Consider the following 282,550-nt stretch of genomic DNA (forward strand, 5'->3'; position numbering starts at 1 on the left):
CCAGCATTTCGGCTGTAGATTAGGGTACATAATGGACATTTTCTTTGGGTCAAGGTGACATCTATAAAACATCTTATAAAAATTCTCTCTTAAATTTTGCGCTTGTGTGAATTTAACATTTCTTATCCAAATAAGTTCCCAAGTATCCATTGAAATCGTTTCACCAATATTCTGTGCACATTTAATCATACAATCTTTAACTAGTTCAAGTTCTGAATCTAATTCCACTAAAACCCCATAAACTCTCTTAATATGGGTTGGCCTTTGATCTCTTACTTGTGTTAAAAAAATTCCATCTTCTCTAAGCCAGCCCATTTTACAATCCATCTTCCATCTATCCACTATTTGTCTATATTGGAACAATGAATAAGTTAAGTTTTCATGTGTTAATTCTTCCAAAGATTTTAACTGCCAGTCTTGGCCATCCCATCTTAATAACTGTACGTAAGAGACCTTGTCCATATTTACCCCTTTCCTTATACCTTCTATGGCATGCCGAGGTATAGCCCATAATGGTATTTTGAAGTCACTTTTATATTACTTTCTCCACACTCTTAGCAAAGAGTTTCTTATAATATGAGACTTAAAAACCCAATCCACTTTTTTATTAAATATTAAATAGGCATGCCATCCAAAAAATAGGTCCAAGCCTTCCAAATGAAGTATTTCTGTATTTGTTAAATTCACCCAGTCGCTAATCAATGTCAATACTACAGCATCATAATACAATTTCATATTTGGTACCTTGAGTCCACCTCTCTCACGAAAATCTTGCATTATTTTAAGTTTCACCCTTGGTTTTTTCCCTGACCAAACAAATTTATTAATACCTTTTTGCCATTCATCTAAATTACGTTCGTTCTTTAAGATAGGTAACATTTGGAACAAAAAAATAAACTTTGGCAGGACATTCATTTTAATAACTGCAATTCTGCCCATAAGGGATAACTGTAAATTATTCCAGTTTTTTAACTCCTTCTGTACCTCCATCCACAGCTTTTCATAATTATTTTTATACAATTTTACATTAGAAGCAGATAATGTAACCCCCAAATATTTTACCTTATCAACAATTTCAAAGTCTGTTAAGTTAACTAAAGCCTGTTTATCACCATTAGTCATATTTTTAGCTAATATTTTGGTCTTATTATTATTAATTTTAAAGCCAGAAACACGTCCATATTGTTGAATCAATTGTAATAATTTCACCACCGAAGAAACAGGTTGAGACAAAGTAACAACCAAGTCATCTGCAAAGGCTCTTAATTTATATTCTTTTTTATTAATTTCTATTCCTTTTATTTATTGAGACTCCCGAATTTTAATCAACAAAATTTCCAGTGTTAAAACAAACAATAACGGAGACAACGGGCATCCCTGTCTTGTTCCTTTTTCTATTACAAGAGCCTCTGACAAACCCCCATTTACAATAATTTGAGCAGTCTGTTTTTGATATATATTGGATAATACTTGTAATATATTTTGTCCAAAATTCATCTCCTTGATTAAACACAGCATAAACTGACAATTCACTTGATCAAAGGCTTTTTCAGCATCCAAAAATATCAGGCCTGCAGAGACTTGGTTATTCTTTTCTAAATACTCTAATAAATTAATAATGTGTCTAACATTATTCTTCATATACCTTCCAGTTATAAAACCCGATTGATCCCTATGTATAAACTGCTGCAAGATCCCCATAAGCCTGTTAGCTAAAATTTTTGCAAAAAATTTATAATCCACATTTAAAAGAGATATAGGCCTATAATTTTTAGGCAAAGTAAGATCTTGACTATCTTTTGGAATCAATGATATAAATGCATTACGCCAGGATGGAGGGATCTCTCACCCCTGTAATAAATTATTAAACAGTTCACACAACGGTTGGATCATCTCTTCTACTAAAGCTTTATAATAAATAGATGTCAACCCATCCGTACCCGGCGCTTTGCCCAATTTCAATTGTTTAATAGCTGTAACAATTTCTTCCTTAGTCATTAAACCGTTAATCTTTTTTTCCTGATCTTCTGTTAATTTAGGAAAGTTAACTTTGCCTAAATAATTATTTATATCTGTAATTTGAATATTAGTACCCTTATATAATTTTTGATAGTATTCTAAAAAAGATTTCTTAATCAATTCTTTCTGATAAAACAATTTACCATTATAATTTATTTTATCTATATTCCTCTGTTTCTGTTTTTTTCTTAACTGATAAGCCAACCATCTCACTGGTTTATTAGCATTACAAAATGTATTTTGTTTCATAAATAGCAAATTAGTTGCAGCTTGATCAGCCATCAGCATGTTAAATTGTGTTTTTAACAATTTTAAAGCTCCTTTAATCTTGTCATCTAAGGGATTTGAAATTAAAAGTTTCTCTTTTAATTTAATCTCCTCTTCCAAGTCTTTCCGTTTCTGAATCTGTTTCTGTCTATGCAAATTATTCATTTTTATCAAAATACCACGCATAAAAGCTTTACTTGCATCCCAGACCATTGACATTGATGTTCCCTTGTTCATATTTAAAATAAAATATTCCTTTAAACATTCCTTTAATTTATGAACATTTTTTTCTTGTTTAAATAAATTCTCATTCACCCTCCAGGATCTCCTATCTTCCTTCTCTACAAACAGTTCCATCCAAACTGGACTATGATCGGACAATGTCATAGGAAAAATTTTTACATTCTTCACCCTGTTGTATAAATCTGTTGTGATCAAAAAGAAATCAATTCTTGAGAAAGATTGGTGTCTATCTGAGAAAAACGTAAAATCCTTTTCTTCTTGATTACGTTCACGCCAATAGTCTCTCAATTCCCAATCTTCTTTCATGTCAAAAAAGGCTTGAGGTAATTTAGCCTGTTTAAAAAAGGTAGAAGAGCCTTTTTTGTCCATTTGTATATCTAAGACACCATTCCAGTCTCCCATTAAAATCACGGATCTATAGTACAACAAAGTTATTTTCTGATGTAGTAACCTATAAAATTGCTCCTGTTGCTGGTTTGGTGCATACAACCCCACAATAAGAATTTTCTTGCCATATAAACCAAGTTCAAGCATAACATATCGTCCATAAGGATCTGATTCTAACAAGGTAGCAGATAAATTCTGTTTAACATAGATTACCACACCCCCTTTCTTCCCAGGGGCGGGAGATACAAAATGAGATCCCAAGCGAGGATTATTTAAATATTTTTGATCTTTAGCTGTAATATGAGTTTCGTGCAAGCAAATAATATCATTGTTATGTTGTTTCAAATAGTGGTAAATTTTTTTTCTCTTTTGAGGAATGTTTAATCCATTAACATTCCAGGACAGGAGCTTTGCCATCTCCCTTGGCCTTCAGCCTGGAGAAGATCCGCTCAAATTCTGATGCTGATGAATATGTAGCAGAGCTTTTGGGTCTTGCTCCTCCCACCGGCACTGAAGCAATTTGCTGAGTAGATTCTTCAATTTCTTTTTCTTTTTCTTTTTTCTGTTGTTATTTTTCTTTACGTTTATGTGCTGCACGGGTCATTCTCTGTTCTTTAACCTCTGGTTGAGACATCCATACCACCTGTCCAGCAGTCATCATCCCTGTACCCTCAGATTTCTGTTCCATCTCTTTGTCACTCAAGACTTTATGCATCATGGGCAAAGGAGAGCCTGCTCCCAGGACCGTTTTATAAAATTCCTTAGCTTTAGCAACTGTATTAAGTCTATAACGTGTCCCCGCATGGCTAAAAACAATGCCCATCGGAATCTCCCATCTAAATGGCATTTGTCTTGCTTTAAGTTCATTTACTAAAAAAGCAAAATCTTGTCTGCTTCTTAAAATTTTAGGTGGAATTTCCTTTAAAATAATAATATCTTGGGCAGCAATCTGAAATCTTTTATTATAAAAAATTTGTAGAATCTGATTTCGCAGAGACTTCTTAGCAAAATATATCACCACATCTCTAGGCACATTCCTCTGTTTTGCAATCCAAGAATTAACTCTATAAATTCTTTCCACATCCCCACGTAACTCTTCTTTATCAATATTCAAAATAACAGCCAAGTCATTAATCACCATTTCCATCAAATCTTGAGTTTTATCTTCTTTCAGACCCCTTATTCTCAAAGCATATTCCATCTGTCGATACTGGAACATAAGAATATCATCTTGTGAAGTCTCCACTTTTTTCTCCATATCTTGAAATTTATAATCCAAAAGTTCAACTGTTTCTTCAATTTCCTCTACTCTGGAGTCCAGCTTCACAACCACTGAGGCCATTCCAGATAGAGCTAGAAGTATATCATCCCTCAAAATAGCATTATTCTGTTATAAAAGCTCCTTCATCTCTTTCTTCATTTCCTCCTTAGTTTCAGATTTATTCTGGTCCAAAAGTTGTTTCATTTCCTCCCTAAACTGTGAGACAGCACTTACCATTATTTCTTTAATGTCTTGTGCTGATGTGCCAGATGGGGGAGGTGAAGGTGGAGTAGATTTAGGTTGCTGCACTGAGGGTATTATTTTAAGTTGTTGTTGCACAGTAGAAGTAGCAGGAGAAGAAGTTACTTTAGAAGCTGCAGTAGCTGGTTGTCGTTTTGAAGCCATTTTAATTTATCTTCCTTTCTTCTTAAAAAATACCAATAAAAATAAATAATCCAAAAAAAAATTAAAAATAAGATAAAATAGAATAAGATAAGATCAATCTAAAAGTCCCCAAGAATAAAAAAGTAAAAAAAGTAAAAAAAAAAGCAATATTAAACAACAATTCAGCCGATCCGTCTTTTAAAGGAAAAAAAAACTTTCAAAACGCCATTTTACTTTCACTCTCACTTTTCCGCCCAAAAAAAAAAAAAAGAGAAAGCTCAAAAAAATAAAAAAAAATCAGCAGATACTAAATAAACTAAATAAACTAAAAAAATAAATAAAATAAAGCTAAACTATAAATAAAATCCTTTAAACAGTTCTGTCCGGTTTAAGATTACTCACGGTTTCTTTAAGTACGGAGATGGTAGCGGCGTCTCGCTTTGTTTCCGAAGAAACAAAGACAGCTGAGAGGCGGAGAAGGCAATGAACTCCGAGGGAACCCTCTTTCTACCCCCCTAAAAATAAAAATCCAGGGAGAGTTAAGAGGTTCTACCTCTATTCATGCGATCTCTACCCCTTCCCTTCGCCCGGGAAGGGGATTGCGAGCCGCGGGCCAGCTGATAAACGCTGTGCTCCGCGGATCTGACACCTTCTCAGGAGGACGGCTACAAAGTAGCCGCCATCTCCACCGCTTTGACCACCGGAAGTCCCATATTTTCCTTTTTTTATAAACATAATTTTTTAATTGTTTTTTAATTAAGCCTATATTCTGCTCTGGGAAGCTCAGGGGGGGAAGGGGGGGTGTTTGGGTGGGGGTTGGGGAAGGGGGGTTTTGTTGTGTAATGTTTAATTTTTTCTTTGTATATGTTGTTTTTTGTTTTTGTATTGTTTTGTTCTTTTTGTAAAACTTATAAAACTTTTTAATAAAAAAAAAAAGAACCCCCTTGCTGAACGAAAAGCCCACAAGAGAATCAAAACAGTGAGGCAGGGTAGACGCCTGATTGCTGAATATACACAAGAATTCCGGGCCATTGCCAATCAGCTAAACTGGCCGGAAGACAGCTATTTCAAAGATGGCCTAAATTACAACCTGTATGATACCTGCCTGCCTCATGGGGGCCCACGCCAACTCAACGAATGGTACATCCTGGCAGAGGAAGCAGAGATCGACCTACTGAAGAGGTACCACCGAGGAAAACCATGGGGCTGCTCGCCTCCTGAGCCGATGTGTGAGCCAGCGAAACCACCGGTTACAGCCAAGAAGTCAGTAGGCTGTTTCAAATGCGAGAGAGAGGGGCATCATACCATAGAATGCCGCTCGAAAGCCCCTCAGCGCAACACAGACCAATCACCGCCCAGGAAATCAGGGAAGTCCCCAACCAAGCCACAAGAACCCGCCATGAGGGCGACTGAGGCTGTGGAGTCCCCATCCCCTGCAAAGCACAGGGAGGGAACTCCAGCCTACACTGCAGGGGCAGTGGACACCTCGGATGACAGCTCAGAGGGTGAACCCCTGGTAAGTGTACCCATCGCACCCAACTTCAAGACAGTGACTATATTAGCCCCTCCATGCCCGAAGCTGTCAATGTGAAAGCCTTAATAGACTCTGGCTACACCCGCTGCCTCATTAGCCCAACGCTAGTGGGGAACTTGGGCATCCCGGTAAGGAGGCTGAAACAACCAATCTCATTCGGCCAGTTAGATGGGTCCATAGCAGGGGGGGGTGCCAGCTACTCTAGACACTTTACCAGACCGATATTATCTCCCCTTTCCCACGATGGACTTAACACCTGGGGATTGGCCCGGACATTTAAAGAGGGGGAGTTTTTGAAGTGCTGTATGATTAAAGTGTGCAAAGTCTTGTGTCCAGATGAAAAGCAAGCATTTTTGAATGTTTGCAGCAAGGAAACTTGAATCAATTCCCCTGTTGCCAAACAATCATAAACCAAGTCCCCACCACCATGTTCTCAGATGATCATTTTGCTGATAAACTGAGCACACTTCACATGGACTTTACATGTTGCTTTGTTAACTTTGAAGCACAGAAATTCAATTTGCAGTTGATGTGGAGAAAGCACCTGTAAATATCGAGATGGAGCTGATAGAACTCCAATGTAACAGCACACTTAAGGCAAAGTATGATTCCGTAAGGCCTGCACAGTTCGCCAGGTTCATCCCTAAAATGATGTACCAACTCCGTCTACAAGCTGCTTGAATGCTCTGCATGTTTAGTAGTACATACCTGTGTGAGCAACTTTTCTTTGTGATGAAGATAAACAAAAGTGCACACACTAATGCACACCTGCACTCACTAATGCATACCTCTACTCTATCCTGAGAGTTTCCACAGCTCAGAACCTAACTTCAGACAAAAAAAGATGCCAAACATCCGGTTTGGAGAAAAAGGCATGAGAGAGAGAACTAAATAGCTTATGTGTTTTCTTTGTTTTAAATTTGTTTTAGCAGATTTATTTAAAATATTTGTTCATATTTGAAATGTTAATCCTGTTTGGCCCATGTCTTGATATAATGCACTTCTGAACTAATATAATACATAATCTTATATGCAACTGACCCTTTGAGGGCAACCATAATGCTGATGCAGTCCTCAATGAAATTGAGTTTGACATCCCTATGTTAGCATGTCCTCCTCCTCTTCATTGTTTGTCCTTTTTTTCAATTGTCCATGAATTCCTTTTTCTATTTAGATCAGTGGTTCTCAACCTTTCTAATGCCGTGACCCCATAATACAGTTCCCCATGTTGTGGTGACCCCCAAGTGGGTGTGGCCACCAATAAGAGGGAGTAGGACAGCTAGGGAAAAGGGGAAAAAATGGTGGACAGTGTGGTTTGGCGACCCCCGTGAAATGGTCATTCGACCCCAATTGGGGTCCCGACCCACAGGTTGAGAACCACTGATTTAGATATTTGATATCTGATCTATGCATGGAATGTGTAACAGAAAGACAAGAATAAATCCAACAAACAAAACCTAGGGCTCATATTCAAATGATTGTAGTGATATAAAACATTACAAGAGGCATTTTTTTGCAAAGAATTTCAAGGTAAGGCTGAAACTGACACTGCATTATGAAAAAGGAGGGCAGGCTTTTGGCTTCCTGCTCCATTTTTCACAGGGCAAAGCTAGCGTATATGGCCCAGAAACAAAACAAAAAAAAAAAAGAGGAGTGTTTTAGCATGTTTCTGTTCAAGACGAACTGCTTTGTTTTTTTTCTTTTCCCCTTTTCACAACATAAAATTAGCCCCAATATGGCCCACGGGATGGTGCAAAGGAGATTTCAGGTGCACTACAGCCCCTGTAAGTTGCTTTGAGCTTTCTTTTTTGCCATGTGAAGCCAGCCCCATATGATTTAGCAACCAGGCCAAATATGCCTCAAAAACAGTGAGAGCAAGAAGACAGTAAAGAAAATCAACTGTGATAGCAAATTGCAGGATAGCATGGGTCTAGGAATATGGGGTGGTGAGGGTGACTGGGAGTGGCATAGGGCAACTGGGGATTCCCAGGGTGTGGCAAGCACTCCTAGAGCCATATGATTCTGAAACTGTTGGCAAAGCAGAATGCATGTGAAAAGACAGAAATGGATGGGAAGAGTTGGTGAATATGGGAGGTCCTTTAATTTACTGAAATTTAGGGGTGGGAGGACAAGCCCAAAATAGTCTATATTAAGATGAATCTTTGGCTAAAACTGGAAAATTTGTTTACTAATGCCAATAAGAATTGTAGTTGCTAAATGATACAATCAGTGACATCATACTTTACCAATCAAAATTCTGATCCTAATTGTAGTCATATGTCAAGGACTACCAATATACCATAAATATGAAAACATTCCATCCTCCACACGACTGAGAGGCACCAGTTTCCCTCAATGAGGGCACTTCTTGATCAAAATACAGTTAGTCCTCAATATATAACTATAGTTAGTCTCAGAATTTTGATTATAAGTCTTTGCTGTTATTAAGCAAGATGCCCATGACTGTTTCTCTCAACAACTGCAATCCCATCTCTTCCAGGTTATTCATTTATTTAATTTCTATAGTTGCTCAATGAAACCAATGATTCTGGGTAGCTTATAAAGTTGTGGTCATTAAGTGACTATGTGTTTGGTTAAGAAGATGAGGCAAAAGAGTTCAGGCAGCTCTCCTGTGCAGTAGAGACATCTTGCACTGGGCCAAATAAAGGAATATTTGGTTATTGTTTTACCACCTACTGCAGGCCTTCATCAAAGATCTGATTTTTGTTTCACCACCTATAGCAGGCCTTCCCCTCCTCTACATGTGTGGAAGAAAATTGCCATACTAGGCCAGAGAACATAGAATCATAGGGCTGGAAGGGATCTAGGATGGGGCTTTTCAACCTTTTCACCGACTGTATCACTTTTAGGCTATGGCAATATTCGAGTACCACCTAGCAAGGTGTCAAAAACTTGATGACCAAAAAAACAAAACACCTGTTCAAAGTTGCAATTGCACTGAAATGACTTATGACCATTTTTCACACTTATGACCATTGCAGCATGCCCAGGGTCATGGGATTTATATTTGGATGCCTGGCAACTGATTCACATTTATGATGATTACAGTGTTCCAGGATCATATGATCCCTTTTTTGCAACCTTTTGACAAGCAAAGTCAATGGCAGGGCTGCTAGTGGCCAAGTGCTAAGGCGGGACTTCCTTCCTTCCCTCCCTCCCGCCTTCCCTGCCTCCCTCTTTCTCATGCCCACCTCCTTCTGAAGGAAGAATTTGAACCCCCCCCATATTTTCCCTCTTCCATATATTCATCAAACAAGGAAAAGCCTCCAGAGACAGAAAAGTGAAGCTGCTAGGGAACTAGCTTTAAAAGGCACATTCCCTTTTAAGAATTAGCTACTGGCTAGAAAGGAAAGTTAATGAGTGCAGACAGTGAAGAAAAAAAATGTAGTAATTATTGGCTGCCGGCTAAGGCAGCCTCCCCAAATGGCTACATTCATAAGTAAACTAATGCTACAGGCAAAATCCATTCAGGAGAAAAATACTTCAAAATCCTTGCAGCAAAACTTACAGCTAACATAAGCAGAACAATAGAAGCTAACAGGAGACATCAGCCATCAGCCAAATAGAAATTGCCAAACATTCCTTAAGAAAGCCCACATTGCACAAATCCCAGAACTTCAAAGTCACAAAAGCACATAAGAATCCTTCCACTCTCCATCTCCCTTCCTCCCTCCGTGTCTTACCCTCCAGCTGATGCTACCTTTCTTCATTCCTCCTGGAGGGCAACCCCTCCCCTTCTGCATTTCTTGCCTGTTTGTTGCTGCCAACACAGGTGGCTGCCACAGAAGTTGTAGATCGGCTCATGGCCGGCTGCTTGGACTCCTTGATCTCCTCTCCTCTCCCCCCCACCCTCCTCCTTCCCCTTTGGTGCATCTAGAGCTGACTCCTCATCCTCCCGAGACTGCTTCTTTTTTTTCCCTCTCCTGCCCAAACTGTCTTCTTTTATAGCTTCTCCTGTCTCTGCCCCCCTCCTCCTCTTTTTTCATGGGAGAGGGTGAGCCAGAAGTGAGCCTGGGGTGAGACTCAGCCTCAGCCACTCTGCAGCTCCAGAGGACTCTCTCACAGTAAGTCCTTGCCTGCGCTGGCTCTTTCCCTCCCCCACTATCCTTGGCTAGCAGGGCTGCGTACCACCTGTCACTTATTAATGTACCACAAGTGGCACGCGTACCACCGGTTGAAAAGCCCTGATCTAGGAGATCTTCCTGTCCAATTCCCTACTCAACGCAGAAGCCTTATACCAGCCTAAACAATGGTTGTCCAGCCTATTTTTGGAAACCTCCAGAGATAGAGCACTCACAACTCCAGAAGGCAAGCTACTCCACACTATTAACTGTTCTCCAGCATGACCGATGGAGAATCCACAATAGAATGGGGTTGATCCTTGTCTTCCTGCCCAGAGACCAAGTCAATCAACCCTTTGTCACACCTCTTCCCCTGGGCCAGGATCCCTGGGCCAGTCTTGACTTGGTCTTCGCCCAGAAGAGACATGTAAAGATTGGCTCAGTCTTTAGGCAGAGACAACGATCAGGTCGTATTTTTCCTTTTATTTTCCTTTCTTCTCCCATCTATTGTGGTTCTTCCAGCTGCTGCACTAATACCACAGCATCAGATCGCCGGCTAAAGGGATTTAAAGCTTCAGCCACACCACATGGAGGCCCCCTGCTCGTTCCTTTCTTGCTGTTTAAATTGCTGGGAAGTGTTTTGGCAACATGTGAGAGCCTGTTAATTTACAGACTTTCAAGAGGTTTTAGCTTTTTTTTTTTTTCCGGATACCAGCTGGAGCAGTTCCTTCGGTTCCGCAGACAGCAGTCGCCATTTTGGACGCCACATGTTCGTGCTACACAGAAGGCGCAATTGTTTTTTCTCTTTCTTGTCTGATTTGGCTTCGATTGCTCAATTAGGACTTAAGGTTATCAGGCACCAGTACAAGACAGCAACGGGCTTCTCATTCCGGCTGTAAATCAGAACAAGGTCCTAGATCTCATTAATTCAGAGCGGCAGGTCTTTTGGAGGCTGGGAAGTAACCAACAATTGGACCATAGCCGCATGCCACACTGCCTTGCACTTGGGGTCAATAGTGCATAAGTGCCTGATTCAATATTTATTTTTTATTTATTTATTTCTTGGGCCCACACAAAGCCTCAAAATATTCCCTGACCATTGCATTGATCTGGCCGCCACTAAGTGAGACACATGTGACCTGGCTGTTACCATTGAATTAGTCTTATGTTACTAAGTGAACTACATGTGACTGAACGTTACCATACTACATGTGACTGAACGTTATCACTGAACTGATCTTGCTGTCACTAAGTGAACCACATGTGCATTGGCTGTTAACGCTGCTTGGTCTGACCATCACTAAGTGAAACACATCACTGTCACCATTGAGTTGGTCTTGCCATCATTAAGTGAACTATTTGGTCCTGCTGCCATCAGGAGCATTGCATGTGTGAGGGCAGTACCATTAATTTGGTTCTGCAGCCACGACTGATCCTCGAGTACACTGTTTCTTACATTGAGTGGCCCTGCCACTATCAGTACTCTGCTCCTTACTATTGAGATTCTTCTCAGTACACCACTGAGATATATCTGTTTTGAGATCCCTCTCAGTATACCACTGAGATATCTCTGATTGCAATGGCAGACAACTTGGCATCTCAGACTTCACAAGATGCCCCCAGCACTTCCAAGAAAAGAAAGTCTAAATCCTCCAAATAGGAGACAGCCGGTAAACTTAAGGCCAAAGCTATTTCTGCTAAGAAATCCTCTAAGGCAGATGAGAGGGAGGCCAGCAGGAGGCACCAGTCCTTAGAGAAACAATTCTCCAGGGTGCAAAGGCGATAAGGTGTGGCTGCATCTAGACTGCCATCTCCTGCTCCCATGGAGCCCTTGGTCTTTGGACCACAGCAGGCTCCTTCTACTTCAACTGCCCCAGGGGCTCTGTCCCCAGAAGGAGAGTCAGGATACTCTCCGTTTCCCAGGGCAGCACAAGTGGAAATGATTCCTCGTGGCAAGACACCTGGTCTCCAGCGTCCCCCGTCAACAACGAAGGTCACACACCTCAGACCTGAGGCGACATTCACGCCCACACCGACTGGGCCTTGGCCCTCAGAACCTCATGTCTTGTTGTCACAAGAGCAATTGCAGGTCCTGATTCAGGGCATAGCTTCCTCAATTCACCATGGAACCGGCCCCAGGTTGGTAATATCAGAGGCCCCTTCCTTTCTCTCCCAGGCAGAAGTTGCTGGCTCCCAGGGGTCGATCTCCCCTTTTAAATCTTCCAGGAGCAGACTCTAGCTCACAGGAGAGTATGAACAGTTGGAACGAGGTTTTTCAGAGGATGAGGACCTGTCGCCTGATCCTCCTCCCTTCATAGGACACTTTAATCCATCTCTCTTTAAATCAATGCTCCACAAGTCCAGTAGTATCGCAAAAATTGGCTCTAGTCGAGTTCCCCAAGAAAGGCCCTCCACTAGTCAGGATACCAGTACGATATTCTCACAACCCACCTTTACCCAACAACGCATTCCCTGCCCCCCCTTATTCCTAGACACAATACAGGCTCAATGGGGGACACCAGGCACCTTCCCCCCATGGGGGGGAACAGATAAGAAGTTGTTTAACGTGGATCCCACACTTTCAACAGTATTAGATGTTCTTATTATGGATAAACCCTTAACACCATTATTCTCTTCCTCCACGGTATCAGGAGATATGGCAGAGGATCTGAAGGCAGAAAATAAGAAATCAGAACTTACCTTCCGCAGAACTCACCAGGCCGCACCATGGGCCATAAGAGCGGCTACTTCCGCCTCCTTTTTCGCCAGATCCTCCATTCTCTGGCTCCATCAACTGCAGGCTAGAATCCCACTGAAGGAGGTACAAATACATCATGATTTGAGCAAGTTAGTGGCTGCTTCAGAATACACAGCGGACGGATCACTACATGCTGCCAGATTTTCATCTCGATCCATGGCACCAATGTCACCACTCGCAGACTCTTGTGGCTTAAACACTGGCAGGCTGATATCCAGTCCAAGTGGCGTTTAGCGGCTGCCCTGTACTGTGGCAGACAGCTATTCGCTGAGGCGCTGAATCCTTACCTGACAGAAAGCAGGGAGAAACACAAGGTAATCTCCCAACTTTTCAGACAAGCAGATAGGAGGACTACCCCCTACACCCATGGGCACCCCTTTCAATCAGAGCCCGGACCCTTGTTTGGCCAGTCCTCCCACCCCTTTCATCACAGGCCAGAGTGTCAAATTGACAGATCCAGCAATAGGGATAGGTCTAGACAGCAATTTCAGACCAAGCGGCCCTTTCGAGGCATGGCAGGCTGTCCTTTCTGGCGGTTCAAGTGACCACAGGGAGGGCTCTCCCATAGGTGGCAGGTTGGCCCTCTTCACACACATATGGGAGACCACCACCATGGACCTCTGGGTCCTCAACACCATCAGATTCGGCCTGTCTCTGGAATTCATATCCAATCCCCGAGACATTTCGTCTCTTGCCCACTGACCAAAAACTGGTCAAAAAAGGCCTCATGAAGGAGGCCATCCGACATCTTCTGGACATCCAGGCCATAGAGCCGGTACCAGCGAGGCAAAAGAGAACGGGGTTCTATTCCATTCTGTTCGTAGTTCCCAAAACCTCAGTAGGCTGGAGGGTAATCCTCGATTTAAAGGGGTTAAACACACACTTGGCACACCGGAGATTCAAGATGCAAACACTCCGATCCATATTGGCTGGCATCAGGAAGGGAGACCTCCTGACATCCATCGATCTCACGGAGGCATATTTACACATTCCCATCCTCCCCGGTCACCAAAAAATCCTCAGGTTCTGTATGCAGGCCGACATTTTCAGTACAGGGCCCTATCCTTCGGTCTATCATCGGCTCCCAGGGTGTTCACAAAGATCCTGGCAGCAATAGCTGAACATCTGAGATGTTCCAGTGCGTATCCAGTGTTATCTGGACGACATCCTCATTCAATCCTCCTCAGTTCAGTTGGCTCATTTGGACCTGGATTTGACTGTCCAAACCCTTCAAGACCACAGGTTTTCTGTAAATTTCAAAAAGAGTCAGACAGTTCCCTCCACCGGCCTCCTTCACTTGGGGGCGGTAATAAATACAAGGAAATGTGAGGTTTACCTCTCTCGGGAACGTCAGGACAGCATCCGGTCCCTGGTTCTCCAGGTCCAAAAGGAACATGTAGTTGCCCTGGAGTTGCTTTCCCAACTTTTGGGCAAGATGATTTCCTGCATAACAGTAATACCTTGGGCCAGACTGCACTCCAGGACCTTGCAATGGTTCCTGCTTCCGTTCCAGAGACTGGGTACCAGTTCTTCCAATAAGAGGGTGCGGTTCCTCACAGACCCTAACATCCCTCCAGTGGTGGATTTCCCCAACGATAGCCAAAGGAACTTTGTTCAAGGAACCCATCAGGCTCATCCTGACTTCAGACACCAGCCTGTTCGGCTGGGGAGCGCACCTACAATCACAGTTGGCTCAGGGCCAATGGTCCCGGTCAGATCTGAAGCACAACATAAATTGGTTGGAGCTCAGAGCTATACATCTGGCTCTACACCATTTCCGCTGCACAGTGGCGAGACAACATGTTCTAGTCCTCATGGACAACGTGGCGGCGAAAGTCCACGTAAACTGGCAAGGGGGTACCCGTTCCAGGTCCCTTATGGCCGAGGCTCAGTTGTTGGGAACCTGGGCAGAGGCCAACCTCTCCTCCCTCAAGGCCGAGCATATCTCAGGACAGGCGAATCAGCAGGCGGATTTCTTGAGCAGGGCGACATTAGATCACTCCGAGTGGTGCCTGCATCCAGATCTCTTCAAAAAGATATTGGAGACGTTGGGTCATCCAGTGCTAGACTTATTCACTACTCCAACAAATTCCCAGCTTCCGAGGTTCTTCTTCTGGTTCCCGTCTCCAGGGGTGGAAAGAGCTGATGCTCTTGGCAGCCCGTGGCCCGGAGGCCTACTGTATGCCTTTCCTCCTCTCCCCCTGATCCAGGCAGTTATCCAAAAGATACTGCAGGAACGAGCAGAGGTAATACTAGTTGCTCCACACTGGCCAAGACAGCCGTGGTTTGCTGACCTTGTGGGCCTCTTGATCTCCCCTCCATGGAGGATTCCTCCAGACCAAATATCACTCAGCCAGGGGATTCTACAACACCCAGAGCCCCAGTGGCTCCAGTTAACCGCCTGGCATTTGAACAGTGACTCCTGTCGCAGAAGTCCAGTTCAGCAGATGTCATTACTGTGATGCAGGCTTCACGGAGACCCTTTACTAACAGGATTTATGATTTCACGTGAAAAAATTTCTGTACCTGGTGTAGAAAGCTAAGCCCAGTGATAATCACCATTCCAAAGGTTTTGGACTATTTGATGGAGGGACTCAGGAAGGGCTTGTCGCCCAATACGATCTGCAGACAAGTGGCTGCTCTCTTCACGGTGCTTACATATGGCAATTCAGAGACCTTGGCTCAGCATCCCATGGTGTGCTCCTTCGTTAAGGGAGCAACCAACATCAGGCAACCCGTGGTTCACAGATATCCCTCTTGGGATCTGTCCAGGCTCTCACTTCTCTTCCCTTCGAGCCCTTCTAGAGTACTGTTCGCTGAGGTTCCTGATACTTAAGATGGCCTTCCTAGTGGCCGTCACATCGGCTAGGCGTATCTCTGAACTGGCAGCCCTGTCTATCAGAGACGACTTATGCATCTTTCATGTCAACAGGGTAGTCCTGCGGTTGGATCCCTCCTTTATTCCCAAGGTCAGTTCCTTGTTTCACAGGGCACAGGAAGTTGTGCTGCCAGATTTTTGCCCTCAGCCGTCTCACGACTTGGAACATAAATGGCACACCCTGGATGTCTGCAGAACTTTATGTCACCACATTAAGCGAACTGATCTTTTCCTCAAATCTGAGGCCCTCTTCGTTTCATTCCAACCCTCTTCAATGGGCCAGAAGGTGTCTGCCTCTACTACTGGCAGATGGATTAGGGCATGTATAGCGGAGGCATATCAGACACAATCCTTGCCAGTTCCTAGTTGGATCATCGCGCACTCAACTCGCAGTGCAGCAACCTCAGCAGTGTGGGTGATGCAAGTGTCGAATGAGGAAATTTGTAGGGCAGCAATGTGGTCATCACCTTCACCTTTTGACTTGCCTTGGCAGATGCATCATTTGGCAAGACAGTTCTCCAGAGAGTAGTACCAGATAGTGGGACACAGGCCCAGACTATTTCCCACCCACAGGGACAGTGAGGCTTTTGTATGTCCCATTCTATTGTGGGTTCTCCATCGGTCATGCTGGAGAAGGGGCATTGTCTTACTTGAATGCCTTTTCTCAGCATGATGAGGGAGAATGCACGCCCCCCCCCGCCCGTTTAGGTCCATCAGGTCCTCTGTGAGGGGACTTTTTTCTTTGAGCCACCACATTGTAAGGTCATCAACAGCTACGCCTTCGTCACGACTGGGGATGATCCTGGCCTAGGGGAAGAGGCATGGCAAAGGGTAGGGGCAGGAAGACAAGGATCAACCCCATTCTATTGTGAATTCTCCATCGTCATGCTGAGAAAAGGCATTCAGGTAAGACAATGCTCCTTTTCATTGTCAGGAAATTTCTCATTTCCAAATTATTGAAAATTTCCAATTCCAGGTTGTTTTGGGTTGAAATGAGCATAATTTTAAATTTAGCCCCAGACCCTTGATCATCTTTGTTGCTCTTCTCTGGTACATTTTTCAGGGTTCCCAACATCTTTATTGTAACACAATGACCAAAACTAAATGTATTATTCCAAGTGTGATCTCACCGGAGTGATATAAAATGGCACAATCACTTGATGTTGTTCCTCTGTAGAAGCAGCCTAAAACTGCATTGGCCTTTTTGGCAGCTGCAGTGTACTGCTGGTTCATAGTTAAATTGTGATCCACTAAAACACTTAGATCTCTCTCACAGTTACTACCACATATTCTATATATATGCATTTGGTATTACCTGTCTAAGTGCAGAATCTTACTTTTCTCATCACTGAACTGTATCTTGTTTGATAGGGCCCAGTATTTAAAGTCTGTCAAGCTCCCTTTGGATCTTGACCTTATTTTCAATACTGTTACCAATTCCCCCCCAATTTGCTGTTATCTGCAAATTTGATGAGTTCCTCTTCTGTTCTCTTATTAGATCATTTATGAAGATGTTCAAGAATACTGGGCCCAAGACAGAACTCAGCGTGTAAATGAAGTTCCATTGAGGACAGAGTACAGGTGCAGTTAGACAGTCAATTGTAAATCCATCTGATGGTGATGCTGTTTATCGCACATTATTCTATCTTACCAAAAAGTAGGTTGTGGTCTAATTTGTCAAATGTCTTTAGAAAACCCAAGTATACTATAAGTAGACTTCAATGTACCATCACAATTGAGCCCAAAATTTCAGTTGCTAAGCGAACTGTTGTAAAATGAATTTTAACCTATTTTATGCCCTTTCTTTGCCACAGTTGTTACATGAATAATATAGTTAAGTAAATCTGACTTTCCATTGACTTTACTTGTCAGACATTTGCAAAGTAAATAACCCTGACACTACATGCCAGTTGCCAAGCATCTGAATTTTGATCATGTGACCACAGGGATGCTGCAGCAATTGTAAGTGTGAAAAACGATCATAAGACACTTTTTTCAGTGCTTTTATCATTTCAAACAGTCACTAGAGGAATGATTATAAGTCGAGGAATATCTGTATTTTAACTTCCAGTGGTTATTAAGCAATCAGTTATAAGTTGTGGACTATCTGTAGTAGCAAAAGTCTATTTATTGCAAAAGTTTAAATTAAAATTCATCAAAAGGTTTGGTAATATTTCTTCCAATTAAAAGCAAATTTTCTAATTCACAATTCTCAGAACAGATTCTTTTGGTTTAATCCAAAGCTTTGAAAAACAATAAGGCTGTGATTAAAAAAGAAAATCTTTTTGCCTAATCTAGTCCAATCCTAGATTCTATTGTAATATAGAACTGGGCTAATGTCTGGTGGGTAGTTAAGTAACCATTAAACCATCTGAGAAACAATGCAGAACCATTGCTACAATAACTTTTTCTATCCCTGGATACTTTTGATCTCACAGAAGTCAAGAGATTTTTCTTACTTCACCATATTCAGTTTTGATTCTAATCAGATTAAAAAAAATTGAATATGTGGAAGTTCAAATCATACTTTTTATGCATTTTAGTAAAATAGATTTTTATTTAAAAAGTAATTGCTAACAAGAAGAAAGAACATAAAAAAGTTACCATTTAGCTAAATCTCTAAACGCATGTGTAAAAAATACTGGCCTGTATTACAAAAGTCAGGATTTATGGCTTCCACGAGAACTTTGGGAGTTTCTGTCAACAATTTTCTTTTCTTTTTTACCAACTTTTAGCCTAGCTCGTACCACTCCTGGTAAATTTCTTTTTGCTTTCATCTCATCTTCAGCTAAAGATGAGATGAACCTTTTAGAGACCGAGTGTCCAAACTGCAACCCAAACCTCACTTATTTATCGTTGGGTGCTGTATGGCCGTGGCCCACTGGGTGGGCGTGGCTGGCATGGGCATGGCCTACTGGGTGAGTGTGGCCAGCTCAACGTCACTCACATCAGGGGCACTTGTGCAGCCTGGGCAGGATCTGAGGGTCTCCAGTAGAGGGGGGCTGGGACCGGGATGAGCGCTGGGGCATGGTCCACTGGAGGAGCCTCACTGAGCCTCAGGCCATGCAGAGAGCCCCTGGATGGTGGCACAGACTGCCTGGAGCCCTGGGCAGTGGAGATCAAGCGCCCAACCTGGCCCTTGAGCTCCCACAGCACCAGGACCCCCCAACCCTGCCTACCCTAGCTGCATTTTCCTGAAGGGGTGGCCAGCTGCATTTACTTCCTCCTCAAGGCTACTGCTTCTGTGCTCGCTCTCCTTGGCCAGGCTGCTCATGGTGGGTGCAGGAGGGCAAATTGTGTGGGTCAGAGGGAGGCCGACTCCCTATCCATGCAAGGAGACCTGGTTTTGTAACCAAAGCATCCTCAGCAATAGGATGGGAGGCCACCAGGGGATGGCGAAAGGGCAACAGGGCTGCTGGTGGCCAAGTGCTAAGGCAAAATTTCTTTCAGACCCTCCCTCCCTCTTATTCCAATCTTCTCCCTCCCTCCCTCCCACCTTCCCTGCCTCCCTCCTTTTCATTCCCATCTCTTTCCTTCTTTCCTTCCCTTTCTTTCTTCCTGTTTCCCTCCCCTCCTTCCTTCCTTCCTTCCTTCCTTCCTTCCTTCCTTCCTTCTTTCCTTCCCTCCGTGCCCAGGAAGGGACGAAGGGAGAGATTGGCAGCGCTTCTCTCAAAGAGTAAGAGAGTTTGAAGAGACCTTTGAGGTCTTTTGTCCAAACCCCTGCTCAAGCAGGGGTCATATACCATTTCAGACAATGCAATATCCAATCTCTACTAAAAGCCTCCAGTGATGGAACATCCACAACTTCTGAAGGCAAGCCTTTTCACTGGTTAGTTGTTTTCACAAGTCCTTAGTTCTAAGCTGGTTTTCTTCTTGATTAGTTTCCATCTATTATTGCCTTCTGATACTTTGGAAAATAGGTTGACCCCTTCTTCTCTGTGGCAGCCATCAAATATTAGAACATTGCTATCATGTGACCACCTCTAGTCCTTTTCACTAAATTAGATACACCCAATTCCCACAAACATTTCTCATATGTTTTAGTCTCCAGCCCCCTAATCATTTATGTTTACCATCCATTTAGACCAGATAGCCCCCCTGGTTTGGTTTATAGAACAGTGGCCATGAGCAGAGCCTTCTCAGAGACAGCACCCCAATTATAGAACTTTCTCCCAAGGAAAATATGAACAGTGCAACCCTCACCCATTTACAGGCAACTCCAAACACTGTTCAGCCAGGGATATGTAGAACAACACCACATTTTATGGTCAAACAGCACTAAGTAAATTACTACTAATATTTTTCTTTTTTAAAATACATACTTTTAATATTGTTTTAAGCAGTGCTGGTGATGCTTTACAATAGCTGTCTTTGAGAGGTTTTTTTGTAAACCATTCTGGATTTCTCAGAAACATTTAATTTCGAATTAGATGTTGATTTAATAAATTAGGCAGAAGAAACAAATGTTTAAATACATCTAAATAGCACAGACCTACTGCCTCCTAGGCACATACTGCAGAGAAAATAAAGCATTGCATTTTAAGCCAGCATAGCCACAGTATTATGGGAACTGTGGTCTATGAAAGGGCTTTTCAACCAGTGGTACGTTGGCACCTGGCAGGGGGGTACGCATACGATGGGTTGAACAGCACTATAAAAAAAAGTGTAAAAGTGGATGAGGTGAAATGGCAGCAGTGTCGCACAGGCTTGTGGGAAAGCCAGCTGGAACTGCATGTTGCTGGAACTCTCCTGCTGAGAGCCCAGGATCAGTGCATGCAGCTCCAGCTGATTGGGGGTGGCAGGCAGCCTCGCACAGCCTTCAGGCAGAGATTCAGCTGGAGCTGCAAGAGACATTGTCTGGGTCCTGCTGAAGGGGAGAGATGAGATGATATTGAAGGGGGTGGGGGAAGAGATGATATTGAAGGGGTGGGGGAAGAGATGATATTAAAGGGGGTCGGGGAACAGATGATATTGAAGATGGTGGGAGAAGTGTGTGTGAGACACAGAGAAATCCCCTTTTTTTAAGTTTGCTTACTCTGCAACGCTTTTCTTTCCCCACACTTTTGCTTCCCTGTTGGCTCAATCTCTCTTTCTCTTAGCCAATCCAAGCGGCACAAGCATTTTAGAAGCCTCTGGAGCTCGCATCCATGACCACGGGGTAATTTTACGGTGCACCAGCAGCCCAATCCAGGCACCTGAGGCCTGGAAAATGCTTCTGCCACCCAGATCTAGAGCTGCAGAGCGATTTCTCTCCCCCCCCCCATGGCCAATCCGGGCGGCAGAAGCGTTTTCAAACCCTCTGGAGCATGCATCCATGGCCGTGGGGCGATTTTACGGCACGCCAGCAGCCCAAGGGTTGCTTTCCAGCCGGAGGCCTGGAAAATGCAGTGGGGGGAACGGCAGTAGCATGATCTGCATGGCAGATGGGGGGAACAGCGGCGGCAGCGCAATCTGCACAGTGGGTGGGTGGGAACGATGGCAGCGGCAGCATAATCCATGGGATGGAGGAATGGTGGTGGCAGTGTGATCCGCGCGGTGGGCAGGGGATTTTGAGCCCCCCCCCACAGCCGATCCAGGTGGCAGAGGCTTTTTCCAGGCCTCTGGAGCCCGGATCGGGCCATCACAAAAATTGCTCCGGAAGCTTACCTGGATTCCACCATCCAGTCCGGATCCGCCCAGCTCCTGCAGTTGCTCCCTGGCTCTCAGTGCAGAGAGAAAGAGAGCTGAGAGCACAGGCGCACATGGAGAGGTGGAACGGAGCAGTCTGGCCCCGCCTCCCTCTAGGGCGATGGCACTGTGTGCCGCCTGTGGCATGCGTGCCATAGGTTTGCCACCACGGAGCGAAAGCATTTGTTATGTACTCCTGTTTAAAAAAAGATCCAAATAATGCATGTCTCCTAAAGTGTTTCTTTAAAAAAGTGTTTCTTTTAAAAAAAGGAAGATTACAGCTGAATCTAAGCAGGGCTTCTGGCGAAACACATTAGAATGTCTTTCAAAGCTACCCCTCCTAGAGTGATCATTTCCAAGGTCACTAACCACAAAACCATCAGTTCTTTGTAAAAGAGTATATGGCTCTAGTCCACATTTGACAAGAGACAAAATAATAACACACATATATTCATTAATTCACCAGTACAAAAATCTCTGTGTCATTTTCAACAACATTTTATAAATAAGAAGCTAGTAAATATTATTAATAATAATTGTTAACATTTGCTTTCTTATAATTATTAATTAATATCAAATCAGGGAAATACAATAATATTAAAACCAAAACATTCATCATCTTAAAATGAAATAATTCTACTGTCTTAAAACCAAGGAAAGAAATACATTGGGTCCAGAAGAGCTTTTTTGTCATGGCTCCTGCCCTCTGCAACATCATTGGAGATGAGGTCGACTGTACCCCTTGGTCTTCCGGAAGGGTCTCAAAATTTGGCTCTATCAACTGGCTTGAGGCCCCAACGAGGGCCTTCCACACTGGAGTTAGCTAGTACAGAAAAGAGAAGCCACTTTCTGGTTGGTGATTCAATTATAAGGGATGTAAATTTAGGAAAGGACATAGAGGTTTCGAAAGAGGTCAGGCATCTTCCAGGTGCTACTGCCAGTAGGGACAAGAAGCGTATTTCTAAAATAGTCAAGAATGCCAGAAAGGACTGTGATGTGGAGGCTATTGTACATCTTGACACTAACGATCTGTTCCAAAAAGATGTACTCTCTGTGCAGAATGATTTCCAGAGCTTGGGGCAGGAACTTAGCAGGATAGGCTGTAGGCTTACTTTTTCAGAGGTTTTACCAGTATATAAGGAGCAAAATGGAAAAGGCCAGCATACAGCAGAATTCAATATGTGGCTAAAGAGTGGTGTAAAGGGGAAGGCTTTGGTTATATTAGTCATGATGTCAAAAGAGATGGTTTGCATCCGTCAAAAACTGAGTTACTCCGCAATAAATTCACAGACTTTCTGGAGGAATATTTAAACTAAACATCGGGGACAGTGAGTTCATTGATAAAGAACATCCCTGTCCCCAGCAATCTAAAAATTATAGGGCTATCAGTGTATGTAACATAGATGTGTGTGCAGACAAGAACATCAACCCTGCTGTCAAGCAAAATCAAGTTTTTAATAGCAAGTGCCACACAAAGTGCACTAACCAAACAGGTGGTAAGAAAGAGGACAGGAAGACCTGGAGGAACGTTGTCCATGGGGTCACGGTGGGTCGGACACGACTTTGCAACTAACAACAAAGAAAATAGGGGAACTCAGGCACCACACAGGTTATGTAGAAAGTAAACATAAGGTCAGTCATAAAGGACTCAAATGTCTATACACCAGTGCATAGAGTATGAACAGCAAACAGGGCGAACTAGAAATTCAGGTTAATGGGGGCAGATATGATATTGTTGCCATTACAGAAACATGGTGGGATGGAACCCACAAATGGAACACACAGCTAGAGGGATTTAAATTATTTAAAAGAAACAGACCAAATAAAAGAGGAGGTGGAGTTGCTCTCTATATAAGAAATAACTACATCTCTACAGAAATAGAGCATAACAATGATGAAAACTATCTTGAATGCATTTGAATCAATATAAAGGGGGGGGGGGAATGACATTGGCATAGGTGTATACTACAGGCTATCCAACCAAACAGAGGAAATAGATGAACTTTTTGCTAGTCAGCTAACTAAGGTATTGTCATGGTTCCGACAGATGAAACTCTTCAAAGAACTTCGAGACACTGTTCTTCTTCTTCTTGTGCCATATCCGTTATCAGACGTTGGCGATCATGCTGGTGATCCTGTTTTTATCAGCAGCCGCACGAAAAAGTGCTGCTGAGTTTTGTCTTTTTTTTCTTTACTTTATACAATCTTTATTGGAGTAGCATAGCTTCGGCACTTACATAGTTGAAGCCAAAATCTGGATTCCCCTCCCCTTAGCACATAGTATCAAACACAATTCCCTCCTCTAATTAACAATCATAAATCACATTCTCCAATTAGTTTGAAATGCAGGCTTTCCCTTCTGTTTTCCAACTCGTCAATTCTTATCATATCTTATTTCAAGATCTGAATTCACACACTAGTACAATATTGTTATGTCTAACTCCTACCACATTCCTCCTCCCCCAGCATCATCTAATTATAAGAATAAAGCATAAGAAAGAAAAAGGCTGCATCTTCATATGTTGTCAAAGCAAGAACATCCAATGTTAGCAGTGTTGACAAATATGTAGGAAGCACATCATAATAGTAATGGGGGACTTTAATTACCCTGACATCATCTGGGAGAAAAACTCTGCACCAAGTGGAAGATCAAACAGATTCCTGGCAAACCTAGCAGACAACTTTGTCTCCCAAAAAGTAGAGAACGGAACTAGGGGATTAGCCATATTGGATCTAATTCTCACTAACATAGATGAAATGATAGAAGGTGTTGAAGCCACAGGAACCTTGGGAGAAATTGATCATGCAATATTGGAATTCAACATTATGGAAGCACAAGCAATAGAACACAGTCAAACTAGAGTCTTGGACTTCAAGAGAGCTAATTTCAATAAACTTAGAGAGGGGTTGGGAAGGATTTTATGGGTGAAAATCCTCAAGGAGAAAACAACTCAATAAGCTTGGGAAACTTTGAAAAATGAGATAATAAAAGCCCAGTCTAGCACAATATCAACAAAGAAGAAAAATAACAGCTCTCAAAAGAAACCTATAAGAACCCATTCCTATTTCATTTCTACCTATCCCCTCTGAACTAAAAACAAATTTCACCTTCCCCTGGGTTCTGCCATACTCCCAAGGGGGAGGGGGGATGTGCCTGTGGGGTTATTGCTGTCCCTTCCTCTATTCGCTACAATGTAACAATTTGCTTCCTACACTGTATCTCTCTCTGAACTTTTTTCTCCCTAACCTGTCAGCTAGGAAAGGGGGGAGGAGAAAGAAATACAACCTCCAGAGCCTGGCTTATTTCTCCGTTCTCGAAAGGAAGTGTGAAGAGCTGCTTGAACATGCGCTACGACCTGTGGGGTGGGGTTTGCTTGGGGACACTTTAAAGCAGTGATGGAGAACCTTTTAGAGACTGAGTGCCCAAACTGCAACCCAAAACCCACTTATGCATTGCTGGGTGAGTGTGGCCCATTGGCTTGGTGTAGCCTATTGGATGGGCGTGGCTGCGGTGGTAACAGAAGACTGGGTGGGACGAAAAAGTTCAATCAATCAATTCCAACTTTGCAAGATCTTTTTTTTCCCACAAGAAATTGAAATTGACTGAACCTTTTTTTTTGCACATGGCAGCGGAAGCTTAAAGCGAAAAAGTTTTATAAAATCAGCTGAAGGCCTAGGACTGAGACGACAGCGCGCATGCCCACAGAGAGGACTCTAAGTGCCACCTCTGTCACCCGTGCCATAGGTTCGCCACCACTGCTTTTAAAGTATCAATCTGCAAAGGAATTCCTCAGATCCTGTCTATTATGCCTGCTATAAACTACGTTTAATAAAAGTTCCTGTTGGAGGAAACCGTCTCCAAGAGTTCTACTTTCTTAAGACATGGGATTGAAGTGGGTCCTTACAAAACCAGCATGGCTGCATAAAGAATTCTCAGATCAATTGAAAAATAAAAAGGACAAGTATAAAAAGTGGAAGAGAGACACATAACTAAAGCAGAATATCAGCCCGAGCCTGCAAAGATGAAGTGAGGAAAGCTAAGGCTCAAAATAAACTAAGACTTGCGACCAAAGTCAAAAATAACAAAAAAAAAGCTTCTTTCAACATGTAAAAACAAGAAAAAAGTGAAGGAAATGATTGGTCTGTTAGTGGGGGAAAGTGGCAAGAAGGTGATAAGCAACAGGGAGAAAGCAGAACTATTTAACTTGTTTTTTGCATCTGTCTTTATGCAAAGGGAAAAAACAGCTCAACCTATCAAAAATAGTACCCTAAAAACAGATTAGAAACGTAAGTTAAGATAGGCAAGAAAATGGTAAGTGAGCACCAATCCAGCCTAGATGAGTTCAAATCACCAGGACCAAATGGATTACACCCCAAGGTTCTCAAGGAACTGGCAGCTGTGATCCCAGAACCACTGAACTATATTTTTCAAAGATCCTGGAGCACTGGGGAACTACCAGAGGACTGGAAAAGAGCTGATGTAGTTCCCATCTTCAAAAAAAGGGAAAAAAATGGAACCAGGAAATTACAGACCTATCAGCCTGACCTCAATACCTGGGAAGATTCTGGAAAAGATAATCAAACAATGAATCAGAAAACACCTGGAGGCAAACAAAGTCATTACTAAAAGCCAACATGGGTTTGTCAAAAACAGATCATGCCGGACAAATCTTATTGCATTCTTTGACAAAATTTGTGGATAAGAGGAATGCTGTGGATATAATTTACTTGGATTTCAATAAGGCATTTGTTAAAGTAGACCACAACCTACTTCTTGATAAGATAGAAAAATATGGGTTAGACAACATCACCACCAGATGGATCCGTAGCTGGCTGACTGGCCATTTACAACGTGTGGTCCTCAATGGAACTGCATCTACATGAAGGGAAGTGTGTAGTGGGGTGCCCCAGGGCTCTGTTCTGGGCCCAGAGCTCTTCAACATCTTCATCAACGATTTGGACAAGGGGATAGATGGGGAACTCATCAAATTTGCTGACGACACCAAGCTGGCAGGAATAGCCAACACTCCAGAAGACAGGCTTAAGATACAGGAAGATCTGGACAGACTTAAACACTGAGCGCTATCTAACAAAATGAAATTTAATGGTGAAAAAAGTAAGGTTCTATATTTAGGCAAGAAAAACCAAATGTACTGGTATAGTATAGGGGGAACCTTGATCAATAGTAGTAACTGTGAGAGGGATAGTGCTAGGCTGCATTAACAGAGGGATAGAATCAAGATCACGTGAAGTATTAATATCACTTTACAATGCTTTGGTAAGGCCACACTTGGAATACTACATCCAGTTTTGGTCACCATGATGTAAAAAAGATGTTGAGACTCTAGAAAGAGTACAGAGAAGAGCAACAAAGATGATTAGGGGGCTGGAGGCTAAAACATATAAGGAATGGTTGCTGGAATTGGGTATGTCTAGTTTAATGAAGAGAAGGAAGAGGGGGACATGATAGCCGTGTTCCAATATCTCAGGGGCTGCCTCATAGAAAAGGGAGTCAACCTATTCTTCAAAGTGCCTGAAGGCAGGACAAGAAACAATGGATGGAAACTAATCAAGGAGAGAAGCAACCTAGAACTAAGGAGAAACTTCCTGACAGTTAAAACAATTAACTAGTGGAAGAACCTGCTCCAGAAGCGGTGAATGCTCCAACACTGGAAGTTTTTAAGAAGTTCTTAATAAGGTTTCCTGCCTGAGAAGGGGGTTGGACTAGATGACCTCCAAGGTTCCTTCCAACTTTATTATTATTATTATTATCGATCATCGCACAGTCAGCCAGATGTTCAGACTGGATTTGGCATTTTGTCTACCTATCGAGTCCTTACCCAGGACCTGGGATAGGCAGATGTGGATGTTTGATGGTATTACAGATATCGTCGCAGGATGGAAGCAGTTCCTAATAAGGCCGCCTTTTGCAATTGACTAATAGCGAATTTGTCAATGCCAATGGTGTTCAAGTGGTGCTCCAGTTGTTTTGGGATTGCACCCAAGGAGCCTATGACTATTGGTACTACCCTTGCTTGCTTTTGCCACAGTCTTTCTATTTCTATTTGTAGGTCTTTGTATTTTGTTATCTTCTCCAGTTCTTTCTCTTCTATTCTGCTATCTCCAGGCACTGCCACATCCACTATCCAGACTTTTTTGTCTTTCTTATCGACAATTGTTAAGTCTGGGGTGTTATGTTGCAGGTGCTTGTCTGTTTGAATTCTGAAGTCCCAGAGCAGTTTAATTTTATCATTTTCTATGACTTTCTCTATTTTATGATTCCACCAGTTTTTGCTTACAGGCAAATGATATTTTTTGCAGATCTTCCAATGCACCATTGTTGCTACTTTGTCATGCCGCTGCTTGTAATCAGTCTGTGCAATCTTCTTGCAACAGCTTACCAAGTGGTCCACTGTTTCTTCAGCTTCTTTGCATAGGCGGCACTTACTGTCTGTTGCTGTCTTCTCAATTTTGACTTTGTATGCATTTGTCCTTAAGGCTTGGTCTTGTGCAGCCAGAATTAGTCCCTCGGTCTCTTTCTTCAATTTTCCTGCTCTTAGCCATTGCCAGGTTTTATTATTATCTGCTTTCCCAGCTATTTTTTTAATGTATTGGCCATGTAGTGCTTTGTCTTCCCATGCCTCTATTCTGTTCTTCATTTGGTCTTTCTTGTAGGCCAGTTTGGTCTCTCCAGTAGTTAGTAAGCCTTCCTGATATACTAATTTCAGTGCATCTTCATCATTGTTCTTCAGATATTCTTCCAAAGCCATTTTTTCTTCTTCAACCATCTGATGTACTTGTAGCATTCCACGCCCACCTATTTGCCTTGGTAGATAAAGTCTATCAATGTCACTGCGTGGATGAAGGGCATGATTCATTGTCATTATTTTTCTGGTCTGCCCTATCCATTGCTTTTAGTTCTGCTTGAGTCCAGTCCACTATTCCAGCTGTGTACCTAATGACTGGGATTGCCCAGGTGTTGATTGCCTTTATGGTATTTCCTCCATTGAGTTTGGATTTTAAGATCTTCTTCACTCTCTTGATGTATTCACCTCTAATCTTTTCTTGACTTCAGTGTGCTTGATGTTGTCAGCTTGAAGGATACCCAAGTATTTGTAGTACTCTTCCTCATCCAGACTCTTAATGTTATTTTCGTGGGGCATCTTGATTCCTTCAGTTTTCATTATTTTTCCTTGTTTGATAGTAAGTGTGGCACATTTGTCCAAGCCAAACTCCATTACAATATCTTGGCTATATTATTATTATTATTATTATTATTATTATTATTATTATTATTATTACTACTACTACTACTACTACTACTACTACTACTACTACTACTACTATAAAAACATCCCTATCTCATTCAAATAGTGGTTCCTAGTTTACCCAATTTCCTGTTAATTAAATAGTATAATGTTTTTTAATTTTTTAATATTTATCCTTGTTTTTATGATGTAAGCCACTCAATCATGAAATCACTGGCATATAAATAAGTAAGTACAGCTAATTCTCAAATTATGACCGATCATTTAACAGGTCCACAGTTAGGCTTCCAGTTTTGATGTCGCAGCAATGCAGACGCAGGAAGACGGCGCTCCGTCTTTTGCGTTTGATTTCGCCCTGCAGCGGACCCTGGAAAGGGTTGAAAATCGCTCTGTAGAGGCAGAAGCAAGGAGGAGACCCTTGTTGATTGTGGCGGGGGGACCCTCCCGTTTGATCCGAGGAAGCCCTCCAAACTGGCAGGGGAAAAGACTGGCCACATTCATGTAGCCAGTCCAAAGCTGCTGACAACGGAAGACAACAAGCACTATCAAGCAATCTTACAGCAATGTAGATGAAATTGGGTGAGACCTGATCCTCTCTTTATGATGATTTTAAGGCATCTTTCTAAAAATCTGCCCAAAGCCCAATGAGAGAGGGGAAGGGAACTTCTGCTCCATTCCCTCAGGGAAAAAAAGCAGCAAATGCGAGTCCTGGATATATACATAATAAAAAAAACTAGTAAAAACATTGATCTCCAAGATTAAAAATTTTATTAAGAACTAAGTTTTCGTCAGCAGCTGCTGACGTTGTCAAAGTATAAGCCAGGATCTGGGAATGCTCATCCTTATAGTCTTTGGGAAGCTTAAGATTTAGACAATGAGCGTATCATAGGTCTGTCCATCCCCTGCATACCTACAATTGGCTGCATCAATCTTGTTTCTGCTGTACTAACTGACATCCATTTGAATTTTATTGCTCTCTCCGCATGCCCTGCCCATCTAGAACATTCATCTTGCGGAGCATGGTCGTTTGACATCGCCGCCTGACTATTCTCCCCACTGTCTTGTTTAGGTGTATCCCCCACATGCAGTGCTGTTGTTCTAGCTCGCAATCTCTCCGATGTGCCAGCATTGTTGGTCATGTTAGTTCGATGTCCTTTCCTGGAGTTTGTAAGTCTGATTTGCTCTTTCGTGCGTCCAATCATCGTAGTCCCTTGCTGCACCAATATGTCAATTGGTGTGCAATTGTGGTCTTTCGCTCTTCTGTTTATAAGGGACAGAAGTGTTCATTGATTCATCCGTTCTGGCCCCCTGCGTGTTGATTCATGTTACCGCAACACCTGGTAAGCTGGCAACAGTTCGATATGTCGGTTAATAGAATGTTGATTAGATAGCCAGGCTTCCTTCAGCAGGCGGCCGCCTTTCGTCGAATCGTGGGCAATAACTTTGGCCCCTGCAAAGTTGAATGTATGGTTAAGCTCAGTCGTATGCAGCCACACCTGGTACCGTTATTTGTTGCACTTGACAGCTAGTTCATGCTCATGGACCTTCGTCCAAAGGCATTTTTCTGCTGTGTCGGTTAGCACAGCAGAAACAAGATTGATACAGCCAATTGTAGGTTCGTGGGGGATAGACAGACCTATATACGCTCATTGTCTAAATCTTAAGCTTCCCAAAGACTATAAGAATGAGCATTCCCACATCCTGGCTTATACTTTGATAACATCAGCAGTTTGGAAATTTGGGGAGTAAAAGTATTTTTGAGACCTTTTTTAAAAAAAAAAAAAAAAAGACTTGAAAAGTTTACAACATAAGATCTGGATTTAAAAACTGAAAAACACCATTGATGACATCTAGTGGTGAATTACAGCACTACAACTTATTTATGCCTAAAAGAAACCTGGCTCGAAGCCCAGAATTAGATAAGGCTTTGGCTGGCCTTGGAAGCTTTTACAATTGAGAATTGCAGCTGAGAAAAAAGGAACAGACTTGGGGGCTGGTTATCTCTGTGGCAGAGATGATAATGTTATTTTAAAATTGCTCTGTCTGAATTATAAACACAAATACTGACATTCAGAACTGTATTGTGGAACTATTTTCCTGTAGAAGAAACATTTGGAACACTTTGGATTATAAATCTTGATTCTTAAACAACCTTTAATGGTTCTTCTTTCTCCTTGAACAGAAAGGATATATTTCTTATTGGACAGAAAAATTTGAATTTTACTTATATCTGCTTAGGGGAAATTTAGGAACGGCTAGTTGGTTGGATAAATTTATAAAGGCTACTTACAAAAAAATAAAGTGGATGTTCCATACTTATTTCTAAATAGTAAAAAAAAATCCTTAACATCTGTCTCCAGTAGCCTCAATTTGCTATATCACCAAGAAAATACTGACGAACCACACAAAGAAATTCTCCCCATGTTGAAATTAATACAAGAAACAATTGCTTTAGCTTGTGATCAAGTTAAAAATAATACAAAGGAAATTTAAATTTTCTAATTTAAATCTGCAAACTCAGAAAACAACTACAGAGAAGGAACCAGCAACCCAGAAAATAGAAGGAAAACCAGAGAATGCTGACGTAAACACTGAGGATCTAAAGGAAGAAGCTAATGACCAGACTTGTTGGAATATTCATGAGCAGGAAGAGTCATGTGGTAACTCAGTCAGCCAATGTGAAGAAAGTGCTACTGAGTCTGTGCAAAAAAGGGTATTGAGTTAGGAGCTGGATCTCCAGTCTCAGGTTTGTCTCTGTATCTATCTGCAAGAAGTCTTCAATTGAGCTATGTTGCTGTAAAGAAGATTGTATGGTATTGTAAATATTTTTATATAAATATAAAGAAGTTATTTTGAATCAGTCAACTGTGTGAGCTTCTGATTTATTTTTTCACCAATAGAGAAATTAAAATTCTCTAACAGGTTATGGGCCCAGAGCTTACTAAAGACTGCATTGTAATTTAAAGCTGCAAGAAATTGCCTGTGTTTAGAAAGTATAAGAACAAGGCAGAATTAGCAGAATGGCTGCAATGGAATTTAAGGAAAACTCTGGGCCTCGTTTGGGCCAGAAGAATTACATATATGGGCTGCAAAAATGGAATGTTTGCTGAAAGCTAAAGAGCTGTGGTATATTGTAGAAAATCCACCACAAGTATTTGCAGCTGCTAATCAGAAGAGTCATGATCAAGAAATGGCTTATCTCATCTTGAATTTAGACGATGAACAATTTCTAAATGTTGCAAATTTAAAGACTGCAAAGGAGATTTGGTTGAAGTTGAGAGCTCTGCACGTGAATGTTTCTGCATGCAATATAGTGCAATGTCAAGAAAACTTTACAGGGCCTGTTTGCAACCAGGTGAATCTGTGGAACAGCATTTAAATAAAATGCAACGTTTATTTTTGGACTTAGAACAACGTGGGATTAAATTCCCTGAGTCCCAGAAGGTTTTATTGGTGTTGAACAGTTTAGATAAAACCTGGGACACAGTTTCTGCCATATTTGAGTGTAAAGAAGAGGAAGACTTAAATTTTGAGGCTTTAAAGGCATGTTTGCTTAATGAAGAAGAAAAGCGCCATTTTAGAAGCAGCCATAAGGAAGTGAAATTCCTGAGGAGGGGGTCCAGACTGCAAGTCTCCGAAGAAGAAACATTTTGCAGGCAAAGAGCTAAGCAAGAAAAGAATTGCTACATTTGTGGAGCAAACAACCATCTGAAAAGAAACTGTTTGAAAAGGAACAATTTGCAGCAAAGGACATTTCTGCAACCAAAAAGGACTGATTTGCAAAAGGAACAGTTTGGTGTTGCAAAAGTTTGCTATAGCAACAACAGAGACAAGTGGCTAATAGATAGTGGGGCAAGTCAAACATTTGATAATGACTCTGAATTATTTTGCAGGTTTGTTCCAGTAGCACAAGAAGCTGTGGCTTTGGCAAATGGCCAGAAAGCAAAAGTCATCGGAAAAGGCGATGTAAAAATTCCATATTTAGAATCAAAGTTTACCAATGTGCTTTGTGTAACTGAGATGGAACATAATTTGTTAAGTGTGTTTAATTTAGACAAACAAGGTTTTGAGATCATTTTTGTAAATGGGAAGTGTCTCATCAAAAGGAATGGGAATATTTGTGCAAAAGGCATAAAGGAAGATAATCTATATATATTGCAGGGACAAAAGGTTCTATGTTCCCATATATTTAAGAATGTTGCAGAGCATGATTCATGTGTTCATCTTCTACATAGAAGACTTGGCCATGCAAGCTTTAAAGTTTTGCAGCAAATGCAAGATTTTGCAGAAGGGCTAAATTTGATGGGATACAAAACATATTTGGACTGTGCAGTATGCAAAGCATCAAAGTGAAAGGCATTCCCAGTTAGTAAATATAGCACAAGACAAACAAAAAGAGGTCTAGAGCTGGTCCATGCAGATCTGGTGGGACCTATGCAAGCCAGTTTGGGAGGAGCAAAATATACACTGGTAATTGTTGACGACTATAGCAGGTATAGTTTTTGCTACTTGCTTAGAGCAAAGACAGAGGTGCTACAACGATTCAAGCAGCAGGTAAGTTTTGTAGAGAGAAGGTACAGACAACAAGTGTGTCAGTTGCAAACTGACAGAGGTACTGAATTTATGTCAACTAAATTCCAACAATGGTTGGGGCAGTTGGGGATAAGACACAGACGTACAAATCTTTACACAGCAGCAGAGAACGATGTAGCTGAAAGAAGGAATGGTGTTTTGCAAACAATGAAAGATTCATTATTAGAGGATTCTGGTATGAGCAGGTCATATTGGGGAGAAGCCATATTGACTGCCAATTATGTAGTTAACAGGCTGTGGAGTTCTTCCATTAATAATACTCCATATGCCATTCTATATGGGAGAAAGCCATCACTGGCACATTTGAGAATTTTTGGAAGTACTGCATGGATACATATTCTGAAAGCAATCAGAAGAAAGGGACAGCAAAAGGCAAGAAAGCTCAAGTTTGTGGGCTATGAGCCAGGGTCAAAAGGATATTGCTTTAGCGATGGAAGTAAAAGAATTGTAATTTCAAGGTCTGTTAATTTTGCAGAACAAAATTGGGACAGAATTAATCCAATTCTGGGTATATCTCACTTAATGATGGTGATCTATTTAACAACAATAACTCATCTAATGATGGAAAAATGATTATTGAAGATGTCAATGTTCAGGGAGGAGAGGCTGAACAAGACATGAAGCCAGAAAGACTTGAGACACAGGAGCCGTTAATACCATGTAGGTCAGAGCGATGTAATGAAGGAATTCCGCCTGACAGGTATTCTGCCAGCAAGGTAAAGGTTTGCAATGTGTGGTATGAGCCAAGAAGTTATAAAGAAGTGTTGGCATTATCAAAAGCTGAACAAGAAAGATGGAAGGAGGCCATGGATAAAGAGATGAAATCCATGGGAGACCATGAAGTATTTAAATCAGTGACTTTGCCACAGGGAACCAAAACTGTGGGTTGTAAGTGGGTATATAAGAAAAAGGTATTGCCGAATAATGGTGTACGGTTGTTGCAAGGTTTAAATATTAATGTAAAAGAATCTGTAAAGGTATTTGAAGACAATGCTGCCTGTATAAAAATGGCAACTGGTGATAGGGTGAAGAACAGAAGTCAACATGTAGACATTAAGTATTGTAATGTCAGGGAAGCTGTAAAAGGAAAATTGATTAGTTTACATCATTGTTCTTCTGAGGATAATTTGGCAGACATGATGACTAAAACATTGGGTAGTGTTCAGTATGGAGAATGTATTAAATCAATAGGTCTGATGTCTCTTACTGTGATGAAGGGAGGAATGTTGGAATATTCATGAGCAGGAAGAGTCATGTGGTAACTCAGTCAGCCAATGTAAGAAAGTGCTACTGAGTCTGTGCAAAAAAGGGTATTGAGTTAGGAGCTGGATTTCCAGTCTCAGGTTTGTCTCTGTGTCTATCTGCAAGAAGTCTTCAATTGCTGTAAAGAAGATTGTATAGTATTGTAAATATTTTTATATAAATATAAGGAAGTTATTTTGAATCAGCTAAATGCAGTCAACTGTGTGAACTTCTGATTTATTTTTTCACCAATAGAAATTAAAATTCTCTAACAAGACTCAGATAAAGAAAACTTAGAAGACACAACAATAATATTAGAAACAGAAAAGACATTTTACAAACCAAGGTTTCAGAACATACTGGAGGATAAGGAAGGAGAACTGATGGAATGGAAGATAAACTCATTAACAGAACTGTGGGGAGATGGAGAAGGAGGGAGCCTGTTTAATGAATATCAACAGGCTAGTTCTTCCAAAAATACTTTAATTAAATTGTTTCTCTTGTTTCAAATAATATATACAAAAATAGAGGAAGAATTATTTCATGATCCAAATGCATCGACTTGGAAAGTTAATTGGCAAAGGAAGAAAGCTAGAGTAAGATTGAAGGAAACAGAAGCTTTGACCTATTAGAGGGGATGCTAGATTACTAATTAGATGTTTGAATATGGTTAAGAATAGATTGTTGGAAATAAAAGTATTATTATAACTAGATAGATAGGATTTGTAATCAGAATATCATACCTTGATATGAAAAGGGAAATAAAAATATGCTAAGAACTTTGAATAAAGGAAGCTTTTGGTTACACAAATATTCCTTGTTCTGAAATTATAAATGATTAGGATACTTTGAACATGGATGGGAAATTAAAATTGAAAAAAGCAAAAATATAAATGGAAATTGAGTGCAAATGCAATTAAGATATGCTTTGATTAGAAAAGATAGTCTAAACTGATATCGTTGTCACTATTAGAAAAATGTAACAAATATTGATATGCAATTGTATATTTACTAACAACAATAAGAATTGTATTTGCTTAGTGTGGAAAAATGTTTACTACCAGAAGAAGAGTGGATGTACTGGAGGGTGTAATATCGGACTTAGTTTGAAGAAGCTTACATGTACCACGGAATCACTAATGGACTCAGTCATCACGTTGTCTATTGGGCATTTGATTGTGAAAATAGAAAATTAATAAAACATTTATAAATTAAAAAACAAGCTTCATAGTTATATCAACCACAGAATAGGTACTCACTCTTTGGCTCATAAAGCACTTCTGAGCATCATAAAACACCATACTACTCTTGGTCACATAATCACATTTCAGGCACTTGACAATCTGTTTGTATTAACAATCAGTTGCCAAATGCTCTGTAATTATGAGGTCCGTTTTCACAACATGTCAAGGGAAGGGAAATCCTCCTGCACACTAGAGGAACAGGTCTAAAATCTGATGAAATGCTAGAGACGAGCCTTTCAAATTAACAGCTTTGAATTCTCATCTTGAGAGAAGGATGCTAGCAAAAGAGGTAGATTCAAGAAGAGAAAGCTGAGGTTTCAAAATGCCAACATTTCAGAGTTCTGGAATGTTGAGGCCCTTTCAAAATGCCAATTTCACTAGTATTTTCCTCTCAGAGGAGAGACACTAATGAATGCCCTGTTTTCATAATGATTTAGAAATCTCATGAACGAGCCTTCTAAACCACTGCAAGAATGGAGCTCACACGCAACTGTCAGAATCCAATTATATTTCATTTCTAGCTACCTACTCTGAAAAAAGACCCATTTCTTACTCTTTGTGGATTCTTTCATACTACCAAAGGGGAGGAGGGAGCAAGGGGGTTTATGACTCTCACTTCCTTCATTTAAACTACAAAAGACTGGATGTGATTCTTATCAAGAGGACTGACCATAACAATATGGCCATAACCTTTCATCTACTCTCTCTCTCTCTCTGAAGTCTCCCTTCTGCCGGCAGTGAGGAAAAAGGAGTGCAAATGTAATGACTGGGATCATTGCTGGAAGGACGGTGGGGTGGGGGCTGCTTGGGAACACTTAAAACATTGAATGGTAGGGGTTGGCCCCTCAGATCCTGTCTAGAACGCCTGCAACCATCTTCTCTTAATAAAGGTGCCTGTTAGAAGAGATATTCCAAGAGTTCTGTCTTCTTAAGATGTAAAGTGGGGTGGGTCCTGACATTAGACAGGATGTGCATAATTAGTCCAAGGGAGAACCTTGCCGAGGGACTTTGCAAAAAATTATCATGTCAGATGATGGAGCAGGGAAGGGAGAAACCCCCCCCCGGAAAGGAGCCGCTGCCCTGACTGAAAAACTGCCAGATGTTGGGATCTGAGAGGTCAGATTCCTCAGGAGAAGAGGTGATGGAGACATGTAACCACAAACCTCGGTGGTCAATGGGCGTTGGAAAGAAAGGTGAATGGGAAAAGAAATCAAGAAAGGTGACCCTGAGACGGGGGGGTCAACCAACCAGAATGGAAGCAGGAGATGGGGAAATCCCTGTAGCAAGCAAAGAGGAAGGGAGCTGGGCACTGTACTCGGGCTGGATCTAGAGAAAGCTATCGACCTGATGAAGAGAACCCTCAGCTCCCTAGGAGAGGAAAATTCTGAGCCCTATGGCCGCACCAGCTCCTGGAGCTGCAACTGGAGAGACACCAAGGGGGAAGTGGAAACTGCAGCCCCGGGGACATCTGCTGATCTAGTAGTCCCCACTCCCACCGACCCGCAGATGGCGATCTGGATGGAAGACACTACCACCAACAATGAAGGCACTGATGCATTCGAAGACTCCCTCTGCTGGACGTGAGATTCAAGGGGGAGCTGACACACTTGGGGTTTTTCCTAACCCAAGTCCTCAGCTACATGGAGGAATACGGGTGGCAAACCCCCAGCAACAAAGCCCGTATCAGGATTGTGCAATCTGCTCTGGACGGGCCAGCCGCAGATTGGGTGGTGAGCTTGCACGACTCCAATGCCCCAGAGCTCAATGACTTCAACTGTTTCATGTCCTCTCTGGGAAGGCGATTTGAGGATCCCCTGGCTGATTGCAAAGCCCGTGAAAGGATCAAAACGATGAGGCAAGGCAAACGCCCGGTAGCCGAATATACGCAAGAATTCTGGGCCATTGCCAGCAAACTGAACTGGCTGGAAGACATCCTCCTTAGTCATTTCAAAAACGGATTAAACTACGACCTATATGACGCTTGCCTGCCCCGAGGGGACCCACACCAACTTGACGAATGGTACATCTTGGCAGAGGAAGCAGAGATCGACCTACTGAAGAGGCACCACCGAGGAAAACAATGGAGCCGCTCACTGCCTGAGTTAACACGTGAACCAGTGAAAACATTGGCTACGACCAGGAAGCAAATGGAATGTTTCAAGTGCGGAAGAGAGGGGCATCAGGCTGTAGAATGCTGCTCGAAAGCCCTCCAGCACAACCCAGTCAGATCACCGGCCAGCAGATCTGGGAAGTCTCCAGCTAAGCCGAAAGAACCTGCCATGAGAGTGATGGAGGCTGTGGAATCTCCTACCTCTGCCCATCGTAGGGAAAGAACTCCAGCCTACACCGTAGGGCCGGATGATGCCTCAGACATCAGCTCGGAGGGCAAACCCCTGGTAAGTGGACCCATCGCACCCATCCTCAAGGCAGTGACTATATTAATTCCCCCCATGCCCGAAGCTATCAAGGTGAAAGCCTTAATAGACTCTGGCTGCACCCGCTGCCTCATTAGCCCAACACTAGTGGAGAATCTGGGCATTCCATCGAGGAGACTGGAACAACCAATCTCATTTGGCCAGTTAGATGGGTCCATAGGAGGGGGGGGTGCCAGCTACCCTAGTCACGTTACCAATCCACCTCTCCCTGGGCAAACATGAGGAAGATATAACGTTTGTAGTGACCCCAGGCATGACCTCAAGAGTTCTGTCTTCTTAAGATGTAAAATGGGGTGGGTCCTTACAGCAAGATAAAGTTAGGCAACAGAAAGATAAGTGGACCAGGGCATGGTGGGATGGTCCATGTGCCAGTGAGCCTATAGCAGGTTTCCACATGCCCATGGGCACCTAGTCTTCCTCACCCTAGGCACTCTTACATGCTTAACAACCGCAAGACGGAGTGCTTGAATTGCAATTTTTAAGTTAGATGGTCATATGGACAACTTGCTTAATGACTGCAATTATTTATGAACAAAATTCAAGGCTCAATTATGGTCATAAATCAAGGACTGCCTGTAAATAATTTTCAGCTGACACTAAATACTTACAAGACCTAGAGCCAGTGCAAATGAACACAGATAGAATTCCATGATTGGAACAACTCTATGAGGAGTGCCTTCTATCAGATTGATCCATAAATCAATTTCTACTAATTCAGATCTAGTAAGAAGGCATTTTCACAAAGTAATTATCACTATATGTTGCTCCTCAGTTTAATTTCTTTTATTTCTCATTCCGTGGCCATTTAAAGCTTTATTTTAAGAAAACAGGCTACACATCTGGTCACACAGGATCTAGTCCATAAACACAATATAATAAAAGTCTATAGTATTTTTATTGCAACAGACTAACGAAACCTTGATTGGAACATAATCTTCCCTTGAGTGGTAGGGAAAAAAGACCTGGAAAGATGTGCACAGAAAAGTTGCTTTTAGACTGGACGAAGTAGTAGAGAGAGTAAGATTAGCATGGCTGGTAACAAAAAGGAACAGGGCCAATAAGCAGCCCATTCCAGGTTTCGGCAAGATTTTTAAATCACAATATACCTTCTTATTCAAAAACATCAAATACAAAAGAGCAGCTTATAACCAGTGGTTCTCAACCTTTTCTTTACCATGGACTCCCCTTTAAATATCTTTCATGGTCACGGACCATGTCCACGGACCCCGGAGACTTAAATTAGGAATTCAATCATAAAATTTCTTCAAACCTTCACAGACCCCTTGTGATGACATCGCAATCTGCCAGGAGTGTGGGGACTATAGGTTGAGAACCACTGGCTTATAAACATCAGATCACACACAAGTATTTATGACTACAATTTCCAGATTACAAGAATATAAGATTTATTAATCAAGTTTGTTTTGGTGTATAGGTTATATGCAATAATGACATTAAAAAGAAACCAAACATTACAAAGAAAAAAGGAAGGAGCAGGAGAAAACACAGGTTCATTCTGCTGGCACTTATTTGCAAATCAGATTGCTAAAAGCCAACCTAACACTGTTAAACATGGCATGATTTTCTTCTACAAACTACAGACAAACTTTATAATCAATCTATATCAAATAAAGTTACTTATGAAGAAAATAATATCTGTAAAATGCTTACCTCATATTCTTTCCTGCAAATTTTCAAAATATCGTTTTTTGAAGATGCCTAAAATAAATGTTATTATCAATATGTTTTTCTGACTATTCAGAAACAGAATTCAGCAAGTATATAGATGAGAATTGTGATCATTTTAAAATGTCACCAGTTATATTTCTACTATAGCAATAAATCTGAATCCTTTACATGATTTTAAATTTTGGAATTTAACCAATCCTTCCAGTTCTTGTGGATGGAGACAATAGTTGAAAGATTCTAATGAATTTAGGAATTCAGATACTCACAAAAATAGGGGGAAAGAGACTTGAGAGGATGCCTAGTCAACACAAAATAAACACATAAACAATGTATAAGATTCCCACCCCCATATGCTGCTGAAACATATCTTCTATCTTTCTAGCTATAGAATAATTAAGCACAATGGTGAATGTGGTCCAAGAAAATAGAGAGAGCTGCAGGTTCTCATCTTTGTTCTTAGATTTTCAATTATAAACTAAAGTATAAGACAGAGTAAGAGTCTGAAAACCACTTCAGCGCAATGGTTAAGGTGCTGACCTAGGAATCAGGACTCTGACCTCCCTTAAGTATGAAAGTTGACTGACTGACTTTGGGCCAGTTACTTGCTCTAAGTCCAACCCACTTCATAGGATTGTTTTGTGGGGAAAATATGAGAAGTATTCAGTAGGTTCCCCAATGTCAGCTACAATACAAAATTAATAATTTTATATAATTATTGTCTGTTCACAATATCCCCTCCATGTAGATACCCCTTGGGCTGGGAGAGAAGCTTATGATCTGTTAAGGTTGAGAACTATGCTGGAGGTATACCACCACAAAATATACCAGCAGGGTCACACAAGCCAGACAGGTCACAACCAAAAAGCCAGATTAAGAATATTACCATACAATGCAATAAACCATAAGACAACAGAAAAGGAATTCCATACCGGATTGGTCATCACTGCTACAGTTGTTGTCCCTGGGCAGCTGTCAAAAAGTGAGTTACAGGGTTGGAGAAAGACTGGCAATCTACTCCGCAAAAACTTGCCAAGAAATTTTTATGGAAAGGTTCTCAAACACCAGATAGGGTCCCCAACAATAGGACAAAAGGAATCCTAGTTGTTGAGGGAGCCAGTGGAGTAAGCAACTGTCTGCGTTGTACAGAGATATATCAGATGGTCACCTGGAATGTCACAGTAATGAGTCAGGATAAATTAGATATTGTCAAATGAGAGATGAGAGAGGTTGGAAATTGATCTCCTTGTGTCAGTAAGCTAGACTGGTCACACAGTGACTTTTTGCAGTCTGAGGATTTCACTGTCTATTATTCAGGACATGATACCAGGAAAACAAATAGAGTAGTGTTTATCATAAGCAAGAAACTTGCTAGAGCAGTGGCAAGCTTCTCAATAGTTGATGACCAAATTATGACCATCAGAATTCATGCCATCCCCTCAACATCACAGTTATTCCAGTCTATGTCCCAACGACTGCTGCAACAGAACTCGAAATAGAGGGCTTTTATGCCATAGTCCAAGAAATTCTGAAACAAGTGCCCCAAAATGACATTGTTTACATTTTGGGTGACTTCAATGCAAAAATTGGCAAACATGCAGAGACAGGCATCACTGATCATTTTGGACTAGGTGAGAGGAACAATGCAGGTGTTTGGTACAATTCTGCCAAGAAAATCGATTTAGGATCATGAATACATGGTTCAAACAGCACAACCACTGCTTATACAGTTGGACCTCACCAAATGAACTTTACCATAATCAAATCGACTATGTTCTATGCAGTTATTGATGGACCACTTCAATCCTTACTCTTAAGATATATCCCAGTGCTGACTGTGACTCAAATCATGAATTGTTGCTGGCAAAGATTAAAGTCAAACTGAGAAGACACCTGATGAACTGTGGCAGGAAATTCAATCAACTATTATTAGAATTGCAAAAGAATACATATCATATAAGAAGCAGAGAAAAAGAGCAAGTTGCAAGTTGCTTTCAGATGAAACCATCAAAAGAGCTGAACAAAGAAAAGCAGCCAAGGCAGCAAGGAAATGGGAAGAAACAAGAAGACTGAATGTAACTTTCCAGAGGACAGCAAAGGAAGGACAATTAAGTTTACTGATGTAAATAACTTGAAGCAGACTATATGAAGGGTCATATGAGGAATGCATTTGTGCAAGTCAAAAAGATACAAGCACCATTTATTGTTCATAAAGGCATCAGTAAAAACAAGCAAGGGGAAGAACTGTCTGACTAACAAGGCATCAAGAACAGGAGAGAATATACCGAAGAGCTGTACACAGAAAGCAAAGAGGCCCAACCTCAGGATGACAAAGAAAGAGAAGTAGAAATAGAACTGGCCATCCTTGAGGAGGAGATCATATGGGTGATGAACTAACTGCCAAACAACAAGGCTCCAAGTCTTGACACTATCCCTGCAGAATTATTGAAACTTGTATCACCAGTGTCATTAGAGACCTGTGCCAGAAAAACTAGGAAATCAGTATGTGACCAGAGGATTGAAAATGCTCAGTGTTCATTCCACTACTAAAAAAGGGTGATTCTATAGATTGCTCCAATTATCACAAAATTGCTTTCATTCCTTACATCAGCAACATTCTGCTTGCAACAATAGCACCAATCATTGAAAGAGAATTACCAGATGTTCAAGCCAGCTTCCAAAGGGGTCATAGCACCCACAACTATATTGCAAATCTGCACTGGATCATGGAAAAAACTTGTGAATATCAAAAAATCATTTAAATGTGTTTCATCGACTACAAGAAAGCCTTCCATTGGGTGGATCATGAGGAGCTATGTAGAATCCTAGAATCCTACAAGTATAATAGCACATTTAGTCAAGTTGATGAAATCACTGTACACAAATCAGAAAACCACTGTGTGAATACCATATGGAGAACCGATTGGCTCATGACCATTGCAAGGAATGGAAACATCAGAATAGAAATGGATGGTAACTGTGGAAAAAATGTGGAAAAAATCACTTTCCTTATTTCTGTGCTGCATTTATCACTTTGAGTAGATCGTTCAAAGTGGTAAATGCAGCACAAAAATAAAAAGTGGATTGCATGGGGTCACACAGCAATGATGAACATAAGCCAAATACAGAAAAGAAAGGACATCAGTTTGGCAACTAAATGTAGGTTAGTCCTCTTTATTGTGTTCCCCATAGCTAGCTATGGTTGTGAAAGTTAGACTTTAAAAAAGCAAGACAGGAAGAAAATCAACTCGTTTGAGCTGTAGTACTGGAGAACACTCCTGCGTATTCCATGGACAGGAAAGATGATCAACAAACAAGTACTGAAATTCATAACATCAGACATGTCCCTGGAATAAAAAATCACAAAACTATGTCTCACTTATTTTGGCTATGCCATGCAGGCAAATTCACTGAAGAAATTATGATGATAAAAATTGGTGATAAAAGGAAATCAGGCTGCCAAAGAACATGATGGCTGAACACCATCAAAGCTGACATCACCCAAAGCATAGAAAATCTCAAAGAAGTAGTGCAAGATCGGACGTTATGGGAAGACCTGGTCCATAGAATCAAGAATTGGATATGACTCAATAAATAATATCATCAATATCACTGCAATATGGAGTCACAGCTGCCAAATCTTTAGCTATTGTTGGCTTTCATATGCATCAAATTCTTCTGAAGAACCTAGGATGTTATAATGTATCCACGTAGTATATATGTGGATAAAAGCAGTGTGGCCTTTTCCAATTCACAGATGGAAGTTTTGTCAATGTGCAGATTTTCTAACTGCTGCTCAGTTTTTTGATACGGCACACAATGTGCTGATAACCACTAGGACCAATACGGCAAGTTTATGGTATTATCTTTTAATTTTAATTTTCAGATCTTGATACTTTCTGATCTTCTCAAATTCTTTGTAGTCTATTCTATTACTCTCTGATATTGCCACATCAATTATCAGCACCTTTTTCTTTCCAACCTCAGCTATATCTGGTGTATTATGAGTCAAAGTCAGTCTGTATTCAGAAATCCCACAATATTTTAATCCACGCATTATCAGCTACTTTTCCAACTACTTATTTTCAGCTACTTTTCCAACTTTTCTCCATTTTTCATTAAAAAGCACATAATTTTTACAGATGTTCCAGTGAATCATTTTGACAACTGGGTTATATCATTGTTTATAATCTGCAAGAAGATTGCACAGACTGATTACAAATAAAGTGGCAATAATGGTGCTCTAGAGCAGGGCTTTTCAACTTTTTCAGAGATTGTACCACTTTTAGGATATGACAATATTTGAATACCACCAGTGCTTAGCAAGGTGTCAAAAACTTAATGACTAAAAAAACGGGGGGGATTTTGGGTTTCACTGGTTAGATTCATTTGTTGTTATAGAAATAGCTAGTTTATAATATTATTGAAAAGTAAAAAGTTGAGGTTCAATGTTAATGCTTCCTTCTACTGCAACAGAGGAAGTCAGAAGTCAATGCCTTTTCCTTTCTTTTTCCCTCCTTCTCTCACTTTTTCCCTTCTTCTTTCACCTTTCACTCGCAAAAGCCCCTCACTCACACTTTGCTTGCAAAAGCCTCCGCTAGTTCACTTACTCGCAAAAGCATCTGCTCACTCTCACTCACTCACACTTTGCTTGCAAAAGCCTCCGCTCGCTCTCATTCACTTCCCCATCTCTTTCAAAGGTCTCTCGGTCACTCACTCACTCACTCCCCCGTCTCTTTCAAAGGTCTCTCAGTCTCTCCCCCACTCACTCCTTCATCTCTTTCAAAGGCTTCTTACTCGGTTTCTCCCCCATTCACTCCTCCATCTCTTTCAAAGGCCTCTCGCTCAGGTCTCACTCACTCACTCCTCTGTCTCTTTCAAAGGCCTCTTACCTAGGTCTCTCACTCACTCCGTCTCTTTCAAAGGCTACTTTCTCTCTCTCTCTCTCTCTCTCTCTCTCTCTCTCTCTCTCTCTCTCTCTCCTCTCACTGCCCTGTTGCTTCCAAAGGCCGCTTGCTTACTTGCCGCTCATTCACTGCACTGTTGCTTCTCACTGCCATCGCTTCCAAAGGCTGCTTGCTTGCTCACTCACTGCCGTCATTTCCAAAGCTGCTTGCCCACTTGCTCGCTCGCTCACTCCTCTGTCGTTCAGAAAGGCCCCTCTTGCTCGCTCTCTCCTTACCACTTCGCTAACAAAAGCCTCTTCTATTCTCTCTTTCTCCGTGTTTTTTTTCTCTCCCTCTCCTGCCAAAACCTGCTCCTTTTATACCTTCTTCTCTCTCCTCCTCCTCCTCCTCCTCCTCTTCTCTTCCAGGTGTGGTAGAAGCTCCAATCAGCATGTAGCTGCACGCATAGATCCTGGGGCTTCTGCCGAGCCCTGCAGCTCCAGCTGATCTCCTCCAGGCCTGTGCAGCACCGCTTTAGTTCTTTCCCTCCCCACTATACTTGGCTAGGGGTTATGTACCACCTGCCAGGTACTAAAGTACCACCGGTGGTACACTTTTCAACCTTTTCACTGATTGCACCACTTTTAGAATATGGAATATTTGAGTACCACCAGGCACCTAGCAAGGTGTCAAAAACTTGATGACCAAAAAAAAAAAAAAGGAAAGAAGTGATAAAGTATAGGTAGTCCTCGACTTACAACAGTTCGCTTAATGACTGTTCAAAGTTACAATGGCATTGAAAAAAGTGACGTGACCATTTTTCACACTTATGACTGTTGCAGCATCCCCAGGGTCATGTGATTTACATTCGGAGGCTTGGCAACTGATTCATATTTCTGATAGTCCCAGGGTCCCAGAGTCATGTGATCCTCTTTTGCAACATTTTGACAAGCAAAGTCAGTGGCTGGGGAGGCGTGGCCAGCTCAATGTTGTTTAAGTCGGGGGTGCCTGTGGGTGGACCGGGGATCTCAGGTGGGAGGGGTGGGACTGTGGTGGGCACCAGGGCATGGTCCACAGGAGGATCCTCACCATCCTTCTTGGACCGTGTGGGGGACTCTCAAACGGTGGTGTGGGCTAATTGCTGATCTCCTTCAGGGAATGCTGCCTTTCTTCATTCCTCGCAGAGGGTGACACCTCCCCAGCTGTGTTTCTCTCCTGTTTTTCGCTGCCACTTGGGTGTATGCCCGGCATTGATGGCTGCTAGGAAGTGGTAGATCGGCTCCCAGCCAGACTGGTTTATATCTTCTCCTCCTTCTTCTTTTCTCTTTGGTGTAGCTCCAGCTGACTCCTCCCAAGCTTGCGTCTTTTTTTTCCCTCTCCCGCCAAAACTGCCTCCTTTTATAGCCTCTCCTGTCTCCGCTCCTCCTCCTCTTTTATCTCCCAGGTAAGCTGGAAGTGCCAATCCTGGGGCCTTTGTCTTGCCCCAGCAGCCCTGAAGCTCCTGATGACTCTCTCACAGCAAGTCCTGTGCTGCACCTCTTTAGCTTGTTCCCTCCTCCTGCTACACTTGTCTAGGCTAGGCAGAGTCACGTACCACCTACCAGGTGCCAATGTACCACCAGTAATATGCGTACCACCAGTTCAAAAGCCTTGCTCTAGAGTATCTGCAAGAAATACCACTACCTGCAAGCAAAAATTAATGGCACTACAAAATAAAATAACTGAAAATGAAAAAGCTAAAATGCTGTGGAATTTCTGAACAATTGTTATTTTTTTATTTGTAGAAGTAGAATCTGAAAATAATATTTTTGTAGGTTTCATTTCAAATTTCCATAGAAATCACTCAGAGTACAGATTATATAGAACATGGAATACAGAATAATAGAGTTGGGAGGCATCTTGGGGGTCTTCTAGTTCAATCCCCTGTCTAGCAGGAGATCCTATACTTTTCTTGGGCTTGACAGGATGGACACACATGATCATAGAAAAAACAAACACTTACTTGTTTACATGCTTGTCGACATTCTACAGCAATGGCTAATTCACAGCAGCCCAAGCCAACCCAACCATCAGATTTTTTCAAAACACCTTTGAAGAAAAAAAATAAAATACATTATGAAATAATTGTGCATATTTTAAAGCTATATTCTATAATTATCAAACAACTTGAAAGGTAACACTTTACAAAACATTGCATTACAAATCTAATATACTGTTGCCAAAATAATTTCAGGAGGCATTCTTTGTATATGGGTTTGGAAGTGCCTAATTTCTCAATCCTCCTGGAAAGGCCTTTGTTCACACTCACTTTTCATATCTGCCTCTAACTATGGAAGGTACTAGACCAGGGGTGTCAAATTGCCGGCCACGGGCTGGTTGCATTATGTGGAGGCCGCACCCACCCCAGCTCCAGCAATGCAAACAAAGTCACGATACATCGCAACACGTTACGTGATGTGATAAGTATACTAGATAGATCCCTTTCCAGGAAAATTTGGGCTGCACAATCCCAAACAAGTTAAAACTACAAGCCTAGTTTCCTCTTCTCTTTTGCAACTTTGCAAAATTTGCAACTCTTTATTTTCACAATATTCATTAGATTACATAAAACAATTCTGCATTTCTGCATTTCCCTATAATTTTGTCACTCTAACCTTATCATGACATGTACAACATGCAACAGCACACATTTTATAAGATATTGAAAAAATAATGCTGTTTCACATGGCTCATGCTGGAGTAGGATACTGTAATTTCCAATTATTTAATTTGATTTTTAGATTTAAATGTTTTTAAACATTTTTTAATCCTGCCATTATTATTTTTATAAATAACTCAAGGCAGTGATTATACCTATTACTCCTTTCTACTCCTATTTTCCCCACAACAACTCTGTTAGGTTGAGAAAGAGTGACTGATCCAAAGTCACCCAGCTGGCTTTCATGCTAAAGGCAGGATAGAATTCTATCTCACCTGGTTTCTTAACCAATGGAACAAAATGCTTCTCTAAGTAGTTAAATTTAATTTTTAGCACAGTACATTATCTTAGTAGTATTTTATTTAATGCTTGAAATTTAATGAAATATTTTAAGTTTTAGTTAACCCTACTACATTTTATATATTTGATTTTATAACAGTTTACAGTTTTATACTACAAAATTGATGTCATGAGACTGGAAGAAACCCCCATCTTTAAAAAAGGGAAGAAGAAAGAACCTGTAAAATACAGACCTGTTAGCTTAAGCTGTATTGAGCATGACCACACCCAAAAAATACCATAAATAGCTCTAGATCAGATTGGAAAGTATTCAAACAGCCACAACAGCTCTGTTCTCATCCCTGTTTGTTCAGACTATTTTTAATGACCATAAATGAAGGCACTGAGGAAATGATTGTCAAATCTGAAACTGACACAAAAGTAGGAGTTGCTGGCATTTTAGAAGAGAAAAAAAAGATTCAGAAAGATCTATTCAAGCTTCAAAATGAAATAGAGAAAAAATATTAACTTCTATATGTGGAAAGAAAATTGGCAATTTGTTGCCAATTGAGCAAAAGTTCATTCCCTTTGGCTTCTCACTTAAATATCTATGCCAACTGGTAAATGATGATGTCATGAGTATGGTTAAAAAAATAGTTGATGCAGAATACCAGAAAGAAATGACTCAAGCACCACGCTTCTATTGTTCATTTGTTAATAGTGCCGAGCCTATTGTTTACAAAAACTTATATTTACAAACATGTCTTTCCACTTTGTCATCCTGGATGCCAATATGAAAAGGAGAAAATTGTAATGGATGGAAAGAACGACCATGAAAGAACCACTTATTAAGGCAATGATCAAATAAAAAAAAAAAATCTGAGTCTGAGGCAGAACAAGTGCCTCAGACAAGACCCTCCTTTGCTCTAACAAAAGTAAACGGAGAGGGGAGGTAACACAGTCAGGCTTTTAAGATTCTGTTATTATAATATTAAAATAAAGGTAGCATTGGTAGTCCTCGAATTATGACCATTCTTTCAGCCACCATTTAAAATTATGATTGTGATGAAAAAATGGACTTATAATCCTTGCCTAAAGTTATTGCCACTGCAGTGCCCACTGCAGTCATGCAATGAAAATTCATGGTCTTGGCAACCAGCCCCACACTTACAACTACAGGACTCTAATTCTCCACTTATCTCTCTTCCCTCTATGCCCTCTTACTTCCCTGCTGTCCTGTGCTCCACAATCCCAGTTTATCTTCACCGTGTTCTTATTCCCATTGCTGAAGCCCCTTTGTACAAAAGCTATCCAGGCTAATGCCCAGGCTAGTGCTGGATTCCCTCGAGCACCACAAGAAGCAGAAGTAAGAAAGAAGGAAGGAAGCAACAAGCAGCTGCTGATCCAATATGTCAGGTAGAATTGCCCCAGCTTAACAGTAGGGCACAAAGGGGATATTTTGTTAGCATGCTTTTGTCAGATGCAAAGTGGCTTGCTTTTGCCAAATATATGCAAAAATATTGTTTTTATTGGCTTGCTTTTTGCCAAAGGGTAGTGGAAGTACAAAGATGATGAGGGTATGCTAGAGCAGTGAAGTGCAGAGTGGCAAGAATTTCAGAGTGCAGATGGTGAAGTTGCCTGAGACTTGGTTGGGGCAGCTGTGACTTTCAAGGGCATGGCAAGCAACCCCAGAGTCATGCAGCCTTGCTCGCCACCCTGCATAGTAGGGTGCAAAGCAGTAAAAGGGAAGAAATAGGTATGGAAACAGGTATGGAAGAGGCAGTTGGAAGCAGTTCCTTACCTTATCAAGGCATGGGGCTGGGTAGGACCGAACCCCTAATGGTTTGGATTGGGGTATGTACTTACTTAATGACCTAATGATTCTTGGTTAACACTAAGAGTCCGGGGATTGCTGTCATAAATTGGTGCAATCACATAACATCTCATTTAACAACATCACCAATTTACTACTGCAATCCTAATCCCAATTGTGGTCATAATTCGAGGACTACCTGTACTATATTAACATTCATGACTTTGGTTTCCTACTGTGATCTACAATGACAGAATCTATGGTTCAGATTTTTCTAAGCTCTTCTTTCTATGAGCAAGGAGACACTAAAGAGTGGTACACAAAATTTAAGGGTAGTACACAAAATTTAATCCTTTTCAGCTATTACTGAAGAATACAGCCCTTAATATTTGGCAGAAGCTGTGAGTTTTTGCTATGAAGCCTTACAAAAACCTAAGTGCCTTGTGGATTGAAACTATCAGTAAGTTTAACAAGTCAAAATGCTATGTTTTCTCTATTTTAATACTGTATGCCAGTGTTATTTTTCTTACTTATTCTGATATACACTCAACAAAGGATTATAAATTAGCAAGTAAACTAGATTAGTTTTATATATAGTAAGCTTAATAAGTTTAGTTAATGAGATCAGGTTTTATAGGTATTGTATCTATATTTTTGGAAGATGAGCCCCTCAGGTCGGAAGGTATCCAATATGCTACTGGGGAAGAGCAGAGGGCTAGTACTAGTAGCGCCAGAAAGAGTGAAGCGTCTGGGCCAAAGCCGAAAGGACGCTCAGCTGTGGATGCATCTGGTGGTGAAAGGAAAGTCTGATGCTGTAAATATCTATTCTGAAATGCAGCAGAATCTATGGGGAAGCAACTGGAACTTTGCACAGTGGTGCTGGCATGGCTGGCTGTGGGATGAGATTGAGGAGGCATTTCTTTGTGGCAGCAGCAGTACTGAGGCTTAAGTAGTGATTTGGGGACAGTGGCTGAGCCCTTACGCTGTAGGCCCTATACATCTACTCCAGCACCAGCACCAGTATTGTCACTTAGGTCATAGGCCAGTGGTGGCGAACCTATGGCACACTGGCCAGTGGTGACACTCAGAGCCCTCTCTGTGGGCACGCATGCTGTCACCCCAGTAGAGATCGCCAGAGTAGTGAACACGTGGTGTTTGGAAGCGACGGGGCAGGAAATGAACGAGCAAGCAGTGTTGGCCCCCCGAAGGTGCCCCTGAGATGGTGAGGGAGTAGACTCTGCTTTCCTGGCCCCGCCCAGCCCAGTGGCCCCAAAGGCAGGCGCACAAGGGCTGACAGAATCCGGCAGCAAGGGCTGCATAGCCCGCTGTGAATACCGGGCCAGCCCTCCAGCAGTAGCGCTGCAGCGGCAGGCCACAGAGTCAGGGGAGCATGTGATGTAGACCATCACATAGATGCCTACTCCATCTCATCTCTTTTTGGTTGGAGAGCTGATCGCCACTGGGTCTTGCCCTTGGCCCGCAGGTAGAGTGCATTCTCCTCGCGCACCTCGGTACCTATTGCAGCTGCCAGCCACTCGCACAGGTCCATTAGGCTGCCATGCACAGCTGTAGGCCTGCCCAGTAGAAAGGAGGTGAAGCGGTCAGCTAGGAAGTTCCATGTAGAGATGGTACAGCACGCCCAGGGCCAGCAGACAAAAGGCCACCCCAAGTGGGGAAAGCTGGATCCCCATGGCGTTATGGCTGCCCAGGTCCAGCAGAGATGGCGGGGTGTCACGCAATCATAGCTGGGACTGGAGGGCCATGGCGCTGATGGGGATCCAGCTTTCCCCACTCAGGGTGGCCGTTGGCTTACTGGACGTGGATGTGCTCTATCACCTCTACTTGAGCTTGCTAGCCTGCCATTTTGACTCCTTTGTACTGGGCGAGCCATGCGCTCTGGGTGGTGGTGGCAGCCTAATGGACCACAAGTTGTTGGCGGCGCTGGCCTGAGAAGGGAACAAGGTGTGTCAGGTGTGTGCGGGGAACAGGCTCCATGTTCAGGCCAAGGCAAGATCTGTGAGGGGCCCAAAGAGATGACCAGCAGCGACCTGCTCTCCAACCACAAGCAAAAACAGAGTAGGTGCATCCAGACGGAGTAAGCGCATCCAGCAGTCTGCATCATATGCCTTCCCCCTCCCCTACTCCGCCTGCTGCTGGAGGGCTGGCCTGTATTGGCAGCAGGCTGCAGAGCTCCAGAGTGTGCCTGTTGAGGGGTCAGCAGGCTGTAGCTGCTGACGGACACCGTCGGCCCCCATGCACTCGCTGGCCTCTCTGTGCGGGAGCCGATGGTGTCGGGCAGCAGCTGCCCCAGCCCCTGCCTTGCCTTGCCCCATGGCAATGGCACCCCCAATCTGACCCCTGCCTCGCCTCACCTCACCCTGCAGGATAAGTCTCCTGCCCACTGCCCCACCTGCCAGAGACTCCTTGGATCTCCCCAAACTCTGCCCTGCCCCCACAGGCATTCCCCCATGAGCAACATCGAGGTGGCTATGCCACCCCAGCCATGCCCATCCAGTGGGCCATGCCCCCCACCCCCTTGAGGGCATCACAATGCTGATGCAACCCTGGCACTTTGCAATAAATCAATGGGTTTGGGGTTGCAGTTTGGATACTCGGTCTCTAAAACATTCGGCATCACTGTCATAGGCCCTAGACCTCTACATCAGCCCCAGCCCCAGTACTGTCACCAGTTGTTGATGTGCAAGGGAGCCAAAAGGATTGATTGGGTGGGAGATAGAGGTAGCAGTGCCCTTGCAGTTTTAAGTGTGGGTGGGCTGTCAAAACACTGTTGATCATATGATGGTGATGCTACAACGGCTGTAACTTTTGGTACGGATCATAAGTCCACTTTTTTAGCACTGTCATAATTTTAAACAGTCACTGAATGAATGTTCATAAGTCAAGGACTACCTATACCTTTTTCATGGAACAGAAAAGCTAAATACGTGTAAGGGAAGAGAGACTACTGGATACCAATGCATATATCTGTAGCCATAGTTATAATTACTGGCACCATATTTGAGATCCATGTCCTAAATTTTATGCAAAAAACTTACTTAGTATCTATTACTCATGTAAAAAAAGGAATCCAATAAAGTACAAATTTCATAACTAAAACATGAGAAGTTCAGCACCCTATCAAGTTTATACATAGTAATACACTTACCTGGCAAAGAAGAATTTATACAGCCCCAAACCTCTCTCTGCAAAGAACAATGTTATCATTATTAAAGCAGTAATTTTTTAAAATATTTAAACAAGATAAATATTTGTATTGGAAACATTAGCATATTTAAAAATCTATGAATTAGTAGTGATTAAAGGATCAAACTAGAAACTTAGAGACCATGAATTCTATTCACATATTTGTACTTGGTTTGGGAAAGCTGCACATTTTTTCCACATGTAGCATGGCAGAAATTAGAGGGTGAATTGATTATAACCTCCCTGAGGCCTAACTAAGAAGGTTGTACATAAATAGAATATAGAACACAGAATGAGAGAGTTGGAAGGGACTTTGGAAGTGCAACCTACTGTCAAGCAGGAGACTTTACACTACACCAGATAAATGGTTGCCCAACTTCTTCTTGAAATCCTCCAATGAAGGAACACCCACAATTTCTGAATTCCATTGATAAAGTGTTCTGTCAAGAAATTTCTTCTTAATTCTAGGTTGAATCTCCTTTTAATAAAATTCTGCTCATTATTCAAATATTGGAAGACAAATATAATGTCACCCCTAAATCCTTTTCTTCATTAGACTAAACATACCTAGTTCCTGCAACAATTCATCATGCAGTTTAGCCTCCAGATCCCTTATCATCTTTCTTGTTCTCTTAATTCATAGCAGTGTTTCTATCATTTTTTCACATCACCCCTAAACTGAAAAAAATACCTAACAGTTGCGTTTCCTTTGGAAATTTAAAATATCCCCAAAGCACCTGTGATTTCAACGGGATGCCACTGCCCACAATTTGGGAACCACGCGTCTCAATAATTTGATGGAAGGTTAAATAGGGAAGAGACCACCTACTCCTCTCTAGAAGAGAAATCAGGGTGGGAAGCAGCTGCACTGGGTTTTTGTCCTAACATGTTTTTTTTTTCTCTGCTAGGTGATAGCAAGAAGTTGATATCTATCTATCTATCTATCTATCTATCTATCTATCTATCTATCTATCTATCTATCAATCAATCAATCAATCAATCAATCAATCATAAGTTAGAACAAAACCTAGTGCAGCTGCCTTTCTTCTCCAGGTTAAAAAATATTGCAAATGCTCAACACATCCTTCTCTTCCCCAGGTTAAAGAATCCTATTTATGCAATCCAATAACTCACTCCTTCAAATAACTAATAGGTCTGAATCTCCTGATATTTCTGCTCAACATTCAATACCCTAAGTTCAGCTAAACTATATAAATTAGCTAGCTAGTTATTGGGCTGCGTAAATAGGATTCTTTAACCTGGAGAAGGGAAGGCATGTACTGGGGATTTGCAATATTCTGGTGAGGGAAAGAGATGGCAATAAATCAGGGTAATGATAGGTACAAAATCATGTGGGACCAGTCTTCCAGAAGGTGACCTCAGTGTTTGTTGCCAATCCTGCATTCCAATCCCTATACTCAAGGCCTTATCTTCATAGCATCAATGCCCTCCCCCCCACTCCTATATGCAGCAGTTGCTGGCTAATACAGGGTCAATCTGTAATAAAGTTTGCCCTAAGATCAGATCACAATACCTATACTGTGAAGATCACTTCACCTATAAGTGAAGACTAAGTTTAGCATACTCCCTTCTACATGAACCAAGGCTATAACTGTGACAAGTCCATGGTGGCCCTGGAAGCTAGGAAGCAAAAGCATCAGCAAACTGCAACAAACTATTCCCCCAGGCTGCAGAGAAGGGGCGTTGTCTTACCTGAACGCCTTTTCTCAGCATGATGATGTAGAATCCACTGGATGGGTAGTTTCAGCCCTCCTGCTCAGCAAGAGACTAGGTCAGAACTTTGGCCACGCCTCCCTCTGGGTGTGTCCTCCCAGTTTTGACGAGGCGAAGCATCACTGACGAAGTTCGGCGCAATGGCTCCAATTTTTGCGACACCTGCCTAGACTACCATAACGGGAGGGTGTGGATTCTACATCATCATGCTGAGAAAAGGTGTTCAGGTAAGACAATGCCCCTTCTCCAGCATGATGAATGTAGAATCCACTGGATGGGACATACCAAAGCCACTCATGTCCCCACGAGGAGGGAAGTCTAGGTTTGTGTCCCCTGAGAAGAAGCAACCTGTTGCAGGACTCGCCTGCCAAACGCAGCATCCGCCGCTGCAAAACTATCTATCTTATAATGCCTAACAAATGCGGAAGGGGATGACCACGTCGCCGCCCTACAAATCTCAACTAATGCCTGCTTGGACCAAGCAGCAGACGCAGCTATGCTGCGCGTCGAGTGAGCAGTAATCTGCGTGGGAACTGGAAGTGACTGGGAAATATAAGCCCGAGCAATGCATGCCCTTATCCACCTACCAATGGTGGAAGATGAGACCTTCCGACCCATGGCAGAGGGTTGAAAGGACACGAACAGGGCCTCCGACTTGCGAAAGGCCGAGGTTCGCTTAACATAGTGACGCAGGGCCCTGCGCACATCCAATTTATGCCACTGCAATTCCAGTCTATGTGAGGGATTCGGACAAAAGTTGGGAAGAATTAGTTCCTGTGACCTGTGAAATGAGCTATTAACTTTTGGAATGAAGGAAGGATCCAATCTGAGGACCACCCTATCCTCAAAAAAGGTACACAAATTGTCCCTAACTGAAAGTGCGGCCAACTCCGATATTCGCCTAGCCAATGTTATAGCTACCAGGAACGCCATCTTTAAGGACAGAAAGTGAAGAGAACAGGAACTGAGAGGTTTGAAAGGAGGGGAAGTCAAAGCCTGCAACACCTTGGGTAGATCCCAAGACGGATAGCGGTGTACCACGGGTGGTCTGGTATTGACCGCCCCCTTTAGAAAGGCACTAACCACTGGATGTTGCGACAATGGGCTCAAATTGTCGCAGGAGAGGACCGTTGAAAGAGCCACGATCTGCCTGCGAATGGTACTGGGTGCTAAGCCCCGGTTCAAACCCTCCAACACGTAATCTAGGATATTGGGAATTGTTAACTGAAAATTGGTTGAGGTTATGTTTGGCACACCACGTGCAGAAGTTTCTCCATGTGGCATCATAGATCCTATTAGTCAAAGGATGCCTCAAGGCTTGAATGGGGCGTTGTCTTACTGGAACACCTTTTCTCAGCATGAAGATGTAGCATCCACCAATGGGTAATCAAAGACTTCCTGCTCAGATTTAGACTAAGATCAAACTTTAGCCACGCCTCCTTTGGGCGTTCCTTTCCCAGTTTTGTCGAGGCGAAGTGTTCATTAGGTCCGACACAGTAGCTCCTCGTGAAAGAAATCTGCCTAGACTAACCGTAAAGGGTCGGTGTGGATGCTACATCTTCATGCTGAGAAAAGGCGTTCAGGTAAGACAATGCCCCTTTTCCAACATGATAGATATAGCATCCACCGATGGGACATACCAAAGCCACCCATGTCCCTGTTGGGAGGGAATTCTAGGCTAATGACTCTTGTGTAGAAACTACCTGCTGCAGAACCCTTCTGCCAAAGGATGCATCTGAGGCAGTGAATTTATCAAGCTTGTAATGCCTTATAAATAAGGGGAAAGCTCAGGTGGTCGCCCTGTAAATTTCCTCAATCGAGGCCTGGGTAGACCAGGCCGCAGATGTAGCTGTGCTATGCGTCGAATGAGCTGTGATGTTGGTGGGAACAGGAAGAGACTGAGCCTTGTATGCATAAGAGATGCATGCCCTGATCCATCTACCAATGGTCGAGGATGATACCTTCAGACCTATGGAAGAAGGTTGGAACTGTTATGATTCAGTGCCAGCCTGTGCTCCCAACAGCTGAGTCGAAGGAATCTGAGGAGGAGGTGGAGGAGGCATTTGAAGGGCCATCAGAGTCAGAGGGAAGCTCTGAGGTACAGGACTCACAGTTGGATGCAGAGCCTGGGCCCTCCAGTCATGTTTCTGATGAAGCTCAGCTGGGTGAGCAGCATGAATCAGACTTGGAAGAATCACAACAGATGGACTTGCTAATTGATGCACGCAGGCGGCGTCAATTAGCCAGAGTAAGGCAACAGAGGTCAATGAAGCACCTCCAAAGTAAGAAGAAACGGCAAGGGGAGGCACCGCCTTAAGACTGCTAATTAAAGGGAGGAGGTGTGGGTGGTGCTGGTTGCTGAAGGCAACCGTTTGAAAACTGCGTCTTGGAATCTTGGTTTGTGACTTCTCTTGTAACTTCATGTCTGCTTTTCATCGTGTTCTTTTGGACTGGAGTTTGCTGTATTTGACAGGTTTGTCAACAGAATTAAAAGAGGTTTTTGTTTTTGTTTGCAAGTCTCCACCTATTGTAGTAGCAGGGGTGTGAAGTTAACAAGGACGACAATAGGCTGGAACAGAACAGTTTGCCTTCAGCCTCACCCCCTACTATCATGGAGCAGCTATGTGCTGAGAACGCCCAGCTTGCTCAGCAGCTGGTTTTGTTATCTGCCCAAGTTGCTCAGCTATCTGCCCAGGTTTCTGCTGCTCCACCACCACCACCACCCAGGAGAAAATGCCAAGTGGCGAGGCCGGACAAATTTGATGGCAACCCGGACATGTTTCCTGTTTTCATGGGACAATGCCACTTGTACATTAGTGTGAAAGCAGATGATTTCCCCACTGACTGGGATAAAGTGAGGTTTATGATAAGCCTGCTTTCTGGTTCTGCAGCTCGTTGGGGCACACCCTTGTTAGCTCAACGTAGCCCATTGTTGGACGACTTTGCGGGGTTTTGTGAGCACATGCGATTGATGTATGAGGACCCCATCAAGACTAAAACTACCCGGCGTTTGAAAGCCCTGAGGCATGGCCAATGCCCCCTGCAGGGCTATATCAGCGAATTTCAGCTGCTTAGCCAGGATTCAGCCTGGAATGAGGCTGCGCTCATGGATGCTTTCCAGGATGGCTTGTCAGAGGAGATGTTAGATGAGTTGGCCCGTGTTGAGCTTCCATCGGACCTTAATGGGCTCATTCATCTCTGCCTGTGGATTGACGCCCAGCTGCAGCAGCAAAGGAGTCGCCGTGCTACCCCAGAGATCCGTAAGCCCCCCATTGTGAGTGCGACACCAGTTCAGAGGGAGGAGCCAATGGAGTTAGGTGCTGCCAGACCTCGTCTAACAGTGGCAGAGATGAACAGGCGGCATTCGGGGGGGTTGTATTTTTATTGTGGGGACCCTGGACATTTGGCTGCTTTTTGCCCCAAGAAACGATGAGGTGCATCTGTGACGGAGCCGGTCCCAAGAATGCCTTCGGTTTCCCTGTCGGGAAACGGGCCATGCCCAATCTAAAAGGCCTTTTGGGTCGGGCATCCTACAACTCTGAATCACGTTCTTTTTTTTTTTTATTGAAAATTTTTAAATTTTACAAAACAATACGGTTCCCTTCCCCAAACCCCCCCAACCCTCCCCGACCTTCCCAGAGCTGAATACAGGCTTAATTAATACTTTTTCAAAAAGTCTTAAAACAAATATAAACCATAAACAAATCTAAATACATTAATTAAAGAAATTGTAAACTAGTTAACAATAATATATGTATAAAAAAAACAAAAATACAAGGAAATACGAGAAAATAGGAAGAAAGAAAAAGGAAAAAAGTCTATAAAATATCTTAAATTTTAAGTATAAGTTATTGAAAAGCTAAATAATATTTTTTTATATCCAACTTATATTGTATAAAGTCTATCCATTTTTTCCATACCAAAAAATACTTCTCTTGCGATTGGTCTTTCAAGAAAGCCGAAATCTTTGCCATTTCCGCCAAATAAGAAACTTTAAAAAACCACTCTTGCAAGGTAGGCAAAGATTCCTTCTTCCAACATTGCCCTACTAACAACCTTGCCGCTGTGATTAAATTTAACATCAATATAGTCCAGGGGTAGGCAACCCAAAACACTCAAAGAGCCACTTGAACCCGTTTCCCACCAAAAACAAAACACTGGGAGCCGCAAAACCCTTTTGATATCTAAAATGAAGATAACACTGCATATATCCTTTTTTATCTTTATTATAGGTGTGTGTGTGTGTGTGTGTGTGTGTGAGAGAGAGAGAGAGAGAGAGTGTTTGTGTATGTGTGTGTGTGTACACACACACACACACACATTAAAAATAAAAGTAAAAATATGACTCTTGGGAATATCCATACTATTAAAACAATGATCACCGAGAGAATGCTTTAAGAGAATAAAATTACATACACACACAGGTAAAAAAAAGGATATATGCAGTGTTATCTTCATTTTAGATGTCAAAAGGGTCTCTCTCTCTCTCTGTCTCTCTCCCTCCCTCCCTCTCTGCCCTTGGTCTGCCACTCCTCTTCCCCCACTCTCTTTCTTTCTCTCTCTTTCCTCTCTCTCTCCCCCCCCTCTCTCTCTCTCTTTCTCTCTCTCTCTTTCTCCCCCCCCCATCTGCTGCTCACCTGGCAAGCTTCAAGTTGTTCTCCAACAATCTCAGGGGTAGGCAACCTCGTCTCTTTTATGACTCATGGACTTCAACTCCCAGAATTCCTGAGTCAGCCTAGCTGGGCTAGCTAGCTCTCTCCTGCCCTTCCTGCTTCCTGCTGAGACGCAGCAAAGGGAGGAGCTCCACCCAGAAAGCTTTTCAGCTCCTCGGAGAACAATGTGAGTGCACTCTCTTTTACACATATATACACACACACACACACACAAAACACACACACCCAGACACACACACACACACAGAGAGAGAGAGAGAGAGAGAGAGAAGCAGGGAAGTGCAATTGCCTCTCTCTGTCTCTCTCTGCAAAGGCAGAGGAGGCTGGGAGCCACAGGGGAAGGCTCAAAGAGCCGCATGCGGCTCCAGAGCCGCAGGTTGCCGGCCTGTGATATAGTCTCTTTAGTATCACAATCAGAAACAATACCTAACAAAAACAGTTGTGGAGTAAATTTTACCCTTCTTCTAAAAATTCTTTGAATATTCCACCATATCTTAATCCAAAAAGCTTTTATATTTTTACATGACCACCAGATATGATAATAAGTAGCATCCAAACATCCACATCTCCAACATTTAGGCTGTAAGTCAGGATACATACGAGACATTTTTTGTGGATCAAGGTGCCATCTATAAAACATTTTGTAAAAATTTTCCCTTAAATTTTGGGCTTGTGTAAATTTAACATTCCTCACCCAAATAATTTCCCAGGTATCTAATAGAACCGGTTCATCAAAATTTTGTGCCCATTTGACCATACATTCTTTAACTAATTCTACTTCTGAATCCAATTCTACTAACACCCCATAAATTCTCTTAATATGGGTTCGTCTTTGATCTTTTATTTGTTTTAATAAATTCTCATCTTCTCTAAGGAAACCCACATTACGATCTATCTTCCACCTCTCCACTATTTGTCTATAATGAAACCATGAGTAAATAAGATTTTCTTGTATTAAATCTTCCAAAGATTTTAATTGCCAATTTTTACCATCCCATCTAAGTAGTTGTGCATAAGAAATGCTATCCATCTTGACTCCTCTCCTTATCCCTTCAATCGCATGCCCCGGTATAGCCCATAATGGAATTTTAAAATCACTTCTATAATATTTCCTCCAAACCCGAAGTAAAGAAATCCTTATAATATGAGATTTAAAGACCCTATCAACCTTTTTATTAAAAATTAAATAGGCATGCCATCCAAAAAGTAAATCCCAACCCTCTAAGAGGAGTATTTCTACATTTGTTAAATTAACCCAATCACTTATTAATGTTAAAACCACAGCATCATAATACAATTTCAAATTCGGTACATTGAGTCCACCTCTCTCACAAATATCCTGTATAATTTTAAGTTTTACTCTTGGTTTTTTCCCTGCCCAGATAAATTTGTTAATACCTTTCTGCCATTCATTTAAATTAACCTCATTCTTTAAAATAGGTATCATTTGAAATAAAAAAAGAAACTTTGGCAAAACATTCATTTTAATTGCCACAATTCTTCCCAAAAGAGATAATTGCAACTTCTCCCAATTTTCCAAATCTCTTTCATAGTTAATTTTGTACAATTTTGTACAATTTTGCATTAGAAACAGATAAAATAACCCCCAGATATTTTACCTTATTGACAACCTCAAAATCTGTCAACTTAACCAAAGTCTACTTATCCAGATTAGTCATATTTTTAGGCAATATTGTAGTCTTATTGTTATTAATTTTAAAACCCGAAACCTGTCCATACTGATGTATCAATTGTAATAACTCTATTACAGAATAAGTAGGTTGAGCTAAGGTAACCACCAAGTCATCTGCGAAAGCCCTTAATTTATGTTCTTTTTTATTAACTTCTATTCCTTTTATTTGCTGTGATTCTCGAATTTTAATCAACAATATTTCCAAAGTTAAAACAAACAGCAATGGTGACAATGGACAACCCTGTCTAGTCCCCTTCTCTATTGTAAACACCTCTGACAAACCCCCATTAACTTGTTTGCTTTTGATAAATAACACCAAGAGCTTGTAAAAATTTTTCTCCAAAATTCATTTTCTCGATTAATCTTAACATAAATTGCCAATTCAGATGGTCAAAAGCTTTTTCAGCATCTAAAAATATCAATCCTGCAGAAATTTGATTATTTTATCTAAATATTCTAATAAGTTAATAATTTGTCTGACATTATTCTTCATGTACCTTCCAGTTATAAAACCCGTTTGATCCATATGTATTACATGATGCAAAACCCTCATAAGCCTGTTGGCTAAAATTTTTGAAAAGATCTTGTAATCTACATTTAAGAGAGATATAGGTCTATAATTCTTTGGTAAGGTGAGATCTTGATCTTCTTTTGGAATCAAAGATATAAAAGCTCTACCCCACAACGGGGGAATCTCCGAACCCTGCAATACATCATTAAAAAACTCACTTAAAGGTTGAGTCATCTCTTGTACCAATGTTTTGTAATAAATAGATGTCAAATCATCCATACCCGGTGCCTTACCTAATTTTAATTCTTTAATTACTCTCTCACTCTCCTCACTAGTAATCAAACCATTAATTTCTTGTTTCTGATCTTCTGTTAATTTAGGAAAGTTAGCTTCATTTAAATAATTATCTATATCTGAAACCTGTACTTTAGTACTCATATATAATTTTTGGTTATAATCTAAAAAGGATTTCTTAATCAACTCCTTCTGATGTACCAATTTACCATTTAATTTATTTTATCTATAGTTCTCTGTCTCTGCTTCTTTCTCAGTTGGTAAGCCAACCATCTCCCTGGTTTATTAGCATTACAAAATGTATTTTGTTTCATATACAGTAAATTAGTTGCAGTTTGATCAGCCATCAACATATTAAATTGTGATTTAAGCAATTTTATAGATTCCTTAACCTTCTCATCTATAGGATTTAAAATCAAAGCTTTTTCTTTTAATTTAATCTCATCTTCCAACTCCTTACGTTTCTGCATCTGCTTCTGTCTATGAACATTATTCATTTGTATCAAAATCCCCCACATGTAGGCTTTACCTGCATCCCAGACCATTGACATTGAAGTTCCCTTATGCATATTTAAAGTAAAATAATCCTTTAATTGCTCCTTTAACTTTTGAACATTCTTTTCTTGTCTAAATAAATTTTCATTCATCCTCCACGATCTCCTCTCCTCTTTTTCATCAACCAATTCCATCCAAACTGGACTGTGATCCGTCAATGTCCTGGGAAAAATTTTAACATTCTTTACCCTAAAATATAAATCCGTCGTAATCAAAAAAAAATCAATTCTTGAAAAGGATTGATGTCTATCCGAAAAGAAAGTAAAATCTCTCTCCTCCAGGTTATGTTCACGCCAATAATCTCGCAGCTCCCAGTCCTCTTTCAAATCAAAAAAAGCTTTAGGTAGTTTAGCCTGTTTAAAACAAATAGAGGATCCTTTTTTATCTCTTTGTGTATCTAAAACACCATTCCAGTCTCCCATTAATATAAGAGATCTGTAATCCAACAAAGTTAATTTTTGATGTAGCAGTCTGTAAAATTGTTCCTGTTGTTGGTTTGGTGCATACAGTCCCACTATAAGTACTTTCTTACCATACAAACCAACTTCAATCATAACATATCTCCCTTGAAGATCAGATTCTACCAAACAGGCTGATAAGTTTTGCTTAACATAGATAACTACTCCCCCTTTTTTCCCAGGAGCAGAAGATACAAAATGGGATCCCAGACGAGCATTAACTAAATATTTTTGATCTTTAGATGTAATGTGTGTTTCCTGCAAGCAAATAATGTCATTATTATGTTGCTTTAAATAATGATAAATTTTCTTTCTCTTTTGAGGGGAATTGAGGCCATTAGCATTCCATGTCAGGAATTTTACCATCTCCCTTAACCAGAAGCCTGGAGAAGACTGCTTGAAGATCTGCCATTGAGGAATGTGCTGCAGAGCTCTTGGGTCTTGCTCCTCCCACAGGCACTGAGGCAACTTCTTGAAGAACTTCTTTAACTTCTTTCTTCTGTTGTTCCTTTTCCTTACGTCTATGTGCTGTGCGAGTCATTCTTTGCTCTTTAATTTCTGCTTGTTGCAGCCACTCCACCTGTGACTTTCCAGCATCCATCAATACTACTTCTTCAGACTGCTGTTCCACCTCTTTACCATCCAAGACTTTCTGCATCATAGGTGGTGGTGAGCCTGCTCCCAGGACCGACTTGTAAAACTCCTTTGCTTTAGAAACTGTATTGAGTCTATAACGTGTCCCCGCATGGCTCACAACAATACCCATCGGAATCTCCCAACTGAATGGCATCAATCTTTTTTTAAGTTCATTAGCTAAGAAAGCAAACTCTTTTCTCCTTCTTAAAATTTTGGATGGGATCGCCTTTAGAATAATGACATCTTGAGCAGCAATCTGAAACCTCTTGTTATAAAAAGCTTGTATAATTTCATTACGCAGAGATCTCTTACCAAAATAAATCACCACATCTCTTGGTAAATTTCTTTGCTTTGCAACCCAGGAGTTAACTCTAAATATCTTTTCAACTTCTCTGAGTATTTCCCCTTTTTTTCTATTCAAAATAGCAGCAAACTCATTTACCACAATCTCTCTCAAGTCTTGCTGCATGTCTTCTTTCAGGCCTCTGATTCTTAAAGCATACTCCATCTCTTTGTACTGAGACATAACAATGTCATCTTGTGAAATTTCCATCTTTTTTTCCATGCCTTCAAATTTGTCTTCCAGAATATCCACCTTATCTGCCACCTCTTCCACTCTAGAATCCAACTTCTCAACCACAGAAGCAAGTCCTGTTAAGGCCATAACTATATCTTGCCTCAAGATAGTATTATTCTGCTCTAAAAGCTCCTTCATTTCCCCTCTGATTTGAGTATTATTCTGCTCTAAAAGCTCCTTCATTTCCCCTCTGATTTGAGCTACAGCATTTCCCATTATATCTTTCATATCTTGTACCATTATTGCTGGCAAAAGAGGAGAGGGTGGTGGTGTAGCTTTAGGTTGTCGTGCCGGTAAAATCGCAGGAGAAGAAGCCACCTTAGGTACTGTAGAAGTTGCTTGCCTCTTTGAAACCATTTTCAAAAAGAAAAAATCTTATTTCTTCTTTCCTCCTTCTTTGAAAAAAAATAAAATAAAAAATCCCCTGAAAGGGAAAAAAAATAACAAAGGAGAGTTTAACAAAAAAAAGAAAAGAAAAATCTTCCCAAAACACAAATCTTCCCAAAACACCTTAAGAAAAAGTTTAAAGAGAAAAAAACCATCTAATCCATAACGTTCCGTTTTACTCACTTTTTTCCAAGAAAAAAAAAACTTTCCAGTCACCATTTTACTTTCACTCTCCACGCAAGAAAAAATGAAGAAAAAAGAGAAAAAGAAAAAGAAATAAAGGTCAATCTTTCAAACTAAAGTCCAAATAAAATCCAATAAGAAAAATCCTTTATCCAACTCTGTCCGCTTTTTAAATATAACTCACCCGGTCCCTTTAAGCGCGGAGGTGGTAGTGGCGTTTTGCTTTGTTCCCAAAGGAACAAAGACAGCTGGGAGGCGGAGGCAACCCGAACTCCGAGGGAGCTCTCTTTTCACCCCCCAAGAAAAAATTCCTGGGGGGTTCAAGAGGCTCTACCTCTATTCAGATGATACTCCCCTCCCCCCCTTCGCCCAGGAGGGAGGTTTTGAGCCGCGGAACAGCTGGTGCCTGCTGTTCTCCGCGGTTCTCACACTTTCCCAGGAGAACGGCTACAAACAAGCCGCCATCACCGACACTAAACCACCGGAAGTTGAATCACATTCTTCTGATACTGCCCACGGACCCCCAAAACATCTGATCTTGGAGGCGCGCCTGCTTCTTCCTCCGTTGCCAAAGGGGATTCCTGTCCATGCGTTGATTGACTCTAGGGCCACTACGAACTTTATGGACGCAGCATTTGTGGCTAAATGGGCAATTCCCAATGCCCGGTGGATCCGCTGATGTTAGTGGAGACCATTGATGGTCGAGTGCTTCTGTCTGGGCCAATTAAAGCTGCCACGCAACCGCTATGTATGGCCATCAGTAATCATGAGGAGGCCATTCAGTTTTATATCACCTCAGACCTGCATTTTCCCATGGTCTTGGGAATGGCGTGGCTCCAGTCGCATGACCTCCAGATCTATTGGTCTCAGAACTTGGTCACCTTTCCAAGCCTGCAGTGTGTGGACCACACCCGCCACATTTGTGCCAGTCAGGTAGAGGGGCCCACGGGGGTCTCCTTACCCTCTGAATTGGCAGAATATGCTGATGTGTTCAGCAAGGCTGAGGTGGATCGACTACCCCCACACAGGCCTTATGACTGCCCCACTGACTTAGTCCCTAATGCGCCTCTCCCCGTGGGGCATTTGTATTCCATGTCGGACCCCGACTTGGCTGCATTGAGGGACTTTTTGGACAAGAATTTGGCTCGGGGGTTTATTCGGCCCTCGTCCTCGCCAGTATCTGCACCCGTACTCTTCATCAAGAAGTCCGGTGCATTGCGGCTTTGCTGCGATTATCGGAAATTAAACGCCATCACAGTGCGCAACTGATACCCGCTGCCCCTCATTCCTGAACTCTTGGATCAGCTCGTGAGGCCAAAATCTTCACAAAACTGGACTTGCGCAGAGCTTATAACCTTGTCAGAGTTCGGTCGGGTGATGAGTGGAAGACGGCATTTGGTACTCGGTACGGGCACTTCAAGTATACGGTGATGCCCTTTGGCCTGGCCAACGTCCCTGCTGTTTTCCAACACTTTATGAATGACATTTTCCGGGACTTGTTAGATCAGTTTGTGGTGATTTACCTGGACAACATCCTGATTTATTCCCCATCGCGAGAGGAGCATCATCGACATCTCTGTCAGGTCTTGCAGCGGCTTCGAGAACATCAGCTCTATGCTAAATTAGAGAAATGCCAGTTCTATCAGACAACTATCGAGTTCCTGGGTCATCGCATTTCTCCTGAGGGCATCGCTATGGACCCAAGTAAGGTGGAGTCTTTGCAGAGTTGGCAACCACCACATCGTGTGAAGGATGTCCAGCGATTGCTTGGGTTCGCCAACTATTATCAGATTTTTATCCCCGATTTGCTACCATAACAGCTCCCCTTACTTGGCTCCTGAAGAAAAAGACTCGGTTTCAGTGGAACGCTCCAGAACAACGGGCTTTCCAGGCTTTGAAGGAAGCCTTCATGAAGGAGCCCATCCTGAAGCATCCTGACCCGCAACAGCCATTTGTCGTGGAGATGGATGCCTCCAACATTGCCATTGGGGAGGTGTTACTCCAGGCGACGACGCCCGGTAGTGCCCTCTTCCCTTGCGCGTACTATTCACGGAAATTGAATCTGGCGGAGCGCAATTATACCATCTGGGAGAAGGAGCTATTGGCCATTAAAGTGGTGCTTAAAACCTGGAGGCATCATTTGGAAGGAGCACGGCATCAAATCGAGGTCCGGACAGACCATAAGAATTTAGAAAGCCTGCAAACCGCTCGGAAATTGAACCAACGCCAGATCCGATGGTCTCTCTTCTTTGGACGGTTCAATTTCCGGGTGATGTACATACCAAGCGGTCACAATCAAAGAGCAGATGCTCTGTCCAGGAAGCCCGAATATTCCCGAGCAGAAGACAAGCTTCTGCCCAGGACAATGCTCCCTATTGAGTCTTTTGCTGAGGTGAGAGAATCAATAGATGTACGGGCTCGGATTCGGGAGGCCCAGCAGCAGGATGGGTGGGTGGCTCAGCGAAAGGAGGAAGTGGGGGCCAATTCACCATGGACAGTCATGGATGGACTCCTCCACTATCGTGATTAGCTCTATGTGCCTGGAGGGCCGCTCAGAGGACTCACCCTCAGCCAGTGTCACGATAATACAGCAGCGGGGCGCTTTGGCCTGTTCAAGACCCTGAATTTGGTATCCCGTACTTTCTGATGGCCCCGAATCCGACATGACGTTCAGACCTACGTCTCATTGTATATTTCCTGTAGGCAAGCCAAGTCAGCAACAGGGGCCCTATTGCAGCCCTTGCCAACACCCAAAAGACCTGGGAGGGGGTATCCATGGATTTTTTGACGGATCTACCCCGTCTTCTGGATTCACGACGGTATTCGTGGTGGTTGACATGTTGACTAAGATGGCACATTTCATTCCATGCCATGGCTTACCATCTGCCCACGCCACCGCTCGCATGTTCATCCAGCAAGTGTTCCATCTGCATGGTCTTCCTGATAAGATCGTGTCCGATAGAGGGGCCCAGTTCACAGCCCATTTCTGGCAGGAGTTGATGCAGGCGTTGGATGTCAAGATCCGCCTCTCGTCCGCACATCATCCTCAAACTGACGGAGGGACCAAGAAGGTCATTGGAATCCTGGAGCAATATCTGCACTGCTATGTCAATCAGCGGCAGAACAATTGGATGGATTATCTGGCAGTGGCTGAGTTTGCATTCAATAACTCTCAGCACACTTCCATGCAGATGACACCATTCTTAGCCAATGTAAGCTATCACTCTCGGTTTTTCCCTCTTTCCCCACTAGATGCACCGGAACCACCAGTGAACGACTACCTGGCAGAGTTACAGGCGATCCATCGATTGGTGCAGCGACAGTTGGAGATGGCCAAGGCTGACTACAAATGGTTTGCTGATCAGTCAAGGCGGGATATGCCTCCACTATCGGTGGGAGATCGGGTATGGCTGTCCACCAGGAATCTACCATCAACCCGGCCAACCAAGAAATTAGATCACCGATATGTCGGACCGTTCCCAATTGAGGCTGTCATCAATCCGGTCACCTATCGCTTAACTCTGCCACATTCCATGCAGGTACATCCAGTCTTTCACTGTTCTCTGTTGGTCCCTGAGCAACCAGCGTGTCCACTCTGCTGAGCCGAACCGCCCCCACCGGAACAATGTGACGGAGACAGTGCCCCTGAGTATGAGGTTGCCAGCATTCGGGACTCCCGTTGGGTGAAAGAACGCTTCCAGTACTTGATTGAATGGAAAGGCTACAGACCAGAGGAGTTCACATGGGAGGATGCGTCTACCGTTCATGCTCCTGCCTTGGTGACCGCCTTTCATGAACAATTCCCATCTCGACCGCATCCGGATCGGCAGACCCGGGGGAAGGGCCCTGCAGTGCGGGATAGTGTTGTGATTCAGTGCCAGCCTGTGCTCCCAACAGCTGAGTCGGAGGAATCTGAGGAGGAGGTGGAGGAGGCATTTGAAGGGCCATCAGAGTCAGAGGGAAGCTCTGAGGTACAGGACCCACAGTTGGATGCAGAGCCTGGGCCCTCCAGTCGTGTTTCTGATGAAGCTCAGCTGGGTGAGGAGCATGAATCAGACTTGGAAGAATCACAACAGATGGACTTGCTAATTGATGCACGCAGGCGGCGTCAATTAGCCAGAGTAAGGCAACAGAGGTCAATGAAGCACCTCCAAAGTAAGAAGAAACGGCAAGGAGAGGCACCGCCTTAAGACTGCTAATTAAAGGGAGGAGGTGTGGGTGGTGCTGGTTGCTGAAGGCAACCGTTTGAAAACTGCGTCTTGGAATCTTGGTTTGTGACTTCTCTTGTAACTTCTTGTCTGCTTTTCATCATGTTCTTTTGGACTGGAGTTTGTTGTATTTGACAGGTTTGTCAACAGAATTAAAAGGGGTTTTTGTTTTTGTTTGCAAGTCTCCAGCCTATTGTAGTAGCAGGGGTGTGAAGTTAACAAGGACGACAATAGGCTGGAACAGAACAGGAACGACACGAACAGTGCCTCCAATCTACAAAACACTGCGGTTCACTTCACATAGTGATGCAAAGCCCTGCGCACGTCTAATGTGTGCCACAACCTTTCAAGACGGTGAGACGGTAGTGGACAAAAATCCGGAAGAACCAGATCCTGAAACCTATGGAACCAGGTATTGACTTTCAGAATGAAAGAAGGATCCAATTTGAGGATCACTCTGTCATCCAGAAAATTACACAGGTCCCCTCTAACCGAGAGTGCGGCTAGTTCCGAGATGCGCCTTGCCAAAGTGATGGCTATCAAAAAGGCTACCTTCCAGGAAAGGAGATGTAGTGAACACAACTTGATGGGTTCAAATGGTGACCCTGTGAGAACCTTTAGAACTTTGGTAAGTCCCAAGTGGGATATCTGTGAACCACAGGGGGACCAGTATTAACGGCTCCTTTAAGGAAAGCCGTAACTGCTGGATGATGAGATATCTGGACCTGATTCTTGCACATGAGAACAGTGGATAATGCTGTGATCTGCCTGCGAATGGTATTATGAGACAGACCCTTGTTCAGTCCTTCTAAAAGGTAGTCTAACAATATCGGAATGGTGATAGCTAGTGGGTTGACCTTCTTAGTGCTATACCACGTACAGAAATTTTTCAACGTGACATCATAGATCCTGTTGGTCGAAGGACGTCTGGAGGCTTGAATTACAGCAATCACTCCAGATGAATAGGACTGTCTGGCTAAACTCTCCCACTCAAGTGCCAAGCGGCTAGTTAAAGCCACTGTGGGTCCGGATGTTGGAGCTGACCCTGACTGAGGGAAATGTGAACTGATGGAATCTTCCAAGACGGGGAGACCGATAGGTCCACGAGATCTGCAAACCAAGGACGCCTCATTACCAGGACATGATTCCCTGTCACTATGTTGGAGAATTGGCGAAGAGCTAGGTGTATTGCCCTGAGTTCTAGCCAATTTATATTGTGTACGAGATCGCGTTTGGACCATTGACCCTGTGTCATGTGTGTCTGTATGTGAGCTCCCCAACCAAACAGACTGGCATCCGTGGTCAGGATGAGTCTGTGAGGCTCCTTGAAAAGAGACCCCTTGTGTATGACTGGCGACCCCCACCATTTGAGTGACAGCAGAGTGTGATGTGGAACTCTCATCTTCCATGTGGAAGCACTGATGTTCCGCTTCTGGAAGGGGAGTAGGAACCATTGGAGATGTCTGGAGTGAAATCTGACCCATAGCACTATTCCTACGCAAGAAATCATTTTCCCCAACAGTTGCGATAGCTGGACAAATGGGACTACCTTCTCCCTCTGGATCGTGTGAACTAGAGATTTGATGCTGTCCTTGCATTCCTGGGAGAGATAAACCTTGTATAGGTTTGAATCTATCACAGCACCAAGATGTAAGATCCGAGTGGTAAGTGTGGTGTGGCTCTTTTTGAAATTCACGGAAGAGCCGTATCTCTGAAGTCTCTCTATTGTAGTTTGTAGATCTAGCTGTGCAGTGCTGAATGAACTGGACTGGATAATTATATCATCCAAGTAGCATTGTACTCTTACTGGGATCAGCCTGAGATGGGCCGTTCATTCAGCACTGCACAGCTAGATTTGCGAGATGCTACTGTGGCCGCAATAGATCTAGCGGAAAATTTGACTGAATGGAAGGATGCATCTGACATGTATTCCGCCGCAGGTACTAACTTACCTAGAGTCTGTTGTGCACGTACTTGATCCAGAGGAATTAAAGCCTGTAGTTCACAGAGCCACATGATAGAAGTTCTCGCGAAAAAGGACGAGGATGATGCCGCCCTGATAGCCCAGGCTGAGGCCTGATGGGCTCTGCGGAGGGAAAACTCAAGTCTTTTATCCTCCGCTTTGAGGTGCTCAGCCATGTCTCCAGGAACAGTGGATGTGGAGAACAAAGATGTTAAGGGAGCGTCCACTGTGGGCACCTCTAGAAGGGAAGAGAATGCAGAAGATACGTTATACAATCTCTTTTCTGTGATGCTAGGAGGAGATAGAGTGGCCAATGAAGTCCACTGTTTCTCCACCGTCTCTTGGAAAACAGCTGGACAAGGAACCTGTTTTTCTTCCACAACCTTTACTGTAAACAAAGGATTTGACTCCTGTGCAGTAGAAGTAGATGGCTTGGGTTCCTGCTCTTAGACCAAATTGGCCATGGTGCAGGCCTTTAGCAATAGTGATTTGAATAGGTTTGGATCAAAAAGCCCTGATGTTGGGGTCAGATCCGGAGCCACCTCATCTTCAGACATGGGAGCATCAGTTGTCTCCAGGTCCCCAGACTCAGCTTCCTCAATTTGAGATGAAGTCTCAGAAATACCTGAACCCGCTGACTGGACATGTCCAGTGAGGTCTGCGGGCAAGGGTGGAGAAGGTGGTATCTGTGCACGCCCCTTTGCCAAGGAAGAAGACATAAATTTATCAAAGGCATGATGCATAAAGCTCTGGAACTGCTGAGCCCATAAGGATCGCTCAGCTGAAGTAACACTAGCAGCAGTGATTTCAGGAGCCTGCGTAGAGATGATAGCAGGTGAAATAGAAGGACCAGGGTGCGGAGGTGAAGGAATAGGCTGGATAGGGGCAGGTAGACCGACCTGTTCATTTCCCCCTTGAGGAGACCAAGCTTTGGGGGCTTAATAAGATGGCACCAGCAGGGGCTCATATGGTGAACTGCCCAGAGAAGCAGGGGGAACCACTTCAGCTTCACTGGACCTGAGCCTTTGTCCTTTGGAGAATTCTTTCTCCAGTGCCTGATATCTCCTCGAGGCCTCTTGCTCAGCAGTCTTGGAAGGTTCTTTGGATGTCAAATGCTTGGGTTTGGCCTTTTTCTTTCCCCCCGTGCTCAAATCAGAAGATCTGAGTTTAGATTGTGTTGGGGGAACATCAGAACCCTGCAATGTCTGAGGAGTCTCACCATTTGCCATTGTGCCCTGGACCTTCCAGATAGGAGAAGCCCTGGGAAGGGGGTAAATACGCAGATCAAGTTGTCTGGGAGGGAAGCTTCCCACACCCTAAGGCAACCACAATGTCAAACAGCCAGATAGCTACCTAAAACTGTCTGTCTAGGCCCTGCTGACACAGCGCTGCGAGCTAAAGAGAACAGGTCAGGAAATTTGCCCACAGAATTAAGGCTACAGGAATCAAACACAAAATATACCTCCTGTAATGGAAGCTCTATGAAGAAAGCTGGAGAAAAATGACTGATAAAGCCCCTCAAGAGGCCAACATAGTGGCTACTGAAATAATAGGCCTGTATCAGAATTAAAAGTGACTCTCAATATGGTGGCCACATCCAGCACAGAGTTCAAAATGGCAGCCACGAGTTTCCTTGGCGCCTAAAAACGCCTTCTTCCCTTAGCTCGAGCTCCAAGGCAGCTTCTCCGAGCTTGCTTTTGAAATTCCCCGTTCAGGGAGACCAGGGGAGGGAAAGTTCCACCACTCGCCCCCCCCCCCACAGTTATAAGGCACTACAACACTTGTGATTCTGTAGTGTAGGGGAGTCTCAGTGCGATCCTCAATGGTGCCTCGTGATCACGAGGCAAGAGAGGCAATCCGGCTCTCTGGCTGAATCCTCCAGAGCGCTGGCAATAAAATCGCTCCCGGGCGCTAGGGAAGCCTCCCTCGTTGCGCTCAACAGATGATAAGAGCTAACGCTGCGGCTCTGCAGCAGAGCTCCTAGGATCCATGTGGCCAGATAGGCTCTCTGGAAACAACGCTCACAAGGGTTTTTAACTCCTTGACTTTTGCTAAAACTATTTAAAGATTATTAATCAGCTAAAACTACTAGAATTTCTACTATCTAACCTAATTTTAACTACTTAAATTAGAAAAAAAATGAGGAGCTAGCAAATCTGTGTCCTATCTGAGCATAGACTAAGACAAAACTGGGAAAGGAAAGCCCAAAGGAGATGTGGCTAAAGTTTGGTCTTAGTCTAAATCTGAGCAGGAAGGCTTTGATTACCCATCGGTGGATGCTACATCTATCATGCTGGAGAACAACGAGATCACCCCGTACAAATAGGATTGTTTAGTTAGAGCTTCCCACTCAAGTGTCAGGCGGCCAGCTGGAGCCACTGAGGGTCAGGATTCCCCTGACTGAGAGCCACTCGGTCCGGGGGAATCCTCCATGGTGGTGAAATTGAGAGATCCACAAGGTCGGCAAACCACGGACAGCTTGGCCAATGTAGAGCAATCAAGATGACCTCCACTCTTTTCTGGATCAGCTTGCAGATAGTTGCCGTTAACAACGGAAGGGGAGGGAAGGCATAGAGCAGGTTCACCGGCCACTGGCATCGGAGGGTGTCCGTTCCCTCCGCTCTCCGTGTCGGGAACCTGGAAAAGAACCTGGGAAGTTGAGTGTTCGACGGGGAGGCAAACAGATCCAGATGAGGGCGCCCAAACCTCATTGATATGTCCCTGAACAGAGCCAGATCCAGTCACCATTCTGAGTGGTCCACTGTGGCCCTAATCAGGGAATCTGCTTGTTGATTTGCCTACCCCAAAATGTGTTCTGCCCTGATGGACCTCAAGTTGGACTCTGCCCAAAGGCCCATATCCAAGGCCTCCTGCATCAGCACCCAGGATCGGGTCCCTCCCTGTTTGTTGACGTGGGCTTTGGCTGCCACATTGTCCATCAGGATGAGGACGTGTTGTCCCTTCACTAGGGAGGAGAACTGTAGTAGTGCTAGGTGTATGGCCCTTAGTTCGAGCCAATTTATATTTTGGGCTTGGTCCGATCAGGACCACTGCCCCTGGGCCAGATGAGTTTGAAGATGAGCACCCCAACTGAATAGACTGGCGTCTGTGGTTAGGGTGATCCTGAGGGGCTCCTTGAAAATGGTTCCCTTGGTCTTCGCGGAAGAGGTCCACCATAGGAGTGATAACAAGGTGTGGTGGGGAACTCTGACCCTCCTGTTGGATGCACTGAGATTCTGTTTCTGAAAGGGAAGGAGGAACCATTGTAGGAGTCGTGAATGGAGTCTGCCCCATGGAACTATGCTCATGCAAGATACCATCTTTCCCAGGAGTTTTGACAACTGTGCCAGGGGTACTGTTTTGTCTCTCTGAATCTGATGTATCAGCTTTCAGATGCTGACCCGACGCTCCTGGGAAAGATACACCTTGCACAGATCCGAGTCTATGACTACCCCAAGGTGCAGAAGTCGTTTGGTGGAGATAGTGTGGCTCTTTTTGAAGTTCACTGAGAACCCATGCCTCTGAAGAGTGTGTATCGTGATCTGTAGATCTGATTGGGCCGACTGAAAGGAACTGGACTGGACTAGAATGTCGTCTAGATAGCACTGCACCCGCACTGGTAACAGCCTGAGGTGAGTTGCCAAGACTGCCAAGACCTTTGTGAAGACCCTTGGAGCTAAGGATAGACCAAAGGGAAGTGCTCTGCATTGGTAATGCTGGTGTGCGTAGCAGAACCTGAGGAACTTGCGATGTTCCGGATGTATGGGGATATGCAGGTACACCTCTGTGAGGTCTATGGATGAGAGGAAATCCCCTTTTCTGATACTGGCGAGTATGGACCTTAGGGTCTGCATCTTGAATCTTCTGTACGTCAAGAAATGATTCAGACCCTTTAAGTCCAGTATCGCCCTCCATCCTCCTGAGGTCTTGGTAACCACAAACAGAATGGAGTAGAACCCCTTTCCTTCCTGACCCCTTGGTACAGGTTCTATGGCTTGAATTTCTTCCAGATGGGAGATGGCCGTGGCTACCAAGTTTGCCTTGGTTGCATTTCTTGATATTGGGCACCTTATAAAGCAGTTTGGGGGGGTGATAGTAAAACTCCAGGGTGAGACCGTACTTGATGGTCTCCCGTACCCAAGAGTCGGAGGTGGTCCTTTCCCAGATGTCGCTGAACCACTCCAGATGATCCCCGATGGGAGAGCCCTCCCTGGCATCACTTGGATCACCTATACGGGCGACTGCCTGATCTCCTGAAGGGGCGCTTAGATTGAAACTGGCCTTTGGCTCCCATGTTCTGGCAATCTTGCGGACGATCCTACCCGGAAGGGAAAGATCACGAGTCTCTTGACCAATCTCAGGACTGCCCCACCCGAAAGGGATGTCTCCACTCCCAGGAACTACTGGGATGGAAGGCCTGCCTACGAAACTCTTGCTGGGGCCACCTATCTGATCGCTTGGAAGGATGAACCAGTATCTTGCATTTACCCTTGCCCTCAATAATGTGAGGTTCCAGGATCGATCCAAATAACTGTGTACCATTATATTTGGATGTGGACAAGCACCACTTTGATTTCAAATCAGTTTTCCACTGTTTCAACCAAAGAAGCCTACGAGGCAACCGTGGCCGCAATGGACCTGGCAGAGTACCTGGTGGAATGCAGAGAAGCATCTGCCACATACTCTGACGCTGGCACTAGCTTTCCCAGGGTCTGGTGTGTTCGAACCTGATCCGGTGGAACGATTGCTTGCAGCTCCCAAAGACACATGATCGAAGCCCTGGCGAAGAAAGAGGATGAAGTTGCAGCTTTGATTGCCCAGGCCAAAGCCAGGTGCGCTCAGCGGAGAGAGAGTTCAAACTTCTTGTCCTCTGCCTTCAGGGCCTCCGCCATGTCCCCTGGAATAGCAGACGTGGAGAATAAAGAAGTCAAGGATGTATCTACAGTAGGTACCTCCAAGAGAGAGGCAAATGAAGGAGAAACTTTAAACAGTTTCTTCTCTGAACTGTTAGAGGAAGGCGGAGTTGCAAGTGAAGCCCACTGCTTCTCCACTGAGGTACGGAAAACCTGTGGACAAGGAATCTGGTTGTCCTCCACCACCTTCTCCACAAACAGAGGGTTAGCCTCCTGGCTGGAGGTAGAAGGCTTCTCCTCCTGCACCGAAGTGAGGTTGACATTGGTAATGGCCTTTAACAGTAGAGACCTGAAAAGAGAAGGGTCAAAAAGTCCCGAAGTTGACGCCTGTTCGGGCGCTGCCTCCTCATCCTCTGACATGGGCATGTCAGCTATCTCTAGGTCAACCGACTCTGCCTCCCCTAATTGGGAGGAGTCTCAGAAACGCCTGAAGCGGGAACTGTGGTAAGCCCTGCTTGGGAAGGAGGTATAGAGGGAGGTGGTGGTGGTTGAAAGGGACATTGTCCCTTGGATAACATAAACTGCATGAATGCATTGTGCATGAACGACTGAAACTGAGCTGATCACATGTCCCCCTGATCCGTACAACTAGTACCAGCCTCGGCTAGATTGAACGTGGCTTCTGGACCTTGATGAGTAGGTGATGATGATGAGGAGCGAGGGGGACCAACCTGCTCAATTTCCCCTAGGAGACCAAGATCTTAGAACTTCATGAGAAGGAACAAATGTAGGCTCAGATATAGGGGTGTTCAATGGATCGAGGGAAACAACTTCAGATTCATTGGACCTGAGCCTTTGGGCTTCAGCGAATTGTCTTTCCAGTGCCAAAAGTCTCCTCGAGGCCTCTCACTCAGCTGTTTTTAAGGGCTCCTTGGAAGAAATATGTTTTGTTTTGGCTTTTTTCTTTCCCCCCATGTCCAAATCAGTGGATCTGCGCTTTGTTGAGGGAGGGGGAATACTGGAGCCCTGTGATGCTTGAGACGAGGCACTGTCTGCCATTGCGATCTAGATATACCGAGTAGGAAATATCCAGAAGTGGGGGGGAGAACCCAGAGACGCGATCTATTTGACAGAGATGGAAAACCGATCCTCACTCTGCACAACTGCAATGACAAGGGATAGTCAGACAGTTTCCTAAAACTGCCTGTCAGGCTTGTGACAAATGCCACACTCTAATTAGAACAGGTGGATAAACAACTCCCCTTTGCTCAACTCACCAGAAAAATACAAATAAGTGCTGAAGCACAGGAAGTAGATAAATTAATAATAATCCTCAATAAGATCAAACTCAGCTCTCTGAGTGATGAAACTGAGCTTCCCACCCCCCCACCCCCCCCGATGATAGGGCTGACAAGGCAGACCAACAAAAGAATTTCAGGTCTCCATACCTGCAAGGCACAATGAGACACCCCCGCAATGGTCTCCGTGCTGGTGGTACACTCAAAATGGTGACCGCCCCAAGGCCACACCCAAAATGGCGGCCGTTGTTTGCTACTCTCCCAAAATGGTGGCCGCCTGTAGAACACGCGGCCAAAATGGCGACCGCGCCCTTTTAGAAGCTTCCCCAAGAAGGTTTTACTCTGGAAGGGAGAATACAATGGAAAGAGCGGGGAAAAAAACCCTGTCAGAAACTGACTTTAGGGAGAAATCAGGAGTGGAGAGGAATCACCTCAATACACTTGCTGTTTCTGTGCGTCGCCTCCGCCGGGAAACAATTGGAGGGAAGCCTTGTGTCGATGAAGCCAAAGGGAAGCCTCCGAACAGCCCTCGTCACTTGCGGCTCGAATCGCCGAAAATCAGCTGCTCGGTTATCCGCCACTCCACTGTGTTGCTGATTGCGATCTGAAAGCCACTAGTCAGAAGACCAAACGGCTTACAGCCTCCGACAAAGGAGCCTGTGGCTCGAGGCCAAAAAGTATGGTCCTAGCTCTCAATTTGTCAATTTACACCAATTTTGAATAGTAACCAATTGAATATAAAGCCAATTAAATCAAATAAAATTCAATAAATAAACAAATGAAATCTATCAACCTAATCTAGCTACAGAGCCAAAAAATTTGCGCCTAGCTGAGCCAGAGACTGTCAAAAACTGGGAGGACACACCCAGAGGGAGGTGTGGCCAAAGTTCTGACCTAGTCTCTTGCTGAGCAGGAGGACTGAAACTACCCATCCAGTGGATTCTTCATTCATCATGCTGGAGAATAAGCATTACTGAGTCCAATACTAATCTTGAGATGTAGTGCAGAAGCTTAGAGAGGTCCACTGCCAACCAGCTGTTTAATTATTACACCATTTGCCTCTCTGTCCCATTTCCACACAGAGATATTAATAATTTCCGGGACAGTTCTCCTGGTTAGTGTGAGAGATTCACATACTATCATAACTAACCTTCCCCTCCAGTGCTGAGACTGCTGCAGGATCTAAAATAGCAGATTTCAAAAAGGGCTACATCCCATTAATTCCCAATCAGGCTTCAGTAATGCACATAAGCTATGTATATTTATCTGTTACCATGTTTTAGACATAAATAGTCTTATTTTACACAGACCAGCTGCATTTTTTGACCATGCAGCATTGGAATCTGATACCTGATATGGGCTCTCAATTTTTGTAATCTGGGACTCAAGGCACCCAATAATTCAGTCATCTGGGCCAAGAACTAAGGCAACAAGTTCTACCTGATATTAAAACATGAGCAGCAATGATACTAACAATGACTCTTCTTATCTTCTATGTCAACATTATCTCAGTTCCTCATTTGTTGAAATCAAGTACAGTATACAATTTCAATATACATTAACAAAGAACAATTATACCTACCATTGATTCTGGACAATATTCAGGAGCACGTTGCAACAGGTGTTTCAAATGAGAATCGCTCTTAGATGCCAAAATCTATTGAAAGAATTGTTAAGAAATATTGCATGGTAAAAATAGCACAACATAGCATTTTAAGCGTGTAGACTGCTCCACTGCGCTTTACAGCACTCTCTGGGTGGTTTGCAATGTAGAAGCATTATTCGCAAATTGCCTCCAACAATCTAGGTCCTCATTTTACCGACTCTGGAAGAACGGAGGGCTGAATCAACCTTGAACCCCATCAGGATAGAACTCTAGGCCAGTTATAGCAAACCTTTTAGAGACCGAACGCCCCAAAACTGGCCCCGCCCCACTCCACCCCCTGCCCCGCCCCTGGCCCGCCCCACCCTGCCTCCCTGCAGGGCCATTCACCACCTTCAGGGCTCGCCATAGATAGCCCAGCAGCGCCATGGCGGCCATACCCCGCAGCATCAATTGTGCACGATGGGGCCTGAGGGTAGAGTCTTGTCTATTCTGTCTGGCTGCCATGTCCTTGGCTGCACTGCTCCATGTGAGCCACGCTCAGGGGTGACTCTCCTCCAGGGGGCTGCTGGTGAGGAGGGGGTCACGGGGAGGGGAGGCTGGAGCAATGGCACGTGCCCATAGAGAGGGCTCCGAGTGCTGCCTCTGGCACGTGTGCCATAGGTTCGCCACCACTGCTCTAGGCTGTGGGCAGAGTTTGCCAGCAATATTGCACTTTAACTCTGAGCCATCGGGGTTGAACTTCAACCTTAATTTCAATAAACTCTGCATGCAAACAGAAGTATAAGTAGACATAGTTTTATAGTGTTTTAGCTATACAGTGTATGTTGCATTGATATTCTAATATCAACACAAAACCATTCTATCTTGCTGGCTTCCTGTTTCAAACCACATAGCACTGCCAGTTTTACAAAGCCAAGATGCATTAATGACAGAATACAGACAAGTTATGAACAATTCACTCCTATTGGTGCATGCCAACCTTCTCCATTTATCAGCCGGAAGACTTCCAATCCAGGAAACCTCCACTGGTACTTGCACAACATTTACCTGACAACTTTAACACTGATTCCCAATGGAAAGCCAAATAGGTTGCTGAATGCTCAGACATAGCAAGACATATAAATGACCCCACAAAAAGATGTTAGACTTTGAAGTACCACACTAGCAATGAACAGTTCTGAATAGGATTCGGACCTCACATGGCATCTACTGGGACTCACTATATAAATGGGGAATAGTATCCTCCCCTCAGTTTGACTTCAGAGTCTCATATCAAACTGTAGACCACACTGTGACCAGCTGTAAGCGGAGAGCATACACCGGTCCAGTATCTAATTTTTTTTCATATAAATGATGCTGTGCTTCAATTGTTAGATTATCTTGATATTTGTATCTGAACATAGATCTTTTTAACATTTATATTTTATTGTTTTACTAATCTAGGTGGAATGTTAATATATATTGCTAGTCCATGTATGATATGCCATATGCTAAATAAATCAAGACAGAGTTTCTCCCCAATGAAACAAAGCAGCGCACACTGTTTAAAGAATTATTTTTGATAACCAGAGCCAAAGTTGTGGCCTAGAGAAGTTCAAAGACTGCAATTTCTTTCAGAAGCAACAATTTATATTAGTAAAATAACTTCATATAATAACTAGGCTCTAAAATTTTACTATTGTTAATCTCCAAAGCTGATATACCATTTTTTATTGTAAATTGTAGAGCTCTGTCAAAAATTTGCTAACCATGCAGTGGGTCCTGTATGTTATGAAACATACAACATGGGAATCTGATATCTGAAAAAAACACTCAATTCTTTTAAAACTCATATGCTACTGAGGAAGTTTAGGACTCCAATGTAAAATTTGAGACATGCTGCTTCGTATGGATGAAGGAGTAGGTAATTCTACAAAACAAAAAACTATTGAAGCTAGAAGGTCATGACTTGAGATTTGGATGGCTATTTATTAACTGCTATTTATAGCATGATAAAATTAAGATTAATACATAATTTAAGAATTACTTTGTTAGACATGCATTATTAAGAGTATGAACCAGATATAAAGCAAGATTGTTTCCAGATGTTTTTCTGTGGTTGTCATCATGGGAAGCTTTTTTCAGAAGAGAAATGAGAAAAGCACTTAACATTTGCTAAAAGAGACTTCCTGTGGATCAAGCAGCTACGATGGCTGCTTTTCACAAAGCAGCCCGTTCCTGGGTTGTGTAAAAGCCACGGGACTTTGACAATCAGCTGTCCCGCGGCTTGAATCTCTTCCCTGGGAGAAAGGGAAAAGAAGAGCTGCTCAGCTAGAGGTAAGAGCTCCCCTGGATCCCCATAATTTCGGGGATTGGAGGGTAGAGCTCCCTCGGAGCCTGAGCCAACTCCGCACTCCAGGACGTCTTTGTCCCGAAGTTCTGGGATGAAGCAAGGCGCCGCTCCCACATCTGCTTTTTTTGGATGCTTGTGAGTATTCAAATGCAGACAGAGCAGACCAGGAAAAAGTGGATTTAAGATTGATTGTGACTTTAATTCCTGCAAGCATCTTCCCCCCCTTTTTTGTTTACTTTCCTTTTTGAAGAAAGGGAAAGTAAAAGGCAAAATGGCGACTGTCTTTCTTGTTTGACTTTGTAACAAAGTTAAAAGTTGGATACAGATCATGTTTTAAATATAGAGGCAAGAATTTTGTTCCCCCCTTTTTTCTTTTTTTTTTTCCTTTTTCTTTCCCTAAAGCTTCCATCTCCTCTCCAATGACTCAGCCTGCTTCTCAGTCTAAACCAAAATCACCCCCACCCCCTCCTCCTCCTGCAATCTCTCTCAGGCCTGTGGGAGGGGCAAGAAGCCTGGGAGGTGGTTGGCTTATCAGTTATGAAAGAAACAGAAGGCTAGGATTATAGAGAAAATAAAATATAAAGGTACTGAGGTTTTTCAGCAAAATTTGATTAAAAAGAGTTTTTTAGATTTTTACACAAAACTATACTCAAGTGATAATATAGATAAATATTTACAATCAGTACATTTTCCTAAACTTTCTGAGGAACAGCAAAATGGGATGAATTGTTTAATTACTGTGGAGGAAATTGGTTTAGCTATCAAGCAGTTAAAGGTGGGAAAGTTTCCAGGAACAGATGGATTGATGTCGACGTATTATAAAAATTTATATGAATTTCCGGTGGTGTAGCGCTGGCGATGGCAGCTACTTTGTAGCCGTCCTCCTGAGACAGCATTAAAACCGCTGAGAACAGCATCAGCTGTTCCGCGGTTTAAAACCTCCTTCCCAGGCCAATGGAGGGAGGGGAGTTTCACCCTGAATAGTGGTTGAGCCTCTGAGATCCCCAAAGGAGTTTCTTTTGGGGTGAAAGGAGTGCTCCCACAGAGTTCAGGGTGTCTCCGCTTCTCAGGTGCCTTTGTCCCTTGCTGTTTGGGACAAAGCAAGACGCCGCTCCCACCTCCGCGCTTAAAGAGAACTGGTGAGTTATTTAAAAAGCGGACAGAGCTGATTAGAGGATTTTATTTTTTGATTTTATTTGGATTTTAAGTTTGGATTTTAAGTATAAAGAGTTACTTTCATTTTCTTTTTTTTCCTTTGTTGAGAGGGAAAGTAAAATGGCGATTTGAAGTTTTTTCTTTTAAAGAGACGGAATGGATTTTGTCTATTTAATTATTTTTTTTTCTTTTCTTTTCCTATTTCTCCTTTTCTTATTACAATGATTTTTTTTGAAGGAGGATTTGGGTTTTTTGAGTTAATCTCCCTCTCTTTTGTTTAATTCTTTTTTTCTTTTTTTGTATTTTTTAAGAAGAGGAAAGAGGAAAAAAAATTTTTTTCTTTTAAGATGGCTTCAAAACGCCCAGTAATTTCTACAATTCCTAAGGTGGTTTCTTCTTCGATGATATTACCAGTGCAACAACCTAAATCAACATTATTACCCTCTTCTCCTGCACAGTCACTAACGGTAAAAGATTTGCAAGATGTAATGGGAAATGCTATATCTCAAATTAGGGGAGAAGTGAAAGAGATTTTAGTGGAAAATAACAGGATCTTGAGGCAAGATATAGTTTTGGCTTTAAAAGGACTTGCCTCTGTTGTTGAAAAGTTGGATTTTCGTGTTGAAGAAGTTGCAGATAAAGTGGAAGTGTTGGAGGGAAAATCTGATGGCATGGAAAAAAAGATGGAAAATTTTCAAGATGAGATTCTTATGTTTCAATATAGAGAGATGGAATTCGCTTTAAGAATCAGAGGCTTGAGAGAACATCTGCAAGGAGCTCTGAGAGAGATGGTTGCAAATGATTTTGCTGTGATTTTGGATAGAGAAAAAGAGAAAATATTCAGAGAAATTGAAAAAATATTTAGAGTTAACTCTTGGGTTGCAAAGCAAAGAAATCTGCCAAGAGATGTGGTAATTTACTTTGGGAAAAGATCCCTACGCAATGAAATTATACAAGTTTTTTACAATAAGAGGTTTCAGATTGCTGCACAAGATGTTATAATTTTAAAGGAGATTCCATCTAAAATTTTAAGAAGAAGAAAGGAGTTTGCTTTTTTAGCAGATGAACTTAAAAAGAGGCAGATGGGATATCCCGATTGGAATAGTGGTGAGCTATGCAGGAACACGTTATAGACTTAATACTGTTTTTAAAGCAAAGGAGTTTTATACTTCGGTCCTGGGAGCATGCTCATCGTCACCTATAATGTTTAAAGTCTTGGAAGAGAAGAAGGTAGAACTGCAGTCTGAAGAAGCTGTATTAATGAAAGTTGGAAAATCACAGACTGAGGGGTCTCAACAAGTGGAGATGAAGGAGCAGAGAATGACTCGGGCAGCATATAAACGCAAGGAAAAGGAACAACAGAAGAAGGAGGTTAAGGAAGTTTTACAAGAATTTGTTTCTGAGTCTGTGGGAGAAGCAAGACCTAAGAGTTCTTTGGTGCAATCTTCAATGGTAGATCTTCAAGCAGATTTTTCGAGGTTATTGGTTAAGAGAGATGGGTAAAGAATGTACAGATTGCTTCAAGGTTATCGATAGATTATAGTCCATTGCGGATGGAACTGATCATTGGAAAAGAGGAAAGAAGATTATGGAGATTGAATGAAAACTTTAGATAAAAAGCGTATGCTTAGAAATTTAAAGAGCATTTAAAGGAATATTTTGTTTTAAATATGTATAAGGGAATTTCAATGATACAATTAACGCTTATATGTGTATTTTTGATTGTGATGATAAAGAAAGAGGGATAAATTTTATATAATATATGTATGATATTAGGGAGATTGAATGAAAATTTTAGATAAGTAGTGTATGCTTAGAAAGTTAAGGAGCATTTAAAGGAATATTTTGTTTTAAATATATATAAGAGAATTTTAATGGTACAAGTAATGTTATATGTGTGTTTTTGATGGTGATAACAAAGAAAGATGGATAAACTTTATATAATATAAGTATGATGTTAGAAAATATTGTTTAGCTTTTTGAATAATTTATACTTAAAGTTTATAATATTTTAATGGTGGATTAAATTCTAACTAATTCACTTTATATGAAATATGATATTTTGTAATGTTATTAAGTTAGAGAGATGATTGGTTTATTAATTGTGAAAGAAACGGAAGTTTTGAATTATAGATATGGATAAATTTTATACAATATAAGTATGATATAAGAGAATACCATCTAGCTTTTGAATAATTTACATTTAAAGTTTAAGATATTATTTAGAGGTGTAATTACTACTATTTTTTATTTTTTATTCTTCTACTTTTTCTCTTTTTTTTCTTTTTTTTTCTTTCTTTCTTTTCCTCTTTCTGTTCTTTATATATAATGGAGTTAAAGTATTTTACAATTTGTTTACTGATTGTAACTATATTTGTTTAAGGTTTATTTGGGTTTTAAAATTTTTTTTTTCTTTTAAGTTCTAGTTAAGCCTGTATTCAGCTCTGGGAAGATTGGGGGAGGGATTTGGGGTGGGTTGGGAGGGACTGGGGAAGGGGATTTTACTGTAAAAATTTTAAAAATTTTCAATAAAAAAAAAATATATATATATGAAGAAATGTTGGAGCCATTAAAGGAGCTTTTTAATAGTATCTTGCTGGGAGCAGAAGTTCCTCCTTCTTGGAAAAGAGCGTTTATATCATTGATTCCGAAGGAGGATCAAGATCTTACAGAGCCTAAGAATTATAGGCCGATATCATTATTAAATGTAGATTACAAGATTTTTACAAAAATTTTGGCAAATAGATTAATGCAGGTTATGAAGGATTTGATTCACAGTGATCAATCAGGATTCATAACAGGGCGATACATGAAATATAATGTTAGACAAATTATTTACTTAATTGAGTATTTGGATAAGAACAACCAGATTCCTGTGGCTTTTATATTTTTGGATGCTGAAAAAGCCTTTGATCAATTAGATTGGCAATTCTTATTCTCACTGGTAGAGAAAATGAATTTTGGGGATAATTTTTTATACGCACTTAAAGCTATATATCAGCAACAATCGGCTCAAATTGTTGTTAATGGGGGATTGACTGAGACTTTTAATATTGAAAAAGGGACAAGACAAGGATGTCCATTATCTCCATTGTTATTTGTTTTAACTTTGGAGATTTTGTTGCTCCAGATTCGAGAATCAATGGTAATCAAGGGCATAAAGATAAGAAAAAATGAGTATAAATTACGGGCTTTTGCGGATGATTTGGTTTTGATTTTGGAACAACCGATTAGAGCGGTTGATTGTCTATTAGAACTTATAACACAGTATGGAAAAGTTTCTGGTTTTAAAGTCAATAACTATAAGACTAAGATATTATCTAAGAATATGTTAGCCAATGACGAAAGTTTGGTTAAAGCCACAGGTTTTCAGATGGTGAAAAAGGTTAAATATCTGGGAGTATATTTAACTGCCTCAAAAGGAAAATTGTATAAAAATAATTATGAATTACTATGGGCAAAAGTGCAAAAGGATTTAAATGACTGGAAAAAATTGCAATTGTCACTGTTGGGGAGAATTTCAGCTGTAAAAATGAATATTCTACCAAAGTTTCTTTTCTTGTTTCAGATGATACCTATTTTTAAAAAAGATGTAAATTTGGAGGAATGGCAAAAAGGTATCAATTAATTCATTTGGGCTGGGAAAAAACCAAGGGTTAAGTTTAAGATTTCGCAAGATGCCCGAGAAAGAGGAGGACTTAAAACATCTAACTTGAAATTATACTATGATGCAGCCGCCTTAACTTGGATAAGTGATTGGCTTAATTTAACAAATAAGGTGTCAATGCTGCAAATACTGTATATACTTGCTTTGACAATATGCAAAACTGTCTGGTGTTTACCGGGTTAATACATAGCTTAGAGTGGGGGGGGGTAAAAAAACCCGGGAAAGAAAGAGGAAGTAAACTTTTGACCTTCACACTAATTGGATAATGTGACTTGTGACTGCAAGATAAGGGAGGGGTTTAGCAAGAAAAGTTTGATGCCAGCAAGAGGAAGTCAGATTCTGGCATCAAAACATCCATGATGGTGACCGGCAATTTGTAGCTCTGTAATAAAGACTTTAGGAAACATGCCTGAAAGTTCTTTGAAGTGCTTCATTAGTCGGAACCCCGACATTATGCCAGAATCCAACAATCTTTTCAAATGACCTGCGGTCCCGAACTCCATCAGCTGCCTCTATGCTTGAGAGGAGCTGGCAAAGATTCGGGGAAGATCTCATTATGGAGAAAGAAAGATTGCCTGAGACCAGCCCCGTGGCTGCAACAGTTTCCCCGGGAGGGGGGGGAAGCGGCAGCCAGCAAGCTGGGGGAGAATGGAATTTGGCAGATTTCCCAGCTGAAAGCGAAGACTTCAAAAGCAGAATGGACAGATAACACAGTTATAGGTGAGTCGTTGGAAAGATTTCAAAACTTAGAAATGAAAAACAGAAATCAGTTCCTACAAAATGAAACCTACAGCCCTTCTATTGCAAATGTTCCTGCCATGGACTCCAGCCCTGAGAGAGAGAATCCCAGTCTGAATCCTCTGCAGCAAGGGGGAAATTGGGTTTCCCAGCAGGTGGCTGATCCATGTCCTCTGAACTTACCATAGCTAATAGAGGCCTTGCAATGCCTTGGGGTGGTACAGAAGCCAGGAAATCAGCAGCTGTTGGGAGAACAGCCACAGCAAGAGGTTGGCCACAGCCCCCAAACGTGCAACCCCTGGGCATAAATCTGCAGCCAGGTTGGGGCCTATAGCAACTGGGGGGCCACAAGAGCAGTGGGGAGCTCAGCAGGAAGCCTGTCAGACCCTGCCTTCACCGGCCAGAGACCCCAACCCTGAAGAGAGGGTGAGTTCTAGTCTGAGGCATCTGCAGCAATGGGTAGATGGGTTTCCCCAGATGATGAATGATCAGCAGCAGCAGAGGGCATCACCAACCCCTGCAGTCCAACAACAGAGAAGACCACTACAACCCCCACTTGCGCAGCCACCATTGGGAGGCCTACAGCACCAGGGGGCACCATCCAACCCTGCTGGCCAGCAGCAGAGGGCCCAGCAGCCATGGAACCAGCCCCAGTGGGGGCCACAGCAGCCTGCGTTCGCACCACTTTTCTTGTTCTTGAAAATTTTTATTTTTTCCATTTAAACATTATAAAAATACAATACAATTTTAAAATAAGATAAATTCATAACCACTGGTGCGACCCACCCATTCCCCCCAGGATGCGTCCACCCTTTCTTAAAACATTCCCTACTTCCCTCCTCTTTCTCTCCTCCCCTCCTACTCTTTTCCCCTCCCCCTTTCCTCTCAATACCCTACTTCCTCTCTACACCTTCTCTCCTCTCATCCCTATCAAACCCATGAACACAGCATAAGGGGAGTGCCCGGGCCGCACTCCTATAAACAACCATTATCTATACTACACTTACCCCCCCACTCACCCTCCCTCCCACCCCCAACCCCCCTCCCTTCACTTCCCAGAGCAGAATACAGGGTTAATAATAATAAAATTTATAATAATAAAAAAGAAAAGAAAAAAAAAGAAAAAAGAAAAGAAAAAAGAAAATATCATAATTAACCTTTAACTCCATAACCTATAAGACAATTCTCTATAATATTTGTTATAATATTCATTCATAAAATAAATGAAACTTTTTAATTCCATACTTTTTCTGAATATAATCTATCCATCTTCTCCATACAATGATATATCTTTCTTGTGTATGATCCTTTAAATAAGCAGAAATTTTTGCCATTTCTGCAAAACTAGATACTTTAAATATCCATTCTTCTAAAGCAGGCAAAGAATCTTTCTTCCAGTATAAACCTACTAATAACCTTGCTGCAGTTACTAAATTCAACATCAAGATAGTTTCTTTTTCATTTAAATCAACGAAAATACCCAGTAAAAATAGTTGAGGAGTAAACTTTATCTTCCTTCTAAAAATCTTTTGAATGTTCCACCAAATCATAATCCAAAAAGCCTTTACTTTTTTACAATTCCACCAAATATGAAAATATGTCACATCATTATTACCACATCTCCAACATTTGGCTGTATATTAGGATAATACAAGATAATTTTTTAGGATCTAAATGCCATCTATAAAACATTTTATAAAAATTTTCTCTCAAATTTTGAGCTTGTGTAAATTTAACATTTCTAATCCAAATTGTCTCCCATAAGTCCAATGAGATCGGTTCCTGTATATTCTGAGCCCATTTAATCATACAATCTTTAACCAGTTCTGTTTCCGAGTCTAACTCTAATAACACATTGTAAATTCTTTTTATATGAGCCGGACTCTGGTTTTTAATCTGAATAACCAATTGTTTATCTTCTAATGTTATTCCTTCTTTCTTATCTACAGTCCATCTATCCACTATTTGTAAGTATTGAAACCATGACTGTAGAATATTTTCCTGCCTTAATACATCTAGGGATTTCAAATGCCAATTCAAACCAGACCAGATTAACAATTCTTTATACCAAATTTTATCAAAATTTATCCCCTTAGAAGTTCCCTCAATTACATGTCTGGGAATCCCCCAGATAGGTATTTTATAATTTAATCTATATAATACTTTTTTCAAACACGAAGTAGGGCATTCTTCAAAATATGTGATTTAAAAGTCCAATCGACTTTCTTATTAAAAATTAAGTATGCATGCCAACCATATATTAAATCCCAACCTTCCAAAAAGAGAATATCCACATTTGTTAAATTAAACCAGTCACTTAACCAAGTTAAGGCGGCTGCATCATAATATAATTTCAAATTAGGTGCCTTAAGTCCCCCTCTTTCTCGAGCATCCTGTAGTATCTTAAACTTAACCCTTGGTTTCTTCCCGGCCCATATAAAATTGTTGATACCCTTTTGCCATTCATCCAAATTTGCCTCTTTTTTTAGAATAGGTATCATCTGAAACAAAAAAAGAAACTTTGGTAGAACATTCATTTTTACAGCTGAAATTCTCCCCAACAATGACAATTGCAATTTTTTCCAGTCTTTTAAGTCCTTTTGTACTTTTACCCATAATGGTTCATAATTATTCTTATACAATTTTCCATTTGAAGCAGTTAAATATACTCCCAGATATTTAACCTTTTTTACCATCTGAAAACCTGTGGCTTTAATCAAACTTTCCCTATCCTTAACTGACATATTCTTAGATAATATCTTGGTCTTGTAATTGTTAACTTTAAAACCAGAAACATTCCCATACTGTGTTATAAGTTCTAATAAACAGTCAATCACTTGATTTGGTTGTTCCAAAATTAAAACCAAATCATCAGCGAAAGCCCGTAATTTATACTCATTCTTCCTTATCTTTACACCCTTGATTAGCTTTGATTCTCGAATCTGAATCAATAAGATTTCCAGCGTTAAAACAAATAACAATGGGGATAATGGACATCCTTGTCTTGTCCCTTTTTCAATATTAAAATTCTCAGTCAGTCTCCCATTTACGACAATTTGTGCAGATTGTTGCTGGTATATAGCTTTAAGTGCATGTAAAAAATTATCCCCAAAGTTCATTTTCTCTACCAATGAAAATAGAAATTGCCAGTCTAATTGATCAAAAGCTTTTTCAGCATCCAAAAAAATAAAAGCCACAGGAATCTGGTTGTTCTTATCCAAGTACTCAATTAAGTTAATAATTTGTCTAACATTATGTTTCATATATCTCCCTGTTATAAATCCTGCTTGATCACTATGAATCAAATCTTTCATAACCTGCATTAATCTATTTGCCAGAATTTTTGCAAAAATCTTATAATCAACATTTAATAATGAAATTGGCCTATAATTCTTAGACTCTGTAAGATCCTGATCCTCCTTCGGAATCAATGATATACAGGCTCTTTTCCAAGGAGGAACTTGCATACCCAACAAAATACTGTTAAAGAGTTCCTTTAATGGCCCTATCATTTCTTCAGATAAAATCTTATAATAACTCGAGGTCAGTCCATCTGTTCCAGGAGACTTTCCAACCTTTAACTGCTTGATAGCTAAACCAATTTCCTCCACAGTAATTAAACTATTCATCCCATTTTGTTGTTCCTCTGAGAGTTTAGGAAAATGTACTGATTGTAGATATTTATCTATGTCAAAACCCTTTATGTTATCACTTGAAAATAATTTTGTGTAGAAGTCTAAAAAACTCTTTTTAATCAGATTTTGCTGAAAAACCTCAGTACCTTTATATTTTACTTTCTCTATAATTCTAGCTTTCTGTTTCTTTCGTAACTGATAAGCCAACCACCTCCCAGGCTTATTCGCATTACAAAAAGTATTATGTCTCATATACGACAGATTGGTAGCCACCTGATCTGCCATCAACATATTAAATTGTTCCTTAAGCATCTTTATGGATATCTTTAAATTATTATCAGTTGGGTTAAGAACCAATTCTTGTTCTTTTAATTTAATCTCTTCTTCTATTTCTCTACATCTTCGTAACCCCTTTTCCCTAAAAACTTTATTCAATTGAATCAAAATTCCCCTCATATATGCCTTACTGGCATCCCAAACCATACACATCGATGTATCCTTATTCATGTTTATAGCAAAAAAATCCTTTAAATGCTCTTTACACTTTTGTACGAACTCTTCCCGATTAAACAAATTCTCATTCAGTCTCCAAGATCTTCTATTCCCATCTTCCAGATGTAATTCCATCCACACCGGACTGTGATCTGACAATGTTCTGGGAAAAATTTTCACCTTCCTCACTCTAGAGAGGAAGTCACTAGTGATCAAAAAAAAGTCAATCCTTGAAAATGACTGATGTCTATCCGAATAGAAAGTAAAGTCTCTATCACTTATGTTCCTTTCTCGCCAAATATCAGTAAGCTCCAATTCTTCTTTCAAGTCAAAAAAAGTCTTAGGTAGTTTGGTTTGGGTAAAAGTTTTAGAAGAGCTCCTTTTGTCTATAGTTGAATCTAAAACCCCATTCCAGTCACCCATCAAAATTACCGATTTGTAATCCAACTGAGATATCTTCCCATGCAGCAACTTATAAAATTGTTTCTGTAGTTGATTGGGAGCATATAATCCAACAATAAGAACTTTTTGGCCTTGTGATAATAGTTCCACAAAAAGATATCTTCCTTCAGAATCAGCCTCAATTAGTTTAGATGAAAAAATTTTCTTCACATAAATTACCACTCCCCCTTTTTTCCCTGGAGCTGGAGCAATAAAATGTGAACCCAAACGAGAATTCGTCAAAAGTTTAGAGTCCTTTAAAGTTATATGAATCTCTTGCAAACATATCAAGTCGTTATTATGTTGTTTCAAATAGTGGAAAATCTTTCTTCGTTTCTGTGGCACATTTAAGCCATTAACATTCCAGGTCAGGAACCTGGCCATCTCCCCCGGCCGGGAGCCTCTGGAGCATGGCCTGCAGATCAACTATCAAAGATCTTTTTGGTCTTGCTCCTCCCACAGGCTCTGTAGTAACCATACTTTCAACTTTATCACCACTCTTCTGCTGCTGCTCTTTTTCTTTACGTTTATGGGCAGCTCGTGTCATCCTTTGATCTTTTATCTCAAGATTCTGTGCAGCTTGTTCCATAACCATCATTGATGAGGCTCCTGCCATAAGAAACTCTTCCGTTATCCTTATTTGTGGAGGTGATGACGATGTTGCCTTTAAAATAGAATGATAAAAATCTCTTGCCTTCGAGACAGTGGTTAATCTGTGACGTATCCCCTCATAATTCACTATTATTCCTCTTGGAATCTCCCATCTAAACTGAATTTGACGATGTTTTAACTCATCAGACAGAAAAGTAAAATTTTTTCTGCCTCTTAGAATTTTTGGAGGTATTTCTTTTAAAATTATCACCTTTTGGTCTGCAATTTGAAACTTTTGTTTATAAAAAGCCTGTATAATTTCATTACGAATAGATCTTCTGGAAAAATAGATAACCACATCTCTTGGTAAATTTCTCTGTCTGGAAACCCATGAGTTAACTCTAAAAAATTTTTCTATCTCATTCCCAATTATTTCAGGCCTCCAACGAAGATTAAGAGCGATATCTTTCACAATAAGCATCTTTAAGTCCTCCTGAGAATTCTCTCTCAGCCCTCTGATACGCAATGCATATTCCATCTCTCTGTATTGTGAAATGGTTTGTTCATCCTGTGTGATTTCTATCTTGTTCTCTAGCTCCTGCATTCTAGATTCAATTCTTGTTGCATTTTCAGTAATCTCCTCCATTTTGTCATCAATTCTCTCTATATGCAGAGCAAGGCCCTGAAAAGCAAAAAGTATGTGGTCCCTTACTTGCTTGTTCTTTTTCTCCAATAATTCTTCTGTATTAGCCCTCTCTGCAATTATAAGATCTTTTACTTCCTCCTTAATGTCCAAAGCATGTTTTTTAAAGCTTCTTGTAAATCACTAAGAGAAATTGTAGGAGGAGGAGAGGGTGGAGGTGATTTTGGTTTCTGAGAAACAGACTGAGGCATTGGGGAAGAGATAGGAGCTTTAGGAGCAGGAGGCAGGCATTTTGAAGCCATTTTCTTAAGTTCCAAGAAGAAAGATTCTTATTTAAAAAAAAGGAAAAAAAAAAGAAAAAAAATCACAGTTCTTTTAAATATTCTTAAAAAAAAAGGAAAAAGAATGAAAGCCAAATTCTTACTTCTATATTTAAAGAGTTAATCTATATCCAGGTTTTGCTTTATAACGCAAATCAAGCAAGAAAGACAATCGCCATTTTGCCTTTCACTTTCCCTTTCTTCTAAAGGGAAAGTGAACAAAAGGAGAAGAAGAGGAAACTTGCTGAAGTTAAAGACACCATCAAACTTGAGCGCAGTCTCTCCTGGTCTGCTCCGTCTGCTTTCAAATACTCACAAGCAGCTAAAAGAAGCAGATGTGGAAGCGGCAGCTTGTTTCATCCCAAAACTTCGGGACGAAGGCTCCCTGGAACGCGGAGATTGCTCAGGCTCCGAGGGAGCTCTACCCTCCGATCCCCAAAATAACAGGGATCCAGGGGAGCTCTTACCTCTACCTGAGAGCTCTCCTCCTCCCTTTTTCCCAGGGAGGAGATTCAAGCCGTGAGACAGCTGATTGTCAAAGTCCCACGGCTTTTACACGGACCAGGAACAGGCGGCTTTGTAAAACGCCGCCATTGTCGTCGTTGGAACCACAGGAAGTCCCTTCACATCACCTTTCAATGCAACCTTTGATGGGGACCCAGAGAAGCTGATTTTTTTCCTCAACCAAGTGCGTTCTCACTTGAAACGCTGGGCCTATCTATACCCGGAACCAGGGGCCATGGTCGATGTTACTGCATCCAACCTAGAGGGAGAAGCATCTGAATGGCTGAACAATTTATATAGCGAGCAAGCCCCCAAATTGGAAGATCCCCACTGCTTTCTTTTAAGTCTGAGAGAACGATTTGAGGACCCATCCACTGGCCTCAAAGCAGCAGGACAAATTCACAAAATAAAACAAGCCGGGAGGCCGCCCTGGAGTACGTGCGAGAATTCCACAAGATAGCAGGTCAAATAGAGGGGTGACCTGAGCAGTCCCTCATCCATTACTTCATCGAGGGATTAGACGATTTATTATAAGGGAACTATGAGGTAGTAGGCGGTCTCGCAAATAACCTGGCCCTGAGCCATATAGGGCTTTAAAGGTAATAACCAACACCTTGAATTGGACCCGGAGACCAATAGGAAACCAGTGCAACCAGGTGTAACGTGGGTGTATCGAGGAGCACCCACTATCACTCGCGCGGCTGCATTCTGGACCAACTGTAGTCTCCGAATACTTTTCAAGGGTAGCCCCATGTAGAGCGCGTTGCAGTAGTCCAGACGTGAGGTGACAAGGGCATGAGTGACTGTAAGGAGAGCCTCCTGCTCCAGGTAGGGTTGCAACTGGTGCAACAGACAAACTTGTGCAAAGGTCCTCCCAGCCACAGCCGTCAAATGATGTTCCAAATTCAGCTGTGGATCAAGGAGGACACCCAAGTTGCGAACCCGCTCTGAAGGGGGTATATTTTCCCCCGCAAGAGTCAACACTGGACAGTCGACATGGTCCTTGGGAGGCAACATCCAAAGCCACTCGGTCTTGTCAGGATTGAGCTTGAGTCTGTTAACCCCCATCCAGACCCTAACGGCTTCGAGGCAACGGCCCATCACATCGGCCACTTCACTGAGAGAGCTTGGGGAGGAGATATATAACTGGGTATCATCAGCATACTGATGAAACCTCACCCCGTGCTGTCTGATGATCTCACCCAGCGGCTTCATATAAATGTTAAATAGGAGGGGGGAGAGGACCGACCCCTGTGGCACACCGCATTCAAGGGGCCTCGGGGTTGACCTCTGCCCTCCCACCAATACCGATTGCGACCGGCCAGAGAGGTAGGAGGAGAACCACCGTAAAACGGTGCCTCCCACTCCCACCCCTTCAAGCCGTCGCAAAAGAATACCATGATCGATGGTATCAAAAGCCGCTGAGAGGTCAAGTAGCACCAAGACAGAGGAATAACCCCTGTCTCGGGCCCACCAGAGATCATCCATCAGCGCGACCAAAGCGGTTTCTGTGCTGAAGCCGGGCCTGAAGCCAGATTGAAAAGGGTCTAGATAATCCGCTTCATCCAGAGACCGTCGGAGCTGGAGCGCCACCACTCTCTCTACAACCTTCCCCACAAAGGGGAGATTGGAGACTGGACGGAAGTTATTTAAGTCAGCCGGGTGCAGGGTAGGCTTCTTGAGAAGGGGCCTCACAACCTCCTCCTTCAAGGATTGCGGGAAAGACCCCTCCCTCAACGAAGCGTTGATCAACACCTGGAGCCAGCCTCATGTCACCTCCTTGGCAGCCGAGACCAACCAGGAAGGACACGGGTCCAATAAACAAGTGGAGGCGCTCATTGCTCCCACTGCTCTGTCAACATCCTCAGCGGTGACAGACTCAAATTCATCCCATAAAATTGAGCTAAGACCTGCCCCAGTCATCTCAGAAGGCCCTGCCCAATCAGAGTCTAGGTGTGTCCGAATCAGAGCGATGTTGTCTGATAGGAATTGCATAAATTCCTCCGCTCTATCCTGTAAGGGCTCCCCGGCTTCCCGAACGTTAAGTAGGGAATGGGTCACCCTAAACAGGGCGGCAGGGCGAGATTCTGCAGACGCAATAAGTGCAGAAAAATGCGAACATTTTGCCGCTCGTATCGCCACTAAATAAGTCCTAATATAGGCTCTTAGAAGTGTCCGGTTGGATTCGGGCTTGCTAGCCCTCCAGCGTCGCTCTAGACATCTCTTCTGATGCTTCATCTTCCGTAGCTCCTCGGTAAAGCAAGGTGCCCTCCGGGATCCACAATCATGGAGAGGTCACAAAGGTGCGATCCGGTCTAACGCCCCTGATGCCCCCTTATTCCAAGCAGTGACCAAGGACTCAGCCGGTTCATGGAGGAGGGAAACAGGAAAACCCCCAAGCGCTATTTGGAACCCCTCCGGGTCCATTAAACGCCAGGGGCAGAACCACCTAATCGGTTCCGCCTCCCTGCGGTTGGGGAGTAGGACCGAGAAATCTAACCTCAACAGGAAGTGATCCAACCATGACAAGGGAGAAGTAACTATACCTCTTAAATCGAAATCACGTCTCCACTGCCCCGAGAGGAATACCAAGTTGAGCGTGTGTCCTCCCCTACGAGTCGGACCCTGAATTATCTGGTTCAGGTCCATGGTTGTCACGGAAGCCATGAACTCCTGAGCCACACCAGAGGATTCGCCGAGTGACGGCAGATTGAAATCCCCCAGCACCATAAGCCTGGGGAATTCCACCGCCAACCCAGCTACCCCCTCCAGCAGCTCAGGCAGGGCTGTTGTCACATAGCTGGGAGGCACGTATGTCAACAACAAGCTCAACTGAACCCTTGAATCCAACCTCAAGAGAAGGGACTCACACTCAACAACTTCTGGGGCTGGGATCCTGCGAGGTCTCAAGGATTCTCGAACAAGAATTGCCACTCCCCCACCCCTTCCCTGGAGTCACGGTTGGTGCATTATCTGAAACCCGTCTGGGCACATCTCTGAGAGAGTAACACCTCCCTCTTGGCCCAGCCAGGTCTCAGTAATACATGCCAGGTCGGCCTCTTCATCTAGTATCAAGTCCTGGATGAGGGGGGCTTTATTAATAACTGACCTGGCATTAAGAAGCAGCAACCTGAGGCCAGGGTCATGAACACCCCCTCTCCAGGTATTGGAGAAGAGTCCAAGGAGTCAGAACAGGTAATCGCTTTAATGCAGCAAGTCCTTGTTTCCCGAAGATGGCCCACCCCTTGGCTCCCGCCATATCTACCTCTCCCTACGATAACCGGGATGTTCTGGCCCACCTCCACCCCCGAAAACTCCTCACCCACCCCGCAGGTCTCCCTCCCACCATCCCTCCCTCCCGGCAGGCCACATCTCACATTCAAATCGAGCCGGGAAATACATCCGCCCCCCCCCCTCCACTTCTGTTTACACACTCAGCAGAGGGGGCACCAGTTCTCGTTCCCAGCTCCATCACTCACACCCACACACATCCTAATACAATAAAACGAAAAGAAAATTTAAAAACAATCAACATACACTGGCTAAGAGATTCTGGGAATCGAAGTCCAAAAGTCACAAAGGGCCAGCCCCTCCCCCGGGCAACGGCGGCAGCGACGACAACAGGATGGCGTCAGCCAGGCCCCCCGCGGTGCGTGGCGTCCCCATTGGTCTCGCAGGGCCGGACCGACGAGCATGACCACACGGTGAAGGGGTGTAGCCCGCCGGTGGCCACGATCACCTCTCTCAGGCCTGCATCTATCGAGAAATACCTGATCGGCTGCAGGAGTGGTACCAGACAGCCGTGAAGCTAGACGTTAAGCTCTCTCGCTATAAGAAGCCTCCCCCACATGAACCCGAGCAGCAACCAGAGCTACCTGAACAGCAATCACTCCCACGAAAGCCTTCAACTACGGCAAGGGCTGAGAGACCCAAGCCACCTACACGCCCTTCCTTCGAGTGTTTCCGGTGTGGACAAGGAGGACACCGAGCGGCCACCTCTCCAGTCCCCTACCCTCAACTGCAGAGCAAGCCAGGACCGGCAATGCAAAAGAAACCTGCCAGCGGCTAACGAGAGAAAAATCCAATCGACTCACGCAAGAACCGGTTGCCCAGATTACATCCCCCACACAGGAAGATGCCAAGACTCCGAGTGGACCCGTCCCTGCTCTACCCTCCTTTGACAGCGACGATGAAGGAGAAAACGACCCAATGATGAGTCGACAAATCCTGCCTTTTTTACTGGCCGCCAAACTTATAATCCCTAAGTCTGGGGCACAAATAGATTTGAATGTACTAATTGATTTGGGATGCACCCGCTGCATTACTAGTCTGGCGTTTGCCATGAAAATGGGCATAAGGGCACAACAGCTTTCCAAACCAGTGAGATTTGAGCAAGCCGATGGCTCCCTAATGGGAGGGACTCTTATCACAAAATTAACCGAGCTTTACGCCTAGAAATAGGTGCCCAGTGGGAGTTTATTCGTTTTCTTGTGGCTCCAAAAATGACTGAGGCAGTGATCCTAGGACTAGCCTGGTTAGAAAAATGGAAGCCGTTTATCTGGTGGGAGAAAGGAATAAGAATTGTGAGACTACCTATAGGGCCTGATCCCCCCATTGATTCAACAGATGTTACTGGGCACCTTAGGCCACCCAGTGAGCAAGCGCACATGGCCGCCTCACTGCCTCCAGGTGAACCAGTCATCCCCAAGGAATACTTGGATCTGGCGGAGGTGTTCAGTGAAAAAGAATGTGATGCCCTACCCCCTCACAGACCCAATGACTGCTCCATCGAACTGGTGCCCGGAGCCAAACTCCCACGTCCGAGGATGTATGCTATGTCCCCCCTCGAAATGGAGGAGATGCAGCAATATGTGAACAAAAACCTAGCGAGGGAGTTTATCGAACGGGCCAAATCTTCCGTGGGAGCCCCTGTGTTGTTCAAAGAGAAAAAAGATGGGTCTCTTCATCTCTGCATAGACTACCAGGGACTCAACGCTGTAAGTGTGGAAAATAAATACCCCCTCCCCCTCCTAAAGGATTTATTGACCCATCTGGCTAAGGGGAGTGTCTTCACTAAATTAGACCTGAGAGAGGCATACTACCGGGTGAGAATAAAAGAGGGAGACGAGTGGAAAACTGCCTTCAACTGTCCTATGGGGAGCTATCAGTTCAAAGTCATGCCATTTGGACTACAGGGGGGCCCAGCTGTATTTATGCAGTTGATTAATGAGGTTCTACATGATCACTTGTACAAAGGGGCTTTGGTGTATCTTGATGATATCCTGAAATACAGCACAAATATGACTGATCACATAAAGCTAGCAAGAGAAGTGTTAAAGAAACTATTGAATGCCAAGCTTTATGTCAAATTGTCAAAATATGAATTTCACCAAACCCGATTAGACTATTTTGGCTACTGAATTTCCAATGAGGGTATTGAAATGGATCCAGCCAAGGTGAAAACTATAATCAAATGGCAGCCCCCAAGGACTTGCAAACAGCTCCAGAGCTTTCTGGGTTTTGCCAACTTTTATCGTCAATTCATCCCTTCTTTTGCCGAGATTGCCCTACCTCTTACAGAACTACTCAAAACAGGCAAATGAGGAGGGAAGCCACGACCAGGCCAACCACTAGCATGGACAATGAGCTGTCAAACAGCTTTTGAGAATTTAAAGAGACTATTTGCCGCTAAACCGGTTCTAAAGCACCCCTGCTCAGGGAAACCCTTTGTGATTCAAGCCGATGCCAGCAATGTGGCGGTTGGAGCGGTATTACTACAAAAGAACAAAAATGGGATCCTGCAACCCTGCGCCTACACCTCTAAGAAATTAACTGAGAGCGAGCGAAGATGGGCAATCTGGGAGAAAGAGGCCTTCGCAATTAGGTGGGTGCTATTGAACTGGCGACACTATCTAGAAGGGAGCAAGGTGCCATTTGAGGTATGGACAGATCACAAAAACCTAGAGGCACTGAAAACTCCCCGCAAATTATCACCAAAACAAGTACGGTGGGCACAGTACTTTAACCGCTTCAACTTCACTCTAAAGTACATACCAGGAGGAAAGAACTTTCTAGCTGATGCGCTATCCCGGTTACCCCAGTACAAAAGAGAACGAGAGCAGGTTAACGAGGCAATTATTCCCAGTCCACAAACTGTTGCTCAACTTACACCTCGCAGGATCCCCAATCCTGATGACCCTGGAGTGAAGAAAATAAAACGAGAGCTCCTCACTGACCAATGGTTCAAAGATAATCAAGCGTCCCTAACATGCAGGGATGGCTTGGCTTACAAAGGAGGGAAGTTATATTTGCCAGAAGCGCTCCATCTTAATGCTCTCAAACACAGCCACAATGTAAAGCAGGCTGGACACTTTGGATATTTGAAAACCCTACACCTCACCCGCCGGCAATTCTGGTGGCCGGGGCTGAAAAAGGATGTGGAAAACTATGTAAAAAGTTGTAATGTATGTGCCACAATGAAAAGAATCCCAGGGGAAACTCCTGGGTTACTGCAACCCGTGGCAGACCCTTCTCAACCCTGGGAAGAAATAGCTATGGACTTTATAGTGGACCTACCTGAAAGTAGGGGAAATACTGTCATCTGGACTGTGACAGACCTGTTCTCAAAACAGGCTCATTTCATCGCCTGCAAAGGACTCCCATCTGCCCAACGACTGGCCAAATTGTTCCTGAAACGTATCTACCGGCTACATGGTGCCCCTAAGCAAATAATTTCAGACAGGGGGGTGCAATTCACAGCAACGTTTTGGAGAAATTTCCTTACATTGATTGGATCATCTCAAGGGTTATCATCTGCTTTTCATCCGGCCACCAATGGGGCCACCGAAGCCGCTAACAAAATGGTGGAGCAATATCTTAGATGCTACATTTCTTACCAACAGACGAACTGGACTGATATCCTCCCTTTTGCATAGGTGGTGTACAATAATTCCGTGCACAGCAGCACCGGCTACACGCCTTTCAAAGTAGCCACAAGGAAAGAATTTAACCCAATACCTGAATATCCTCAGTTGCCCTCCGCTTCACAGACACTTGATCAGTGGGTGAGAGGGTGGGAAGAAGTTTGGAAAAACACAAAAACTGCTTTAAAAAAGACTTTTGAAACCTATAAAAAGCAGGCTGATATAAAGAGGGCTCCCCAAAGAACATTCCAAGTTGGGGACAGGGTCTATCTGTCAACTAAATATCTACGCCTCAAATTGCCCAGCAAGAAATTGGGACCAAAATTCTTAGGGCCTTTCCCCATAGTAAAGATCATCAACCCGGTCACAGTAAAACTAAAACTCCCTAAACTGTTAGGGAAAATTCACCCAGTTTTCCATTGTAGTTTGTTGAAGCCTTATCGGGGCTCCACTTTAAGACCTCCTCCAAAGAAGGCACCTGGGCCCCTCATAGTGGCAGGGCAGACCCACTATGAAGTGAAACGTATTCTTGACTCCAGAATCTTTAGAGGGAAATTACAGTACTTAGTACAATGGAAGGGATACCCATTGTCTGAAGCCACCTGGGTGAAATCTAGTGAAGTGAAAGCTAACAGATTGATCAAAAGGTTTCATGTGAAACACCCCAGCAAACTGAAAGATAACCCTTAACATATGCTTTTGTTTACTTTACAGGATCTGTCCTTCTTGTAAGGGGGGCCGGATGTCAATGCTGCAAATACTGTATATTCTTGCTTTGACAATATGCGAAAGTGTCTGGTATTTACTGGGTTAATACATAGCTTAGAGTGGGGGGGGGGGGTAAAAAGCCCGGGAAAGAAAGAGGAAGTAAACTTTTGACCTTCACACTAACTGGATAATGTGACTTGTGACTGCAAGATAAGGGAGGGGTTTAGCAAGAAAAGTTTGATGCCAGCAAGAGGAAGTCAGATTCTGGCATCAATACGTCCATCATGGTGACCGGCAATTTGTAGCTCTGTAATAAAGACTTTAGGAAACATGCCTGAAAGTTCTTTGAAGTGCTTCATTAGTCGGAACCCCGACATAAGGATATTCTTGTTCATAAAGGGTGGGATTTAATGTATGGTTGGCATGCATATTTAATTTTTAATAAGAAAGTGGTCCGGGCTTTCAAATCACATATTTTGAGGAGTGCCTTACTTCGAGTTTGGAAAAAGTATTATTATAGGTTAAACTATAAAATACCTATCTAGGGATTCCTAGACATGCAATTGAGGGGATTTCTAAGGGGATGAACTTTGATAAAATTTCGTATAAAGAATTATTAATTTGCTCAGGTTCGGATTGGCATTTAAAATCTCTAGATGTATTAAGGCAAGAAAATATTCTACAGTCATGGTTTCAATATTTACAAATAGTGGACAGGTGGACTGTAGATAAGAAAGAAGGAATAACACTAGAAGTTGGAAATCTGGTTATTCAGATTAAAGATCAGTCAGGCCCAGATAAAAAGAGTTTACAATGCTTTAATAGAATTAGACTCTGAAACAGAATTGGTTAAAGACTGTATGATTAAATGGGCTCAGAATATCCAGGATCTGATCCCATTGGACTTATGGGAGACAATTTGGATTAGAAATTTTAAATTTACACAAAAATTTGAGGGAAAATTTTTATAAAATGTTTTACAGATGGCATTTAGATCCTAAAAAATTATCTTGTATGTATCCAAATTTACAAACCAAATGTTGGAGATGTGGTAATATGGATGCGACATATTTTCATGTTTGGTGGAATTGTAAAAAGGTAAAGGCTTTTTGGATTATGATTTGGTGGAACATTCAAAAGATTTTTAAAAGGAAGATAACGTTCACCCCTCAATTATTCCTATTGAGTATCTTTGTGGATTTAAATGACAAAGAAACTACTTTAATGTTGAATTTATTAACTGCAGCAAGGTTATTAGTAGGCTCGTATTGGAAGAAGGACTCGTTGCCTACTTTAGAAGAATGGATATTGAAAGTTTCTAACTTTGCAGAAATGGCAAAAATTTCTGCTTATTTGAAGGATCATACAGAAGAAAGATATATTATTGTATGGAGAAGATGGATAGGGTATATTCATAAAAAATATGGGATTATAAAGTTTCATTTATTTTATGAGTAAATTTTATAGTAACTGTTGTAGAGATTTGTTTATATGTCAGTTTAAGGGGAGTTAAAGGTTAAGTATGATGGGTTTTTTTCTTTTTTTTCTTTTTTCTTTCTTTTTTTCTTTTTTTTTATTATTGTTAACCTTCTTATTAATAACCCTGTACTCTGCTCTGGGAAGCGAGAGGGGGAGGGTTGAGGGTGGGTGGGTGAGTGAGTGGGTGGGTAATGATAATATAGTCATGGTAAATGCTTGTGCATTTCCCCTATGCTGCGTTCATGTGTGTGAGAGGGATGAGAGTGGAAGAAGGAGTAAGGAGGAAGCAGGATGGTTAGAGGAGAAGGGGAGGGGAAGAGAGTAGGAGGGGAGGAGAGAAAGAGGAGGGAAATAGGGAAGGTTTAGAGAGGGTGGACGCAGCCTGGGGGGAATGGGCAGGCGGTACCAATGGTTAATTGTATTTTGTATGAATAAATGGAAAATAAAAACTTTTTAATAATAAAAACATTTGCTAAAAGAAAATCCACCTTAAAAACATGGAAAGATTTGGAGAAAGAGGGTTTTATTTGTCAGTGTCTTATGTATGCTCAATTGTTTGAAAGATTTAAATTGGTTGAAAGGAACTTCACTTTTACATATAACTGATTTTCAGAAGAATACATAAGGGTCCACAAGCAGCCTGCCTGATGTGAGCACAGAGAAATTTAGGAGCGTCCATGGATAGAGGAAACTTACCCCAGCAACTTACAAGCTTCCTTGCTAACTTCCTCCTTGATTTTCTGGGGAAGCTGGCAAAGAAGGTTGCAAATTGTGATCACATGATTTCAGGGCTGTGCAATTCGTTGATAAGGGCAGACCATTGCCAAGCACTTAGACTGCAGCGTTACTGGGCCAGCCAGAACTCCAAGAAGCAGTCATAACCAATAATCATTCAGCATCATTGTAACTTTAAACTGTCAATAAACAAACAATCAAAGACTAAAAACTATCTGTGTTCTCTTCTTGAAACCATCCTTCAGATACTTGAAAATTAATCATGTCCTCTCAGTTGTAAGTTTAATTTCTAGACCCATTGCCTCTTCTAAACTGGATCTAATTTCTCATTGTCCTTTTTCGACTGGGATATGCAGAACTGTACCTAGTAGTTCAACAGAGGTCATTCCAAGGCAAAGGAAAATAGAACAAATACTTGCCATAATTTGATCCTTAAGCATATCTTAATGCACCCCAAGATAATTCTTGACTTTTTAGCAGCTCCACCATATTTCTGATTCTTATTTAATTTGTAGTCAACAAAAATAACCTGTTGGATCTCTCACTTGTCAAAGAATCTGATTCCCAGTTGATATCATAGTAGTTGAAAATCCCTAAACATTTCACCGGATATGTTTCCTGGACATGTCAGCCTTCTGACTTACAAAGATGTCATCCCTACATTTTATTTGTTTAGATAGCCTATACTACACATCCACAAATTCTTCTTCCTTCTTCCCTCAATATTCACCCAGACACTTTCAGCATTTTTTCCCTTTGATGTCACAAATGTCCACTTTTGCTGAATCTCCTTCTTTTGAAGAATTTATATCCTTTCAGCAATACATTCCAATCATGCGTTCCATTAATTTCTGATTGCTTGATGCATTACTGATAGGTTTCAGTAATACTACCAATGTCATACTTGCCTTTACCATACTGTAATTTAAATTTTTTCCTGCCTATTCTGAGAATTACTGTCGAGATATCTGAGTACTTCCCTTATTAGATTTGCCTGATGCATCTCCTAGTATCTTCCTGAGAATCTTTTTCTTGTTCTATGATCTCTTGTCTTCCAGCTTATAATTTGAATCTGGCTCTGGGTATCAGTTTGTCCCCTCCTTCAGATATAGATTAAAGCTCATCAGCTGGTATCTTCTGAATTCATTTATCCTGTCTTTGTGAGGAACAACTCATCTCTCACTCAAAGCCCTTCCAAAATCCCGTTTTCTTGACAGCTCCCTCTCTTGAGCCAATGGTTTACCTCCAGGAATGTTTGTTCCTTCCTTTTCTGATTCTATTCCTCTCACCAGCGTCACCCATCACTACCACACATATTTCCTAACTGCTTGATTTTTCTCTTTCAAGGAAGCTCAAACTTTTTTTTATCCCTGGAACACTAGACATTTTTTTTTTAAAACTCTCAGTCACTGTCCAGGAAAATACCTGAAATTTACCAGATGCTCCAGTGACAATTGCTTTGTTATTTTGATATCTGACTTACACACTTAAATTCTCCTACCTCATGTTTTCTACAAACTGCCCTTTTGGAGTCTTGGCAGCTGCGGCCTGCACTGCTTCTGGGGCACTGAGGGAATTTAAAAGGGCATCAAGTCCACCACAACCATCCCCCACACAGAGAGAAAACAAAACTATGGTTGAGAATCACAAGATGGGCAAAAATGGAAGTCCACATACCCCTTTGAGCTGCAGCCTTCCCAAGATTGAATGGATCTCCCTCCCATTTTCTCCACTTCTGTCTCTGTGCTGAACTATCTCATCCAATAGGTGAATCAAGAGAGACTGCCTGGAGACTGATGACATTGCCAAAGAGAGAATTCTCATTGGTCCTTCCACTTCTTCTGGTCACTCCCAAGGCTGACTTTGAGAGAAAAAACACTTTTTTCCCCCTCTCAAAGTCAGCAGTGGGAGGGAGGGAAATCTGTTCAGTTTTGTGGGGGCACAGTTCAACAGATGTGTTTCATACCAGCTCTAAAAGGGAGTGTGCACTTCCATTTGCCCCCTCATAAGAGGAGGAGTGATGCCTGGGGTGTGAAGGCTATGGGGGTATGGCTGTGGATGGGCAGCTATGGCAGCACAGAGGACTGGGGGATGCAGTGGATTGACTGGGGACCGTGATGATGTGTCCAGGGTAATGCAGATGCAGCCAATTGTCCTAGACTCTAATAGAGACAGAAATGGAATCTGTTCCTGAGCAATAATAAAGAATACTTTATTATCAGAGTTAATGTATAGCTATCATGATTAGTAGCCAGTTCTCCATCTTTACTCATCTTCAAATTTCCTTGTAAAGGGGATTTTGCAAGTGGCTGGCCTTTTCTAAACCTTCGGCTATTAAATCCCTTAAAGTTTAGTCCCACTTTCTGTCAGTCCTAGGAAAGAGGCAATTGCAAATCACTTCTGAAAAGTCTTGCTGAGAAAACTGCAGAGACTTGTCCAGGCAGTCATTGAGAATTGAACACAAATGAATGGAAGAAAAAACAGGGGTCATATATCACTTCATTCATGATAGATTATCTTTTATCTTCCAAAACTAAGTCCAAATTCTAGAACTTCTTGTTATCAAGGTTTTCCAAACAAAGTATAATTCCAGCTCTGTCATCTATCACTCCCATACAAAGCTAATCTTCTTCTAAGGTAAAAAGCTCCAACTATTGTACTTTCCACACAACAGTTGCTTCATCCTTGAGTCTACTTCTTCTTTTTTCTTTTTTTGCCTTTTTCTGCACATTTCCCTGTTTAGCAACATCACTTCTGAATGTAGCATCCAGAATTATGTCATATTAAATGTAGTTAGATATAGATTTATATAAAGGTATTACAATATCCAATGAACCCTAGGACTAAACCCTGGTTTATTCTGCTAATGCCTAAATGTGGCCTGCTATGGGCTAAGAAGAGCATCTTTGACATTAAATAGTTCCTAAGAAGGAAGTTGCCAATAATAACTAATAAGAAATCAGAAAGCCAGCAGCCTATATGGTGCTTTCTACATGTTATATGTATGATTATTTGCCCATTTAGGATAACTTCAGATTTTCTGCTTCATGCAATATGCTGTTGATTCTCAGGGAAGAAATCTTTTCTCTTGAAAACAAAGTAACAATCAATCAATTAATCAAAGGACCTTGGAGGTTTTCCAGTCCAGCCCCCTGTTCAAGCAGGAGACCTATACCATTTCAGATAAGTGGTTGTCCAATCTTGTCTTAAAAACCTCCAGTGATGAAGCACCCACAATGTCTGAAGGCAAGGTGTTCTATTGATTAATTCTTCTCACTGTTAGGAAGTTTTCCTTAATTCCAAGTTGATTCTCTCCTTGATTAGTTTCCATCCATTGTTTATTGTCCTGTCCTCTGGTGCTTTGAAAAATAATATGTCCCCTTCTTTGTGGCAGTCCCTCAAATACTGGAATACTGCTATCATGTCACCCCTAGTCCTTCTTTTCTCTAGACTAGCCAATCCCAAATCCTGCAACCTTTCTTCATATGTTTTAGTCTCCAGACCTTTAATCATTTTAGTTGCTCTTCTTTGCACTTTTTCCAAAGTCTCAACATCTTTTTTGTAATGTGATGACCAAAACTGAATGCAGTATTCCTGATATGGCTTTACTAAGGTTTTATAAAGCAATATTAATACTTCACATGATTTTGATTCTATGCCTCTGTTTATACAACCAAGGATTGTATTAGCTTTTTTGGCTGCTTGCTCATGTTTAAGTGATCGTCCACTAGGATTCCAAGGTCCCTCTCAGTTACTGTTTTTGAGCTGTGTTTCACCTTATCTGTACTTGTAATTTTGATTTTTCCTGCCGAGATGTAAAACCTTGCTATTCTCCACATTAAATATTTTCTTGAATCAGGACAACTATTGAGATCTTTTTGGATCCTGAGCTTTTCTTCTAGGGTATATGCTTAGTGTCATCTGCAAATTTGATGAGTTCCCCTTCTATGCCCTCATCTAAGTCATTTATGAAGATATTGAAGAGTACTGGACCTAAGACAGAACCTTGTGGTACTCCACTGCTTACTTCCCTCCTTGCAGATGTAGTACCATTAAGGATTACTCGTTGAATATGGTTTATCAGCCAGTTACAAATCCATCTGATGGTGATGTTGTCTATCCCACATTTTTTTATATATTTTATTAATTTTGTAGCGTTAAGGTTAGAGTTAAGGTTAGGGTTAGGATTAGGTTTTTTTTTAAAATAACATTCTTAATATTTAGAAAACAGCATGTGTTTAAAAAACCAGTAAGTAAGAGTTAATTTCTATATTATCATAATCAATATATTAGTTCACTCAATAATCTTCTTCTTACTAGTATAAGGGGCTGCCATAAAGAAGAGGGAATCAAGCTATTTTCCAAAGCACCTGAAGGCAGGATAAGAAGCAACGGGTGGAAACTAATCAAGGAGAGAAGCAACCTAGAACTAAGGAGAAACTTCCTGACAGTGAGAACAATTAATCAGTGGAACAGCCTGCCTCCAGAAACAGTAAATGCTCAACACTGGAAGTTTTTAAGAAGAGACTGGACAGCCATCTGTCCGAAATGGTATAGGGTTTCCTGCCTGAGCAGGGAGTTGGACTAGATGACTCCAAGGTCCCTTCCAACTTCCCTTCCAATATTATTATTATTATTATTATGGATCACCTCACAGTCAGCCAGATACCCAGACCGGACCCGGCACTTTGTCTACCTATTGAGTCCTTACCCAGGACCTGGGATAGGCAGATGTGGATGTTTGATGGTATTACAGATATCGTCGCAGGATGGAAGCAATTCCTAGTAAGGCCGCCTTTTGCAATTGACTAATAGCAAATTTGTCGATGCCAATGGTGTTCAAGTGGTGCTCCAGTTGTTTTGGGATTGCACCCAAGGAGCCTATGACTATTGGTACTACCCTTGCTTGCTTTTGCCACAGTCTTTCTATTTCTATTTGTAGGTCTTTGTATTTTGTTATCTTCTCCAGTTCTTTCTCGTCTATTCTGCTATCTCCAGGCACTGCCACGTCCACTATCCAGACTTTTTTGTCTTTCTTATCGACAATTGTTAAGTCTGGGTGTTATGTTGCAGGTGCTTGTCTGTTTGAATTCTGAAGTCCCAGAGCAGTTTAATTTTATCATTTTCTATGACTTTCTCTATTTTATGATCCCACCAGTTTTTGCTTACAGGCAAATGATATTTTTTGCAGATCTTCCAATGCACCATTGTTGCTACTTTGTCATGCCGCTGCTTGTAGTCAGTCTGTGCAATCTTCTTGCAACAGCTTACCAAGTGGTCCACTGTTTCTTCAGCTTCTTTGCATAGGCGGCACTTACTGTCTGTTGCTGTCTTCTCAATTTTGACTTTGTATGCATTTGTCCTTAAGGCTTGGTCTTGTGCAGCCAGAATTAGTCCCTCGGTCTCTTTCTTCAATTTTCCTGCTCTTAGCCATTGCCAGGTCTTGTTATTATCTGCTTTCCCAGCTATTTTTTTCATGTATTGGCCATGTAGTGCTTTGTCTTCCCATGCCTCTATTCTGTTCTTCATTTGGTCTTTCTTGTAGGCCAGTTTGGTCTCTCCAGTAGTCAGTAAGCCTTCCTGATATACTAATTTCAGTGCATCTTCATCATTGTTCTTCAGATATTCTTCCAAAGCCATTTTTTCTTCTTCAACCATCTGATGTACTTGTAGCATTCCACGCCCACCTATTTGCCTTGGTAGATAAAGTCTGTCAATGTCACTGCGTAGATGAAGGGCATGATTCATTGTCATTATTTTTCTGGTCTTCCTATCCATTGCTTTTAGTTCTGCTTGAGTCCAATCCACTATTGTTTTTAGTTCTGCTTGAGTCCAATCCACTATTCCAGCTGTGTACCTAATGACTGGGATTGCCCAGGTGCTGATTGCCTTTATGGTATTTCCTCCATTGAGTTTGGACTTTAAGATCTTATTCACTCTCTTGATGTATTCACCTCTAATCTTTTTCTTGACTTCAGTGTGCTTGATGTTGTCAGCTTGAAGGATACCCAAGTATTTGTAGTACTTTTTCTCATCCAGACTCTTAATGTTATTTTCATGAGGCATCTTGATTCCTCCAGTTTTCACTATTTTTCCTTGTTTGATAGTAAGTGTGGCACATTTGTCCAAGCCAAACTCCATTACAATATATTTATTTTATTTATTTATTTATGAGACTTATATATATACTTATATATTATTATTATCGATCATCGCACAGTCAGCCAGATGTTCAGACTGGATTTGGCATTTTGTCTACCTATCGAGTCCTTACCCAGGACCTGGGATAGGCAGATGTGGATGTTTGATGGTATTACAGATATCGTCGCAGGATGGAAGCAGTTCCTAATAAGGCCGCCTTTTGCAATTGACTAATAGCGAATTTGTCAATGCCAATGGTGTTCAAGTGGTGCTCCAGTTGTTTTGGGATTGCACCCAAGGAGCCTATGACTATTGGTACTACCCTTGCTTGCTTTTGCCACAGTCTTTCTATTTCTATTTGTAGGTCTTTGTATTTTGTTATCTTCTCCAGTTCTTTCTCTTCTATTCTGCTATCTCCAGGCACTGCCACGTCCACTATCCAGACTTTTTTGTCTTTCTTATCGACAATTGTTAAGTCTGGGGTGTTATGTTGCAGGTGCTTGTCTGTTTGAATTCTGAAGTCCCAGAGAAGTTTAATTTTATCATTTTCTATGACTTTCTCTATTTTATGATCCCACCAGTTTTTGCTTACAGGCAAATGATATTTTTTGCAGATCTTCCAATGCACCATTGTTGCTACTTTGTCATGCCGCTGCTTGTAGTCAGTCTGTGCAATCTTCTTGCAACAGCTTACCAAGTGGTCCACTGTTTCTTCAGCTTCTTTGCATAGGCGGCACTTACTGTCTGTTGCTGTCTTCTCAATTTTGACTTTGTATGCATTTGTCCTTAAGGCTTGGTCTTGTGCAGCCAGAATTAGTCCCTCGGTCTCTTTCTTCAATTTTCCTGCTCTTAGCCATTGCCAGGTTTTATTATTATCTGCTTTCCCAGCTATTTTTTTCATGTATTGGCCATGTAGTGCTTTGTCTTCCCATGCCTCTATTCTGTTCTTCATTTGGTCTTTCTTGTAGGCCAGTTTGGTCTCTCCAGTAGTTAGTAAGCCTTCCTGATATACTAATTTCAGTGCATCTTCATCATTGTTCTTCAGATATTCTTCCAAAGCCATTTTTTCTTCTTCAACCATCTGATGTACTTGTAGCATTCCACGCCCACCTATTTGCCTTGGTAGATAAAGTCTGTCAATGTCACTGCGTAGATGAAGGGCATGATTCATTGTCATTATTTTTCTGGTCTTCCTATCCATTGCTTTTAGTTCTGCTTGAGTCCAATCCACTATTGCTTTTAGTTCTGCTTGAGTCCAATCCACTATTCCAGCTGTGTACCTAATGACTGGGATTGCCCAGGTGCTGATTGCCTTTATGGTATTTCCTCCATTGAGTTTGGACTTTAAGATCTTATTCACTCTCTTGATGTATTCACCTCTAATCTTTTTCTTGACTTCAGTGTGCTTGATGTTGTCAGCTTGAAGGATACCCAAGTATTTGTAGTACTTTTCCTCATCCAGACTCTTAATGTTATTTTCATGAGGCATCTTGATTCCTCCAGTTTTCACTATTTTTCCTTGTTTGATAGTAAGTGTGGCACATTTGTCCAAGCCAAACTCCATTACAATATATTTATTTTATTATTTATTTATGAGACTTATATACTTATATATATTTATTATCGATCATCGCACAGTCAGCCAGATGTTCAGACTGGATTTGGCATTTTGTCTACCTATCGAGTCCTTACCCAGGACCTGGGATAGGCAGATGTGGATGTTTGATGGTATTACAGATATCGTCGCAGGATGGAAGCAGTTCCTAGTAAGGCCGCCTTTTGCAATTGACTAATAGCGAATTTGTCAATGCCAATTGTTCAAGTTGCTCCAGTTGTTTTGGGATTGCACCCAAGGAGCCTATGACTATTGGTACTACCCTTGCTTGCTTTTGCCACAGTCTTTCTATTTCTATTTGTAGGTCTTTGTATTTTGTTATCTTCTCCAGTTCTTTCTCTTCTATTCTGCTATCTCCAGGCACTGCCACGTCCACTATCCAGACTTTTTTGTCTTTCTTATCGACAATTGTTAAGTCTGGGGTGTTATGTTGCAGGTGCTTGTCTGTTTGAATTCTGAAGTCCCAGAGCAGTTTAATTTTATCATTTTCTATGATTTTCTCTATTTTATGATCCCACCAGTTTTTGCTTACAGGCAAATGATATTTTTTGCAGATCTTCCAATGCACCATTGTTGCTACTTTGTCATGCCGCTGCTTGTAGTCAGTCTGTGCAATCTTCTTGCAACAGCTTACCAAGTGGTCCACTGTTTCTTCAGCTTCTTTGCATAGGCGGCACTTACTGTCTGTTGCTGTCTTCTCAATTTTGACTTTGTATGCATTTGTCCTTAAGGCTTGGTCTTGTGCAGCCAGAATTAGTCCCTCGGTCTCTTTCTTCAATTTTCCTGCTCTTAGCCATTGCCAGGTTTTATTATTATCTGCTTTCCCAGCTATTTTTTTCACGTATTGGCCATGTAGTGCTTTGTCTTCCCATGCCTCTATTCTGTTCTTCATTTGGTCTTTCTTGTAGGCCAGTTTGGTCTCTCCAGTAGTTAGTAAGCCTTCCTGATATACTAATTTCAGTGCATCTTCATCATTGTTCTTCAGATATTCTTCCAAAGCCATTTTTTCTTCTTCAACCATCTGATGTACTTGTAGCATTCCACGCCCACCTATTTGCCTTGGTAGATAAAGTCTGTCAATGTCACTGCGTGGATGAAGGGCATGATTCATTGTCATTATTTTTCTGGTCTTCCTATCCATTGCTTTTAGTTCTGCTTGAGCTTTTAGTTCTGCTTGAGTCCAATCCACTATTCCAGCTGTGTACCTAATGACTGGGATTGCCCAGGTGTTGATTGCCTTTATGGTATTTCCTCCATTGAGTTTGGACTTTAAGATCTTCTTCACTCTCTTGATGTATTCACCTCTAATCTTTTTCTTGACTTCAGTGTGCTTGATGTTGTCAGCTTGAAGGATACCCAAGTATTTGTAGTACTTTCCTCATCCAGACTCTTAATGTTATTTTCATGGGGCATCTTGATTCCTCAGTTTTCACTATTTTCCTTGTTTGATAGTAAGTGTGGCACATTTGTCCAAGCCAAACTCCATTACAATATATTTATTTTATTTATTTATTTATGAGACTTATATATATACTTATTATTATTATTATCGATCATCGCACAGTCAGCCAGATGTTCAGACTGGATTTGGCATTTTGTCTACCTATCGAGTCCTTACCCAGGACCTGGGATAGGCAGATGTGGATGTTTGATGGTATTACAGATATCGTCGCAGGATGGAAGCAGTTCCTAATAAGGCCGCCTTTTGCAATTGACTAATAGCGAATTTGTCAATGCCAATGGTGTTCAAGTGGTGCTCCAGTTGTTTTGGGATTGCACCCAAGGAGCCTATGACTATTGGTACTACCCTTGCTTGCTTTTGCCACAGTCTTTCTATTTCTATTTGTAGGTCTTTGTATTTTGTTATCTTCTCCAGTTCTTTCTCTTCTATTCTGCTATCTCCAGGCACTGCCACGTCCACTATCCAGACTTTTTTGTCTTTCTTATCGACAATTGTTAAGTCTGGGGTGTTATGTTGCAGGTGCTTGTCTGTTTGAATTCTGAAGTCCCAGAGAGTTTAATTTTATCATTTTCTATGACTTTCTCTATTTTATGATCCCACCAGTTTTTGCTTACAGGCAAATGATATTTTTTGCAGATCTTCCAATGCACCATTGTTGCTACTTTGTCATGCCGCTGCTTGTAGTCAGTCTGTGCAATCTTCTTGCAACAGCTTACCAAGTGGTCCACTGTTTCTTCAGCTTCTTTGCATAGGAGGCACTTACTGTCTGTTGCTATCTTCTCAATTTTGACTTTGTATGCATTTGTCCTTAAGGCTTGGTCTTGTGCAGCCAGAATTAGTCCCTCGGTCTCTTTCTTCAATTTTCCTGCTCTTAGCCATTGCCAGGTTTTATTATTATCTGCTTTCCCAGCTATTTTTTTCATGTATTGGCCATGTAGTGCTTTGTCTTCCCATGCCTCTATTCTGTTCTTCATTTGGTCTTTCTTGTAGGCCAGTTTGGTCTCTCCAGTAGTCAGTAAGCCTTCCTGATATACTAATTTCAGTGCATCTTCATCATTGTTCTTCAGATATTCTTCCAAAGCCATTTTTTCTTCTTCAACCATCTGATGTACTTGTAGCATTCCACGCCCACCTATTTGCCTTGGTAGATAAAGTCTGTCAATGTCACTGCGTAGATGAAGGGCATGATTCATTGTCATTATTTTTCTGGTCTTCCTATCCATTGCTTTTAGTTCTGCTTGAGTCCAATCCACTATTGCTTTTAGTTCTGCTTGAGTCCAATCCACTATTCCAGCTGTGTACCTAATGACTGGGATTGCCCAGGTGCTGATTGCCTTTATGGTATTTCCTCCATTGAGTTTGGACTTTAAGATCTTATTCACTCTCTTGATGTATTCACCTCTAATCTTTTTCTTGACTTCAGTGTGCTTGATGTTGTCAGCTTGAAGGATACCCAAGTATTTGTAGTACTTTTCCTCATCCAGACTCTTAATGTTATTTTCATGAGGCATCTTGATTCCTCCAGTTTTCACTATTTTTCCTTGTTTGATAGTAAGTGTGGCACATTTGTCCAAGCCAAACTCCATTACAATATATTTATTTTATTTATTTATTTATGAGACTTATATATATACTTATATATTATTATTATCGATCATCGCACAGTCAGCCAGATGTTCAGACTGGATTTGGCATTTTGTCTACCTATCGAGTCCTTACCCAGGACCTGGGATAGGCAGATGTGGATGTTTGATGGTATTACAGATATCGTCGCAGGATGGAAGCAGTTCCTAATAAGGCCGCCTTTTGCAATTGACTAATAGCGAATTTGTCAATGCCAATGGTGTTCAAGTGGTGCTCCAGTTGTTTTGGGATTGCACCCAAGGAGCCTATGACTATTGGTACTACCCTTGCTTGCTTTTGCCACAGTCTTTCTATTTCTATTTGTAGGTCTTTGTATTTTGTTATCTTCTCCAGTTCTTTCTCTTCTATTCTGCTATCTCCAGGCACTGCCACGTCCACTATCCAGACTTTTTTGTCTTTCTTATCGACAATTGTTAAGTCTGGGGTGTTATGTTGCAGGTGCTTGTCTGTTTGAATTCTGAAGTCCCAGAGCAGTTTAATTTTATCATTTTCTATGACTTTCTCTATTTTATGATCCCACCAGTTTTTGCTTACAGGCAAATGATATTTTTTGCAGATCTTCCAATGCACCATTGTTGCTACTTTGTCATGCCGCTGCTTGTAATCAGTTTGTGCAATCTTCTTGCAACAGCTTACCAAGTGGTCCACTGTTGTTGTTGTTGTTGTTGTTGTTGTTGTTGTTGTTATTATTATTATATATTCAATGTTACATAGTACATATCATGTTCCTTTCTCTCTAACTCGCTTTTCTAGCCATTGGTAAAAATTGTCTCATGTTCTAAAGTACATTGAGTCTTCTTTCTCTTTTATCTTTAATGTCAATCCGTCCATTTCTGCACAATCTAAATTTTTTTTAATTAGTTCTTCTTCCGTTGATAAGTTTTCATTTTTCCATATTGGGCAAATACAATTCTTGCTGCAGTTAATACATGTAAAATTAGATATATACAATCTTTCTCACAGTTTCCCCCTATAATGCCTAACAGAAACAGTTCTGGCTTGAAATCTATATGTTTTTTAGTCATTTTTTCCAACCATATGTGTATTTTTGACCAAAATCTTTTAGCTTTAGGGTATGTCCACCAGATATGATAATAATTACCTGGTTTTTGTTTACATTTCCAACACTTGTTTGATATATTTTTAAACATTTTCGCTAATCTCACTTGTAGTAGATGCCATCTGTAAAACATTTTATATAAGTTTTCTTTGTAAGATACTGCTTTCATTAATTTAGCATTCTTTCCCATAATCTTTGCAAGTTTTCTAATTCTATATTATATCCAAAGTTCTTTGTCCATGTTACCATTGCTTCTTTTACTTGTTCCTCTTCCATTTTTAAGTTTAACAAATATTTATAGAGTTTCTTAATCAATTTTTCATTTATTTTTAGCAGTATCTGGTTAAATTCTATCTGTTCTTTATAAAATCCTGTTGTTTTAGCATCTTTTTCATATCTCGTTTGGATTTGCAAGTATGGCCACCATGACAGATCAGTACCTTGTTCTTGTCAATCTTGTCTGTCTTTCAATTTCCCTTCATTGTCCAAAATATCTTTATAGGTTACAACTTTCTCATAATTGATTAAATTTGGGTTAGTAAATGCTTCCATTGTTGAAAGCCATCCAGGTATTTTAATATAGATTTTCGCTTTTATTTTTTCCCATTCTAAAAAAGTGCATTTCTTATAAAGTGGTTTTGAAAGTATCTATGCATTTTATTCTTCCCATACCACAGAAAGGTATGCCATCCAAGTTGTAGAGCCTGTCCCTCTAGGTATAGTAATCTTTTATCTCTAAGCATTATCCATTCTTTTATCCATGTTAATATAGTTGCTTGGTAATATAGCGTTCAGTCCGGCAGTCCCAATCCTCCATTTTCTTTCGCTTCTTATAGCATTTTCAGTCTAATTCTGGCTTTTTCTCCTTGCCAAATAAATTTCAGCATTATTGTGTTTAGTTCATCAGTTTTTCCCAGTCTTATAGGTATCATTTGAAATAAAAAGAGTATTTTTGTAAGATACTCATTTTCACAGTTGCTATTCTCCTCAGCATTGAAAGTTGTAAATTTTTCCATTTTTCCAGATTCAATTTTATTTGTTTTAACAATCTTACGTAGTTGTCTTCTTTTATTGTTGCACATCTTGCTGTTAAATAAATTCCCAAATATTTAACTTTTTTGACTATTTGAAGGTTTGTTTGTTTTTTGCTAGTTGGTCTTTTGTTTTTCTGTTAAGTTTTTAGTTAGCACTTTAGTCTTTTCTCTGCCACTTCTCCAAATTCTTCTATTTTCTCCATAAGCTTAACGCTTGTTTCAAGTGGTTCTTCGAATATGAAAACCAAGTCATCTACAAATGCTTGTAGTTTATATTTTTCATCTTTTATCTCCAGTGTTTTAATTTCTATATCTTGCCTGATATTTCTATTCAATACTTCCAATGTTAATATAAATAATAGTGGACATCCCTGTCTTGTGCCTTTTTTAATGTCAAAGTTTTCTGTAAAATCTTATTTTAGCTATTTGTTTATGATAAATTGTTTTGATTATGTTTGTAAAATTTTCTCCAAAAACCATTTTCTCTAATTGCTGGAACATAAATTGCCAGTTTACGTTGTCGAACGCTTTCTATGCATCTAGAAATATTAAAGCCATCTGTTTCCCTGGATGAATTTCATAATACTCTAAAACACCTAAGATCATTCTTAAGTTATTTTTTATCTATCTTTTAGGTAGAAAGCCATTTTGGTCTGTATGTATAAATTCGGTCTGAATTTTTTTTAGTCTTACTGCTATTATTGAAGCAAAAATTTTATAGTCTACATTTAATAACAATATTGTTCTGTAGTTTTTTATTTGCGTCAAGTCAGAATCTTCTTTGGATATTAAGGTAATGTTAGCTTCAGTCCATGTATTTGGTATTTTAGCCTCCAAAAGTATTTCATTACACAGTTCTTTCAATATTGGGTATATCTTGTAGTGATTTGTAGAGCTCCTCAGGTAATCAATCTGGGCCTGTGGTCTTATCATTTTTTTTTTTTTGTCTTTTTATGGCCTCCATCATTGATATTTTCCCATTCAATATGTTTTGAATATTCTCTGGAATTTTGGTAAATCTGCTTTTTTTAGGTACTGCTGTATTTTTTCTTTTGAAGTTTCCTCTGCATAGTAAAGTATCTTGTAAATGTCTTTAATAATTTTTTTTAATTGTGTCATTTTGAAACTGTAATTCACCTTTTGAGTTTTGCAACTTTTATCAGTTTTTCCTCTTTTTCTTTTTTCAGTCTATATGCTACCCATCTCCCTGGTTTACTGGCATTTTCAAAAAAAAAGTTCTGTTTAGCCCTTTTAATCTGTCAACTATTATTTCCGCCTCTACTAAGTTTATGTTTTATTATCTCCATTTGCTTTTTAAGTATTTTTTATGGGTCTATTTGTAATTCTAATTCTAATTTTCTGAATTCTTCTTTCAACTTTAACTGTTGTTGTTTTTTTTTCTTTATGTGGTTCTATCCCACATTTTTCTAGCTTACCAAAAAGTAGGTTGTAGTCTACTTTGTCAAATGCCTTTCTGAAGTCTAAATATACTATGTCCACAACATTTAGCTGGTCTATTAATTTAGTCACTTTGTTAAACAATGAAATAAGATTGGTTTGGCATAATTTGTTTTTAACAAATCCATGCTGGCTACTAATTATAATTTTATTTGTTTCTAGATGTTCACAGATCTGTTTTTTTTTTTTTTTTTTTTTTTTGTTATCTTTAGTTATCTTTTCCAGTATCTTCCCAGATATTGATGTTAGGCTGATTGGTCTGTAGTTTCCTGGGTCTGGTTTTTTTTTTTTCCTCTTTTTTGAAGATGGGAACCACATCAGCTCTTTTCTAATCCTCTGGTAATTCCCCAGTGCTTCAAGATATTTTACAGATATGATACAATAGTTCTAAGATAACATCTACCAGCTCCTTGAGAACTCTGGGATATAATCCATCTGGTCTCAGTGATTTATATTCATCAAGATCAGACAGGTGTTCTCTTATCATTTTTTTGCTTATTTTAACTTTCATTTCTAGTCTGTCTTTTACAGTTATGTTTTTCGTAGGTTGGGCTATAGTTTCTCTTTGTGTGAAAATTGATGCAAAGAATGAGTTAAGCAGCTCTGTTTTCTTTCTATTGCCTGTTACTTCTTTACCATCTTCTCTTTAGTGGACCGATTATTTCCTTGACTTTTGTTATTATTTATATGTTGAAAGAAACTTTTTTTACTATCTTTAACTTTTGTTGCAAGTCTTTGTTCAGAGCCTTTGCTTTCCTGACATCATCTTTGCAGATTCGGGGTATCTGCTGATATTTATTTATTTATTTATTTATGAGACTTATATACCGCTTTAAGTGCAAGCACTCTCTAAGCGGTGTACACCAGTAAGCAATGTATATATATATATATATTACATTGCCCCCAACAATCTGGGTCCTCATTTTACCTACCCCGGAAGGATGGAAGGCTGAGTCAACCTTGAGCCGGTGAGATTTGAACTGCTGACCTGCTGAACACAGTCAGCTAAAGTGGCCTGCAGTACTGCACTCTAACTGCTGCGCCACCTCGGCTCCTATTCTGCCTTAGTTATGTGTCTCTCTTTCCATTTTTCTGTACCTATCCTTTTTGTCATTCAGTTAGTCAGAGAGATCTTTGTGCAGCCATGCTGGTTTCTCCTTGAATTTTTTGTTTTTCTTTTTTAGTGGTATTGTGTTGGATTGGGCTTTTATGGTTATATCTGAATTGACAATGTTTGGAGAAGTACAGAATTATGTAAACTACACTTTCCAAGATACCATAACTTTCCCCACTCCCAAGATAACAATTCCCTTGCTCTTAAAGAAAATAAAAAAATGGAGATTTTTGAGGATAAGGAGACATTCCTACAGAAGAAATTGAATCCTAAGTATTCTCTCATACAATATTTGTATCAGAGGGCAAGACACTGCTTGTTGGCAACTCTATCACAGATAGATGAGTTACTGAGAGTCATCTAACTAGCACTACAGTTTAGCTTGCTGCTATGTGCTCTACATGGGCAACACTTGAAGATCACTTGGAAGCTAAAACTAGCCTAGAATGTGGCAGCACATGCAGTGATGGGTTCTCCCTAGGTTTGCCTATATAACCTCTGTTGAACAGGCTGTGCTAGCCTTATGTGTGTAATTCAAGATGCTACTTATTACCTTTAAAGGGTAATAAGGGGGCCAGGTTATCTAGGACTACCGCTTCCTAAGGACATCTACCTTTCCTAGCTAGGAAATTGGACATGCTTCTTTCCCTTAAACATTGCCCATTTATGGGATTTAGTAAGTATGCTTTTCTGTGGCAATCTCTGCCCTATGAAACATCCTTTCTCTTAAATATTGGCAAGCCTCCACTCTCCTAGCCTTCAAAAAAGCAAAACCTTTCTTTTCTTCCATGTGCTGGGATTGGATGAGATTGATGAGAGGATTTAAGAAGGATATTGGAAGCTTAATTTTGGTTCCAGGTTTTTAATGCTTATGGCTTTTATAGAAACATGTATTATGCTTTTATAATTGATGTTGTTTTAATTGTTTTTATTGGGCGCTGCCTGGAGTTCAATGTAAGATGGCTGGCTATATAAAAACTTAAGCAGATAGAAAGTATGACAGGTATAAAGGCTGCAAACATCATGCCTTTCTTGCGGATGCAAAGATTGAAGCTATCATGTACCATCTATTTAAATTGTTAGATGGAGATAAAGAGAAAGCAGTAAATAAAGTTCAAAAGTAGTGAAAAGCGACTGGCCAATCTTAGAAACCAAGTATGGATTGCTAGCTAGCAGAGTGAATATTGGGACTGCCTGGGTAGAATTCTCAAAAATGCTACTCCAAACATATAGAGTACAATGAATAGATTTGACAATAGTTCTCAGCAAGGAGGTTTACATATGTTAAGCACTAAGACAAAAAGAGCCAAGCTGCTGTCACACATAACAGTGTTTAGTTCAAAAGGCTGTGTGCATGTGTGTGTGTGTGTGTGCATGTGTGTGTGTGTGTGTGTGTGTGTGTATTTGATAATTTTGAATATTGGAATCCCAGGTATGGACACTTAAAGTCAATCAGATAAAAATAAAGAGCTCTGGAATGTAAGGCTTTTTTTATTAACTGCTGAGCTTTTGTTAACAACCTGTTAACATCAGAGCAAAGGGGTAAATGAGAAGGGGGGAGTATGCGCATAAATTTACATAGTTAAACAACGGTTGCAGTGAGGCATGTGCACATAGCGTGCTTAAGAAGCTCTTAAAGGTGCCGTCTATGTGCACAGAGACGATTTCACAGCTTCCTAAAAAGGGGGAGCGAGGGCAGGCAAATCATTCACATGCCCCACGAGGGCACCTGCTTTCTCTCCCTACAGATCCAATCCCGCAGCTCCTGCACGCAATAGAGCAAAACAAACCCCCAAGCTGCACCTCACGGAAGGAATCCAGCTGGCACAAGACTGAGCATGAAGCCCTAAGAACCTTGCGCCGAACAGCTGATAGGTGCGCTGGATCTACGCGCCAAACAGCTGACAAGCGCGACTTTTGAAAATGGTCTTGAGACTGACTGCTTTATGCCTTTAAGAGCTTCTTAAGCAAGCTATGTGCACATTCCTCACTGCAACCATTGTTTAACTGTTATGTAAATTTATGCGCATACTCCCCCCTTCTCATTTACCCCTTTGCTCTGATGATGTTAACAGGTTGTTAACAAAAGCTCAGCAATTAATAAAAAAGCCTTTTACCTTACATCCCAGAGCTCTTTATTTTTATCTGATTGACTATATATATATGTTTTCTGAGGTTTTCACGGGTATTTGTATGTAGGTCATTAGTTGTTCGGGTTTTCTCCCGCGTAAAATTGGAAGTGTCTTGGCGACGTTTCGACGAAGTCCCATTCGTCATCTTCAGGCTGGTGTTTTCAGCTTGAATATATGTTAACAATTACACTAAAAATATGATCCCTCGGTATATCCATATTTAAAATCAAACAAATAAACGTGAGCACCAGGGAGTATTTAAAAAAATTTTAGTAAAATTTAGTAAAATTTAATACAATACCAATAAAATCACCATAAAAATTAATAACTAATAAAACGCCTAGCTTTCGTCAGCAACTGCTGACATCATCAGGGCTCAAAATGCCGGTCAGTGGGAGAGTCCTCTTTTATAGATTGGTCAGAGTCTGCACTCGGCTCCTAGATCTTGTCAATGGGCCTGATGCAATAGGCTGTTTCTCAATTGCCGGTTTCTTATTGGCAATGATTGTTTTCTTGCGTTTTTTATTTGTGTAGTTGTCATTGGGTGTTTTCTCTTTGCCAAATTTGGGGTCTGATAAGACATCTCCCCTCTCCTTTTTTGCTTTACTGTCACCCCTACTTCGTTTAGCTGCACCCCCCTCTCCTCCCCTTTTTTCACTCCATTCTGGTTGCCCCGTCACATCGCACTGTCTCTTGTTTTCTTTGTGTTTTCCCCAGTCATGGTCTCCGCAGATGTTGTTCGAGTTGATTACTGTCACGCCCCTTGTTTCCTCCTTGCTCCTTGCTTGCACGATATTATTTTGAGAGCTCTTCCGTGCTGTCCGTTGACACGGGCAGATCGGCGTTGCAAGGTGGGGTGGGCGGGTCTTATCCTCCAAACATGCTAATGAGGTCATTCCTCCCCTCTTGGAGTACGATCTGGTAGTTGTTGCCCCCAGACGTCTCCTTTCTTCAGATAAACTACATGAAAGGTAAATAGCCCCCTTTGTTATGGTAAGGTTCAAACTCTTTGAGGTTGCAATAAACACATTCAGCTCCTTAGAAGTATACTGAAGGAAGTGAGGGCCATAAAGCCCCTTTGTTCTCCCCCTTCTCTCCCTCTTATGGCAGAATCCAGAGAAGGCAGAATTGGGATTTTCTATGTTTGATAATTAAAGATGAAATATAATTGGATTCTGACATCCGGCCCCTCTTAAAAATAAGAGAGATCCACCTGAAAGAAAACAAAACAGGTATACAACTTAGTCAGGCTTGTTAGGATACTCTGTGTGAAACTTCTTCAATAGCTTGGGGGCTCTGACATGACGTTTATGGACCCACTCGTTTTGTGAGGGAGGGAGGTGTTTCCAGGCAACTAGGTACTGAGTTGCTCCATGATATCTCCTAGAGTCAAGGATCTCTTTTATTTCGAAGTGTTGTTCGCCCTCCACCATGATTGGAGGTGGTGGGGGGGGATTTTTGACCGTAGAGGTGACTGATGCTCTCTTTTCAGCAAGCTGCAATGAAAAATTGGGTGTATTTGCCTGAGATTTTGGGGTAATTCTAATTCTACTGTTACTGGATTTATGATTCTTTTAATTGGAAAAGGTCCTATGTATTTTGGTCCAAGTTTTTTACAGGGCTGTAGGGACTTTAGGTATTTTGTAGATAAGTACACCATTTCTCCTATAATGAATGGTGTAGGCTCAACCCTTTTTTTATCGGCTTGTGCTTTGTATGCCTGCCTAGCTTCATCTAGTGCTTTTCTAACTATTGGCCAGGTGTTTTGTAGATTTTCCATCCATTCTTTCAGTGAAGGGATCGTTGGTTCGTTTGGGGTTAACTCTGGCATAGGGTTGAAACTTTGACCGTTGGCTATTTGAAAAGGAGTGTAGCCTGTGCTGGAGTGGACTGCATTATTGTAGGCAACTTCTGCAAAAGAAGTAAGTCCGTCCAATCACTCTGTTGGAAATTTAAAAAACATCTCAAATATTGCTCAAGTACTGAATGGCACCGTTCCGTTTGTCCATCTGTCTGAGGGTGATGACTAGATGTCAGTCCCTGAGTGGTCCCTAAGAGGGATAAAAATTCCTTCCAAAATGCAGACGTAAATTGCACTCCCCTATCAGAGATGATGCGTTGGGGTGCCCCGTGCAATCTGTAAATGTGCTGGATGAAAAGTTTTGCTAAGGCCTTTGCAGTGGGAATCTTTTGGCAAGGGATAAAGTGCACCTGTTTGGAAAACAAGTCCGTGACTATCCAGATAACAGTATTCCCATTGCTTTCTGGCAATTCCACTATAAAATCCATGGCTATTTCCCTCCAGGGGTCTGAGGGACTTGCCACTGGTTGTAATAGTCCTGGCGATTTCCCTTGCAACCTCTTTGCTGATGCACAGGTTGGGCAGCTGGCAACATAACTTTCTATGTCCTTTTTTATTGATTGCCACCAAAATTGCCGTTTAATTAAGTGTAAAGTTTTTACAAATCCAAAATGCCCTGCTGATTTTGTGTCATGGCAAAGCTGCATGAACGTGATTCTTTGGGTTGTTGGTATATATAACTTTTCCCCTACCCAAGGCAACCCGTCTCTCATTGTGCGCACATTTTTGTTTTTCTGGAACCATTCATCTGTTTCCAGACTTTTTCTGAATTCAATTCCAGTTTGGCTGTCCAGTTGTGGTTTTAATTTTGCTTGGGTTCTTGTGGTTACTGGTGCTGCCAGTTGTGACTCTGCCATTATTGGTCTAGAGTCTGTGGTTCGTGCGCTGTTATATTGAGGCATGCGAGATAGAGCATCTGCCAGGAAGTTCTTTCTCCCTGGTAAATGTTTGAGCTTAAACTGGAACTGGTGAAAATGCTGAGACCAGCGGGCTTGTTTGGGATTGAGTTTCCTGGACGTTTTCAGGGCTTCTAAATTTTTGTGATCGGTCCACACCTGGAAGGGGATTTTGTTGCCTTCCAGGAACTGTCGCCACGTGAGTAATGCCCAACGTATCCCATAAGCCTCCTTCTCCCATACGGGCCAGCGCTGTTCTGTTTCCGTGAGTTTCTTGGATGTATATGCACAGGGTTGCAATACTGCATCATCATTTTCTTGTAATAGCACAGCCCCCACTGCCACATCACTTGCATCTGCCTGTATTATGAAGGGCTTGTCCATGTCTGGGTGCCTTAGTACTGGTTTGGCAGAAAAAAGTCTCTTTAGTCTCTCAAACGCTGCTTGGCACTCCATTGTCCATGTTAGTGGCTGGCTAGGTTTTACTGAGGATGCTCCCTTCGTTTTTAGTAAGTTAGTGAGGGGCAAGGCTATCTGGGCAAATGAGGGGATGAATTGGCGGTAAAAGTTTGCAAAGCCCAGGAAACTTTGTAGTTGCTTTCTTGTGCGGGGTGGTGCCCAATCTAATACTGCTTTGACCTTTTCTGGGTCCATTTCAATGCCCTGTGGGGATATGCGATAACCTAGGTAGTCTATCCTTTCCTGGTGGAATTCGCATTTTGAGAGTTTGGCATATAGGTGAGCGGCTCGCAGCTTCTTTAAAACCGCTCTGACAAGGTTGACGTGTTCCTCTTTTGTTTCAGTAAAGATAAGAATGTCGTCCAAGTAAACAAGGACCCCCTTAAACAGGTGCTCCCTTAGAACGTCATTGATTAATTGCATAAAGACTGCAGGGCCCCCTTGTAATCCAAATGGCAAGACTTTGAATTGATAGCACCCCATGGGGCAGTTAAATGCAATCTTCCATTCATCCCCTTCCTTAATTCTCACGCGATAGTACGCTTCCCTTAGGTCTAGTTTAGAAAAATTTTTCCCTTTCGATAGGTGTGACAGCATGTCTTTCATGAGGGGCAGAGGGTATAGGTTGCTTTCACTGATTGTATTCAGGGCCCTATAATCCACACATAAACGTAAAGAGCCATCCTTCTTCTCTCTAAAAAGGACCGGGGCAGTCACTTTAGGCTTGGCTGGCTCAATGAAACCTCTTTCTAGGTTTTTTTTAATAAATCTTTCCATTTCCTCCTTCTCCTTTGGGCTCATGGAGTATAATCTGGGCTTCGGGAGTTTTGCACCAGGCTTGAATTCAATGGTACAGTCTGTGGGTCGGTGGGGGGGAGCTCATTCGCCCTCTCCTCACTGAAGACTTCAGTAAGGTCTCTATATTTAGTGAACATGATTGCGACACTCTGCCACCCCAATACCGGAAGGGGACGGACCCGGACACCCGTCAGTCTACAACGACCTGGCAGCACCCTATGGCGTGGCAGAGTGTCGCAATCATGTTCACTAAATACTGCTGCCAGGTCATTGTAGACTGACGGGTGTCCGGGTCCGTCCCCTTCCGGTATTGGGTCTACAGCACCCAGCCCTTTATCTCCATTATGATCAGGTGTGGGTAGTGGCTGAGGACCCACGGGCAACCGCAATCGTCGAGACCCATCCTCCCACCCATGGTATTTCTGTTAATCTTTTTTCCTCTCCTATGGATGCTTTTTCTATTTTTGATTGTGGTAGCCTCCCTTGGGGTTTTAAGTCCATAGGGTCCCCCTTCGGGAATTTGATTTCTGTCGTCCTCCAATTTACCCAGGGGTTCCGTTTTTTCAACCATTCCATCCCTAGAATCATTGGGCATTCCATACCTGGGGCACCACAAACGTTATGTCCTCTTCATGTTTGCCCAGGGAGAGGTGTATTGGTAGAGTGGCTAGGGTAGCTGGCACCCCCCCTGCTATGGATCCATCTAACTGGCCAAATGAGATTGGTTGTTCCAGTCTCCTGGATGGGATGCCCAGATTCCCCACTAGTGTTGGGCTAATGAGGCAGCGGGTGCAGCCAGAGTCTATTAAGGCTTTCACCTTCACAGCTTCGGGCATGGGGGGGATTAATATAGTCACTGTTTTGAAGATGGGTGTGATGCATCCGCTTACCAGGAGTTCGCCCTCCGAGCTGTCATCTGAGGCATCCACCGGCCCTGTGGTGTAGGCTGGAGTTCTTTCCCCTTGGTGAACAGAAGTGGGGGGTTCTGCAATTTCCATCATTCTCATGGCCGTTTCTTTTGGCTTAGCTGAAGACTTTCCGGGTTTGTTGATTGGGGATCTGTCTGGGTTGTGCTGGGGGGCCTTTGAGCGGCATTCTACAGCTCGATGCCCTTCTCTTCCGCACTTGAAACACCCCATTTGCTTCTTGGCTGTAGCCGATGATTTCACCGGTTCGTGTGTCAGCTCAGGCGGGGGGCGGCTCCATTGTTTTCCTCGGCGGTGCCTCTTCAATATGTCGATCTCTGCTTCCTCTGCCAAGACGTACCATTCCTCAAGTCGATGTGGGTCCCCTCGGGGCAGGCAAGCGTCATATAGATCATAGTTTAGTCCGTCTTCGAAATGGCTAAGGAGGATGTCTTCTGGCCAATTCAGTTTGCTGGCAATGGCCCGGAATTCTTGTGTATATTCAGCCACCGGGCGTTTGCCTTGCCTCATCGTTTTTATCCTTTCACGGGCTTTGCGATCAGCCAAGGGGTCTGGGAGCTGGGGCGGCCATAGGGCTCAGGATTCTCCTCTCCTAGGGAGCCGAGAGTTCTCTTCATCAGGTCAATAGCTTTCTCTAGGATCCAGTCTGAGTACGGTGCCCAGCTTCCTCCCTCTTCACTTGCGTGCAGGGATTTCTCCATCTCCTGCTTCCATTCTGGTTGCTTGGTCCCCCATCTCAGGGTCACCTTTCTTGATTCCTTTCCCCACTCACTTTTGTTTCCAACGCCCATTGACCAGCGAGGCTTGTGGTCCCGTGTCTCCACCACTTCTCCTGAGGAATCTGACCTGTCGGATCCCAACATCTGGCAAGGTTCCAACTGGGTCAGCGGCTCTCTTTCCAGGGAGTTTTCCCCCTCTCTTGCTCCATTGTCTGACATGGTAAATTTTTGCAAAATCCCCCAGCAAGGGTCTCCCTTCCAGGTGGATTAATTTTGCAAGTCCTGTCTAATGTAAGGACCCACCCCACTTTGCATCTTAAGAAGACAGAACTCTTGGAATCATTCTTCCAACAGGAATCCTTTATTAAGAAGAAGTGGTTGCGACTTCCGGTGGTTCCAGCGGATGACGAATGGCGGCGTTTTACAAAGCCGCCCGTTCCTGGTGCGTGTAAAAGCCACGGGACTTTGACAATCAGCTGTCCCGCGGCTTGAATCTCCTCCCTGGGAAAAAGGGAGGAGAAGAGCTCTCAGGTAGAGGTAAGAGCTCCCCTGGATTCCTGTTATTTTGGGGATCGGAGGGTAGAGCTCCCTCGGAGCCTGAGCAACTCCGCGTTCCAGGGAGACTTCATTCCGAAGTTTTTGAGATGAAGCAAGTTGCCGCTTCCACATCTGCTTTTTTTCCCCCAGCTGCTTGTGAGTATTTGAAAGCAGACGGAGCAGACCAGGAGAGACTGTGCTTAAGTTTGATGGTGCCTTTAACTTCAGCAAGTTTCCTCTTCCTTTTCTTTTGTTCACTTTCCCTTTAGAAGAAAGGGAAAGTGAAAACTAAAATGGCGATCGTCTTTCTTGCCTGATTTGCATTACAGAGTAAAACCTGGATATAGATTAACTCTTTAAATACAGAAGTAAGAATTTGGCTTTTATTCTTTCCTCTTTTTTCTCTATTTTTTTTTCTCTTTTTTTTAAGAACACTTAAAAGAACTGTGCCCTTTTTTTTTTTTCAATAAGAATCTTTCTTCTTGGAACTTAAGAAAATGGCTTCAAAACGTCTGCCTCCCACCCCTACGGTTCCTATTTTTTCTCCAATGCCTCAGCCTGCATCTCAGAAACCAAAATCACCTCCACCTTCTCCTCCTCCTCCTGCAATTTCTCTTAATGATTTACAAGATGCTTTAAAACAGCATGCCTTGGATATTAAGGAGGAGGTAAAAGATCTTATAATTGCAGAGAGGGCTAATACAGAAGAATTATTGGAGAAAAAGAATAAACAAGTAAGAGATCATATCCTTTTGGCCTTTCAGGGCCTAGCCCTGCACATAGAAAGGATTGATGACCAGATGGAAAAGATTACTGAAAATGCATCAAGGATGGAATTTAGAATGCAGGAGGTAGAGAACAAGATAGAAATTACACAGGATGAACAAATCATTTCACAATATAGGGAGATGGAACACGCATTGCGTATCAGAGGCCTGAGGGAGAACCCTCAGGAAGACTTAAAGATGCTTATTGTGAAAGATATTGCTCCTAATATTGGTTGGCGGCCTGAAATAATTGAGAATGAGATAGAAAAAATTTTTAGAGTTAATTCACGGGTTGCTAGACAGAGAAATCTACCAAGAGATGTGGTTATTTATTTTTCTAGAAGATCTATCCGTAATGAAATTATACAGGCTTTTTACAAACAAAAGTTTCAAATTGCTGATCAAGACGTGATAATTTTAAAAGAGATACCTCCAAAAATTTTAAGAGCCAGAAAAGATTTTACTTTCTTGTCTGATGAGTTGAAACATCGTCAAATTCAGTTCAGATGGGAGATTCCAAGAGGAATAATAGTAAATTATGAAGGGATACGTCACAGATTAACTACTGTTTCCAAAGCAAGAGATTTTTATCAGTCTATCTTAAAAGCAAGATTGTCACCACCTCCACAAATAAGGATGACGGAAGAGTCTCTTATGGCAGGAGCCTCATCAATGATGGTTATGGAACAAGCTGCACCGAATTCTGACATAAAAGAGCAAAGGATGACACGAGCTGCCCATAAACGTAAAGAAAAAGAGCAGTTGCAGAAGAGTGGTGAAAGTTTGGTTGTTACAGAGCCTGTGGGAGGGGCAAGACCGAAAAGATCTTCGACAGCAGATCTGCAGGCCATGCTCCAGAGGCTCCAGGCCGGTGGGGATGGTCAGGTTCCTGACCTGGAATGTTAATGGCTTAAACGTGCCCCAGAAACGAAGAAAGATTTTTCATTATTTGAAACAACATAATAATGATTTGATATGTTTGCAGGAGACTCATATAACTTTAAAGGATTCTAAATTTTTGATGAATTCCCGTCTGGGCACATATTTTACTGCTCCAGCCCCTGGGAAAAAAGGGGGAGTGGTAATTTATGTGAAGAAAACTTTTTCAGCTAAACTAATTGAGGCTGATTCTGAAGGAAGATATCTTTTTGTGGAATTATTATTACAAGGCCGAAAGGTTCTTATTGTTGGACTATATGCTCCCAATCAACAACAGAAACAATTTTATAAGTTGCTGCATGGCAAGATATCTCAGTTGGATTATAAATCGGTAATTTTGATGGGTGACTGGAATGGGGTTTTAGACCCAACTATAGACAAAAGAAGTTCCTCTAAAACTTTTATTCAAACTAAATTACCTATGACTTTCTTTGATTTGAAGGAAGAATTGGAGCTTATTGATATTTGGCGAGAAAGGAATACAAGTGATAGAGACTTTACCTTTTATTCTGATAGACACCAGTCATTTTCAAGGATTGATTTTTTTTGATTACTAGTGACTTCCTCCCTAGAGTGAGGAAGGTGAAAATTTTTCCTAGAACATTGTCAGATCATAGTCCGGTGTGGATGGAGTTATATTCGGAAGACGGGAATAGAAGATCCTGGAGATTGAATGAGAACTTATTTAATCGGGAGGAGTTCGTACAAAAGTGTAAAGAACATTTAAAGGACTTTTTTACTATAAATATGAATAAGGGAACATCGATGTCTATGGTGTGGGACGCTAGTAAAGCATATATGAGGGGAATTTTGATTCAATTGAATAAAGTTTTTAGGGAAAAAGGGTCACAAAGACGTAGAGAAATAGAAGAAGAGATCAAATCAAAAGAACAAGAGTTGGTTCTTAACCCTACTGATAATAATTTAAAGGTATCTATAAAGATGCTTAAGGAACAATTTAACATGTTGATGGCAGATCAGGTGGCTACCAATCTGTCGTATATGAGACATAATACTTTTTGCAATGCGAATAAGCCTGGGAGGTGGTTGGCTTATCAGTTACGAAAGAAACAGAAAGCTAGAATTATAGAGAAAGTAAAATATAAAGGTACTGAGGTTTTTCAGCAAGATTTGATTAAAAAAAGCTTTTTGGACTTTTACACTAAATTATATTCAACTGATAATATAAGGGGTTTGGATATAGATAAATATTTACAATCAGTACATTTTCCTAGACTTTCAGAGGAACAACAAAATGGGATGAATAGTTTAATTACTGTGGAGGAAATTGTTTAGCTATTAAGCAGTTAAAGGTTGGAAAGTCTCCTGGAACAGATGGACTGACTTCTAGGTATTATAAGATTTTATCTGAAGAAATGATAGAGCCACTAAAGGAACTCTTTAATAGTATTTTGTTGGGTATGCAAGTTCCTCCTTCTTGGAAAAGAGCTTTTATATCACTGATTCCGAAGGAAGATCAGGATCTTACAGAGCCTAAGAATTATAGGCCAATTTCATTATTGAATGTTGATTATAAGATCTTTACAAAAATTTTGGCAAATAGATTAATGCAGGTTATGAAAGACTTGATTCATAGTGATCAAGCAGGATTTATAACAGGGAGATATATGAAACATAATGTTAGACAAATTATTAACTTAATTGAGTACTTGGATAAGAATAATCAGATTCCTGTGGCTTTTATCTTTTTGGACGCTGAAAAAGCTTTTGATCAATTGGACTGGCAATTTTTATTTTCTTTGGTAGAGAAAATGAATTTTGGGGATAATTTTTTACATGCACTTAAAGCTATATATCAGCAGCAATCTGCACAAATTGTTGTAAATGGGGGATTGACTGAGAATTTTAATATTCAAAAAGGGACAAGACAAGGATGTCCATTATCCCCATTGTTATTTGTTTTAACATTGGATATTTTATTGATTCAGATTCGGGAATCAAAGTTAATTAAGGGTGTAAAGATAAGGAAGAATGAGTATAAATTGCGGGCATTTGCGGATGATTTGGTTTTAATTTTGGAACAGCCGAATCAGGCGATTGATGGTTTATTAGAACTTATAACACAGTATGGGAATGTTTCTGGTTTTAAAGTTAATAATTATAAGACTAAGATATTATCTAAGAATATGTCAGTTAAAGAAAGGGAAAGTTTGATTAAAGCCACAGGTTTTCAGATGGTAAAAAAGGTTAAATACTTGGGAGTATATCTAACTGCTTCAAATGGAAAATTGTACAAGAACAATTATGAACCACTATGGGCAAAAGTCCAAAAGGATTTAATAGATTGGAAAAAATTGCAATTGTCATTGTTGGGGAGAATTTCAGCTGTAAAAATGAATGTTCTACCAAAGTTTCTTTTTTTGTTTCAGATGATACCTATTCTTAAAAAAGAGGCAAATTTGGAGGAATGGCAAAAGGGTATCAATAATTTTATATGGGCCGGGAAGAAACCAAGGGTTAAATTTAAGATATTACAGGATGCTCGAGAAAGAGGGGGACTTAAGGCACCCAATTTGAAATTATATTATGATGCAGCCGCCCTAACTTGGTTAAGTGATTGGCTTAATTTAACAAATATGGATATTCTTTTTTTGGAAGGTTGGGATTTAATATATGGTTGGCATGCATATTTAATTTTTAATAAGAAAGTTGATCGGACTTTTAAATCACATATTTTGAGGAATGCCTTACTTCGTGTTTGGAAGAAGTATTATTATAGATTAAATTATAAAATACCTATCTGGGGGATTCCCAGACATGCAATTGAGGGAACCTCTAAGGGGACAAATTTTGATAAAATTTCATATAAAGAATTGTTAATTTGTTCTGGTTCGAATTGGCATTTGAAATCCCTAGATGTATTAAGGCAGCAAAATATTCTACAGTCATGGTTTCAATATTTACAAATAATGGATAGATGGACTGTAGACAAGAAAGAGGGAATAACACTAGAAGATAGACAATTGGTTATTCAGATTAAAAACCAAGGTCCGGCTCATATAAAAAGAATATATAATGTTTTATTAGAGTTAGATTCGGAAACAGAATTGGTTAAAGATTGTATGATTAAATGGGCTCAGAATATACAGGAGCCGATCTCATTGGATTTATGGGAGATAATTTGGATAAGAAATGTTAAATTTACACAAGCTCAAAATTTGAGAGAAAATTTTTATAAAATGTTTTATAGATGGCATTTAGATCCTAAAAAATTATCTTGTATGTATTCCAACATACAGCCCAAATGTTGGAGATGTGGCAATAATGATGCGACATACTTTCATATTTGGTGGAATTGTAAAAAAGTAAAGGCTTTTTGGATTATGATTTGGTGGAACATTCAAAAGATTTTTAGAAAGAAGATAAAGTTTACTCCTCAACTATTTTTACTTGGTATTTTTGTTGACTTAAATGAAAAAGAAACTACTTTGATGTTGAATTTATTAACTGCAGCAAGGTTACTAGTAGGTCTATATTGGAAGAAAGATTCTTTGCCTACTTTAGAAGAATGGATATTTAAAGTATCTAGTTTTGCAGAAATGGCAAAAATTTCTGCTTATTTAAAGGATCATACACAAGAAAGATATATTACTGTATGGGGAAGGTGGATAGATTATATTCAGAAAAAATATGGAATTAAAAAGTTTTATTTATTTTATGAATGAATATCAAATATTATAGAGAATTGTTTTATAAGTTATGGAGTTAAAGGTTAATTATGATTTTTTTTTCTTTCTCTTTTTTTTTCTTTTTTTTAATTATTATAATTTTCTTTTTCTTTTTTTTTCTTAACCCTGTATTCTGCTCTGGGAAGTGAAGGGAGGGGGGGTGGGGTGGGAGGGAGGGTAAGGGGGGGTTCTCTATTTTAAAATTTTATTGTAAATGATTGTGTTTTTAAAAAAATAAAAATTTTCAAGATAAAAAAAAAAAGAAGAAGAAGTGGTTGCAGGCGTGCTAGACAGGACTTGGGGTCCAAGCTCTCCCATTCAAGGTTTTAAGAGGTTCTCCAGTAGTCCCACCCAATCACCCCCCCCTTCCAGTGATAGTTTCAGGCATCACAAATCCACCCCTTTACTCCTTTCTTCCGTCTGGATGGAGACTTCAGATAAACTACATGAAAGGTAAATAGCCCCCTTTGTTATGGTAAGGTTCAAACTCTTTGAGGTTGCAATAAACACATTCAGCTCCTTAGAAGTATACTGAAGGAAGTCAGGGCCATAAAGCCCCTTTGTTCTCCCCCTTCTCTCCCTCTTATGGCAGAATCCAGAGAAGGCAGAATTGGGATTTTCTATGTTTGATAATTAAAGATGAAATATAATTGGATTCTGACACGATCGTTGTCTACCTTCCGTTTGAGTATTCCCGGGCTGCGGATGGTGAAAGGGGGAATTCTTTTCCACAATCCTCTCCATTGGTATACTCCGTATTTCTTTAAGATGTCTCCAATGGGGTGGGGAATTGCCCATGCTCCAAGTTCTCAGCGTTAAGTGGGCTGGGCAAAGATCGATATGCCAATTGATTGAGTCCTTATTGGATAGCCATGCCTCTTTGAGCAAGCGGCCCCCTTTCGTATTGTCACTAGCCAAGACCTGTACGTTTTCAAAATCAAATCGGTGGCCTGATTCAGTCAAAGGTGCCGCAATCTGTGAGTATTGTTCGCCCCTCTTTACCGCTAGTTTATGTTCATGGACCCTAGTTCTTACTCTCTTGGCGGTCTCCCCAACATAGTTCTTAGAGCAGTCCTCGCAGTCAATCCTATAAATGACTGCTGACTTATCCATGGTGGGGAGTGGGTCCTTGGGGTGCATGATTGCGGCACGCAGCGTCTGATTGGGTCTATGGGCTACCTTAACGTTGTATGGTGCTAGTAATCTAGCAGTAGCTTCAGAGACGTTGCAGATATAGGGGAGGGCAACCAGTGTCGTCTGTGGTGCAGGTTCATTTGTACACGGATTTCTTCGAGGTTCAGGTGGCACACTGAAGCGCCTAATGAACCTTGTTGGATATCCATTACGTTTACATATACGGAAAAGATGGTTTCTTTCCTCTGTTTTTGCTCTGGCAGTACTACAGTGGGATTCCATCCGTTTAAACAGGGCTCTAATGCAACTAACTTTATGGGCCACTGGGTGATTACTCTTATGATGGAGGATTCTGTCTGTACACGTTGGTTTTTGGTATACCCTGGTGTCAAGAGTTCCATCTGGCTGTCAATGAACTAATACATCTAAGAATGCCAGTGAACCTTGACTTTCTTCCTCCATCGTGAATTGGATGTCTGGGTATACCGAATTCAGTATGCCCATAAAGTTAGTTTTTTGATGCCTCTTGATGACAGTAAAGGTATCATCCACATAGCGGGCCCAGAATTTAGGTCGATACTGGGCCATCGCTATGCACTCCAACTGTTGGAGTACTACCTCAGCAATTACACTGGAGATCGGAGACCCCATAGGTGTACCTTTAGTTTGCTCATATATGGTACCCTGAAAAGTGAAATATGTCTTCAGGCATACTTTCACTAACTTTATGAAGTCTTCGATTTGGAGAGAGTCCTGCTGTTGACCCGAGCCCCTTTGGTTCAGGCGGTCCCTTAATACCGTAACCGCCAGATCCTGTGGGATGGAGGTGAAGAGTGAAATGATGTCAAAGGACACCATTAGCTCATCCTCCTCCACCCTCAGGAGTTTTATCCTATCCAGGAACTCTTCGGCCGATCTCACAGTGTTGGTGTTATCATTGGTCAGGTGGCTGATGCGATTGCTCAGCCACTTGGCCAGTTCTGAGGTAGGGGTGCCCTTAAATGCAACAATGGGGCGGAGTGGGACGTTTGGCTTATGAATCTTGAGTTTGGATTGGATTTGCTCAAAGATAGAGCGGCATACAGAGTGGTAGATAAAGACCCCATGATCGCACTTAGGAACCACACCAATAAACTCCTAGATGGTATAAAATGGGGCAAGAGAATGAGTGAGGACGTTCTGAGAAGGGTACGCCCCAATGACTCAGCACTAGCTAGATTCTATGGGCTGCCCAAGATTCATAAGCCAAACAAGCCTGACTAAGTTGTATACCTGTTTTGTTTTCTTTCAGGTGGATCTCTCTTATTTTTAAGAGGGGCCGGATGTCAGAATCCAATTATATTTCATCTTTAATTATCAAACATATAAAATCCCAATTCTGCCTTCTCTGAATTCTGCCATAAGAGGGAGAGAAGGGGGAGAACAAAGGGGCTTTATGGCCCTCACTTCCTTCAGTATACTTCTAAGGAGCTGAATGTGTTTATTGCAACCTCAAAGAGTTTGAACCTTACCATAACAAAGGGGGCTATTTACCTTTCATGTAGTTTATCTGAAGAAAGGAGACGTCTGGGGGCAACAACTACCAGATCGTACTCCAAGAGGGGAGGAATGACCTCATTAGCATGTTTGGAGGATAAGACCCGCCCACCCCACCTTGCAACGCCGATCTGCCCGTGTCAACGGACAGCACGGAAGAGCTCTCAAAATAATATCGTGCAAGCAAGGAGCAAGGAGGAAACAAGGGGCGTGACAGTAATCAACTCGAACAACATCTGCGGAGACCATGACTGGGGAAAACACAAAGAAAACAAGAGACAGTGCGATGTGACGGGGCAACCAGAATGGAGTTGGGGGTGCAGCTAAACAAAGTAGGGGTGACAGTAAAGCAAAAAAGGAGAGGGGAGATGTCTTATCAGACCCCAAATTTGGCAAAGAGAAAACACCCAATGACAACTACACAAATAGAAAATACAAGAAAGCAATCATTGCCAATAAGAAACCGGCAATTGAGAAACAGCCTATTGCATCAGGCCCATTGACAAGATCTAGGAGCCGAGTGCAGACTCTGACCAATCTATAAAAGAGGACTCTCCCACTGACTGGCATTTTGAGCCCTGATGATGTCAGCAGTTGCTGACGAAAGCTAGGCGTTTTATTAGTTATTAATTTTTATGGTGATTTTATTGGTATTGTATTAAATTTTACTAAAAAAATTTAAAATACTCCCTGGTGCTCACGTTTATTTGTTTGATTTTATATATATATATATATATATATATATATATATATATATATATATATATATATATATATATATATAATCAAACAAATAAACGTGAGCACCAGGGAGTATATATATATATTTTCACGTTTAAGAAATTTAAAAACATGAACCCTGGGAATATTCATAGTGAGAAATAAAATGATCACCAGGGTAATAAAAATATAAAATTTAATAGAAATGTAAAAAGTGCCTAGCTTTCGCCGTCACCTGCCGGCATCCTCAGGGCTAGTGCGCCAGGGAGTGGGAAAGTCACTTTTATAGGTGCAACAGAGCCTGCGCACGACTCCTCGATCTCGTCATCGGGCCTAATTGGGATGACTGTGCACGGTTGGTCTGTTCCTTTTAATTACATGTTCATCCTCCTCCATCCTTCTTTCTCTCAATCCTAGGGTGGATGGGGAGGTGTCTCTGTAATTACAATGGTCTCTATGTTTTAATCCTTCTCCCCCGGGATCAGGTGGCAATACACATTTTATGTTTATTTTGCAATCCTCCTTCGTCCCATTGTCCTCCTTATGATAAGTTTTTCTTTTGGTTTTGATGTTTTCACTGCTTACGTGAGTATCATCTGGGTGGACCCGTAGGTCCTTTCGAGATGGCTGTGACCTACTGATGGTCTGGGGCTGGAGGAGGAGTCGTTCAATCGTGGCGGAGGGGCGGGGAACAGTAACTCCCCAGTCACCCCTACGTCCGGTCGTCTCACGTGCACTCCACCATAGTCAGGCAATCCAGGGGGAGCAGCGGCAGGATCACGGCCTCGCTCCTTCCCCTGGGGCAAGCGCCGTTCAGACAGTCCCATAGACCCCTCCCAGGTGAGTGCAGCTCGTCGATGGTCCGGGACTAGAGGATAAACCGCTCGATCGTAAATGGAAGGGGGCGGCGGTTCCCCGTTCGTCGCTGCACCCAGCTGTCTCGCGCGTCTCCTGCTGCGGGTAATCGGTCCGGGGAGCGGGATAATGATGGAATCATGTTCTATTTGGTCCTCACTGCGTCTCTCCTCAATCTGTCTCCTCTCTCTTGTGCCGTCAGTAGCCATGTGGATTCTCCGGAGTGTTCCGGGGTGCGCAAGTGGGGGGCGTGATGGTTCGGTCTCCTGCGTTTTTTCTCCTTCTTCAATATTATTCAAGGGTCCACCTCCGATCGTGCTCTGCAATTCTCTCTCTCCCGGACTGATCGTCCCGGTCTGGCAGGGGAATCTCTCCTTTCCTTCCGAGTCGGCTAACGCATTTTCTTCCATATGGAGGTGGATTGCCATGTCCGAAAATCTCTCTCCTCTTCCTCCAACCACCGTATCTTCTTTTATACTGGTCGCAGCGCCTCGGGTGTCTATGGTGTCTGGGTTTTGGATTTTGGCTCCCAAAGCCTCTTTAATCCTTCGGGATTGTGGTAGTATTATTGGCATAGTAGGAGTGTTCCTCGATTGTGTTTCCTCATTCGGGCTGTCTCGGGTCAACTGGGGAGTCAGTTCCTCCTCCTTAATGTCACTAGGGTTGTTATTGGGACGTTGGGGGTGCTGTCGTTGATTGTTTGTGCTCCACAACCTTAAAGCCATATATGCCGGGCATAAGTCCACATGCCGATTGATGGAGTTGTCATCCGAGAGCCATGCCTCCTTAAGCAGGCGGCCCCCCTTGGTGTTGTCACTAGCCAATACGCTGACCTCACTGAAATCAAATTTATGGTCTAATTCCGCCATGTGTGCCCATATTTGGGAGTGTTGGTCTCCTCTTTTCACTGCTAATCTATGCTCGTGGACCCTGGTTTTAATCCGTTTGGCTGTCTCCCCAACATAATTGGATCGGCAGTCCATGCAATTGATCTTATAGACGGCTGCCGATCTTTCAATGTTGGGGAGTGGGTCCTTAGGGCGCATTATGGCTGCCCGCAGTGTTTGGTTTGGTCTATGGGCCACTTGTATCTTGTGCGGTGCCAAAATCCTTGCTGTGGCCTCTGAGACATTGTGGATGTAGGGGAGAGTAACGCGTGTGGTTGCCTGAGGTGTAGGTCCTTGAGGTGTGGGGTCACCCCAGGGTCCAGGGGGTTTGTTAAACCGGTTAATGAATTTAGCCGAGTACCCGTTGTATTTGCACACCTGGAAGAGGTAATTTCTCTCCTCTCTCTTAGCTCTGGCAGTGCTGCAGTGTGACTCCACTCGCTTAAATAGGATCCTGACACAGCTGACTTTATGGGCCATGGGGTGATTGCTCTCAAAATGTAAAATCCTGTCTGTACATGTGGGTTTTCGGTATACCTTGGTAGTTAGACATCCGTCCACCTGGCGCTGTACTGACACATCTAAAAACGCTAAACTGCCCTGATGTTCCTCTTCCATGGTGAAACAGATGTCTGGGTATACCGAATTCAGGATGCCCATAAAGTCAGTCTTGTGTCGCTCCTTGATGATCACAAACATATCGTCCACATAGCGGGCCCAAAATTTTGGTTGGTATTGGGCCAACGCTATGTGTTCCAAACGTTGGAGCACCACCTCCGCAATCACGCTGGAGATCGGCGACCCCATAGGAGTTCCCTTGATTTGTTCGTATATCGTGCCCTGAAAGGTGAAATAGGTGTTAAGACAGACTCCCATCAATTTTATAAGATCTTCCGTCTGAAGGGAGTCTTGATGTAATCCTTGGTCTCCCTGATTCAGTCGTTCCCTCAAAACCGCAATAGCGAGTTCCTGCGGGATGGAAGTGAATAGGGAGACTACATCAAAGGAGACCATGACTTCATCCTTTTCTACCTTTAGGGCCCTAATTTTATTAAGGAATTCCTCTGCCGACCTCACAGGAACAGACCAACCGTGCACAGTCATCCCAATTAGGCCCGATGACGAGATCGAGGAGTCGTGCGCAGGCTCTGTTGCACCTATAAAAGTGACTTTCCCACTCCCTGGCGCACTAGCCCTGAGGATGCCGGCAGGTGACGGCGAAAGCTAGGCGCTTTTTTAATAAATTTTATAGTTTTATTACCCTGGTGATCATTTTATTTCTCACTATATATATATATATATATATATATATATATATATATATATATATATATATATTGAACATAATAAATACATATTTCAAAACTAATGCTAGAGGTTTCCAATCACAAGATGGGAGAATTAGAATACTTAGTTGTGAATGAGAATATATTTAGTATTTATATAGTAATATGATGAGTGCCAATATCTAGTTACACATCTGTTCTAAGGAAAAGGTATTGATCATCTGATCAAATGTTGAAATTGATCTTGAGATTCTGTAACTGGGGAAGCATCAAGAAAGATTACTATAAAAATGATGGACTCCAGTAAGCCTCATATAGCTTGTGTTTATTAATGCTCAGACCACATAAACACATAAAAAACCAAGTATAAATATCTATATCACTGTGGCTAAAATAGTTGGAACAAAAGAACTTAGCAAGCCTAGATTTAATTCTAAATAGTGCCTTTAGAATAGAGTGATAAAAATCTCCTGCCTTTGAAACTGTAGTTAATCTGTAACGTGTTCCATCATAATTCACTACTATTCCTCTTGGAATCTCCCATCTAAACTGGATTTGATGACGTTTTAACTCATCAGACAGAAAGATAAAATCTTTTCTACCTCTTAAAATTTTTGGAGGTATTTCTTTTAAAATTATCACATCTTGAGCTGCAATTTGAAACCTCTGTTTATAAAAAGCCTGTATAATTTCATTGCAAATAGATCTTCTGGAAAAGTAAATAACCACATCTCTTGGTAAGTTTCTCTGTCTGGCAACCCGTGAGTTAACTCTGAAGATTTTTTCTATCTCATTCCCAACTACTTCTGGTCTCCATCCAAGGTTAAAAGCAATATCTTTAATAAGCATCTTTAAATCTTCCTGGGAATTTTCTTTCAGACCCCAGATACGCAATGCGAACTCCATTTCTCTGTATTGTGAAATAGTTTGTTCATCCTGTGTAATTTCTATCTTATTCTCCACTTCCTCCATTCTAAATTCCAGTCTTGCTGCATTTTCAATAATCTCCTCCATTTTATTCTCAATCCTTTCAATATGCAGAATAAGACCTTGAAACACAAATAATATATCATCTCTGACCTGCTTATTCTTTTTCTCCAATAGTTCTTCTGTAATTATAAGATCTTTTACCTCCTCTTTAATATCCAAAGCATTCATTTTTAAAGCCTCTTGTAAGTCTTTAAGAGAAATTGCAGGAGGAGGGGAGGGTGGGGATGATTTTGGTTTAGACTGAGAAGCAGGTTGAATCATTGGGGAGGAGATAGAAGCTTTAGGGACAGAGACCAAATGTTTTGAAGCCATTCTATTAAGTTCAAAGGAGCAAAATTCTTGCCTCTATAATATCACAGTTCTTTAAATAGTAATAAAAAGGAAAAAAAAGAAAAAAGGGGGGAACAAAATTCTTGCCTCTATATTTAAAACATGAACTGTATCCAACTTTTAACTTTGTTGCAAAATCAAACAAGACAGTCACCATTTTGCCTTTCACTTTCCCTTTCTTCAGAAGGGAAAGTAAACAATAAAAGGGGGAGAAGATGTTTGCAGGAGTTAAAGTCACAATCAATCTTAAATCCACTTTCTCCTGGTCTGCTCCGTCTGCATTTAAGTACTCACAAGCCTCCCAAAAAAGTAGATGTGGGAGCGGTGCCTTGCTTCATCCCAGAACTTCCGGACAAAGATGTCCTGGAGCGCGGAGTTGGCTCAGGCTCCGAGGGAGCTCTACCCTCCGATCCCCAAAATTATGGGGATCCAGGGGAGCTCTTTCCTCTACCTGAGCGGCTCTTCTCTTCCCTTTCTCCCAGGGAAGAGATTCAAGCCACGGGACAGCTGATTATCAAAGTCCCGCCGGCTTTTACACGACCCAGGAATGGGCAGCTTTGTGAAAAGCTGCCATCGTCACTGCTTGATCCACCGGAAGCTCCAGAGCTTTAAACTTTTGTGCTTGGAACTTTTAAGGGATATTTGTCAACTCTACAATGAGCATGACTGCAGCCATTTTTTTCTTCTCATTCCAGGTTGCCGCATAGAATGGAGGGAGGTGGTTGCCCAGGTGCTTCATTAGCCAAAATAATTTTCTGTCCCGTGGGAACCAAGATCATCTACTGCTCCGACGATCAAGGACTGGGTGTTGTATTAAAAAAGTCCGCCAAATGAATATATTGGGGGACATAGTTGCTTGCACACCTTGTAATTGGGTAATTGTTACGTGTATTCAGACTTGGTTTCACTTTTGATCGTGCCAATACTTTGCAACTATAAACATGTTCTTTGAGGAATTTTCAAGCCTCAGATTTCTGCTTTATTCATCTCTGTCTGTTGGAACCATGACATCAAAGTCTTCTAAAACTTTCATTTTTTTTCCCAGGGTGCTGGGCCCTGACAGCCTACCCATCCTTTGGGAGAGCGGTGAAGACTTGCTGAAGATTTGAAGATGGAGGAAAAGAATGGAGCAGTTGCTGGCCACAACAGAACTCCAGCTGTTGGAGTGCAAGCAACTGTTCTAGCCACTGAGGAGGCATCCCTGGCAAGGGCTTGGCCAAAGTCCAGGTTGATCCAACCTGGGAAACTGATACCACAGGCTGCCCCTCAATGCAGGAGCACTCCTGTAGCCACTGAAGAGGAATTCCTGTTACTGCTATCCCAGGGGATTTTGTCTGCAGCATACCAGAAAGGAAAAGGATCGATCGGAGAGGACGACTCCAGAGACTAGAAGTTCCAGTCCGCAGTCCCTCACTCAAGCAACTGAAGGAGACGTTTGGCAGGCTGGAGGTAAAAGAGATGGGTCCCATCACCCAGGATGTGTGTACAGTAGAGGGGAATGCCAAGGGCTACCCATCTCTTCCCCCCCCCCCAGAGTCCTAGCTCAACTGCTGGAGCCCGTGCCGCTTTGCCTATTCCCCAGCCAGATGTGATGTCAAGCCTTGTATCCCAGCCAAGCCCGCTGCTGTGGCCTCAGGCTACCAGTCCAGGAGCCTGACCAAGGGAAATCCGGAGAGTGGTTTGGCCATGTCCCAACGACCAACAAGCAGCCCAGCAGCAGATGCAGGTGGCCCCACAGACGTTTGAACTGCCTCCCATCAAGCCAACCTTTGATGGGGACCCTGAGAAGCTATCCTTCTTCTTAAATCAAGTGTTGGCTCATCTAGATCGCTATGCTTATGCCTACCTGGATGATGCCATGATGGTGAATGCTGTGGTGGCCAATTTAGAGGGAAAAGCAGCCGACTAGATGACCAACCTCCGTGATGAAGGGGCTTCTGAACTGCAGGATGCTAATCTATTCATGAAGCAACTGAGAGGCCCTTCTGAAGACGAATCCCAGACCTGCTGGATGAGAAGGAGATCCATCGTCTGAAGCAAAGAGGCTGCCCCGCTAAGGAATAAGTTTGGGAATTCAGAAGAATTGCTGGTCAGTTGGGGCAACTACTCCACAACTACATCTATCAGGGCTTTCCCAAACAATTGGCGGTGGTGCTGGATATCGAATTGGACTGCTCCAGAAAGCCAGGCACCGCCGAATCCAAGCCATCACACATCCAGGAGAAACGCCATTTTGGCTGATGTTCCCAAGCCACTATGACTAACAATATCCCCCAAGTGCTTGCCAGGGCTCCCATCAAGTGCTACTGATATGGTCAAATTGGTCACTGTGCTGAGGGGTACCTGACTCCCAAACTCCAAGCTAGAAGCATGGCAGTTGCCACCACAAAGCCACAAAAAGCTCCCAGAGGAGGAAGACAGAAGACAAACTGGGCACATCAAGACCCAGTCATTGAGGCCTCCCCTCCAACCAAGATTGAGGCGAAAGGCCGATCTGAGCCACAGCAGAGCCGGCACCTTTCAACAGTAAACAAGAAGGCGAGGAAGAACCGATGGTAAGTTAGCCCATCTCACCTTTTGCCATCCCCACCAAGATAAGAGTACCCAAAACCGGGGCCCAAATGGACTTAAACATTTTAATAGACTCATGTTGCACCAGGTGCCTAATTAATCTGCCCACCATGCTCAAGCTGGGGATTCGAGCAAGGCTGTTACCCCTAGCCATGAGTTTTGAACAAACTGACAGATCCCTTATCAGTGGCACACCTACCACGCACCAGACAGAACCAGTGTGATTGGAAATGGGTCAGCACTGGGAAATTATCTGTTTTGTAGTGGTCCCAAAAATGACTGAGGCTGTGATTTTGAGTCTGGCCTGGCTCGACAAATGGTGCCCAAACATCTGGTGGGAGAATGGAGTGAGGAATTTAAGATTACGGACAGACCACCTCCCACCTGCCACCACTAATGATATAAAGGACTATACCATAAATGAGGCTCTGGAAGAGCACCCCGAGACACTAAAGGCTGTTGCAGAAAAGCTGCCAGGAATAAAGCTTGTCCCAACTGAATATCATGACTGAGCTCAGGCATTTAGTGAGAAAGAGTGTGACGTCCTCCCCCCCCCAACCAGGCTACAGATTGCGCCATTGAAATCTTACCCGTGGCCAAGCTCCTGAAACCAAAAATGTACTCAATGATGCCCAAAGAGATGAAGGAGTTAAGAGAGTACATTGATAAGAACCTGGCTTGGGTTTTATCCAACCACCAAAATCATGTGTAGCAGCTGCTGTATTGTTCCAAGAAAAGAAAGATGGGTTGCTGAGATTATGTGTAGATTTTAAAGGGTTAAACACTGTCAGCATAGAGAACATGTACCTCCTTTCCTTAATGAAGGACATGTTGGCCCACCTGCCAAAAGGGAAATTTTTTACGAAGTTGGATTTAACAGAGTCTTATTACCAAGTCCGGATTAAGGAGGAGGGCGAATGAAAAACCACCTTCAATTGCCTCCTGGGAAGCTTCCAATTAAAAGTGATGCCTTTTGGACTACAAGGAGCCCCTGCTGTATTTATGCAGTTAATCGACCAGGTGCTTCATGATCATTTCTATAAGGGGTTTTTAATTTATCTTGGTGACATTTTCATTTACATTCAGACTATGGAAGAGCACATTAAATTTGTCCGTGAAGTGCTGAGGAAACTACTGAAGGCTAAACTGTATGCAAAGTTATCTAAATGTGAGTTTCACCAAACACACTTTGACTATCTAGGGTACTGAATTTCAAATGAGGGAATAGAAATGGATCCTGCAAAAGTGAAAGCTGTATTGGAATGGCAACCCCCTTGCACCCGTAAACAACTTCAAAGCTTTCTGAGATTTGCTAATATTTACTGCCAATTTATCCCGTTTCGCAAAGATAGCCATGCCAATAACCAACTTACTGAAATGAGGAAAGGGGGGGAACCCGATGTCAGCCATTGCCATGGTCCCTAGAATCTCAAGCTGCATTCAAGAAACTAGAAAGACTCTTTTGCAGCCAAATCTGTTTGCAAGCACCCTGACCCTGAAAAGCAATTCATCATTCAAGCTGTGTGAATGATGTGGCTGTGGGTGCTGTCCTCTTACAAAAAAATCACCGGGGGGAATTACAACCTTGCACTTACACTTCCCAAAACTGACTGACACAGAAAGGAGATGGGCCATTTGGGAGAAGGAAGCTTTTGGAGCGCGTTGGGCATTACTAACATGGCACCACCTTCTGAAGTGTGAACTGATCACAAAAATTTGAAAGCTCTGAAAAAAACCCATAAAGTATCCCAGAAACAAGTCTGGTGGGCTCAATACTTCAACCATTTCAATTTCACCTTAAAGTAACTTCCAGGGGGTAAGAATTTTTTGCTGACACTTTGTTTAGGTTGCCTCAGTTCAAATGCCACCAAGAGGAAATAATTAATTCTATCATCCCTCTACCGCAATCTGCCTCTCAAATAATCACTAAAGCTCAATTGCGAAAGCAATCCATCGGTTCTGATGATCGTTTACTGAAAAGACTTAAAGAGCAATTAGAGACTGATACCTGGTTCAAGGACAATAAATCTCTATTACCCTTTGGAAAGGGCTACCCTGGAAGGGTACCACCCGAGTGCCCTCAGGATCAAAGCCCTTCAGCGCAGTCATAATGCAAAGCAGGCCGGTCACTTTGGGTTCCTGAAATCAGCATATAGGGGGTAGGCACCATTTGATGCAATGTCACAGTGATCTCTGAGTGACAGCTCTTAAATCCTGACAGAAACAAATAGAGCCATCCAACTTTTTAACAGGCTGTATTGGTGTATTATAGGGACTAACCCAGTGGTTCTCAACCTTTTTATACCGGTGACCCCAATAATAAGTACGCGACGCGCATGCGCGGTGTGGAGCGCATGCGCAGTGCTGCCCCCTGCGCCGGCTGAGGCATAGCCGGCAAGGGGTGGCGGCAGACAGGCCCGGACGCTCCCGGGCGGCCGCGGCGGCGCAGGGCAACCACTGGCTGGGCCACCAGCTGGCCCAGCCCAAGGCAGGTAAGGCACCTGCCGGGCCCCACGCACACCAGCAACCCTCCCTGCACCCACCGGCCTCCCACCTCCCACCCCCGACCCTCTTTTACTTACTTTTTAGTTGCTCAACAGGGAGGTAAGCTCTGCAGACTGTTCCCCTTGCAGCACCGTTTGCAGACTGGGGCTTTTGGCGGGCTCAGCAGGGCAGAGACAACCCTGGACAATTCCTATTGGCTTTTGAAAGCCAATAGAATTAGACTCTGTTCAAGAGAGTCTATTCTATTGGCTTTTGAAAGCCAATAGAATTAGACTCTGTTCAAGAGAGTCTATTCTATTGGCTTTCGAAAGCCAATAGAATAAGAGGGAGTAGCACAGCTAAGGAAAAGGGGAAAAATGGCGGAAAAAATGGCGGATCACGTTGTTTGGCGACCCCCGTGAAATGGTCGTTCAACCCCAAATGGGGTCGCGACCCACAGGTTGAGAACTGCTGGACTAACCGTTTCCCTTAGAAGCCCATAAGCAAGGAAATTAGTAATAAGGGGCTCTAACCCTTGTCAAGCCTCCAAGCTAATTGGATATTGATGAATGGAGACTGGCAGTGCATCAGGGTGAAAGGCTACTTCCACCAGAACTGCGTTAATAGCCTGGTCAAGGACCCCTGAATACTATACACTGGAGTCAACAAAGCAATCTAACAAACCAGGACACTCATGTGTGTCCTCAGAGGAGGAAAGTTGAAGGGTCAGGATATGCCAGGCTTGTTCAGGGGGAACTGATAATTTAATCTGGTCCCCTTTGAAACAGATAGTTGCCTGTAACTTAGCAAGTAAATCACACCCTAAAAGGGGCATAGGGCAATCTGGAAAGTAAATAAATTGATGAGTAAGGCGAGTATCACCTAAGGCAATGGTTCTTAACCTGGGCAATATCGCCCCCAGGGGGCGATTTCATTTTTCAGGGGGGCCATGGAATGAAAAGGGGACAATATGGGGGCGATGGAGCAAGACGTTTTGGGGACATTTTTGAGCCTGCCCCTGCGGCTCCAAGCCTCCTCCGCCATTTGGAGAGAAAGATAGAGAGAGGCACTTGTGCTTCTCCTCATGCAGATTTCCCCCCTCACAGGGCTCCTGGTTGGCCCTGTGCCCAGGTGCCCCGCCTCCTGGGACAAGCGCAGCCAGGAAGTCCATTTCCCTAGCTGGCCCCATTCCAGATGCACGTGGCCGGGGAACCGCACAGGGGAGCCCAGGGATCCTCGCTGGGAGCAGCCCACCAGAGCCTCAGCCTAGCGGGCCAGCCTTCCTGCAAGACACGGCCCTGAGGGAGAGCTGCCCCTGCGATCCCCAGCCATGGGACTGTTGGCCCAGCTGGCCGGGAAGGCACGCCGGAGTTCTGGCTGCTTTGAGAGGTGAGTAGAAGATGGGGGGAAGAGAAAGGGAGGGGGAGGCATTTTCCAACCAGACCTGCGGGAGCGCTTCCTCCTGGGGTCCGGCGCCAGCTTCCTTGCCCTCCTCATCCCCTTCTTCCTCCTGTTGCCCCCGGGTGGCAGTCCTGGCTGGGGTGGCAGCCGGCGGGGGCATCGCTCCCTGGGTGATGTTGGTGGGTTGTGGATGGCCGGGAGCATCGTGCGTTGCGGAGCGGCCCCAGCTCCTCCAGCAGCTGATGGGGGTGTTCTGTATATGCCCTGTGAGTTAAGCCCAGGGAGGCTGGCGGCGCGAGGGGAGGCTTGGTGATGCAGCCGATGGGCGGGGCATTCCGCAGATGCCCCATGGCCCCGACTTGAGCTCAGCGACACCAGCAGTATGTGGGACGGCCTGCCAACGTGACCGTGAGCCGGGGCATCCCTGCAGGCCCGGCGGGCAGCGGAGCTGGGTGCCTCCAGCGGCAACGGGGTCTTCTGCTGCCTCCTGCCCCCCCTCCCCACCCCTTCGGTGCCCTCTGCCTTTCATTTTCTCTCTGTCTGTCTTTCTCCTCACCTAGAGAAAGAAGGGGGAGGGAGGGAGAGGAAAGAGAGAGGGAGAGGGGAAAGAGAAAAAAGAGAGAAAGAAAAAGAGAGGAAGCGCAAGTGCATCTCTTTCCCCTCTCCTCACCTGGAGAAAGAAGGGGGGAGGGAGAGGAAAGAGAGAAAGAGAGAGAGGGGGGAAGAGAAAAAGAGAGAGAAAGAGAGAGAGGAAGCGCAAGTGCCTCTCTCCCCCCCCCTCTCTCCTCACCTGGAGAAAGAAGGGGGAGGGAGGGAAAGAAAGAGAGAGGGAGAGGGGAAAGAGAAAAAGAGAAAGAGAGAGAGGAAGTGCAAGTGTCTCTCTCTCTCTCCCCCCCTCTCTCTCTCTCTCACACACACACACACAGAGTGGGGAAAGAGGACTGGCAGGCCAAGGGCAGATAGAGGGAGGGAGGGAGGGAGGGGGAGGGAGAGAGAGAGAGAGAGAGAGAGAGACCCTTTTGCCATCTAAAATGAAGATAACACTGAAGATAGAGATAGATAGATAGATAGATAGATAGATAGATAGATAGATAGATAGATAGATAGATAAATAGATAGAATAAAGATTAAAAAGGATATATGCAGTATTATCTTCATTTTAGATGTCAAAAGGGTTTTGCGGCTCCCAGTGTTTTGTTTTCGGTGGAAAATGGGTCCATGTGGCTCTTTTGAGTGTTTTGGGTTGCTTACCCCTGCTCTACCCATACAGTGGTGCACCATTGGCCAGAACGGGCAGTGATGGAGGGGGGAGCGCTTCTTTCAAAACATTGCATGCTGTTTTGTGTGTCTCTTTGTATTGTACTTTTTTAGCGTGCACTCCAGTTCGATATTATATTTTTTGTGTGTCTTTTTAATCCTTTTTACAGTGTGCGTAACTACATATACTTTCCTCGAATCTTAATTTAGTTTCAGAGTTTTCGTCTTGAAATTCTTAGTTCCTGCATTGCGGTTTGTTCTTATGCCCTTTTTATATTTCTTTTTGCATCTTAAATTTCACTTGTAATTCAATCATTAAATGTTATTGTTTTTCTTTTCGGGCATTTCACTTTCTTGCAATTGAATGTTATTTTCAATGGTCATTACATTTGAGTGTCTTGAATAAATAAGATAATAATGAAATACATGTATCACGTAGTTTGGGAATAAAGTGACGGGGGCACCAAAATTTTTCACACAGTTGAGATATGGGAAAAAGACTGGAAATAAATTATTTGCATCATATGTCCTGATGACAATTTAAAGAAAACAAAAAAAGTGTTTGCATAAATTGAAGAATTATTTCCTATGTTGTGATTGAGAGGTTATGTTGGGGGAGGGGCGCGATGACAACTTCCTCATTGGCTCAAGGGGGCGATTCGTTCAAAAAGGTTAAGAACCACTGACCTAAAGAACATTCTAAAGGGTCAAGTATTGCTACTGACATAGATTGGCCACTGGCCCCAATAACCTGGAAGGTTTATGAGGAAGAATTTCCAAGAGGCTTATTTAATACTGAATGTGATCCCTGTATCAATCAAAAAAGGCATTGCTTTCCCTCTGACTTTAAACTTTACCAGGGATGCAGAGGGAGAATCATTTGAAAGAGCAGGGAGACAAAGGCCCCTCAGCCTGACTCCCCTAGTATTTAAAACATGATTGTGGAGTAACACGCCCTATAGGACGGCTGGGAAGGGAACGTAAAGGATATTCCCTGCCCCAGTGGCCAAATTTCTTACATATACGACATTGGTCCTGTCTTAGGGCAAAAGATTGTATTGGACATTCCAGGGGTACCTGGAATCTTGGTGGCATCGTTCCACTTTTCTCCGAGGGGACCCTACTCTCCTCGACACTCTCTTCTGCGAGTCCCATTTCTTCCCCCTCCCTCTGGGGGTACTTGTTATAGAGCTTGACCCAGCAAAACAACACTTTGTTTTTCATCCCTTTTAACCTCTTTGTCTGTCACTTCTGGTTTTGAGACATGGGTTTTATAAGCTACTTCCAACAATTTTCCAATTGTGTCAGCTGAAGCCCCTTCCAGCTTCTGTAATTTATGCCTAATATCTGGTGCACTCTGCCCAATAAAGAGCATGTTCTGGAGCTTCACTATATTATAAGAGCCGAGGTGGCGCAGCAGTTAAGAGTGCAGTATTGCAGGCCACTTTAGCTGACTGTGTTCAGCAGGTCAGCGGTTCAAATTTCACCGGCTTAAGGTTGACTCAGCCTTCCATCCTTCCGGGGTAGGTAAAATGAGGACCCAGATTGTTGGGGGCAATGTAAATATATATATATATATATACATTGCTTACTGGTGTACACCGCTTAAAGAGTGCTTGCACTTAAAGCGGTATATAAGTCTCATAAATAAATAAATAAATAAATATTTTCTGAAGGCTTCGTAAAGGTGCTCAAGGAAGTCACTGGAGCTCTCTGATAGCAATTGATGAACATCGTAAATTTTGCCCAGATTTTTCTGTTTAGGGGTAGCAGTTTGCAATGCAGAGACAAGAAGGTCTTGAAAGCCTTTTAAGTGTTCATATTCTTTGCTTTCATAAGTATCAATGACCATCTAGGGTCAGTTTCAGTACAAAGAACCTTCCTTTCTTCAGCTAATCTTTTTGCAGTATTTCCTACCAGACGTCTTTCCTCTGATGTTAAAAAGACATCCAGCGTGGCTTGGAGGTCTGCCCAGTTAGGGTTGTGAGTTCGAATAATAGACAGAACCAATTCAGAATATTTGTGTGGGGCTGCAGCATAAGAACCTAATCAGTCCTTCAATGCATAAAGGTTAGAAATGGAGAAGGAGGTATGAACCAGGCAATTATTAGTGACCCCCCTTCCAATTGTTACCTTCTCTGTAAGGGGGTAAATCCCCTTACAAGGTGGCGGAGCAGAGGATAAAGCAGGAAAAGTTGGTGCTGTGGGAAGGTGCCACAACCCACAGTCCTCAAACATTTGCTTATTCCTTTGTAAAATCCAAAAAAGTGCATAATAAGCTTGTTGATCATGATCCATGCCTCTTTGAGCATAATCTCCCATAGTTTCAAAAAAACCCAAATCTATGGACCCCCCTTTGGGCCAAACAGTAGGCATATCCTGATGCCAGAGGGCATTGTACTTAGTTAGAATTTCAATTTTCATATCCTGACGGGTTTTAAGCTTATCAAAGTTCCTGATAACACACTCAAGGGGGCTGAGGGCACGTTCTTTTTTTTATTCATTCTAACAAGTTTTCTTTGGGCTGAGCTCATGTGTTTAAATCTCTCACACCACGTGCACAGCCTGTTGAGCCACAAGAGATCCACCAATTCTCTTTGTGATGTAGGGACCCCCAGTTAACAGCTTAACAGCCTCGCAGGGGTGTACAGGTGGCTGGAATTGTATCACGCCTAGGCCTGGTCAACAGTGGGAAATATATAAGGAGCAACCACAAATCTCAGATCACAAGTTCAACACTCACAACCTGTTGGAGCACGAGAGTACAAGCTTGCCCCCCTTGCTTTCTAAATGCCCCCCAGATATGCGGGGGGTCTAGGTGCGGATGAGGCAAACTCTTCCACTCAGCTCTGGTCAACAGTGGGAAATGATTGAAGGAAACAGACATGCTGTTACACACATACATACACACTCCCCTGAGCAAGCCTGTGCAATATAAGCTTACCTTATCTTCAGTCCTCCTGAGTATGCAGGAACTAAAGGAAGGCAATAACCACCACAAAAAAAACCTAGTTCTTATTTAAAAGCCACAGTGAAGAGTCAAGAAGGGCACCTCCAGGAAACCCGAGAGCATGCTTGGCGCCTTTCCCCTTCTTGAACCTCCCTAGGACCAAGCACCTCTCCTGGCTGGCTCACTAAAAATGATATGCAGGTTCCGAGGTTTTGCTTGATTAGAAGGCAATTTTGGTGACCAGGCATGAAAAAAGACATTGAGAGTTATGTGAAAAGCTGTGCCACCTGTGCTGCTATGAAGAAACATCCTGGAAAGCCTCCAGGGCTCCTGCAGCAAATAGCTGACCCTTTCCGCCTTGGGAAGAAATAGCTATGGCTTTTATAGTGGACCTGCTCCTGAGAGCAAAGGAAATACTATAATATGGACTGTGATTGATCTATTTTCCAAATAAGCTCATTTCATCGCTTGTTCAGGGCTTCCCTCTGCTCAGAAACTGACCAATATGTTTTTGAAGCACATCTATCAGCTCCATAGAGCTCCTAAGCAGATTATTTCAGATAGAGGGGTTCAATTCGTTCTGGGGGGGAGTTCGTTAAGCTTATTGGGTTTACTCAGGGACTTTCATTGGCAGTACTAATGGGGCAGCTGAACATGCGAACTCAATGGTGGAGCAGTACCTCAGATGCTATGTTACTTACCAGCAGACTAATTGGGCCAATCTTCTGCCTTTCGCTAAAGTAGCCTATAATAATACTGTGTACAGTAGCACTGGCCTTATAACATTTAAGATAATTACTGGGAGGGATTTTGTGCCTATGCCTGAGTACCCCCAGGAGTCACCTGCCTCCCAAACTTTGGATCAGTGGGTGACCTCCTTCCAAAGTGTTTGGGCGAATGTAAAGAAAGCTTAACCCAAGCTGCTAAGTTTACAAGGAGCAAGCTGATAAGAAACGCTCCCCTCAAAGACCATTTTATATTGGGGAAAAGGTTTATCTTTCAACTAAATATTTGAGATTGAGATTACCCAGCAAAAAATTGGGGCCAAAGTTTCTGGGTCCTTTTCCTATAACCAAAATCATAAATCCTGTTACTGTGGAGTTAAAGCTTCCACGGCTTTTGGGGAAAGTCCACCATGTGTTCCATTGTAGTCTGTTGAAACTGTTTCTGAATCCTCTTTAAAACCTATTCTAAAGAAGCTACCGGGTCCAATAGTGGTAGAAGGAGAAACACATTATGAGATAAAATGAATTCTTGATTCTAGGTTGTACTAGGGGAAGTTACAATATCTCATTCAGTGGAAAGCCTATCCAATGTCAGAAGTTACATGCGTGAAATATACAAATGTGAAAGCAGAAAGGTTAATACAAAATTTTTACAAGAAATATCCTCACAAGCCTCAAGGAAATGCTTGTTTCCCCTACAGGAGACTCTTTTCTTTTAAGAGGGGCCGACTGTCAACTCTACACTGAGTGTGGGTATAGCCATTTTTTTTTCTTATTCTAGATTGCCACATAGAACGGAGGGAGGGGGGTTACCCAGGTGTTTCATTAGTCAAAATAACTTTCTATCCTATGGGAACCATGGTCATGTACTTCTCCCGCAATCAGGGACTGGCTGTTGTATAAAAAAGCCCGCCAAATGAATATATTGGGGAACGTAGTAGATTACATAGTTTTGTGGATGGGACATTATAATTTGTAATTGGGAAATTGTTACTTATATATTCAGATTGGTTTCACTTTTGATTGTGCTGATACTTTGTAACTAATAAACAGTTTCTTTGAGAAATTTTCAAACCTCCAAGTTCTGTTTTATTCGTCTCTGTTTGTTGGAACCATAACAATATTTTGTGAATTATTAATACACGTTTCCTGAGGTATTTGCCCAGGTACTATTATTTCCCCAACATTCAACTATGAAAACAATGAATTCATTTAAATTTTCTACAATTGTTTCATCCATTGTTCATATTAATTTAATTCCATTGTCACCTATGGTCTAACATCCAAATGCATGTTTCCAGCTTTTTATTAGCAATATGTTTCTGAAGATTTTTGCATGTTTTATGTAACAATAGATATAAACTGTTATCTGTTTAAAATTTTCAGTTGCAATTCAAAATACCAAAGTGACATTCTGGGAACAAGCAAGAAAAAAGGTGATATACAAAACAGAATTAAAAAATGCAAAACAGAATTAAAAATATAAACTGATTTATAAATTATGCCTTCATATAGAACAGTGGTTCTCAACCTTTTTAATGCCGCGACCCCCAACCGGTCGTAAGTCGAGGACTACTCAACCGGTCGTACGTCGAGGACTATTCAACTGGTGCAGCACCGTTTGCAGAATGGAACTTTTGGCGGGCTCAACAGGGCAGAGACAGCCTGGACAATTCCTATTGGCTTTTGAAAGCCAATAGAATTAGACTCTATGCAAGAAAGTCTATTCTATTGGCTTTCAAAAGTCAGTAGAATAAAAGGGAATAGCACAGCTAAGGAAAAGGGGGGGGAAAATGGCGGATTGCGTTGTTTGGCGACTCCCGTGAAATAGTCGTTCGACCCCAAATGGGGTCCCAACCCACAGGTTGAGAACCATTGATAAAGAATGAAAGAACTGGGACTATGATTACTCATACAATTAAGCTTAAAATTCGCTCATAATTAAAATATGTTCGTGAAAATATCTGGATGACACTAAAGATCTCAGGCTTAACACTTTACCATTAAAGGTGATAAACACATGGAAATATATAACATTAGAATACAAAGTTTAGCATAAATTCAGAAACTAACTTACCAGTTCACAAACATCATGACACATTAAGTTATTCTTCGCAAGGTAACAGCATGATGCACCTGTACGAAAACATACTTTTCAACCTCAATAAATATTTGCATTTTATAATGTTAATGGAACTTTTTTTTATACTTGTTGTTTAGAAGTTCTACTTTAAAACTGAACACTGAAATGATAGCCATTGCCAAGCTTCTTGCAATAGCACATAATCAAAGCTGTAAAAATTATACAAACTCAGTAAGATGTTTAATTCAAAAATTAGGGGTAAAAGATAAAATGTAGGATACTACAACAGACCCCCTCCAATCCTTCATTTATTATTGAAGCACAAAAAAGGTACAAATTTTTCCAACATTTTAATTTTTTTCTTTCCAAGCTTTTTATAGCCAGGCTGACTTGTCTTTCATGAGGTAAACTACTAATGAACTCCTCTCCTATCAAATGGTTGTTTATACCTAGCATAATTTTCTAGTATTTTCCAATCTCACTATAATTTGTTGCAATAGTCTCATTGCCAGGAAATTTCTCCTTAGTTGTAGGTTGCTTCTCTCTTTGATTAGTTTCCACCCATTGCTTCTTCTCTTGACTTCTGGTGCTAGAAAATAAGTTGACCCCTTCTTCTTTGTGGCAGACCATCAAATACTGGAACACTGCTATCATGTCATTCTTAGACTTTTTTTCACTAGCCTAGACATACCCAATTCCTGCAACCATTCTTCATATGTTTTAGCCTCCAGCCCTCCTGATCATCTTTGTTGCTCTTCTCTGCACTCTTTCCAGAGTCTCAACATCTTGTTTTATATTGTGGTGTGTGATGAACTGGAGGAGCCGAGGTGGCGCAGCAGTTAGAGTGCAGTACTGCAGGCCACTTTAGCTGACTGTGTTCAGCAGGTCAGCGGTTCAAATCTCACCGGCTCAAGGTTGACTCAGCCTTCCATCCTTCCGGGGTAGGTAAAATGAGGACCCAGATTGTTGGGGGCAATGTAAATATATGTATACATTGATTACTGGTGTACACCGCTTAGAGAGTGCTTGCACTTAAAGCGGTATATAAGTCTCATAAATAAATAAATAAATAAATTTTCATAGGAAAGGTGGTGGAGATTGCAGAATAGACTTATTATATGCAACCAGAAGACAACTGTTAAGAAATTATGTTCTTCAATCTTCAGGAAAACCTCCAAGTGCTGCAGAGTTATTCTCAACAGACTCTTATGACTTTGGGGAGTGAAATGCAACCATTTGGAAAAATTCCAGTTATAATTTAAAGAAAAAGTTTTATTATCAAGAATCAGTCAATGATATTTGCTCCTGGACAGATCAGAGACAATGATTGCAGTGGGTTAATGATAGATTATAAGTCTTTTGTGGACAAAGTAGACCACAATCTACTTCTTGGTAAACTAGAAAAATGCGGGATAGACAGCATCACCACCAGATGGATTTGTAACTGGCTGACAAGCCATACTCAGTGAGTAGTCTTTAATGGTACTATACCTATATGGAGGGAAGTAAGCAGTGGGGTACCACAAGGTTCCGTCTTAAGCCCAGTACTCTTCAATACCTTCATAAATGACTTAGATGGGGGAATAGAAGGGGAACTCATCAAATTTGTAGATGACACTAAGCGGGCAGGAATAGTCAACACCCCAGAAGACAAGCACAGAATCAAAAAGGCTTGAACAATGGGCCCTACCCAATAAAATGAATTATGATGTGGAAAAAAGCAAAGTTTTACATTTAGGGAGAAGAAAACAAAGGTATAAGTACAGTTTAGGTGAAACCTGGCTCAAAAACAGTAACTGTGAGAGGGACTTTTGGGACAACCATGACCTGGATGACCGAGAATCTTCAGTCATTTAGCTATGCACTTTAGGATGAACATCCTTTGAATGGTATGGGAGCATGAATGGATTTCCAGACAAATTGCAGACTACAGGAATCATTTGCGCTGCAGTCTGAGAGGGAGACAACAGACTCATCCCCAATAGCCTGTGTCTGTGGTCAACAGTGAAGGGACACAGGGCAGAAAACATTCTGCAGAAAGCACAGCTCCACAAAAGTCCTTTCAGAAGTTCCAAGAAGGCTCTACATTCAGTTGCACTATTCAGGTGACTCTGAGAACACAGACAAATCTCCAACTGGCCTCAAGGACTCTCTAAAAGGCAAATGACCAGTTGTCTTCAAGGAATATAAATCCTTCCATTCCCCACCATCTAATCAGAGCTGAAGAAGCTTCTTGGATGAGAAGCAAAACATTTTCAAAGAAAAACCAGGAAGCCCAGTTGCCTCTTGAAAAAGCACCTTTGGGATGACCTTGGAGTCCTAATGGATGATCATTTAAACATGAGCCAGCAGCCAAAAAAGCTAATGCAGTCCTTGGTTGTATAAACAGAGGCATAGAATCAAAATCACGTGAAGTTTTAGTACCACTTTATAAAACGTTAGTAAGATTAGACCTGAATATTGCATCCAGTTTTAATCACCACACTACAAAAAAGATGTTGACACTTTGGAAAAAGTTCAAAGAAGAGCAACTAAAATGATTAAAGGCCTGGAGACTAAAACATGTGAAGAAAGGTTGCAGGATTTAGGTTTGGCTAGTCTAGAGAAAAGAAGGACTAGGGGTGACATGATAGCAGTATTCCAGTATTTGAGGGGCTACCACAAAGAAGGGATCATATTATTGTTCAAAGCACCAGAGGGCAGGACAAGAAACAATGGATGGAAACTAATCAAGGAGAGAATTAACTTGGAATTAAGGAAAAACTTCCTAACAGTGAGAAGAATTAATCAATGGAACACCTTGCCTTCAGACATTGTGGGTGCTTCATCACTAGAGGTTTTTAAGACAAGATTGGACAACCACTTGTCTGAAATGGCATAAGGTCTCCTGCTTGAGCAGTGGGCTGGACTGGAAAACCTCCAAGGTCCTTTCCAGCTCTATTCTGATTGATTGTTATTTTGTTTTCAAGAGAAAAGATTTCTTCTCTGAGAATCAACAGTATATATTGTATGAAGCAAAAAATGTGAAGTTATGCTAAATGGGCAAATAATCATACACATAACATGTAGAAAGCACCATCTAGGCTGTTAGCTAGAATTGCTGCACAGCAGGTTTTTTAATATTAGCTTTACAGTGTGTAAACAAACGCTTTGAGAAAGGATATGGAAAGAGAGAAGAGGTAGCCTTAGGTTCTACGCAATGAATATTTTAACAATAAAAAAGAACTCGCTGCTGGTAGTAGATATAGCTATCCTTTAAGTTTCCATTCAAATTTCATGAGCAATTGGAAAGAATTCAGAGCTGATGGTCAAGTCTGATTTCTCATGGCTCACTTCAGATAACATCTACAATTTACTGATTGTACTGGGTAAGAAATATACTTCTCACCTATTCTCCATTTTTACCAATATATTTGCAAGGTATTTTTTACAATTCTTTCTCTTTTTTTCTTTTTTAAACTTTATTTCTGTGGCTTGCAGGAACTCATGCAAGAATGTATGCTGTGCTCAAAATATTACCAATTGGCAATGGTCAGTCAATGGAAGATTGCAACGAAAAATTGAACTGAGTATTTATTATACCATATACACCCATCCTTCATCAATAGACTCTAGCCATCAAAACAGCAAATAGTGAACCAAAAATGAATTACAACATTTAAAATTATGTCATAGAAAATATTAAAATCAGCTTTGATTACTTTATTCTTTTTAAAATGATTTTTCATAATACTTTGAAGTTGAAATTGATGTTTAAACCATCCAATCCAAGCAAAGCAAGAATTCAGATTAAAGCATTCTCAACAGAGGCTGCCCAAACTTGACTTGAAAATATTAATGATATATATTCAACTACTTCTGCAATTTATACCATTCTTTGTTTTTAACTGTTCAATTGAAATCTGCCTTCTTGCAGCTTAAGACTATTATTCATCATGGGACATTAAAGAACAAAACATATCTTCCTACTGAATAACTTTAAATACAGCAAGATTGTGATTAATACAAATTGGAATAATGCATTATTCAATTTAGTGTGTATTTAGTGATCTCAAGTTGCATTTACAGCAAACCAAAATTCAGTTAATGTGAGGTTAGCTCATGTGCAGTTGAGGTTACCAAGTTACTGTTAGATGCTGTTATCTCAATATGCACTGAATTCAATAAATACTTCACATGTGTATGTGCTGCTCCTGCCATTTTTGTGATTTTTTAAATTGTTTTAAGAAGTTCCCTTAACAAAGTAGACAAAAGGAAGATTTATTCAGTTAAAAACTGTACAGTACCAGGCACAAAAAAGAAGAGGTTCATTCCATTCCGTGGATTTTATTCCATGGATTTCATGGATTCCATCCATTTCATTGATGAAAATCTTAAAAGGGGAAAATGGCTCAAGAAGCTTTGGTAACTTTGAAAAATATGATTATAAAAGCCCAGTCTAGCACAATACTACTTAAAAAAAAAATCCAAGAAAAAAACAGCATGGTTACACAAAGAACTCTGATAAATTAAGAGACAAAAAGGATAAGTATAAAAAAAAATGGAAAGAGAGACATACAAAACTAAGGCAAATACCAGCATATAGCCCAAATCTGCAAAGAGGAAGTTAGGAAAGCTAAGGCTCAGAATGAACTAAGACTTGCAACAAATGTCAAAAATAATTTTAAAAAATTCTTTCAACATATAAAAAAATAAGAAAAAAGTCAAAGAAACAATCGGTCCACTAATGAGAAAAGATAGCAAGGAAGTGACAGGCAGCAGGGAGAAAGACGACCTGCTTAATTCTTTCTTTCCATCTGTTTCATGCAAAAAGAAAAAATACCTCAACCTACCAAAAGGAGAATCGTAAAAGACAGACTACGAATAAAAATTAAAACAGGCAAGAAAATTTTAAGACAATACCTGTCCACTCTAGACAAGTTCAAATTACCAGGACCAAATAGATTACATGCCAGGTTTCTGAAGAAGCTGGCAAACGTGATCTCAGAACCATGAAACCATATGTTTCAAAGATCCTAGAGCACCAGAGAACTACCAGAGGACTGGAAAAAAGCTGATGTGGTTCCCATCTTCAAAAAAAGGGGGGGGGGAACAGATCCAGGAAACTACAGACCAATCAGCCTGACATCAATACCTGGGAAGATCCTGGAAAAGATAATCAAGCAAGATTTTCAGACACGTAGAAGCAAGATCCAGATTGACCTTGACAGACTTGAACACTGGACCTTATCTAACAAAATGAAATTCAATGTAGAAAAAAGTAAGGTTTTACATTTAGGTAAGAAAAACCAACCAGATAAGATTAGTTGAAACTTGACTCAATAGCAGTAACTGACAGGAAACAATAGTTGGAAACTAATCAAGGAGGGAAGCAACCTAGAACTAAGGAGAAATTTCCTGACAATGAGAACAATAAACCAGTGGAATGGCTTGCCTTCAAAAGTTGTGGATATTCCATCACTGGAGGTTTTTAAAGAGACTGGATAGTCATTGTCCGAAATAGTATAGGGTCTCCTGCTTGAGCAATGATTGGACTAGAAGACCTCCAAGTCTGTTCCAACACTTGTTATTCTGTTATTCTTTTATTCAATAGCAAAAAGTTAAGGAAAAGCCATGGATTGCAGTAATCCAGTAAGAACAAAAGTAAATTATTTCATAATGTTAACAGAAGCTATAGGTTCTGGGCAGTCACCAGGAGTCAAAATTGATTCAAAGGCACAAAACCTACCAATGGTTAAAAAAGCCTACCATGATACAAATTGCCTTTGAAGCTTTAATTCAGAGAAGATGGAAGATAGTTGCTAGAAACTATGTCTTAGATATACTGATGTATCTGGGAAAATTTAACTTTGAAAAGAAAAGATTTGAGGCAGCATACAATAACAATTTTCAAATACTTGAAAGAGCATCACACGAAAGTCTTTGCAGAATTTATTTAAATTATAGTAAATCAAATTGTGACTGAATCTTTTTTTTTAAATCCCTAACAATAAGAACAGTTTTACAGAAGAACCAATTAGCCAAAGGAGACTCCAAGAGGTTGGATTTAATGATTTAAATAATCTTTTGAAATTTCTCACTGAATTATGTGCAGTTTGTGAGAGTACCCTTTGCCCATTCTGTCAACTTTCTTATATGAATATTCAGGGCCACAAAATATAAACTGTAAATTACAATCCACTGATATCATCCTATATCTTCAGTAGTTGCTGTCATTATTTTATGGGGTTAAACATCAAAACAGAACCAACATAATTCCCTGTCTTGATTTTTCAAATGAAGTTGGAGCAGAAATTTTAGAAGAAGTCCAGAAATACAGATAATTATAACATTCCAGCATCAGATGTAATTTTGTCCATCACAGGATAAAAACTGTGTTTAGAATTTCCCAAAGCATTCATGATATATCAGGCAGTTCTATTGGACATCTTCCAGTTCCATACCTGCCATCCTAATCCTAGGGGACAATAAATCTACTCTCTAGAGCTGTGCCCTTATTCTGTAATGATCTATGTTCAAGACTGTTCCCTAAGGCCTTTTTTTTAATCTAAGGAGAATAAACAGAATACATTCTAAATATATTAAAGCAAACATACTTTTAACTATTAACTATTGAAGACAAAACAAAAAACTGAAAATATCTGTATGCCATTATCCATGTGTAAAACTTACATTAAGTTTTGAAACAATAAGAGAAAGCATAATAAAATATTTCTATTCCATTCCTGTTGAGGATCCAGTTTGGTTTTGTTACAGTTTTTTGTGTGTATTTGCAGCTTGTTTTGATTTAATTTCTGATTTTCTATTCCTTAGACCTTCCGATATCTTCGATCAATGTCTTTTATGTTAAGAGTTTCACCGAAAATATGTACCGTAAATGAATAAAGATAGCACTTTGAGAAAAAAACAAATATGAAATGAATAAATTGTGAATATATAGTGAAAATATTCAAATTCCGAGTAATTTTGTTAAACTCCGTTTTAATGAATTTCTGAGATAATATACATAATTCGACGGGCATCCTTGATTTCTTTTTTTAAAAAAATATTTAAAACGCATTATCAGCAATTTCCTCAAACTTCAGCCAACCCCCACCGGCTGCAACCCGGTTAATTAGCGGGTTGGTTGAGATGGTTTTGAATGTATAGCTGCCCAGCCTACGATTTGTTCCCGGAACCATTACTTACCCGTCATGCCTGGGAGGAACAACAGTAACACGGGGATGATTAACAGGTCTGTCTGACTTCGTCCATTCTCCCGCTGTGGACGAACGCCTCGAGTCGCCATAGCTCGTTCTTTGCCATCCGCCCCATCCGCCAGCCACCCCGGCGCCTTTTCATTGGCTGACGGATCCCTCCAGTCCCGACCGATCGTCTGAGACAGGATAGAAGGCTATGCGGGAGGGACACCTTAAGAATCCGGGGAGAAAACGTTTTCTGCTGTTTCGCGACATTTTTAGCGATCGGAATATTGGCAGGCTGTTTTTGCGAGTTTTATATAGAAGTTATAAAGTATTTTATATCAAAGACTTTAATTAATTTATCTAGCAGAGTATAATCTCTTGCCGGCCTATTTCTCCCTAAAAGGAAATTACAATTCCCATCTGTATAATTATCCCAAAGAATTAGACGAAGAAAAGTGAACCATGAAAAAAGTCATGGTTCTATTTAGAAAAATTAAAAGGATTTGAGAAAACCGCTAATATTATGTAGCATATATGCATTTTGACATTTGACTAATGTGGAGAAAAACAAAGTTTTACATTTAGGCAGGAAAAGTCAAAGGTACAAGTACAGATTGGGCAAGACCTGGCTCAAAAACAGTAACTGTGAGAGGGACCTTGGAGTCCCAGTGGACGATCACTTGACTATGAGCCAGCAGTGCCCAGCAGCAACCAAAAAAATACAATCCTGAGTTGTATAAACAGAGGCATAGAATCAAGATCACACGAAGTATTATTACTGCTTATAGTAAGACCACACCTGGAATACTGCAGCCAATTTTGGTTACCATATCATAAAAAAATGTTGAGAGTTTGGAAGAAAAATCAGAGAAGAGCAATTAAGATGATCAAGGGTCTGGAGACTAAAACGTATGAAGAACGGCTGTGGGACTTGGGTATGGCTAGTCTAAAGAAAAGAAAAAATAAGGGAGACATAATTCCAGTGTTTGAGGGGCTGCCACAAAGAAGAGAGGGTCATGTTATTCATCAAAGCACCAGAGGGAAGGACAAGAAACAATGGTTGGAAATTGATCAAAGAGAGAAGCAGCCTGGAATTAAGGAGAAACTTCCTAACAGTGAGGACAATTAACCAATGGAACAACTTACCCCCAGAAATCATGGAAGATTTTTAAGAAGAGACTAGACAGTCACTTGTCTGAGATGGTATAGGTTCTGTTTGAGCAGGGGGCTGCACTAGAAGACCTCCAAGATCCCAGCTCTATTCTATTCTAAGTCCAATGCCATGATTAGTAAGTAGTGCAGTCTAAAGCATTATAGAAAAATACCAGACCTCTGAACACATCCAGTGAAGGGGGAATCTCCCTATTAAATTTACTTTTACTTCTTAAAATGAAAAACTCTGGATTTTTTTCTGTAAAATTAAATTCTATTACTTTCACTCCAATTCTCCAGATCAATAAAACATTTTTATTTCTATATTTTAGCTTTATCTATCCCATGGAATTTTATATCATATGCAAATTTGAGAAGACTATTTTATTTGTCTCTTTATTCAGTCATTTAATAAAATGTTAAAAGAGCAAAAGGCCCAGAACTGTTCTTAGTGACATCTTTTTTTCCAATATTTTATTAAGTTTTATCAGGGTAAGGGAAAAAGAGGATCATTAGAGGTAGTGGAATTCGGGATAGGGTTCAGGGAAAGGTCTAGGGTAGGAATGGGTACAACAATGGGGTTACACTCAATAACATTCCACGCTTTAGCAAGCAAACTATCGTCCAGCTACAAGTATTCAACAGGGTTAGTGTTGTGTCCTGAGCCTGCAAAGGCAGGCTCGGGACGTTGCAATGGTCCCGGGCAGTTGCAAGCTGCCCGGGACCAGACTGGCTGGCGCCGGCGCTCAGGCACATGCGCAAGGCGCGCAGTGTGCCTAAATGTTGCTTTTTGGCCCAGGGATTGTTATTAAGAGAAGCTAAGAGGTTTGCGTGCCTCAGAGTTGTAACTGGGCTACAGAACTACAATAAAGAGGCTGCTGAAACTACGAGATGCTTCGTGACTTATTGCCATTAGCTGAGGACTCAACACTGGCGACGAAGGTGGGATCCCTTACAATTAATTGAAGAAATTGTAAGCTTACCCTGGAGTCCCGAAAGCAGCAAGGAAGATGGCGTTAAACTCAGCAACTGCCTGCCAATACAGCATCGTTGGAGGTAAGCTGGCTGATACACCCTTTCCGTGCTACTGCAAAAATGGCAAAGATAGGAAGACTTTCTGAGTTTGATGTTGCATCCAGAAAGATGGGAGTCTTATGTGGCCAGAGTAGAAAACTATTTCAGAGTAAATCAAGTGAGAGAAGATGGCTTAAAGGCCGCCACCCTGCTGTGTGTTGTGGTCAAGATGCATTTGAAATTGCTGAAAATTTAGCACCCCGTGCACCTCTTGAATCTATTACCTACACAGATTTAAAGAAATTACTAAAAGAACATTTTCAGCCCAAGTTGTCTGTTATTGCATGGAGACATACTTTTGAACAGAGGGATCAACGGGCTGGTGAATCAGCTAAAGAGTACGTTGCTGCATTGAGAAGAGCAGCTAAGCCCTGTGAGTTTAAAGACTTAGAGGAAAGGCTGAGAGACAGATTTGTATGTGGGCTGAGAAACAGAGACTTGCAGCAGAGACTTTTTGCTGAAGAAGACATATCGTTCCAAGATGCCTTGAGAGAGGTTACTGCAGAAGAGGCAGCAGGTGGGGCAATCAAGAATATGAGGCCTATCAGAAGTACTCCAGAAGCTGTTTCCATGCACCATGAGGGAGTCCAAGGGAGCTTGGAAGAGGAACCTGATGAAGAGGTAGATCATTTCTACCCAACCAAAGAAGGAAAGCAGAAGGAAGGCAAAGAGAAGTCTTCAGCTGTACCCAAGTGCTTCGGGTGTGGAGGTCGCCACAAAAGGACCGACTGCAGGTTCTGTTCTGCAATCTGTAGAGCATGTGGAAAGCAAGGCCACATAGCAGCTGTGTGTCTGGGCCGTCAGAAGGTACAACCCCGAGAAGAATTTTGCCTGAAAGGTACCAGGGTCCCCAGCCAAAACAGGGTGGGTTTCTGTGCTTCACGAAGAAGCATTTATAGGACAGGCACACACAAGCCGCTCAAAAAGAAACTGTCACTTAAGGTGAAGTTGCAAGGAGTTCCATTGGTCATGGAACTAGACACTGGGTCTGCACTTTCAATCATTTCCATTCACACATTCAGAAAGATTTGTTCTGGTAGTGGGTTCCAGGCCAAGCTTAGGCCTTCTAATATAGTTCTAACAGATTTTCAAAACTACAAGGTTTGTGTTAAGGGGGAGGCCACCCTTAACGTACAATATAAGGATTTTGAAGGTCCATTAGATGTATTGATAGTGGGGGGTGAGCACACGAGTCTCATAGAACTCGATTGGTTTGAGGCCTTGGGAATACAAGTTACAGGGCTTAATAGCTTGCAAACAGTAGATCTACAGGAAGTCTGCAAAGAATTTGCAGATGTTTTCAACCCACAGCTGGGTACATACAAAGGGCCCCCAGTTTCCTTAAAATTGGCCCCACTGTCACTCCTATCAGAGTAAAAGCAAGGAGAGTACCTTTTGCTTTAAAAGGAAAAATTGATGCTGAATTGGACAAATTGATTCAGCAAGGAGTCTTAGAACCTGTTGACTCCAGTCCTTGGGAAACTCCCATAGTCACGCCTCTTAAGGCTAATGGGGACATTCGCATGTGTGCAGATTACAAATGCACTCTAAATAAGGCATTGCAACAACATGCCTATTCTGTACCTGTAGTCAGCCATATTCTGGCTTCCCTCAAGGGGGGGCGTGTTTTTGCAAAGCTTGATTTAGCACAGGCTTATCAACAGTTACCTGTTGATGAAGCTGCTGCTGTAGCACAAACCATTGTAACACGCGGGGGGGGCATTCAAAGTCAAAAGGCTACAATTTGGAGTAAATGTGGCTCCTGGAATTTTCCAAAGCATAATGGAAAATACTTTGAGGGGTATAACTGGGGTTTGCCCCTATTTTGATGATGTCTTAATTGCTGGAGATTCCACTCAAAATTTAGCTCAGAGATTGAGAGCTGTCCTGGTGCGGTTCCGGAAAACAGGCCTCAAACTTAAAAAGGACAAATGTAAAATTGGAGTGCCTTCTACAGATTTTCTGGGATTCAAAATTGATGCCAATGGGATTCATCCTGCTGAGTCCAAATTAAAAGCTATCATGCAAGCTCCTAGGCCTAAGTCCAAAGCTGAACTACAAGCTTTCCTGGGCCTCTTGAATTTCTATAATTCATTCATTCCTAACAAAGCTAATGTAGCTGAACCACTTCATAGGCTTCTGGACAAACGGGCAGTGTGGCAGTGGTCACAAGCACATGAAGCAAGCTTCAATGAGGTTAAGGCCTTACTCACATCCAATAATGTGCTTGCACATTTTAATGAAACTCTCCCTGTGTGCATCGCTTGTGATGCCTCCCCTTATGGGGTGGGAGCAGTACTTAGCCACCTTAGACCGGATCGAACTCAGGTTCCTGTTGCATACTATTCCAGAACCTTCTGCTGAGCGAAACTACGCCCAGATAGACAGGGAGGCCTTAGCTGTTGTTGCTGGAATTTAAAAATTCCATGATTTTTATATGGCAGACATTTCACGGTCTACACTGACCATAAGCCTCTGTTGGGGTTGTTTACTACAAACAAACAACCCCCCCATATCATCTCCCCAAGGATGCTGAGATGGTCAACCTTTCTGTCAGCCTATGATTTTTCTTTAATTCACAAACCTGGCAAAGAAATGGGCCATGCTGATGGCCTCAGTAGATTACCCTTACAAGTAGTGGAGGCTGATCCTGCCCCTGCCATCAACATCCTTTCCATTCAAGTGCTGCCTGAGTCACCTTTAAATGCCAGGGATGTGGCTGCTGAATCAGCCACAGATCTCACACTCTCTCGTGTCTTATCCTGGGTTTTATCTGGATGGCCAGAGAGTTGTCCGGGCACTGAGTTTCAGAGTTTCTGGCTTAAGAGACATGAGTTATCCACTTTTCAAGGTTGTCTGCTGTGGGGCAGCAGAGTTGTCATTCCTACCTAAATGAGGTCTAGGGTCTTAGGTTCCCTTCACGAGGGTCATCCTGGCATTGTACAAATGAAGGCGCTTGCACGCAGCCATTTGTGGTGGCCTGGGTTAGACAAGGAAATTGAGGCTAAGGTGCATGCATGCCACCTTTGTCAGCGCTCACGCTCAGAAATGCCCCAGGCTCCTGTACATAGATGGGAGGAAACACAGTCACCATGGTCTAGGGTGCACATCGATTACGCTGGGCCCTTTCAGGGTCAATTTTTCTTGGTCCTGATTGATAGCTATTCACAATGGCTTGAGGTTGTACCTGTCTCTTCCACCACCACTGCAAAGACCATTCAAGTACTGAGGGGGATTTTTGCTGCACATGGGCTTCCGGATGTTTTGGTGTCTGACAATGGCCCTCAATTCACTTCTTCCGAATTCCAAGCTTTCTTACAGGTCAACATGATTCGTCATGCCATCTCTGCACCTTTCCACCCTTCCACCAACGATATGGCTGAACGGATGGTCCGCATCACCAAGGATGCTTTAAAGAAACTGACTTATGGGGACTGGCACCACAGGTTGGCTAATTTTCTTCTTGCTTACCGCACCACACCTTCAACTTCTACTGGGAGAAGCCCAGCTGAACTTCGCTGGGGGCGCAAACTGATTACTAAACTTGACCGGTTGCATCCGGACAGACTGCCTTCTAAGGGTACACAACCTAGGGCACCAAGGCAATTGCAAGTGGGTGCCCTGGTATGGACCCGTAACTACGGGCCAGGTCACTTGTGGGTTCCTGCTGTAGTATGCAAGGTTACAGGTCCCTTGTCATACGAGGTCTCGTTGGATGACGGTTGTATCCTGCGACGGCATATCGACCAGCTGCGTACAAGACTGGACTTACCTTCAGAGACTCCTGGTTCTTTTCCGGGGGGGAGGGGGACCTCTGTGGGCAAAGGGATGGGTGTTGGCAGCAGCCAAGCACCAACAGAGAGGCCACAGATGGCCTATCACAAGATTCCGCAAGTGTTCCAAACAGGAATTCGTGGGAACCAACTAGCACACGGGCACCAGTGCCTACTCCAGCCAGGGAGTCACCCAGGGGGCATACTCATCATCCACTAACACCATTCAGCACTCCAGACAGGGAGAATAACCGGGAGCATCCTAATAACTCAAACATTGCAAGAGAACTGGCACATAATCAGTCTACTTGGCACAGCACTGCTACTGTTCCCAGAAGGGGGCATTCACACAGAAAGGTGGTCGGAGGGGCAAATCCCAATTCTGACATCTCCGGCATAGTTGAGGGGGCAACTGAGTTTTGGGGCAGTACTGAAAACCCAGACAGTCCTACTATGGAACTGGGGAGTGGAGGAAGGCAGCTTCACGATAGGTCCAGTATGGGCCTGGGAGGGTCTACAGAGTTGCCCAACAGTGGCAGTCTTCTAGAGGGGCCAGAGAGCCTGCAACTAGGCAGGTCAACCAGGTTATGGAGAGAACAAAGTCCTGGTCTGACGAGCCCGGTGGGCAAGCAAGCAGACCAGGCAACGGGGCACGGTCCATGGGGACCACCAGGGTCTGAGAAAGGGGGCAAAACCATACCATCCCCTGGGCAAAATGTAATTGGAGATTATCAGGGCCTAAGAAGATCACAGAGAGCTAAGAGATCTCCTAAGTACCTTGAAGATTTTGTAACTCTGCTGGTAAAGTAGAAACAGTAAGAGGGTTTTTCTATGGAAAATTGGGAATAGGGGCACAGGGGAATTAATCTCCAGAACAATAGCCCGGCACCATTGGAGCAGGGGTTGGCACACTACGCTCGTGTTGAGGTCGCGTGTAACTATTCATGTAGTTGTAGTCTTAGCAGGCTCGGGACGTTACAATGGTCCTGGGCAGTTGCAAGCTGCCCGGGACCAGACTGGCTGGCGCCGGCGCTCGCGCGCATGCGCAAGGCACGCAGCGCGCCTAAATGTTGCTTTTTGGCCCGGGGATTGTTATTAAGAGAGGCTGAGAGGTTTGCATGCCTCAGAGTTGTAACGGGGTTACAGAACTACAATAAAGAGGCTCCTGAAACTACGAGATGCTTCGTGACTTATTGCCATTAGCTGAGGACTCAACAGTTAGTATAATAATAAGTAACTGTGGTCAACAAAAATAACAAAGATTATAAAACATATCAATTAATCAAGAGAGAAAATCAATCATCTTAATAAATTTCAGTTTTCGTTAACTCATTTTGCTAACCATTGATAAAAGTTTTCCCATGTTTTAAAATAGACTAAGTCTTCTTTCTCTTTAATCTCTAATGTTAATCTGGGACATGACTGTTGAAGTAAAGACAAGGATAGAAAAAGCTTGAACAGCATTCTTCAAAATGAAAAAGGTCTTCTGCAGTCACGACATAAGCCTAAGACTGAAAATCAGGCTTGTCAGATACTATATTTTTTCTATCCTGCTCTATGGAGTAGAGAGTTGGTCTCTGACAGAAGGCCACCTGAAGAGACTAGAAGCATTTGAAATGTGGATTTATAGGCGGCTGTTACGTATAAGCTGGGTTGACAAGATCAGAAATGAGGAGGTGATAAGCCACCTAGGAAAGCCAAGGGAAATCATCAAAACAATTAAAAATCGAAAATTAGAATATTTCGGACATGTGATGCGACAACCAGAAAAATACGGTAACTCCACTTAATCCTCCAGGGAAAGATTGAAGGCAAATGAAGTCCAGGCAGAAGAAGAACATCATGGCTTCAAAATCTAAGGGACTGGTTTGGACAAAACTTAGCAGCACTTTTTCGTGCAGCTGCTGATAAAAACAAGATCGCCAACATGATCGCCAACGTCCGATAACGGATATGGCACAAGAAGAAGTTAATCTGTCCATTTCTGCACATTCTAAAATTTTCCTAATTATAATCTCATCAGATGGTACATCTTCATTTTTCCAGTATTGGGCAAATGCTATTCTTGCAGCTGTCAGTATGTATGTAGTATTAAGTACTCGTTCTCTTTCCCATAATTAGATCCTAGTATTCCTAACAGAAACAATTATGGCCTAAATTCTATCTGTATCTTAGTCATCTTTTCCAGCCATGAATGAATCTTAAACCAATATTTCTTTGCATTAGGGCATACCCACCAGATATGATAATAAGTGCCTGGCTTTTGTTTACATTCCCAACAGTTATTCAAGACATTTTTAAACATTTTTGCTAACCTTACTGGTGTCGTGTGCCATCTATAAAACATTTTATACAGATTTTCTTTATATGAAGCTGCTTTAGTCAGTTTAATGTTTCTATCCCATAACTTTTGCCAAGCTTCTAAGTCTATAGAATATCCAAAGCTTTTTGCCCATACTATCATTGTCTCTTTTACTTGTTCTTCTTCCATCTTCCATTTTAGCAGAAATCTATAAAGTTTCTTAATCAAGTTTTCATCTGTTTTCAAGAGTATTTGATCAAATTCTATCTGTTCTTTATAAAATCTCACTGTCTTTAAATCTTTCTCATAACTTTTTTTTCCTTAATGACATCTTAATCTCCAGTCTAATGGGTAATCATCAGTGTTCATAATTTTCAGGCTATATGGGCTGTTGATTTGATCTCTGGACTTGGTAATTAGGTTGCAAACATTTCACCTCCTTTTTGGGGGGGACATCTTCAGTGTGGTTTGAATTGTGTTTGGTTTGTGTGGAATATTGCTTCCAGTATTTAAATTGAAGTAGCTCTCTCACTCTCAGTAGTTGGTAGGTGGAGTTGATGTGAATGTGTCTGTTCACTGATTGGTTGTGAAGAACCAGGCCTTGAGGAATTCTCTTTCTCTCCTTGACTTTGCTTGGGTTATAATTGTGGTCCTGGTTAGATTGAACTTGTATCCTTCCGAGTCCTCATGGACGGACATGAAGGACAAAGGGTCATGTCTTTTGATAGCCAGGGAGTGCTCGTGCAGTCTGGTACATAGCTTTTTTCCTGTTTGGCCCATGTAGTACTTTTCACAGTTGTTCCACTGGACTTGGTATATGATGCCTGATCTTAGATTTGTTTCTTTTAGTTCTTTAGGTTTTGATAGAGTCTGTCTGAGAGTTGAGGTTGGTTTGTGGGCTACTGTGAGGTCATGTTGGCGTAATAGTCTTGCTGTCATCTCTGAAATGTTTTGTATGCAAGGAATTGTGATTCGTTTGGTCGTTGCTGTTCCTGTTGCAGTTGTGTTATTTGGGGCATTTGTGTTGTTTGTGTATAGGGATCTCCAGATAAAGATCATGGATCTCCATTTCTCTCAAAGACTCTATAAGTGTCTCTATTCTGCTAATCTGGCTTCTGTAGTGTTGCAATGGGATTCTGCTCTTCTGAAAAGTGTTTGTACCACTTTTAGGACATGACAATATTTGAATACCACCAGTGCTTAGCAAAGTGTCAAAAACTTGATGACTAAAAGGGGGGTTTGGGGGGTTTACTGATTAGATTCATTTGTTGTTATAGAAGAAGTATATTCTTTTTCCCTTCTCCCCCTCAATTTTCCCCCCTTTTTCCTCCCCACGGTGTCCTACTATTTGCTTTTGTATTTTTGTATTTTATTCTATAATCTAATAAAATATTACAAACTGTAGAAAAAAAGAAAAAAAGTACCAGTTTTAATTTCTTCAGTGGCTGTTCCTTTGCTGAATCCCTTTCCCTTTGCACTTTGTATGATGAATTTATCCATGTTTATTAATATGCACCACTACCAGCTAATTCAGTGGTCTTCAAACTTGGCACTTTTAAGACTTGTGGACTTCAACTCCCAGAATTCCTCAGCCCTCATGGCTGGTTGAGGAATTTTGGGAGTTGAAGCCCACAGGTCTTAAAGTTGCTAAGTTTGTAGACTCCTGAGCCAGCTGGTTTGTCCTTCTTCCTCTCCCCCTTCTGAGCTCTTCCACAGTGTAGTAAGACTGCACACCCCAATCCCTTCCCTATATCCTTAAAGACACAGGAATCAAGTGCAAAGCAATACAATAAAATAAACACAAACTCCATTTTTTTTTCTCTTTAGGCTGTCTCAGGCGTATCACAATGTTGCAATACTAGACTGTAAGGCTCCAATAATTGCGAAAAGCTTTAGCTTTAAATTAAGATTGTTTACCTTCAAAGAAAACTTTCTAAAAGCCATAGACCAGTGAAGGTGAACCTTTTAGAGACCGAGTGCCCACTTATTTATTGCCAGGTGCCAGGTGGTTATGGCAGACTGGGTGGGTGTGACCAAGGTGGGAGTGGTCATCTCAATGTTGCTCGTGGGGAGGGACACCTGTTGGGGCTAGGCAGGGTTGGGGGATTTCCAGGGGGTCTCCGGCAGGTGGGGCAGTGGGCAGGAGGCTCGTCCTGCGGGATGAGGCAAGGCGAGGCAAGGTGAGGCAGGGTGGGGTGCCATTGTCACAGGGCAAGGCGAGGCAGGGGCCAGGGCAATTGCTGCTTGATACCATCGGCCCCCGCACACAGAGGCCAGCGAGCGCATGTGGGCCGACAGTGTCTGTCAGCAACCACAGTCTGTCCATCTCTGCACATTCCAATATTTTCGTGATTATTTCTTCTTCTGATGGCAATCCTTCATTCTTCCAGTACTGTGCAAAAATTATTCTTGCTGCTGTGGTAATATGTAAAATTAAATATAATTTCTGCTCATTAATCTTTTCAGACATAATGCCTAGTAAAAAAAGTTCAGGTTTAAAATCCACTTGTTCACCCAATATTTTTTCTAACCACATATGTATGCTTTTCTAATAGGCCTTTGCCTTCCCACACGCCCACCAAATATGGTAATACGTGCCTATATTATGTTTACATTTCCAACATCTATCTGACATTTTAAAACATTTTTGCTAATCTTGCTGGTGGAAGGTGCCATCTATAAAATATTTTATACAAATTTTCTTTGTATGAAGTTAACATTGTTAATTTATAGTTTCTCTCCCATAACATTTGCCATTTTTCTAATTCTATATCATAACCAATTTTTTTTGCCCATCTTATCATTGTTTCTTTCACTTGTTCACTTTCCATATCTAAAATTAACAAAAAATTATACATTTTCTTAATTAATTTCTCATCCGAGGTTAACAAAATCTTATCAAACACATTTTGATCCTTGTAAAATCCACACATTTTTACATCTTTTTCATATCTACTTTATACCCAGATAACAGGCTTGCAGCAAAGACATTAACGAGGGTGTAAAGGCTAAGATGTCTAAAATTGGCTGGTTGTCAGATTTTGACATTTCCCACCCGGAACACTGGAATTTGTATGTGGCATGGGTGGAGAATTACTTCAGGGTTAATCAAATAAGAGAAGACGGCCTTAAAGCGGCCACCCTGCTGTGTGTCTGTAGACAAGAAACATTTGACATAGCAGAAAATCTGGTGGCACCAATGCTTTTGGAGTTAGTGACTTATGTAGACTTGAAGAAAATGCTGAAAGAACATTTCCAACCCAGAGGCCTGGTGAGTCTGCTGCGGACTTTATTGCTGCCTTAAGGCAAGCAGCAAGGCCTTGTGAATTCAAGGACCTGGAAGAGAGGCTGCAGGATTATTTTGTTTGTGGCCTAAGGAGTCATGAGCTGCAGCAGAAGATCTTCACCAAGGAAGATGTTTTGTTCCAAGATGCCTTGAGAGAGGTTGGAGCTGAAGAAGCAACAGGCGGCGCTGTTGCGGCTTACCAGAAACCCTCCAGCCACCGTGATAGTCCATCAAGAGGTCGCTCATGAAAATCCAGAACAGGATCCTGAAGAGGAGGTGGACAGGCTGCACCAGCCAGCAGAGAGAAAGCCGAAGGAGCATCCAGACAAGGCCCCAGCATCTCCTCAGTATTTTGGGTGTGGAGGTCACCACAAGCGCATTGATTGCAGATTCCGCTCCGCCATTTGCCAGGCATGTGGAAGGCAAGGCCACATTGCCTCCATCTGTTTGGGTTGCCAGAAGGTTCAACCTCGGGAAGAATTGCTTCAGAAAGGTACCAGGGTCCCCAGCCAACACAGGGTGGGTTTCTGCGTGTTGCGCAGGAGCATTTTGAGGACAGGGACACACAAGCCCCTTAAGAAAAAGCTTCACATTGATGTTAAGTTGCAAGGGGTTCCCTTATCAATGGCGTTGGACACAGGGTCCACTCTATCGATCATTTCACATGACACTTTCAAAAGGATTTGCAGCAGTAGTGGCCTTCGAGTCAAACTCAGGCCATGGAACTTAATTCTCACTGATTTCCAGAATTCCAGAGTCAGCGTGAAAGGGGAGGCTATGCTCAAAGTGCAGTGTAAGGCTTTTGAAGGCCTACTAGTTGTGGTGGTAGTTGGTGATTGCACGAGTCTCATTGGACTTGATTGGTTTGAGGCCCTTGGGATCCAAGTGACTGGCTTCACAGCCTGCAAACGTTAGGCCTTGCAGAAGTCTGCAAGGAGTTTGCTGATGTGTTTAGCACAGAGCTTGGTTCATACAAGGGGCCTCCCAATGTCCTACGCTTAGACCCAGCTATCACACCCATTAGGATTAAGCCTAGAAGGGTGCATTTTGTTCTCAAAAGCAAAATTGATGCAGAGCTGGACAAGCTGCTCCAGCAGGGCATCTTAGAACCTATGGACTCTAGTCCTTGGGAAACCCCCATCGTAACGCCTCTAAAGGCTAATGGAGAAGTCCGAATTTGTGCAGACTATAAATGTACATTGAACAAAGCGCTGCAACAGCATGCATATCCAGTATTGTGGTAAGCCACATTCTGGCCTCCCTCAAGGGGGGGGGGGCAAATTTTTGCAAAACTTGATTTGGCACAGGCCTACCAACAGTTACCTGTTGATGAGGCAACAGCTGAGGCTCAAACAATCGTAACACACAGGGGAGCCTTTAAGCTTTCAAAAGACTGCAGTTTGGGGTCAATATAGCCCCTGGCATCTTCCAAAGTGTAATGGAACGCATGCTCCATGGTATTCCTGGGGTCTGTCCCTACTTCGATGATGTCCTCATTGCTGGGGAGTCATCTCTAAACTTAGCTGAAAGATTAAGGGCTGTCTTGCTTCGTTTCCACCAAGCGGGTCTGAAACTGAAGCAAGATAAATGTAAAATTGGAGTCACTTCCACTGAATTCTTAGGCTTCAGAATTGATGCTCAAGGCATCCATCCTGTTGAATCCAAGCTTCAAGCAATTCAGCAGGCCCCAAGTTCCAAGTCCAAAAGCGAGCTTCAGGCTTTTCTGGGACTCTTAAATTTCTATCATACATTCTTTTCCCACAAGGCTGTAGTGGCTGAGTCATTACATCGGCTCTTGGATAAATAGGCTCCATGGCAGTGGACTAAGGTCCATGAAAGGAGTTTCAATGAGGTTAAGGCCTTGCTCTCTTCAAATGGGGTCTTAGCGCATTTCAATGAGCAATTGCCAGTGTGTATCGCATGTGATGCATCCCCTTATGGGGTAGGAGCAGTACTCAGTCACCTGAAGGCTGATGGGACACAAGTCCCTGTGGCTTACTACTCAAGGACTCTGTCATCTGCAGAGCGTAATTACACCCAGATTGACAGGGAAGCCTTGGCCATAGTGGCTGACATAAAGAAATTTCTTATATGGCCTATACAGACCATAAGCCTCTACTGGGGTTGTTTACAACAAACAAGCAAACCCCTCACATATCTCCTAGAATGCTGAGATGGTCAATTTTCCTGTCAGCATATGACTACACACTGATTCACAAACCTGGAAAAGAAATGGGCCAGATTACTCAGCAGATTACTTCTAAAACAGTTAGAGGCAGATCCTGCTCCTGCTATTAACATTATCTCCATTCAGGAGTTACCTGAATCTCCTCTCAATGCTAGGGAAGTGGCTGCAGAAACTGCCACTGATCACACGCTTACACGCTTGCTGACATGGGTGTTGCCAGGATGGCCTGACACGTGTCCAGATACTGAATTTCAAAGCTTCTGGCAAAGAAAGAATGAGCTTTCCACATTCAAAGGGTGCCTGTTATGGGGTAGTAGGGTAGTCATCCCAGCCTCATTGAGGTCTAGGATCTTGATCTCTCTGCATGAGGGACATCCGGGTATAGTTGAGATGAAAGCGCTTGCGCGCAGCCATCTCTGCTGGCCTGGGCTCGATAAAGCCATCAAGACCCAGGTGCACGGGTGTCAAATGTGCCAAAAGTCAAGGCCTGAAATGCCTCAGGCCCCTGTACATAGGTGGGAGAAAACACAAGCCCCTTGGTCAAGGGTACATATAGATTACGCTGGGCCCTTTCAGGGGCAATTCTTCCTTCTCCTTGTTGACAGCCATTCCAAATGGCTAGAGGTTGTGCCTGTTTCCTCCACTACTACTGCTAGGACCATCCAGGTGTTGAGAGGAATCTTCACTTCTCATGGACTTCCAGATGTCCTGGTCTCAGATAACGGCCCCCAATTTACCTCTTTTGAGTTCTAGGCTTGTCTACAGGCCAACTTGATCCAGCATGCAACTTCAGCTCCATTCCACCCATCTTCCAATAGCCAGGCTGAGAGGATGGTGCACACTACCAAAGATGATCTCAAGAGCCTCACTTATGGTATCACAGGTTACTGATTTCCTTCTTGCACAATGCACAACACCTTGCACAGCCACAGGAAAGAGCCCAGCAGAACTCCACTGGGGTCACCACCTCATCACGAAACTGGACAGGCTGCACTCAGACCAGGTGGCTTCATAGGTGTCACAGCCGTGGGCACCTAGGAGACTACAGGTGGGCAATCCATTCTGGGCAAGGAACTATGGTCCTGGACATCTCTGAGTCATCTCTAATTATAAATGTAAGAGTGCTCTGCCTGTGTGCAGGCATATTGTGCTTCACAATAACATCCAGTCCATTGAACACATGTACCTGTGCTGCTATATAATAAGGTATTATTGTTTCATCCGGGGGGGGGGTGTTATGACCTGAGCCTGCTGGAGCATTCAGCAGGCTCAGATATGTTGCAAAGAGTCCCGGGCAGACCAAAAGCTGCCCGGGACCTGACTGGCTGTCTCCAGCTTTGGCGCATGCGCAAGGTGTGAAAACAGCCTGGTTTTTCATTGGCTGATGTTGTCTGGGACTAGGACACTATAAAAGGCCTGTGCGCCATTTTTGCTGTTGCTGGTTGTAGAAGAGAACAATAAAGAAAACTTGTTGTTATGCTATGCGTCTCCTCTTAATGCCTCCAATCTATGAATCTAACAGCATGGATAACAGCAAGACAGAATGGCAAACACATCATCTGATGATAACAGATGCTCACAACTGCCTCAACAAATACATGAAATGTCTCCTCAAACAAAAGCTCACAACTCATGCAAAATCTAAACACAGAAATTGAACGCAGAACAACAAACAAAAGGGAAAAGAAGCACACCGCCCTTCAAAGAAAACTATCCAGACTCACAGGCAACAACCCCTACAACAATGAACAAAGCTGAATCAAGAACCTATCCAACCATCAACTCAAGAATGAAGAATAAGTCCTGATGAAATTTCAACCACAAAGATGCTCCAAGCACAGAATTCCTAGTAAGCTTAGAAAGCTCCTTAAAATCAATAGATCTCAGCAAAGAAGCCCAATAACAAATACGCCAGATCATCATTCCGATGCTGAGACACAAATGAAATTTCAGCATCTTTATAAAACAGGAACAATAGGCAATGAAATCCCTCAAAACCAACAGCAACGCTGAATGACAGTCATACTACACAAAGCTGACTACATACAAAAAGCCAAACAACTCCTACAGGACACAAACACCTACAGACACACCAACACAGACCAATGACAAAGTTGACCAACAAGATCAACAGAACCATTAAAAAGCTACAGAAACTAAACCATCATCAGAGAGGAATACCAGAGAATGAAAGCAACCGATTCAAACATAGTACAGTTCTATGGTCTTCCGAAAGTGCACAAAGAAAACACCCACTCAGACCGATCATCTCACTCCCTGGCACACTCACTTATAACCTCATGAAAGAAATATGGAAACGCCTAAAACACCTCATCAACTGAAGCAACATTCCAAACAAATCAAGCACAGTTCAAACCACACTGAAGATGTCCCCCAGAATAGAGATGAAACATTTGCAACCTAATTACCAAGCCCGGAGATCAAATCAACAGCAGCTGTTATACTGATTGCTGTTGTTTTTCTCTTTTAATTTGAACAAATCTAAAGGTTTTTCTTAAGGTTTGCTAACTCTGGTTTATTCTAAGCTTTTACTTTTCCGATACAAGCTTTTCAATTCCAAGCTTTCACATCTCCTCATTTAGATAATTTCCTCCCCCATTTGATGGAATCCTACTTATTATTCCTCAGTCTTTGTTACAATTCCCTTTTGTGAAACCCCAAATAGATGGTTAAGTTCAGTTTCACTTTCATTTAAAATTTAAAAAATTAGCATTTGTCTCCCAACAAATGTTAGGATAATTAAAATCTTCCATCGGTTCAACTTCAAATATAGGACAATATATTGTTGACTTTTGGAAAACATTATCCAGATTTTCTGCTTGGCTATGTAGGTGACCATAGAGAGCAATATCAATATTGCTTCCTTTCTCCATTTACTTTAATTTTTAATCTGATGATTAACAAATGTGCAAATATTCATTTTCTATTTTAATTTATATTTGTTTCTGTTTATAAATTCCAACATGCCCTGTGCCAATAAATAGTGTCTTTTCATTCTCTGCTTTACAAAGTACTGCATGTATGTATGCATTTGCATGAGGAGGCAGCCAGAGCAGCTTCCAAAGCATTTCCATACTGTAATCAAACATAGAAAAAGACACGTCTGTCTAAATTGATTCAAAATTCAAAACTAATTGTCTAGTTATCAATGAATATCGATGAATCAATGAATGAGGAGAACAATGGAATTATTATCCCCTGGGTGATTTTCTATTAACATGATATGACATGACATAGAATACATTGGCATGTTTAGTCATTATAGTTCAGTATTTTAATTTCTGAAAATATATATACAGGAATATAAGGATTGTAAAAGATCATTCCTACATCACAGATATCTATTTTAAAAAAGGAGGTAAAAAGTTGTGGAAGTTTCAATATTGGGCAAATCATAAATAGATGCTCGAGCTATTTAAAGAGATGTTGAGCCTACTTATTCTATTAGAACATTAATTTAATTTGCAGTAAATGAATTGAAGCTGAGGCGATCTGAATAGTTATTGTGGATGTAAAACATTATGCCAGACACTTATGATATTCCAGGTTGCTTGTCAGATGGGCTCAGATACTCAATATATATCTATGAGAAAGAGACGCAGTTTGCATCTAATATCCCAAGCAATTCAATTTGGAGGGGATAAAAAAATTGATCTAAATCAGGTGGTACATTTGGGACAGAGGGTAAGCTGTAGTGCTATACCAAAGCTGTAGAAAAATGTACAGGCTGTCCAAAAATTCTATCTTAACAAAGAAAAGATATGAGCATTCATTCCTGATGCTTGCTGGTTACTGTCAAAAATTTGTGCCCAAGTACAGCCAATTTTCAGGACCGTTGCTAGAGTTAATCCTGAAGAACAAACTGATTGTTCTGAGGAATGCTAGGATGAGTTTGAAAAACTGAAAGCAACTCACAATATTTTTTTTGTGCTACAAGCTTCAGAGTTTGACAAATCATTCACATTCATTACTTACTGTATATCTCAAAAAACAAGACTGGAGAATCGCTATCTGTGGAGGCAATTAATTCAAATACAGAACTGACTATGTGGCACTGAAATAACTACAGGAATAACAGAATAATAGAATTGGAAGTGATTGGAGGTCTTTAGTAAATTCAGCCCCCTGCTCAGGCAGGAAACCTATACCATTTCAGACAAATGGTTGTCTAAACTCTTCTTAAAAATCTCCAGTGTTGGAGCACCTACAATTTCTGGAGGCAAGTCATTTCACTGATTACAGGCAGTCCTCGACTTACGACCACAATTGAGCCCCAAATTTCTGTGCTAAGTGAAACATTTGTTAAGTGAGTTTTGCCCCACCTTACAACCTTTCTTGCCATAGTTGTTAAGTGAATTACTGCAGTTAAGTTAATAACACAGTTGTTAATTGAATCTGGCTTCCCCATTGATTTTGCTTGTCAGAAGATTGCAAACAGGATCACATGACATTGAACACTTCTACCATTATAAATATAAATCAATTACCAAGCATCTGAATTTTGTTCATGTGACCATGAGGATGCCGCAATAGTTGTAAATATGAAAAACGTTCGTAAGTCACTTTTTCAGTGTTATGTAACTTTGAATGGTCACCCTTAGTCCTTCCTTTCATTAAACTATACATATATCGTGGCGTCCAAACCTGGATGCAATATTCCAAGTATGGTCTTGTCAAGGCATTATAAACTAGTACTAATACTTCATGTGATCTTCATTCTGTCCCTCTGTTAATACAGTCTAGGACTGCATTGGCTTTTTTGGTAGCTGTAACACACTGCTAGTTCATATTTAAATAATTGTCCAGCATGACTCCAAGACCCCTCTTGCAGATACTACTATTGAGCCAGGTATCACCTATATCAGCAGTTCTCAACCTGTGGGTCGTGACCCAATTTGGGGTCGAACGACCATTTCACGGGGATCACCAAGCACAGTCCGCCATTTTTTCCCCTTTTCCTTAGCTGTGCTACTCCTTTTTATTCTATTGGCTTTTGAAAGCCAATAGAATAGACTCTCTTGAATAGAGTCTAATTCTATTGGCTTTCAAAAGCCAATAGGAATTGTCCAGGCTGTCTCTGCCCTGCTGAGCCCGCCAAAAGTCCCATTCTGCAAATGGTGCTACAAGTTGTCTGCAGCGAAGGCGAGCTGTCTAGAAGTTTCCACCCCTCCCTGCTGAGCAACTACTAAAAATGTAAGTAAAAGAGGGCCAGGGGTGGGAAGTGGGAGGCCGGCGGGCGCAGGGAGGGTTGCTGGCACGCATGGGGCCCGGCGGGTGCCTTACCTCCCTTGGGCTGGGCCAGCTGGTGGCCCAGCTGATGGTCGGCCTGCTCCGTCTCTGCCGCTTGCCAGCTACGCCTCGGACGGCACAGGGGGCGGCCCAACGCATGTGCGGTGTTCCCGGGCAGGGAAAGTCCTCGACTTATGACTGGTTGGGTAGTCGACTTACGACCGGTTGGGGGTCACGGCATTAAAAAGGTTGAGAACCACTGACCTATATTATACACGTGCAATTGGTTTTTCTTATCTAAATGTAGAATCTTACTTTTTTCACCACTGAATTTCATTTTGTTAGATAGGGCCCAATGTTCAAAATCCTTCTGTATCTTCTGGAGTGTTGGCTATTCCTGCTAGCTTGTTGTCATCTCCAAATTTGATGAGTTCCCATTCTACTCCCTCATCTAAATCATTGATCAAGATATGGGAGAATACTGGGTCTCAGAAAGGGTCTTGAGGTATCCCGCTGCATACTTCCCTCCATGTAGATGCAGTTCCATTAAGGTCTACGTCAGTGGTGGCGAACCTATGGCACGGGTGCCAGAGGCAGCGCTCAGAGCCCTCTCTGTGGGCATACGTGCCATTGCCCCAGCCTTGCCTCCCCCCGCGACCCCTTCCTCTCCAGCAGCCCCCCTGAAGGAGACTCACCCTCGAGTGTGGCCCACATGGAGTAGCACAGCCAAAGACATGGCAGCCAGGCAGCATAGACAAGACTCTGCCCTCACACCCCATCATGCAGTTGATGCTGCAGAGCGTGGGCAGAGGATGTGACCACCATAGTGCTGCTGGGCTGCATGGGCGATCTGCGGCCGGCCCTGGAGGCATTGAGTGGTCCTGTGGGTAGGCGTGGTGGGGGATGGGGGGCAAAGTGGGGGTGGGTGGGAGGGTGGAGCAGGGTGGGGCCAGTTTTTGGGCACTCGTTCTCTAAAAGGTTCGCCATCACTGGTCTATGTGCTGAGTGCAGTTGGTCAGCCAGTTATGAATCCATCTGATGCTGTCTAATCCACATTTTTCTATTTGAACAAGTAGTAGGTTGTGGTCTATTTTATCAAATGCCTTACTGAAATCCAAGTAAATTATATCCACAGCATTTCTCTGATCTACTAATTTTTTTATTAAAAAGTTTTATAAAAATTACAATATTAACCCACCCCAAACCCCCCCACACTTTCCAGAGCTGAATACAGAGTTACAAATATGTTAACTAACATTACCAACTATATAAATAGCCAAATCCATAATGCACTTTAACTCCCCTTTAACATAAATATAAGCAAATTAAAAGTGAACATAATAATAATGAGAACATAAACAAATTAATATCCTAATTATTAAACAATACAGTCCCCAAATAGTTAAACAATACTAATACTAAAAATAATAATAATTTCATAATAATACTCTAAAATTCACTCGTAGGCTAAATGAAACTTTTTAGTCCCATATTTATTCTGAATATAATTTATCCATCTTCTCCAGACCGAAATGTATCTTTCTCGTGAATGATCCTTCAAATAAGCAAAAATCTTAGCCATTTCTGCTAAATTTGACACTTTAATCGTCCATTCTTCTATAGTAGGCAAGCAATCCTTCTTCCAATATTGCCCTACTAATAACCTTGCAGCTGTTATCAAATTCAACATCAAATTAATTTATTTAACATCACAATCTGTAATAACACCCAATAAAAATAATTGTGGGGTAAACTTTATCTTTCTCTTAAAAATCTGTTGAATGTTCCACCAGATCTTAATCCAAAAGGCTTTTATATTTCTACAAGTCCACCATATATGAAAATAAGTGGCTTCCAAATTACCACATCTCCAACATTTGGGCTGTAAATACAAGATAACTTTTTAGGATCCAGATGGCATCTATAAAACATTTTATAAAAATTTTCTTTTAAATTTTGTGCTTGGGTAAATTTTACATTTCTAACTTAAATTACCTCCCATGTATCCAACAGAACCACTTTTTGAATATTTTGAGCCCACTTTACCATACAATCTTTAACTAATTCCATTTCCGAATCCATTTCTATTAAAACATTATAAATTCTCTTTATATGCGCTCGATTTTGATCTTTAATCTGTTTTACCAAATTCTCATCCATTAAAGTAATACCAACCTTTTGATCTAACTTCCACCTAACCAACAATTGATTATACTGAAACCAAGATTGTACCATATTTTCTTGCTTTAGCTCAACTAACGATTTTAATTGCCAATCACTCCCTACCAATCTAAGTAATTCCTTATAAGAAATCCTATCCAAGTTCACACCCCTGGATACCCCCTCTATCGCGTATCCAGAAATCCCCCAAATTGGTATTTTATAATTTAACCTATAATAATACTTCTTCCAGACATGCAATAAAGCACTTCTTAAAATATGGGATTTAAAAATCTGATCTTCTTTTTTATCATAAATTAAATATGCATTCCATCCATATAGTAAATCCCATCCCTCAAGAGAAAGTATATTTATATTTGTTAAATTAAGCCAATCACTAATCAATGTTAAAGCCACCGCATCATAATATAATTTCAAATTAGGCGCCTTAACTCCTCCTCTTTCCCGTACATCTTGTATAATCTTGAACTTAACTCTTGGTTTCTTGCCCGCCCAGATAAATTTATTAATACCCTTCTGCCATTCATCCAAATTGGCATCTTTTTTCAAAATAGGTATCATTCGAAACAAAAAAAGAAACTTTGGAAGAACATTAATTTTAACTGCTGAGATTCTTCCCAACAAAGATAATTGTAATTTTTTCCAATCACTTAAATCCTTTTGCCCTTTTACCCATAATGTCTCATAATTATTTTTGTATAATTTAACATTAGAAGCTGTAATATATACTCCCAAATATTTAACCTTTTTCACTATTGCAAAACCTGTTAATTTAGCTAACATATCCTTTTCCTTCATAGACATATTTTTCGGTAATATTTTAGTCTTATTGTTATTTACCTTAAAACCAGAAACTTTCCCATAGTGGGTTATGATTTCCACCAAATCCCTTACCAAATCTGTTGGTTGAGATAAAGTCACAACCAAATCATCCGCAAAAGCTCTCAACTTATAATCATTCTGTTTTTATTCCCTTTATTGTAGGTGATTCACAAATTTTAATTAATAAAATCTCCATTGTTAAAATGAATAACAATGGGGATAATGACATCCCTGTCTTGTACCCTTTTCAATTTTAAATGCTTCTGTTAATCCCCCATTAATTATAATGTAATCACCCACGACACTTTGCATCTTAAGAAGACAGAACTCTTGGAATAATTCTTCCAACAGGCATCCTTCATTAAGAGAAAATGGTTGCAGGCGTTCTAGACAGGACTTGGGGTCCAAGCTCTCCCATTCAAGGTTTTAAGGGGTTCCCCAGTAGCCCCACCCAATCACCCCCTTCTTCCAGCGACAGTCTCATGTATTATGCTCCCACCCTCTTTTCCTTACTGCCAGCTGGATGGAGATTTCAGAGAGAATTACATGAAAGGTAATAGCCCCATTCTTATGGTTAGTCCTTTTGGTGATATCCACATTCAATCTCTTTGAAGTGTACTGAAGGAAGTGAGGGCCATAAAGCCCCTTTGCTAACCCCCTTCCCTTCACCATATGACAGGATCCAGGGAAGGCAGAAATGGGGTTTTCTATAGTTGATAACTAGAGATGAAATATAATTGGATTCTGATATCCTGCCCCCTTTAAAAAAAAGACAGATCCACCTGAAAGAAAACAAAACAGGTATAAAAGTTAGTCAGGCTTGTTAGGGTACTCTGTGTGAAACTTCTTTAATAGCTTCGGGGATCTGACATGACGTTTATGGACCCACTCGTTTTGTGAGGCAGGGAGGTGTTTCCAGGCAACTAGGTACTGAGTTGCTCCATGATATCTCCTAAAGTCAAGGATTTCCTTTATTTCGAAATGTTGTTTGCCCTCCACCATGATTGGAGGTGGTGGTGGGGGATTTTTGGCCGTAAAGGTGACTGATGCTCTCTTTTCAGCAATCTGCAATGAAAAATTGGGTGTATTTGCCTGAGATTTTTCGGTAATTCTAATTCTACTGTTACTGGGTTTATGATTCTTTTAATTGGAAAAGGCCCTATATATTTTGGTCCAAGTTTTTTACAGGGCTCTAGGGACTTTAGGTATTTTGTAGATAAGTACACCATTTCTCCTATAATGAATGGTGTAGGCTCAACCCTTTTTTTATCAGCTTGTGCTTTGTATGCTTGCCTAGCTTCATCTAGTGCTTTTCTGACTATTGGCCAGGTGTTTTGTAATTGTTCCATCCATTCTTTCAGTGATGGGATCACCAGTTCCTGTGGGGTTAATTCTGGCATGGGGTTGAAACTTTGACCAATGGCTATTTGAAAAGAAGTGTAACCTGTGCTGGAGTGGACTGCATTATTGTAAGCAACTTCTGCAAAAGGGAGTAGGTCCATCCAATTTGTTTGCTGAAAATTAATAAAACATCTTAAATATTGCTCAAGTACTGAATGACAACGTTCTGTTTGTCTATCCCCTTGTGGATGATGGCTAGATGTCAGTCCCTGAGTGGTCCCTAAGAGGGATAAAAATTCCTTCCAAAATGCAGACGTAAATTGCATATAATTGTTCCATCCATTCTTTCAGTGATGGGATCGTTGGTTTGTTTGGGGTTAATTCTGGCATGGGGTTCAAACTTTGACCGTTGGCTATTTGAAAAGGAGTGTAGCATGTGCTGGAGTGGACTGCATTATTGTAGGCAACTTCTGCAAAAGGGAGTAAGTCCGTCCAATCATTTTGTTGGAAATTCAAAAAACATCTCAAATATTGCTCAAGTACTGAATGACAACGTTCTGTTTGTCCATCTGACTGAGGGTGATGGCTAGATGTCAGTCCCTGAGTGGTCCCTAAGAGGGATAAAAATTCCTTCCAAAATGCAGACGTAAATTGCACTCCCCTATCAGAGATGATGCGTTGGGGGTGCCCCGTGCAATCTGTAAATGTGCTGGACGAAAAGTTTTGCTAAGGCCTTTGCAGTGGGAATCTTTTGGCAAGGGATAAAGTGTACCTGTTTGGAAAACAAGGCTGTGACCGTCCAGACAACAGTATTCCCATTGCTTTCTGGCAATTCCACTATAAAATCCATGGCTATTTCCCTCCAGGGGACTGAGGGATTTGCCACTGGTTGTAATAGTCCTGGTGATTTCCCTTGCAATCTCTTTGCAGTAGCACATTTTGGGCAGCTGGTTACATAACTTTCTATGTCCTTTTTTATTGATGGCCACCAAAATTGCCGTTTAATTAAATGTAAAGTTTTTACAAATCCAAAATGCCCTGCTGATTTTGTGTCATGGCAAAGCTGCATGAAAGTGACTCTTTGGGTTGTTGGTATATATAACTTTTCCCCTACCCAAGGCAACCCATCTCTTATTGTGCACACATTTCTGTTTTTCTGGAACTATTCATCTGTTTCCAAACTTTTCCGGAATTCAATTCCAATTTGGCTGTCCAGTTGTGGTTTTAATTTGGCTTGGGTTCTTGTGGTTGCTGGTGCTGCCAGTTGTGACTCTGCCATCATTGGTCTGTGGCTCAAGCGCTGTTATATTGGGGCATGCGAGATAGTGCATCTGCCAGGAAGTTCTTTCTCCCTGGTAAATGTTTGAGCTTAAATTGGAACTGGTGAAAATGCTGGGACCAGCGGACTTGTTTGGGATTGAGTTTCCTGGGCGCTTTCAGGGCTTCCAAATTTTTGTGATCAGTCCACACCTAGAAGGGGATTTTGTTGCCTTCCAGGAATTGTCACCACGTAAGTAATGCCCAACGTATCCCGTATGCCTCCTTCTCCCATACGGGCCAGCGCTGTTCTGTTTCCGTGAGTTTCTTGGATGTATATACACACGGTTGCAATACCCCATCATCGTTTTCTTGTAATAGAACAGCCCCCACTGCCACATCACTTGCATCTGCCTGTATTACGAAGGGCTTGTCCATGTCTGGGTGCCTTAGTACTGGTTCGGCAGAAAAAAGTCTCTTTAAAGCGCTGCTTGGCACTCCATTGTCCATGTTAGTGGCTGGCTAGGTTTTACTGAGGATGCTCCATTCATTTTTAGTAAGTTAGTGAGGGGCAAGCTATCTGGGCAAATGAGGGGATGACTTGGCGGTAAAAGTTTGCAAAACCCAGGAAACTTTGTAGTTGCTTTCTTGTGCGGAGTGGTGCCCAATCTAATACTGCTCTGACCTTCTCTGGGTCCATTTCAATGCCCTGGGGGGATATGCGATAACCTAGGTAGTCTATCCTTTCCTGGTGGAATTCACATTTTGAGAGTTTGGCATATAGGTGGGCGGCTCGCAGTTTCTTTAAAACCGCTCTGACAAGGTTGACATGTTCCTCTTTTGTTTCGGTGAAGATAAGAATGTTGTCCAAGTAAACAAGGACCCCCTTAAACAGGTGCTCCCTTAGAACATCATTGATTAATTGCATAAAGACTGCAGGGCCCCCTTGAAGTCTTTATGCAACGGCAAGACTTTGAATTGATAGCACCCCATGGGGCAGTTAAATGCGGTCTTCCATTCGTCCCCTTCTTTAATTCTCACATGATAGTAAGCTTCCCTTAGGTCTAGTTTAGAAAAAAAAATTCCCTTTTGAGAGGTGTGACAGCATGTCTTTCATGAGGGGCAGAGGGTATAGGTTGCTTTCACTGATTGTATTCAGGGCCCTATAATCCACGCATAAGCGTAAAGAGCCATCCTTCTTCTCTCTAAAGAGGACCAGGGCAGCCACTTTAGGCTAGGCTGGCTCAATGAAACCTCTCTCTAGGTTTTTTTTAATGAATCTTTCCATTTCCTCCTTCTCCTTTGAGCTCATGGAGTATAATCTGGGCTTCGCGAGTTTTGCCCCAGGCTTGAATTCAATGGTACAGTTGGGGGGGAGAGCTCATCCACCCTCTCCTCACTGAAAACTTCAGCAAGCTCTCTGTATTCCTCTGGTATTTCTGTTAGTCCCTTTTCGTCTCCCATGGATGCTTTTTCTATTCTTGATTCTGGTAGCCCCCCTTGGAATTTTAAGTCCATAGGGTCCCCCTTCAGTAATTTGATTTCTGTCATCCTCCAATTTACCCAGGGGTTCCATTTTTTTAACCATTCCATCCCTAGGATCATTGGGCATTCCATGCCTGGGGTCACCACAAATGTTATGTCCTCCTCATGTTTGCCCAGGGAGAGGTGTATTGGTAGAGTAGCTAGGGTAGCTGGCACCCCCCCCCTGCTATGGATCCATCTAACTGGCCAAATGAGATTGGTTGTTCCAGTCTCCTTGACAGAATGCCCAGATTCCCCACTAGTGTTGGGCTAATGAGGCAGCGGGTGGAGCCAGAGTCTATTAAGGCTTTCACCTTCACGGCTTCAGGCATAGGGGGAATTAATATAGTCACTGTCTTGAGGATGAGTGCGATGCGTCCACTTACCAGGGGTTTGCCCTCCGAACTGTCATCTGAGGTGTCCAATGGTCCTGTGATGTAGGCTGGAGTTCTTTCCCACTGATGAGCAGAAGTGGGGAGTTCCGCAATTTCCATCATTCTCATGGCAGTTTCTTTTTGCTTAGCTGAAGACTTTCTGGATTTGCTGATTGGGGATCTGTCTGGGTTGTGCTGGGGGGCTTTGGAGCAGCATTCTATAGCTCGATGCCCTTCTCTTCCGCACTTGAAACACCCCATTTGCTTCTTGGCTGTAGCCAATGGTTTCACTGGTTCGTGTGTCAACTCAGGCGGGGAGCGGCTCCATTGTTTTTCTCGGCGGTGTCTCTTCAATATGTCGATCTCTGCTTCCTCTGCCAAGATGTACCATTCCTCAAGTTGGTGTGGGTCCGCTCAGGGCAGGCAAGCGTCATATAGGTCATAATTTAGTCCGTCTTTGAAATGGCTAAGGAGGATGTCTTCTGGCCAGTTCAGTTTGCTGGCAATGGCCCAGAATTCTTGTGTATATTCAGCCACCGGGCGTTTGCCTTGCCTCATCATTTTTATCCTTTCGCGGGCTTTGCGATCAGCCAGGGGGTCTTCAAATCATCTTCTCAGAGAGGACATGAAACAGTCGAAGTCGTTGAGTTCTGGGGCATTGGAGTCATGCAAGTTCACCACCCAATCTGCAGCCGGTCCGTCCAGGGCAGATTACACGATCCGGATGCGGGCTTTGTCGCTGGGGATGTCCCACCCGTATTCCTCCATGTAGCTGAGGACTTGCGTTAGGAAAAACCCCAAGCGTGTTGGCTCCCCTTTGAATTTCACCTCCAACGGCGGACATCTTGGAATGGATCAGTGCCTCCGTTTTTGGTGGTAGTGTCTTCCGTCCAGATCACCATCTGTGGTTTGATAGGAGGTGGGGACTACTGGATCAGCAGATGTCCCCGGGGCTGCAGGTTCCACTTCCCCCTCGGTGTTTCTCCCTTTGCATCTCCAGGCACTGGGACGGCCGTAGGGCTCAGGATTCTCCTCTCCTAGGGAGCTGAGAGTTCTCTTCATCAGGTCAATAGCTTTCTCTAGGATCCAGTCTGAGTACGGTGCCCAGCTTTCTCCCTCTTCACTTGCATGCAGGGATTTCTCCATCTCCTGCTTCCATTCTGGTTGCTTGGCCCTCCCCGTCTCAGGGTCACCTTTCTTGATTCCTTTCCCCACTTGCTTTTCTTCCCAAAGCCCATTGACCAGCGAGGCTTGTGGTCCCGTGTCGCAACCACTTCTTCTCCTGCAGAATCTGACCTCTCGGATCCCAACATCCGGCAAGGTTCCAGTTGGGGCAGCGGCTCTCTTTCCAGGGAGTTTTCCCCCTTTCTTGCTCCATTGTCTGACATGGTAATTTTTTGCAAAATCCCCCGGCAAGGGTCTCCCTTCCAGGTGGATTAATTTTGCAAGTCCTGTCTAATGTAAAGACCCACCCCACTTTGCATCTTAAGAAGACAGAACTCTTGGAATAATTCTTTCAACAGGAAAACTTTATTAAGAGAAAATGGTTGCAGGTGTTCTAGACAGGACTTGGGGTCCAAGCTCTCTCATTCAAGGTTTTAAGGGGTTCTCCAGTAGCCCCACCCAATCATCCCCTTCTTCCAGCAACAGTCTCAGGCATTATGCTCCCACCCCATTTTCCTTACTGCCGGCTGGAGACTTCAGAGAGAACTACATGAAAGGTAATAGCCCCATTCTTATGGTTAGTCCTTTTGGCGATATCCACATTCAGTCTCTTTGAAGTGTACTGAAGGAAGTGAGGGCCATAAAGCCCCTTTGTTCACCCCCTTCCCTTCACTGTATGGCAGAATCCAGGGAAGGCAGAAATGGGGTTTTCTATAGTTGATAACTAGAGATGAAATATAATTGGATTCTGACATATAATTTATGCCGATTGTTGTTGATATATAGCCTTAAGAGCATATAAAAGTTTATCCTCAAAATTCATTTTCTCTACAACTCTCAATAAAAATTGCCAATTTAACTGATCAAAAGCTTTTTCAACATTCAAAAATATCAAAGCCGCAGGAATTTGATTATTCTTATCCAAGTACTCAATTAAATTAACAATTTGTCTTACATTATGTTTCATATATCTCCCAGTTATAAATCTAGATTGATCACTATGGATTAATTGCTTCAAAACATGCATTAATCTATTTGCCAATATTTTCAAAAAAAATCTTGTAATCTGTATTCAAAAGAGATATAGGTCTATAATTCTTAGGCTGGGTAAGATCTTGATCCTTCTTTGGGATCAATGATATAAAAGCCCATCTCCAAGATGGAGGTACCTCTGCTTTAATGTTTCTATCATTTCTTCAGATAACATTTTATAATAGATTGCTGTTAATCCATCTGTACCAGGAGCCTTACCAACCTTTAATTGTTTGATTGCCCAAATGATTTTCTCAGAAGTAAGTAAGCAATTCATCTCATCTCGTTGATCATTTGAAAGTCTAGGAAAATGTGCTGCCTGTAGATACTTTTCTATATCTGAAACTTGTATGCTTTCACTAGCATATAACTTTGAATAAAAATCTAAAAAACTCCTTTTAATCAAGTTTTGTTGATAAACCTCTTTACCTTTATAGTCTATTTTCTCTATAACCCTTGACTTCTGTTTCTTCCGTAATTCATAAGCCAATCACCTACCAGGCTTATTTGCATTACAAAACGTGTTATGTTTCATATACCGCAAGTTAGTTGCAATCTGATCAGCCATTAACATATTAAATTGCTCCCTAAGCATAATTATAGAAACCTTTAAACTATTGTCCAATGGATTTAAAATAAGAGCCTTCTCTTTCAATTTAATCTCTTCTTTCAACTCTTTACATTTTTGCATCTATTTACGCCTGTGCGCATTATTCATATGAATCAGAACCCCTCTCATGTAAGCTTTACTAGCATCCCACACCATTGACATCGAGGTACCCTTATACATATTCAAAAGGAAAAATTCCTTCAAATATTCTCTGCATTTCTGTGAATTCCCCTCATATCTAAATAAATTTTCATTCAATCTCCAAGTCCTTCTGTTCCCATCTTCAGCAGATAACTCCAACCATACAGGACTATGGTCTGACAATATTCTAGGGAAAATCTTGGCATTCTTAAACCTAGAAAAAAGATCAGTAGTAATTTTAAAAAAAGTCAATTCTAGAATACGATTGATGCCTGTCTGAGGAAAAGGTAAAGTCTCTTTCTTCAATGTTCCGTTCCCGCCAAATGTCTCTAAGTTCCAAATCATTTTTCAAATCAAAAAAAGCTTTAGGTAGTTTAGCATGATTAGGGGATTTAAAAAGACCCTTCTTATCCTTACTTGAATCTAAAACACCATTCCAGTCACCCATCATAATAACAGATTTATAATCCAATTGAGTTAGCTTCTGATGTAAAAACTTATAAAACTGTTTTTGTTGTTGATTGGGAGCGTATAATCCAATAATAAGAAATTTCTTGCCTTGTAATACTAATTCAATAATAACATATCTTCCTTGTGTATCAGAATCAATTAATTTAGCCGATAAGTCTTTTCTTACATAAATAACTACACCCCCTTTTTTTCACGGAGCAGAAGCTGTAAAATGTGATCCCAACTGGGAATTAATCAAATACTTTTTTTTTCTTTTTAATTGAAAATTTTTATTTTTTAAAACATACAATCATTTATAAAAATACAATACAATTTTAGAATAGAGAACCCCCCCTTACCCTTCCTCCCACCCCCCCTCCCCCTCCCTTCACTTCCCAGAGCAGAATACAGGGTTAGAAAAAAAAAGAAAATTATAATGATTAAGAAAAAAGGAAAAAAAAGAGAGAAAGAAAAAAAAATATCATAATTAACCTTTAACTCCATAACCTATAAAACAATTCTCTATAATATTTGATATTCATTCATAAAATAAATAAAACTTTTTAATTCCATACTTTTTCTAAATATAATCTATCCACCTTCCCCATACAGTAATATATCTTTCTTGTGTATGATCCTTTAAATAAGCAGAAATTTTTGCCATTTCTGCAAAACTAGATACTAAAAATATCCATTCTTCTAAAGTAGGCAAAGAATCTTTCTTCCAATATAAACCTACTAGTAACCTTGCTGCAGTTGGAATTAATCAAACACTTTTGATCCTTTAAAGCAATATGAGTCTCCTGCAAGCAAACAACATCATTCTTATGTTGTTTCAAATAATGAAATACTTTCTTTCTTTTCTGTGGTGAATTCAAGCCATTAACATTCCATGTCAGAAACTTTGCCATCCTTAATGGCTTGAAGCCTCTGGAACACAGCTTGAAGATCTGCTGTTGATGATCTCTTCAGTCTTGTTCCTCCCACGGGCTCTGTAGTAATCGAACCTTGTATTATCGATCCACTAATTTTGTCACAACAATGAAATAAAATTGGTTTGCTATGATCTGTTTTTCACTGTTGGCGTCTGGTTATGACTTTGTTTGCCTCTAGATCAACGATCCCCAACCTTTGCAGATTAGTGGCCTGGCTGGGAGAAAGAGGGGAACCAGGCTGCATGAGCAGTGGGCCAGCATGAACACTCATGCGCAACTCAACTCACAACTTAATTCAAGTCAAACTGTGTATGCACGCATGCGTACCAACCTGCTGCTCACATGAGTTGAGCTGTGCACTCACAAGTTAAGCTAGCCTGCCTCTCATGAGGCCTAATTTCAAATAGGCCATGGCCCGATAGTGGGCTGCAGACCCCTGCTCTACACGTTCACAAATTTGTTGCTTGATTACTTTTCCTGTTTCTTCCCAGGTATTGATGTCAAAATGATAGGTCTGTGGTTTTCTGGTTCCATTTTTTCCCCTTTCTTTGAAGATGGGAGCTACATCAGCCCTTTTTCTGTCCTCTGATAGATCCCTGGTGCTCCAGAATCTTTGAAAAATATGATTCAGTGGTTCTGAGATCATGTCTGCCAGTTCCTTCAGAATCTTGAAGTGTAATCCATCTGGTCCTGGTGATTTGAACACATCTAGGTGTAGAGGTGTTCTCTTACCATTTTCTTGTCTATTTTAATGTGTATTCCTAACAATATTTTTTTTATAGGTTGGACTGGTTTTTTCCTTTTGTGTAAAAACAGATGCAAAAAAACAAGTTAAGCACTTCTGCTTTCTCCCTGTTGCTCGTCACCTTCTTGCCATTTCTCCCATTAACGGACCAGTAGTTTTCTTGACTTTTTTCTTGTTTTTTGCAAGTTGAAAGAGGCTTTTTTTTGTTAGTTTTAACTTTTTTAACAGGCCTTAGTTCATTTCAAGCCTTAGCTTTCCTAACTTCATCTTTGCAGGTTTGAGCTATTTGCTGATATTCTACCTTAGTTATGTGCCCCTCTTTCCAATTTTTATACTTGCCCTTTTTGTCATTCAATTTATCACATAGTTCTTTGTGCTAGTTTCTTTTGAGAGCTCTTATTTTTCTTCTTCATTGGAATTGTGCTAGATTGGGTATTTTAATCTCACTTTTCAAAGTTTCCCAAGGTTTTGGGGTTGTTTTCCCCTTGAGGATTCTCATCCATGGAATTCTTCCCAAGCTCTAAGTTTATTGAAATCAGCTCTCTTAAAATCCAAGACTCTAATTTGACTTTATTCTATTGTTTATGCTTGCATAATGTTGAATTCCAATATTACATGATCACTTACCCTTCAATGTTCCTGTAATTTCAATGCCTTCTATTATTTCATCTGTGTTAGTGAGAATTAAGTGCAGTATGGCTAACCTTTTAGTTCCTTTCTTTACTTTTTGAGAGACAAAATTGTCCGCTAGATTTGATAGAAACCTTTTTGATCTTCCATTTAGTGTAGCATTTGTCTCCCAGTTGATATCAGAGTAGTTAAAGCTCCATTACTATTGAGGTGTGTTTCCTACATACCTTAATTAACTGACTAACAAAAAAATTAATCTACTTCCTTTGTTTGCTTTGGAGGGCTATTGTATACACCTATGGCACTGTCATTCATACGTACGTACATACATATACATATACATATATGTTCAATGATGCAATCTTCGATCTCCGGGAAGAGTATACTCCAGTTATTTATTGTTAAAACAACATTTAAAACAATAAAAACAGTTATATACAAGATTAAAACAACTTAGCTTTCACTGGTCCTGTGCCAGCGTCCACCGAGTGGGGCTTAGGGGGTGGGAAGTTCTTTTTATCCCCTTGCTGATCCAATTGCCTACTCAATTGCCATACACGAGGGCAATGAGTAGGCAATTGGATCAGAAAGGGGATAAAAAGAACTTCCCACCCCCTAAGCCCCACTCTGAGGATGCTGGCAGAGGACCAGCGAAAGCTAAGTTGTTTTAATCTTGTATATAACTGTTTTTATTGTTTTAAATGTTGTTTTAACAATAAATAACTGGAGTATACTCTTCCCGGAGATTGAAGATTGCATCATTGAACAAATATGCCCGGGATTCGTATTTTTATAACCATTAAGGATATATATATATATATATATATATATATATATATATATATATATATATATATATATATATATATACACATACATACATACATACATACATACATACATACATACATACACCCAAATGCATTCAAGACAGGTTTCACCATTTTTCTGCATTTTTATAGAGATGTAGTTATTTCATATGTATAGCTCAACTCCATCACCTCTTTTATTCAATCTGTTTCTTTTAAACAATTTAAATGCCTCTAGCTGTATATTCCTCCTTCATGGATTACTGCTCCTTCATGGATTACTGCCTTGTCATGGTGAAGGGGCTTGCATAACTTAATGAAGCTATGAGCTATCCCATGCAGGGCCACCCAAGATGGACAGGTCATAGCAGAGAGTTCTGACAAAATGGGATCTACTGGAAAAGGAAATGGCAACCCAATCCAGTATCTTTGCCATAAAAACCCCATGGACAGTACCAAAAGGCAAAAAGATATGATGCTGGAAGATGAGCCTCTCAGGTTGGAAGGTGTCCAATATGCCAGGACTTTTCAACCAGTAGTATGGGTACCACCTGTGGTACATTGGCATCTGGCAGGTGGTACGTGACCATCCTAGAAAAGTGGTAGTGGGGGAGGGGAATGAGCTGAACTGGTGGCAGCACCGCACAAGCCTGAGCGAGAGATGGCTGGAGCTGCAGGGCTGTCAGGGCTCAGCGGAAGCATCATGATCAGTGCCCAGCTCCAGCTGGAGCTTGGTGCTGATCCTGATGCTTCTGCTGAGCCCTGAAGAAGCACCAATCAGCTGGAAAGCAGCACTGATCCTGGCACTTCTACTGAGCCCAGAAGAAGCGCTGATTAGCTGGAATGTTGCAGCATCTCCAGGGTCTTGTGATTTACATTCAGATGCTTGGCAACTGATTCATATTTATGACGTTCACAGTGTCCCAGGGTCATGTGAAGTGACCAAAACCTGCTGCAACCACCCAGCAGACAGGGGAAATGTTGGAATATTCATGAACAAGAAGAGTCATGTGTAACTCAGTCAGCCAATGTGAAGAAAGTGCTACTGAGTCTGTGCAAAAGAGTATTGAGTTAGGAGCTGGATTTCCAGTCTCAAGGTTTGTCTCTGGTCTGTCTCTGTAAGAAGACTTCATTAAGCTAAGTTGCCATAAAGAAGAATGGTATTGTAAATATTTTTATATAAATATAAAGTTATTTGAATCAGCTAAATGCAGTCAACTGTGAGAGCTTCTGATTTATTTTTCACCAATTAGAGAAATTAAAATTCTCTAACAGGTTATGGGCCCAGAGCTTACTAAGGACTGCATTGTAATTTAAAGCTGGAAGGAAATTGCCTGTGTTTAGAAAGTTTAAAAACAAGACAGAATTAGCAAAATGGCTGCAATGGAATTTAAAGAAAGCTATGTGCCTCGTTTGGGCCAGAAGAATTACATTGTGTGGGCTGCAAAAATGGAATGTTTGCTGAAAGTTAAAGAGCTGTGCTATATTATTGAAAATCCACCACAAGTGTTTGCAGCAGTTGATCAGAAAAATCATGATACAGCAATGGCTTATCTTATCTTGAATTTAGATGATGACCAATTTCTAAATGTTGCAAATTTAAAGACTGCAAAGAAGATTTGATTGAAGTTGAGAGCTGTGCACGTGAATGTTTCTGCATGCAATATAGTGCAATTGTCAAGAAAACTTTATAGGGCCTGTTTGCAACCAGGTGAATCTGTGGAACAGCATTTAAATAAAATGCAAAGTTTATTTTTGGACTTAGAACAATGTGGGATTAAATTCCCTGAGTCCCAGAAGGTTTTATTGGTGTTGAACAGTTTAGATAAAACCTGGGACACAGTTTCTGCAATATTTGAGTGCAAAGAAGAACAAGACTTTAAGTTTGAGGCTTTAAAGGCATGTTTGCTTAATGAAGAAGAAAATGCCATTTTAGAAGCAGCCAGGAGGAGGAGAAATTCCTGAGGAGGGGGTCCAGACTGCAAGTCTCCAGAGGAAAGGAAACAAGCAGATCAGACCCGGACCAAATTGCAACAAAGGAGAGATTTTGCAAGCAGAGAGCTGCTCAGCAGAAAAAGACACATTTGCAAAGGAACTGTTTGCAGAGGAACTGTTTGCAGCAAAAGACATTTGTGCAAAGAAAAAGGACTACTTTGCAAAAGGAACATTTTGGTATTGCAAACGTTTGCAATAGCAACAACAGAGACAAGTGGCTAATAGATAGTGGGGCAAGTCAAACAATTGTTAATGATTCTGAATTATTTTGCAGGTTTGTTCCAGTAGCACAAGAAGCTGTGGCTTTGGCAAATGTCCAGAAAGCAAAAGTCATTGGAAAAGGCGATGTAAAAATTCCATATTTGGAATCAAAGTTTACCAATGTGCTTTGTGTACCTGAGATGGAATATAATTTGTTAAGTGTGTCTAATTTAGACAAACAAGGTTTTGAGGTCATTTTTCTAAATGGGAAATGTCTCATCAAAAGGAATGGGAATATTTGTGCAGAAGGCATAAAGGAAGATAATCTATATGTATTGCAGGGACAAAAGTTTCAATGTTCCCATATATTTAAGAATGTTGCAGAGCATGATTCATGTGTTCATCTTCTGCATAGCTTTAAAGTTTTGCAGCAAATGCAAGATTTTGCAGAAGGGCTAAATTTGAAAGGATGCAAAACATATTTGGACTGTGCAGTATGCAAAGCATCGAAGTCAAAGGCATTCCCAGTTAGTAAATGTAGCACAAGACAAACAAAAAGAGTTCTAGAGCTGGTCCACGCAGATCTGGTGGGACCTATGCAAACCAGTTTGGGAGGAGCAAAATATGCACTGGTAATTGTTGATGGTTATAGCAGGTATTCATTTTGCTATTTGCTTAGAGCAAAGACAGAGGTGCTACAACAATTCAAACAGTGGGTAAGTTTTGTAGAGAGAAGGTACAGACAACAAGTGTGTCAGTTGCAAACTGACAGAGGTACTGAATTTATGTCAACTAAATTCCAACAATGGTTGGGGCAGTTGGGGATAAGACACAGATGTACAAATCCTTACACAGCAGCAGAGAACGGTGTAGCTGAAAGAAGGAATGGTATTTTGCAAAAGATTCATAGTTAGAGGATTCTGGTATGAGCAGGTCATATTGGGGAGAAGCCATATTGACTGCCAATTATATAGTTAACAGGCTGTGGAGTTCCTCCATTAATAATACTCCATATGCCATTCTATATGGGAGAAAGCCATCACTGGCACATTTGAGAATTTTTGGAAGTACTGCATGGGTACATATTCCAAAGGCAATCAGAAGAAAGGGACAGCAAAAGGCAAGAAAGCTCAGGTTTGTGGGCTATGAGCCATGGTCAAAAGGATATCACTTTAGCGATGGAAGTAAAAGAATTATAATTTCAAGGTCTGCTAATTTTGCAGAACAAAATTGGGATAGAATTAATGCAAATTCTGGGTATGTCTCACTTAATGACGGTGATTTGTTTAGTGACAATAACTCATCTAATAATGGAAAAATGATTATAGAAGTTGTCAATGTTCAAGGGAGGAGAGGCTGAACAAGACTTGAAACCAGGAGGACTGGAGACACAGGAGCAGTTAATACCATGTAGGTCAGAGCGATGTAATAAAGGAATTCCGCCTGACAGGTATTCTGCCAGAAAGATAAAGGTTTGCAATGTGTGGTATGAGCCAAGAAGTTATAAAGAGGTGTTGGCATTACCAAAAGCTGAACAAGAAAAATGGAAGGAGGCCATGGATAAAAAGATGTAATCCATGGGAGACCATGAAGTATTTAAATTGTGGTCCGAGATGAAGAACTAGATTTTGACAGGGAGAAGTGTCAATCAGGTATTGCACATCAGTCATGCAAGAATAGAAAGGCTCCCAAAAAGAGAAGCTACCTTCTGGTAGGTGATTCAATTATAAGGGATGTAAATTTAGGAAAGGACACAGAGGCTTTGAAAGAGGTCAGGTGTCTTCCAGGTGCTACTGCCAGTAGGGACAAGAAGCGTATTTCTAAAATAATCAAGAATGGCAGCAAGGACTGTGATGTGGAGGCTATTGTACATCTTGGCACTAATGATCTGTCCCAAAAAGATGTACTCTCTGTGCAGAATGATTTCCAGAGCTTGGGGAAGGAACTTAGCAGAATAGGCTGTAGGCTTACTTTCTCAGAGGTTTTACCAGTGTATAAGGAGCAAAACGGAAAAGGCCAGCGCATAGCACAATTCAATATGTGGCTAAAGGAGTGGTGTAAAGGGGAAGGCTTTGGATATATTAGTCACGATGTCAGTAGCTGGTCCAATCAAAAGATGTACAAAAGAGATGGTTTGCATCCATCAAAAAAAGGGACTGAGTTACTCGGCTATAAATTCACAGATTTTCTGGAGGGAAATTTAAACTAAACAGCGGGGACAGGGAGTTAATTGATACGGAACAACCCTGTCCCCGGCAATTTAAAAACTATAGGGCTATCAGTGCATGTAGCATAGATGTGTGTGTGGACAAGAATACCAACCTTGCTACCAATCAAAATGAAGCCTCTAATAGCGAGTGCCACATAAAGTGCACTAACCAAATAGGTGGTAAGACAATAGGGGAACTCAGGCACCACACAGGTTATGTAGAAAGGAAACACAGGGCCACCCACAAAGGACTCAAATGTTTATACACCAATGCACAGAGTATGAACAGCAAACAGGGTGAACTAGAAATTCAGGTTAACGAGGGCAGATACGATATTGTTGCCATTACGGAAACATGGTGGGATGAAACTCACACATGGAACACACAGCTAGAGGGATTTAAATTATTTAAAAGAAACAGACCAAATAAAAGAGGAGGTGGAGTTGCTCTCTATATAAGAAATAACTACATCTCCACAGAAATAGAGTACAACAATGATAAAAACTGTCTTGAATGCATTTGGGTCAATATAAAAGGGGGGGGAAATGACATTGCCATAGGTGTATACTACAGACCACCCAACCAAACAGAGGAAATAGATGAACTTTTTGCTAGTCAGCTAACTAAGGTATGTAGGAAGCACACCACAATAGTAATGGGGGACTTTAACTACCCTGACATCAACTGGGAGACAAACTCCGCACCAAGTGGAAGATCAAACAGGTTCCTGGCAAACCTAGCAGACAACTTTGTCTCCCAAAAAGTAGAGAAGGGAACTAGGGGATTAGCCATTTTGGATCTAATTCTCACTAACAGAGATGAAATGATAGACGGTGTTGAAGCCATAGGAACCCTGGGAGGAAGTGATCATGCAATATTAGAATTCAACATTATAGAAGCACAACCAATAGAACACAGTCAAATTAGAGTCTTGGACTTCAAGAGAGCTAATTTCAATAAACTTAGAGAGGGCTTGGGAAGGATTCCATGGATGAGAATCCTCAAGGGGAAAACAACTCAAGAAGCTTGGGAAATTTTGAAAAATGAGATAATAAAAGCACAGTCTAGCACAATACCAACAAAGAGGAAAAATAACAGCTCTCAAAAGAAACCAGCATGGCTGCATAAAGAACTCTCTGACAAATTGAAAGATAAAAAGGACAAGTACAGAAAGTGGAAAGAGGGGAACATAACTAAGTCAGAATATCAGCAAATAGCCCGAGCCTGCAAAGATGAAGTGAAGAAAGCCAAGGCTCAAAATGAACTAAGGCTTGCGACCAAAGTCAAAAATAACAAAAAAAGCTTCTTTCAACATGTAAAAAACAAGAAAAAAGTGAAGGAAATGATTGGTCCATTAGTGGGTGGAAGTGGCAAGAAGGTGACAAGCAACAGGGAGAAAGCAGAACTATTTAACTCATTTTTTGCATCTGTCTTTACACAAAGGGAAAAAACAGACCAACCTATCAAAAATAGTGCCATAAAAAACAAAACAGAAACACAAGTTAAGATAGGCAAGAAAATGGTTAGGGAGCACCTGTCCAGCCTAGATGAGTTCAAATCGCCAGGACCAGATGGATTACACCCCAGAGTTCTCAAGGAACTGGCAGATGTGATATCGGAGCCACTGAACTATATTTTTCAAAGATCCTGGAACACAGGGGAACTACCAGAGGACTGGAAAAGAGCTGATGTAGTTCCCATCCTCAAAAAAGGAAAAAAAATGGATCCAGGAAATTACAGACCTATCAGCCTGACCTCAATACCTGGGAAGATCCTGGAAAAGATAATCAAACAACGAATCAACGAACACCTAGAGGCAAACAAAGTCATTACTAAAAGCCAACATGGGTTTGTCAAAAATAGATCATGCCAGACAAATCTTATTGCATTCTTTGACCAAGTGACAAAATTAGTGGATCAGAGGAATGCTGTGGACATAATTTACTTGGACTTCAGTAAGGCATTTGATAAAGTAGATCACAACCTACTACTTGACAAGATAGAAAAATGTGGGGTAGACAGAACCACCACCAGATGGATCCGTAGCTGGCTGACCGGCCGTACTCAGCGAGTGGTCCTCAATGGAACTGCATCTATATGGAGGGAAGTGTGTAGTGGGGTGCCCCAGGGCTCTGTTCTGGGCCCAGTACTCTTCAACATCTTCATCAACGATTTGGATGAAGGGATAGATGGGGAACTCATCAAATTTGCAGATGACACCAAGCTGGCAGGAATAGCCAACACTCCAGAAGACAGGCTTCAGGTACAGAAGGATCTGGACAGACTTGAACACTGGGCACTAACTAACAAAATGAAATTCAATGGTGAAAAAAGCAAGGTTCTACATTTAGGCAAGAAAAACCAAATGCACAAGTACAGCATAGGTGGCACCATGCTCAATAGTAGTAACTGTGAGAGGGACCTCGGAGTCCTAGTAGACAATCACTTAAATATGAGCCAGCAGTGTGCGGCAGCTGCCAAAAAGGCCAACACAGTACTAGGCTGCATTAACAGAGGGATAGAATCAAGATCACGCGAAGTATTAATACCACTCTTCAATGCCTTGGTAAGGCCACACTTGGAATACTGCATCCAGTTTTGGTCACCACGATGTAAAAAAGATGTTGAGACTCTAGAAAGAGTACAGAGAAGAGCAACAAAGATGATTAGGGGACTGGAGGCTAAAACATATAAGGAACGGTTGCGAGAATTGGGTATGTCTAGTTTAACGAAGAGAAGGACAAGGGGGGACATGATAGCAGTATTCCAATATCTCAGGGGCTGCCATAAAGAAGAGGGAATTAAGCTATTTTCCAAAGCACCTGAAGGCAGGACAAGAAGCAACGGGTGGAAACTAATCAAGGAGAGAAGCAACCTAGAACTAAGGAGAAACTTTCTGACAGTGAGAACAATTAATCAGTGGAACAGCTTGCCCCCAGAAGCAGTAAATGCTCTAACACTGGAAGTTTTTAAGAAGAGACTGGACAGCCATTTGTCCGAAATGGTGTAGGGTTTCCTGCCCGAGCAGGGGGTTGGACTAGATGACCTCCAAGGTCCCTTCCAACTTTACTATTATTATTATTATTATTATTATTATTATTATTATTATTATTATTATTATTATTATAAATCAGTGATTTTGCCACAGGGAACCAAAGCTGTGGGTTGTAAATGGGTATATAAGAAAAAGGTATTGCCAAATAATGATATACAGTATAAGGCCAGGTTAGTGGCACAAGGTTTTTTGCAATTAAAGAATGTATTAATAGGTCTGATGTCTCTTTCTGTCATGAAGGGAGGAGTGTTGGAATATTCATGAACAGAAAGAATCATGTGGTAACTCAGTCAGCCAATGTGAAGAAAGTGCTACTGAGTCTGTGCAAAAGAGTATTGAGTTAGGAGCTGGATTTCCAGTCTCAAGGTTTGTCCCTGGTCTGTCTCTGTAAGAAGACTTCATTAAGTTTTGTTGCTGTAAAGAAGAATGGTATTGTAAATACTTTTATATAAATATAAAGTTATTTGAATCAGCTAAATGCAGTCAACTGTGAGAGCTTCTGATTTATTTTTCACCAATTAGAGAAATTAAAATTCTCTAACAGGAAATAAAAACCAAACACCCCCCACCCCACCCCCACTGCCAGTCCTCAACAGAAATGCTCACAAACAATGAAAACCTTGGACAGGAGCAAGAGCACAGCTGGCCGCCCAGGCAGGCAGATATCTTGCTCGGCTGTGGTTTGGGGGGCACCTTTTTCAGTTCTATTGTAACTTCGAACAGTCACTAAGCGAATTGTTGTAAGTCGAGGACTACCTGTACTTTATCACTTTTTTACTTTTTTTTTTTTTGGTCATCACGTTTTTGGCACCTTGATAGGCGACTGGTGGTACTCAGATGTTGCCATATCCTAAAAGTGGTATAATGGGTGAAAAGGTTGAAAAGCCCTGCAGTATGCTACTGGTGAAGAGCAGAGGGCTAGCCAAAAGGATGCTCAGCTGTGGATGCATCTGGTGGTGAAAGGAAAGTCTGATGCTGTAAAGATCTTTTCTCCATAGGAACCTGGAATGTAAGATCCATGAATCAAGGCAAACTACATGTGGTCAAACAAAAAATGACAAGACTGAACATCGACATCTTAGGAATCAGCGAACTAAAATGGACAGGAATGGGTGAATTTAATTCAGATGACCATCAGGTATACTACTGCGGGCAAGACTTAACAGAGGCAGAAGTAATAGTAATAGTAATAGTAGTAAAGTTGGAAGGGACCTTGGAGGTCATCTAGTCCAACCCCCTGCTCAGGCAGGAAACCCTACACCATTTCGGACAAATGGCTGTCCAGTCTCTTCTTAAAAACTTCCAGTGTTGGAGCATTTACTGCTTCTGGAGGCAGGCTGTTCCACTGATTAATTGTTCTCACTGTCTCCACTGTTCTCCACTGAAGTGATTAAGAAGAGGTGGCAAAACTACACAGAAGAACTATACAAGAATGAGCTTAACAGCTTCCGGTGGCGATCGCCGTGCCAATGGCAGCTTTTTCTTAGCCGTCTGCCCTGAGAATGTGTTAAAGCCTGCAGAGACGGCGAACAACAGCTGTTTCGCAGCTTGGAGCCTCTCTCCCCAGGAGAAGGAGGTGAGCTTTCTCGGATAGAGGTCGAGTTCGCCAGGACCTCCATAAATCTTCAGCAACAAGCATTCCTATTAAAATATATTGAACTTTTTCCTGCCCACCTCAGAAGGGTGAGAACTCCCTCGGAGTCCAGGGTTTTCTCCGGATCTCAGGATGCCTTTTTTCTTAGGAACAAAGCTAGACGCTGCTTCCACATCTGCATTTTAGAGAGATCTGTGAGTAATATTAAAAGCAGACAGAGCTGACCAGGAGGGATCAGAATTGTGAGAATTTGGGATTTTAACTCAGGAAATAATTAAAGAATCTTCTCCACCTATTAATTTTAATAAAAAGAGGAAGAGAAAAATGGCGCAAGAATGCTGTTTCTTTGTCTGAAAGGACATTGTTAAGAAAGACTTTCACTTGGCAACAAAGTTTAAACAATGTAACGGATTTTGGTTGCTCATTTAAAAAGCAAGCTTTTTTTTCTTATTTGGCTGGGGAATTGTTTTTACTATCCCCTCTCTTCTTTTTTTTTTTTCTTGTAATTGTTGGTTTTATAAGATTATACAAGACTTATAAGAAGTGGTTCTAAATAATTTGAAAATGGCTTCAAAACACCTCAGAATTTCTGCTCTTCCTAAAGGCTCAATTTCCTCTCCGGTAACTCAGACTGCACAGCAAACTAAGCCTAAGTCTCCCCCACCTTCTCCCCCACTGCTGGCATTTACACTTAAAGATATACAGGATGCTTTGGGAAAAACAGCACGACAGATTAAAGAAGAGATGGCAGAGCTTTTTGAAGATAAAAATAGGGAGATGAGGGAGGACATAGCAGCTCCTATAGAGCATCTAGATGAGCGTGTGGATGATGTGGAAAATGCTGAAAGATTAGAAGATAGAGTTGGTAAAGTTAAAAATAAGGTTGATATAACACAGGATGAAATTACTATGTCACAATATAGAGACCTGGAATTTGCTTTGCGAATAACAGGTCTGAAGGAGAATTTGCAAGAGAATCTGAGAGAGGAAATAGCAGCAGATTTAGCTCCCATTTTGGGATGTGAACCTGAAGAAATTCTGAGAGAGATAGATAAAAAATTTTAGGATTAATTCATGGATTGCAAGACAGAGAAATCTACCAAGAGATGTGGTTATTTATTTTTCCAGAAGATCACTTCGTAATGAAATTATACAGGCTTTTTATAAGCAGAGATTTTGCAGCTCAAGATGTTATAATTTTAAAAGAAATATCTCCAAAAATTCTTAGAAAAAGAAAGGATTTTGCTTTTTTGACTGAGGAGCTTAAAAAACGACAGGTTCGGTTCAGATGGGAGTTACCTGTTGGAGTAGTGGTGAACTATGTGGGACACGTTATAGACTTAATACAATTTTAAAAACGAGAGGTTTTTATACTTCTGTTCTGAAGGCAGGCTCACCACCATCTCCACGATCTAAGAAAATTGAAGAAAAGCTGGAAGATCAGCTGGTTGAAGGTGCAACGTCATTAGTGGTAGGAGATTTGCAGGCTGAATCTACGCAACAGGGTTTGGAGACAAAAGATGATCCAAAGGAGCAGAGAATGACTCGTGCAGCTCATAGACGTAAAGAAAAAGAACAGCAAAAAGTGGATGCTGGATCTATAACGCACTCGATTACTTCAGAGCCTGTGGGAGGGACAAGACCGAAGAGATCATCGACAGCTGATCTCCAAGCAGTGGAGATGGCAAAGTTTCTGACATGGAATGTTAATGGTCTGAATTCACCACAGAAAAGAAAGAAAGTATTTCACTATTTGAAACAACATAAGAATGATGTTGTATGTTTTCAAGAGACTCACATTACTTCAAAGGACCAAAATTATTTGATTAACTCCCAGTTGGGATTACATTTTATAGCCTCTGCTCCAGAAAAAAAAGGGGATGTAGTTATTTATGTGAGGAAAGATTTATCGGCGAAATTAATTGATTCTGATTCACAAGGAAAATATGTTATTATTGATCTATTATTATATGGTAAGAGATTTCTTATTATTGGATTATATGCCCCTAATCAACAACAAAAACAGTTTTACAAGTTGATACATCAGAAACTAACTCAATTGGATTATAAATCTGTTATTATGATGGGTGATTGGAATGGAGTTATAGATGCAAGTAAGGACAAGAAAAGATTTTCTAAATCTTCCAATCATGCTAAATTACTAAAGTTTTTTTTTATTTGAAGGATGATCTGGAACTCAGAGATATTTGGAGAGAATGGAACATGGAGGACAGAGACTTCACTTTTTTTTCAGACAGGCATCAATCGTTTTCTAGAATTGATTTTTTTTAATTACTACTGATCTCTTTTCTAGGGTCAAGAATGACAAGATTTTTCCTAGGATGTTGTCGGATCATAGTCCTGTATGGTTGGAATTATTTGTCGAAGAAGGGAATAGAAGATCTTGGAGGTTGAATGAGAACTTACTTAGATATGAGGAGATTTTGCAGAAATGTAGAGAATATTTGAAGGAATTTTTTGTTTTGAATATGCATAAGGGTACCTCAATGGCTATGGTATGGGATGCTAGCAAAGCTTATATGAGAGGGGTTTTGATTCATGTGAATAATGCGCATAGGCGCAAACAGGTGAAAAAAACGTGAAGAGTTGGAAGAAGAGATTAAAGTGAAAGAGAAGGCTTTTATTTTGAATCCATTGGATAATAGGTTAAAGGTTTCTATAAATATGCTTAGGGAGCAATTTAACATGTTAATGGCTGATCAGGTTGCAGTTTATTTAAGTTACATGAAACATAATACATTCTGTAATGCAAATAAGCCTGGTAGGTGGTTGGCTTATCAATTACGGAAGAAACAGAAGTCAAGGATTATAGAGAAAATAGACTATAAAGGTAAAGAGGTTTATCAACAAAATTTGATTAAAAGGAGTTTTTTAAATTTTTATTCATAGTTATATGCTAGTGAAAGCATACAAGTTTCAGATATAGAAAAGTATCTACAGGCAGCACATTTTTCTAGACTTTCAAATGATCAACGAGATGAGATGAATTGTTTAATTACTTCTGAGGAAATTATTTGGGCGATCAAACAGTCAAAGGTTGGTAAGGCTCCTGGTACAGATGGATTAACAGCAATCTACTATAAAATGTTATCTGAAGAAATGATAGAACCGTTAAAGGAACTTTTTAATAGTATTTTGTTGGGAGCAGAGGTACCTCCATCTTGGAGAAGAGCTTTTATATCGTTGATTCTGAAGGAGGATCAAGATCTTACCCAGCCTAAGAATTATAGACCTATATCTCTTTTGAATACAGATTATAAGATTTTTTTGAAAATATTGGCAAACAGATTAATGCATGTTCTGAAGCAATTGATTCATAGTGATCAATCTGGATTTATAATTGGGAGATAGATGAAATATAATGTAAGACAAATTGTTAACCTAATTGAGTATTTGGACAAGAACAATCAAATCCCTGCGGCTTTGATATTTTTGGATGCTGAAAAAGCTTTTGATCAGTTAAATTGGCAATTTTTAATTGAGAGTTGTAGAGAAAATGAAATTTCGTATTTAATTTGTTAATATTTACTCGGAAAAGCATGTTATAGATTTGATTGTTTGTATAGTTAGGTAATGTTAGTTAGATTATGATTGTTTATTTGTAACCCTGTAATCAGGGGGGAGGGGGGAGGGATTTGGGATATATATTGTATAAAATCTTTAAAACTTTTAATAAAAAAAATGAGCTTAACATCCCAGATAACCATGATGGAGTGGTCACTGGCCTCAAGTCAGACATCCTAGAATGTGAAGTGAAATGGGCCTTAGGAAATCTGAGCAACAACAAAGCTAGTGGAGGTGACAGTATTCCAGCTGAGCTATTCAAAATCTTAAAAGACGATGCAGTAAAAATGCTACCCTCAATTTGCCAGCAAATTTGGAAAACTCAACAGTGGCCACAGGATTGGAAAAGGTCAGTTTACATTCCAATTCCAAAGAAAGGCAATGCCAAAGAATGTTCAAACTATCGCACCATTGCACTCATTTCACATGCAAGTAAAGTTATGCTTAAAATCCTACAAGCTAGACTCCAGCAGTATGTTGATCGAGAACATCCAGAAGTACAAGCAGGATTTTGAAGAGGCAGAGGAACTAAAGATCAAATTGCCAACATATGCTGGATCATGGAGAAAGCTAGGGAGTTCCAGAAAAACATCTACTTCTGCTTCATTGACTATGCTAAAGCCTTTGATTATGTGGATCACAACAAATTGTGGCAAGTTCTTAAAGAGATGGGAATACCAGACCATCTTATTTGTCTCTTGAGAAACTATATGTGGATCAAGAAGCAACAGTGAGAACTGGACGTGGAACCATTGATTGGTTCAAAATTGGGAAAGGAGTCCGGCAAGGCTGTATTCTGTCATCCTGCCTATTTAACTTATCTGCAGAGCACATCATGAGAAAGGCAGGGCTAGATAAATCAAAAGTTGAAATTAAGATTGCTGGGAGAAATATCAACAACCTAAGATATGCAGATGATACTACTCTAATGGTAGAAAGTGAAGAGGAACTAAAGAGCCTCTTGATATGGGTGAATAAGGGGAGTGTAAAAGTGGCTTGAAACTCAACATTAAGAAAACCAAGATTATGGCATCTGGCCCTCTCAATTCCTGGCAAATAGATGGAGAAGAAATGGAGGTAGTGACAGATTTTATCTTCCTGGGCGCCAAGATCATCACAGATGGGGACTGCAGCCAAGAAATTAAAAGACGCTTGCTCCTGGGGAGGAAAGCTATGGCAAATCTAGACAGCATACTAAAAAGTAGAGGCATCATCCTGCCAACAAAAGTACGTATAGTCAAGGCCATGGTTTTCCCAGTTGAAATGTAAGGCTGTGAAAGTTGGACCATAAGAAAGGCTAAGCGCTGAAGAATTAAGTCCTTTGAACTATGGTGCTGGAGAAGACTCCTGCGAGTCCCCTGGACTGCAAGGCAATCAAACCAATGAGTCCTAGAGGAGATCAACCCTGACTGCTGTTTAGAAGGCCAGATCCTGAAGTTGAAATTCAAATACTTTGGCCACCTAATGAGAAGAAAGGATTCACTGGAGAAGAGCCAAATGCTGGAAAAGATTGAGGGCAATAGAAGAAGGGGACGACAGAGAATGAGGTGGCTGGATGGAATCACTGAAGCAGTAGGCGTGAGCTTAAATGGACTCCAGAAGATGATAGAGGACAGAAAGGCTGGGAGCAACGTTGTCCATGGGGTCGCGATGGGTTGGACACGACTTCGCAACTAACAACAACAAGCTGTATATTCCATTCATGGGTTTCATCCCAACATGTTTTCATAATGGCAACAATATCATATTTGCCCTCATGTACTTGGATTTCTAATTCACCCTATTCCTCATACTTTGTGGGTGATGTATAGACATTTGAGTCCTTTTTGACTGACCCCGTGTTTGCTTTCTACATAAACTGTTTTGTGTTTGAGTTCCCCTTCTTTCTTTTTTTCCAAACAATTTTATTGGTTTTCCATTTTCACTCCAAGATGCTTAAGAACCAACGTGGAGATAGGGTAATGATTAAATACAATAACATTATAAATATACAGTTCAAATAATACTCAAGATTTCCCTCTCTATCAATTAAAATAGTATAATCAAGTTAATACATTTCTAAATCAAATTCATTCATTAACACATTCCTATATAAAAATTCCATTAACCAATAAAAGTTATCAACAACTCATTATCTATCCAATAAAATCCTGTTTTTAGCTTTATTAATTTCCAAATATTTAAACTTAGACAGACATATTATTTACTATTCAGGTGTCCCTAATTTCTCTTATTTAAGCATATTATTTCCATAATTAAATTCTTACATTTCTCAACTATATTCTGTTCTTATTCAATAATTCTTTATTTATTATTTCCGTCTCTTCCATTACTGCAATCTTTTTCTCATTATGCCTCAACAAGTTAATTATCCTATCTAATATCAAAAAAAATAAAAGAATAAAAGGAAGAAAAATAACACAAAAAAGACAAAGATAAACCAAGAGGAAGAAAGAAAAAAAGAGGAAGAAAAGGATAATCTATTATTCCAAAAGGTATATTCTTACTATATTTCAATATCAAGTTCTAAATCTTATCCTAATGATATCTCTTTTTTTTCAAGAATCCAAATCCAAATCTGTCCAGATCTCTATAAAACCTTTGCAATCCATAACTATAATCTTAAATTCAATATTTATATCTTATTCTGGCTTTCTTTCTAATCCAAATAGATTTCCATAATAAAGTTTCCAGATCCGCGAATAGGTCTCTCTTCATCTCTTGCCAAAGTATGTAAACTGAAGGGGAGTCTCCTCTTATCCATGTTAATAGACTAGTAAGTGAATTATAGCAATTCTCAATAGCTCATGGCTGAACATCGTTTCCCATCCTTTTTGAGATTGCAAAAAGTTTAATTATAATCATTTCCTTAGTAGATTGTAAATAAAATGATATATAGTCCATAAAATGATATGATAATCCAAATTTAAATTTAATTCTTCCATCTCAGTAGGTTGTAAGCAAAGTTGAGAACAAATCTCTTGGGTATATACTCCCTCTACTGCTTCTTGGCTTACAAAGTACTTATTTAGACCTTGTGCTTTAATTTGACGTTGAAGAATAATCTCTTTTGTATAGGCAACTATCAGTCCACTATTTTCAAGAATTTTATCCAATATGTATGTATAGTTAAGGTCTCCATTTCTATAATATTTGAAGCCATTCTTTTGGAGAAGACTATATTTAAGAACAATCAGTCAATATCCGCCTCCACCCAGCTATAGAGCTTCTTTATCTTTTTCCTTTGTAATAATTGGAAGGCCACAATCAAATTCCAAAAGAAGAAAATAACAATTGCAGTAAATAATTTCACCACAAGATGTCCCCCAAGGATTAACCAGAGTTATTCAGTCCTTCCAGACCCCATAAAAATAGAGAAAAAAACAATATTCTCCAAATAATTAGCATATTAAGTTTCTATGACAAAGTTTCTTGGGACCCCCAAATGTCCAAAAGTAAAATCAGCCATTATAAGATGAAAATTTGATATTTTTTTTTGTTCCAAAGCTTCTCTTCCCCATCAAAAATGCCGCTTTAATGGAGTAGGGAAATAATTCCCCCCCCCCAAAATTTTTTCACAGTAGGAAAAATAGCAATAGGGTAAAATCTCACCGAATCTTCCATGGTGGGTCTATTTGCTTAGGTGATCTTATGGCTTATGGCTGGCGCAGCTAAATGATCGGCCATTTTACTGACCATTCTTTACTCTGTCGTCCCAAAGGAGCTTGCTTGGACCGCAGAAGATGACGACGCCCTTCTACAGTCATACGAGGAGCCTCCTCAATGGTAATCGCTCCTCCAGAGCGACTTTTTGACCCCCTCAGGGATCTACCAGCAGAGGAAACTCGGCCGGCAAAGAGACGACTCTCTTTGCACAACTGCAATGCCATAACCTGGAACCAGAAGCCGAGTTCCCTTTCTTTCTTACCACCTGTTCGATTAGTGCACATGGTATGGCACACACTATCAAAAGCTTGATTTTTCTTGACAGCGTTGATATTCTTAACTGCATCTATGCTTGAAACACTGATAAGGTGAACACAGGAATAAATTTCAGCACTGGACTATAGCCCTACAAAATATTACTTTAAGATGAAATATATTGAAGAAAAGATGAACCTTGATGGATGGATTGTCCAGAAGTCCAATTGAAGAAGTCAGTGGACCATAAGGAATGATGGAGGATGTGAAATAAATAATTGAGAAAAATGGTCTATCTCATATATACTGTACATACGCAATCCTGTTAGAATGCTCTGTGCAATAATGTTTTGTAGTTTCACATGCACCCCATAGATACACTCAGTGCTTTTTTTGTTAGAAAAAAAAGGTGCCAGAACTCTCACACATCACAACCTGCCTTGCCTACCCTACAAGGTTCCATCCAAAAATGGTGACAGAACTCCGTTCTGGGCATTCTATGACAAAAAAAAAGCCCTGGATACACTAATAAACACAGAGTGGCTAAAGTCAGTTCTTTGTGCTAGGCATTCATAATATTCTAAGTCTCTTGCCAAACAAGTTTAATCATTCAAAATATATCTACTGTACAAGAAAGAGTTACATACACATAGAGAGATATCAGTTAAACCCTATATAGATGGCAAATTGAAGAAGCTAAAATTATGGATTTCAAAAAGGCACCTTTAATGATGCCCAGTCAGGGTAAATATAATTTTTAAAATGATAAAAGTTACCAGTTAAACATATAGCAAGCCAACTGAGGCAGAATTTTTTTAGAAATATTTCCTTTCCATGGCTCCCATCTCTTAGCTGTCATGTCTGCTCTTATATCCACTGAAAACCTCCACCTTCATCTGCTGCCACAGTCTCTTCACAATACACCAGCAAAATCTTCTGTTCTGGGGATAGAAAATGTGAATCCTTTGGAAAAACCAGGATGAGAACAAACTATGCATCAAAGCTGGTGAAAGCTACAGACTTATATATAGAGTCTCCAAGTAAAATGTAAATTTGCCAGAAATTAAGATTGTTCAGAAAAGTAAGAGAAAAGGAATTTATGCTTATAAGGGAATTCTAGTTCTGAAGTAACATGTAATGTTTAGCCAGAAGTTTGTATTAGGTTTAATTTATTTTGTTATGCTATGTAATGTTCTTATTTTAAAAAACAGAGCATGTTATTTCAGCCTTGCATCCCATCCCTCAGGCTGAGCATAAAAATACTAATTTTAATATATATTAGTGGTCCAATCTTAAATTGCAACATCTAAATTGCAACTATCTAACAAGATTTACTTGTAAGTGGACAGTTATTATTTTCTTGGTCTATCTGGAACACTGATTATTATTTTTTTGCAATTTGAAGCACTTTTATGTTTTATGTTATGATAAGGAGTCTGGAGGCTAAACCTACAATGAACCTCTAAGGGAACTAGGTATGTTCAGCTTAATGAAGAGAAACCACATGGGAAATTTGACAGCCGTCTTCCAATACTTGAAGGGCTTTCACAGGGAAGAGGGCATCGATTTATTTTACAGAGCACCTGAGAGTGGAAGCTACCCAGAATGAGATCCAACCTGGAATTAAGGAGAAATTTCCTGACTGTGAGAATAATTAATCAATGGAACAGCTTGCCTCCTAATGTTGTGGATGCTCCCTCACTGGAGATTTTCAAGAAAAGATTGGACAACCATTTGTCTGGAAAGGAATATTGACTCCTGCCTTGGGCAGGGGGCTAGACTGAAAGAGCTCTATGATTATATGATTCCAGTCCTATGATTTTATTTTTCTTTTTTTAAAAAAATATATCTTAGGAGATTTGTCTGTCTTCCAAGAAGGAGAGGAAGGGCTGAAATTACATATCTGTTTGCTACATGGGCAAGAGCATTTTCAAAAATGTTTGAAAATGTTTCCCTGATTTACTATTTGATTTTTAAAATGTCATAAATGCAGGACAAATTCTAGCTGTTTCATATCTACATGGATCAAGTAAGGATGTTCATCTGAAAAATAGATGTTGTTAGAGTAAAAAGAAACAGATGGCTTCTGGAAGAGGAAAGTTAAGATCCTCCCACCTTCCATTTATGGGCTTAGCTTGTTTATTCTACATGAGGCTACTTATGGTCAGACAACCGCTCAAAATATTGTTGCAAATGTTGTGATTGCACATCAACTTTCTATGATGGTGACTATAGAGATAAGACTTTCCCCCCAAATTTGGCACAAATCAAATGCACACTTTTCTAATTTGTCAGGTCATTATTTCTGTAACAATTGGGGCCCTGCTGTTTCATATTTTTCAGTTTTTTGGGAGATGGATTAATAAATTAAAGTATCATATATATATGATTATACGAAGTCAGAAATGCAGTTTCTTCTAGTCTCCCACCTTAATGCATGTCACATTATTATCATTATTATACAGTATGTATACTGTACTGTGAGTTATAGTAGGGCAACAAGTTCTCATTAAATTAGAAGTGAAAGCTGAGGAACCTGGACAATACTCAGAATGGAGCTGCATCTCAGGAGAAATTACTAATTCCCATGTAAGAAATTAATTTCAGAATATCTGGATTTAAACGCTTCTATTTCAGTGTCATTCAATTTATTGAACTATTAACTGATAATACTATTCTTGCTCTGAGACACTGGAATATCTTCAGGATAAGGTGCTGGAGTTAGAAGTTAAAAAGTGATAAAAAGAATCGATTCACTTCTGATTCTAAAACATACATTTCTCTTACTCATGTTCCTTTCCTCTCTCTTTTTCTGATTAGTATTTTGTTGTGGAAAAGGTTACGACATCAGCTAACTCATGTAAACATATCTAGAGAGGCAGAAAAGTGCTTGTGATTTACTATGTCCATGCTAATTTATTATGGTGCCTAGTATATTTTTTCATGTCTCCAAATATCCAAAATATCAGGAATCATTTTTCTAGATAAAGGCCTCCAAGAAAATGTATAAAGTGGTATAGTAACAAAATCCAAATTATTAGCCAATACTGAAAAGACATGATTTTTGCCCAATAATTTTTATACTTCTTGTAAAACAACACTGACATGAGCATGATATGACAGGTTGTAATTGGTAGTGACAGAAGGTTCCAATAATGAAGAACATATTTCGCTCACTGACAAAGAGTAAAGTATACATGGAATTTGTAAATGTTTTTCAGATCTGGGCAAGTCTTTGCAAATTTTTTGGGCAAGAATTTTAAGTTTCTACTCTAACTTAGCCACTATACTAAACACTCATCAAGTTGTTTAGCCCAGTTGTACAGATTTATAAACTGGTGACTCGGTTAATTTGGTTTAGATAAACAGTAGTTACATTCTTAACTTTTATTGCTGTCATGTAAAATATTGCTGTTGCAATTGTGTTTTATTCCTGTTTTCCTTAAGTTGGTTTGTTTAATTTCTATAGCCACCCATTTCAACCAATGATTCTGAATTCAAAAATTGTTGCCTAGATTTATACCTTTTAGATATTTTTAATTTTATCACCTTTTTACTAATCCTAATAGCCTTAACAATATTTTTATGTTCTGCTTTGTTGGAAAACATGGTCTTTGGTTTCCTTGTAGTTTTAATGGGTCTCTGACCACATAATAAAATTGTTACTGTTATAAATTGCTTATAACTTTAAGGGAATAATGAAAAATAGGAGAAGAAAGCACTTTACAAACTTTTCTTACTGTAGAACACATACTCGTTCTCTTTTCTGGGGCAAGGACTCATACACTGCAATTAAGTATTTCATTATAGCCTTCTTCTCTGACTTCGAACTTGAAGTTCGTTCTGTACTTTTTTCCTGCTATAGCAAGAAAAGAAGGCGGGAGGAATGCGGTTAAAACCTCGTGACGAAATTGCCCAATCAGTAAATGATCTTGCTTGCTAGATAAATTACTTTGTATTAGTAGGTGTCTGGAAAGGAGGAAGGGTTACTGTTTTGTCTGTCGCGCAGGAGGGAGGTTCGGAAAAAGTGGGAGAGTTTTGGATGCGGCGCCCCAGGGTTGTGCTTGTTTCTACGAATTGCTTGCTCGGGGAGGGGAAGGTTAAGGTATTTGGACGGGACAATGGCGGCGTTAGCAGTCTCTTTTCGGAGGTTGTTACAGGCCTTCCTTGCAAGTTTTTACTTTCCAGTTGCTTTGACGATGACAACAGCAACTGGCTTGCTTCTTTTCTTTCTTCCTGAAGCAGCAACGGGTGAGTCGCGTAAAATATTTAAAATGAACCAGATTGGGAGTCTATTCTGTTCCCTTTGAGGAACATGGCGCTTCTGCAACTGCCCAGGACTAAGAAAGCTGGGGAATAGAGTGCTAGGAGATGGTTGAAGGAGAGTGCGGGTTTCATCGACAATGAACCGCTACGGTGGCAGACCGGACAATAACTGCTCAAAGCAATTTAGCGGCTTTCTTTAACCATAATTGTAGCGGATGAAGTAATATAGTATTTTCGTTTTATCATTCCATTCTGCCCGAAACTGGCGAGCAAACAAAAGGTCATCAAAAAGAGCTCGCCGTCTCTGCTTTCTTTAAAAAGAATCCCATAAAAATGAAAATTTAGCAGTGCATCATATCAATGTTTTGTTGTTTGCGCTGTTCAGCATGGAATATTGCCGTTATATTCGTAGAAACTCTGTCATCTGGAATAAATCTTGTGCAGGCAAGGAGGGCCCGAATTCCTCCCCATATCTTCTCATTCTCAGTCTCGCAGAATAGGGCAGATGGTATTTATTTATTAATATAGACGTATTTTCTATCTGAGGACCGAGATAGGAATTATAGAGTCTTTTTGATTTCTTTATCAATTCACTGTCAAAGTTGTTAAATATCTGACACCAAACGTTGCCTTCAGCTTCTTGCAATGTTTAATACCAATTAGTGGTGCCTACAATCTACAACGTTTTATTTGTTTATTGAATTCATATGCCACCCATCTCAGTGATAAGACTGATTTCATTATATTCCCCCAAAGTTTTGATACTTGGCAATTTAATAATTTATCAGTTCATATATTGTTGTTAATGCAGAAAGCTTGCAAGATAGAATTTAGCATGTTATTTTATTAGGCAATGATAAGGTTTTCTTTTAAGTTTTTACATTAAATGAATGTTGTTTTAACTATTTAGTCATGTTTGACTCTTGGTAACTTTATAGGCAAGTGCTCTCTATGCTACCCTGTCAAGCATAGTTTCTTTCAATTGTTGGATGGTCAACTTTGAATCAGATTTGATTTTATCAAGCCACCATGTTCTTTGCTAGCCCCTTCCAGTTGTTTCATTAACTATTCCTAGCATCATTGCCTTCTTCAATGAATTTGCAGGCATGAGATGGCCAAAGTAAATGATGTAGTCTTATGATTTTCACTTCTAGTGATTATTCTGGCTTTCCATGGTATATGTGATACTTTATGATCAGCACCACAGTTTTTTTTATCAGCCCTTCTTTAATGTCCAATTCTCATACCTATACATAGGAAGACTGTTGCTGTAATTAGCCTGCTTTTTGTATTTATATCAATATCTCTTCTTTTCCAAATTTTATTCATTTAATCATTGTAGTACATTTGATTTCAGGAATAGAACTGCCACTGTGAACAATTTTGGATCCAAGGAAGATAAATTCTCAAACTAATTCAATTTCCTCCTTGTTGATTTTAAACATACCATGTCCATCTGCAGCTGTTATCATTATCCTAATATTAAGACTAATTATCCTAATTATTCAGCATTCTAATTATATGAAATCTTAAAGAATACTAAGCATCATTACTAAAGATTGAGTTCTTTTATCTTTTTATACATCATTTGAAGGAGGATGAGGACTTTTCTAAATATTGGCTTTGCTGACATTGCTTTTCATTTTTTTTTTCATTTTTATGCTAACTACACCAACCTAGTTACCATACATCTATGTAGTGCATCCTCTGATAAAAGCATTCCTGAAGGTTATAAGGGTGATTGGTTGTTATATTTGTCACCCCATTCATTGTCAAGACTCATTGGTGTTCCTTTCCTCCTCATTCTTTTTTGTTATACAAGTTTTATTAGTTTTCCAATTTTACAAAGCTCTGAGTGTTAAAGAACCAACATGGTAATTGGGTAATCCAAATCAAATAACAAGCTTTTTCATACATATGTCAGGTTACATCATCAAAAATTTCCTCTCTATTTCCTTTAATTATGCTATCACATTCAAATTAATACATTGCTAGTTTAACTCAGTCAGTTAAGACATTTGTCAATATATTTTGTCTTATACGCCTTCATATCCTGTTTTGAATTTTACCTAATTTCAGTTACAGTATTCCATTTAATATCCATAATCTTTAGATTTCGGGTGACCCAAAGTTCCCTTAGTTCATTACAAAATAATTGTCATATCTAAAATATATTTATTATTTACTCAGATAACTTCTTACTTTATTTCACAAACATATTCTATTTCTCATACTAATACCTCATCCCTTATTAATAAGGTAACCTTTATCATCTCAGTCCAACTTTTATATTATAATACAATAATACTATTATTCTAGTAACTATTTTTTATTTCCTTTATAAATCTAAATCCTAAATATTAAACCAATTACTATTTTTTAAGTTCTCCTTAGGCCATTGAGTGAGATTTTGAAGAGATTTTAAACTCTTCCATTATAGATCACATAAAAAAACATTTTTGAGTCTAACTCTAGCTTTCTTTTTGTGCCAAGCAGGCTTCCATAGCAGTGCCTCTAACTCCTCAGGTGGATCTCCCTTCATCCCTACACATGTCATTTGGGTATGAGCTAACTCCTTCATAGTCATTAGATTGTTTTTTTTTTTAAAAAAAAATATTTTATTAGATTTTATAACGGTAAAGGGAAAGTAGGGTCAATAAGGGTATGACAAAGGGTAACAAACAAAAAAGGTTAGACCAGGGGAAGGGATAGGTACAATAGTGGTGTTATCCCCCACAATAAGTCAACGCTTCAACAAGTAAACCCATCCGGGTATACATATTCAATCATACTAATTAATATAAAATAGCGATACTTAATATAATATTACTATTATATTACTAATTAACTATAATAACTTTAACACATTAATATATTACTTATTAGTTATAATTACTTATTGTTAGAATCACAAATAAAAAAAATTGATAGGAATAAACATGAAATTTAAATACAAATTTTATATAATACTAAACAGTTATAAAGATCAAATTAATTATAATCACATAACTAAAATTTGATAAATGGGTAAAATTCCTCTAAGTAGATATCCATACTTAATAACTTATCAATTATTTCTGATCATCACCATTAATATTTAAAGTCACTAGTAATAAAATATTATTAATCTAACAAAAAAGAACTTAATTAGAAATCTATCATTTATTCTATTCAATTTTAAAATTCCATTCAATTTTAAGGTCAATTCATGTTCATGTATTTCTAATCATCGATAAAACTTTTCCCAAGTTTTAAAATAAATTGAGTCTCCTTCATTTCTAAAGTTAATCTGTCCATTTCTGCACAATCTAAGATTTTCGAGATTATAGCCTGGTCAGATGGTAAATTTTCATTTTTCCAAAATTGGGCAAATACTATTCTTGCAGCAGTTAATATATGTAGTATTAAATAGTCATTCTCTTTACCATAGCTAGATATTACTATTCCTAACAAAAACAATTCCGATTTAATTTCTATCTGTACTTTCATCATCTTTTCTAGCCATCTATGAATCTTAAGCCAGTATTTCTTTGAGATAGGGCATATCCACCAGGCATGGTAATGTGTGCTTGAATTTTGTTTACATTTCCACCAAGTATCTGATACATTTTAAAACATTTTCGCTAATCGAACTGGTGTCATATGCCATCTATAAAACATCTTATATAGATTTTCTTTATATGTTGCTGCTTTAGTAAGTTTAATATTTTTATCCCAAAGTTTTTGCCAGTCTTCTAAGTCTATAGAATATCCAAAATTCTTTGCCCATATTATCATTGTTTCTTTTACTTGTTCTTCTTCCATCTTCCAGCTTAACAGACATTTATAAAGTTTCTTAATTAAATTCTCGTCTGTTTTCAAAAGTATTTTATCAAGTGGAGTTTGCTCTTTGTAAAATCCCATTGATTTTATATCTTTTTCATATCTTGTTTGAATTTGCAAATAAGACCACCATGTTAACTCAATACCTTATTGTTAAAGAGTTTGCCTGTCTTTAAGTTTTCCACCTTTATCCAAAATTTCTTTATAACTAACAAGTTTATCATAGTTAATCAAGTTTGGATAAGCAAATGCTTCCATTGTTGAAAGCCACTCAGGTATTTTCATATACATTTTGTGTCTAATTCTCTCACATTTTGAAAGCAATATGTTTCTTATGGTATGATTTTGAAAGTATTTATGTGCTTTAGTTTTCTCATACCATAAAAAGGCATGCCAACTTAATTGGAGGTCATGTTCCTCTAAGACGTAGAGAAGTCATTTATTTCTCAGCATAATCCATTCTTTCAGCCAAAGCAAAATAGCTGCTTGATAATAAAGTCTCCAGTCTGGAAATCCAAAGCCCCCTCTGTCTTTGGAATCTTGTAAAAGTTTACATTTAATTCTTGCTTTCTTTCTTTGCCATATAAATCTTAGTATTATTGCATTCAAATTGTCAAAAAATTTCTTGCTCAATTTAACAGGGACTGTTTGAAAGAGAAAAATTAACTTTGGTAGAATGTTCATCTTAACTGTCGCTATTCTTCCTAGCAGTGATAATTGAAGATTTTCCCACTTTTCCAAGTCTACTTTTATTTGTTTTATTAATCTCTCATAGTTGTCCTCTTTTAATGTTGTATATTTTGCAGTTAGGTAAATACCTAGGTATTTAACTTTTTTGGCTATTTGAAGATTTGTCTTTTTGGCAAGTTGAGTTTTCTGTTTATCAGTCAAGTTTTTTGTTAAAACTTTAGTCTTTTCCCTATTTATTTTCAATTCAGCCACATCCCCAAATTCCACGATTTTCTGCAAAAGTTTAGGGGCTGTTTCCAGTGGCTCCTCTAAAATAAAGACCAAATCATCTGCAAAAGCCTGTAGTTTATATTTCTGATCTTTAATCTCTAAACCTCTAAACCTTTAATTTCCTTATCTTGTCTAATATTTCTAGCCAGTACCTCCAATGTAAGAATAAATAACAAGGGAGATTGTGGACATCCTTGTCTCGTGCCTTTTTTAATATCAACTCCATCTGTATAATCGCCATTATAATCTCTTGTTTCTTATAAATTGCTTGAATTGCTTTAATAAAGTTCTCACCAAAATCCATTTCCTGTAACTGTTGAAACATGAATTGCCAATTTAGATTATCGAAAGCTTTTTGTGCATCAAGGAATATCAGTGCCATCTGATTCCCTGGATAATTTTCATAATATTCCAAAGCAATTAAAATGATCCTTAGGTTGTTCTTTATCTGTCTTCTAGGGAGAAAACCATTTTGGTCTGGATGAATAAATTCAGTTAGAAAATTTTTCATTCTTTCTGCCATTATTGCCGCAAAGATTTTGTAATCCACATTTAATAACGATATTGGTCTATAATTTTTAATTTGAGTAAGGTCAGTATCTTCCTTGGGTATCAGAGTAATATTGGCTTCCATCCATGAGTTTGGTATTTTTGTCTGTATAAAAATTTCATTACACAAGTCTTTCAAAATTGGAGTTACAGTATCTTGTAAGGCTACATAAAATTCTGCGGGTAATCCATCCGGTCCCAGTGTTTTGTCTTTCTTTTGTCTTTTTATTGCCTCTGTAATTTCCATCATTGATATCTTCTCATTTAACCTCTGTCGCAGATTCTCAGGAACCTTTGGAAGATTTGCTTCTTTTAAATAATCCTGAATTGCCTCTTTAGAAATCACCTCCGCCTTATAAAGTGTCTCGTAGTAGCCCTTAATAATATTTTTCATTACATCATTATGACAATGTAACTCACCCTTTGAATCCTGCAGTTTACTTATTAATCTTTTTTCTCTTTTTTCAATCTATATGCAAGCCATCTTCCCGGTTTATTAGCATTTTCAAAAAAGTTCTGTTTGGCTTGTTTAATCTGTTGTGCCAATATATCCATCTCAAGTAAGTTTAATTTGTGTTTTATTAAGTCCATTTGTTTCTTCAAATTTTTCTTTTGTGGATCAGTTTGTAAAGTACTAAACTGTTCTTTCAATCTACACGGTGTTTGTCTCTTTTCTTTGTTCTTTTTGGCAGCATAAGATAGCCAGACCTCTGAAATATGCTTTTACCGTGTCCCATACATTTTGAATATAAGTTTCTTCTTTTTTATTAATTTTTTTTTAAAAAGTCCATTTCTTTTGTTGCTAATTGTAGAAATTATTTTTCCTTCAATATAGATTTTTTTCAAGAACCATCTTAATCTTTTCCTAGCTCCTTTCCAAATCATTTTAATTGAATTATGGTCTGCCCAAATATTTGGTTCTATTTCAACTTCTTTTATCATTGTCTTTAAATCATAAGAAGTCCATATCATATCGATTCTTCACCATGATTTATGTCTGTTGGAATAAAAGTGTATTGGGCCTTTTCTGGCTTCATCTCTTTATATATATCCTGTGGACAAAATTCATATTTCATTTTTAAAAAGGATTTTGGTAAAGTATTCCTTTTTTCCCTTGCTTATGACTTTTATAATCTCATACTGCATTGGCAATTGCATTAAAGTCTCCAAGTATACAAAGATTATGATAATTTAATTTAATAAGATTATCATAATTGCTGAAAAAATTGATCTTGTTTCTCATTGGAAGCATATATTGCGACCATCAGTATTTGTTTTTGGTTCCATGTAATTTCCACTATTAATATTCTTCCCTCTTCACCAACATAAATTTGTTTTGGGTTCATCTTTTCTTTTATGTATAAAGCTATCCCTCTTTTCTTTTGTAGTGCCAAAGAAAAATAAAGTTTACCTAATTTTGATTTTTCCAAAGTTCTAAAATGTCTCTTAATATGTGGCTTTTGGAGACAAATTATGTCCATTTTTAGTTTTTGTAACCTATTAAATGTTTTACTCCTTTTTGATGGGGAGTTAAGACCATTTATATTTATTGAAAGTATTGCGATTTCCTCCATAGTTTCAATTATATCGGGACCTCAATCTTCTGGGAGAACTTGTCTGTCTCTGGTCTTTAGGTCTAACATCTTCCTCTGATTGGGTCTTTTTAGGTAGTTCCTCCTCCGTTTGCTTTGGTGTTTCTGCGGCAGTCACTCCCTCTGGTTTCTTAGGGTCCACATCGCCTTTTTCCAGAAAAGTTCTGTGATTGTTGAAAAATTCCTCTGCTTGACATAGAGTATCCAATCTATATCTTTTCGAGTCCCAAAAGATTAATAATCCTTCTGGGATCAGACATCTCAAGTTTATGCCTCTGTTAATTAGTTTCCTTGTTAAAAATTGATATTCTCTTTGTGCTTCTCTTATTCTTCTAGGAATCTGTTTAAGCACTACAAGTTCTTCGTCTTTATATTTCAGTGGTTGATCCCTTACTGCTTTCAGGATCTCGTCTCGTGTAGCTCTTTTAAGAAATCTAACATGGACCTCCCTAGGCACTCTATTTCTTCTTGCATAGTTTAAGTTGACTCTAAAAACTTGATCCAATTCTCTTTTCATTTGATCCATTTCCATTCCAAGTAAATCCGCCAATAATCCACTCATCAATTCTAGCAAACTCTCGTCCTTCTCTTCTACAATATTTTGGAATCTTAAAAAATATGATGCCCTTTCCATGTCTACGATGGCCATATTTTCCTCCAATTCTGCACTGGTTTGCGCCTGTCTATTTTCGTCCTGCAAAGCTTTTAATTTTTGATCCACCATTACTGATTTGTCTTCTATTTTTTGCATTCTTTGTTGGGTATCTGTCATCGCCTGTTGGAAAGCTTCCATTCTTTGGTCCATCTTAAACAGATCATTTTTTTAGATCTTCATAGTTTTTATTCAAATCTTTTTTCATTTCCATTTTAGAATCTGCAATTGCCTGGAGAATAGTTTGCATGTCCTTTTGTTGGGTTTCCTGCTGTAGAATGTTGTAATAGATTTTTGAGGAGCCGGGCTCACCGAACTTGAAGCAGAGGCCGAAGAGCCCTTCACCCCTTTTGCCAAGTTTGAGGCACTCATCTTCTAATTATTGTATTTATTTATTTATAATCCAATAACAGGCCCGATGGCTAATTCATTTGTAATCCAATAAAAAGGCCCGATGGCGAGTTGTAATCCACCCAATAGCTCAGAAAACAAAAAAGAAAAAAGAGGTTATAATCCAGTGCCCTCCTATAATCAGGAGACAAGGCCGAACATAATTTAAAAACAGAAGATAAAAAAGGAGTAAAAATACAAATAAAAGTATCCAATAAAAAGGTTATCAAAAAGCCAAAAAAATATATAAAAAAGACAAGATATCTAAAAAATTTTTTTAAAAAAAAAGACAAAGGAAAAAATAAAAATATATTTAAATCCAAGAGGCAATACAAACTCAAAAACAAAAAGAAAAAAAATATAAAGTAAGAGAAGGGAGTATCCAAGTTATAATCCAACTGGAGTCTTACAAGTTTACAAGCTTACAAATCTTCTTTTGTAATTTTTCCTTGTGAGAAAAAAAAGTTATGCAGGAGTCAAAGAAAAAAGAACCAAACACAGAAAGGGAAAGAGAAAAAAACAACAAAAGTCTCTCTTAGAGGCCTCTAAGCAATATAAGAATGTCAGCCTATAGACGTAAAGTAAAAGAACAGCAGAAGGCGGATGTTGGAATAAAGAAAAGGAAATGATGAATTTTTGTAGTAGTTTTTTGAGATGGAAGATGTTTTAAAGGAATAGTGAATGATTTGTGTAATATGTAGATATAAAGAAAAAGAACAATAAATAGTATGTTTTAAAGGAATAGTGAATGATTTGTGTAGTACGTAGATGTAAAGAAAAAATAATAGAAAGTGATGATTTAGTGGAAAAGTTTAAATATTTGGGAGTATATATATTATAAATTTTTTAATTTAAAGTGTATAAAAATAATTATGAGATATTATGAGTAAATGTGTAAAAGAATTTAAATTCTAATCTCTGTTGGTGAGAATTTTAGTGATTAAGATGAATGGTTTGTTGAAACTTCTTTTTTTATTGAAAAAGTTTTATTAACAATTAATAAAAAAAAAAATTTTAACCCCCAATCCCCCCACCCCCCACTTCCCAGAGCCGAGTACAGGGTTATTACAAACATATTAAACAAAATCTAATTAAATTTAACAAATTATAAAATAACCAAATTCATACTTAACTCCCTTTAAACCTTAATATCATAATACTATAAACAAATCCATTTTAAAACAATTATTATAAAGTACCATAATAATAAATAAACTAAATAATTTCCATTATAAAATACTATTAATAATTATTATTATTTAAAATTTAATCATAAAATAAATGAAACTTTTTAGTTCCATGTTTAAACTTCTTAAGCAGGAGGGTATTAATAGATTTACTTAGGGGTGGGGAAAAAAAGCAAATAGCTAAGTTTATCGAATGTAAGTTTGTTGGTTGGGTTATATTGGAAGGAAAATTTTGTTTTTATTATGGATGAATGATTATTTAAAAGAAATATACACCTCAGCGTGGAGAAGATGGATAAATTACATGCAGAGTAAATAGAGTTGATATGGGATTAAAAAGTATTATTTAGATTATGAATAATTTTTAGTTTTTTAATTTGGAATTGCTTATATTGTTATATATATATATATACATACATACATATATATATATATATATAATTTGTTTAAATTTGCTTTGTATTCGAGTTAAGTACATTATTATTATTATTTTTTGTAAAAAAAAATATTTTCAATTTTGCAATGCATTACATTCATAAAAATACTTCAGATAAAAAGTAAACTAAATTGATACACACAACTTTCGGTATTGCTCACCCATTTCCCCCCAAACCGCATCCACTCTCTAACCTACTTCCCTCTTTCCCTCTTCTTCCTCACTCTCTCCCCCTCTCCTCCTTCTCAACCTTCCTACTTGCTTCTCCCCTTCTTCCTATCTTCTCGCTCCGGATGCGGTCCAGGGGAAATGCCCGAGCAATTCCTCTCTCCAGATTAAAACATCAATATTATATACAATAAAACTATTTCTACTTATCTGAACTACTTAAACTTGAACCCATCCTCCCCCCACCCCCCTCCCCCACCCCCACCCCGACTTCCCAGAGCAAAATACAGGATTATGCAAACATATTAAACATAATCTATTTAAGTTTATTATACAATGAACAAAATCATAAAAACCCTTAACTCTCTTCAAACTTTAACATCATAAGTTTATAAACAAATTAATTACTCATAAAATAAGTGAAACTTTGTAGTTCCATACTTCTTCTGAATATATTCTATCCATCTTCTCCATACATTAAAATATCTCTCTTGTGAGTGGTCCTTTAAATAAGCAGAAATTTTAGCCATTTCTGCTAAATTAGAAACCTTAAATACCCATTCTTCTAAAGAAGGCAGAGAATCCTTCTTCCAATATTGACCCACCAATAGTCTTGCTGCTGTTATTAAATTCAACATTAAGATAGTTTCTTTAGCATCAAAATCCACAAAAATACCCAAAAGAAACAACTGGGGAGTAAAGTTAATCTTCCTTTTAAAAATCTTTTGAATGTTCCACCAAATCATAATCCAGAAGGCTTTAATATTTTTACAAGTCCACCAAACATGAAAATAGGTTGCATCCAAGCAACCGCATCTCCAACATTTAGGTTGCAGGTTTGGGTACATACAAGACAACTTTTTAGGATCCAGATGCCATCTATAAAACATTTTATAAAAATTTTCCCTCAAATTTTGAGCCTGCGTAAATTTAACATTTCTAATCCAAATTATCTCCCATAGGTCCAATAAAATCGGTTCCTGAATATTCTGGGCCCATTTAATCATACAATCTTTTACTAACTCTGTTTCCGAATCCAATTTTATTAACTCATTGTAAATTCTTTTAATATGGGCATATTTCTGATCCTTAATCTGAATTACCAAATTTTCATCTACTAAAGTAATTCCCACTTTCTTATCTAAAGTCCACCTCTGCACTATTTGCAAATATTGAAACCACGATTGTAAAATATTTTTATGCCTTAACACATCGGAAGACTTTAGTTGCCAATCAGTACCCGACCAAATAAGTAACTCTTTGTACGAAATGTTATCAAAATTCATCCCCTTAGAAACCCCCTGAATTGCTTGTCCAGGAATCCCCCAAATAGGTATTTTATAATTTAACTTATAATAATATTTCTTCCAAACTCAAAGTAGAGCATTTCTTAAAATGTGTGACTTAAAGACCCAACCTACTTTCTTATCAAAAATTAAGTATGCATGCCAACCATATAATAAATCCCACCCTTCAAGAACAAGAATATTTTTATTTGTTAAATTAAGCCAGTCACTTACTAAAGTTAAAGTGGCCGCATCATAATATAATTTCAAATTAGGTGCTTTAAGTCCACCTCTTTCTCGAGCATCTTGTAAAATCTTAAACTTTATCCTTGATTTCTTCCCACCCCAAATAAATTTATTGATACCCTTCTGCCACTCATCCAAATTAGCATCCTTTTTAAAAAATAGGTATCATCTGAAACAAAAAAAGAAACTTTGGTAGAATATTCATCTTTACTACTGAGATTCTCCTCAGTAACGATAGTTGCAATTTTTGCCAATCATTTAAATCTTTTTGTACTTTAACCCATAAGCATTCATAATTATTCTTATACAATTTTCCATTAGATATTGTAATATATATTCCTAAATACTTAACCTTATTAACTACTTCATAACCTGTTGCTCCGGCTATAAAATCTTTTCCCTTCATAGACATATTTTTCAATAATATTTTAGTTTTATTCTTATTCACCTTAAAACCAGAGACCTGTCCATACTGTGCTAAAATTTCAACCAAATCTTTGACCGAATCTGTTGGATGGGATAACATCACAACCAAATCATCAGCAAAAGCTCTCAGCCTGTAATCAAACTTACTTATTTTTATTCCTTTTAATCTAGATGAATCTCGAATTTTAATAAGTAAAATCTCCCTTGTTAATACAAATAACAAGGGGGATAAAGGACAATCTTGTTTTGTACCTTTTCCTATTTTAAATACGTCTGTTAATCCCCCATTAATTATAATTTGTGCCGATTGTTGCTAATATATGGCCTTGAGAGCACACAAAAATTTATCTCCAAAGTTCATTTCCTCTACAACTTTCAATAAAAATTTCCAATCTAATTATCAAAAGCTTTCTCAGCATCTATAAATATTAAAGCAGCAGGGATTTGGTTGTTCTTATCTAAATACTCTATTAAATTAACAATTTGTCTTACATTATTTTTCATATATCTTCCCATTATAAATCCAGATTGGTCATTATGAATAAATTGTTTCAAAACCTGCATTAATCTATTTGCCAATATCTTTGCAAAAATCTTGTAATCTGTATTTAAAAGAGATATAGGCCTGTAACTTCTAGGTTGTGACAGATCCTGATCTTCCTTTGGAATCAATGATATGAAGGCCGTTCTCCAAGATGGGGGTAACTGTGCTCCCAACAAGATATCATTAAAAAGTTCCTTTAATGGTTCTATCATTTCTTCAGATAGCATCTTATAATAAATTACTGTTAATCCATCTGTACCTGGAATCTTGCCAACATTTAATTGCTTAATTGCTGAAATAATCTCTTCAGAGGTAATTAAACCATTAATCCCATCACGTTGGTCACTCGTAAGTCTAGGAAAATGTGCTTCCTGTAAATATTTTTCTATGTCTGAAGTTTGTATAATTTCACTAGCATATAACTTTGAATAAAAATCTAAAGAAGACTTTTTAATCAAATTTTGTTGATAAACTTCTTTACCTTTATAAATTATTTTATCTATAATCCTCGATTTCTGTTTCTTATGTAATTGATAAGCCAACCATCTGCCAGGTTTATTTGCATTACAAAATGTATTATGTTTCATATACCTCAAATTAGTTGCCATCTGATCCGCTATTAACATGTTAAATTGCTCCTTAAGCAGAGTAATAGAAACCTTTAAATTATTATCCATTGGGTTTGATATTAAAATCTTTTCCTTACATTTAATCTCATCTTCAAGATCTTTACGTTTCTGAATCTGTTTACGCCTATGAGCATTATTCATAGAAATCAAAATCCCTCTCATATATGCTTTGCTAGAATCCCATACCATTGGCATCGAGGTACCCTTATTCATGTTCCAAACAAAAAATTCCTTTAAATAACCTCTACATCTCTGTGTATTCTCTTCATATCTAAATAATTTCTCGTTCAACCTCCAAGACCTTCTAGTCCTTTCTTCCAATGAAATTTCCAACCATACAGGACTATGATCTGAAATTATTCTAGGAAATATCTTGGTATTCTTCACCCTAGAAAGGAAATCATTAGTAACCAAAAAGAAGTCAATTCTAGAATAAGATTGGTGCCTATCTGAAAAAAAGGTAAAATCTTTTTCCTTAATGTTCCGTTCTCTCCAAATGTGTCTAAGTTCCAAATCGTCCTTTAAATCAAAAAAGGCTTTAGGAAGTCTTGCATGATTAGAAACTTTAGAAGAACCCTTCTTATCTTTATTTGAATCTAGAACACCATTCCAATCTCCCATCATAATAACTGACTTGTAATCCAAAGAAGTTAATTTCTGGTGAATCATCTTGTAAAAAATATTTTTGTTGTTGATTGGGAGCATATAATCCGACAAGAAGAGTTCTCTTATCGTTGATTAATAAATCAATAATAACATATCTTCCTTGTGGATCAAAATCAATTAGCTTCGGTGAAAGCTCCTTTCTCACATAAATAACTACATCTCCTTTTTTCTACAAAGCAGGAGCTATGAAATGTACCCCCAGCCGGGGGTTAAACAAATATTTTTGATCTTTAGAAATAATATGAGTCTCTTGTAAACAAATAATATCATTTCTGTGTTGTTTCAAATAATGAAAGATTTTCTTTCTTTTCTGTGGTGAATTAAGACCATTAACATTCCAAGTTAGAAGCTTTGCCATTCTTGGCAGGTTGAAGCCTTTGGAACAAAATCTCTAGATTTGCAGTCAGTGACCTTTTTGGCCTTGCTCCTCCCACTGGCTCCGAAGTAGACTGTGATGAAACTCCATCATCTACCTTTTCTTGTTGTTGCTGTTGTTGTTGTCTTTCTCTACGTTTATGAGTAGCACGTGTAATTCTCTGTTCCCTTGGGTCTTCCGTTATTTGCAAATTCTGTTGCATAGATTCAACCAATAATTCTTCTCCCAAAGATGGCACTGAACCTACAGCCAACTGTGTTTCTGCCTTGCTCTCTCTTTTTTTTTGATCTTGGAGATGGTGGTAGACTTCCTTTTAAAATAGTAACATAGAAATCTCTTGCTTTTGAAATTGTATTAAGACGATATCGTGTGCCAACGTAAGTCACCACTATCCCCACAGGTATATCCCATCTAAATTGAATTTGTTGTTTCTTAAGTTCTTCAGCCAAAAAAGCAAAGTCTTTTATTTTTCTGAGAATTTTGGAAGGTATTTCCTTTAAAATTATCACATCCTGATCTGCAATCTGAAATCTTTGCTTATAGAAGGCCTGTATAATTTCATTACGAAGAGATTTTCTCGCAAAGTAAACCACCACATCTCTTGGTAATTTTCTCTGTTTTGCAACCCACGAATTAACTCTGAAGATCTTTTTTATATCTCTCAACATTACTTCAGGGTCATATTCCAAAATGGAAGCCAGTTCTGCTGCAATTTCGTCTTTCAAATTCTCCTGAACATTTTCCTTCAAACCTCTTATTCTCAAAGCATACTCCATTTCTCTATATTGTGACATTATAATTTCATTCTGTGCAACATCCACATTATCTTCTATTTTTTCAACTCTAACTTGTAATATTTCAACATTACCAACCACCTCATCCACCCTGTCGTCAATCTTTTCCATAAGGCCAGCAAGGCCTTGGAGTGCAAACACAATATCTTCCCTCAGCTCATTATTTTTTTGAGCCAGGAGCTCTGCTGTTTTTTCTAGAGTCTTATCTAAAGCATCTTGTAAATCCTTAAGTGTAATTACCTGAGGTGGAGGAGAAGGTGGGGAAGATTTAGGTTTAGGTTGTTGTACAGTCTGAGTTACTGGAGAGGAAGTTGAAGTTTTAGGAAGAGAAAAAGGTCCAGGACTTTTTGAAGCCATTTTTTTTTAAAAAAAAAAATTCATTTCTTTTTTCAAAAAATAATAAAGTAAGAATAAAGGAGAAGAAAAAGCAATTTCCCCTTTAAAAGGAAAGATTTTCTTTAAGTAAACCAAGTCTATTACATTGTTGAAACTTTGTTGCCAGTTAGAGATAGTGAATGAAAAGTGAAAGTTCTCAGACAAAGAAAGTAACAAAGAAGCAGGATTCCTCCGCCATATTTCTTCACTCCAATTGAAATAATAACAGGAGAAGATGTTAATTCACACTGAATTAAGTTTAAAATAAAATCATCCAATTCTTCTCTTCCTGACTGCTCTGTCTGCTTTTAAGTTGACTTACTGTTCTCCATCAGAATGGATGTAGAATCCACTCATTGGGTAATTTAATCCCTCCTGCTCAGACTAAGAACAAAAAAACTTTGCCACGCCTCCTTCTGGGTGTGACTTCCCAGTTTTTTCTTAGTCTCGAGCTCAGCTACACGCGTTTTGGAAAAGGCTCCTCAGCTAGCTTGCTTCTCTAATTGTTTTTTTTTTGGATTTATCGTTGAATTTGGCTACTCTTAAATTCAAAATTGATCTAACTGGCTTTTGCTTCACAACTCAGAAGTTCTTGGAGATTGTGTGGGGGGATAAGGACTCTGTCCTTGCTTCTCTGCAGCCCTTTGAGCTTTGAAAAAGGGGAAGCTGCAGGCTTTCGTTTGGAAGGGAGCTCCCTTCGACGATCTATAGCCTCTTTGCAATCCCATCAATCAGCCAGACAAGGAGATTGTTTTGCCTGCACGGAGGCCTCCGGAGCACTATTTCTCACCTCGAGACCTCGAGGGAGACTTTTCCTGACTCCGGATCGCAGCTGCTACTAATCGCAAGTGCTTGGGGACCTGGGGGAGGGGAGGAAACAAAAAAGTCAAGCCTTTTTTTTTGTTTTACAGATTTTCCTTTTAAACAGACCCCAGGGTTTTCCCTCCTTGCTTCTCCAAGGGTTTTCAGGCCTAGCGGCCGCCATTTTGACCACATGGCTTAGCGCGGCTGTTACTAAGAGGGCCCACGTGGCGGACACCATTTTGGAGGCCTAATTAAATTTATTTACAACATCATTTGCAGTTATTCCTGCATTATCGCAGATTTGAATTTGTTGCCTGAGTGCCCTGGTCTGTGAGCAGACCCGTTCGGGGGGGGGGGGGAAAGATATTTGTGTACCACAGTGCTTGTGGTGCAGCTTGTGGGGGCTGCCCCAGGTGTGGGCCTTGGCTGCATTTGAGCAGGCCAAGGTGTTATTTTCTGGGCTTAAGGCCTAGAAAAGGAGGGCGAAGAGATCTTCTTTTTCGACCACCTGTTCTCAGTTAGTCAGTGACCTTTTGTCACAGGGCCTGCGCAGACAGCATTAGAACACTGTCTGGCTGCTCTTGCCATTGCCTTCTGTTCAGAGCGAGGATCGGTTTTCCATCTCTGACTGTGATCTGCGTGTTGGTTCCTCCCAGATCTAGGTACAACTGCCTAGGAGTACCTAGATTGCAACGGCAGACAGTTCCTCGCCCCAGGCATCTCAGACCAGTGCCGCCGCCCCCGCACAAGAAAGCGCAGATCAGAGGAATTGGACGTGCGGGGGGGAGAAAAAAGCTAAAACCAAACATTTGTCTTCTAAAGATACCTCCAAGTCAGCCGGGCGAGAGGCCACAAGGAGACACCTAGCACTGGAGAGAGAATTCTCCAAAGCACAAAGGCTCAGGTCCAGTGGGGCTGAAATGGTTTCCCCCGCCCCACTGGACGCCCCTTTGTCGGAACCTCAATTTGAATCATCGCAGGATGCCCCAAGGCCTTGTTCTCCTCAGGGGGAAACTGAGCAGGTTGGTCCTCCTCGTTCCTCCCCTTCTCTGTCACACCATACAACTGAGAGCAGGCGTGCCTCAACGGAGGTTGGGGCCAGCTCCAGGGACCAAGGGGAAATGTGGTCCCAGGCTCAATTCCAGGCCTTTATGCACCATGCATTCAGGCAGTTTATGTCACCCACTGAAGGCAGACAGGTGCAGTCGCATCCTACTTTTCCCACTTCCATTCCCCCACCTCAGGCGGAGCGTGGCACTAGACCTAGCTCCGATGTTTCGGAAACCTCCTCACAATTAGGGGAGGAGGGTTCAGTGGAGCTAGGGGTAGCAGACACTCCTTTGTCTGAGGAGGAGGAACCAACACCTGAGCAGGTGACCTCTTCCGGTCTCTTTGATCCGTCCGTTTTTCGGTCTCTCCTCATAAAGGCCATTGACACGGTAAAACTTACCTCGGCCCAGGAGGAGGCACCATCTTCCTCGGCCAACCAGAAAGCAAACCCCTTGTTTGCGGAAAAGGTCAAGGAGGACCCGCAGATCCCATGTCCACTAGTCTTCAAGACTACGGTGGAAAAGCAGTGGGCTTCACTAGCTACCACGCCTTCCCAGAGCAGTTTGGACAAGAAACTTTACAATGTCTCTTTTTCCTTCGCTTCTCTTCTAGAAGTTCCATCTGTGGATGTTCCGCTGACTTCTCTGTTCTCCAATACAGCAGTTCCCGGGGACATGGCTGAATTCTTGAAGGCTGAGGACAAAAAGTTCGAGTTCTCCTTTCGTAGAGCTCACCAATCTTCAGCTTGGGCCATAAGGGCGGCAACCTCTTCCTCCTTCTTTGCACGTTCAGCGATCATGTGGATGCAGGAACTCCAGGCGCTCATTCCGCCGGATCAGGTCAGAGCACACCAAGCAATAGGCAAAGTCGTGGCAGCATCCGAATATATTGCAGACGCTTCCTTGCACTCAGCCAGATGTTCGGCCAGATCTATTGCTGCCTCAGTGGCTTCACGCAGGTTGCTCTGGTTGAAGCAATGGTGCACTGATTTAAAGGCAAAGTGGCGCCTAGCAACATCTAAGTACAGTGGCACCCACCTTTTCGGCCCAGTCCTAGAGCCTCACACTATTGAAGGCAAGGACAAGCGCACGATGATGGCCCATCCCTCCCAAAAATTGGATAGACGGCCCCAGCAGGATTATCGTAGGCCAGCATTCCGTCCCAGTAGCTCCTGGGACTGGAGACAGCCCTTTCGGGCAGGGCAGTCCTGGGATTGGCCCAGAGGCTCGCGATCCTATTCTTTCAGACAGGATCGCCAACAGGACCGCCAGTTTAGTGGAGCCAGGGGTCAGTCCCAGACCAAGCACCCCTTCAGGGGATTGGGCAGTCGTCCTTACAGGCGGTCCAAGTGATGCCAAGGAGGATTACCCCATTGGGGATCGACTGGCACTGTTTTACGACATCTGGGAGAGCACAACCACGGACGCTTGGGTCAGGGGAGACAATAAGAAGGGGTCTCTCCCTAGAGTTTCGATCTTCTCCCCCAGATCATTTCATACAGTGCCCGGTTTCAAACAATACTTCAAAAGCACAACTAGTCACGACAGCCATCGCACATTTATTAGAGATCAGAGCCATAGAAAGGGTTCCTCAGGACCAGATCGGGGAAGGGTTCTACTCCATCCTGTTTGTAGTTCCCAAAGCCTCAAGCGGTTGGAGGGCGATACTGGACCTAAAAGGTCTAAATTACTTCCTCACTTACAGGAAATTCAAGATGCAGACCCTAAAGTCCATCTTGGCAAGTATCAGGAAGGGGGATTTCCTTTCTTCCATCGACCTGACAGAGGCTTATCTACACATTCTGATCATACAGGAACACCGCAAGTTCCTGCGGTTCTGTTACGCATGCAATCATTACCAGTACTGGGCCCTCCCGTTCGGCCTATCATCTGCCCCGAGGGTCTTTACAAAAGTCTTGGCCGTGCTGGCGGCTCATCTAAGGATGAAGCCCGTACGGGTACAGTGCTACCTAGACGACATACTGATACAGTCCAAATCTTTCCAATCAGGTCAGTCGGATCTGGCAATCACAATTCAAACACTTCAGGATCACGGGTTTTCCGTGAATTTCAAAAAGAGTCACACTACCCCCACAAGACGCCTGCTCCATCTGGGAGCATTGATAGATTCCAGCCTATGCAAGGTATATCTCTCCCAGGAGCGTCAAGTCAGCATTCGGAAGCTGGCTCAGCAGATCCGAAGGGAAAAGAGGGTACCACTGGTACAACTATCCCAACTCCTGGGGAAGATGGTTTCTTGCTTGGGCATCGTTCCATGGGCCAGACTGCACTCCAGGAACCTCCAGTGGTTCCTCCTTCCCTTTCAAAGACGGAAAGTCAGTGCCTCCAACAGGAAAGTCAGGGTTCCCCATCACACTCTGACCTCCCTTCTATGGTGGACTTCATCCGCCTTGAACAAAGGTACCCTTTTCAAGGAACCTCCCAGAATTACCCTGACTACAGACGCCAGTCTGTTCGGTTGGGGGGGGCACATCTTCAGAGCCACATAGCTCAGGGTCAGTGGTCCAGTTCGGACCTGACACACAACATAAATTGGCTGGAGCTCAGGGCCATCCACCTGGCTCTCCAAAGGTTTTCTCCCCTTGTGTCAGGGAAACACGTGTTGGTCCTGACAGACAACATTGCGGCCAAGGCTCACGTAAACAAACAAGGGGGGACCCACTCTTGGTCACTCATGCAGGAAGCCCTGGCCATAGGACTTTGGGCAGAGTTCATTCTGAGTTCCATCAGAGCGGAACACATCTCGGGGGAGGCGAATCAACAGGCAGACTCCCTGAGCAAGGCCACAGTGGATCACTCAGAGTGGAAACTGGACTCAGGTCTGTTCAGGGAAATATCACACAGGTTCAGGCAGCCCATCTTATATCTCTTCGCCTCCCCAAATAACGCTCAGCTCCCCAGGTTCTTTTCCCGGTTCCCATCGAGGGGGGCAGAGGGAACGGACGCTCTCCGGAGCAGATGGCCGGAGGGCATACTTTATGCCTTCCCTCCTCTTCCGCTACTACAAGCAACTATCCGCAAGCTCCTCCAGGAGCAGGCGGAGCTGATCTTAGTTGCTCCATATTGACCAAGACGCCCGTGGTTTGCCGACCTGGTGGACCTGTCACTCTCACCACCATGGAAGATTCCTCTGGACCGAGTTGCTCTCAGCCAGGGGAACCTCCATCATCCGGACCCGCAGTGGCTTCAATTAGCTGCTTGGAACTTGAGCGGGAGAGTCTAGCCAAACTCCTCTGGGGTTATCTCTGTCATCCAGGCCTTGCGGCGTCCCTCGACCAACAGGATCTATGACGCCACTTGGAGAGGTTTCTGCTCTTGGTGTACCAAAAAGCGACTTTTGCTGCTTGCTGTCACCATTCCAGACAAATTGGACTTCTTACTTGAGGGGTTAGCTAGAGGTCTCTCAACCAGTATCATATGTCGGCAGTTAGCTGCCTTGTCGACGGTCCTCACCTGTGACAACCAAGTTTCCCTGTCTCAACATCCAACAGTTAGTGCCTTTCTCAAGGGCACGGCCAACGTAGGGACACCTACGGTTCATCGTTACCCATCCTGGGACCTGTCCAGGGTGTTACAGGCCTTAGTTTCTCCTCCATTCGAACCTCTGAGCACTTGCTCCTTTCACTTCCTTACACTGAAGGTGGCCTTCCTAGTGGCCATCACGTCAGCCAGGAGAATTTCAGAATTGGCTGCCTTATCGGTCAGGGAGGACTTATGCACATTCCATGAGGACAGAGTGGTCCTCAGGCTGGATCCTGCATTCATTCCTAAGGTCAATACAGGGTTTCATCGTTCTCAGGACCTAGTCCTTCCTAACTTCTGTCCCAACCCTTCCCACCATCTGGAAAGACGGTGGCATACCTTGGACGTGCGCAGGGCCCTGCGCCATTACATTAAACGAACCTCGGTCTTCAGGAAATCTGAGCCATTATTCGTGTCCTTTCAGCCCTCTACCATGGGTCGGAAGGTCTCTTCCTCTACTATTGGTCGGTGGATTAGGGCGTGTATTTCCAGAGCTTATATTTCTCAGTCCCTTCCAGTCCCTTCACATATTATAGCTCACTCTACACGTAGTGCTGCTGCCTTGGCGGCCTGGTCTGCCCAGGCATCACTTGAGGAGATTTGCAGGGCAGCGACATGGTCCTCTCCCTCCTCATTCATAAAACATTACAGAATAGATCAGTTTGCAGCAGCGGAGGCTGCTTTCGGAAGGAGAGTCCTACAGCGGGTGGTTGGTTCTCAATGGACACAAGCCTAGACTTCCCTCCCTGTGGGGACATGAGCAGCTTTGGTATGTCCCAATGAGTGGATTCTACATCCATTCTGATGGAGAAAAGAGTGTTGTCTTACCTGAACGCTTTTTCTCATCAGGATGGTGTAGAATCCACACCCACCCTGTTAGTGTTAGTCTAGGCATGCATGTTTTTGTTTGGAGCCTTGCGTCTGGATACATCGCCTCGAAAAAACTGGGAAGTCACACCCAGAAGGAGGCATGGCAAAGTTTTTTTGTTCTTACTCTGAGCAGGAGGGATTAAATTACCCAATGAGTGGATTCTACACCATCCTGATGAGAAAAAGCGTTCAGGTAAGACAACGCTCTTTTTTCATTTAAGCAGCAGCAGTGGAGGCAACGTCTAGCTTCATTTCTCCTGCCGGAGAACAAAAGCGTCCAGGGAAACGGAGCAACACCCAGACTCCGAGGGAGCTCTCACTGTTTGTCTCCCAGGAAAAGAACTCTGGGAGACTGGTGAGGCTCTACCTCTATCCAGGCGAAAGCTCACCTTTCTCCCTTCGCCTGGGAGGGAGGTTTCAAGCCGCAAAACAGCTGATCAACGCTGTTTTGCCGGTTTTTACGCTTTCCTGTGATGGACGGCTATCAGAAAGCCGCCATCGTCACGGTGCAGCCACCGGAAGTCGAGTTAAAGTACATTATTGATTTTGTTATTTGTATAGTTGGATAAGTGTATTTAGAATTTGTTTATTTGTAACCCTGTAACCAGCTCTGGGAAGTGAGGGGGGGAGGGAGGGGGTTATTTTAGGGGGGGATATTGTTAAAAACTTGTATAAAACTTTTCAATAAAAAAAAATGTCTGGGCACATAGCCAAGTGTCTGGGCATTGAGCCAAAACTCTGCAGCTGAATACCCAAGGTTAACAAAAAAAAGAAAACAAAAAGAGAAAGTTAAAATGTAACCACCATGGAACGCTGTCTCTTTTCCCCACTGTTTAAATAGCATAAGTGAAAAAAAGTCAAAAAAAATATACAGAAGTAAATTCTAAAATAAAGCAGCTAAGGTGGCTTTTCCAGTTAAAATATTTAAAAAAATATCTTGCTTTCCTTCTATAGTAGAACAGAATAACTCCTTCAGTTTAATTTCAAACCAACAGATTCAAAAGTTTTACAGTAACGCATAAACCGCCGCTTTACAGGAGGAAGGAATAAAAGTCCCTCCTCCTCCCTTTCTCAAACTTCCAGTTTTAGCTCAAAGGTACGCAAATTATTTCAAAAGAGGCCACTTTGCAGCAATCGCCAACATTTTCTCACCCGGATTGGTTGTTGTTTTCCCGATCAGCTGTCTTCTGCCTCCGACACTGATGAAGGGGGTAAACGTGGAAGCTCTCCGTCTTTCTCTTGCCGGTTCCAGGGGCTGTTTTGAGTTCAGAGAGCCGGCTACCACCGGCTCCCGTTTCTCAAAAGTTCATCCCTCGGTGACCACCCCTCCAGGGTGACATTTAGCCCAAATGGGCCCGCCAGCAAGCGAAATTCGGACCCTGGGAACGGAGAGTTGTTCCCCAAGGTGTATTACCAGCGACGTCACCGGAAACTGATCCATGGTCATTAGATTGTTGATCCAGTAGTTCAAGTCTCCATATTTGGCTCAGTACATCTGTCGTCAGTTCAGTCTGGTCCTCTTTTTCCGGTTTCTGCTGGTTTAAGTAGAAAATCATGTTCAGTGTTATAGTTGTTTGGTTGTCTGGTTTATCTGGGTTCTCAATGTGTTGTACATGTAAATCTTCAGCACCTTCCGTCTTAGTATTGTTTCTTCAATTTCTGATGCTGTTAAAATTGCAGGTAAAAATAAGATCAAGGTTTGGGTATCACGGTTCTCAGTAGGTGTAGCTGGTATATATTATTCCTTCCTCTTCTGTTGGCTTTTGGATTGTAGGTTCATCAGTTGGAATCTGGGCTGCATTTTGTAGCTTTGAAGTGGCACCTTTATTTTTCAATCTGGAGTTCATTAGCTCAGCAGCCTCAAGGATTTTTTCAAGTATCAGTTTATAGTTAAGTTGTGGGTAGTATTCCTCCATTTCCATGGTGTTTACAGATAGTCCTTAGTGAAGGCTGTTTTTGAGAAAAGTCAATAAGTGTCCACCTTCACTATAAAGAGTTGTTTTCACCACCCAGCTGTTTCAAGTTCTTATCTTTTTTGATAGTGCCAAGGCCAAATCTTAGTCTCACAAGTCTCCCAGTCAAAAAGAAATTCACTTGCTGTACCAAATTTTGCAACAAGATGTCCCCAGCAACATGTAAAGTCTTTCTCAAATTCAAGTTAGGCTTTTATCTGGTTTGAAAAAAATACCTCCCCCCCCACTTAACAGATAAGTAAAGTAATAAGTCCCTATAAGAATAGGAACCTTTTGGGGCCCCAAATATCCAAAAATTACTTAGTCATTTAGATTAGTTGTACTTTTTTTCCCCATAGCTTTATGTTTCCAGAGTAGTCAGAAGCCGCCAAGTTAGAAGGAGGAGAAAATTTCCACAGGCTTTTATAGGAAGGTAGTTGGGGTGCAAGAAAGGTAAGGTAAGGTCTTACCCAATTCCTCCGCATTGCTTTTATTGTGCTTGGTAGTGCTTTTGGCTTTTGGCTAGTACGGCTTAGTGATTGGCCATGTTAATGGCTGATCTTTTCGTTGGTGCAAAGGAGCTGCCTCAGATGAAACGGAAGGGCTGCCACCCTTCTGCGATCTAAGAAGGGTCCTCCTCAGCGGTGGTCGACCCTCCAGGGTGACTTTTGATCCTTTCCAGGGTCTTCCAACCAAGGGAAACTGGACTGTGGAGAGAGGGCTCTCCCCGCATGTCTGCTGGCGCCGCAATCCAGAACAGAAAGCTCTCCTCATTCTATGGGCATACAAAACTGCACTTCATAGAAGAGGACAAGATTGAAGTACTGTAGTGTACTGTTCTTTGCTCAGTATAATAGCTGTGCTTCCCTGCTAAACAAAATTCTTGAACATTTTGAATTGGAAAATTTTCACAAAATAATTTCAGTACAAATCAGGATAATATTCTGAGATGTTCTAAATAACCCTTTTAAAATTTGTTCAGATGGCATTCCTAAGTATCTAATATAATTTTAAATTGTATATAATTTGTTAATTAATTTGTTAATTTGTTGATATTAAGTTTGATTAACACAAATTTTGAGATTGCAATAAACATGGCATAGAAAATATTGAGATAAAATATTTTTCATAGAAAATGGTGTAATCATTGTCCAATAGCAGCCATATTGCTTATTTCCTCATAAGCAGCAATTCAATGATTGTTTCATTGAATTGCTGTAGTCCAGAAAAATATAGATCCATGCTAGGAATATTCATAAAATCTATGAAATGTATTGACACGATATAAATGGGACATAGATCACCAGTGTTAAGCAAGGTTCAGGTGTTGCTTGATAGAAATAAGGAAATGGAGTCCTAATGTCCCTTGATAAGCCAAACACGTTTATTCAGCTGAACAAAGGCAGGTCCTTCCTCCATTTGGAAGAACCCCAAACACTAAGACAGATTATATATATATATATATATATATAATTCTACTTAGTTACACAAGAGGAAGCTAGCATATAGCAGATAAGGCATACACTTTTCATGTTATGCAGCAGATAAGGCTACAGGCTGAACCACAAGCTTGTGGTTTTTTATGGAACTTTTCATAGCCTCGAAGGCCCGCTAGTTATGCCATCTCAACATATGTCCCTGTTTACCAATCATCAAACCAATCATCAAACTTATCAGAGTCCTGTGTATTGGTTATACTTCATCTACATGTTAAAAATGAGCAGAGAGAACACTGAACCCTTAGCTGTAAACTGACTTCTCATTCCCTATTAACACTGATTGGGACTAGCCTCGGAGGAAGCGGGTAAACCAACTCGAAAGTTTGCCACCCAACCAAACTCCTCAAGTCTGCCCAAAAGGATACCATGATCAGTGGCAGGGGTGTCAAACTGCCGGCCCATGGGCCAGATGTGTCAAGGTGAAACCATGCCCACCCCATTGCTGACAATGGCAAAAAAGTCACGATACGTCGCGACACGTCATGTGACGTTGCAAATTTGACAGCCCTGATCAATGGTATCAAAAGCATTCATGATGAGGGGTTTGGGGAGTTTGGGGAGTTGGATGGACAATTGTCTTTTTTTCCCCTTTCATTGTAAATAGCTCTTTCTTTGAGAAATTATACGAGTTTCGTTTTAGGTTTTTTAAAATAAAATTTTATTTAAAAATATGAACTACAAAAAAGAAAAAAGTTAAAAGAAAAAGGGGAGGGAGCAAGGAAAAAACAATTGGGAATTCAAACAAAAAAAGCTGCAGAAAAGAGTAATTTGCACTTTCTTTAGTGCAGATAAAAATATAAAATACAAATCTTTGAGATATCATGAATTATAGCATACAGTAATTCTATAATTATCAAATCCCAATATTAAAGTTTTGATTTTTTTCAGTTTCTAACAAATGAAAAAGTGATTTTCAGGTAGAAAGTTAGATAAACTAGCCTTTTTTAATCAACACAGTCAATTTTGCCATCTGTACCAACTCCATTAATTTCATCATCCATTCTTCCATTCTACATATTGTGAGTCTTTTCATCTTGGCATGTAAAAAAAAAGCCTTCCTGATATTGTCATGCATAAGTATAAAATTTCATGTTTTTTTCCAAATTGTTTACCCCTCAAACATAAAAAAGCCTCTGGCTTTGAGGACTGTCTGAATTAAAGTACATACCTGATTCCAATATTTTAAAGAAAAAATGCTATAAAATGCTATTTCAGTAGGAATTACGTTGGGGGAAAACAGTAAAAGACAGACTTTAAAAGTTTCGGAAAATACTTTAAAGAGAAAGCTGGTAAGAAATTAAGTTTTATTTCCTGGGGTTTAATTTTAATTTGTGTTCAACATATATAGGGGAACAAGCAGTAAAAAGGAATAATACAACTGGAACTTAAGCAAAATGGACAAGTCCTGATTGTGAAGATGGGGGCTTGTAAAAGATAACGTGCAGTAACATTTTTAAACAATGAATTTTCTAAGTTTCTTTAGATAAATCCTTGACCCTTTGATCATTATGATAGACCTCTTCAAACTGAAAACAAATATAATTTTGTAATGACTATATCATGTAGAAATCTTGAAAATATGAAATTAACTTTTAATTACTAAAATGTATTTAATTGCATAACATGCTATGTGATTTAACAGCACTAATACTAATGTCTGATGCATATCTCTGCAGTGTCCAACAATAGCCAGCCAATTGATGGATTCCAGTTGCCCTGATACTGTTTTTTTCATTGTGGCAATGGACTAATAAAAACTTTTACCATGTTCGTCACCGATGCAATAGATTTTTGGGAAAGAAATGCATATGTGATTCAGAAAATGAATATTCATTGACATTCTGCACTTCATGGTCTTAGAACATAGAGTCATAGGGCTGAAAAGGACCTCAGAGATCTTCTAGTTCTTTTACTCAAGGCAGGAGACCATATATCATTTCAGTCAAATGGTTATCTAGTCTACTCTTGAAAACCTCCAGCAGTGTAGCTCCTGCAACTTCAGAAGACAAGCAATTCCATTGATTAATTATTCTCACTGTCAGTAATTTTTCTCCTTAGTTCTAGGTTGAATCTCTCTTTTACAAAGTTCCACTCATTGCTTTTTCTCTTGTCCTTTGGTGCTTTGGAGAATAAGCCGATCCCTTTTCTCCGTAATAGCCCTTCCAAGTACTGGAAGACAGGTATCATGTCACTCTAATTCTTCTCTTTAATAGACTAGACATAACTAGCTCTCTCAACTGTTCATCATATGATGTAGCTTCGATGCTCCTTATCATCTTTGTTGCTTTCTTCTACACACTTTCTAGGGTCTCAGCATCTTTTTTTGTATTGTGACCAGAATTGTACACAGTATTCCATGTGTAGCCTCTCTAGTGTGATATAAAGTAGTATTACAATTTCTCATGATCTTAATGCAACCTAGGACTAAATTGGTTTTTTTGGCAGCTGCAGCATGCTCTCCCCCAAAGTTCCTTCAGTTTCTACTCCCTCATCCATTTCATCCCTATTAGCAAGAATTACAGTGAGGGGAAAATTATTTGATCCCCTGCTGATTTTGTACATTTGCCCACTGTCAAAGAAATGATTAGTTTATAATTGTAATGGTAGGTTTATTTTCACAGTGAGAGACAGAATAACAACAACAAAAATCCAGAAAACCGCATTTCAAAAAATTCATAATATATCTTTTTAATTTTTCCCTTTTTATATTGTCTTTTTATTATATTTAAAGGCACTGAGATCAGTTGTGGAGAGATAGCAATCAGATGAATAAATGCTCCCCTCCAGCCCCCCTTCAGCTAACCTTGAAGGCTAATTCAGGGAGATCCCCTACCCGAGAGATAATGTCTTATGGCTCTGGATATGTAAAAACAACAGAACATGTCCTTGTCCATTGACAGTAGTACAAAGATATTTGTATTAGACTTATCTTACCACTATAAATAACCAGAGCACATTGGACAAATGTACACCTTCCTTGTGCTTTCAGATACCAATGTTGCCAGATTCTGCATAGCAGCACTTAAAATCTGCCAGAAGGTGATCTATGCAATAAATCAGTTTTAAGGAACACCTACTGAAGTTTGTCATTCTAGAACATTTTGTAATAATAGTTGTAGTTTGCCATGTTCCCTACACCAATCTTCTGCTCCTTTTTATGTACTGTATTTTCCAGTGTATAGGATGACTCGGTGCATAAGACGACCCCCGACTTCAGTACCGAGTTGCATGCCTAGAAAGTTGTCTTATATGCTGGAAACTACCGTAATTTCTGGTGTATAAGACGACTCGGTGTATAAGACGACCCCCGACTTCGGCGCTGATTTGAATGCTTTAGAAAGTCGTCTTATACGCCGGAAAATACAGTATATATATTTTATTTTGATGTACTTTTTATGCTTTTTATTCTTTTGTGCCCTATCTTTCTTATGCTAGTCTTTGACTATAATAAAGATTTGATTTGATTATGTTCCCCTCAAATTCAGATTCTGCATATGCTATTAGAAAATTAGCTTCTTGAGAATTGCACCTCAGTATAAGTTTGTAAAGCCATTTTAAAAAGACAAAAATAAATGAAAGGCCTGGACAAGATGCTTTACTCGCTCACACACACATAGGCACACACAAAGAGACACACATACGTATATGTACACATATAGGTATAGGAATCTAATCCCAAATCTATAGAACTCAGTTTAAATTCTTTAAATGATAAGGGTAATATAGTTTATACTAAAAAAAAATGTGGAATGCTGTTTTTTTCCTATTAAATGTCAGCTGACCAGAACTGTGATAGGAGTTTTCATGTGAAAACTTGTTGAGCCATTTTGTCCCTGATTATATCAGAATACAGAGATTTCCAATAGAATATAGCAATTTACGAAATAAATTTGAGTTTAATGCCTTTTTTATACCATTATTTTAATTATTTGAGACTATTAAGCTATTAAAAACATCACTAATATTAAACATTTTTCTTTTAAACAGCCTTGCAATGTTTTTGTCTTCACTGTACAAAAGAGAACTTCACATGTACAACAGATGGACTCTGCATTACTTCAGTGACACGGAATAGAAACAAAATTATACGCAATAGTATGTGTCTTGCAGAAATTGATCTATTTCCCAGAGACAGGCCATTTGTTTGTGCTGTTTCAACAAGTAAAGGAGTAATTACAGTGCCTCATTGCTGTGATAAAGACTTCTGCAATAAAATAGATCTTCCAATTCCAACACCAGGTAATCTTTTTTTTTATCAGCAGAAAATGGATAGCTGGGAGAATTTACTATAATCAAACATATCTATAAAACAAAGTTTTATTTTCTTTCATTTCACACAGTACCAAGTTCTCAATATAGTATTTAACTAATGAGTTCTTTGTTTTATTGTTTGTGTTCCCTTTTTATACCTTAGGTCCTATAACAGGGAAGTTTTCTTCTACCCTAGGACCAGTGGAATTAGCTGCTGCCATTGCTGGGCCAGTTTGTTTTCTTTGTATTTCACTTATGTTGATTCTTTATATCTGCCATAATCGTACATTCTTACACCATCGAGTTCCAAGTGAAGAAGATCCTTCAATGGAGCGACCATTTATATCTGAGGGAACCACTTTAAAAGATTTAATTTATGATATGACCACTTCGGGATCAGGATCAGGTAATCAGATCTCATATTCTAGTAAATGATTTTTAAAAAATTATACTGTCAAGGTTCTATGGATAAAAGTAGATTAGAACCTTTAGCCCAGCTTTTAACTACTATGTTGCATTGGCTATCATGCATTTTGAGTGCTATAGAGAAGCCAAGCAGGTGCCCTTGGAAAAACAAGACAATGTAGATAGTTGCAAAAACAGGCTCAAGAGTCAGTGAAAGTATACAAAAAAGCTAAGCTGACATAACTCGTTACATGTGCTCTTGGGTTTACATCAATTCATTCAGCAATCATTCAATGTTACAGTGGCATTTACCTTCTCTAACAGCTCCCCCAATGATTTTGCTTGTGAGAAGCTGGCAGAAAAGATTGCCAATGACAATCTTGTGACTGGCTAGTTGCAATATTGTAATCGCAGATCCAGCCAGTACTGCAATGCTGTAACAATGATTATAGCATAGATATCTAGCTTGCTATTACAATATTGCAGCTAGTCAATCACAAGACTGTCATTGGCAATCCTTTCTGCCATCCTTTCTTCCCACAAGCAAAATCATTGGGGAAACTGTTACAGATTCACAAGTTGCTTCTACCATTTTGTCTTCCAAAAGCTTGCTATAGAATACAAGGTATTGTACTGTGTACCACCTCCTACCCACCTGTGCTCTGTCATACAACCTGCCTGCAGCAATACATTTCCTCGCCTGTGGCCTCCGTTGTCTTCCCATGGGTTCCACCAGCCTGCCTGCATCCATAGTACTTGTCTACGTCCTCTGCCGGCCTACCTGTATCTATATTGTCAACTTGTGGCCCTCATGGACTCAACCACAATCCCCTTCCTGCGACCTCCCTACACTCCTTTCCTGGGATTCTCCTTCTTTGTCATAATCCAATTATATCTCCTTTCTATCTATCTCCTCTGAGTTAAAAGCAATTCTCACCCTTCCCCAGATTCTGCCATACTTCCAAGGGGGAAGGGGGATGTGCATGCGGGTTTAATACTTTCACTTCCTCTATTCACTACAAAGTAACCTTTTGTTTATTCGCTTTCATGTCTAGTAACCATTACAATGTAACAAATGCCTCCTATACTATGCACCCCTCTGAACTTCTCCCTACCGGGCAGCTAGGAAAAGGAAGGGAAAGAGATACAAACCTCTGGGACATGGTTTATTTCTCCGTCATCAAAATGAGGTGGGAAGAGCTGTGGAATGATCGTGCATGAACGGAGCCAGATTGATGTTATCTTTCTGTTCCCATCGATGGAATTAACACCTGGGGATTTGCCGGTCTGAACTGCCTGGATAAACTGTGAGGTGGGGTTTGTTTAGGGACACTTTAAAATGTCGATCTGTAAGGGAACCCCTCAGATCCTGTCTATTATGCCTTCTATCAACTACTCTTAATAGAAGTTCCTGTTGGAAGAAATTGTTCCCAAGAGTTCTGCTTTCTTAAGATGTGAGTTGAAGTGGGTCCTTACATTAGACAGGATTAGCAGTAATAGTCAACCTGGAAGGAAGAACCTTACCAGGGGACTTTGCAAAAATTACAATGTCAGACGACGAGGCAGGGAAGGAAGAAAATCCCACAGAAAGGAAGCCTTCCCCCCCCCCCCGACCAAGATCCTGTCAGCTGTCGGGATCTAAAATGTCATACTCCTCAGGAGAAGAGGTGGTGGAGATGTGCAACCACAAACCTCGGTAGTCAATGAGTGTTGGAAAGAAAGGCAAGTGGGAAAAGAGTTTGAGAAAGGTGACCCTGAGACGGGACAGCCACCAACCAGAAGCAGCAGATGGAGAGATCGTTGCACGTTAGCGAGGAGGAAGGAAGTTGTGAACAACGCTCAAACTGGATCCTAGAGAAAGCCATTGACCTGATGAAAAGAATCCTCGGCTCTCTAGGGGAGGAGAAATCTGAGCCCAGTGGCTGAACCAGCACCCAGAGCTGCAGCTGGAGAGACACTGACGGGGAATCGGAACCTGTAGTCCCGGGGATGTCCGCTGAACCAGTAGCGACCATTTCAGCAGCCCCCACTCCCCGCCAATCCACAAATGGTAATCAGGATGGAAGACAATATCACTAACAGCAAAGGCATTGATCCATTCAAAGATTCCCATCGCTGGATGCAAAATTCAAGGGGGAACTGACACGCTTGGGGTTTTTCCTAACCCAAGACCTCAGCTATATGGAAGAATACGGGTGGCACATCCCCAGCGACAAAGCCCGTATCTGTATCGTGCAATCCACTCTAGACGGACCAGCAGCAGATTGGGTGGTGAACTTGCATGATTCCAATGCCCCAGAGCTCAGTGACTTCAACCATTTCATGTCCTCTCTGAGAAGGCATTTCGAGGACTCCCTGGCTGATTGCAAAGCCTGCAAAAGAATCAAAATGGTGAGGCAGGGCAGATGCCCGGTAGCCGAATATATACAAGAATTCTGGACCATTGCCAGCAAGCTGAAAGAAGCTGGCTGGAAGACATCCTCCTTAGTCATTTCAAAGACGGTTTAAATTACGACCTGTATGATGCTTGCCTGCCCCGGGGAAGACCCACACCAACTCGACGAATGGTACATCCTGGCAGAGGAAGTAGAGATCGACCTACTGAAGAGGTACCACCGAGGAAAACCATGGGGCTGCTCGCTGTTTCAGCCCATGTGGAAGCCAGCTACAGCCAAGAAATCAATGGGATGTTTCAAATGCGGGAGAGAGGGGCATCGGGCCCTAGAATGCCGCTCGAAAGGCCCTCAGCACAACCCAGACCGATTACCAGCCAGGAAATCCGATAAGTCCCCATCCAAGCCAAAAGAACCCGCCATGAGAGCGATAGAGGCTGTGGAGTCACCAACCTCTGCGCAGCATGGGGAGGGAACTCCAGCCTACACCGCAGGGCCAGTGGACACGTCAGACGACAGCTCGGAGGGCAAACCCCTGGTAAGTGGACCCATTGCACCCTTTCTCAAGACAGTGACTATATTAGTTGCCTCCATGCCTGAAACTTTCAAAGTGAAAGCCTTAATAGGCTCTGGCTTCACCCGCTGCCTCATTAGCCCAACGCTAGTAGGGAATTTGGGCATTCCGTCGAGGAGGCTAAAACAATCTCATTTGACCAGTTAGATGGGTCCATAGCAGTGGGAGTGCCAGCTACCCTAGCCACTTTACCAATCCACCTACTCCTGGGAAACCATGAGGAAGACATAATGTTTGTAGTGACCCCAGGCATGGAATGCCCAGTGATCCTAGGGCTGGAATGGTTAAAGAAATGGAACCCCTGGGTGAATTGGAGGATGGCAGAAGTCAATTTCCCGAAGGGGGATCCTATAGACTTAAAACCCCGAGGAGTCCTACCAAATTAAGAACGGAGAAAACATCAATGGGAGAAGAAAAGGGGCTACCCAAAATACCAGAGGAATACCAAGACCTTGCTGAAGTTTTCAATGATGAGTGGGCAGATGAGCTCCCCCCTCATCAACCCACGAATTGTGCCATAGAATTCAAGCCCGGGGCAAAACTCCTGAAGCCCATGAGCCCCTAAGGAGAAGGAGGAAATGGAACGATTCATAAATAAAAACCTAGAAAGGGTGTTTATTGAACCTGCCAAGGCTAAAGTAGCCACCCCGGTCCTCTTTTGAGAGAAGAAGGAGGGCATTTTATGCTTGTGTGTAGACTACTGCTCCTTGAATGCAATCAGTGAAAACAATCTATACCCCTACCCCTCATGAAGGACATGATATCCCACCTCTCAAAAGGAAGAATTTTCACTAAACCAGATCTAAGGGAAGCGTATTACCATGTTAGAATTAAGGAAGAGGATAAATGAAAAGTCGCATTTAATTGCCCAATGGGGTGCTACCAATTCAAAGTTTTGCCGTTTGGACTAGGGGGCCCTGCAGTATTTATGCAATTTAATTAATCAATGAGGTACTAAGGGAGCACCTAGTTAAGGGGGTCCTGGTTTATTTAGACAACATCCTTATCTTCACCAAATCCAAAGAGGAATATGTCAACCTAGTCAGAGGGGTTTTAAAGAAGCTGCGAGCTGCCCACCTATATGCCAAATTACCAAAATGCGAATTCCACCAGGAAAGAATAGACTACCTGGGTTATCGCATATCCCCACAGGGCATTGAAATGGACCCTGAGAAAGTCAGAGCAGTACTAGAATGGTCACCACCTTGCACAAGCAAGCAGCTGCAAAGTTTCCTGGGTTTTGCAAACTTTTTACCGCCAATTCATCTCCTCATTTGTCCAGATAGCCCTGCCCCTCACGAACTTACTAAAAACGAAGGGAGAATCCTCAGTGAAACCTAGCCAGCCACTAAAATGGACAATGGAATGCCAAACAGCGTTTGAGAGATTAAAGAGACTTTCTGCCTAACCCGTACTGAGGCATCCAGACATGGATAAGCCTTCATAATACAGGCATATGCAAGTAATGTGGCAGTGGGGGCTGTACTATTATAAGAAAATGATGAAGGGGTATTGCAACCATGCGCGTATACGTCCAAGAAACTCACCGAAACGGAACACCGCTGGCCCGTGTGGGAGAAAGAGGCATACGGAATACGTTGGTCATTACTATGTGGCGCCAGTTCCTTGAAGGAAATAAAATCCCTTTTCAGGTATGGACAGACCACAAAAACCTGGAAGCCTTGAAAACACCCAGGAAGCTCACCCCCAAGCAAGCCTGCTGGTCCCTATATTTTCACCAATTCCACTTTACGCTGCAGTTTGCTGAAAAGAGAACAACAGTCAACCTTACGCCCAAGAATTCCCCACCACCACCACCTCCAATCATGGTTGAAGGAGAACAACATTTTGAGATAAAGGAAATCCTAGAGTCCTAGACTCTAGGAAATATCATGGGACAACTCAATACCTAGTAGCATGGAAACACCTTCCCTTCTCACAAAACAAGTGGGTCCATAAACGTCATGTCAGAGCCCCGAAATTGCTAAAGAAGTTTCATACAGAATAAGCCAGACTAACTTTTATACCTGTTTTGTTCTCTCTACAGATGGATTTCTCTTATTTTTAAGAGGGTCAGGATGTCAGAATCCAGTTATAACTCCTTTCTATCTTATCTCCTCTGATTTAAAACCAATTCTCACCCTTCCCTGGATTCTGCCATACTTCCAAGGTGGAGGGGGGATTTGCATGCAGGTTTATTACTTTTACTTCCTCTATTCACTACAAAGTAACCTTTTCTTTATTCGACTTCGTGTCTACTAACTATTACAATGCAACAAATGCCTCCTATACTATGCACCCCTCTGAACTTCTCCCTACCGGGCAGCTAGAAAAAGGGGGGGAGATACAAATCTTTGGGTGTATTTCTCCATCATCAAAATGAGATGTGAAGAGCTGTGGAATGATCGTGCACAAACGGAGTCAGATTGATGTTATCTTTCCGTTCCCATCGATGGAATTAACACCTGGGGATTTGCCGGTCTGAACTGCCTGGATGAACTGTGGGGTAGGGTTTGTTTAGGGACACTTTAAAATGTTGATCTGTAAGGGAATCCCTCAGATCCTGTCTATTATGCCTTCTATCAACTAGTCTTAATAAAAGTTCCTATTGGAAGACATTGTTCCCAAGAGTTCTGCTTTCTTAAGATGTAGGTTGAAGTGGGTCCTTACACTCTCCCTGCTTAATGATCTGTGTGGTCCTGGAATTACGATAGCAATCATGACTGGCAAAATTGCTGTTAGTAAATAATGTCATATTTCACTATACAAACACATGTGACCTATAGAATAGAAGAGGAGTGAAAAAAATCAGTTCAAGCTAATGAATAAAGTGTAGTTCCACCCAGACTTGTGGAATATATTTCCTTCCCTGATCTATTTCAAAGGGGAAACAGATATATACAAACCGGATTTGGTTAGATCCCAACTGGAAAATTATTTCAGCTTTAAACAGATTTTTGACCCACTTCATTGATTTAGATTACATAGTGAAATAGTGGTGGGAATCTGATAAACTTCATTAGAGATAAAGGTTCCCTAGATATGGGAGTAAAAAGTTGCAGTGATTAAAAAATTGTTGAAGTATTTGTGTATTTACAGCAAGTGCAATAGAATAAGTTTGGAGATTTGCAGCCAAAGGACTGCCCAACAGTATTGTTACTGGAAATTAAACTATTATTTGAAGTTGCCTTTTTTTTTAACAAAGTAGAATTGGTTTCCTTTATTTATGATCAAAGGCAATGGCCAACTAGAATTAATAATAGCTAGAGGCTTTAACAGTCTTTTGATAGGGGAAAAGCCTTGTAGATCAAAGCCTGGATTGATTGATTAATTAGTTCCTTATCACTGATCAAAAAACTTTTTTTAAGGTTTGCCGTTACTTGTTCAAAGAACAATTGCAAGAACAATTGTACTACAAGAAAGTATTGGAAAAGGTCGCTTTGGAGAAGTCTGGAGAGGAAAATGGAGAGGAGAAGAAGTTGCAGTAAAAATATTTTCTTCAAGAGAAGAACGCTCATGGTTTCGTGAAGCTGAAATCTATCAAACAGTTATGCTCCGTCATGAGAATATTCTTGGATTTATAGCTGCAGACAACAAAGGTGACAGTCCAGAAATATTTTGCTTATGATATAGAGTAACTTGTTATTATATACAGGTAGTCCTCAATTTACAACCACAATTGAGCCAAACATTTCATTTAAACAAGTCATTTCTTAAGTGAATTATGCCCCATTTTATGATCTTTTTGCCACAGTTGTTAAGCAAATCACTGCAGTTGTTAAATAAATTGTATTCTTTAAGCGCATCTGGTTTCCCCATTGACTTTGCTTGTCAGAAGCTGGCTGGGAGGGGCGCAAATGGTGATCACATGACCTCAGGATCCTGTAGTCATCATAAATACATGCCATTTGCAAAGTACCTGAATTTTGAACACGTGATCATGGGAATACTGCATTGGTCATAAGTGTGAGAATTGGACATAAGTCATTCTTCCAGTGCCATTATAACTGAAGAGTCACTAAATAAATGGTTGTAAGATGAGGATTTCTCATTTCTCAATGGGAAATATTAATGACATAATATCTAAACATACTCAATTTTAAGAAAATCTTGAATTATACTTTTTTGAAAAATATTTTTTGTTCATTGAAAACAAAATTGTAATGGTTTTGTGTTTATGTTCAAATTTGTCTTAAATGCTTATATTAAGTATCTTTTACTCTGCCAAATTGGGTGCACTCCTTCTCTGTCAAATTTAACACTCAGAATTCCTCAACAAGATGGCTATTGCAGAGGATTTTAAGAATTGAAACCCATACTCATTGACAATTGCCACAGTTGGGAAACTCTTATCTGGAATAAATTTCATTAGATTTACTGTCAGGTCCAGAAATATTGGGACATCGACACAATTCGAACATCTTTAGCTCTACACACCACCACAATGGAGTTGGAATGAAACAAACACAATATGCTTTAACTGCAGACTATCAGCTTTAATTTGAGGGTATGTACATCTAACTCATGTGAACGGGGTAGGACTTACAGCAGTTTACATATGTGCCTCCCACTTGTTAAGGGACCAAAGATAATGGGACAGAATAATAATCATAAATCAAACTTTCCCTCCTTAATACTTGGTTGCAAATCATTTGCAGTCAATCACAGCCTGAAGTCTGGAACACATAGACATCACCAGATCCTGGGTTTCATCCCTGGTGATGCTCTGCCAGGCCTCTACTGCAACTGTCTTCAGTTCCTGCTTGTTCTTGGGGCATTTTCTCTTCAGTTTTGTCTTCAGCAAGTGAAATGCATGCTCAGTGGGATTCAGGTCAGGTGATTGTCTTGGCCATTGCATAACATTCCACTTCTGTCCCTTCACAAACTCTTTGGTTGCTTTTGCAGTATGCTTTGGGTCATTGTCCATCTGCACTGTGAAGCGCCGTCCAATGAGTTCTGCAGCATTTGGCTGAATGTAAGCAGATAATGTTGCCCGAAACACTTCAGAATTCATCCTGCTGCTTTTGTCAGCAGTCACATCATCAATAAATACAACAGAACCAGTTCCATTGGCAGCTATACATGCCCATGCCATGACACTACTACCACCATGCTTCACTGATGAGGTGGTATGCTTGGGATCATGAGCATTTCCTTTCCTTCTCCATACTCTTCTCTTCCCATCACTCTGGTACAAGTTGATCTTGGTCTCATCTACCAATAAGATCTTGTTCCAGAACTGTGAAGGCTTTGTTAGATGTTGTTTGGCAAACTCTAATCTGACTTTCCTGTTTTTGAGGCTCACCAATGGTTTACATCTTGTGGTAAACCCTCTGTATTCACTGGTGAAGTCTTCTCTTGATTGTTGACTTTGACACACATACACCTACCTCCTGGAGAGTATTCTTGATCTGGCCAACTGTTGTGAAGGGTGTTTTCTTCACCAGGGAAAGAATTCTTCGGTCATCCACCACAGTTGTTTTCTGTGGTCTCCCGGGTCTTTTGGTGTTGCTGAGCTCACCAGTGCGTTCCTTCTTTTTGAGAATGTTCCAAACAATTGTTTTGGCCACGCCTAATGTTCTTGCTATCTCTCTGATGGGTTTATTTTGTTTCTTCAGCCTAATGATGGCTTGTTTCACTGATAGTGACAAGCTCTTTGGATCTCATCTTGAGAGTTGACAGCAACAGATTCCAAATGCAAATAGCACACTTGAAATGAACTCTGGGCCTTTTATCTGCACATTGTAATTGGGGTAATGAGGGAATATCACACAGCTGGCCATGGAACAGCTGAGAAGCCAATTGTCCCATTACCTTTGGTCCCTTAACAAGTGGGAGGCACATATGCAAACTGCTGTAAGTCCTACCCCGTTCACCTGAGTTGGATGTACATACCCTCAAATTAAAGCTGACAGTCTGCAGTTAAAGCACATTGTGTTTGTTTCATTCCAACTCCATTGTGGTGGTATATAGAACCAAAGATGTTCAAATTGTGTCAATGTCCCAATATTTCTGGACCTGACTGTATTTGCAAGGCTAACGAAATAATAGCACTTGCCAATCCAAGTGTTTGGGTACTAATGACCACAAGGAGATACTAAGAGTATAAACTAAACGGAAATAAAAAGAAAAGAATCCTGGAAGGCATAGCAAGTTATTTCCAGATTGTTTCCAAAGGCTGTGTCCATTAAGTTACAAGGAGTTAGCCTTTACCTTTCAGCTGTGAGTAATTTTATAGATTGATATTAAAGGAACTAAAACAAATTATTTGAAATGAGGAGTGGTTCTACAAATGGCTTATATTGCAATGATTTCACAAATATTTTTATCTGGATTGTAGACATGTTTTTCATCTTGGATTTTTTTAAAGCATATTTGTTACAAATTCAGTTCAGTGAAATGTGGGTTACTTAAATCTCCATGACTTCATTAGGATTTTTTGTTGTGCCATTTTTATGATGGTTCTAATATTAGGTGTCCATTTCAAATTCTGGGAGATTATGGAACCCAAAAACTTGAAGAACTCTATAGCTGATACTATGCTATCAAATATAGTAAAAGGTGGTAGAGTAGAAGCATTTTCAACTCCTGATTGTTCCAGATGCACCACTGTGCCAGTTGTTCAATCTCCTGTCTATAGGAAGACTCATCACATCTTGAATGAGACCAATGACTATTGTATCATCTGCAAACTTTAACACTTAATAGAGAAATCTCTAGAGATGCAGTCATTTTTCCAATGTGTTTTGTTTACTTTGTTCCCTTAATTTTAATTGTTCCTATTTTGTTTTGATTTGCAGATAATGGTACATGGACACAACTCTGGCTAGTGTCAGATTATCATGAGCATGGTTCTCTTTTTGATTATTTGAACAGGTATACTGTTACTGTAGAGGGAAAGATAAAGCTAGCATTATCAACTGCCAGTGGACTTGCACATCTTCACATGGAGATTGTTGGCACACAAGGTAACTTAATCCCAATGTTTGTTTCAGTTGTTAATGTACATTTTCTTTTGGTAGTATGCATTTTGAAATTTTAATCATCTCCATTGCAGCTTAATTTGATTAAAATTTTAATTTACGTGATTTATGTTTAAATTAAAAAATTGATTACATGGATAATACTTTTGCAATATCTACTAATTAAAGTTTTCAATGGGAAATACCTCTCCTCACTATCTCCCTCTTACTATAGTTTTTCTTCCTGACACCACAGGAGCATCATTTTAATGAATATTTCTTCTAAAAGTTTTTATTCTTTTTTTCTATCTTCTCTTTTAATCATACATTCTAAAATAAGTTTTTCTATATATCTTTTACCAAATGAGCTAGCATGTTGTACTAGAGACACATATAATCGTAATGTCAGTGAGAAGCAAACAGATGTTTTAAAAGTCTAATAATTCTGATAAAAAATAGTAGATCTACTGTAGTCTAATATTTTTTTTAGCTAAAAAGTAAGATTTTCTAAGCCACTGTAGTCTCTCTGACTCCTTATGGCTCCTAAATTTACTCTTTTCAAAGTTTAACGTTCTTGGAACCATTAATTTGAGACATACGGATAGTTCCAAAATGCCATCTTACATGTAGAAACAGGCATGGTTTTGTGGAATGCTAGAGCATGGTTCCACAAAACCATACCTGTTTTTACATGTAAGATGGCATTTTTGAACTATCTAGACAATCTTACTTTTTAGCTAAAAAAATTACTAGACTACAGTAGTTCTACTATTTTTTATCCGAATTATTAGACTTTTAAAAAATCTGTTTGCTTCTCACTGTCTTTACTACTATATGTGTCTCTAGTACAGTGGTTCTCAACCTTTCTAATGCCGCGACCCCATAATACAGTTCCCCATGTTGTGGTGACCCCCAACCACTTATACATCACCAGGTGCCAGGGGCATGGCCAAAGAAAAGGGAAAAATGGCGGACAGCCTTGTTTGGCGACACCCGTGAAATGGTCATTCGACCCCAAACGGGGTCCCAAGCCACAGGTTGAGAACCACTGCTCTAGTACAACATGCTAGCTCATTTGGTAAAAGATATATAGACAAAATGTGAACCACTGGAGAAGGAAATGGCAAACCACTCCAGTATCTTTGCCATGAAAACCCCATGGACAATACTAAAAGGCAAAAAGATATGATGCTGGAAGATGAGCCCCTCAGGTCGGAAGGTGTCCAATATGCTACTGGGGAAGAGCAGAGGGCTAGTACTAGTAGCGTCAGAAATAATGAAGCGACTGGGCCAAAGCCGAAAGGACGCTCAGCTGTGGATATATCTGGTGGTGAAAGGAAAGTCCGATGCTGTAAAGATTTTTTCTCCATAGGAACCTGGAATGTAAGATCCATGAATCAAGGCAAGCTAGACGTAGTCAAAAAAGAGATGACAAGATTGAACATCGACATCTTAGGAATCAGCGAACTAAAATGGATAGGAATGGGTGAATTTAACTCAGATGACCATCAGGTATACTACTGTGGGCAAGAATCCCTCAGAAGAAATGGAGTAGCCTTCATAGTCAATAAAAGAATAGGAAAAGCAATACTGGGATACAATCCCCAAAATGACAGAATGATCTCAATTCGAATCCAAGGCAAACCATTCAATATCACAATAATCCAAATCTATGCCCCAACCACTGGTGCTGAAGAGGATGAAATTGACCAGTTCTATGAAGCCCTACAGCACCTTATAGAATTAACACCAAAAAAATGATGTCCTTATCATCATGGGGGATTGGAATGCTAAGGTAGGAAGCCAAAAGATAACCGGAATAACAGGCAAGTTTGGCCTTGGAGTACAAAATGAAGCAGGGCACAGGCTGATAGAATTTTGTCAAGAGAATACGATGGTCATAACAAACACTCTTTTCCAACAACCAAGAGACGGCTCTACACATGGACATCACCAGACGGTCAACATAGAAATCAGATTGAGTATGTGCTCTGCAGCCAAAGATGGAGAAGCTCTATACAGTCAGTAAAAACAAGACCAGGAGCTGACTGTGGCTCAGATCATGAGCTTCTTGTTGCAAAATTTAGGCTTAAATTGAAAAAAGTAGGGAAAAGCACTAGGCCACTCAGGTATGAACTAAATCATATTCCTGATGAATATACAGTAGAGGTGACAAATAGATTTAAGGAAATTAGATCTGATAGACAGAGTGCCTGAAGAACTATGGATGGAAGTTCGCAACATTGTACAAGAGGTAGCAACTAAAACCATCCCAAAGAAAAAGAAATGCAAGAAAGCAAAATGGCTGTCTGAGGAAGCTTTGCAAATAGCCGAGGAAAGAAGGGAAGCGAAAGGCAAGGGAGAAGGAGAAAGATACACCCAACTGAATGCAGAATTCCAGAGAATAGCTAAAAGAGATAAAAATGGCTTCTTAAATGAACAGTGCAAAGACTTAGAAGAATAGGGAGGGCCAGAGATCTCTTCAAGAAAATTGGAGATATGAAGGGAACGTTTCATGCAAAGATGGGCATGATAAAGGACCAAAATGGCAGGGACCTAACAGAGGCAGAAGAGATTAAAAAGAGATGGCAAAACTACACAGAAGAACTGTACAAGAATGAGCTTAACGTCCCAGATAACCACAATGAGATGGTCACTGACCTCGAACCAGACATCCTAGAATGTGAAGTGAAATGGGCCTTAGGAAATCTGAGCAATAACAAAGCTAGTGGAGGTGACAGTATTCCAGCTGAGCTATTCAAAATCTTAAAGGACGATGCAGTAAAAGTGCTATACTCAATTTGCCAGCAAATTTGGAAAACTCAGCAGTGGCCACAGTATTGGAAAAGGTCAGTTTACATTCCAATTCCAAAGAAAGGCAATGCCAAAGAATGTTCAAACTATCGCACCATTGCACTCATTTCACATGCAAGTAAAGTTATGCTTAAAATCCTACAAGCTAGACTCCAGCAGTATGTGGATCGAGAACTACCAGAAGTACAGGCAGGATTTCGAAGAGGCAGAGGAACTAGAGATCAAATTGCCAACATACGCTAGATCATGGAGAAAGCTAGGGAGTTCCAGAAAAACATCTACTTCTGCTTCATTGACTATGCTAAAGCCTTTGATTATGTGGATCACAACAAATTGTGGCAAGTTCTTAAAGAGATGGGAATACCAGACCATCTTATTTGTCTCTTGAGAAACTATATGTGGATCAAGAAGCAACAGTGAGAACTGGACGTGGAACCATTGATTGGTTCAAAATTGGGAAAGGAGTCCGGCAAGGCTGTATACTGTCGCCCTGCCTATTTAACTTATCTGCAGAGCACATCATGAGAAAGGCAGGGCTAGATGAATCAAAAGTTGGAATTAAGATTGCCGGGAGAAATATCAACAACCTAAGATATGCAGATGATACCACTCTAATGGCAGAAAGTGAAGAGAACTAAAGAGCCTCTTGATGCGGGTGAAGAAGGAGAGTGTAAAAGTAGGCTTGAAACTCAACATTAAGAAAACCAAAATCATGGCATCCGGCCCTCTCAATTCCTGGCAAATAGATGGGGAAGAAATGGAGATAGTGACAGATTTTATTTTTCTGGGCTCCAAGATCACCTCAGATGGGGACTGCAGCCAAGAAATTAAAAGACGCTTGCTCCTGGGGAGGAAAGCTATGGCAAATCTAGACAGCATACTAAAAAGCAGAGACATGCCAACAAAAGTGCATATAGTCCAGGCCGTGGTTTTCCCAGTTGCAATGCATGGCTCTGAAAGTTGGACCATAAGAAAGGCTGAGCACCAAAGAATTGAGGCCTTTGAACTATGGTGCTAGAGAAGACTCCTGCGAGTCCCTTGGACTGCAAGGCTTTCAAACCGGTCAGTCCTAGAAAAGATCAACCCCGACTGCTCTTTAAAAGGCCAGATCCTGAAGTTGAAACTCAAATACTTTGGCCATCTAATGAGTAGGAAAGACTCACTGGAGAAGGGCCTAATGCTGGGAAAGATTGAGGGCAATAGAAGAAGGGGACGACAGAGAATGAGATGGCTGGATGGAGTCACTGAATCAGTAGGTGTGAACTTAAATGGACTCCAGAAGATGGTAGAGGACAGGAAGACCTGGAGGAACGTTGTCCATGGGGTTACGATGGGTCGGACACGACTTCGCAATTAACAACAACAGAGCATGGTTTCTTCTAATTATCTTTTGACTCATGTTAATCCTATTCTTTATAGTTTTGGCCCATTAATATGTAGAGATCATTTTAAAAAGCTCTAGATAAAATTCATATATAGGATTCTGAGATTCTGTATAGAAAGTTTGTGCTTATTAGGTTTTGATAATGTTAGAACTGCCCTCAAACAATAAAATTGGCATATAGATCTCCAAAGAAATTTAAGCAAAATGTCACATCCCAATATTGAATATATTCTTCTATAAAGTTTTCTCCTAACCTCCTATTTATCATCCATTACAATTCTGAAATTCTGTAAGACTCACTTTAGCCAAGCTGGATGTATTGCCTATAGCAGTCCTTTGTATCTTCAGTTATGTCCATGTGGTAAAACTACAGGGGTTTAAGAGAAACTTTTAAGCGAGATGCTACAATGATGCTTTCTGTATAAAGATTCTAAGCAGATCTTCATTATTCCTATGTTGAAGAAATGTATATGGGTCAATATAACAGAGGAAAAAAGTGACACTGCCATAAGTGTATATTACAGGCCACCCAACCAATCAGAAGAAATAGATTAACTCTTTGCCAACCAGTTAACAAATGTATGTAAGGAAGCATACTACAGTAGTAACGGGAGACTTCAACAATCCAGATATCAACTGGGAGACAAGCTCTGCAACTAGTGGGAGATCAAACAGATTTTTAACCAACCAAGCTGACAACTTTATCATTCAAAAGGTAGAGGAGAGAACTAGAAGTAAAGCTTTACTGGACCTAATCCTTACTAATTGAGAACAAATGACAGAGGGAGTTGAGGTTACTGGAACCTTGGTGAAAGTGATGATGTCATGCTGAAATTCAATATAATGCAAACAACACAAACAATAGAAAATAATCCAGCCAGAGTCTTAAACTTCAAAAGAGCTGATTTTAACAGAGAGAACCTAGGAAACGGGAAAATAACACAAGAAGCGTGGGAAATGTGATCATAAAAGCCCAGGCCATGGCTTCCGGTGGATCTGCGCACGCGATGGCGGCTACTTTGTAGCCGTCCTCCTGGGTAAGTGTTTGAATCGCTATGAACAGCGGACATCAGCTGTTCAGCGGTTCAAAATCCCCCTCCCGGGCAAAGGGAGGGGAAGAGGATTGTCTGAATAGTGGTAGAGCCTCTTATGCACCCCAAGGCTTTTTTTGGGGGGGGTGATAGGAGTGCTCCCACGGAGTTCAGACTGTCTCCGCTTCTCAGCTGCTTTTGTCTCTAGGGACAAAACAAGCTGCTGCAACCACTTCTGAGATTAAAGTTACCTGGTGAGTTTTTCTTAGAAGCGGACAGAGCTGAGTAGAGGATTTTGTTTTTGCTTTCTTTGATTTTATTTGGATTTTAAGTTTAAAGATTTATCTTTATATTCCCTCTTTTTATTTTTTCTTTGTTGAAAGGGAAAGTAAAATGGCGATCGGCAGGCTTTTTGGTGTTTTTTTTCCCCTTTCTCTTTCTCTTTCTCCTCTTTTTTTTAAATGACTGGAACGGAATGTGGACTTGATTATTTATAATGATTTTTTGATGTTGGGTTTGGATTTTAGAAGGATTATTATTTTTGTTTAACTTTTTTGTTTTGTTTTTTGCACTTTAAAAAAAAATGGAATGGATTATTTTATTTATCCATTTTTTCTCTTTCCCTTTTCTTTTTTTTAAACTTTTTTCTTTTTATTATAATGATCTCCTTTTGAAGGATTTTTTGATTTTTTGGAGTTAATCTCTCTTTCTTTTGCTTAATTTTTGTAATTTTTAAGAAGGAGTAAAGATTTTTCTAAGATGGCTCCAAAGCGTCCAGTAATTCCTACAGCTCCTAAGGTGGTTTCTTCTTCGGTGTTATCATCAGCGCAACAACCTAAATCAATAGCTTCACCCTCTTCTTTGGCACAGTCAATAATGGTGAAGGATTTGTAAGACATGATGGGAAATGTTATATCTCAAATTAGGGGAGAAATGAAAGAGATTTTAGAGGAAAATAATAAGATTTTGAGGCAAGAGATAGTTTTGGCTTTAAAAGGAGTTGCCTCTGTTCTTGAAAAGCTGAACTCTCGCGTAGAAGAGGTAGAATAAAAAGTGGAACTGATGGAGGGAAAATTTGAAAGCATGGAAAAAGAGATGGAAAATTTTCAAGATGAGATTCTTATGCTTCAATATAGACAAATGGAATATGCTTTAAGAATTAGAGGCTTGAGAGAGTCTGTGCAAGGAGATCTGAGAGAGATGGTTGCAAATGACTTTGCTGTGATTTTGAATAGAGAAAAAGAGGAAATACTTAGTGAAATTGAAAAAAACATTTAGAGTTAACTCTGTGGTGGCAGAGCAAAAGAATTTGCCAAGAGATGTGGTAATTTATTTTGGGAAAAGATCCCTGCGCAACGAAATTATACAAGCCTTTTATAAGAAGAGGTTTCAAATTGCTTCACAAGATGTTATAATTTTAAAGGAGATCCCATCTAAAATTTTAAGAAGAAGAAAGGAGTTTGCTTTTTTAGCAGATGAACTTAAAAAGAGACGAATCCTGTTCAGATGGGATGCTCCGACTGGAATGGTGGTGAGTTACCTGGGGATACGTTATAGACTTAATACTGTTTTTAAAGCAAAAGACTTCTACACTTCGGTCCTGGGGGTATGTTCATCGCCATCTATTACGTTTAAAGCTTTGGAAGACAAAAAGGTAGAATTGCAGTCTGAAGAGCCTATAATGAAAATTGGGAAATCTCAGTTTGAGGGGCCTCAACAAGTTGAAATGGAGGAGCAGAGGATAACCTGTGCAACATATAATTGTAAAGAAAAGGAGCAACAGAAGAAGGAGGTTAAGGAAGCCTCACAAGTTTTGGTTTCTGAATCTGCGGGAGAAGTAAGATTTATAAATTTTTGGGAGCAACCTTTAAGGGTAGAATTGCAGTCTGAAGAGCCTATATTAATGAAAAATGGGAAATTTCACTTCGAGGGGCCTCAACAAGTTGAGATGAAGGAGCAGAGGACATCTCGTGCAACACATAAACGTAAAGAAAAGGAGCAACAGAAGAAGGAGGTTAAGGAAGCCTCACAAGTATTGGTTCCTGAGTCTGTGGGAGAAGCAAGATTTATAAACTTTTTGGAGCAACCTTTAAGGGCAGATTTTAAAGCACTTCTTTCGAGGTTTATGGATAAGAGAGACTGATAAGGAATGTGTTTATTGTGGATGGAATTGGTTATTGGTAAAGATTTAAATATGTAAAGGGAATTTTAATGTTTTAAGTAATGTTTAAATTTGTGTTTTGGAGGGAGTTTATAAAGAATGATGGATAATAATATAAGTATGATATTAGAAAATGTTTAGAGTATTTAAGTAATGTTTAAATTTGTGTTTTGGAGGGAGTTTATAAAGAATGATGGATAATAATATAAGTATGATATTAGAAAATGTTTAGAGTATATTATATGTTTAATGATTGTAATTATAAAAAATATTTTTGGTTTTTTTATTATTATTATTTTTAAGAGAAGATAACTTGTTTAATTTAATGTATTTAGATTTGCTTAGGATTTATATGTGTTTTAAGTTTTTTTGAAAAATTTTAACTAAGCCTGTACTCAGCTCTGGGAAGGTTGGGGGAGGGTATGGGAGGTGGGGGAGGGTATGGGAGGGTTGGGGGGGTTTGGGGAAGGGAATTGTTTTGTAAAATTTGAAAATTTTCAATAAAAAAAAAAAGCCCAGGCCAGCACAATACCACTGAAAAAGAAAAACAAGAAATTTAAGAAGAAACCAGCATGGCTGCACAAAGATCTCGCTGACAAACTGAAAGCCAAAAAGGGCAAGTACAAAAAATGGAAAGAGGGACATACTGTATAACTAAGGCTGATTATCAGCAGTCAGCCAGAACATGCAAAGATGAAGTCAGGAAAGCAAATACTCAGAATGAACAAAGACTTGCAACAGAAATCAAGAACAATAAAAAAAAATTTTTAAACTGTTAATAACAAGAAAAAAGTTAAGGAAACTGTAAGTCCACTAAAGAAAGAAGATGGCAAGGAAGAAATAGGCAGTAGGGAGAAAGCAGAGCTTCTTTATTCATTCTTTGCAACAGTCTTCACACAAAAAGAAATTATAGCCCAACATACCAAAAAAAAAAACTACTGTAAAAGACAAACTAAAAATTAAAATAAGTAAGAAAATGGTAAGAGAACACCTATGTGACCTTGACGAATATAAATCACCAGGACCTGATAGTTTACATCCCAGAGTTCCGAAGGAGCTGGCAGATGTTATCTCAGAACCATTGTACCATATCTTTGAAAAATCCTGGAGCACCGGGGAAATACCTGATGATTGGAAAAGGATAGATGTGGTTCCCATCTTCAAGAAAGGAAAAAAAAAACAGACCTAGGAAACTACATACCAATCAGGTTAACATCGATACCTGGGGAGATCCTGAAAAAGATAACCGAAAAACAGATCTATGAACAACTAGAAGCAAATAAAATTATAACCAGTAGCCAGCATGAGTTTGTCAAAAACAGATCATTCTTTCATTCTTTGATAAAGTAATTAAACTAGTAGACCAGTGAAACACTGTGGACATAGTATACTTAGACTTCAGTAAGGCATTTGACAAAGTAGACCACAACCTGCTGCTTAGTAAGCTAGCAAAAGGTGGGATAGACAACAACACCATTAGATGGATCTGTAGCTGGCTGACAAATTGTACTCAACAAATCCTCAATGGTACTACATGCACATGGAAAAAAGTAAGCAGTGGGTACCACAAGGCTCCATCTTAGGCCGGTACTTTTCAATATCTTCATTAATGACTTAGATGAGGGAAAAGAAGGGGAACTCATCAAATTTGCACATGACACTAAACTGGCAGAAATAAGACAAGCTTAGGATTCAAAAAGATCTAGACAAACTTGAACAATGGGCCCTATCCAACAAAATGAGTTTTAATGTGGAGAAAAGCAAAGTTTTACATTTAGGCAGGAATAATCAAAGGTACAAGTACAGATTGGGCGAGAACTGGCTCAAAAGCAGCAATTGTGAGAGGGACCTTGGTGTCCTAGTAGATGATCACTTAACTATGAGCTAGCAGTGTGCAGCAGCAGCCAAAAAATCTAATACAATCCTGGGTTGTATAAACAGAAGCATAGAATCAAGATCACGCAAAGTAATAGTACCACTTTATAAAATAAGACCACCTCTGGAATACTGCAACCAGTTTTGGTCACCATACTACAAAAAAATGTTGAGACCTTGGAAAAATTTCAAAAAAGAGCAGCTAAGATGATCAAAGGCCCTGAGACTAAAATATATGAAGAATGGCTGCAGGACTTGGATTTAGCTAGTCTAAAGAAAAGAAGAAATGGGCGACATGATAGCAGTATTCCAGTAATTGAGAGTCTGCCACAAAGAAGAAAGCGTCAAACTATTCTTCAAAGCACCAGAGGGCAAGACAAGAAACAATGGTTGGAAACTGACCAAAGAGAGCAGCAACCTGGAATTAAGGAGAAACGTCCTAACAGCGAGGACAATTAACCAGTGGAACAACTTGGCATCAGACATTGGGAGTGCTCCATCACTGGAGGTTTTTAAGAAGAGACTAAACAGTCACTTGTCTGAAATGGTATAGGTTCTCCTGCTCAAGCAGGGGGCTGAACTAGAAGATCTCCAAGGTCCCTTCCACCTCTATTTTATTCTAAATATCTTGGTAGGGAGTGTTATTTCTGCTTAATACTTCCCATCACCCAGTTTTGTGCTATCGTAGGCCAAGATGCTGCATAATTAAATTTTAATTTTTTTATAATACTGTATTTATTCTGCTCTATCGTATTATATCTATTAATTATTTTTATACTACTTAATATTTTTCTATTATGAAGAAGTATTTCATTGTATCTAGCCTTTGGGCTTCAATGAACTGATTTTATTTGAAATTCACAATAACTTTGTTAAAAGAATCACATGCAATCAAATGATTTTTTTTATAATATCTTATTAATTTTCTCATTTTACAATTCAGTATTTAAAAAGCAGTGTGATGACCGGGTTAATCATTAGTTTGATAGTATATATAATTCTTTAGTATAAATCTCATGTTACAACATCAGATATTTCTTCTCTTTTTCCCTTAATGTCTACTATCTCATATTGGGCTAATACAGTTCTTATTATTATCAACTAAATAAAAACATCTTTGTTACAATTATCAATAGTTTTTAGCTTATACATATCTTAATAATATACATATATAATTCGATCCTTATATACAATCAATGTCCTGTTATTGCTTTTCCTCCCAAGCTTTAATTTCCCATCAATATTCAAATTAACACTTGTTTATGATTTCCAAGTATTTTATATTTAGGTGACCAAAATTTCTCTTATCTCAATTTCTTCCTTTTTCCCTTTGATAACAAAGTCTAATATTCCAAATACACATCTTATCTATTTGATTATAGTCTTGTTCTGTTTTCTAAAAGTTATCTATTTTCCATCATGTTAAACCATCTAATTAATAATACAAGGATCCAGTCATATTTCCTTTTTATCTATCTCCTCCGATCTAAAATCAATCCTTACCCTTTCCTGGGTCCTGCCATATTCCCAAAAGGGAGGGTTTTGTTATTACTTTCACTTCCTCTATTCGCTACAAAGTAACCTTTTGTTTATTCGCCTCTGCTAACCATTACAATGTAACCAGTTGCCTCTTATCCTATGCACCTCTGAACTTTCCCTCTTACGGGGCAGCTAGGAAAGGGGGTGTGCTTGAAAAGATCCAGTCTCCTGAATCTGGATTATTTATCCATCATCAAAATAAGGTGTGAGGAGCTGTTGCATGATCGTATACAACGGGGCCGGATTGATATTATCTTTACTGGATTTAACACCTAGAAATATGCCGGTCAGAATCGCCCGGAAGAACTGCTTAGGATCACTTTAAAACATCAATTTGTGAGGGAATCCCTCAGATCCTGTCTATCATGCCTGCTATCAATTTCTCTTAATAAAAGAAACCGTTTCCAAGAGTTCTGCTTTCTTAAGATGTGGATTGAAGTGGTTCCTTACAATCCCCTCTAATAAGTCAAAACCGTTATATCTGTTATCTGGGTTAACCAATAATTCAGTAATATATATACATTTTTTAGTTTAGGTCTAGTATTGGAAGCTCAAATACTCCCTCTCTTTTTCTAGTAATATCTATTATCTCATATTGGACAAACAATTGTTATATTCAACTAAGTAAAAACATTCTTGTTACATTTATCAAGGAGGGGACTCCTGCTTGATGGCGGGAGGGTGGCAGTCCTTCCATTTAATCTGGGGAAGCCCTCCAAACCGGTGGGGGAAAGACCGGCCATACCAACATGGCCGGTCACTAAGCTGCTGACAGCTGAAGTCAAAAGTACCACCAAGCAACTTTAAAGCAACACAGATGAAACTGGGTGACACCTAATCCTCTCTTTAAGATTTTAAGTATTTTTTTCTGCAAAAGCTGCCCAAAGTATTTTCACCCTGTGAGGAGAGAGGGAAGGGAAATTTTACCCTATCCTCTAAGAAAAGCGGCAACTAACTACCCAGGGGAATCAGAGCAACTATAAGACCAATTTTAATCTAATTGGATGTATATTCTTTTGAAACTTGAGCACTAAAAACACTGATGCAGAAACTGGAGGTGTGCAAAAGTTTTCCTAGTCATCACCTTTACCTGCTCTTTGACCAGGAATTGTGAATCCAGGAGAACTTCTAGGTTGCAATTCTATCCATATCTAAGGATGACAAACATTTGGATCCTGAGGCTTCATGCATCCAAAGCCACTTGGTCTTGCCAGGGTTCAATAAAAGTCTGTTGTTCCCCCATCCAGATCCCTACAGCCTTCAGAATCTCAAGAGGGCAGAGATAGCATCACTTAGATAACCATGTGTAGCGACGTACTGTAGATCTGAATATCATCAGCATATTGATGATACCTCAATATTGACAGATGATCTCATCCAAAGGCTTTATGTAGCTATTAAACAACAAAAGAGTACCAAGCCCTGTGGAACACCATAAGTGAGTAGTCGGGTTGGATCTCTCACTCCCTGTCAACATCAATTGGAATAGGCCTTGGAGGAAGGAGCTGAATCAGTGCAAAACTATGCTACCCAGCCCTAACTCTCATAGCCAGACCAAAAGGATATTATGGTTCATGGTACTGAAGGCCATTGAGAGGTCAAACAGAATGGTTGCATTACCCCCATCCTGCTCCTGCCAGAGATCATCCATGTGCGCAGCCAAAGCAGTCTTTCTTCCATAGCCAGGCCTGAATCCTGACTAAAAGGGTTCAAGGAAATCTGTTTCATCCAGGATCCCCTGGAGCTGTTAAGCAACCACCTTTTCCACTAACTTATCCAAAAAGGGAAAATGGGAGACTAGATGAAAGTTGTCTAGGCAGGAGGGGTCGAGTGAGGGTTTTAATGAGAGAACAAACCAGGGCCTCTTTAAATGTCCTTGGAGAGTATCCTCTTGCAGAGATGGATTTATCATTGCATAAACCTATCTGGTGGTCACAGTCCTGGAGGCTTTCATCAGCTAGGAGGGACAAGGGTCTAGTTGATAGGTGGTTGCCTTCACAATGCAGAGGACCTTATCCACTTCAGGTACAACGAAATCAAACTGTTCCCATATTATTGCACAAGATGGTTGCTTAAGCTTGAGTTCTTCAGGAGATTATATCATCCTGGAGATAGTCTACGCTTCATACTCTATTACTTCAGGAAACATGCTTAAGGATTACAGGAAGTTCTCACTTAGCAAACATGATTGGGACTGACAACTGTTGATAAATATCACAATTGCTAAGAAAAGTTCATGTATGTGCGATGGATTTAGGATGTCCCTATTTGGTTGTAATGCGAGTCACTGAAGTTTTTAAGTGAGACATGTGATCTCAACTTCAAATTTTACTTTGCATTCTCCATTAATTCTGTCTGAAACTGTTATAAAGCATGCAAATCATGATCACATCACTATAGAATATTGCAACAGTTGTCAATTAGCCTCAAAGCTATTCTTATACTTCAAAATGTTGAACAGTCACTAAATAAGGACATTGATAAGTGAGGACTACCTGAATAGCTATTCAGCTAAACTGGCTTCAAGGCACAGTGTAACTTCTTGGAAGAAGAAACATCTTTCTTTCAAGAAATATATAGGATGCAGGTTTTTTTCATATAAAATGTTTAAAAACAGTTGTGTAGCTGACTGCATAGGAATTCATGACAGGTATTGTTGTTCTCAGGAGTGGCTCAATGCATCAGGTCTTACTAATACTATGAAGTACCATATTTGACTTATTTATATAGCCATAAGACATATAAATCTTAGATTGTATCCACTGTTTGAGAAACATAACTCTGCATATAGATCAGCTCTTTAGATCAGCTGTCATTCCTTTGTACAGACTTTTCAGCACAAGAAGAACTAGGCTATTTATTTTATTTGTGAAAAAATGACATTTTCTCATTAACTGGTGATATAACATGCAGACAATATTGATTCTACTACCAGAAATCCTGTTTTGGTTTAGTCATCTCCAGTAGTGATAACCAAATGTATATCAACTGTAGGCCTTACTTTGTTACTGGAGGAGTTTATTTGGATTAGATTCGAAAATGATTGTTCTCCCATCAATTTTAGACTTTTTATTAGAATCATTGAGTAATTATGAGAATATGAACTTATTGCCTAATTACTTCTTTTTTGTAGTGCTTAAATATGCAGAAACTTTGTTTTCAGATAATAACTTTTTGATTAAATTGTAATTCATTTAAAGCAGGAATTCCTAAATTTCTATCATCAACCGTCGTTCAATTTAATCTTGCCTAAAAATCCAAACACCAAAATGAACAATGCAATTATAATGCAACTTTGGAGAACATAGATTTATTGTAACAATGTAACTAGTTTGGAAACCTTGTTTTAAAACTTGTTCATCTTGATATATTGATATATTGTCTTGATATATTGTCAGAATGTAGTGAATCTGAATTTTAATATATAATAAAATAAGAAATGTATTTGTTTATTTGTCATCAAGTCATTGTCAACTTTTATTGAGGATTTAGATAGATTTTTCTCCATTATGATCTGTCCTTGACCTGGTCTTCCAGTGGTGTGCTCATCACCACCATAGAGTTCCTCTATTTTACTGCTGATTGTCCTCTTCTCTTTTCCTTTCATCTGTCTCAACATAAGTTATGTAGAGAATTAGGTTTTTATATAGTGTGGAGTAATTTGAGCTTCATCAACTGAAATAATAATGCTGGAGGTTATCAAGAAAAGATTGGGACTTTCGATTTCGGATCGTGGCATGTGCAGTCGTGCGGAGAGCTCTGTCTCTTTGCCTGCTGCTTTCCTCCACCGGTAGACCCTTAAATCGGGTCGAAAAGTCGCCCTGGAGGGGCAACCACCATCAAGGCCCTTGTTGACTGCGGAAGGGCAGCAGTTCCTTCTGTGGTCTGAGCTAGCTCCTTAGGGCTGTCAGAGAAAAGATAGGCCAGTAAAATGGCCGATCACCCAGCTGCACCAGCTGAAAGTCAGAAGAACAGCTAAGTGTAAAGAACCACCGTGGAGAAATCAGGGTGAGACCTTTCCTTCCCTCTCTTAGCCATTACTACTACTACTACTACTACTACTACTACTACTACTATTCCACAAGTCAACCAGTCACTACAGAAGAGGATATTTCACAAGCTTACGTACAAATTATGGAGAACTCTGATAATCAAAGAATGACTTCAACTGAAATACTTGCAGTCTTAAAGCAACAGGAATTGACGTTCAGATGTGATTTATTGAAAGCGGTGATAACCTGGATAATCAACTAGTAACTACAACATGGAACAAAATTGAGTATACTATCCAGATGATACTGGAAGAAAGGAAAGAGAACTTAGACCAGATTGAGGTGTCGATAAATACCTGTACTCAAATACTGAGATTTGATGATACAGATGCGGTATTATGGAAACCGGCCTGGCACAGAAAGAAAGCTAGAGTTAGATTTTAAAATGTGATTTAAAATTTTACTTAATGGGTTAAAAAGGCTTTAGAGATCTGGACTGATTTAACAATTAACTGAGCATGTGAAGTTAGCAAGATGATATTTTGTGTAACAATATGCTTGTTTTAGATATGATAATTATTTGGACGAGATTTAAATCTTATCTAATGGGCTGAAATGATTTCTTTTTTATAGAAATAGATTGACTGATAGATTATATATCAAAATAGAGTAGAGTGGGGGCTTCCGGTACGAGGCGACAGCGATGGCGGCTATCTTCTAGCCGTCCAGCTGGTGAAGTGTCAGAGCCGCGGAGCACAGCGTGCATCAGCTGGCCCGCAGCTCGAAATTCCCTTCCCGGGCAAAGGGAAGGGACAGAGAACGCAGGAATAGAGGTAGAACCCCTGAACCCCCTCTGGATTTATTTCTAGAGGGGGTGAAAGGAGTGTTCCCTCGGAGCTCCTGCTGATCTCTGCCTCCCAGCTGTTTTTGCTTCCTAGGAAGCAAAAGAAACTGTCGCTTCTATCTCCGTGTTTATAGTATTTTGGTGAGTAAATTTTAAACGGACAGAGCAGTTTAAAGGATTTTTGTTTTATAATTTAGGTGTTTTTTTATTATTATTTGGTTTTGACTATTTTTCCTTCCTTTCTTTGTTATATTAGTGAAAGGATTTAAAATGGCGTTTTGAAAGTGTCGGAGTTTTTTTCTCCTTTCCTTTTTGTTTTACTTTCCCTTTTTAAGGATTGGATTTTGCTTTTGTTTTTGGCATAGAATTTTTTTTTCTTTTGATTTGTTTGCCTTTTTATTCCTTGGATTTTCTCTGGATTTTCAAGGACTATAGTATGTCTCTTTTAAAAAATTCTTTTTCTTTTTCTTTCCTCCTCCCTTCTTGTGTGGAGGGGAAAGGGAAGTGAGAACTGTGCTTTTTAAAATGGCTTCAAAGAGACAGCAGCCTTCTTCAATACCTAAGGTTGTTTCTTCTCCTATAACTTCTACTGCACAATTACAACAACAAACTAAACATGTACCACCGGCTCAGCCACCACCCTCCCCCCCTTTGCCTGGACTTTCAGTACAAGAGGTTAGAGGTATAATGGGAGAGATTGTAGTCCAAATGAGAGAGGAAATGAAGCAATTTGCTACACAGATTAAATCAGAAATTAAATCTGATTTTAAAGAAGAGATAAAGGGGATAAAGACCAAACTGGAAGAAAACAATAATGATTTGCGACAAGATATACTTGCAGCAGTTTCAGGTTTGGCTACCGTGGTGGTCAAGCTGGATGCAAGGCTTGAGGAAGTGGAAAACAAAGTTGATTCTTTTGATGATAAAATTCAAGATGTGGAAAGGAAGGTGGAGTCCTCACAAGAAGACATCTTGATGTTTCAGTACAGACAGATGGAGTATGCTTTGAGGATTAGAGGCCTCAAGGAAGATATAAATCAAGATTTGGTGGAGGTGGTTCTTACTGATCTGGCAGTGGCCTTGGATATGGATAAAGGAGAATTAAGTAGAGAAGTGGAAAAAATGTATAGACTTAACTCTTGGATTGCCAAGCAGAAGAATTTGCCTAGAGATGTGGTGATTTATTTTACAAAGAAGTCCCTGCGGAATGAGGTTATACAAGCCTTTTACAACAAAAGATTCCAGATTGCTGCCCAAGATGTTATCATTCTAAAGGAAATCCCATCCAAAATTTTAAGAAGCAGGAAAGATTTTGCTTTCTTAACCAATGAGCTTAAAGCCAGATCGATGCCATTTAGATGGGAAATTCCGATGGGTATCGTCTTGAGCCATGCGGGGACACGTTATAGATTGAATACAGTTGACAAAGCTAGAGAGTTTTATACTTCGGTCCTGGGTGCAGGCTCAACTCCATCTGGTCAGAAATCTCCGAGTGGCAAGGAGGACGAGCAGCAATCTGAGGCATTAAGTTTGGTTTCCGCTGGGATGATACAAGCTGAAAGGCAACGCCAGATGGAGGTTAAAGAGCAGAGAATGACTCGTGCAGCTTACAAGCGTAAAGAGAAGGAGCAACGTAAAAAAGAGTCTAAAGAGAATTCTTCTGGAAACGCATCACCGCCGGTGGGAGGAGCAAGACCCAAGAGTTATGCAACACATGCAGCACTTTCAGATTTTGATGGTGTCTTCTCCAGGCTGGGTGCCAAGGGAGATGGCAAAGTTTTTGACCTGGAATGTTAATGGCTTGAATTCTCCTCAGAAACGGAAAAAAATCTTTTATTATTTGAAGCAACATACCAATGACGTTATTTGCTTACAGGAAACTCATATCTTACTCAAAAATCAGAAATATCTAGTCAATGCTCGTTTGGGATCTCATTTTGTATCCTTTGCTCCTGGAAAGAAAGGGGGAGTTGTTATATATGTCAAACAAAACCTACCAGCTTGTCTGGTAGAATCAGATCCCCAGGGGAGATATGTGATGATTGAACTTGGTATATATGGTAAGAAGGTACTTATAGTGGGACTCTACGCTCCAAATCAGCAACAGGAACAATTTTATAAGCTGTTACATCAAAAAATAACTTTGCTTGACTATAGATCAGTGGTATTAATGGGTGATTGGAATGGTGTCTTAGATATACAAAGGGATAAGAAAGGTTCCTCTCCCTTTCTTAAACAAGCAAGGTTACCTAAAGCCTTTTTTGATATGAAGGAAGACTGGGAATTAAGGGATTATTGGCGGGAACGTAACCAAGAGGAGAGAGACTTCACTTTTTTTTCTGATAGACACCAATCTTTTTCAAGAATCGACTTTTTTTTTATTACTACGGATTTGTATAATAAAGTAAAGAATGTAAAGATTTTTCCTAGATCACTGACGGATCATAGCCCAGTCTGGATGGAGCTGATTCAAGAGAAAGAGGAAAGGAGATCCTGGAGAGTTAATGAAAATTTGTTCAGACAAGAGAAGAATGTTCAAAAGTTAAAGGAGTGTTTAAAGGATTATTTTGTTTTGAATATGTATAAGGGGACCTCAATGTCAATGGTATGGGATGCAGGTAAAGCATTTATGCGTGGTGTTTTGATAAAAATGAATAATTGTCATAAGCGGAACCAGATTCAGAAACGTAGAGAACTTGAAGATGAAATTAAATCAAAAGAAAGGTCCTTGATTTTAAATCCTTCTGATGAAAGTATTAAAGAATCTGTAAAGTTATTAAGGTCACAATTTAACATGTTGATAGCAGATCAAGCTGCAACTAACTTATTGTTTATGAAACAAAATACATTTTGTAATGCTAACAAGCCTGGGAGATGGTTGGCTTATCAATTAAGAAAGAAACAGAGACAGAGAATAATAGAGAAAATAAATTACAAGGGTAAACTAGTTTTTCAGAAGGAATTGATCAAAAAATCTTTTTTGGACTACTATCAAAAGTTATACAAATCTACTAACGTGCAACTTCTAGATATAAATAAATATTTAGCTGAGGCAAGTTTCCCCAAATTAACTGAGGATCAGAAACATGAAATTAATGGCTTAATTACTAAGGAGGAAATTGCCTCAGCAATTCAACAATTGAAACTAGGGAAAGCACCGGGTACGGATGGGTTAACAGCTGTTTATTATAAAGCTCTAAAGGAGGAGATGATCCAACCATTAAGTGATCTTTTTAATGGTATCTTACAGGGTTTAGAGATTCCTCCTTCATGGCGTAGTGCTTTTATATCATTGATTCCAAAAGAGGATCAAGATCTTACTTTACCAAAAAATTACAGGCCTATATCTCTTTTAAATGTGGATTATAAGATATTTGCAAAAATTTTGGTAAATAGGCTTATGAGGGTCGTGCATCATCTTGTGCATAAAGATCAATCAGGGTTTATAACTGGAAGGTACATGAAAAATAATGTTAGACAAATTATTAATTTATTAGAATATTTAGACAAGAACAACCAAGTTCCTGCAGGGCTCATATTTTTAGATGCTGAAAAAGCATTTGATCAATTGAATTGGCATTTTATGTTAAGAGTAATGGAAGAAATGAATTTTGGCGAAAAGATATTACAAGCCCTTACGGTAATATATCAAAAACAAACGGCACAACTTATTGTTAATGGAGGTTTGTCGGAGGTTTTTACAATAGAGAAAGGTACTAGACAGGGGTGCCCTTTATCGCCATTGTTGTTTGTTTTAACATTGGAAATATTATTGATTAAAATTCGAGAGTCTCAGGAAATTAAAGGAATAGAAGTTAATAAAAAAGAATATAAGTTGAGAGCTTTTGCGGATGACTTGGTTGTTACTTTGTCGCAACCTGATTATTCTGTAGTAAACTTATTACAGTTGATTCATCATTATGGTTTGGTTTCGGGTTTCAAGATTAATGTAAATAAGACTAAAATTTTACCTAAAAATATGTCTAGTCAGGAGAAGCAGATTTTGGCCAACTTGACGGGTTTTGAGATTGTTAATAAGGTAAAATATTTGGGGGTGATGCTGTCTGTTTCTAATGTAAAATTATTTAAAAATAACTATGAAAGGTTGTGGGTCAGGGTACAGAAGGACTTGAAGAATTGGGAGAAGTTGCAATTATCTCTCATGGGAAGAATTGCAGTGATAAAAATGAATATTCTACCCAAGTTTCTTTTTCTGTTTCAAATGTTACCGATTTTGAAAAATGAGATTAACTTAAGTGAGTGGCAGAAGGGTCTTAATAAATTTATTTGGGCAGGGAAAAAGCCAAGGGTTAAGTTTAAAATTATGCAAGACTTCCGTGAGAGGGGTGGACTCAAGGTACCAAATTTGAAATTATATTATGATGCGGTGGTTTTAACACTAATTAGTGATTGGGTAAATTTGACAAATCCGGAGATACTTCATTTAGAGGGATGGGATTTACTTTTTGGGTGGCATGCCTATTTAATATTTAATAAAAAAATGGATTGGGTTTTTAAATCTCATATTTTAAGAATCTCTTTACTTAGGACTTGGAGAAAATATTATAAAAGTGATTTTAAAGTTCCATTATGGGCTATACCTTGGCATGCGATAGAAGGAATAAAAAGAGGTGTAAGAATGGATATGGTGTCTTATAGTCAGCTACTTAGATGGGATGGGCAAAACTGGCAGTTAAGATTACGGGAAGACTTAGCGCAAGAAAATATTATTTATTCTTGGTTCCAATATAGGCAACTAGTAGATAAATGGAAGGTGGATTGTAAATTGGGTTTTCTTAGAGAAGATGAAAATCTTATTAAGCAAGTTAAGGATCAAAGACAAACCCATATTAAGAGAATCTATGGGGTATTAGTTGAAATGGATTCAGAATCGGAATTAATTAAAGACTGTATGATTAGATGGGCGCAGAATTTTGGTGTCCCAGTCTCATTGGATATCTGGGAAACCATCTGGGTGAGAAATGTCAAATTTACACAAGCACAGAACTTAAGGGAGAATTTTTATAAAATGTTTTATAGATGGCACCTTGATCCACAAAAAATGTCTCTTATGTACCCTGACATACAACCCAAATGTTGGAGATGTGGCTATATGGATGCTTCTTATTATCATATTTGGTGGTCATGTAGAGAGATAAAAGCATTTTGGATTAAGATATGGTGGAATATCCAGAGAATTTTTAAAAGGAGGGTAAAATTTACTCCGCAATTATTCTTGCTGGGTATAGTTACAGATTGTGATACAAAGGAGGTTGTATTGATGTTAAATTTGATTACAGCCGCGAGGCTGTTAGTTGGACAATACTGGAAGAAGGAGTCTTTGCCTACATTGCAGGAATGGTTTCTTAAAGTAGCTTATTTGGCGGAAATGGCAAAGATTTCGGCTTTCCTAAAGCAACAAACGCAAGAGAAGTTTCTTGTCGTTTGGGATAAATGGATAAAATTTATACAATTTAGATTGGGTACAAAAAAATATTATATAGCTTTTTCATAATTTTTATCTTTATATATAGAGAGATATATATACTTATATATATATTTTAATGTTACTTATAGATATTATATAAATTTTTTAACTTAATTTTTTATTTGTTAATTTTCAATTAAGCCTATATTCTGCTCTGGGAAGCTCAGGGGGGGGGAAGGGAGGGTTTATGGCAAGGGGTGGGGGATGGGGTTTTTTTTTATATGTAATGTTTAGGTTTTTTTTTGTATATGTTGTTTTCGTTTTGTATTGTTTTTGTCTTTTTGTAAAATTTATAAAACTTTCAATAAAAAAAAATAGAGTAGAGTAATATTTTATTTTAAGTAGGATAACTATTTTGTAGTGGAAGAAGCAATAAGAGAGATTTGTGATAAGAGAAGAATTGGTACTAATTAATGATCTATTAAACTAAGAAATAGAATATATCTGGAAATATTAGAATGTTACTGTCGGAATATTATGTGTATTGTAGAAGGGATACCCGAAATGCTAATAATATGTTTATTCAAGATTAAATTGGATTATGGTAATTGTAAATTAGTAAAGCTTAAAAACAGGATTTGGATTTACATAGATGTAATATAGAAATGGATTAACCTAAATATGTTATACTATTTGAGGGAAATTGAGAGGGAACATTTAATGAATTAATTTGAGTTTATATATATATAAAAAGAAAACAAATATCAAATATCAGAAAACAAATATCAAACCTCTACGGGGAGGAAATCCACCATCTGACCAGGACCTATGAAAAACTTGAAGTCCAAAGAGCTTGAAGTCCAAAGAGCTTCCATTTTATGCATTCCTACGCAACTGCCGAGATCAAAATCTAATCCCCACATGTTTCCAACTGAAATTCCACTCCAACTCTGCAGCCACCAAACGGATCCTGAAAAGAACAGAATTGGCCCTAATCAGAAATGAACTTCACACAAAAAGATTCCTCCTAGACAGAATTAACAAAGATCTCCTCATACTCCACCTCAAACTCAGCAACAAGATCCACCCCGCACTTTGGGACAAATCCAAACAACTCGCCGTCTGGAGAGCCGAAACACAGACCACCCTCAAGACAGATACACACACCAACAAACTCCGAAGACTACAAGAACGCCAAAAACAAACCCCTCCTCCCTCACAGCCACACATGAAACAAACAGTGCATAACATCTCAGATAGGATCCTCACCAAAGCCGAAACCAATGTCCTTTCCAAAGGATTCAACTTTGCAGTCGCTCCCAAACACATCCCCACTGAAACCATTATATGTGGAGTTGAAACCAGCCTGACCAAAATCAACCCCGACGACGCTAACAGAATCAGACTCGAAATCACCAACATCCTCTGCACCAGCAAGCCACCCAAAAGCAACTTACCCAAAGAGGAACAGACAGCACTACATAACCTGAAAGAAGACACCAGCATAATAATCCTACCAGCAGACAAGGGCAACGCCACGGTGGTTATGAACACATCTGACTACCAAACCAAATTAACCAACCTACTCCAAGACTCCACATACAAACCCCTAAATACAGATCCCACCACCTACCTGGAAAAAACCACCAGATCCAAAATAAAAGCCTCCCCCATTAGCGAAGAGATCCAGCAAAGAATCATTCCCAGAGAGAAATCATCCAGATGCCCCAAACTCTATGGTCTCCCCAAGATACACAAAGAAGGAACCCCACTCAGACCTATAGTCAGCTCCATAGGCTCACCTCTACAAAACCTAGCCAAATTTCTCGCCAAACAACTACAGCCCTATGCAGAATCCATCACCTCACACGTAAAAAACTCATTCCAGTTTATAGAGATCATAAAGAAACAAAACTTACAGCCCAGCGACCTACTAGTGAGCTTCGATGTCATATCCCTCTTCACCCAAGTGCCTATCAAAGAAGCCTTGACAGCTATTCAAAACAAATATAACCCCCCCAAACACATCTTAGATCTGACCAACCACTGCCTATCCAACACATACTTCATCTATAATGGACAAAAATACAAACAAACAGAAGGAGCACCCATGGGATCACCCCTCTCATCTGTCATTGCCAACCTCTACATGGAACACTTTGAAACCCAAGCTCTAGAAAAATCGGATCACAAACCCAAACTCTGGCTCAGATACGTAGACGACACCTTCATAATCTGGCCACATGGGAAAGAAAAACTGGAAAACTTCCTCACACACCTCAACAGCCTACACCCCAAAATACAGTTCACCATGGAAACAGAAGCTAACAACCAACTTCCCTTCCTGGATGTCTTAGTCTACAAGAAATCCAATGGCTCCCTAGGACACACCATCTACCAGAAGAAAACACACACAAACCGCTATCTGCACGCTCTCTCACACCACCACCCAGCACAGATCAACTCTGTAGCCAAGACACTCATCTCCAGAACAAAACGCTTAGCTGACGAACAACACCTAAAAACCGAACTACACACTCTCATCAATGTACTAACATCCAATGGATTCCATAGAAATAAGATTACAAACCTAATCCAAAAAGGAACCCCCTCTAAAATCCAAGACAAAGAACAAGAAAACGGCAAAGCCCTCCTCCCATACATAAAAGGCACCACAGACAGAATCAGTAAGATCCTCCATAAACACAACATCAAAACAGCATTCTGCACAAACAGAAAAATATCCACCATCCTTAGAAACCCCAAAGATAAAATTGAATTAGAAAATCAAGGAGTATACGAAATCCCATGCACCACTTGTCCCACCACATACATCGGACAAACCAACAGAAGAATAAGTGCACGCATTGAAGAACATAAGAACTCAGTCAAAAAAGAGGAACCAACATCTTCCCTGGTCCAACACCTTAAAGCCACAGGACATGAAATTGACTTTAAAAATACCAGAACCATTGCCAAAAGTGAACATTTTAGTAACAGAATAATCAGAGAAGCCATCGAGATAGAAAAACGCCCACACAGCATGAACAAGCGAGATGATACCTCCCGCCTACCAGCCATTTGGAAACCCGCCCTTATTGACAAACGACTCCCTAACACAAAAAATGATACCAGACCCACACTCACAAAAACCACACAGGAGGTCACCACCACACATCCACGCAAAAAGCAAACCCAAAGCCACACCGATGACGAGGCACGACCACAAACCAGAAGCCAGACCACAGCTGCATCATTAGACAGTTTAAACCCCTCCAATCCATACATGAAGCAAACTGACACCCTCCATGAAGAGGAAGCACGACCATGAACGCGAAGCCAAAAAATAGCAAGGCAGCCCAAAATCTCAAACCCCTCTGCAACTCAGACTAACCTGAGCACAACCAAACAGAACACTCCCCCAGCCAATCAGAGCACAGCCAAGCCCCTAACCATTCAGAACACACCTCCACCCAATCAGAACACAGCCAAGCTCCCATCCAATCAGTTCATACCCCCACTGGCTGTTAAAAGGAAGAAACAGCTAAGACCACACATTGCTGCTCAAAGCACGAAGCTGAAAACACCAGCCTGAAAATGACGAATGGGACTTCGTCGAAATGTCGCCAAGACACTTCCAATTTTACATGGGAGAAAACCCGAACAACCAAAGACCTACATACAAATACCCACGAAAACCTCAGAGAAAACACACACACACACACACACACACACACATAAATTTTGTCTTTGGATGATTGATTACCCCATCCCCACGGTGTTTCTTGAGCACTTTGATGTAAAAATTAAAAAACTAATAAAACTTGTTTATAAAAAAAAATTAAAAAAAATGAAAGATTGGACAATCATTTATCTGGGATGCAGTAAGGATCCATGGATAGGGGGTTGGACTAGACGACCTCTAGGGTCCCTTCCAACTCATTATTCTATTAGCTTAATCTTTTGTGCCTTGAGTTAAAGTTCAGGTTGATTTGCTTGATATTAATAATGCTTCTGTGTGTTTTAATTTCAGGTAAACCAGCTATAGCTCATAGAGACTTGAAATCAAAAAACATATTAGTGAAGAAAAATGGAACATGTTGCATTGCAGATTTAGGTCTGGCAGTGAGACATGATTCAGCTACAGATACAATAGATATTGCACCAAATCACAGAGTGGGAACAAAGAGGTAAACTGATGCTCTTTTAATGGAATATTTTAAATAATTCAAATTGAAGTTAAGCTAATGAGTAGATGTTAAAGATAGTTATTCCTACAGCAGTAGGAAAAAGTCTGTTGAACTCATTAGAATCTTGCAGTAATGTGACCTATAGTGTGATCAGAGCTTCTAAGTTCTATTAATTAATAGATAAAAAGATTCTGGTTATATATTTCACAAACTTTCTCTTACTACTACATTATGAAAACCAGTATGATTAAATGTGCCTCATATTGAACATGGATTTGGAATTCACACAAATAAGTATGAACTCATTTGAAAATTACTACTTATCATCCTAACTTATTGAATACAATTAAAAAGATCAACACACATGCTCATAAATGAGAGGAAATAATATACTTTGCCTCATCTTTCTCTCTTTATTGTTCTCCAGTAAGTGTTCTAGAACTGCTGAGTAATGCCTTCTCTTTAAGAATGAAGGCATAAGTGATCGAAAGGTGACCCTCTTTTCCACAGAGCAATAAATAAAATAGAGAAAAAAGATGCATCTTTGGACTTGCATTTTTCTATCATTCTTGGTAACCTATTAACATGTAAACTTTTTATCTTAGAAATTCATGTAAATTTTAATGAGGAATCAAGTTTCTTTTAAATCTGTATGAGCCTTGTTTTAACCAATGGCAGATACTTTATCTGAAATATGCTGTATTACTTTAGTTTCCAGATGAAATTGTATAAGCAACAATAAAATTCCAGTGTAGTTTTCTCTGACAAACGAGTTTTCTGTATGGAGTTTTTTGTCAGAAAAAACCTTCATCTGCTGCCTTTTACTGCAAAAATCAATTATTTCCTCATTTAATCTATTAGTTATTCATCTTGCTCAATGCTTTATTTTTCTAGAAATCTTAACAGCAGATTCTATTCAGTCATAGAAGTAATTAAAACATAACATTATATGTAAAGTAGCCCTGCCAGGTGGCAGCAGATAGCCAGAAATGCTGCTTTGCTTGTGGTTTCTTGCCTATTTGGGAATAGCCACATACTATAGAGTCAGTAGATTAATGCTCTAAAAGCAATCTTGAATAGATATATAAGATTTTGATTTTATAAATCAAAATTTTCAAAAGTTGTCGTGTGGACTTAATAGTAGTTAGGACTTCAAAATCAATGATATATTAGTGTAAATTACTGTGCTTAATTTAGCCTGCAACAATAACTGGTTTAGTTTTCCAATGCTAATTTTGTTTTTAAAAAGTGAGATTTTTGTACTTCATTGGAGTAGTCACTAATAGTACACAGTATATAGTTCAGATGGTTATTTTGTAGAATTGAATTGATGAAGTGCTTACAGATGCTTATGATGCCTTAAAAATAAAATTAAATAATGTTCAAGCAGCATTGCTTTATAAATACATTTTGGTCTTTATATTCATAGGTACATGGCTCCTGAGGTACTTGATGATTCAATAAACATGAAGCATTTTGAATCTTTCAAAAGAGCAGATATTTATGCAATGGGACTAGTGTTTTGGGAAATAGCTCGTCGATGTTCAATTGGTGGTAGGTTCAAATCGAAAAACAAATTAACTTCATTCAGTGTCAGAAATGAACCTTAAATTGTATATTGGTTTATATATCTCAGGAATCCATGAAGATTATCAGTTACCATATTACGACCTTGTCCCTTCTGATCCTTCAGTTGAGGAAATGAGGAGAATTGTTTGTGAACAGAAATTACGACCCAATACTCCAAATAGATGGCAAAGTTGTGAGGTAAATTCTTTTCTTTAGATAAGTTTTAGAATACTTTTAAAAACAAACCAATATTTTAAAAACATCAATATTTTGATTTTAGAATTTGAATTAAAAGAAGTATGAATGTCAGGACAGTTCTATTTAATATTATAGACTCATATTTTGTGGATAAATATATTTAAAATTCTTTGCTATATGATATCAAATAATGGCTCAAACTATTTCCTGTTTTGTTTATTTGCAGGCATTACGAGTAATGGCCAAGATTATGCGAGAATGCTGGTATGCCAATGGTGCAGCTAGACTAACAGCTTTACGCATAAAGAAAACTATGTCACAACTCAGTCAGCAAGAAGGAATAAAAATGTGATTTTGGAAATAGTGTTCAAGAAAACATTTGAATATCTATATGTGCACCTGACTTGTACATTAAACATTGTTCTACCTCACTGAGGGAACAGAAGAATATTACTGCCTTTTATACAATAAGATAATCAACCATTAATCCAAGATTTCTCTAAATGCAGTAAACTGTTGTACAGATTCTTAATTCTTTTTTTTTAAAATCACATTAGTATCTATTATACTGAAAACAAAAAATAAGCTTGAGAGTGGAACTTGTGTATGCCATGTATGGTGCTGAAGGACAGTATGAAAGATATGATCATGAGGGTACGCTGTATATTGTCAAATTGTTTTGTCTGATTTTAAGATGCTATTGAATGCCTTTCATTGAAACTTGCATACATGACCTTATTGCATCTGGAATACACACGTAATTTATGCATTACTTTGTATTATATGTCTGTCTTTTACATCAGATCATAACTTGCCTTTAAAACCATTCTACTGTATAAATGCCATTTTTAACTTTTCTTAATGCAGTCCATTAGGATATACAAAATCTTTAATCCTTGTGAAATGATAGTAAATCTACATTCATCAATTTGCTGTCTTCTACATACATTGATATTATCAAATTCCTGGATTTCCCAGGCAGCATTGCCAAATTCCTGCTAATTGGGAATCCTAACTTACAAGATGGTATCAGGTTATATTAAATGATTTGAACTGAAGTATATAGATTAATTCTGTGCTATTCCTATGCTTTATATATCACAATGAACAGGGATGTCGAATATGGAATTCTGAAAGAGCTTTACCTGGAAAAAATACTTTGATGTCATTTTTACATTCATATGAACACTAACCTCTTAAAATAAATCCTCTTAAATATTCTGTCAGAAAAAATATTTCACATTGTTCTTTCTATGCAATGAAAACTGCTTTGCTAAAATTTGATCCTTGCTAAATGCTTTCCTGATGATAATCAATGTAGAAAAATATGATTTGTGATAGTCTTACTGGATTCAATCTATATGTGCCAAATAGGAATTTCCTAGTACAGTGGGGCAAAAAAGTATTTAGTCAGCCACCAATTGTGCAAGTTCTCCCACTTAAAAAGATGAGAGAGGCCTGTAATTGTCATCATAGGTAGACCTCAACTATGAGAGACAAAATGAGAAAACAAATCCAGACAATCACATTGTTGAATTTGGAAAGAGTTTATTTGCAAATTATGGTGGAAAATAAGTATGTGGTCAATATCAAAAATTCATCTCAATACTTTGTTATATATCCTTTGTTGGCAGTGACAGAGGTCAAACGTTTTCTGTAAGTTTTCACAGGTTGGCACACACTGTTGCTGGTATGTTGGCCCATTCCTCCATGTAGATCTCCTCTAGAGCAGTGATGTTTTGGGACTATTGCTGGGAAACATGGACTTTCAACTCCCTCCAAAGGTTTTCTATG

General features: G+C 40.6%; 2 protein-coding genes across 9 annotated transcripts; one reads left to right on the forward strand and one right to left on the reverse strand.

Moving 5' to 3' along the window:
* Nucleotides 1-39,711: 39,711 nt before the first annotated feature.
* On the reverse strand, nt 39,712-160,779 carry LOC120310059 (reversion-inducing cysteine-rich protein with Kazal motifs-like). 6 transcript variants are annotated; one of them, XM_039348002.1, is made up of 7 exons: nt 160,469-160,687; nt 153,275-153,333; nt 78,434-78,508; nt 77,283-77,465; nt 52,791-52,827; nt 46,837-46,922; nt 39,722-39,981 (listed from the first exon to the last, which is right to left on the reverse strand). In XM_039348002.1, exons 1-7 carry the CDS (start codon nt 160,566-160,568, stop codon nt 39,901-39,903), a joined length of 621 nt encoding a protein of 206 aa, XP_039203936.1. In that variant the 5' UTR covers nt 160,569-160,687; the 3' UTR covers nt 39,722-39,900. The 6 variants fall into 6 exon arrangements, 5 of the variants coding, with proteins under 5 accessions (XP_039203936.1, XP_039203935.1, XP_039203933.1 ...); XM_039348001.1 differs by lacking the exon at nt 39,722-39,981 and adding an exon at nt 39,988-40,920 and having other exon boundaries at nt 160,469-160,698; XR_005557257.1 differs by lacking the exons at nt 77,283-77,465; nt 153,275-153,333 and having other exon boundaries at nt 39,712-39,981; nt 160,469-160,682.
* Nucleotides 160,780-213,997: 53,218 nt separating this feature from the next.
* Nucleotides 213,998-281,989, forward strand: TGFBR1 (transforming growth factor beta receptor 1). 3 transcript variants are annotated; one of them, XM_039348005.1, is made up of 10 exons: nt 214,204-214,316; nt 231,896-232,122; nt 243,134-243,385; nt 243,561-243,803; nt 250,138-250,368; nt 253,570-253,737; nt 278,833-278,989; nt 280,419-280,543; nt 280,626-280,756; nt 280,983-281,989. In XM_039348005.1, the coding sequence occupies exons 3-10, from the start codon at nt 243,244-243,246 to the stop codon at nt 281,106-281,108; spliced, it is 1,323 nt and encodes a 440-aa protein (XP_039203939.1). In that variant the 5' UTR covers nt 214,204-214,316; nt 231,896-232,122; nt 243,134-243,243; the 3' UTR covers nt 281,109-281,989. The 3 variants fall into 3 exon arrangements, with proteins under 3 accessions (XP_039203938.1, XP_039203939.1, XP_039203941.1); XM_039348004.1 differs by lacking the exon at nt 231,896-232,122 and having other exon boundaries at nt 213,998-214,316; XM_039348007.1 differs by lacking the exons at nt 214,204-214,316; nt 231,896-232,122 and adding an exon at nt 235,857-235,888.
* The last annotated feature ends 561 nt before the right edge of the window (nt 281,990-282,550 follow it).

The sequence above is a fragment of the Crotalus tigris genome, unplaced genomic scaffold (assembly GCF_016545835.1).
Source record: "Crotalus tigris isolate CLP2741 ecotype Arizona unplaced genomic scaffold, ASM1654583v1 scf7180000018106.563195, whole genome shotgun sequence".
Lineage (NCBI taxonomy): Eukaryota > Metazoa > Chordata > Lepidosauria > Squamata > Viperidae > Crotalus > Crotalus tigris.

Excerpts from the sequence above, each read along its gene's own strand:
- LOC120310059 (XM_039348000.1), bottom strand. The coding sequence starts at position 75,242 with ATGGTACACAGTTATTTGGATCGATCCTGGAACCTCACATTATTGAGG.
- TGFBR1 (XM_039348004.1), top strand. The coding sequence starts at position 214,187 with ATGGCGGCGTTAGCAGTCTCTTTTCGGAGGTTGTTACAGGCCTTCCTT. Across the intron at positions 243,386-243,560 it reads TCTTCCAATTCCAACACCAG|GTCCTATAACAGGGAAGTTT; the intron begins GTAATCTTTTTT and ends TTTATACCTTAG. Across the intron at positions 280,544-280,625 it reads TCGTCGATGTTCAATTGGTG|GAATCCATGAAGATTATCAG; the intron begins GTAGGTTCAAAT and ends TATATATCTCAG.